Source organism: Papio anubis, chromosome 3, assembly GCF_008728515.1.
Source record: "Papio anubis isolate 15944 chromosome 3, Panubis1.0, whole genome shotgun sequence".
Taxonomy (NCBI): Eukaryota; Metazoa; Chordata; class Mammalia; order Primates; family Cercopithecidae; genus Papio; species Papio anubis.
Window position 1 is genome coordinate 35,362,028 of NC_044978.1, and position 217,215 is coordinate 35,579,242.

Below are 217,215 nucleotides of genomic sequence, written 5' to 3' on the forward strand. Positions count from 1 at the left end.
CCATTTATGTGTCATCCAATTATATTTTTCTTCTTTATCTTAAAAAAGAATTTTTTAAGATAAAAAAATTTGTGCATTGCCCAAATTCCTCATATAGAATGAAAAACAATCAAGCTAAATGCACAGAAGAATTGAGGGACCCAATAACCAAATGTTGCAATTTATCACTTTCGATGTATTAAAGGATGTACTGAATGTAACTATTATAGGAATGCTGAATACAATGAAATCTAATTTCAACTGATAAACTCACTTGTTAATCCAGCTCCCCGGAGAAAGCAGATGCCAAGATGGGATTCACATGAGAGGATTTCATCAAGGGAGACACCTGGGAGAACCATTTAGATGGATAGAGTTCCAACCACAGTGCAGGAGAGAGAGACAGGAGGTTGGGCAGTAGCACCCTACACTACAATAGATAATGCTGGGATAAGTAGATAGCCATATGCAAAAGAATGAGGTTAGACCCCTTCCTCATACCATACACAAAAATTAACTCTAACTGAACTATGGGCTTACATATAACAGATAAAATTATAAAAATCTTAGAAGAATATACAGGAGTCAATCTCATCAGACACTTTTCTAAACTTCCTTTCAAAAGTCTAGGCTAGGCCTCTCCATGGTACATTGGCCAGATGGGCAGATTCTGTCTTCTGAAAACTGACAACTTAAAACATAAAATAACCCAGCAAAAATGATATGTGAGGCAGACCAATGAACAAATAAGTCTGAACATAAGTATCTATTTAATCTTGTGGTTAAGAACACAGACTCAGGAGTCACACAGAATCCCAACTGCACTACTTACTAGTACTGATAATGACCTTGGACAAGTTACCTAACATCTCTGTGCCCAGTTATCACATCTGTAAAGTGGGATAATCATAAAAATACCCAACTGTATTAGTCAGGGTTCTCCAGAGAATCAGAAAGAATAAGGTGTGTGTGTGGGGGGGGGGGGGGGCTGTAAAGGGATTTAAGGAATTGGTTCATGTGATTATGGAGCCAAAATTGGCAAGTCCAAAATCTGCAGGGTGGACTGGAAGACTGGAGACCGGGGAAGAGCTGATGCTTTGGTTTAAATCCAAAGGCCATCTCCTGGCAGAATTTCCTTTTGCCTGAGGGAAATCAGTCTTGTGTTCTATTCAGGGTTTCAACTGATTGGATGAGGTCCACCTGCATTATGAAGGGCAATCTGCTTTGTTCAGTCTACCCAGATGAATGTTAATCTCAACCAAAACACCCTCACAGAAACATTCAGTAAAATGTTCAACCACATATCTGGGCACTGTGGCCAAGTTAATTGAACACAAAAAATTAACCATCACATCACTTAAAAGGGCTTTTGCCAGGATTAAATCAGTAGACATATAAAATTCTTAGGACTGTGACTGGCACATAATTGGTGCTACATAAGTGTTAGCCATTGAGACAATTATTGTCATTTTTATTACACAAGGGGCAATGGAGTGGCAAAGGGGCCATGTTGCTTACCTTCCAGAAGCAAGACCCATTCTCTTACAAAGCAGTTGGGAAGGGCCTCATTAAAAACAGGGAATTTCTGTATATTGTGGGAATGAGGAAAGAATGACTAGAACACCAAGACACTAGGGTGTGGCTTTGGGGGAAAATGTGACTAGGAGCAGAGGACATTGTGCAGCATTAGTAAGAAAAGGGTTAGACTTTGGAGCAAAAGATGAGACCCCGAGCCTTCTTTTGCAGAGCCACTGGAAGACCCTCTGAGGCATGGGGATCAGGTTGAATGCACTGAGCAAACACAGGTGTGAAATAACTTTGGCAGTAGAGTTGAAGGAAGGGCTGAGTAGGAAGTGGAGGCTTTCAAGAAGAGGAGATTGTGGCACTCCACATACTGAGTGAAGAAAAGCCATTTTATCCACTGTCCCTAAGAACTACAGAAATGAAAAGTAAGGTCTATAATACAGTGGAAAATATAATAGAGTTTCTTGCTTAGGACTTTGAAAATTGCCTGTAGGTAGATTCCTATAAAGGGGATGACTGGCCTAATGGGAGAGTGGCAGAAAATTAAGCAACTTCTTTCTACAAGTGGCATTTTCGGTTTTCCCTTGCTATGCAGCTTATCTCTCACTTTAAATAAATCTACTCCTATGAATTTATAGCATTAATAAAACAGGACACTAATTTATGCTGCTCAGTCAAAAGGCTCAAACATAACACTGTATGTTAGACAATGACAAATTATGTTATTGCAGCTTAACTCCAGCAGACATTCATAATCCAAAAGAAAAAGAGAGGACAAAAATTAAGTTATGGGATCAGGGCACCAGTAAATCCTCACACGCGGGAGGTTAAGAGGGGAGTCATTCAGAACCAAGAATTAAGAATGGGTTGCAAAACCACTTGTAGTTCAAGACCAAGAAAAGTCCATCCATGAATATCATTTCCATCCCTTGTTTGCCTGCCATCTTTTGATTAAACGGAACACTTTTTCCCCTAAATGGTATATTTTTATGACTATAGCTAACATAACATGTAATTATGCCCTAAAACATGACAGCAGCACAAATAGGCCAGCCAATTGAATTAAGCCAGATCATCTGGCCAGCCATCTCCAGGTTCCTCGCCTGCTTTTGTGCTTGATGTGTTTTTATCATTGTTTTGTTTCTTTTTAAGATGGAGTCTCGCTCTGTCGCCCAGGCTGGAGCACAGTGGCCTGATCTCGGCTCACTGCAAGCTCCGCCTCCCGGGTTCACGCCATTCTCCCAAGGAGCTGGGACTACAGGCGCCCGCCACCACGCCGGGCTAATTTTTTGTATTTTTAGTAGAGACGGGGTTTCACCGTGTTAGCCAGGATGATCTTGATCTCCTGACCTCGTGATCCGCCCACCTCAGCCTCCCAAAGTGCTGCGATTACAGGCATGAGCCATCGCGCCCAGCCGTGTTATCATTGTTAAGCATCTCAAGTGATTCTCAGGACGCAGGAATAGGTAGCACTGCCCAAAGGGAAGACAAATATGGAGGAACAAAAATGGAAACTTTGTGCTCCATCAGCTCCTCTCATGTAGAGACCGTTCCCACACCAAAAACCATGAGGGATCCTGCTTGACTTTTCCCTGGGATAGGGTGATCCCCCGCAGCCCCCTAGCTTCCACGTTGTGCTGGCGACAATGCCATCATCCTGGAGAGGAGTGGGGTCTGTGGAAGGAGAGGAGCGGCACTCCTAGGCCCACCATCCCGTTTCTTTCGAACTGTGTTGTGCTGACACCCAGCTCCAGCGCAATATGTGAGAGAAAGCTTCTTGGGAACTTGGGAACGCTCCTCTTAGGGAGAAATTTAAGAGAATCCCTGACTTCTGCATTTCATTTTGGATGACAAGTTGGCTTTTCAGATCAGTCAGGGAAGGCAGGGAGGTGGGGAAGCCGTGGGAGGGAGAGGAAGCTCCGCTCTTGGAGCTAAAGCCCAAGAACTGCAGCCAGGTTATAAACATTTCCATGGCTCATCACGGCAAAAGCAGAGGATGTGACCGCAGGGCCATGAGGATTGGACATATCCTGTCCCTCAACTTTATAGCTGTTTTATTTCCTTTCAGACTCAGAAAACTTGGATTGGAGTTGAGCCAGGGTGGAGAAATCAAGATCCTCATGTACAAGAAGAACTTAGAACCCTGAGCAGGCTGTTTGGGAAGAGGTGCTGATTCCAGTCTTCAGTGACCACATAGCCATCCAGCCATGGGCTCAGCTCCTGAGAGGGGAGTCCTCAAATGGAGGCCTTGCCTGGGCAGGGAGTCCCTGCCCTTCTCCACAGAGAAGAAACCAAATGGCCACCTTTCAACCTCCCAGGGCTTACAGTGTCTTCACAAGCTCTGTTCCCAGCAATCAAAATCAGAGGTAAATTCCCAGTGGTGATCTGGGAAGAGTGGGTGGGGGTCAATAGGAAAAAGGGGTTGGAAATTGACGAAGGTCTAGTTGCCTTGCCTTCAGATTCATGAACCAGCAGCACGGTGATTCCCAACAGGACTTGTCCTAACATGGTGCTTTTTTCTCCTTCTGAAAGTTAGTATAGCTGAGCCAAGCTTTCTGTCTTCTTTCCCTGGAGAAAACAGAAAAAAGGGCCTGTGTCCTGCATTTGAAAAACATCTGGTGGGACTATCAGGAGAGAAAAAGCAAAGACTATAATTTAACTTACCTTTTGGGATAGTTTTTATTACATTTACTTTCTTGGATACGCAAAAAACTTTGGCATTTCCCCATTAGTTAATGGGTTCGGAATTTTATTAATCAATGTCTAAATGTTCATAAAATAATGCCACCTTTTAAAACCAGGGGCAAGGACTCCTTCCAAATGCTTCCAGTCATAAGGAATAATATTAAAATGCAGGTTGCATATGTGCCAAAACCAGTCTTCAGGGAGTGGGGCATAAGGCCTCAATTATCCCAGTCACCTCCAGAGCCAGAGATCAAGGGCAGAAATCCATGCCAGACCAAGGAATACACCTGAGGATTGGGCCTACCAGGCCCTTTCGCAGTTCAAGCTGATCTCCTCACTTCCCTCCTCCCAATCTCCACACAAAACTCACCCTATCCCCGGTCTCCTGTGCCCTAAGGGCTACCAGAACAGTTGGGTATTAATCACACATCTCCAGGGAGCGTGTTGTTGCTCAAGCTGAGTGTGATTCTCCCTGGCAGTTGCATGCTGTGCTTTAAGTACCGGGAAAGTTGAAAGTGTATCTTACATCCCCCTTTTTTTCTGAGTACTCACTCCTGCTATCAGTTGATGTAACTGTTTTTTTATGTCAGATTCCCCACCTGGTTTGTAAAATCAATGAGAACAGAGACCGTATTTGTTTTATTCATATTCAATACCAAGTACCCAGCAGAGGACCTGGTACAAAGTAGGTACTTGGTAAATAGTTGAAAAAAAAAATCCCAGGAATTCTCTCCCTGGTAAACACCAAAGAGGTATGAATGCATTTGTCTTTTAAATATCACAGATGCAAATGTTCATAACAGATTTATTCATAATAGTCCAAAACTGAAAACAACCCAAATCTTCATCAAGTAGTAGAATCAACAAATAGAAGGTAGGGTATTTGCAGTGGAATAATAATCCCAAAAAAAGGAATATAAAAAAGAAGCTACAACTCTACTCAACCACACAATATTGAACAAATGAAGTTCCCCAAAATGTGTGATTACATTCATATGAAAGTTGAAGACCAGACAGAACAAATCTATGATGATAGAAGTCAGAATAGTAGAAACTCCTGAGCGGGGGTGGGTGGTGGTGTATGGGTGGCCAGGTGTCAGGGGATTGACAGGGAAGGGGCCAGGATTGCTTGAGGAGCTGGAAGCCCTTCCTTCAGGTTGTGATGGAGTGGATGCTGAATGTTTCCACATTGAGAATGACAAAAAGGAAAGCTACACTTTAGGGCTCTGCATAGGACTTGGGTCCTATCAATTGCTGTATGAGAAGGAAAGCTCCATGAGAAGAGCGACTCATCCTTGTTCATATGAATCTCAGGATTTAGAATAGTGGCCGCACACAGGAAAATGTTTTTGAATGAGACAGATTTGGAGTCCTTTTGCCTCCCTGTGACCATGGGTCTCTCCTTGATCCTCCCATCAGCACCCTCTCATGCTCACTGAACGCTCTCCCCACATGAGGCCCTGCTGTGCCTGCAGGCCAGCGGCTACCTCCAGTCAACATGTCTAAATTGGCATACCTCCTATTCCCACCCTCAGCAGTTCTTTCTCCTGGGCTTCCTCTTAATCTTCCACACCTTCAACTTACCCAGACTTGACACTTGGCCATCTTTAACATCTCCCTCTCCCTTATATACCACAACTACTCTTAAACAAGAGCCCATCTGCTATCATCTCACTCCAGTTAAAATGACTATTATCAAAAAGACAAAAAAATAAACCAATGATGGTGAGGACATGGGGAAAGGAGAATTTTTATATACTGTTGGTGGAAATGTAAATTAATACAGTCATTACAGAAAACAGTACAGCATTCCCTCAAAAAAATAAGAATATAACTACTATAAGATCCAGCAATCCACTACTGTGTATAAAGCCAAAGGAAAGGAAGTCAGATATTTTGAAGAAATATCTGCACTCCCATGTTTACCACAGCACTCTTCACAATAGCCAAGATATGGAATCAACTGAAGTGTCCATCAAAGGATGAATAGATAAAGAAAATCTCGGATATATACACAATGGAATACTATTTAGCTATAAAAAAAGAACAAAATCCTGCCATTTGCAACAACATGGATGGAACTGGAGGACACTGTGTTAAGTAAAATAAGCCAAGCACAGAAAGACAAATGTCACATGTTCTCACTTTTATATGGAGTCTAAATAAATGAATCACATGGAGATAGCAAATAGAATGATGGTTACCAGAGGCTCAGAGGGTAGTGAGGAGGGGGAATGGGAATGAAAACACACTTAGATATTATAGAAGGAATATAATCTAGTGTTCAGTAGCATAATAGGGTGGTTATAGTTAATAATAATTTACTGTATATTTTTAAACAGCTAGAAAAGAAGATTTGGAATGTTCTCACCAAAAGAAACAGTAAATATTTGAAGTGGTGGATATCCCAATTGTGCTGATTTGATCATTGCACATTGTATACACATAACAAAACATCACACTGTACCCCATAAATATTTACAATTATTGTATATCAAAAATAAAGCTTAAAGAGAAAAAATGTAGAAGAAAAAAACAAAGAGATGCAAAATTAAAAACAACAACAAAAAAAGAGCCCATCTGTTGTCATTATCTGTTTCTACTCACAACACCCTGACACCAAAATACATAAGTTTTTTTCCACGCCCACCACCAGTTCTCCAGCTTTCCAGACACCAACTGGGTGTCCAATGATTAAATTCCATTCTGACACTAGGTACCCAGAGTTAGTTCAGACCCTAGATTACGGCCTCAGTCCCACATGACTGTCCCACTTCAGACACCAATCACAAGTCCCAGCCACCCATACTTCTGATAAACCAGTCATAAAGTCAGAGGTTCCCACAACCCCTTCCTCAGTTTTGATGGTTTGCTAGAACAGCTCACAGAACTCAGAAAACCAGTTTACTTCCCATTGATTATGTATTATAAAAGCTAAAACTCAGGAAGCACCAAATGGAAAAGATGCATAGGGCCAGGGATGGGGGTGAGAACACGGAGCTTCTGTGCCCTCTTCACACCTCCATGTGTTTGCTGACCAAGAAGCCCTTCGAATCCCATTGTTTGGGGATTTTATGGAGGTTTCATTACATAGGCATGACTGATTAAATCATTGGCCACAGTTGATTGACTCAATCTGTATCTCTTCTTCTTTCTTCAGAGGTTGAGGGGTGAAAGTGGGGTTGAAAGTTCCAACTCTTCTAACCTGCCTGGGTCTTCCTGGGAACCAGCCCCCAGCCAGAGCTATCCAGGGTCCCCCAACCCCCAGCCATCTCACTAGCATCCACTCAGGCATGGTTGAAAGGGGATTCTGAATAAAAAAACACATTCCTCTCATCCCATCATTCAGGGAATTCCAAAGGTTTTAAGAGCTCTGTGTAAGGAACTAGAGCCAGGGCTGAAGACCAAGGATATCTTTTTGTATCATACCACAGTATCAGGCTATCTCCTGAACCATTCCCTCCTGGCAGTTCTTACCACTACTGTTTAAACTCAGGCCTTGATTATTTCAGCCTGAAATAAACATTCTCCAGGAAACTCTGACCCATCATTCCTAGCACACAGTTGGAGTCATGGTGCTTTACTGTTCACACACTTTCAAAGACTCCCACTGCCGACCAGGTAAGACACGATACGCCTTATCCTGGCACTGACAGTCTTCTAAAAATAGGCCTCAAAACACCTTTTATCTTTATCTCCTGTTACTCCCCTCCACATACCCTATACTTAAGTTAAAAGGAACCATGTGAATACCCCAAACAAACATGTCAGTTTCTCACCCCATGCCTTTACTCCTTGCTTTCCCTCTGGCAATGCCTTCCTCTCCCTTCTCTGCCTGCCCTCTGTAACACTACAGGTTCTAGTTGAAATCATGACCACCCTTCACAAAGACTCATCCCCCATGTTGGTTCCCTAAACACCTCAGTTCCTGCTCTCAATTGATTGTTTCTATTTGTGCTGTTCTCATGTCACTTACTGTATGCTGCTTTATGGTGATTTCAGTTCCCTTTTAACCTGTAAGCCCATTTACGGCAGAGTGCATGTCTTACTCCTCCTTGAACTTATATAGTATCTTATCCTCAGATGCTCATTAAATGCATACCGATTGTAAAAATAAATGCACGAAGGAAAATAAAATCAAGTCTCAGCTAGCTGTTACACTGAATAAGACAACAAATTAATTCACACTTAGATGGAAATGACTGCTTAAATGATTATATACACAAAGATATTTTCATTGTAATTGCAGACAATTCATTAACCAAAGAATGGCACTAAATTGTGGAACCTCACATGGGTAGTGTTGGAGTTTCCTGGTGCCACCTAAAATCAGATCACCAACTATCCTATTTTGGGTGTGAACTGCCTTAAGGATTGGCTAGGCCTAGATGTTTCAGGGTCCCCAGGATAGTCAGCTCTCCCATGTGACCAGTGCATCTTTATAATGCCCCTCAGTTCAAAGTCAAACAAGGCTGACTGTCACATCCACCCTGCCATCCACTATAACATGTTACTTCGGGAAACTGACTACCTACCTGAGGCTTGGTTTCTTCGTCTGTCAAGCAAGCATGATAGTCCTGCTTTTCCAGGTTCTCATGAGGAACAGTGATCCAGGCAGGCAAGTAGAAGCTGCCAATGCAGCCGTGAGCATTCAAGTTTCTACTTGGGCCTCTAAGCACCACAGGTATGCTTGTGGTTCTGTCTGGCTCCACGTGGCTTTGGCAGGAGAAAGGGAGTCTGCCTCACTCTCTTGCTGGACACTGCAGGAAGATGTTCTAAGCCTCCCCTCCAGTCTTTGTGGAAAATTATAATAGGAAGTGATTTGGGGCAGGCTCCCTGATTCTTATGACTTTCTCCACCTCTGAGTTCACTGAGACCAAAGGAGCTTTTCCCAGTGAGAAGAGAAACATTCCAATCTATTGACATAAAAATGCCCATGGGATAGTCCAGGGGAAATCATCAGACAGGAAGAAGATGGAAGAAATTGCGTGGCAGAGGCTTCAGGAGAACACAAGGTCTCAGGGTCAAACATGCAAAGTGAGAGAGGGAGCTCATGCTCCTGCCAGTTCCTTCTGCTGAACACGTACCCTTAGCACAAAGAGCAAACATGCACACACAAGCTTTAAAAATACAAAAAACAAATGGGAAGTTTTCCCTTGGAAAAAAATTACAGCCTCTGGCAGAAAACCACGAAGGTAATTGCGAGAGACTGGGCCCATCTCGGCCCATCAATGCTAAAGCACGGCCTCTCCATACATGAAAGCTCCTGCTTGCTGGTCAGGCCAGAACCCCAGGCCAGGCCTTCCGCTCTCTCTGGTTCTCCTCAGGGAGGATTTAATCTTACTGCCAGCTGGCAGTGAATCCGGACAAATTGGCAGGGTCCCACCTTGCTTTAAGTGAATGCATGTGCACCTCTCAAGCTCACAGAGGATACTCATTAGCCTGCTCCACTGCCCCTTTGAGGGAGGTTAAAGTGGCCCTGTCTACCAACACCAACAGAGCCCACCTCTTGAAACCGTCACACCCCCCAACCTTGAGGAGGAGAAAGGAGGCCTTTGCTCCCCAAATCCCTGTACATAGAAAGACCTTCTATTCAGAGTTACATGCTGGCTCCTTCTCATGCACCAGTCTCCCTACATATTACTGTGGCTATGTGCTATGTCCAAGTGGAAAGAAGTTGGTAGAGCTGACAACTCCCCAAAAAGTTAGCCATTGAGTATGACTCTAAATATGCCCCAGGGAACACAGCCCAGAAAAATTGTTAATTAATTCTCAGTGGAAAACTAAGTCTGACCACAGTCAACTTGAGTTTAACATGGATCAGCTAAGAAGTAATGGAGATCCATCCTGTGATCACGCTAGCCGGAACTTTGTCATCTCCCCGGGCCACCATCTGCTGAGGAGGCCTGGAATCAGGGCGGATGCACAAGACTTCGAGGGAAGGATGGATAAAGGGAAGCCTGAGCAGTTGGAGAATTTCTATTTCGCCCCTGCCCCTTCCCCTTCTCCTCTGAGGGGTCTGCTTTTTCTACTTTGTCACATTCTCTCTCTGACCCCATTTTAGATGAACTCTTTAAAATAATGAATTTCCTATTTGATGACTCAGTTTATCTCTTTGATAAATGGAGAGGGCATCGATTGCCAAAGCTGCCATCAACTGCCTGTATGGGTTGGGCTGGTCGGGTGCAGTAATTAGCAAATGTTTAAGGACAGAAGAGTCAGCTCCATAGTTCTGGTTATTCACAATCTCTACAGTTCTTATATATCCACCAATTCCACCTCTAGGAATTCCTCCTAGAGAAATATGCAGTGATTTATGACTCAAACTAGTAACAGAAGTGTTATTTATAAAGGCAGAAAAAACAAATGTTAAAAAGTAGAAATGTACTTGAATGAGTTATAGCACAAAGGAATACTTCTAAACCAATAATAATTATACATTATTATGTATTTATCACAAAAATGTGTTCACAATACATGAAGTAAATAAAAGGGGATCACAAGCAGTATGATCTCATTTTGGTGAAATGAAATAGCAAAAAAATAGGAAGAGAGAAAAATAAAGACAGAGGAGGGAGAAAAGGAAAGAAATAATCTAAGGATATGTCTTTTAAAATGCTTCTTGCCTGTAATCCCAGCACTTTGGGAGGCCAAGGCGGGCAGATCACAAGGTCAGGAGATCAAGACCATCCTGGCTAACACGGTGAAACCCTGTCTCCTACTAAAAATACAAAAAATTAGCCAGGTGTGGTGGCGGGCACATGTAGTTCCAGCTACTAGGGAGGCTGAGGCAGAATGGCGTGAACCCAGGAGGCGGAGCTTGCAGTGAGCTGAGATCACACCACTGCACTTCAGCCTGGGCGACAGAGTGAGACTCCCAATCAAAAAACAAAAAAATGCTTCTCTATGTAGTGACATTTTCTTTATGCTTATCATGTGGTATAAATTTTCCTTATAAATTTCGGTTTTTTTTAATTAGAGAGGAAAATCATGCTATTTAAGCAAGGGCATGCACGCACACACACACACACACGAATCTGTCGACTTCACTGTCCTGTCTCTGAGATGAAATGCCTGTTTGCCAGCTTCCTGCAGAGGGGCCGGGACCGGCAGGCTCCACCACCCGGTGACTTGGAGCATGTTCTTGCAGTACTTGCCCACCATTCCACCAGGCTAGGCGGCACCTGGCAAAGGTGAGGAAGAAGGGGTGTGGAGGAGCAAGACAGTAGGATGCCTGGCTATCCAAGTTCTCCTATTACTAGCACAGGCTTGTGAAGCAAACCAGAGCTCCTGTTACAGAATATTTTTGTTTTCCAAACCTAAAATACTGAATCAACTGGAAAAGGAGAACGCCCTGAAGGGCTCTGCTAAGTAGATTATTTCACTCCATGGCTTTACATTCGAAGTCAAACTAGTTTAAATGTTTGCTTCCTGTTGGGGAGCAGGGTGCACTGCTGTCTCAACAGTGGCTGCCTTGCTAAGGGTCACAGAGTATGACACTTAGTGCTCTACAGGAGGTGGCAGGTCCCAGCGGCAGCACCAACTCCGACAGTTTGGCATCACACTTCATTTTCCAGGCCTCAGTTCCCCCTCTGTAGTAATGGGTACTATGTATTCACTAATAACCAGCATAATAGTCAGTACTCTTCATGCTCTGTTAGAGGAGCTCCATGGGGAGCTTGTGGGGAGGGGGAGTAGTGACTTAAGTGGGAGCCAAGGAAGAAGCTAAATGGGCAATGCCTTGGACCCCCAATCCCCAATATAACCAGAGCAGCGCTGCACCTTCTCTCTTTTATATATTTAGGTTCAAGGGAAGGATTTATTGGAAAACAGAGTTTTACAATTATGACTTAGCCACCAAACTAATAATGTAGCTCTGATACACACACACACACACACATTTTTTTTTTTTTTTTTTTTTGAGGTGGAGTCTCACACTGTCACCAGACTGGAGTGCAATGGCGCAATCTCGGCTCACTGCGACCTCTGCCTCCCGGATTCAAGCGATTCTCCTGCCTCAGCCTCCCAAGCAGCTGGAATTACAGGCACCCACCACCACACCCAGTTAATTTTTTGTATTTTTAGTAGAGACAGGGTTTCACTATGTTGGCCAGGCTGGTCTCAAACTCCTGACCTCATGATCTGCCCACATCGGCCTCCCAAAGTGCTGGGATTACAGGCATGAGTCACTGCACCCAGCCCTGATATTCATTATAATAAAGTATTACCTCGAAGCACAGTGGACTTATAATTATGTTTCAGCTGAGACAGGCATTGATTTCTGGACTCTTTTTCCTATTTTTCAATGTGATTCACTCATGCAGAGGAGGGGTGCCATCTTTGGGTATAATCTCAGAAATAAGATTCAAACATTCAGCAAACAAAGATGTGTTATTAAGTCATCCTCCCATAAAGAGACTGAGAAATCCATGAACCTGGCATCTCTACAAGGCACCTGGCACCAATTATTCCTGGCCCTGGCTAAATGGCTCTGCATAAGAGTGCTCAAAAATAAAGTGGAGCTATTTTGGGCTCTTTACTTGGGTTTTATTAGGTATTTTCTTTCCATATGAGGAAATAGTTCATTGCTCTGTTCTCCATGGTACCTGCTATTTAGCAATGGTGATGTCTATGTTTGTGCATATGCACCTACATGCAATGCCCTTTGGTGGTGGGCATCTGCATTTTAGAAGTACTTTGAGTGAGGGGAATATATGCCAGCTTTATTTCTTAAAATAACAGCCATATCAGTCTATTTTCTGTTCCTATGACAGAATACCTTAGACTGGGTGATTTTTAAAGAAGAATTATTTATTCCGGTTCTGGAGGCTGGGAAGTTTAAGGGACTTCTCACTGCATCATAACACAGTGGAGGGCATCGCGTGGTGATAGCAAGAATGTACGGCTCAGCTAGGGTCTTTCTTCCTCTTCTTATAAAGCCACCCATCCCATTTTGGGGACCCCCCACCCTCATGATCTTATCTAAACCTAATTTCCTCCAGAAGGCCTCATGTCCAATCAACATATGAATTCGGGGATTAGGTTTCCAATCCAGTCAAAGCATCGTAACAGCACCAAAGCAGAACTTTCACAGCTATCTGATTGAGCAAACCCCAAAACTCCTTCCTTTCCTGGAAATAAGAAGGAGAAAGAAGAGAGGAAACAGAAAGAGGAAAGGAAGGGATGGGAAGGTAGGAGAGATGAGAAGGAAGAGTAGAAGATAAAGAAATTAAGATTCATTTTATAGCAAGCTTTTTAATATCAAGTATGCTAGATTTTGGTTCTGGGTTTGGGAATTCTTAGCCTGTGCCATTTTCATGATCTTGAAAAACAAAACCATCTATGGGAAGGGCTGCCATGTGGACCTGGATTTGATTTTATTGCATTTTGCTCTCATCTCTTCTGGAGTGTTGGTGGAGTCCATGAGAAGCATGAATGTCATTTTGACAGAATCCAGAGCAACCTAGCCAAAAAAAAAATATTCCCCTCTCTCTCTCTCACGCGCGTGTGCACACACACACACACTTGATAAAGATTGTCAACTGCTCATGACTTCATGCTGAGCCCCCTTTCCCTGGGACAGCCCACATCTGCCCAGGCAGTGATGAAGCTCTTGGTAACCTCCTTGAGAGGTGTGACTGTTGCCTGCATATTGTTGTCCACGAAAAGTTGACATTTTCTTATTCTGAAGCATTTGTGTGTATATATGTGTATATATATATGAAAAGGCTTGGAAGGTTGATAAATTTTTCCACCTCTGGCACGTTTTTATAATATAGTGCTGAAAAAAAGATGACTTCAATGATAGGTTTGAGTTTGTATTTTAGCAGATATACTAAGAAGAGAATGTCTCTGAATTTCACAAAACATCTGTATCCTGATGTGTGCTGGCAGTGACCATAAAACTAACATGTATTGGGTGACACCATATTCAGAATCCTCTCTGGGCCCTTCGCCTGAGGTAACTCATTTAATCCTCACAACTCCCCAGTACAGTAAGTCCTGTGGTTCTCCTCATTTTAGGCAGGAGTTTGAAACTGGTCCAGTCATGCAGCTAAGAAATGCTAAGCAAGACTGGAACGCAGTCCTCTAGCACCAGAGATTGAAGAAATACACAAACAGGTGGAGGAAGGAGGGGAAAGGTAAAATCTAGGTGTAGGATTGCTAAGTTTTATGATAAGTGTATTTAACCTTATAAGAAACTTAGCAAGCTGTTTTTAAAGTTTTTATTTCAATTTTGAATTATTCATTGCTAGTATACAGAAGTACAGTTGATTTTAATATAATGAATTTGTATGCTGCAATCCAGTTAAATTCACTTATTGGATCTAATAGCATTTTTCTAGACTGAGATTTTCAATGTAAGCAATCATGCCATCTGAAAGAGTTTTATTGCTTACTTTCCAAATTGTATTTCTTTTATTTCCTCTTCTTGCCTTGTTGCACTGACTAGACCCTCCAGGACAACGTTGAATAGAAATGGAGAGAGACATTTACAGAACAGTCCATCTAACAGCCACTGAACACACATTCCTCTCAATTGCCCATGGAACTTTCTCGAGGATAGATCATATGTTAGGTCACAAACTTAATCTTAACAAATTAAAGAAGATTTGAATCATACCAAAATGGTATAAAACTGGAAATCAATGACAGGAGGAAATTTGGAAAATTTACAAATACATGGAAATGAGACAATGTACTATTGAATACCCAATGGGTAGAAGAAGAATTTAAAAGAGAAATTTTAAAATTCCTTGTGACAAATTAAAATGGAAATGCATCATATGAAAAACTATAGGATATGGCAAAAGCAGTCCTAAGAGGGAAGTTTATAGTAACAAACACCTACATCAAGAAAGAAGAAAGATCTCAAGTAAACAATCTAATACTGTACCTCAAGGAACCAGAACAAACTCAACCCAAGATTAGTAGAAAGAAAAATTAATAAAAATCAGAGCAGAAATAGAGATTTAAAAAGCAATATAAAGATCAATGAAACAAAGGGTTGGCTTTGTGGAAAGATAAAATTGACAAACCTTTAGCCAGACTAAGAAGACTGGCTAAAGAAAAGACTCAATAAAATCAAAGATGAAAAAGAAGACATTACAGCTAATACCACAGAAATGCAAAAAGTCATGAGACCATTATAAACAATTATATACTGACAAACTCGATAATCTAGAAGAAACTAATAAATACACATACAATATACCAAAATTGAATAATGAAGAAATAAAAAATCTGAAAAGATCAATAGTTAGTAAGGAGATTGAACTAGTAATAATACTATAAAATGTCTTCCATCAAAGGTTCCACCCAGAACCTGACAGCTTCACTGCTGGATTCTACAAAACATGTAAAGAAGAACTAATACCAATTCTTCTTAAACTATTTCAAAAAATTGAAGAGGATGGAATACTTCCAAATTTATCCTATGAATAAGTTTGATGCCAAACCTGACAAAAATACACACACAAAAAAGAAAACTACAAATGAATATTTCTGATAAACTTAGATGCAAAAATTCTCAACAAAATCCTAACAAGCCAAATTCAATGGTACATCAAAAAGGTTTCCCACAGACCATCATGGCGGATGGGAGGCAGGACCAGATTGCAGCTCTGACTTGGACAGACAGAGCAGCGTGCGGAGGCTCAAATCATGAATTTTAGCTCCAGAATGACTGCAAGAACAAAACAGGAATCCTGAGAGGACCCACAGACCCTCTGAAGGAAGTAGACTGCTCCTGCAGGACCCTGGAAATGTCCCAACTACTGTGAGTGCCCCAAACTTTGGAAGTAGGAAAGGCAGACCCTCCACTCCCAAACACAGGCGCCCACTGGGGAAAATAAAGGTCTAGTTTGCGGGATAAGTTTTCAACCTTACCTGAAGCTGAGTCAAATTACAGAACTTCCTCTACAGGGGTAGAGAAAGCAGCAGGAAAGACCGTGAAAGCTCACTGGGTCCCCAAACAGGCCATTCCTGCCTGGCAGCACAGGGACCCTTCAGGAGGACAGCCAGAGGCATGGGGGAAAATGCTACAGGAAAAACAAAGTCTCCAGCTGAACTCTGTAATAATTTGTACCAGGTGAGAAGCCTCCTTGCCAAAATTTGGTTGGGGGGAGGGAGCGAATCCGGTATGCAGACTCCACAGGTCAGGGAAAAACCAAAGTTCTGTTCTTTTGCAGTGGGAGGTGGGTAGCCTGGGGCAAGCTCTCAAGCCTGGCTCACCCACTGCCTGGAAACAGACTCAGGGCTTTTATGGGGGGTATGGTGGGAGTGAGACCGGACCTTCATATTGCATGGGAGCTGGGTAAGGCCTGTAACTGCCCACTTTTCCCCACTTCCCTGACAACCTGCATGACTCAGCAGAGGCAGCCATAATCCTCCTAGGTACACAACTCCATTGACTTGGGAACCCCATACCCCACAGCAGCTGCAGCAAGACCCACCGAAGGAGAGTCTGAGCTCAGACACACCTAGCCCTGCCCCCACATGACGAGCTTTCCCTATCCACCGTGGTAGCTGAAAACAAAGGGCATATAATCTTGGGAGTTCTAGGGCCCTGCCTACGGCCAGTTCCTCCCCATACTACCACAGCTGATGCTCTCTGGAAAGCACCATCTCCCAGCAGAAGGCCAACCAGCACAAAAATAGAACATTAAACCACCAAAGCTAAGAACACTCATAGAGTCAATTTCATCCCCCTGCCACCTCCACCAGAACAGGTGTTGGGATCCATGGCTGAGAGACCCATAAATGGTTCACAGCACACGACTCTGTGCAGATGACCCCCGGTACCAGCCTGGAGCCAGGTAGACTTGCTGGGTAGCTAGACCCAGAAAAGAGATAACCATCACTGCAGCTCGGTTCACAGGAAGCCACATCCATAGGAAAAGGGGGAAAGTACTATATCGAGGGAACACCCCGTGGGACAAGAGCCTTCAGCCCTAGACCTTCCCTCTGACAGAGTCTACACAAATAAGAAGGAACCAGAAAACCAACTCTCATAATATGACAAAACAAGGCTCTTTAGCACCCCGCAAAAAAATCTCACTAGCTAACCAGCACTGGAACCAAACCAAGAAGAAAACCCAGATTTACCTGAAAAAAGAAATCAGGAGGTTAGTTATTAAGCTAATCAGGGAGGCACCAGAGGAAGGTGAAGCCCAATGCAAGGAAATCCAAAAAAATGATACAAGAAGTGAAGGGAGAAATATTCAAGGAAATAGGTAGCATAAAGAAAAACCAATCAAAACTTCAGGAAATATTGGAGACACTTATAGAAATACAAAATGCTCTAGAAAGTCTTGGAAATAGAATTGAACAAGGAGAAGAAAGAAATTTAGAGCTCGAAGACATGACCTCTGAATTAACTCAAACCAATGAAGACCAAAAAAAAAAAAAAAAGTATAAGAAAATATGAACGAAGTCTCCAAGAAGTCTGGGATTATGATAAATGACCAAACCTAAGAATAATTGGTGTTTCTGAGGAAGAAGAGAAATCTAAAACTTTGGAAAACATATTTGGGAGAATAACTGAGGAAAATTTCCCCAGCCTTGCTACAGACCTAGCCATCCAAATACAAGAAGCACAAAGAACACCTGGGAAATTCATTGCAAAAAGATCACCGCCTAGGCACATTGTTATCGAGTTATGTAAAGTTAAGATGAAGGAAAGAATCTTAAGAGCTGTGAGACAAAAGCACCAGGTAACCTATAAAGGAAAACCTATCAGATTAACGCCAGATTTCTCAGGAGAAACCCTATAAGCTAGAAAGGATTGAGACCCCATCTTCAGCCTCCTCAAACAAAACAATTATCAGTCAAGAATTTTGTATCAAGCAAAACTAAGCATCATATATGAAGGAAAGATACACTCTTTTTCAGACAAACAAATGCTGAGAGAATTTGCCACTACCAAGCCACCACTACAAGAACTGCTAGAAGGAGCTCTAAATCTTGAAACAAATTCTGGAAATACATCAAAATAGAACCTCTTTGAAGCATAAATCTCACAGGACCTATAAAACAAAAATACAGTTTAAAAAGCAGAAACAAAAAAAGCAAGTTACACAGGCAACAAATAGCATGATGAATGCAATGGTATCTCACATCTCAATACTAACATTGAATATAAATGGCCTAAATGCCCCACTTAAGAGATATAGAACTGCAGAATACATAAGAACTCACCAACCAAATATTTGCTGCCTTCAGGAAATTCACCTAACACATAAGGACTCACATAAACTTAAGGAAGGGGTGGAAAAAGATATTCCATGCAAATGGAGACCAAAAGCAATCAATCAGGGGTAGCTATTCTTATATTAGACAAAACAAACTTTAAAGCAATAGCTGTTATAAAAAAGACAAAGAAGGACACTATATAATGATAAAATGACTAGTCCAACAGAAAAATATTACAATCCTAAATATATACATGCCTAACACTGGAACAATTACTACTAGACCTAAGAAATGAGATAGACAGCAACGTAACAATAGCAGGGGACTTCAATACTCCACTGACAGCACTAGACAGGCCATCAAGACAGAAAATCAACAAAGAAACAATGGACTTAAACTACATCCTAGAACAAATGGACTTAACAGATATTTATAGGACATTCTACCCAACAATTGCAGAACATACATTCTATTCATCAGCACATGGAACAGTCTCCAAAATAGACCATATGATAGGCCACAAAGCAAGTCTCAAAAAAATTAAGAAAATCAAAATTATACCAAGTACTCTTTCAGACCACAGTGGAATAAAATTGAAAATCAACTCCAAAAGGAACCCTCAAAACCATGCAAATATGTGTAAATTACATAACCTGCTCCTGAACAATCACTGGGTCAACAATAAAATCAAGATGGAAATTTAAAAATTCTTTGAACTGAATGATAATAGTGGCACAACCTATCAAAACTTCTAGGATTCAGCAAAAGCAGTGCTAAGAGGAAAGTTCATAGGATCAAATACCTTCGTCAAAAAGTGTGAAAGAGGACAAATAGACAATCTAAGGTCATACCTCAAGGAACTAGAGAAACAAGAACAAACCAAACCCAAACCTAGCAGAATAAAAGAAGTAATGAAGATCAGAGCAGAACTAAATGAACTTGAAACAAACAAAAAATGCAAAAGATAAATGAAACAAAAAGCTGGTTCTTTGAAAAGTAAATAAAATTGATAGACCAATAGCAAGATTAATCAAGAAAAGGAGAGAAAAAAACCCAAATAACCTCATTAAGAAATGAAATGGGAGATATTACAACTGACACCACAGAAATATAAAAGATCATTCGAGGCTACTATGAACACCTTTACGCACATAAACTAGAAAATCTAGAAGAGATGGATAAATTCCTTGAAAAATACAACCCTCCTAGCTTACATCAAGAAGAATTAGACAAATAACAAGTAGTGAGATTGAAATGGTAATTTTAAAATTACCAACAAGAAAAGTCCAGGACCAGAGGGATTCACAACAGAATTCTACCAGACATTCAAAGAAAAAATGGTATACATCCTTTTGACACTATTCCACAAGATAGAGAAAGAGGGAACCCTCTCTAATTCATTCTACAAAGCCATCATTACCCTAACACCAAAACCACGAAATGACATAACCAAAAAAGGAAACTACGGAACGATTTCCCTGATGAAGATTGATGCTAAAATCCTTAACAAAATACTAACTGACCAAATCCAACAACATATCAAAAAGATCATCCACATGATCAAGTAGGTTTCACATCAGGAATGCAGGGATGGTTTAACATATACAAGTCAATAAATGTGATATACCACATAAACAGAATTAAAAACAAAAATCATATGACCATCTCAACAGATGCAGAAAAAGCATTCAACAAAATCCAGCATCCCTTTATGATTAAAACTCTTAGCAAAATTGGCATACAAGGGACATACCTCAATGTAATAAAAGCCATATATGACAAACCCACAGCCAACATAATACTGAATGGGGAAAAGTTGAAAGCATTCCCTCTGAGAACTGGAGCAAGGCAAGGATGCCCACTCTCACACTCCTCTTCAACACAGTACTGGAAGTCTTAGCCAGAGCAATCAGACAAGAGAAAGAAATAAAGGGAACCCAAATCGGTATAGGGGAAGTCAAACTGTCACTGTTTGATTATGATATGATCATTTACCTCAAAAACCCTAAAAACTCCTCCATAGAGCTTCTAGAACTGATAAAAAAAAATTCATCCAAGTTTCAGGATACAAGATTAATGTACACAAATTAGTAGCTCTTCTATGCACCAACAGTGACGAAGCTGAGAATCAAATCAAGAACTCAACTCTTTTACAATAGCTGAAAAAATAAAATAAAATACTTAAGAATATATGTAACCACGGAGGTAAAAAGCCTCTACCAGGAAACTACAAAACACTGTTGAAAGAAATTATAGATGACACAAACAAATGCAAACACATCCCATGCTCATGGATGGGTAGAATCAATATTGCGAAAATGACCACACTGCCAAAAACAATCTACGAATTCAGTGCAATCCCCATCAAAATACCACCACCATTCTTCAGAGAATTAGAAAAAAAAAATCCTAAAATTCATATGGAAACAAAAAGGAGCCCACATAACCAAAGCAAGACTAAGCAAAAAGAACAAATCTGGAGGCATTACATTACCTGACTTCAAACTATACTATAAGCCCATTGTCACCAAACCAGCATGGTACTGGTATTAAAACAGGCATATAGATGAATGGAACAGAATAGACAACCCAGGAATCAAGCCAAATACTTACAGTCAACTGATTTTCGACAACGCAAACAAAAATATAAGGTGGAGGAAGGACACCTTATTCAAAAAATGGTGCTGGGATAGCTGGCAAACCACATGTAGAAGAATGAAACTGGATCCTCATCTCTCACCCTATACAAAAATCAACTCAAGATGGATCAAAGACCTAAATCTAAGACCTGAAACTATAAAAATTCTAGCAGATAACATTGGAAAAACCCTTCTAGACATTGGCTTATGCAAAGACTTCATGACCAAGAACCCAAAGCAAATGCAACAAAACAAAGATAAATAGACAGGACCATTAAACTAAAAAGCTTCGGCACAACAAAAGAAATAATCAACAGTAAACAGACAGCCCACAGAGTGGGAGAAAATCTTCACAATCTATAAATCTGACTAGAGGACTAATATCCAGAATCTACAGCAGACTCAAACAAATCAGTAAGAAAAAACAATCCCATCAAAAAGTGTGCTAAGGACATGAATAGGCAACTCTCAAAAGAAGATATACAAATAGCCAACAAACATACGAAAAAATCCTCAACATCACTAATGATCAGGGAAATGCAAATGAAAATGACAATGCAATACCACCTTAATCCTGCAAGAATGGCCATAATCAAAAAATCAAAAAACAGTAGACATTGGCATGGATGCAGTGATCAGGGAACACTTCTTATCTGCTGGTGGGAATGTAAACTAGTGCAGCCACTATAGAAACCAGTGTGGAGATTCCTTAAAGAGCTAAAAGTAGAACTACCATTTGATCCAGCAATCCCACTACTGAGTATCTACCCATAGGAAAAGAAGTCATTATACGAAAAAGATACTTGCACACGCATGTTTATAGCAGCACCATTCACAATTGCAAAATCGTGGAACCAACTCAAATGTCCATCAATCAATGAGTGGATAAAGAAACTGTGGTATATATCTACACGATGGGATACTACTCAGCTATAAAAAGGAATGAATTAACGGCATTTGCAGCCACCTGGATGAGGTTGGAGACTATTACTCTAAGTGAGGTAACACAGGAATGGAAAACCAAACATCATATGTTCTCAGCAATGTATGGAAGCTAAGCTATGAGAACACAAAGGCATAGAAATAATACAATGAACTTTGGGGACTTGGGGAGAAGGGTGGGAAGGGACTGAGGGATAAAAAACTACAAATAGGGTACAGTGTGTACTGCTTGGGTGATGGGTGCACCGAACTCTCACAAATCACCACTGAAAAATTTACTCGTGTAACCAAATACCACCTATACTCCAATAACCTATGGAAAAAAAACTCTGAAAGCAAATTAAAAATAAAAAATTAATAAAAATAAAGCTATATGTCTTCTGAAAAAAAGAACTAAATGCAATCTTACTTCTTAATTAAAAGACAAAGAATTACAAGTCCTTAAGGTAGTAAATTTATTCCTGTGAATATGTGAGCAGAGATTCAACTTTACCTAATTAAATTACAGAAAGAGACCCCTCCTTGATCAGATTGACAAAGAATGAAAATAAATGCTAATTACCAGTGCTACTAAGAGTGCAATAAAACTTTCACTCTTTAAAAAAAGTGGGGGGCTGGGGGGATCCAGGCACAGTGGCTCACGCCTGTAATCCCAGCACTTTGGGAAGTCAAGGCAGGTGACTCACCTGAGGTCAGTGGTTTTAGAACAGCCTGGCCAACACAGCAAAACCCCACCTCTACCAAAAAATAAAAAATAAAAAAATGGCCAGGCATGGTGTTGTATGCTTCTAATCCCAGCTACTCGGGAGGCTGAGGCAGGAGAATCGCTTGAACCTGGGAGACGGAGTTTGCAGTGAGCCAAGAACATGCCGCTGCACTCCAGCCTGGGCAACAGAGCAAGACTCCATCTCAAAAAAAAAAAGGTATTCCATGATCAAGTAGGATTAACAGGGATGAGAGGATGGTCCAACATACACATATCAATAAATATGATGCATCACATCAACAGAATAAAGAACAAAACCCATGTGGTCATTTCTGTAGATACAGAAAAACATATGACAAATTCAACATCCTTTTGTAATTAAAAACTCTCAACAAATTAGTTATAGAAGGAATGTACCTCAACACAACAGAGGCTTCATATGACAAACCAACAGCTAACATCATAATGAATGGGAAAAAGTTGAAAGCTTTTCCCTTAAGAACTGGACCAAGACAAGGATTCCCACTCTCCCCACTTATACTCAAGATAGTACTAGAAGAGTCCTAGCAAGAGGAATCATACAAGAGAAAGAAACAAAAGACATCCAAATTAGAAAGGAAAAAGTTATATTGCCTCTCTTTGTGGACAGTGTGATGTTATATGTGGAAAACCCTAAAAACTCCACCAAAAAACTGAGACACCAAAAAATAAATTTAGCAAAGTAGCAATATACAAAATCGACATACAAAAATCAATAGCATTTCTATACAGTAATGGCACATTTTCTGGAAAAAAAAAGAAGTCAAGGAAACAATCCCATTTACGGCAACTACAAAAAATAAAGCACCTTGTAATAAAATTGACTAAGGAGATGACAGATTGCAACACTGAAAACTACAAAACATTGATTGAATACATTGAAAAAGACACAAATAAATGGAAAGATAGTCCATGTTCATGGATAGAAGAATAAATATTGTTATAATGTCCGTATTACCCAAAGCAATCTGCAGATTCAATGCCACCCCCTATCAAAATACCAATGACATTTTTCATAGAAATAGAAAAAACAATCATAAAGTTTGCATGGAACCAAAAAAAGACTCCAAATAACCATAGCAGTCTTGCATCAAAAAAAAAGAAAAGAAAAACAATGCTCATGACATCACACAACCTGACTTCAAATTGTACTACAAAACCTATAATAACCAAAACAACATGGTACTGCTATAAAAACAGACACATAGACCAATGGAACAGAAAAGAGACCTCAGAAATAAAACCATGCATGTACAGCCAATTGATTTTCAACAGAGGTGCCAAGAGCACACAATAAGGAAAGGACAGTCTCTTTAATAAATGGGCTTGGGAAAACTGGATATCCACATACAGAAGAATAAAATTAGACTATTAGTTCTCACCATATACAAAAACAAACTCAAGATGGATTAAAGACTTAAATGTAAGGCCCAATACTATGAAACTAATAGAAGAAAAAATAAGCAAAAATCTCCATTACATTGGTCTAAGCAATGATTTTTTGAATAAGACCTCAAAAGCACAGCCAGCAAAAGCAATAATAGACAAATGGAATTGCATAAAACTGAAAAGCTTCTGCACAGCAAGAGAATCAACAGAGTGAAGAGATACCCTATGACATGCAAAAACATATTTGCAAAGTGTACATCCAATAAGGGACCAATATCTAAAACATATAAGGAGCTCAAACAACTCAATAGCAGAATAATAAATAACTCAATTAAAAAATGGGCAAAAGACCTGAATAAACATTTCTCAGAAAAAGACATAAAACTGTCAACAAGTGTATGAAAAAATGCTCAACATCACTAACCATCAGGGACATGCAAATCAAAACCATGAGCTAACACTTCACTCTAGTTTGAATGGCTATTATCAAAAAAGTCGAGAAATAACAAGTGTTGGCAAAGATGTGGAGAAAAGGAACTATTTTTGATAATGTAAATTAGTACAGACATTATGGAAAACAGTAGGAGGTTCCCCCAAAAATTAAAAATAGAACTATCACATGATCATGATCCAGCAATCTCACTACTAGGTATATGTCCAAAGAAAATGAAATCAGATATTGAAGAGCTATCTGCACTCCTGTGTTTATCGCAACACTGTTCACAATAATCAAGATATGGAATCAACCTAAGTGTTCATGAGTGGATGAATGAATAAAGAAAATGCGGTATAGCCCAGGCACAGTGGTTCATGACTGTAATTCTAGCACTGTGGGAAGCTGAGGCAAGTGGATTCATTAAGCCCAGGAGTTTGAGACAAGCCTTGGCAACATGGTGAAATCCCATCTCTACTAGAAGTACAAAAAATTAGCTGGGTATGGTAACCCACGTCTGTAGTCCCAACTATTTGGGAGGCTAAAGTGAGAGAATCACCTGTGCCCAGGAAGTTGAGGCTAGTGAGCCATGATGGTGCCACTGCACTCCAGCCTGGGCAACAGAGTGAGACCCTGTCTAAAAAAAAAAAAAAAAGAAAGAAAGAAAATGTGGTGTGCTGTGTTGAAGGGGTGTGTGTGTGTATATATAATGAAATACTATTCAGTCATAAAAAAGAATGAAATCCTCCCATTTACAATAAGTGATTTCTCCCATCATTCATGCAACATGATAGAAGAAATAAGTTCTGGTATTTTAATGCACAGTGTGGTGACTATAGTTAACAATAATGTATTGTATATTTCAAAATAGTGAGAAGACAGGAATTTGAATATTCCTTACTACAAAGAACTGATAAATGTTTGAGGTGATAGAAATGCTAATTTCCCTGATTTGATCATTACCTAATGTATCCATGTATTGAAGTGTCACAGTATGCCTCAAAAATATGTACAATTATTGTGTGTCAAATAAAAATAAACCTTTTAAAATAATTTTTTAAAGAGCCAAGGAAATAAAATGGCACAGCCATGGGGGTCTTTTCTTCTAAGTAGCAGAAAGACCATGCCATTTATACAATGGTGAGGGATTTTTGTTGTTGTTGCTTGTGTCCTTGGTTACCATTAACTAAAGATTATGGGAGAAGCCATCCTTATTCATTGATGACCTCTCTCTAAAAAGGAAAGTAAAACGAAGTGTCAATATGCTCATTAGATTTCCACTTTAGGGATTTAGATGACAACATGCTTCTCCTATGGTAAGGAACTACATTTCAAAGACCCACTTTCTATAAACAAGGCTACAGATCAGTACTGTCCAATAGAACTTTCTATGAAAATGGAAATGCTCTATATCTGTAACTTTCAATAAGGTAGCCACTCCACATGCAGCTACTGAGCACTTGAATGGTGACTAGTATGACTAAGAAACTAAGTTTTAATTTTATTTAAATACGTAAATTTAAATTTAAATAACCACGCATAGCTAGTGACTATCTAAATAGCCAGTGCACCTAAACAGTGCCAATTTTACTTCTCAAAAACTCTTAGAAACCAAAGTCCTCACTAAAGAAAGGGAGAGAAAGACCTAGAAACAAGTTGTAAATGTAAGGTTTCCTGGACAGCCTGTGGGTGGAACTTACATCAAATTGCAGACTAATGGATTCTCAATGCTTCTTTGGTATTACTACCATCACACTGAAAAAAGAGCAAAGTTGTCAGTGGATGGCAACATTATACTTCTTATTTGGAACTGATATTCTTATGGTGCTCTGTATTGTTAAATATACACTCTCACGGGAGGTATCAAATTGAATATTCAACATGACTTCTCTGAGATTTGATTCCCACACACTGAATGAATGTTTTGGCTCTTGGGGGATGGTAGCATAAATATCTGAGCTTTATATCACCAACAGAGGATTCAAAAAGAAATCCAACTTCATTTTTGTGTCTTGCTTCTTTTAATTTCATTTTATTTTCTCCCTTCTCTCTTTCTTAATAGCTGGAGATGGATGGGGGAAACAATTAAAAATAAATGGCATGCTTTGGAGCAGCAATGAGCCTGACTCAATTTTTATGCATTTCTTTCAAAGGACCTTTTATGTTAAATTGCTTACTTGCTATCAGAGAAACTCACAGTGAACACAACTTAGAGATTCATCAAAATGACAAAACTGAGAATCTCCAGGGCAGGAAAAGGTCATCAGACTCTGTGCAGTGCTCGGCCTGTATGAGTCCTTCACAAACACTTTCAGGATGGTGATGCCTTTGTTCCCCTCTGTTCTGGTGGAAATGATTTAGTGAATGCTCTGCACCTTTCTCTCCCTTCAATGCCACCCTTGACCCCTCGCGCCCACCCTTTCACATTAGATCTTTTTGCTTCACTGGCCTTTCCGGATGAGGAAGAGTCTCACCAAATCAAGAATGTACCTTTTCAGAAGAGGTCAATTAGTCCTGGGGAGTAATGAGGACTAAGCTGACCTCTTCACTTTGACCATTGATTTAAACACTATTCACAGGCTCCAGGGTGCTAGTGGGGCAACTCTCTGGGAACCGATGAGGGACATCATCCTCCATTCCCATAACCCATGCCCAGTCACCCCAAAGAATCAGCCACCAGCCGAAGCTCCCTCCCACCCTGCTACATGGTAACCAAAACAAACCCCTTCTGTGTACATTTTCTGTAGCGTGTAATTGCCAACTGGTGACAAAGAAGAATGGAAAGGAAATGCATTAAGACAGTGCCGAGAAAATTATGGCAAGAAGGATTCTAAGGCCACAACCCTGCATGCCAAGAGCAAATTTTGTGGCATGGCTCATGCCTGAAGGTTGGACCATGCCCAGAGCTCCTTCCTAAGAACTCAGCACCTTTGCCCATGCCACACACACCACGTGGGCCAGCTGTGCTCCTAAAACCATAGACTCTCAAGTCAAGAGACCTTGGAGGTTCTTGGAGTCTCACTCTTTCTCACGTGAGAACTCTCTTTTCAAATCCCCCAGAAGTGGCCACCCAGAGGTAAAGACATCACTATTTCCCCAGAATAGACCTAAATTGAACCAAATATTTTATGACGGCTATCATTTAGTCCTTGATTTTTATCATTTCTGTTCCAAATGAAATTTCCCCGTTTTTCTCCACTGTGAATTCAATCCTCATATGATATGATTTTGAGGTTCTTCCCTATCCTGGTCACTCTTACAGTCAAGGTCAGTAAGAAATTTCAAGCTGAGCCACATATGTACAGATGCCATCATCTGTCTCTAAATGTTTTGAGTTAGCAGAGACGAGTCAGAGGCATGTGAAGAGTATGAAGGTAGGAGGTGGGGGAAGGGGAGGTAGTAGTAGCTTTATCCTTTCTCTGAAGCAGCACTGAGAGCATATTAGGTTACAGTAGAAGCACATGGAGAGAGGAACAAGATTTCCTGATGTGAAAGAGCTTCAGTCTTAGAAATAATCATATAATTTTTGAGCACCTATCAATCAAGATCTATTCCAGACATTTTGCATATATTAATCCTTACAAGAAGATAAGCCTTACTATTCTCACTTTATAATGAAAGGAAGGGGCTCATAGAGATTCAATGATTTGTCCAAGGTCATATAGCGAATAAGTGGTAAATAATGTATTTCTCTAAAACTTCCAACTTAGAATCATTTCTCCTGGCCAATGCCACATCCTGGAATTATACAACCTCTTGAAGCCCAGATGTGTTCTGGTTAACTTTTCAGAGCCTTCCAGTCACTCCAATTTGATCTGATTTTTCTGGGCTCAGATCATTATCTGCTGTGACCTTTAATTCCTTCCTGATTTTTCCAGACTTGCCTCCTCTGACCTTGGATATCTTCCTGATACCACAAGTCAGTCTGGGTCCCTAGTTTTCCCCTCATTGTTATGTATGCACATAACCCTTAGTGCTCTCAAGAGAAAGGGAGATTCCACACCCCTGAGTCACTGAGTCTATGTGTTCTCTTCCTTGCAAGTTCTTTGAAATGATCTGGGTGATCAAAGATGAAAGGAAGCTTTTATGGAGGTCTAGGCTTCTAGATGTCATTAGACGACTTTTAAATTCTCTAGATTTTTCTTCTAAATGTTTACATCTTCCTTCTTTTTTTGGTGATCTTTCCCAAAGAATCCAGTGTCCTCTGGATGTCTCCTGAATTGTTAGAAGGGGAAAAAAATGGAATAAGCATAAGCATCCAATTGCTTAAAGGCTGATTAAATGACTTTCAATGTAGCTCATTTTCAAATAATACAGCCTGAGTCCAATCTCCAGAGACCATTTTTAAGTTGTCCTGCTTGTGATACAATTCAGGTGTTTGAGAGCTGTTAGAAAATTCATATCAGAAATCCACTGAGGCTGACAATGGGTGTATTCTTACTGAAGAACCTCGTTCTCACTAACTGAAGAGTACTTTGTACTTTTAACAACTGTTTATAAACTAGAGCTCCACGTGGTCCAGTCTCTGCAAGTTATAGCATTCAAGTAAATACAGTCCTAGAACTATAAGTAATTAAAAGTAATTCCAATATTTTCTTGAATTTCTTAAAGGATGTCAAAGGAAAATCCATTTATAACCCACAATAATATTTCTTAAAGCCCTCTCTCTCCATTATTTTCCCTCTCAATATCAGTCTTATTTGCAACTTCCCCAAAGCTCTATATATTTCATTCCCAACCTTCAATCATAAACTCTTCCTTTAAAAACAATTAGCACAGACTTTCTCTTTCCTTTAGGTCTCCCCTACCTAAAGCTTTCCTGAGAACCACAGGAATCCATTCTGCCCTCACCTACATGCAATCCTGTAGTGCAAGATAGTTAACACTCCATGGTCAAACCTTCACTATGGGAACTAGGAGCTGATAGATAAATGTTTCCTTGTTTCTTCCCCTGCACATTTCATAAGCTTTTCACATTGTCCTAGAGACATAATTTGCAAGATACTTAGTATCCTTCAATAAAATCTTTTTTTCTTTTTGCTTGCAGTAGTTACAGTGAATTATGTTGTTTGCAACCAAGAACTGTTTCCAATAAAGCTTCCAATAGCAGCTATTAGAGTTCCAGTTTCCAGTTGCTTCCCAACATTGGCTATTATCAATTAAAATAAGCAAATAGCATGAAATAAAACACCTTTTAGGGTCCAACCTTATAGGACAAGAAAAGCAAATAAGTTTCTCCAGAGTCCCCCCAGTTGAGCTAGCTTTTAACTGTGAGCTATAAACTGGGTGAGGATTCTCATATGAACCAGGGCTCATAGGAGTTTAGCTGGATGGCTATTTCCCTCTTTTAATTACTCTGATCATTTTGTATTATGACCCTCAAGTCTTATGGGATGTTTGGTGGAAAACATGATTTTGTAAAGCTTGACTGTTTCTGGTTAAATTAACTAGAGGAGGGATTTTTCTGACATGCTGATTCCTTCTCAGTGATAACCTGTATCCAAAAGCATTTATCTAAATTTATTTGCCTCATAGCGGATTCTCAAATATGTGTACCAGAGTACCCCTAATAGCAGAGTAAATTCATTCTCTTGGGGGTCTGATGGTAGAAGAAGTGGCACAACTCAACTTTAAAGTATCTCTGAAATTTTGCTTTTATCAAAACATTAGTTTAAACCTTAAATTTTACTTTTGTTCCCTAAAATGCCAATGTCTACTTTTACATAAAAATAATAAATAGAATTACTCTCTAAGAGACTTCCAATTACATAAAATAGATGAAATAATACATTTGTCTTTGCTCCATCTCAAAATGCCATGAAAAATGTTAGGTAATATCAACCTAAAAAGAAAAAGAGATCAAAGAGATGCCAACCAAACTGCAGAAGATGGAAATCAATTGATTAAAACTAACCTAGGCTAGGCACAGTGGCTCACACCTGTAATCCCAGCACTTTGGGAGGCCAAGGCAGGAGGATTGCTTGAGTCCAGGAGTTCAAAAGCAGCCTGGGAAACATGGCAAAACCCCATCTCTACAAAAAATACAGAAATTAGCTAAGTGAGGTGGTACACGCCTCTAGTCTCAGCCACTCAGGAGGCTGAGGTGGGAGCATCGCTTGAGCCCAGGATGTCAAGGCTTCAGTGAGCTGAGATTACACCACTACACTCCAACCTGGGCAACAGCAAGACCCTGTCTCAAAATACAAACAACAACAACAAAAAAAAAACAAAATAACCTAGCAGAGTAGAAAAGTTAAGATTTCAAATGACAACAGAGGAGAATGCCAAGCAAACAAAAATTCAGATTTGGTACACAAAATTCTAGGTATGGCCAGGAATGGATGCACCTGTATCTCTAAAAGCAGAGTTGAAGACTGGGAAGAAAAGCAGAAGAAAGTGGTTGAAAGTCCATTTAGGGAGCACTTAGATCCCACTCCACCTGTGCTTCCAGGTAGCCCTCAATCCCTAATCTTAGAAGCAGATGGAAGGTTTACTTTATGAAAAAATCTAAAACAGAACGACTGAGCAACGGTTGACTGAGCAGACTGTGGGACGGAAGCCACCTACTGAAAAGAGAGGGATAAGTAAGACTCTACATGTTGAACATAACTACCTAGCCTTGTTCCTTCATGCAGCTCCCAAAATGCTGGCAGCCATATACTCCCCAGAAAATCTGACCCTAGAGAAAAGGCCTAAAGAAATGACATCTGTGAAACACCAAGTGAAAAATCCAGGTGACTGACCCCTGTTGCACAGCAAGGGCAGGATGGGAGCTATAAGCCTAGGGTGTGAGCAATGAAGAATTGTTTATAGATAATTTAAAACCAATAATTATATTGATTAAAAGTTGGTTTGCTTTTTATTATTACTCTGTGCGGCAGTTCTGAGTAACATGGCTCAACTTCAGTGAGAGAGTACTCCTCCAAAAAAAAAATCTTTTCTGGATCTAAGTTTTGCAAGTGCTGTGACTATAATTGAGTATTAGCAACATAAATGTAAACTTCAACGTGGCACATTTTAGTGTTCTACCTGAAAGTTCATTCAGAAAACTCCCCATTATTCAGTCAATTTCCAACTAACACAAACTCAGCTGTATATGGTCCCTTTCAGAGTAAGTTCAAAGGGCCAAATTCTTCCACTTTGATTTAGCTCAGTCCATGTCTCCAATCCCTGTGGCACTACATATTCCTGTGTTTAAGCAGTAGATTAAAAAATAAACACCATCACCAAGTAATTGTGAAGAAAAAGAGTCCTTAAATTACTTAAGTTTGTCATTCTACATAATCACTTGGAGTTTTTATTCATGTTTACAAATTAAAGCAGTGACACAGAGAACTGTGAAGAATAATACTTTTGTTTAGCAATTGCAAAATTTATTTTATATGTAAAATATTTCACTTAATTTGAATAAAATCTTTAAAACAGAAATTTATTCTCCTTTCTATTATTTTTCAACTAAAGAACTAACCAAAAAATAATAAATGATTTTATCATTACTGACAATAATTTTGTGATATATGTACATATATAAACACATATATGTATTATAATAAATAAATGTATTCACACATGTGCACAAATTGATCTGTTCCAGATATCAAATATGCTAGGTACATCCCTGATTTGAACCCTACCTTACTCCTGTATCAGCACAGTCAGCAATGATCATCAGATACGTGAAATACAAAGACCAAAATTAACCAAAAAGAAACTTGGATGAAACAGAGACCATAAAGAGATAGAAGGAAACTTAAACTTCAATCTAAAATTCTCAGAGACAAAAGAAAATATTGCCTTCTTGTTGAGGGATGATAAGAATAGCATATTATTTTAGAAAGAAAAGAAAGGAACTTTCTGAACATAAGAAAGAATTGTTGGAATAAAAAATATGGAGACAAAAATCTTAAACAGACTAAACAGAGGGTAAAGTTGAGAAAATCTTAAAGAAAATGGGACCAAAAAATAACACAATGGAAAATAGGAGAGAAAAGGTTTTTTAAAATAGAGGATTGATTCGGATGGTCTGGCCTCCAATGGGCATTCCAGAAAGAACACCAAGTAAACAGATGGAAGTAAAAATCCGATAATATAGAGAACTTTCCCAGAACTAAAGGCCATGAGTTTCCAAATTGAAATGGCCTACCAAGTGCTCAGAACAATAAATGAAAAACAAACCACACCAAAGCAAACCACTGTGAAATTTCTAAATATTAGGAATAAAAAGAAATCCTAAGAAATTTCAGACAGAAAAACCAGGCATATACCAAGGGTCAGGAATCAATAAGACACTGAACTTTTCAAAAGCACTCTGAAATGAAGAAGATGCTGGAGCAATGCTAGCAATATTCTAACTTTTTAAAACATTTTAATCTAAAATTCTATCAGCAGCAAAATCAAGTATAAATGTACAATAAAAACATTTTCTGATGGCCAAGATCTCAGAAATATTACCTCCCATGTAACCCTATGTCAGAAAACTACTGATACATGACTTCACAAAAATAAGACAGTAAACAGAGGCATGTAGAAAATGAGAAATATAGTCTCAGAAGAGCTGTAAAGAGACATCTAACAATCATGGGAATACTAAGATCTGCACCTATGCAGCTGGCCTGGAAATTCCCCCAGTTCAGATTATAACAGGAAAATGAAATACTCCAGAGGAAATATCACCAAGGAAAGAAGTGGAATCAATTTCTAAAACCATCTTCTCCTAGAGAATGTGGAAACTACTTAGTATAGGTGCATAACACTAGACAGATTTTTTTAGAGAAAGAGATAATTTAAACTCCAAGAAAAAACACAGAGCTGGTACAAGAAAGAATTGTAGTCATGGTGAGCTCTAAGCAATATTTACATCAACCTAATAATGTAAATATTGAGTGCTAATTTAACAAATAATTATGACATAACTGCCATGGGTGAATGAGGCTGGAGAGGAGTTGGTGTGTTTATGAGTTGTATGAGTCCATTCTTGCATTGCCATAAAAAAACTAACTAAGTTTCGTTAATTTATAAAGCAAAGAGGCTTAATTGGCTCACAGTTCTGTGGGTTGTACAAGCTTTGGCTTACAGGGAGGCCTCAAGGAATTTACTGTATTAGTCCGTTTTTACCCTGCTAATAAAAGACATGCCTGAGTCTGTGCAGTTTACAAAAGAAAGAGATTTAATTGACTTACAGTGCCATGTGACTGGGAAGGCATCACAATCATAGCAGAAGGTGAAAGGCACATCTCACATGGTGGCAAACAAAAGAAGAGAGCTTGTGCAGGGAGACTCCCATTTTTAAAACCGTCAGATCTTGTGAGACTTATTCACTATCATGAGAACAGCACAGAAAAGACCTGACCTCATGATTCAATTACCTCCCACCTGCTTCCTCCCACCTATGAGCCTGTAAAATCAAAAACAAGTTAGTTGCTTCCAAGATACAGTGATGGTATATGCATTGGGTAAATAGTCCCTTTAAAAGGGAGAAATTGGCCAAAACAAAGGGGCCTCAGGCCCCATGCAATTCTGAAATCCAGCAGGGCAGTAATTAAATCTTAAAGCTCCAAAAAAACTTCTTTGACTCATGGCTCACATCCAGATCATACTGATACAAAGTGTGAGTTTTCCAAGGCTTCAAGTAACTCTGCCCCTGTGGCTCTGCAAGGTACAGTCCCCATGGCTGTTTTCATGGGCTGGCATTGAGTGCCTGCAGCTTTACCAGGCACACACTGCAAGCTGTTGGTGGATCTACTATTCTGGGTTCTGGATGACAGTGGTCCTCTTCTCACAGCTCCACTGGGTGGTGCCCCAGTAGGGACTCTGTGTGGGGGCTTCAGCCCCACATTTCCCCCCTGCACTGCCCTAGTAGAGGTTCTTCATGAGGGCTCTGCCTCTGCAGCACACTTCTGCTTGGACATACAGGCATTTCCATACATCTTCTGAAATCATAGCGGAGGCTCCCAAAACTCAACTCTTGCCCTCTGTGCACCCACAGGCTTAACACCATGTGGAAGCCTTGGCAGCTTCCAGCTTGTCCCCTCTGGAGAAGTGGCCTGAGATGTATCTGGGACACTTTAGCCAAAGCTGGAGCTGGAAGAGCTGGGATGCAGGGAGCAGTATCCCAAGGTTGCGCCAGGCAGCAGGGCCCTGGGCCCAGCCCACAAAACCATTCTTTCCTCCTAGGCCTCTGGGCCTGTGATGGGAAAGGCTGCTGCAAAGCTCTCTGAAATCCCTTCCAGAAATTTTCCCCATTGTCTTGGCTATTAATATTCAGCTCTTCTTTACTTATGCAAATTTCAGCAGCTGTCTTGAATTCCTCCCCAGAAAATGGGTTATTCTTTTCTACCACATGGCCAGGCTGCAAATTTTCCAAACTTTTATGGTCTGTTTTCTTTTTAAATATAAGTTCCAATTTAGGTCATTTTTTGGCATATGCATATGATTACAGGCTTTTCAAAGTAGCAAGGCCACATTGGAACCCTTTGCTGCTTAGAAATTTCTTCCACCAGATACCATAAATCATCTCTCTCAGGGTAAAAGTTCCTCAGATCTCTAGAACAAGGCACAATGCTGCCAGTTGTTTTTGTTTTTTGTTTTGTTTTATTTTTTTTTTGTTTTTTCTTGCTAAAGCATAGTAAGAGTGACCTTTACTCCATTTCCCAATCAGTATCTCATCTCTATCTGAGACCACCACAGCCTGGACTTCACTGTCCCTATCACTATCAGCATTTTGGTCACAACCATTCAACAAGTCTCTAGGAAGTTCCAAACTTTCTCACATCTTCCTGTCTTCTTCTGAACCCTCCAGATTGTTCCAAACTCTGCCCATTACCCAGTTCCAAAGTCACTTTCACATTTTCAGATTTCTTTACAGCAATGCCCAATTTCTCTGGTACCAATTTTCTGTATTAGTCTGTTCTCACACTGCTACCTGAGACTGGGCAATTTATAAAGAAAAGAAGTTTAATTAGCTCACAGGTCTGCAGGCTGTACAGGTTTCTGCTTATGGGGAGGCCTCAGAAAACTTACAATCATGGCAGATAGTGAAGAGGAAGTAGGCACTGTCCTCATATGATGAAACAAGAGAGAGAGAGAGAGAAACAGGGGAGGTGCCACACTTTTAAACAACCAAATCTTCAAGCACTCACTTACTATCACGAGAACAGCATTGAGGGGGAAATCTGTCCCCATGATCCAACTACCTCCCACCAGGCCCCTTCTCCGACACTGGCGATGACAATTCAACATAAGATTTGGGTGGGGACATAGAGTCAAGCCATATCATGAGTTATTTAAGGGATTTAAATTTTTATCTTTTATAAGAAAAGTCAATAATTATAACAAGAAGTAGCAGTATCATATTATCTAGAAATATAGAACTACATATTAAGGAATAAAGCTAAAATAAGCAAAAACAGGGGAGTCTGACTTAGAATGGGAAGGTAGGAAACTGATATTTCTAATTCGTAAATACTATTTGGCTTTTTACAATTCTGTATATGTATTGCTTTTGGCAACATATTTAAAAGGGAGAAGAAGGAAACAAGAATTTTATTGGAAACTCCCAAGTTTAATATGTGTTGAAAATTAATACAAAATTAACAGATAGAAAGGTAAGCGGACACCTCAGGGTTCAAACAACATACCTCCCTAACTAACCTCTCTATGCCAGATCAGGCATCTGGGCCACAGGAAGGTTTTGAAGGGTAGAAAAGTAGCACTTACTGAGCACCTAGTGCATGCTAGCACCATTATAGAAGATGGTCAGAGATCATTTTGCTTGATCTTCACCATGACCCTGAGGAGTACAGAAATTATTTTACAGATGAAGGACTAAGTCTCTGAAGGATGAAGAACATAATTGCAAGCACTCATTTATATTTCCGATTGTGAACCTTAGGGGACTGTGGACAGCATCTGACAACTGATTCTCATCACAACTCAGATATGTGGAGCTATTTTACACATGAGAAAATTGAGATCCACCAAGGTCAAGTGACTGACTTTGTCATACAGTGAGTAAGCAGCAGAGCTGCAATGTGGCCCCAGCCTCCAATTACAACTCCCCACTCGGAGCCTTTGGAAGACACAAAGTGTCTTCTCCCTGTTTGTAACCCCAGTACCTCATACACTGTGCATGGCACATAGGAAATGCTCAAAGTCTACTGACTGAAGCAGGCAAGCCTCTGAAGGGATCTCACCTAGTTCATTAGCCCATTAGGACAGGTTGATTCCAGTAGAATCAAGCTCCCAACCTTCCTCTTTCTAGGCACCATGCATGTGACTTGTACAAGGGCTATCTGGATGCAGATTCTGCAGGGGGAGGCCCTTTCTCCAGAACAAGAGAGAACAATTTAGCTCACCTTCAAGTGGCCCAAAAAGTCAATTTACAGCTCTCCAGTCCTGGACTTAACACTGAAATGTCACACACTTTAAATTACAGGACAAGAGCATTTTCACTCTCACAAAATAGCAAAATTAAATCTTTAATGCCAAAAATAAAATAAAACTGTGGAAACAATTTTGAAGCCCACAGAACTTTTGAAAATGTTATTAACAAACTGTGAAATCGGGGAGATAAAAATCAGACACCCTGAGGGGGAACAGCAGGGCCCCCAGTCCAACCCCTTCACCCTGAGTCATGGAGAGACCAGTTTCCACACTGTGGGTCCAGGAAGCGGGGGCTATGGAGCTAATGCATGTCTCCTGCTCCACGCTGGCTCTTAGGGCACCATTTGGAACATGGAATGAGTAAATTCTCCAACATATGAAATTGTTGAGAAATCGGGTTCATTCTCGCAGTTTCCCTTGGTCGAGTTTCCCTTGGTCCTACCTCTGGGCAGGAATTGGAATTACAGAGCTTATCGCTAGGGCTTCCACAATAATAAATTTAAAATGATTCCCAAGAAAAAAGTACTTGTATGGATTAAGTACTGTAGAGCATTCACAAAGAGCAGCGTGGATTACAAAATATTTCCAAAAGATCCTCTTCCTTGTCTAAGAACTTTGCAGTAATGGTGACGTTAACAGGATATCTGTTCTGCCCTTAATCAGAAAAATTTGGAGTTAGTTAACTTTATTGCTCACAGAGATGCTTCCTAAGACTAGAGAGATGATGGAATAACATCTAGAGAAGTGTCTCTACCCCTAACCATGTGGCAGGGTGTTTACCTATCTAAATTCTCTTGCCAGATTTAAGAGGACTAGCATGTGCGAGTTTGAGGAGGCTATGGCCCTGTGTCCAGGAAACACAGATCTAATACCACCCTGACCCTAGGATTCTCAGGAAAAAAAAACAACACCAAAGTCCCCAAGCAATAGAATAGGGATAAGGGAAAAGGATACAATTCCACGGACATTCATAGCTTTCCTGTAACAGTCTTCCTTGTTCTCCTGACACTGGCTCATAGGAATTTCTGAAGAATCTACTGCAGGCCCTCTGGAATACCACATTTTTCTAGCCCTGCTCCCTGAACACAAGTTGCATAAAACTGCAAGGGTAGTTTTATATTTCTAACCTTAAGTATTAAACCAGGTGGCTACTAGGCCTCCCTAGGGCAGAGTGATCCACTTCCCTTCCCACTTCTGTTAAAAGTCTATTAAACACCAATAGATAAAGCGCCACAAAAATGCACATTTATTTAACTAATTCATACTTGGCATGGGAATCTGATTTTAACCAACATTACAAGGGAAACATTGGATCATGGGGGCTGGTATGTCTTAGAGAAAGTCATGCAAGCAAGACTTAACCGATTATACATATCTTCACGAATGTTCTCAGGCAATCTTTGCTCAAACATCCTTGAAATCATGCAGTATTTCCTGGAAAATCTCTCTTTCCTCCTTACTCAACCTTGAGGTGATGTAACCATCCTGTGTTAGGGCAGAATTATCAGCTTTAGAAATAGTTTGTCTTACAGGCTTTTTCGGTTGGGAGAAGAGTGGTTGCTGTGCTTGCCTGGCTTTGAGGACCGTCAGTCCTTTCACTGTTCTGCAAATCAACAGTCCCAAAGTGCATTAATGCTTCAAATCAAAATTATCTATATCTGATTTCTCATATTTGCCACCCCAAAAACATCTGAAATGCTGCTGAGTACATTTGACCTTTTCTGGTGCAATTCAAGCTCAATAAATAAAACTCTGCCTCCGGAATCTTTCTTTCTGGAGAAAGAAAGTTGGGATCTCACTCTGTCACAAGCTTTATAATAAAGGTTGTCTCTATATTGATGGTGGAATCAAATTTGGCACAACTACTCTAAAAGATAATCTGGGACTCTGTAGTGTAGTAAAAGCCTGCAAATAATTATATCTGAGGTCACACTTCACTTCAACAACTTATCCTGTGGTAATTAGGAGTGTTCCTAAAGATGCTTACTCCAGCAGTTTTTATGATGGGAAAAATTTGAAATCAGTCCAAAGGTTCATTAATAAGACATTGTTTCAATTAATTATTAATCTTTGTATGATGCATGGATATATATTAAACGTAAAATCAATAGGATTATCTAATGTACTGGATACACAGTGAGAGACACAGAAAGACTGAAGTTTTGGCCTGAATAACTTTAAAACATGAGAGTGCCACTTACTGAGATAGGAAACGCTGGAGGAGGAGTAGCTGTAGGGGGAATCAAAAGGATGTTTGCCCAAGTACATGATCGTGATCCCAGTTTACACTCAGATGTGCTTACTGACTCTGGGCCAGGCGCAATTGTACTGTTTGACAGTTATATTCACTCATTTAATTATCAGAGTAACTCTTAGAGATAGATTACTGATTGTATCTGGGATTATGATTTACTTTTTATATCTAAATATTCCAAATATCTAAATATTCCTTTACAGTGAGTATGTGTACCTTATATTATAAAGGCAAGTTGAATGCGTGTGTGTGTGATCACCCCAGTGACAAATGATGATACATCTATCAATTTTAGTACTCACTGAGTCCCTAGTGATTGCTCAGTCTAGGTTGCCATGAGATTGTTTCACAAGTGTTTTTTTAGATCAGTAGTTTTTGACTTTTTTTTCCTGCCAGGCAAGATGAGTTCATATCCAAGACTCAGTCCCATGGAAACCCCCTGAGTAATATATAGTTCCCTCCTATACCCTAGTTGTAATTAAACCCCCTTTTCCTCTCACTTTTAAAAACACTGGGATGCAAATGAAAGAAATAAAAATATTAAAGGGATAACCTTGAATCTGTTCTAATTGTTTTCATATGAAATTTTACAACTAGATTACTTTATCTATTATACCTAATACATCTGAACACATTATTTGCAACACATCCCAAACAAATGGAGACTCACCAATGGATCCTTACATCAAGCTGAGATCCTCTGGTTTAGATGATTGTATGAATCAGATTCCTGGATGGTTCTCATTTTTTTTAAGTTGGGATCTCACTCTGTCACCCAGGCTGGAGTGCAGTAGTGCAATCATAGCTCACTACAACCTCAAACTCCTAGGCTCAAGCAATCCTCATGCTTCAGCCTCCCAAAGCCTTGTGATTACAGGCATGAACCACTGCACCCAGCCTGATTTCCTTTTCAACATTTTATAAATGAGAGCCCTTGTTTAGTTCTGTCTTTTCTCTCCAATCACTAGTATTCAACCACAAGTTTGGCTGTTTAGTCCAACAATATTCATCTATGTGAATATATGCAATGAAGTATAGAGAACTGGAGTGATTATGGCTCCCTACACTAATTAAGGAGACATTTGAGACAGGGGTCCCCCCAACTACCATGATACTCTCTCTTCTAGAACTTGTGCAACTCTACCTGCCATGAGCATAACAGATTTGCATGGAATTCTGACCATGCTCTGTTGCTATCTGGTATTTTCAGGGTACATAAGTGAGAGATGAAACAATCATATCCAATTTAAAATGAAAAATCAGACTGAGACCTCAGCTCTTTATGCTCCTCCGTTAATGCTCAGTAAGCTCCCTGATTCTGTAATTTCACCAAAAGCAGTCACATTCAATTACTATAACTCCCAAATAAATATCTATTTTTATTTTCTTTTGAGAATGTAGAGAGGAATCCCATCATAACATGACTCTTATTAAATAGAACTGGATATGCCTTGGATCAAATTGAGTCTCCTGAATTATGAACATTGGAAATGGAAAGGAATTACAGATTACATCGTCCAACAGTGTCACTTAATAGATGAGGAAAAAGATTCTCAGAGAAATTGAGTGATCTGCCCAGGACCACACAGAAGCGAGGACCAGAACCTTACACTGAGTACAGGGCTCTTTCCACCCACTAGACTATGTGACCTGCCACTGCCACTGCCGCTGCTGATGGTCTCAGTTGGCCACACAATCATTCCCAGGAGAGGACTAGGGAAACATCCACCACAACTGTACCCTATGCCTCATGTCCCCCATAGCAGCAGGGTTGGGCTGTCCAAGACAGAAGAAAACCCACCCAGGCAGCAGAACCAATACCTAGTGCCTCATGGCGAGGGGTCACACGGGCATTTGGCTCTACCCTAGATTCCAAGCTAGAGATTGTGAAAGGAAATTTGGAAGGACTAAAGAAAAAGAAAGAAAAGGCTAGCAAGAAAACAAATCGTGCTCATGGATGTGTAGAAAATTAAGGAAATACAGGTTAGAAGCATTTAAGAATCAAGCCTTTGTCTTTTAAAAGTTACTTTCAATAACAACTATATCAGAGAATTTCTCCCCTTACAAATATTTGCTCAACTTCTAAATAAAATAACGTGTAAATCACAATTATTTTCTTGCCTTACACCTTCTCTTGCACCCCAGCTCCAATTTCTTCAACAGGTCAGCTAGTAAGAAAACCCCAGCTTGCATAGCAGTCAAGAATCAAAAAGCTTATAATAGGAATGGTTTTAAAAATCTAAACTTGGCAGTGCTATCAGCTCTGCAATAATCACGAGCAACATGTTATTACCTTTGAGAGTACATTTAGATGTGGAAATATCATTTAAACTTTATGTCAACCATATAGGATAGCATTTTCCTGCCTATAACTATTTGCCACAAACTAGTAACCAACCACTGACTTTCATATACACTGTAGAATACTATAAACAGGCTGAGTTTACCTAATCAAATGCTTTTACCCTCTGTTTTGATGACAAGCATGACAGTTCCCAGGTAGCCATCCTTTGGAAAGCCTTCCTTTAGGGGTGACAAGTCAGAATGCCATGTCGGTGACAGGGCTGGCTTCAAAGCTTCAGCCACAGTGGCATGTCTGCCCTGGAGTTGCATTTTGGATTGTCCTTGCTGGCTCAAATTCCTGGTTAGCTATTCCTTGGACTTACTGATTCAGTAGGATCTGCAAATAATGCTAGTAGGTCACATGCAAAGCAAATCACAGAGAAAACTGCCCCTCTGTTTTAATTACTCATAATGATTGGCCACCTTTCAGGGAACTGGTCATGATCTTCTTCCTGAGGCTGCCATTTGCTCCACCATCTTGGACAGGTTCTTCCTCTCTAAGTCTCCATTCCCTCATCTGTAAAATAATGCAGGGAGTGAAGAGTATCGCTCCAGTTGTCTCAGGCTCTGACATTCTGCAGATTGGTTTTGGAAAAAAGTTGAAGTAATTGAAAACAACTAGGTGTGAGAATATTACAAGAGACTCTCGTTGGAGTTCAGGGCAGTCCCTTACTAATGATAAGGCAGACGTTGCCTGAGCCAGGGCAAAGAGGTTGTTCATTTAGATGTTTGTATGAGGGTCTGCAATTCTTTGCTGAAGCATTAACACTTAAGTGTACATTTCTGGGCTATCTTTCCCTTGCTGAGTCTTGAGAGCTTTACACATATTTAACCAAGAGCTGGTGTTCCTTCTCAACATGCACTCAGATTATGTTTAATTCCAGGACATATCACACAGTTGACATCCTCCTCAATGAGATTCAGAAAGTGTCAGTTGGCCAGATACAGATTTTATTAATGTGACCTAATTCTTAATATCTCCTCACTGGAGTCCAGCTCTTTTACTGATTTGGAATCCTGATACTTCATAATTTCTGAAGCTCTGCTCACTGTCTGCAGAGTCAGCTGCCTTCATGATTCTCAATTCACCAGGCCTGCAATTGTGAAAGTACCAGCTATGGCCTGTAACACTCCTCTACCCTAGCTTTCCAAATAAGCCTCCAGAAAATATTGCTGAGAGAAAAGGTAATGGCAATGATAAAATAGCTTGCAAAAGCTGCATTCCATCCATAATACTGGATTTATGTGGATACTTTTATAGCAAAATAAAACCATGCCATATTTCATCAGGGAAACTGTGCCATATTTTAATTCTAAGTATATGGATTTATCTTGTATGAAGCAACCCCAATATATTAAAATCTGGCAATATTCAGTTGGTAAATTCTAGAGTAGTTACTTAAAAATATTTTTAAATTACCAATAAAGTTTTATAAAGTAACTAATTAATGGTTATTAATTTTTCCATGAACATAAGAGTGAAATTAATTTAAACCTCTGCCTGCACTGAAAGCCCCCAAAACAGATCTTAGTAATTTATACAAGTATCTTGTAAAGTATTATAGCTGATGTGATCCAAGCACTATTTTAACTTGTACTGATATTAATTCCTTTAATCCTCAGAACAATCCTACGAGGTAGAGTGGTTAGCATCTCTCTGAGACACTGACAGATGAAGTGGTTTGCCAGAATCATCCTCTAATTAAGTGAAAGGACTCAGATTTGCACCAGGGTGCCCTGGTACCGCACTACATGCTCCTAACCTCATGGCTAAGCCTACATTTTAAAATGATAAATCTGCTTAGTACATTTACAGATGATAGATTTTTAGTTTTTTTAAAAAAATGTTAGTTTTAAAACTAAAGTACTTTAACTTAGCCCAGACTCAGAGCTAGGTCTATGAGCAGTGCTTCCCATGAGTTTTGAACTAGAGGCATAAATTTGTCTTGAGTCAATCAGTTGCAATGACAGAAACTCAACTCACATTGAAGCAAAACACAGACTTGTTGGAGATATCAAACTGAGATATCGGGGTGGAGTTGGCCTCAAGGACTACAAAGGACTCAAAAATTAATAAAACTCACTCTTACTATTCGTAGTTCTCAGATCTCACTTCCTCTGTCTATTGGCCACATTCTCTTCTATTCCTTTACTGAAGATGGGAAATGAGATGAGGGGCTAGGATGAGGGAGAAACAAAAGAGCAGTTGTCCAGGTCCCCCAGGACTCATGAGCAGAACGATCATCTGTACTGTCTGCTGCAGACTTCTACTACAGAGAAATCAATTAATTCCTATCTAGTTTAAGCCGCTGACATTTGGGGCCTCTATGACCTACAGCCAAACCAAATCTTACCTAAGTCTAGAAATAAAGTAATATTTAAGCATGCCAGCATATAAGGAACTGAAGTGAGGAACTGGGGGATGCTCACTCAGTGAGAGAATGGAGAGGTAAGAATTTGTTGTTGCACTTTCATGGCGAGGACCACCCTAGGGCCAAGCACCATGCTGGGTATCTGGACGCACTAACTGGTTTCATCCCCCAGCATCGACTCTGAATTCTCCATAGCTGTGACCATTTCACAACTGAAAGAACAGAGTCAGGTGACTTAAGTCTTTTTTCTAAGGTCACACAGCTAGGAAGAGAGAGAGGTAGGATTTGAGCCCACGTGAAGCTGTCTCTCTACTATGCAGCCTGCCTCCTTGGCCTCCTGATCCAGGGGCTTTATTGTGCGTGAAAACATAATGCAAAAGGTAGTTATTTCACCCACAGGTTAAACACAGAAGATGCCTCAATACCAAGCTTGCCAATCTATTGAAAACCTTATTTGTTTCAAGTTCCTTTGCACCCAGCTTTAGGAACACGTGCATAGCATCTCTCAAGCTTCTCCTCCACTGTGGGCTGCTTCACTGCAAGACAGTCCCCATTCCTTTGGGTTAGGGGAGAAGGCAGTTTCACTTTGGGAAATATCCTAACAGATAAATTAAATTCAGAGATGAAATCTTTCTTCCTTGACTGCAGAGCACATTAGCAACAGAGTCAAGCCCAGATCTTGTCGCCCCAGGTTTGCTTCCTTGTAAGGCTTATTTCCACTCCAAAAGTCCTCTCGCCCTGCAGAAATCTTGCGAGAGTTCAACGCCAGAGCTTGGTCAACCGCTATTATGGAGCTGACAGATTCTTGGCTCTTCCAAGTTTTTTTTTCTTTTTTTTTTTTTCCAAATGAGTAAGTAGGTCTAATTAGGTTTATTATAGGAACAAAAGTTCTTCTGGAAAGTTAATTCTTTAAAATTGTTGAAATGAAAAATAATACCTCTTCCCACCCTTCAGAGTCCTTTCTGATTTAAGCAGATGAAAACACTAGCATTTCTAAACCCAAGGCTCTATTTGGGATGTGGAATATAAAGTGCCTTTTCTAGCCATTGTGACAGGAAAGGAATGTACAGGTTTCTCAAAAGAAGATTGCAGGACCCATGCTGATCTAATTTATTTATCTTCCTGCCAGGAAAAAAAAAAAGAAAAAAAAAAACCCTCATGGATGTGGCACTTATTCAATGATTATTTGATATTTTAGATATTCAGGGTATATTTGGAAATATTTTTAAATTGAGTTTTAAAACTTCTCTAAAGACAAAATATACTCCTTTCCAGTCTTAACTTCTGGACAGCCACATTGAAAAGTACTCCTCACATGCAGAAAGAGATTAATGATTAGAAGACAACACATGGAAATATGACAATTATTAAGTCCATGGACAGATTATAATGTTAGTCAAGAATGACTCATGGGATTGTATCTGGCTTTGGGTTTGCGTGTTAGCAATAATCATTTGGAATAGCTCCTTTAGCAAACCAGTCACCTCATTTTGCTCTTTCTTTACCTCAAAGGAGGGGAACAATGAAAGAGGATCCTTGCCTGGAGTGCATGAGCACACTCAAGCCAATGTGTGCTACGCGGAGGAGAGGCGGGGGTGTATGGCGATAACTGAGGCTCTGAACAAAAGGAAAAAGTCCTTCGTGTCAGAAATCTGCTTTGTAGGAGTTGGGTGGTTTTTAAAGGGTCTTGTGCAGAGCTTCTCAAATGTGAATCCACGTAGGAGAGACATTACTTTTAAAAATTCTGTAAGTAAATAAATTATTTATTAATAAGCAAGCGTATTAGTGTTTCATCAGTTCTAGGGATGGGCTCTGTTTATCTCAATATCCCACTGCTGTATTAGCTTCCTAGGGCAGTAATTACCACAAATGTGGTAGCTTAGCACCATAAAAATGTATGCCCTTACAGTTCCAGGGGCCGGAAGTCTGAAGTGAAAGCGTCATCAGGGTTGGTTCCTTCTGGAGGCTCTGAGGGAGGACCTGCTTCCCGCCTCTCCTCCGGCATCTGGTGGCTGCCCACAGTTCTTGGTGCTTCTGAGCTTGTAAATGCATCAGCCCAACCTCTGCTTTCTTCTTCTCGTGGCCTTCCTCTCTGTGTCTCTGTATGTCTCTTCCTTTTCTCTTATGAGGATACCCATCATTGAATTTAGTGCCCTTCCTCATCCAGGATTTGATCTCTAGATCCTTGCCTTAATCACAATGGCAAAAATTCTTACTTCAAATAAGGTCATCTTCACAGTTCTGGTTTCACATTCTTTTTTGCGGGGGGGGGGAAATATTTAACCCACTACGGTAGCAATGGTGTCAGTCCCTGGAAACTCCTAGGTTCATAGTCTTGGCTTCATGTCTAAGCTCTCTCTTTTTCTCTTTCCTTTGTTTCACTTTCTACTTCTCTTCCCCTCTAACACACACAAAACAGAGTTTGTAACTTGATTACTCCTCCTCCATTGCAGTGCTTGACAAACTAGAGTAAGATATAGACACCAATAAAAATAAACACTTCCACAGACTCTGGTTGAATTTAACTATCTTAATTTCATTTCAATGTGCACAATGTAGAACTAGGTTTAAAGTTCTTAAGCATGAAGTTCTTATGCAATTGTAAAACAAAAACAAATCTATGAACTAAAACAATGAAAGTATAAAACCAATAAAATTTAAATTTATTCATTCCAAAAGGTTTTTATTGAGTATCTATTATGTACCAGATACTGTCAAAAGTGCTAGAGATACAGTGATAAAACAGACAAAAGTAGCTGACCGCATGGATTACACTTACACACTTCAATATATTGGTAATTCTGAAAGAACCAGGTAATATTAACATGCCCAAACCAAACACAATGCACAATGGACTCTCTGAAACTAACTGCTACTAACCAACGTCATTTGAGTTCAGCCTATCTATGCCACCATTTACCACATGATAACCCAATTCTACAACCTTTTGTCTGTATTCCAGTAACTGCAAACATTTCCTCCATATAATGAACTATAATATCATATGGTACAATCACATCATTTACATATTAAACTCACCATTTTATTTTCTCATTCAGCTTCAACATTTTAACAACAGATCACTCTGCCACACCATCCCATTTTCTTGCAAACCAAATCAACAAGTCCATATATCAAATAACCAAGGAACCAAAATCTTGCTCTATGAAAGGTCCTTCTGAGGGCAAATTTCACTGCAAAGGAGAAATTATGCCTTTGGAACTAATTTTTAAAATTTGACCTGCACACTCTGGCATTTTTTTTTTTTTTTTTTGCATGTCCTGGTTTATAGCTTCATCAGGATTCCCTATATTTCTAGAGCCTTAATTCCAAAAGCACACAAGGATGGAAAACACTGCTCCACCCCAATATTTCATATACTCATCCCCTTATTTTTTCTTTCCAGCATTTGGAAGAAACAATGGGATATGTAAAATATATTTGCCAAATTTCAACTGAACATTTTAGCACTTGCTTAGCTGTTACCTGCCAAAATAACGAATATCCCAGAAGCACCACAACACATCTTATCAGAGAAAGACAGAAAGCAAGAGACAAGGGGGTTGTAGGGAAACTGCTGTTATTCTGTAGTGACCATTTATGGTCATTCATACCTCCTTGATGCCTTATGCTGCCGGGACACGTAAATCCCAGGCATCCACAGGAGCAAATGCACCAGAGCTCATCATTGTTACATAAATAGTTTAAAATACATATTTTAAAGTCATTTAGGACAATTTTGTTCTTTGAGCATTGCTAGTGTTTAGACTCCTGGGTAAACAGTCATCTGCTGAACAGCGGCAGCCAAGGAATGGTTACTGTGATTTTGACTTTAGGAGCAACCAACCCAATGACAACCAGACGTGCCTAACAGCACATTAAAAGTTAAATGCTGTCATTTTGGCAATTACATGGTGCCAATTCTCAACTACAAATACGAAGAAAATACAGTATCTAAATCATACAGCAGGGTTAGTTATAATATGGTTTATTCAGATGATCAAAAAGAAAAGGCAGCCTTTTCAAAATCTTAGGGAGCACTTGCTGGGCCTTGAGAATGTATCTGTAGATCCTGATTGGGAAACACAGATCCATACATGTGTTAGACTTCCTTTGTCCGTTCCTGGTGTCCTAGCCATGGCCTCTCTAGACCTCTTATCCTTGGCTCATGGTCACATCTCTCTTTGCCTTTGTCTCCATCTACTCCAACCCATCCCCTACGCAGTAGCCTGAGTGATTGCCATCAGTTCAACCTACATTTTTTGAGACCTACCATGTACCAAATGCTATGCAAAGTTCTAGGGATACCAAAGTGACAGATATATGATTTCTGCATAGAGTTGACTCTTAAGCAAGACAAGTTTTAACTGCACAGGTCCATTTATACACGGATGTTTTTTAATAAAAGTTATACCGGGAGTGCCTGCCTCTCCTGTCTCCACTTCCACCTCCTCCATCTCCCCACCTCTGCCACCCCTGAGACAGCAAAATAAAAATAAAAAATTCTCCTACTCCTCAGTCTACTCAACATAAATGATGAGGATAAAGAAACTTACCATGATCCTCTCTCACTTAGTGAATAGTAAATATGTTTTACCTTTCTTATGATTTTAATAACATTTTCTTTTCTTCAGCTTACTTTATGGTAAGGATCCAATAAATAATACATATAACATACTAAATACGTGTTAATCCACTGTTCACGTTATTAGTAAGGCTTCTGGTCAATAGTAGGCTATTAGTAGTTCAGTTCTGGGGGAGTCAAAAGTTATCCATGAATTGTTTACTGTGTGTGGGGGTCAGTACCCCTAACACTGGTGTTGTTCAAGGTTCAGCTGTATAAGGAACTCACAAACATGCATTCTTAAGGGGGTCTCTTTTTCAACAAGTCATTATCTCTTTCCCTCCTTCAAAGCATTCTTCAAAATGTTTACTTTACTCATAGTCTTCCCAGACTCCTCTCTTCAGAGCCTCCTCTCAAAAACACCTTCAGAACTCACCTAGCCATGAAGTAGACCCCATTCTCTCAGTGTTCACATGTAAGTTCATATTTTTTACATACACATTTTTGTCAGTTTGTGCTCCCCTTTCTTCAGACTGTGAGCTCCTCCAAAATCATAACTTTTATTCATAGCTTCATTCTTTAAATGAATATATCCTAGTACCAACCACTGTGCCCCAGGAAGCAAACATCTACTGTTCTTTGTCAACAAGAGTGAGTCCTTTGTTACCCAATTCAATCTGAAAAGTAACCTCAGACAGTTTCAAAGGGTTAAGTTCTTTGCTCCTTGAGCATACAGCATTTGAGACAAGTCCAGGTAAAACTTGAACCAGAGTCTGGAATTTCAAAAGCCAGCCAATCTACAGAGCTAGGCTGGGCCTTCTGTGCACCTGAACCACCAGGCTTCTTGATCTAAGTCAGCCCTACAGAGCCCCCTGCTCTCCCAGAGTCTGAATTGAGGATTCAGTGCACAGAAGTTTGTTTGTTTCCTTTTACAATTTGTTCAACCTTCCCTAGGAGCCCCAACCTAAGTCACATCCTTCCTTAGTTCTGCTTGGCTCCTACTGTTCGCATTTTATCATCTAGTAGGAAAAACGGGCCAAGGTTTATATTATGACTGCCCAGAGTGATTCAAAAGATTTGTAACACTCACAATGTCCAGAAGACTAACAAGTCAAGACCACCTGAATTGCATAACAAAGTAATGCATAAAATAACCCATGAGCTTCTAGCAGCAGAATTTGCAATAACAGAGAGAGAGAGCAAACGAGATGTGGAAACACTCACTTTAGTTCACTACATTCTAGAAATCATTCTCTAAGATTCCGGTGATGGAGCAGAAACATTGCCTACATTCACTTGCACACACATACGCACACACAATAATAGCAGCAAAAGCTATTTGGTTCTTAGCAAAAGCTAAGAACTCTTCAGATAATAGCTCACTTAATCCTCATCATAACCCTATGAAGGTCAGTATTATTATTACTTGCTTTTTTGATAGACATGGAGATTTTGTCACCAAGATCCCACTCCAAAAAAGGACTCACTTCTCAGCTGCTGGGGAGAGTGGTCAGCAGGTAGCCTCCAGCTCCTTCAGCGTCTGTCTCAACTGCAGAGCTGTCCTATCCAGAGTCATGTTCTTCACACAGGAACCCTGTGTCAGCAGAATGAGTTGGGGAAAGAAAGACCTGGCCACAGAAGCCTGACCTGGGGTAACACTGATGGACAACATTCACTCCAGGACTCCCCACTGAGCTATTCCCTATACTGTCAGGCCTGAATCACTGTTTGAATTCTCCCTCTGCCCTATTCCCTTCCTCCCTTTTCCTTTTACAGGTCCTGATCTCTAATCAATGCCCTGCACACCAAACTCCATCTTTTCATCTGCTTCCACACAGCCCAGCCTGGAACATGCATTTTACCCATGAAAACGTTGAAGAACAGGGTTACATAACCAGTAGTATCAGGAGCCAGATTCTAACCAGGTAGTCTAGTTTCCGATTCCATACGTTTTAGATATTTTGCTAGTCTACCTTGCAATATGTGAGAGACTTTAGGTTCTTCCCATCCAAAATTTCAATTAGCCTTAAACTCCTTCTGTTTCAGGGCTGTGAACAAGAACTGAGGACATCTCTACTGCCTCTTCCACTGTCTGTATTAAAGTTGTTCCACTTGGATTGACTACCAGATAGCCCTGTGGGTTTTCTTTGAAGAGTCATCTCAGTGGCTCCACTAACTCAGAGAAGATATGCCGCCACAGTTGTGAAACCAACTACTCACTGAATTAGAAAACCAAGGAATAATCAAGAACTAGTCTTGCAAAGATCACTCAGTGAGCATCAATAAGGAATATACAAAAACAAAGTGAATGGCAGGGTGTATGGGGAAGTTTTCAGAATACTATTACTTTCATTTTTTTCACCTTGGATAAAAGAGAAGTAAAAATTATATTCTATATATTTAGGTCCAGAACAGGATATGTTTATGTGTGTGAAAATACATTAGAAATTAACAAAATTTACTGTAAAAATGTTTTTTCATTGGTGTTGCTAAATTCGCTTTTCTGAATAAGCTAAAGCTTATTTTGAGCAGAGGTAGGGTGAGGGTGTCTAATTATTATCTCAATAATAACAATAGACAAAATAATAGACAAGAGACGATAACAATATTATTGTCTCAATATGCCTCTTATTGAGACAATAATAATTGGACTCTCTCGCTCTACCTCCACTCAAAATAAGCCAATGAGAGCTAAGATAACACTTTCCATATGGCAGTCTTAGGAGAGAAGGACCAGTGAAAAGCTGAGCCCAGTAAAAATGAAAGGAACAAAGGGTAATTGCACTAAGTGCAGAAGCACTCCCAGTAAAGGAACCCAGCCCTGCTCGTGGGGAGCTGCCACCATGAGTGTAATGGAGTGTCCTTGTGGTGTGCTGAGACCCACTTCAGATCCATTTACCTTCCCTCAGAGAAATGGACCAACCACAAAATAGGTACCACCCAAGTTGTAGTCCAGTAGGGACCATGCATATTCCAATCGATCGCCTAACACATACATCCTAAAAAGAAACACCTGGACTGTGAGAACATTGAGAACTGGTACTGGAAGAGACTAAGGGTATGTTTTGCAGGATGGGAGGGGAACGGGAGGAGTTGGGTCTGGTGTCCCACTGCCATAATGCCCAGACAGCCATGAATACACCTATTTTCCTTTTCAGGGGCCTTGTGGTAAATGCCCCATATGATCATACCAGGTGAACGAGCTAAGGAGAATTGTTCACAACCTGTGTCCTGATACACAAACTCCTCAGCTAACTCAGAGGAGATATGCTGCCACAGTTGTGAAGTCAACTACTTGCCCAATTAGAAAACCATGGAACAATCAGGAACTAATATTTCCAAGATCACTCAATGAGGCTACAGTTGTCCTCCTTCTAAACTCTCACACTTCACCCTTGCCTCTCATTGGCCTTTTCTCCTTCTGCCTCCTCCTTCAGTTGTGTGTGTCCTCACTCTTCTGACAGTCTTTGAGTAAAAAATGAAAAATAACTGTTTTCTGTTTCGGTTTTTTTTTTGTTTTTTTGTTTTTTTGTTTTTTTCTTTTGTTTTGTTTTGTTTTGTTTTGTGAGACTGAGTCTAGCTCTGTAGCCAGGCTGGAGTGCAGTGGCACAATCTCAGTTCACTGCAACCTCTGCCTCTCAGGTTCAAGCAATTCTCCTGCCTCAGCCTCCCAAGTAGCTGGAATGACAGGCACGCGCTGCCACACCCAGCTAATTTTTGTATTTTTAGTAGAGACCGGGTTTCACCATGTTGGCCAGGACCTCGTGATCCGCCCACCTTGGCCTCCCAAAGTGCTGGGATTACAGGTGTGAGCCACTGGGCCCAGCCAAAAAATAACTGTTTTCTAAGTTTTTTCTCATACCACTTCTAAGGTAGCTCTGGAGATAAAACAGAGGCGATATTCTAGAAACATATGGTGGCCATTTTTGTGATCGGTCTTAAAGTGGGGCATTGTCTTTATAAACAAAATGACCCCTTAAACACTTATGGTGCCTTTGAGGTTCAAATGAAGGTAATAAATGCCCCTGGGTGTGACTCTCAACAATAGGCCACGAGGATCATGAACATCAGTACAGAGGCTGGGTAATGCCTCTTTTGTTGTTTGGTATTGCCTGAATTACATTTATCAGTATTGTACCAACTCCACACTAGATGTTCGGCATACATTGTCTCATTTGACTCTCACCACTGCTGTGAATGCCACCGCTAGATTTCTCCCCACAGCCTGGCCTTCTGTTCAGCTCTCTGCCTGGGATTCCTTCCCCTCCACTTGTCTAGGCTAAAGCTTCAAGGCCCAACTCACATCTCCCTCTTCCATGTAGCTGTACCCACTTCTCCTCAACTTGAGCGTTCTCTCCTGTGAAACTCCGCAAGCTTTACATGCTATGGCACTAATTTAACACCTTGTCTTAGTCTCCTCCTTATCTGTACATCTTGACTCTCCAACTAAAATGAAGGCCTCTTTGGCACAGGAATCAGTGTCCTTCATATATATTCCTGCTTATCATATTTTTAGAAATTTAGCCAGGCATGGTGGCTCTCACCTGTAACCCCAGCTACTCAAGATGCTGAGGAGGGAGGATTGCTTGAGGTCAGGAGTTTGAGACCAGCCTGAGTAATATAGTGAGACTCTATCTCTAAAAAAAATTTTAATAGAAATTTAAGAAATACAAAAAGTCCAGAGAACAACAGTCATTTCACTCAGAATTAATGACTGTCCCTATTTCAAGTTATTGCTTCTAGACTCACCACCAACCCCTCCATTCCCCTCCTCATGGACCAGAAAGCCCTACTTTCATGAAGTTGATATGGCTTTTACAAACACCCATATGTGATATGAACATTATATGGCGTTTTCAGTATGGAAATTTAAATTTTACACAGGGGGCATCATATTCTACTATTGTTCTGAACCTTGCTTTTTCCACTCAACATTTATAATTTTTCCACTACTAATTAATTGCATTCTTAGGACACATACCAAACACCCAAAAAGGATTTTGATAATGATGACAGTGCGGAAAGACACCAAGCAAGGAGTGTAGTTACAAATTCATTTGTAATGTTTTCATGAGCTCAAGAGTTCATTAAGAGCTCATAGCTAGATATATATTTTTTCGTTCCAGGTTCTCAACTTCCTAGTTCTGAGACTTAAGGCAAGTCACCTCACTAAGGCAAGTCTGTCTCGCAGTTTTCTCAGCTATAAAATGAAGGATAATACCAGTAGCTAATTTACATAGTGAGAAGTAAATTAACTAATGCATTTCAAGTTCTTAGAATAGTGCCTGACACATAATAAGCACTCAAATCATGATTATATTTAATAGTAATCATAATTAATATTATTATTATGACTCTAAAGACATAAGCAGGAGAAAATTTGAATGATATGAATTTTGAACCTTAAGAAAGTAGATAAGAGAAAGGGTTCACTGGGAAATGCATTACATTATCAATAGTAATTAATTTTATCTTTAATATTTTCCCAGAAAGTCTGACTCTTAGAGTCAAGGCATTTTGCTTTTTTATGCAGTTAGCTTTAGGCCTGTGGCCAATCAGTTGTCAATCATTTTAACCTCTAAACCTAACTCCACAGAACAGAATATTCTCAGAGCAATCTGAAAAGTGAATTTGTTGGCTGCAATTATACTGCAGTTTTTCAGCCTGCACTTTACAGAGTTCTTAGCTGGTAAGGAGAAATCCCCTCTAAAACCACTGTGACAACGTTATTTTAGAGCTTCAGTAGTTTTTCTTTCTTTAAGCCAGGTTTTTTTTTTTTAATGTTACTTTTACGCTCTCTCTATTTATTTATTTTGGCCTCGGTGGACTAGACCACAGCTAAAACTTTATGGACCTAATAAAATTCCCAACATTCTCAGACACGGGTCGTGATGTTTGTGCACTGGGCAGAAAACAAAGGTGCTTTATGAAGAGAATGGGCACACTCAGAGATCAATGAACTGAGGTCAGGCATGCAGAATTGGGCTGCAGCTGAACTGTGGCACAGGCAGTGTAGGCCCTGGGTGTGTCCTTCACTTGCAAACTTCCTCTCCTCTATCTTCTTTTCCAGACAAGTGACACAGTGCTCTCACGCTGTCCCTAGATTACCAGAACCTCCTACCAGGATACTACTGAGGGCTTGTCCTCCCCAGAATAAACTTTCCATCTTAACCTGCATGCATGGAACTTTCCATCTTAATCTCACATTCATGCCTTCAAAAATTATCTGTCCTGTGCTTCCATCCCTCATAGGCTTTCTTTAGGTGAGAGTTGGTTAGTCTGATAAAGTCAGTTCATTTGTTTTCTCTACCTTGTAGGAAAGTCCTTTCAACACAGGCTTTCTGGAGCCAACATCTCAGTCCAAAGCTGTGGTTCTATTGTTGAGGAAGTAGGTAGAGCTTAAGGAAATCTTGAAATTATACCACATCGGAGGCTGTCTCATTTACCCACCTACAGGACTAGCCTCCAAAGCTTGTGGGTTATACAACACTGCATTTTGCTGCAGCTGTGCACGAGTCATCAGACAGCATAATTTCATCTTGCATTTCGTTATGTGCTTTATAATTTTTCAATATACTTTTTTCTCACTTGATCCTCATGATACCTCTTCCTCGTTAGGTAAAACAAATCTGCTTCTGATTAGTTTTCTATTTCCTGTCCCAAACAGAAGGTCTCTTACCAAAACGACTGGATGATATTGTTCACTTAAGGGGCTACATTATATCAGCTGATAAACACAAACCTCCTTTAGATGAGTAAAGTGGGAAATAAGTAAGCAGTGGTTCTTAGTCACTTGTAAGGGATTAATCATTTTAATAATTCAGGTAAGAATGACTATTCCTGAAAGAAAATTTCAATCCTCAAATAGTCAGTGAATATGGCCTTTCCATCTATTAAAATCTGAAAACTCAGTGGGAATATATTAAAAGATTAATTATGCCTTGAGCAAATAAACACTGCTGTCAATCTTCAGATAAGATTCAGAATGAGTTTTTTTATTCCAAAAATATTTCATCTATGCACTTGCCATCAGCCATGATGTTTTAAAAAATTATTTTTAACACTAACATCTTGTCATACTTCCTGCCCCTATATTTTGTCCTTATGTCTACACAAATTTTTAATTTAGATTCTATTTCCAGCAGATGTTATATCTTTTAGTGTTTGCTTTCTCTTTCATTAAAAAGGACAAGTAATACATTTTATCATTTTGACATAAAATTGCCTAAATAAAGGCGTTCAGAAATCCTGAATTATTATTCCTTTTTAATGGTGTGTGTGTGTGTGTGTGTGTGTGTGTGTGCACGCATGCACATGCACAGGTTCTAGGAATAGGAGAACTCTAGAGAAGAAAGCTGTGTTTCACAAATGTCAGAAAAGAACATGACTATCATCCACTAATTCCTAAAAAGGTAATAGAGATGAGCATTTCAAATCACAATAAAAATTGCCACTGCAGAGCATTTTTAATATTCAAAACCATTCCCTTAAATATTAGCTCACTATTCTAACAAGCAACTCTCTGGGTAGTTTAAGTATGTAAAGATATGCATTTAGCTATATTAACACAAGTTTAACTATAGTTCTGTTTAACAGGCTACTAGCTCGTGAATAAAACTGACTTCATCCAAATTTTTCACTTTCCCTTCTGAGTGGAAACCCTTCACCCAAATTATCTGTGCCCTCCAGTCCTTTCTCTTCCCTCACTTTTCCAAAAAGGGAAAGATTTCAGTTAACACCCCTGTTAGCTTTAAGTCTATTTAAGCATCCCTAAAATATGCAATGACCTAAGTTTCTATTTGAGAAATCCAAGTTTGGGGGAAAAGGAAAGGACTCTTGAGCTCACCTGGTCGCTTGTTCATTTCCCAGCAAGGTTGATCTTGTTAACTGTAATACAAATAGAAAGAAAAGCATAAACGACAACAGAATCTCCGTGGCACTTTAAGCCTATAAAATTCTCAGAGTCTGGGAAATTGGCACACAGAGTTATCCTTGGCTTCTCACCTCCCTTGAGCAGAGAAGCTATTTTTTCATGCATGATGAGATATTTTATCCTGATTTTCTTGCTTTTCACTGGATGATCTCTAAGGTCTCCACTGATTATGGAATTCTGAGGTTTTACTCAACTTAGTACCCTGAGAGTTTAGCACAGCAACAAGAGCTGACACCCAATAAATATTAAATGCTTGAACTGAGTGAATGAATGAATAAATAGATGAATGTCCAAATTTGGGATTAAGCTAGGATTGCAGCTCCAGGAGACAAGAGGAGCAGGGTAAATGGACTAGTGCAAATAATTGAAGGAACATTTTCAAGACTTATGTCATTGGACAGCCTTTAATGATATTACAACTCTGGGATGGTGAGTCAGCCTCAATTAATAAATATGTCTTAGAAACTGCACTAGGAGATTGAATTTCCTTAGCAAAGTATTGGTGCACCACCTGAGCAAGTAGTGCGTAGTCTATGAGACAAATAAGACAGTGAAACAGGTCATCAGGAAACGCTGTGTTGAGATTTTCGGTTTTGCAACAGGAAAGTTCCAATTAACTGCCAACTCAGCTCATCTAGCACCTCCACCAGAAACGCCTGAGCACCTAAAGATCACATTTTAAAAATTCACAACTCATACACAAACTTTCGGGATTACATCCTCACTCTAAAGTCAACTTTTCTCTTAAATAGATTAGATGAACCAAATTCTCTCCCAAATACCTACTACTAATTTGGTTAGTAGCAAGCAAAGGCTCTCTCACAGTGGGATCTAAGTCTTAAATAAAAGAACTACCCACCCCCATCCCAACCCCATAAAAGGCAAATGGTTGATGTTAGATTGTTTCCTGAGGTTCCATAGACTGAGCGTTAAGACGAGGACCCAAGGCCTAAGAGTTGTGAAAAGAAGTGTTGAAAGGAGACTGAGACCAATAAGAAAGCAAGAGACTTGGGCACAAAGAAGAAGGCCTGCTTACCCGTGAGCAAACCAGGAGTTATATAGTTAGGACTCCTCAATATCTGAGCACTCTTTCTTCCCTAAAGTTTTAGCAAATGATGGTCACAACCCATAGCTAGGAAACTACACAAGAACCACCTACTGGAGACTCAGCAAGAGCTTCCTCCCTGGTGTCTGCATCAAGACTCGAGCCCTAGTCTCACTGACAGCCACACCTCTCCCTGACTCCCTGCGACAAACAAGAAGGTGGAAGAGCTCAAGGTGCGAGAGCTCTCAAGGGAAACCAAAGTATTCCCCATAAGGTCTCCAGGGGATCTAAACTCCTCTCTTGGCACCACTTCCCAAAACTCCCCACTTCAGAGGTCAGCACTCCCAGGAGTGGGAAAGAGAGGCCCTTTTCAGGACTGAGCCCCACGTCAGGAGATCCAGGACTCCACCTGCAGGCTTAATGTCTGTAAGACGGTCACACTCCCAGGGTCTTCCCTCCCCTCAGATGCTTTCATTTGCTCACAAATAAAGCAACAAGTGAAGGATCAATGCTACTCTCAAATAAAGGAGGAAAATGTGTTTTTCAAATGGAGTTTGATGGTTGGCTTGATTTGAGAAAAACTGTTCCTGATTAGTTTATCTTGAAATTCTTAAATTTAAATTGAGCATTAATGGATTGGGGGTAGAGGACAGCTTTATTTACATTTATGCTATAACCAATTTACTCTACTACATTAAAAATTAATATGTTTTAACAAAAAACGTTTCAAAACGTATACCAACATCTTTCCCTTGAGATAAATGCCCTTGTGTACATGAGTGTATCAAGCTAGCCCTATTTGGGTCAGTGTTTGGATATGAGTATTATCAGAGAGTTATTTGAGCTTTGTCTTCAAATATTTTAAAGCATCCATACTCTGCCTTTAACCAAATACACATGAACAAAGCCATGATGATGAAACAGGATTTATAGAATTTTAAAGGAGAAGAGGAAATCTATAAGGATTATTTAAAAACTGATTAAGTAGAGAAATAACAATTTTAAAAACTGATGAAGTTGAGAACAGTTATATAATTTCTAATTATGGAATTACATATACATAAAATCCTGAGAATAACTTTTGACTTCTACAGAAAAGTTATCGTCTTTCAATACTGCTTTTACTTTTCTGTTCCCAGGTTAGCAAGACTGGAGCCTCCTAGTTTACCTCCCTTTGATTTTTCTGAGTTATGTGACAATCTCCAAACTTGCTTCTATCTCTCCTGCTTCACCACATTTCCATTCTAATACACTGTACTAACCAAAACATTCCTCAATAATAAGTATATCACAACTTAAATAGCTGGGGTAGTAGTGGGAAGAGAACTCACAAATGAATGCTATACTAGTAGGTGTTGTTACAAAATGGAAATTAGATTTCTTCCCCTAATTTCTCAATAAAACTTATTTAATATGCTATTTGTTGTGTGTTCGTTCATATTTCTGCAAATTACAATAAATATTTTATCTGGGAGATGGAAAAATTCAACGCGCTCATTGATAAGACTACCCTCTCCTCATATATCTGTATATCTTTTTCCTTATTGCCACACTTACATAACTATTCATTACTCTAGCACACATTGTTTCCTATTTGCAATTACACATATACTTACTTAGAGCATTCCTGGATTTGTAATCCAACGGGCACATAGAGCAATGTAGGGGAAAGATTGGGGGAAAAAAATGAACAGAGCTTCAGGCACCTGTTAAACCTAATCGCGTGCATGCATTATAGTCCCAGAAACAGGAGAATCAAGAAAAAATGGGGAGAAAACTATTTGAAAACGTGACAGCCAAACATTTTCCAAATTTGATGAAAGACATAAATTTACAGATCCAAGGTGCTCCATGAATACCAAGAAGGATAACCATATGAGACACATCAGAGTCAGACTCGGAAGTTAGGAGTCAGAGTCAGAAGCCAAATGTAAATAGTAAAGCTGGAAAACAGCAAGAGAAAAATGGGGCATTATATATAGGAGGACAGTGCTTCAATTATGAGTCAACTCCTCACTATGAAATTATGAAGGCCAGAAGAGAGTGGAGCAACATTTTTAAGTGATTCAGAAATCCATACCCCACAAAATATCCTTCAATAATAAGACAAAGTAAAGACATTTTAAGTTAAAAAAAAAAAAAAAGATAATTTTTCATTAGAAAATTGGCAGAGAAAATTAGACTCCATACTACAAGGAATCTAAAGAAATTCTTCAGGCTGAATGGAAATGATACAAAATGGAAATTAAATACTCAAGGAGGAATAAAAAGCAATGAAAATTATAATGGAAAATATTAAATCAAAACATTGTAATAGACACCCATTTCAGGCTATGATTGATAAGCTTGTATCAAGCTAACCTTCCCCCATTAAAAAATAAAACAAACAAACTTAAGAAAAGAAACATAGAAGGGTAAGCCAGACATTTGGTGCACATATGCCCTCAAGGCATTTGTTCATTCAGAAGTAATGGCTAAAATACTAAGAAGTTGAACAGGATTTTCAGAACTTTCACAGGGCTGGGGCCAAAAATAGAGTTCAAGATTGCATTAAGTTGAATAGTGTTCCCCCTAAAAAAAAGTTAATGGTGGCGGGTGCCTGTAATCCCAGTAACTCGGGAGCCTGAGGCATGAGAATCGTTTGAATCTGGGAGATGAAGGCTGGAGTGAGCTGAGATGGCACCACTGCACTCCAGCCTAGGCAACAGAGTGAGGCTCTGTCTCAAAAAAAATAAAATAAAATAAAATAATTCATGTCTACCTAGAACCTCAGAATGTTAACTTTTTGAAAATAGGGTCTTTACAGTTGTAATTATTAGGTTGATGCAAAAGATAATTTGTAGTTTTTGCCATTACTTATAAGGTGGGGCCCTGGTGGGAGGTGTTTAGGTCACGGGGGCAGATCCCTCATGAATGACTTGGTGCTGTCCTTGTGATAGTGATAGTGAGTGAGTTCTCATGAGATCCGGTTGTTTAAAAGATCTTTAAAAACTAAGATGAGGGCATTGTAGAGTAGGGTGTGCCCTAAATTCAATATGATTGGTATCCTTGTAAGAGAAGAGACATGAAGACAGACACTCAGGGCAGAAGGTCATGTAACAATGGAAGCAGAGACTACAGTGATGCAGCTCCAAGCCAAGGAATGCCAAGGATTTCTGCAACCACCAGAGATTAGAAAGAGGCAAAGAATTCTTCCCTGGAACCTTCAGAGGGAGCATGACCATGCCAACACTTCGATTTTGGACTTCTAGCCTCTAGAACTATGACAGAATAAATTTCTGTTGCTCTAAGCCACCTTCATGGTAAATATTTTATGGCAGCTAATATAGTTTGGATGTTTGTCCTCTCCAAATCTCATGTTGAAATGTAATCCCTAATGTTGGAGGTGGGATCTAGTGGGAGGTGTTCAGGTCATGCAGACCCCTCATGCATGGCTTGGTGCTGCCCTTGTGATAATGAATGAGTGAGTTCTCATGAGAGCTGGCAGTTTAAAAGTGTGTGGCACCTCCCCTTCTCTTTTGCTCCTGCTTTTGTCACATGATATGCCTGCTCCTCCTTTACCTTCTGCCATGATTGTAAGCTTCCTGGGGCCCTCACCAGAAGCAGATGCTGGAGCCATGCTTGTACAGACTGCTAAAACATCAGCCAGTTAAATTTCTTTTCCTTATAAATTACCCAGCCTCAGGTATTTCGTTATAGCAATGCAAGAATAGCCTAACACAGAAGCCCTAGGAAACTACTACAAAGGTCAACCAAAGAAGAAGAATCTAAGAATCAGGGTGAATCATAAGTAGACCAGTCATCGCAAAGAATAAAACCTAGTTTCAAAGCAGCTCAATCCTGAATTGAATTAAGGTGAATTCTCTGTAACCTAAATGCCTGTCAAAAGCAAAAATAAACTCTCTTAGAAAAAACATAACATTATCTATCTATCCAAATTACCTCTATAATTTCTATACACATTGCCTATAACTCAATCTAAAATAATCAAACATTGCCACAAACAAGGTCTCAGGGCACAGCTTTGTTCAAGAGAGTTTCTACCACTGGCCCTGGGCTTCTGAACTCCCCACATTGTTCTTGCTTGTCACACCATTTTGGAAGTCATATTTTGCAATTGCTGTCTAAGAATTGCCACCTGTGGCAATTAAGTCTTGCCCTGTTACCCATGCTAGGGTGCAGTGGCACAATCTCAGCTCACTGCAACCTCCACCTCCCGGGATCAAGCGATTCTCCCACCTCAGCCTCCTGAGTAGTTGTGACTACAGGCATGTGCCACTCCATCCAGCTAATTTTTGTATTTTTAGTGGAGACTGGGTTTCACCACATTAACCAGGCTAGCCTTGAACTCCTGACCTCAGGTGATCCCAAAGTGCTGGGATTACAGGCGTGAGCCACCGCACCCAGCCTCTGCCTCCTTCAGCAAAACAACTTGCTCTGCTCTATCTTGTCCCTTTCAGAGTGGAGACCTCTTGTTCAAAAGGAATATTCACTGGACAGCTCTGAGAACTTCAAGCCCTTACTGCCCCTTGAAACCTCTGGTCTTACCTGAAGAAACAACATGGGCTTCCTGTTCAGCTCTGCTTTTGGCAGCACTTAAAAGAAATCTGGGATTTTCTTGGGTTTCTTTTTTCTCTTACTTTTGATTAAATGTATTTTGAGGTTTATTTTCTTGTAGTTGTTTTTAGTTCTCCTATTGTTTGAGTATTTTCTAGGAAAAAAAAAAAAAGAGAAAATTTAGAACTAGACTTTTCAAATGCTCTTGGAACTCTCCAAAACACAAAATTGTATATTCAATATGATCTCTGCTAATACAAACATTATCTATTGAAAAATGAAAACAAAAAGAGACACAATAGAATGCTAAGAAATGATGATTGGCCGGTGATGCAATTGCAGTTTATTTCTTATTCTCTGATATTTTATGTCTCTCCTATCTTCCATAATATATACATTATTTTATATTCATAAAAATAAAGTGGTAATTATATTAAAGTATTATTTATAAATAAAAGTAAAATTTTAAAAATAAAAATGTAAGAATAAGAAGGCATATTCTCAGTGCTGTAGAGGCCATAAAAGACGTATAAAAGAGTCCCTGTCATGAAGGATCACAGACTTTGCTAAAGTTAAGAAAAGGCAAGTAAACAATCATTTTAATATAAAGTAAGTTTGAAAGTGCCTTAAATCTCAAATAATGGGCCATGGGATTTTAGAGTAGAAGCTGGCACATTAATTTAGAATGATGAGGAAGAATTTCCACTGGGAGGGTCCACATAGGTTTTGACTCAAAAACATAGTGAGATGGAAGAGGGATGGGGAGAAAAACTCAGGTGATCAATCTAGCATAGCCCAAGATGTGGCAAGAAGAAAGCCCAGAATGTGCTTGGTGACTGGTGATTGTCCAGTTTGACTTGAGAGAGAGACCATCATAGGGAGATGAGGCTAGAAAGACAGACCTTGTGGCTTCCTTGAGTGCCAGGTTGAGACATCTGTACCTAAGTCAAGGAATGGGAACTCCTTGGTGGCTTTTTGAGCAGAAATGAACACTAAAAGGGGCTATACTCAGGGAAGACTAATCTAGCTGTCATGAATAGTAAGACTGTTAAGGACATTACAGCAATGAACAGACAAGAGGTAAGAATGGTGTCAGTGAACATGAAAGAGGGGACTATTCACTCACAAAATAGATCTTTACTATCTGTTTTGTCCCAGGTCCTGTGCTAAGTGCTAAGTCTACAGTGGTGAATGAAACGAATATAATCTCTGCTTGCTACCTAGTGGGAAAGAGACAAATAATTGCAAAATATCATTTTGGAAATAAAAACAACCAGCTGCTGTGTTACCACATAAAAAAGCTGCAGAAGGGGAGTGATCAGAGAAAGGCATCCCTGAAGAGATGATACAAGAGCTGTAAAGATGAGGAGTTGGCTCTATAAAGACTGGGAGAAGAGGGTTCCTGGAAGAGCAGCCAGCACAGAAAAACTCTCAAGAAGGAAAGAGCTTAGTTCATTTGAGAAGCTAAAAGGAGGGCTATGAGGCTGAGCTATATTTACTGATGGGGTGAGGATGACGTTGGACAGTAAGGAGGTACCTGGTCCTACAGGACTTTGTAGGACAAACTAAGGATAATGAGAATGGTGCGCTAAGAAAGCATCCAGCCTGAACAGATGGCAGGACTACAAGAAGCTCAAAGGAGCAAAGGAATGATTAGAAAACACTGGTGTCATTTTGAGCTCTCCAGGAAGCAGACACACCATCATGGAATCAGAAATGCAAGAGATCTGTTGCAGAGAAATCCCATGAAAAGGAAAGCAGAGATGAAGCAAGAGTAGTCAGGGAAATCCTTCAGACCATGACACAGATCTGACATCTGTGAAAGGAGACGTGGAAATGAAGAAGGATTGGAAAGGAAGAGCCTGAGGCGGCAGTGCATCTCTGAGAGTCTCAGGCCAGTGCAGGAAGGCAGAGCAAAGAAGCCTGTGAAGGAGTCCCATGTCAGGCAGCAATGATCGGTTTGCATGCTCCTCCCGAGCTCAGCCACTGGCTGGAGACGGCCCACGCAGAGCAGAGCTTCGGCATGAACACTGCCATGGATCCTGAAGGTACAGCAAATGCAGGCTGCCAGCTCACTACACTCCTTGCCACAAGTTCTCACTTAAAGGGACATCTGAGCAGGGCACCTCCCAGGCTCTCGCATTTGGTAAATCTAAATGATCTCTTTGGGGAAGTTATAAAACTAAGTTCAACTAAAATTTCAAATAATAGTTAACAGAGAATACAGGAAGAAGGAGTTTGGGTTAAAGCATTTTATGATTTGACCTTCTTTCAGAAAAGGATAGAGACATGGATTAATGTTAGGTCACATGAAACATGCATATTAAAATTTTAAGGGTAACCTTTAAAAAGAATATAAAGTGTATGTATAACTTTTCAAATCAGTAAAAAAACCCGAGGAACAGAGAAAACTTGATCACCATAATCAAAGGTAGGAAAATGGGGAAAGAATTAAGGAAAGCAACGTGAATAGAAAGCAATGCATAGCTCAGAGAAGCTACATGGAGGAAATAAAGTGGAAAAAGTACAGGCACGATTATTTCCTGGTCTTTCATAGTAAGGCAAGCAATATCTTCTAAAACTGATAATTCATCTAGAAGGAGTTTAAGTATTTTATAAAGATAAGCAATAGAACAAATATAAATAGCACAAAACAAAAAATGTGGAGGGTAAAAGTTGGGTAGTATAAGCAAGTTAATTATTCTTCTTTCATTGCAAGGAATGAATAGATGCTATCTAAGGTCAACAAGTTAATTAGCAGAGGTAAGAATATATTACTCAGAGTACTGGGGGTAAAGCATAAGAATTAAAAATACAAATGGTTAAAAGTAATTGAGTTTAAAGACCTACTGAGGATGGAGAAGTGAAGGTAAACATTCACAGTTATTTTTTGTACTTCTGCGTTTTAAAATTTTCTGCCAGTGGATTATGGGAGCAAAGAAAGAAGAGTGTTCATAGATGGCTCCATGCTGATAGGCCAAAGAATGGGTAGTACCTTTCGAAAAAACAGAAAAGCCAGAAGGAGCAGGTAGGATATAGAAGAAGATGTATTTCTATCTCACTTGCTAAACCACTGTGCTCAGATTTCTGTTTATAAATCCATTCAGCAAAGAGCTCTTTAACTCATCGAATGCAGAGGCACAGGTTCACAGGCAGGCTAAGAGAGATGGAAACTACAGAAAATGGATTTGATTTTTATGATAAATAAATATTGTCTTGACAAAATATTTGATAAAAGGTTCTGGATTCCGAGCCCTCATTCGGGCAGGATCATTCCCTCACAGGGCCTGTGGTTACCCTTTTTGCTCTGAGACTCAAAAAAATTTCAGAAGGAAAAGATTGAGAAACCTGCTTTGAATTACAGCACAGCTAGGCAATATTTTTCTTAGCCAGTGGGTTTTTCTCTTTATTGCACTTTGGAACACATTGGAAGAGGACATTGGAACGTTGGAAGGGAAGGAGGTCTCTCAAGTTCCCAGCTCTAAGTTTAATAACTTGAATATATTCTGGTTAAGTCATCTTCAATAACTTGTATCCATTTTGATTGTGATTTTTATTTTCTGTAAAGCTATTTTCCAAATTTTAAACTTCTCATAATAGCATGATCCTCAGAACAATGGATTTTGTTATTGTCAGCAAGCCTTCGTCACCTCCAGGTTCCAACATCACTAAGTTGGAACCACAGATAAAAAATTATTCCATGGAACACTGAAATCTTGGGAAGGCTGTGATCTCTTTCTTCGGTGATTGTAGAAGGCATTTATTTAGAAGTCCTAGGTAAGTTCTGGGCCCTCAATTAATAAATAAATGGATGAATAGGTAAAAAAGAATGAATGAACATGGAAAACCACCCATCATGTACAAATGCTCAATGATGTGCATGAATAATGGATGTGCTGGCAGCTCATGCACCGCATGTTAGACCGAGTGCTATGGCATGAGCTCCATGACAGCAGAAACCTCTCCTATTTATCTCTGTGTCCCCAGAGCCTAAAACACTGTAGCTCAATCAACTAAAAAGCAAAATGAAAATGTGACTGTCAGTGGATATTTTAGGGGGCAAATGTTATGAAACAAAAATGAAACAAAACAAAAATTCCACCCTAACTCACAAAATGCTATTTCCCCCTCTATCTGGAAAGCTCAGGATAGATCTTTAACAAAAATCAAAACTTTTAAAAACTGGTTTTAAAAACCTTAAGAGGAAGGTCTCTGAACAGAAAGCAGTAACTGATTTCTTTTTTTTTTTTTTTCTAGCTTTATTGAGGTACAATTACACATAAAAATTGTGTATGTTTACAGTGTATAAATATATATATATATATATACACACACACACACACTGTGAAATGAGCACCTCAATCAAGTTCAGTGACATATCCATCACCTCGCATAGCTATTTTCTTTTTTGTTGTGGTGAACATTAAAGATCTATTCTTTTAGCAAATTGCAAATATACAACACAGTATTGTTAACTATAGTTGCCATGCTGAACATTAGGTCTCTGGAACTTATTCATCCTGAATAACTATGACTTTGCCCAACATTTCCCATTTTCCTCACCCTAAACCCACCAACCACCATTTTACTTTCTATTTCTTTGAGTCTCGCTTTTCTAGATTTTACATATACGTGAGATCACACGGCATTTCTTGTTCTGTACCCAGCTTATTTCACTTAACATAGTGTCCTCTGAGTTCATACATGTTGTCACAAATGACAGGATTTCCTTCTTTTTATGGCTGAATAATATTCTGTTGTGTATATATGCCACATTTTCTTTATCCATTCTACCTTCAAAGGACACAGGTTGATTCCATATTTTGGCTGTTGTCAATAATTCTGCAATGAACATGGGAGTGGATATACCTCCTTGAGATATTGCTTTTATTTCTATTAAATATATACCCACTCTGTGATTTATAGTAACCAGTTTACCTCCAGTTCACACCACACTTCACCAAGGAAACCTCCTTGACTATCGCATCCCGACTGCTCTAAGAAGCAGCATGATAAGACCCTGGAACAAATTGCCCAAAGCATCTTAGGTATTTTCTATCTGCTTTTGGCAATTTCTATGAAAATTCGTTCTGGAAGATGCCAAATTTTAACTTCTGTGCAATTCTCATAATTCTGTTTTCACTGTTCACTTTATAACAAAACAAGCCAAGGTGACCACACCACTCCAAAGGAAGAAGGGTAAAGTTAAAACCCCTTCCCAATAGGGACTTGGATTAAACTTAAAACCTGGACTTTGAGAATGTTCAACTCAGGGAAATCTGACAGTATATGTATCTCTCTGCTGGATTCCACATGTCAACATATACATTTTCCATACAACTATGAGGATATTCTGCCACAATATGCTTAATATCTAATACTGCTTTTATTGCTCAAGAAAACCAGAAGATGTTTATCCTCATGTGATAATGGCTTTGGGACACCGGGGGCATTGGTGATGACCTCCAAATGAAACACACCCAACGCTCCACTGCCACCCTTCCCCAGCCCAGCCCTGATGTTTCCCAGAGCATCTTCTGGTTACGCCAACTGACAGCAACTTCAGACTCGCAGACAGAAACTTAATCGCTGTTGCAGTTAGACTTTATCATCCCATTGTTTCTTCCTGTGTAATACAGATAATCATCCACATGAAAACATGGGCTATGCAGAGCAAATACTACCAGATGGTCCATCAAAACCTACACTCATCAACTCCAAGAAATATAGATCAGCCTGTATTTCATCAATCTAACCTCGCAGACCCAGCCAGTGGCTATATATCTGGATTTCTTCATCAATTCACATTGCTTTTTTATTGCTGGCTTGGGCAGTTTTTCCACTGGGTATTTGTATTTATATATATTTTTTAATTTGATGAAATTTCTTTGCATTAAGTCTGATTTTGCATTTCATCGTCTAATTCTAAGGTATCTTGCTTCATGAACTTGAACATGCTGCTTTTTAAGGGATTAAAAAAATAACATTATCTACTATTTCCAGGGACTTTATAAATATTAACTTGTTTATAACTTTTAAAAGCCTACATGATATTGTTGTCTCTATTACATAAATGAAGGGAATGAAAATAATAGAAGTTAAATAACTTGCTCACCACTGGTAAGTACTGATACAGGAATGTGAATAGAGATCTATCTGGCACCAAAGCCAATGGTCTTTCCACTCTACCACACTGCCCCATCACAGATCTGGTTACATTGGGAGAATAGGAAACATAACAAGCCTACAAAGTACTAAGTCTTATCATTAAAGTAGAATCCCACATAATACTTATAACAGGAATAATCAGGGTTCTCCTTATATTTTCTCCTAAATGTGCACAAACACAACTGTCTCAATGTCTTCAGGATTAAACGAGAGTCTACATGATTTAGTAAACTATTATTAGATATTATTAGATTATGTAGAGAGACACTATTGTATATGTTCATTGGAACTGGGGTTAAAAGACCTTTGTAAAAACCCAGCTTCTCCATTTGATATCTGTGTGACTTTGCACATGTTACTGATTATTTAGAGTTCTCTTATTTGTAAAATTGTGTTTGACAGAGAAGGACAATGCTTTCCAGATATACCACTCCACCTCCCTGCAGTCAGGGTGAGACCATGTGACTAACTCAAGCTGGTGAAATGTGAAAGGACACAACTTGAATCTCTCCAGGTCAAGGCAGGTGCAAACCAGTGTATCTCCTCTAGCCCCCTCTCAGCTGAAGCAACCTCAGAGGCCACATGTGTCAGATGTTCAATTTGGTATAGCTGCAAGATTGAGGCAGTTCGTCCAATTACCATCACACTTTTCCTGAGGGAGAAAGAAATCTCTGTTGTGTTAAACCACTGACATTTCAGGGTTTCTCTGCTACGACAGCCACAGTTAATTAACCCAACTAGCGCATAGGGATAATAGCTTCTGTCATACTACTTTAGATTATTGTAAGACTAAAACAAGATTATTAAAACAAATATTTGTTAACTTTATCTTTACACAGATTTATGTAAGCCTTTATATAAATCTTTACATAGGCCTATGATTGTTATTATTCACATTTTAAAAATCTGACTTTATTACTGTGAGTTTTTTATGGTGTAATGATAATGTAAAAATTGTTTTAATTATCTTAACAATTATTTGTAAAAGAAAGTATGCTTCTGACCTGCTTAATATGTTCTTTTAAGCAAAATAAATGTTTTCTTTACCTTGTGGACACTATTTTCTTGTCGAGCAAGCTTCCACAGAAGATAGTATAAACACAAACTTTAGCTCAATTCTTATTGAACTACTACAAATACGCATGATCTTCCTTCTTAATTAATGAGGCCTCAATGGAGTTTACTTCCTAGGAAATTGCTCTCTTTTTCCTGATCATGTAGACAGCAGAAGAGGGGACATCTGGCATGCCCATTGGTTTTCACGAGATTAATACCCACAGGATAAAAGCCTTTCATGCATGTTAACATGGTACAGGACCTGGCCTTCAATCCCACTAACTATTGGCCTTGTTTGAAACAATGCCAATTCATTCACTAGGTATCAGTAAAACAAGCCACGGCAAATGATTGATGTCATGTTCCCTTTCTCTCTGCCCTTATGTATTTTTACTTGAATTTACTATTGAGAATAGAACTAAAGTCAGAGACCAAGGTACGACAATGACCTAAATTCACACACAAAAAGATGCTACTTAGAGCTACAGAAAGGACTTGTCTGGAGTTTGGGGAGGAGGTTGCCGCATTGAGAAAGAAGATAAACACAAAGAGAGTGAAGATAAAATATACAAAAATACGTAGCAAATATTCCCTGTGAGACTGGGTGTGGTGGCTCATGCCTGTAATCCCAGTACTTTGGAGAGCCAAGGCAGACAGATTGCTTGAGCTCAGGAGTTTGAGACCAGCCTGGGCAACATATCAAAATCCTGTCTCTACAAAAAATACCAAAAAATTAGCTTCTCTTGAGAGGCTGAGGTGGGAAGATGGCTTGAACCCAGGAGGTCAAGGCTGCAGTGAGCCGTGATCATGCCACTGCACTCCAGCATGGGTGACAAAGTGAGACACTGTCTCAAAAAACAAACAAACAAAAAAAATACACACACACACACACACACACACGTATTTATTTCCTGTGAAACTTCTCCTCTTAAAGGCTTCCTTGTTTCATTTTGAAGAGGCAGGAGGATTCCAATATGAGACAACAGGCCCACCTGTCAGACATGAAATTTGCTTCTTTCTCGTGTTTCAGTTATTGGTTCATATAATTGAGCAAGTAAGGGAGACGGCACACATATGACACTAAGTTGTTATTAAACACACACAAAGTACCAGAAAACAGACTAGATGCTTGCTTTCAATGACTCAGTTTTAAAACTATCAACAGCCACATTAAATCACAATAAAAGGCGGCAGAACCAGTGGGAACTGAAGAGAAAAGAGCCAAGGAGAAGGGGGAAGACAGGGCAGGGAAGAGAAGGGGAAGGACAGCAGGGCAGAGAAGGGGCAGAATCTGCCGCAGCATAGGCTGGGCTCTGCCAGCACCGAGGCTGAACCTCATTCACAGCAGAGTTAATAGGAAGGTAGGAAGGTAAAAGCTTCTCTGAAAAACCATGTTTTCTCTCAACAAGAATATCTGAATTAGGAATAAAAACATTCTCTGCTTCCTAGAATATTTTGCAATTACAAAAAAAAGAAAAAAGAAAAAGAAGAAGCTTCTATAAGCCTGCCAGAAATCTAGCTGACAAAAGTTCAAGGGTTTTTTTTTTCTGAATTATTGTGCATACACAGTTTTTTTTTTTTTTTTTTTTTGGAAAAATAAAGCAACCCATTAAAATTAAAAGGGTTTTAAAATGTTGGCAGAAGAAACATTTCATTGTCGCAACAAAGAGAACGCTGTTGAGAAATGCTTTACAAAGTGGGAGCTAAGGCAGTTAAAAATTGATTTTCAAAGTGGTTTGGATTTGGTCTATGTCACAAGCTGGCCCTGACATCCCACTTCCTGCTTTCCAGTGTTCAGGCCTGGCCAGAGAAGCCAGGTCTCCTAGGGTGCGTGTGGTGCAGAGGTTGAAAGCTCAGGTTCTCCGGACCATTAGCCTAGCAAGGAGCCTAGGAGCAGACAGCACCCACAGGAGAGGCTCATTCAGGGCTCATGTCTGATCCTGAACTGATAACCTTTGTCTTGTGCCCAGCGCTGACCCCTCACATCCAGAAGCAGCTGGGGCTCCCTTCAGTAGCTCCTGCATAATACCACTGGACAAATTCCAGCAGAAAACTCAGACACAGGAAAAGGATAGAGCAGCTTAACCTGGATTTTAAAACTCTCGTTTTAGGAGTGGCTACGTGTTCTACTAGCTAACAAAGTGGGAAGCTTCCATTGCAGAGCCCTCTTAGGCCACCTAATCCCTGAGGAATTTGTCTAGTTTTTCCTCTACCTCCTTCAGATCCCTGTGCAATAGCCCAGCTTTGAATCTGAAATGAAGCCCACAAGCCCTCGCCCATCTTTGTATGAGAAGGTGATTGCTTAGTACACACAAAACCGCTACATCTGGCCACCTGCTCAGCCCTGTCCTGCCCTGAAACACATCCAAGCCTAAACAGTGGACAGTGACACGTGATACCATTGATTGACTGGCCTCTAATCACCTGCTGTCTTATTTCAGCCCAGTTATGGCCACATTCACAGCCATAAAGCAGCGATGGCAAATAGGTTTCCTCTTGTGGGACAATTCTAGTTGTTAGCCTCTTACATCTAAAATTCTGTGTTGAAAAGTGTTTTGAGGACATATCTGCATTCATGGAAAAGCATAACAAATAGGGGGAAATATATCACTTCACTTGAAAACTAGGGATTGCAATTGTGTGAAGAAACATCAAACTAAAAGGGAGAATCAGCAAACCAGCTGCAGGTAAAATGAAGGAAAGGCAAGGAGGAGACGGCTGGTGGGGGCTGTCACTTGGTACAGCTTTTCAGGAGGGAAATTTGACAACACACATGAAAAGACTTAATAATGTTCTCTAACAAAATTGTTTTACCTTTACGAGCTTATTCTAAAGAAATCAGTATGAATGCACTCAAAAGTTTGTCTACAAATATGTTCATCAGAGCATTGTTTATCACAGCTGAAAATTAGAATCTACCTAAATGTTTAAAAAGAGAGTATTGACTAAATTATGGAACATACATACAATAAAATACTATGCAATCTTTGAAACTATACTATGGAGAACTACTTAAAAGATATGGAAAATATTCACAACATATTTTCATGAAAAAGCATTCAAAAATAGTAAGCACAGTGTGATTCAAATTTATTTTGAAATATAAAGCTATATATGTATATATGCTCCAAAATGCTAGCTGTGAATAGCCTAAATTTTCTACAATGATTAAGGGTTACTTTTGTGATAAGAAAGTAAATCTTACTTGTTTTAAAGACAATAATAGACAACCTATAGAAGTCCTGCATACGATCATCCCACTTTATTGCCCCAAACTGTAACTTAGGTGGCTGTAAAGTGGAAAATGTATACAAACTAAATAGAAAAATAGGTAAGTTATTTAACGTATGCTACTAAAAATACAAAACTTAGCCGGGCGTGGTGTTGGGCACCTGTAATCCCAACTACTCGAGAGGCTGAGGCAGGAGAATCACTTGAACCTAGGAGGTGGAGGTTGCAGTGAGCCAAGATAGCACCATTGCACTCCAGCTTGGGCAACAGAGCCAGACTCCATCTCAAAAAAAGAAGAAGATTAAGAAGCCTGAAAGTATCCCCAGAAGCATATCCAGGCTCCCGCTGGCTGTCTCAGTACACGTAAGCACCTAAATGGACCAAGACCAGTTTCATTAGTGTCAGCATTAATCTTTTCTTTTCTTTTCTTTTCTTTGGTGCTTAACTGGCTGAAATAACCATACTTAGAATTATGACTTTATCAGGATCACTGCTAAGTGACTTACTAGAAAATAAATTGTCCACAACACTGAAGGACTCTTAGTACACATTACTCAGAAGTGGTTATGCAATCACTCAAATGTGGACTGCAAGGTTTTCCCTGAGGAGACTGTCCTGCCTTTTTTAAATGAGTGAAAGGACATCATACAATCTAACAGACTAATAGCATTGCTCACTATATAAGATGGGGAATTTGCGTTCCATCTTGAGCACCGCTGAGCCTCAGGCTGCTTGGTGGCATGCAGTTCCTACCTCAGCCCCAGCAGTGTGATTTCCAAAGTGCAGTAGATAATTCTTGATCACCTACTTATTTTGCCCCTGAAAGATTAATATGGTTGAGATCACATCTGGAAAAATGCTATTTATCAATAGTGGGTGCCTTTTTATCAATCAGAAAATTCTCTTTTCCTCCTGTTGTAGTTTGTACAATAAGTTCAATTAACAAAATTCTTCTTCTAGTTTACTATTATCTCATTTTCCAGGAAGATTTAACCCTTAAGTAATTGATGCGAGTGTATTTGTATGTACCTATTAAAAGTTGTATTGAGTCTACTTATGAAAAAGCATGAGCTAGCTTAACCTATATTTTCCCATAAAGGGGGAAAAACAGGCACATTGATTTAAGATCAGATTCCCACTAGATTGTCTGCAAGTGAATGGCTAGTACAAGAATATGACCCTGAGGTTAAAGTGAACAATCATTTTTCTAATTAAAATATTCAGATATCCAAAATGAAAGGTAAATTAAAGAGGGAGGAGACTTCTAGTCCCACAATCCCAATTAGAAGAAAAGAATAGAATTTCCAGACTTAAAGAACTGCAAGAATCTTAATTTTCAGAATGGGGAATTTGAAAGTCAAATAAATGAAGTTAACTTTGTGGGTTACCAATTTATTCTTGGCAAAATAAAATGTCTTGAGTGACCCATCCATAACAGATTTCTTAAAGCTGACATTTTTTCTGAATTGAGTGTTCTAGAAGAGAAGAGAAAATTGTAACCCCAAACGCTGAGACTTGATATTGGGTATCCCTACAGGGAAGGACCTCCAACAACCCAACAAGTACCTATCTCTCCTTCCAAAGACCTGAATGCACTACTAAGTGTCTTCAGGATGATGCTCCTGCAGCCCTGCCAATATATTTACTTCCAATGTCTTTATTGGAAGGAGGCTCTTCTGGTCACAAGTTTGTTGGATGCATCCAATGATATTATTTATTCTTAATGCCAGACTACCTGGAATCAACAGCTTAAGTGCTGCAACAGGGTGCAGATCATAATATTTGGGAGCAGAGGTGCTACCTAGAATCTAAACCAAATCTAAACCCTTTATTTTACTTCTATGCCAAGCACCAGGTCATACTACTCAGACATTTAAATGCTTCTTTTCCATAATAATACATATGATGGGATTTTCATGCTTGTGTCCACACGTACATTTACTGTCATGTTATAAGAGAGAAGTCTACTTATATGTATATTTATACTTGACTTCTTGCTTACTAAATCTAGAAGCAAATCTGTATACATGGCATATAGTTCAGCCTGTAATCATTTCTAAAGTTAAATTCAGCTTTAGCTCCATTGATTGCCTTGTAATCATGCTTTTGTTTTGTTTTAAAATAGCACTGATAATTTTTAAATATCTGATATTAGTGTTTCATGAAACTGTTTTCCCAAATCTTCCTTAAAAACATGAATTTCAAGTGTAACAGACAAAAATAATAGAATGTAAGCACAACAAACAGAAAAGCATATGAGTATGTGTTTTTGTGTGTAAGTGGGTGGGTAGGTGACAGAGAGAGAGAGAGAGTGCTACAGGGTAGAGAAACACCCTCAGACAAGTATCTCAGCCAAGTGCTTGCTCCAAAATATCTCACGTGAAGAATTTAGTGAGCAGTGTGTCATATGTTTCTACAGGTTAACATGGAATTCTACTGCTGCTATGGAAAAATACCTAAGTCCATGTTGCTTGGTTTTCATACAAAATAATAAACAGGGCTTCTCCTCAAAGGAGCATCAAAAAGAACATGAAGAAACATTCAATTCTCCTTCTGTAAGATAAATCCCTATGAAAGCGGTAGGTTCTCCTTGCGGATGCTTGCCGCTTGTGCTGGTTCAGAAACTGTCATCACTTCAGCAGAGGTCCAGCCCTCCCTAAAAGGGAATAAATCAGAAGGCATCAGTCTTTTCTCTTTGGCAGCCTGACCCTTGACCCCCTTTCCTTCTCCCAGGCAGAGGTCCTTTAAAATTTCTTTTCATTTTTGTTCTGGATCACTGCCTCCATTTCTTCTGACTCCAGAGTGACTGAGCTTGTCGCCAAATCCAAAGGCTCCAGGAGAAAGCCTGAAATTTCTCTAGCCTTAGAGGATTTCCCCCAGGCATCGCTTTGTAAAGAGATCAACACTTCAAAATTATGGTAATTGCTAGTCCTGTTGCTAGACATTGTTATAGGATGCCTTAACAAAGAAGAAAAATGTTAACATAGCACAAGTTTGTTTTCTTAATATTTTAATAATTCCCTTCCAACCTATCTTGTTTCTTTTATCATATGCATTTTAAAAAGTCGTTCTAAAAGGGGTCTGCTCAACTGCCAAAGAGATCCATGCCACACACAAAAAAAGCAAGGAACCCTGGCAGTGGAAGATTTCTGACCAGAGTTTGCTCATGGTTTAAATGGAGGCTGATATGGTTGGAAGAGTCTATTGTTTTACTTAATTTCTTTTTCTCCAAGTCGTTTTCAATATTGTCCAATGGATGTTCCATTTTCTATTCAAATATGAAACTTCCATCTTTTTTCTGGTGAGCTACAGAAACAAAAGCAGAAGTTTGTTTCCTGAGTTTGGAGTGAGAAATAGGTTTTTTAAAGCAAGTGCTTCAAGATGCACCTGAGAACTACCCCCATCACCCTTGCTGTCACTTTAAACAAGGCATGCTTTCTCTGTGCCTCCAGGTTGAGAGGTTACAGCTAGGTGTCCTCATGGTCTTCTGAGCTCTCCTATTCTGCACAGCATCACACAAAGATGGGCTAGATCCCCTCTGAGAGGGGAACAGACATGTCTTCATTTACTGGGACAGGCTTCAGTTAGACCATGCTGCTACATTTCATGGCAACTTTTAGGTTAAATTAACTGTTTACTACCTTCCTTTTACAGGCTTATAAATATGGTCAGTATGGATTTTTTTCCACAACACTTGGATACAGGAAATCTCCGATTCATTTGTTTTTCTAAATCAAATTAAATCTGCTCTAAGCTCGTACCCAAAGAGCCTAGTGACAAACTGGGCACTCAGTATTAAGAACCTCTCCCCACCCTCAAAGGAATCGTACTCAAATATGCGGCGCTGTTAGTGCCAGCAAACTCTGAGCAAGCTGTCAACTTTAGGGTTGCCGTCATTCCCACTGTTCCTTCCCCTAGCTGATGCCCCTTGGCTCCCAGGAGGCCCAGAGATGGCCCCGCAGTGGGCACTCCTCTGACCATAAAGAGCCTCCTCGACCTCAGAGAGCCTCACCACCGAGGCTGAAGGGCACAAAGTACCCCCTTGTCAGGCCTCTCATGCCCCCACAGAGGGGCTGCTGCACAAACACAGACAGCCTCCCACCCAGTCCATCCTCACTCTCCTCTCAGAAAATCTACCCTCCGCGCAGTGCGCCTGCTATGGCCTCTGCCTCCTAAAGTACCATCCTCCACCCTCTCTCCCCCAAGAAGAGCCAAAGATATCCTCTCAGTGAGCCCAGGCTTTCAAAAACCAGTGATGACGAGGGTGGTTGCCTTTTGGGTGACTGGAAACTTCTCCTTCTGGCCTGTAACCCCAAGGCCCCTGAGCTATGGGAACATAAATGCCTGGATTACATGGATAAAAGTAAAACCCTAGAGCAATAGAAATGAAACCCAAATTAATATTCCAATATGCAGATAGCCTGCATATGAAAGAAAGCACACGGGCTAGAGATGCACTTCTAGAGAAAATTAATTAGGTATGAATGTTTAGTTATAGAAATAGAGCTATTTTAGGTGAAAATTGTAAATTATATTTTGGATTTGAATTGATTCATTATCTGTTAAGCATGTACACACACACACACAAAATACACTTTGGTTTTTACCAATCTCAGAGTACAGACCCAGTGAAAGCCAGTTAGCAGACAAAGGTTATCGTCACTTTGAATGAAGCATCTTGGAGAGTCTATGCAACCAATGACACATCAGGATATCATACTAGGTAACACAACGATTGTTTAAAGATAGCAACAACAACAACCCTCTTCATGCCCATTCACAGATCTCTGCTATTCTAATCAGGTCACGATGAATTCCTAACTGCATTCCCACTCACAGAGGAAAAATATTTCAACTCTATGGTCATTACTCACTCTTAAAAGATTAATTTAACAAAAATGAAAACCCACCACAGTAATGAATGTAATTCACTGGAAGAATGGTTTGAGAAAGCTAGCCACTCTGGAAAACATTACTTTTTAAATTAATGACAGAACTGAAGATTATTTTCAGATTTGGTCAGCATTTTTGAAAAGTAATGATTAGCTGGGGTGGGAAAAATTCAGATTAGTATTAAGTGTTTGCATGTTATGAGGCAGGGTAAGCTCAACCCAAAGCTGGGACTTATTATTCAGCCTCTCACCGACCGCTTTACTAGCCAAAAGGGACACACAAGGTCAGACTATGCTGTAAAACTTAGGGGATTAATAGAGCTGCTACATTAAGGTCCCAGTTACATAGATCCATCACAAATAAGAGCTAGTAATAACAGCTAACCTTCACTGAGTGCTGACTACCCCAAGCCACTAGGAAAAGCACTTTATGCATACTATTGCATTTATGCCACATAACCACACAATGAAGGAGGTATTATTATTATGGTGGTGGTTGTTATTAATCCCACTTTACAAACAAGGATATTTAGGAACAGAGAGATGGAGTAATTTCCCAGTGGATACACAGCTGGTACATAGTGGATTCAGGATTAGATTCTAGACTATATGTCTAACAGCCTATTCATTTTAACCACCATTCAATGCTGTGGCAAGGGTGAAAAATGCACACACTTGCACATACTCGCTTGAAACTCCTCACAGATATACACATGCATACATTTGTGTAATGTGATAAATCACTTTTCAAAGGCTTTATACTTAATCTTTGCCTAGTAATAGGTCGGTGAGTTCATTATCATAGTTCATTCTCACCTAGTGATGGTGACAGCTAACCTTTATATAGCACTATATGCCAGCCTCTGCTCTAACACTTCACATATATTCATTCATTGATTTTTTTTTTTTTTTGAGACAGAGTCTTACTCTGTTGCCCAGGCTGGAGTACAGTGGTGCCATCTCAGCTCACTGCAGCCTTCACCTCCCAGATTCAAATGATTCTCATGCCTCAGCCTCCCAAGTTGCTGGGATTACAGGCACAGGCCACCAAACCTGGCCAATTTTTGTATTTTTAGTAGAGACAGGGTCTTACTGTGTTGCCCAGACTGGTCTCGAATACCTGAGCTCATGATCTGCCCACCTCGTCCTCCTAAAGTTCTGGGATTAAAGGTGTGAGCCACCGTGCCCAGCCTGAATTCTTAAAGCAATCTTATGAAGCACTTATTATCATCCCCATTTCACATATAAGGAAATTGAAGCATAGAGAGGCTATGCTTGTCCAAGGTCATACAGTTAGAAAGTAGCAGAGTCAGAATTTGAAGCCACTAGGTTATACTGACTGTTATACCACCAACCTGAGGAAGCAGGCACTATTATGCCTCCTATTTTACAGTTGCAGAAGCAAATTCAGTAATATTGGAGGTGACTTGTCTCAAAAAGGTACTGTCAATTCATTATTAGTTTTAGAAAGTTACAGAACATTTAATAAAATAATATTCTATTCTGCGAGAGAGAGAGAGAGAGAGAGAGAGAGAGAGAGAGTGTTCTCTGTGTTTGTAGTAGGACTAAACAGTGGCTAAATGTGTATGTGAATACATGCAAACATCTCCATACATATTCTCTCAAAACCCTGATTTTCTCTCCACTATGTGTCCCATCTCACACTGTGCTGCTACTAAACCCTGGCCATTCTTTAAAGACTGGCTCAAAATTCTCTTCTTCACAGAAGCTGTGCCTGAGCTCCCCATGTTCCATTCCTAACTCTACAAAGAAAAATTATCAATGTGTCACGTGTATTTGAGCAGTGCTATCAACCTAACAAAAAGGTCTTTGAGAGGAGAGCCTTAAATGTTTTTTAAACTCACTCTCATCCCCTGCACACTCTCGCAGAGCCTGTCTGGCACATACAATTCTAGGGCCACAGACGAGAGCTGTAAGACCCTGATAATGCATTACCGATTTCAGGTAGGCTTGCCAATAGCACCAAGTATAAAATTCAGTCAGTCACTCAGTGATTTGACAAGCAGAGAACCAAAAAATCCCTGCCTCATGAAGTGTACAATGATTCCAGTGAATGAAACATATAAGAAAATAAACAAGTAAATGTAACCCATGAATGATGATGACAGGATTAGGGGAAAACACACAGTAAAGAGGATAGGGAGATGAAGGAGGTAGATGGGGAGGGGTTTATACACACACACACACAAACTTATATACAAACTATATATAGAATATATATAAACTATATACATATAGAATATATAGTTTATATATGTATATATACACTCTATATATAGAATATATAGTTTTTATATATGTATATATACACATATACATATAGTAGTCAGAGAAGGCATTTCTCGCAACATTGAGCAAAGATCTGAAGGAAGTCAAGGCATGAGACATGCAGATCAAATGTGTTCTTACCTGCAAAGTGCTTAGAACAGACTTGGCCCACAGTTAGCACAGTACAAGTGCTATCTCTCCTTGTGGATACGAGCATGCTCCCACAGTACAAGTGCTATCTCTCCTTAAAGATACGAGTATGCTCCCACCTTGGGGCCCTTGCACCTACTAACCTCTCTTTCTGGGATTAGTAGGTGCAAGAAAGAGGGGTTAGTAGGTGCAAGGGCCCCAAGGTGGGAGCACGCTTGTATCCTTAAGAAATTGCAGGGCAATCAGCATGGCTGGTGCTGAGTGAATGAGGGTGAAGTAAGGCAAGTGATGTGTTCACAGAGGTAATGGATTCAGGGGATGGAGAAGCAGATTTTAATTGTTGACTTCTTCTAGTCCTTCTAGAGTAAGGAGTCTGGCTTTACTCTAAGTGAGACAGAGAGCTGTTGGAGAGATCTAAGGCAAGCAGTTACATGATTGACTTATATTTCTAAAGGCTCACTCTGCTTGCTATATGGAGGCTAAAATGAAGGACTAGTAAAGGCAAGGACTGAAGCAGGGAAATGTGTTGGGTACCAATTGCAATAATGCTGATGAGAGATGGTGGAGGTTTAGACCAGAGTGGTGGTGGTAGAGGTGGTAAGTGTCAGACCCTAGATATATTTGTAAGATAATTCAGCAAGATTTGCTGATAGATTAGATGACCAGTATGAGATAATGGTAGCATTCAAGGATAACTCCAAAGTTATTTTGTTTTGTTTTGTCTGTCTTTGTGTGGACAAATAGAAAGAGGACATGGCCATCCAAGAGACAGAGAAGATGGCAAGAGAGCAGAATTTGGGGCTTTAGGGGGATGGGAAATGGAAATCAGAAGTTTAGTTTGGGACGTATTAACTTGAAGTTGACAATTAGGCCTCCAAGTAGAGGTCTTTAGTGAGCAGTTGTATACACACCCAATGGGCATGGGAGAGATGAACTAAGCTGTTGCTAGCTGATGAGTAGTGTTTAAAGCCATGAGACTAAATTAAGTCACACAGGAAGTAATTATGGGGAAAGAAATAGAGAGGTTCAAAGACTAATCTTTGGGACACTCCAATACTCAGAGATCTGAAAATGAGATGGAAGAAAAACTGAGAGGAGAGGAAGTGGACACAGCCAACACAGAAAGCTCAAGGTCTTTCTGAAAAGGAGCATAGGAAAGGAGATGAGGAATCAAGAAAGGGTCAGAGCCTGGCCAATATGCCAAAACCCTGTCTCTACTAAAAATACAAAAATTAGCTGGGCATAGTGGTGCATGCCTGTAATCCCAGCTATTTGGAAGGCTGAGGCCAGAGAATCAACTGATCCCAGGAGGCAGAGGTTGCAGTGAGCCAAGATTGTGTCACTACACTTTCTGGGCAACAGAGTGAGACCTTGTCGAAAGAAAGAAAGAAAGAGAGAAAGAGAGAAAGAGAGAAAGAGAGGAAGGAAGGAAGGAAGGAAGGAAGGAAGGAAGGAAGGAAGGAAGGAAGGAAGGAAGGAAGGAAGGAAGGAAGGAAGGAAGGAAGGAAGGGTCAGGCTGCTGAAGATGAGAGAAATGGCAGCACACTTATAGGCTTGTCTCAGTCTGCTAGAGCTGGCATGACAAAGAACCACAGATTGAGTGACTTAAACAACAGACATTTATTTTCTCACAGTCCTGGAGAGTAGAAGTACAAGATCAAGGTGGCATCAGGGTTGGTTTCTCCCAAGGCCTCTCCTCTCGGCTTGTAGATGGCCATCATCTTTTGGTGTCTTCACATGGTCTTCCCTCTGTGTGCGTCTGCATCCTGATCTCTTTATTAAGGACATCAGTCATACTGGATTAGGGCCCACTCCAATGACCTCCTTTAAACTTAATTACCTGTTGTAAAGACCCTATCTCCAAATACAGTCACCTTCTGAGGTACTGGGGGTTAGGACTTTGCATATGAATTTTTGGGGAACACATACGAGCGTATAACAAGGCTATTGAGAAAAATTCCAGAGAAAATTGCTGAAATGATATTCTTTTTTTTCAATGTTTATTTTAGGTTCAGGGGTACATGTGCAGATTTGTCACATGGGTAACTTGTACGTCACTGACGTTTGGGGTATGAGTGATCTCATCACCCAGGTACTGAGCATGGTACCTGATAGGTAGTTTTTCAACAATATTCTGGAATAGGCAAGGAGGGATAGGATCAGATGCAAAAGAGAGAAGCAGGCTGAAGACAGGACATGGGTGGTTCCTCATAATAATAAGAGAGAAGGCAGAAAACCTTGATACAGAAACAAGAGGGTGGATCTGCATAGTGGGGGAGCACACAGAAGTTCTCTCCCAATTACTTCCATTTTCTCCATGAGCTGGGCAGCAGAGTCACCACTGGAGCAGGCAGGTGGGAAGGATGTGCTGAAAGGTTGAAGACAGAGAAGGTCTATAATGGTCGTGTCAGATGGCAGGAGAGAGAGCTGACTCTAGGGAGAGGTAGCATGGTAGCTGGGCAACACCAAGAGCCCACTTGAGGTTGCCAGCCTGGGCAACCTCAAGGTAAGCAAGACCAGTTTTCAGGGATATGTTTCCTTCCCATGATGTTCTGTTGCACAAGTTTAGCCCCGCAGTATGCAAATAAATGGGTCTTACCAGTATGCTACAGGAGGGAATGCCAGGCAAGTACAACAAAAGTGGTTATGGGATTTGTGGGGTGGTTATGATGTCAGACCATGGCATCTGTGCTGAACGAAAGGTGTATCTGTCTCCCGGGGCTGCTATGACAAAGTATGATGAACTGAGTGGCTTAAACGATAGCACTGCGTTGTCTCACCAATCTGGAGGCCAGAGGTCTGAAATCAAGATGGGGCAGGGTGGGTTCCTTTTGAAGGCTGTGAGGAAATGGGGAAGTGGACAGGGCCAAGAAATTGGAAGTTTGGGGTGTCTTTTTCACAGAGGAATTATTTAATAAATATACTAACAGAACTTCAGTTAGGAAAGACTTATATAGAAAGAGATGGAAAAATTGGTGACAGAAGTCAGAGGGAAAGTTAAAGGACAGGAAGAACTTGAGGGACAGATAACATCAATAATGTCACAAGCAGAAAAGATACAGATACAAATAAGAGCAAAGTGCTGAATGGGAAAATGAGGAAACCTCAAGACTTTAATAGACAATCCTGTACCTTCAATTGTAGTCTGTGCCAGCCCAAAATGGGCCAGCCAGTCTTGCTATATTTCAACGAGAGGCTGTCAGCCTCTGATTAAGAATGTGGAATCTGTCCATAGGCTGTGTGGATTCAAATCCCTCTCTAGTGCTTAAATGCTCTTGGCCAAGAAAGTCAAGCTCCCTTTGTTTTATAAGGAACACTTACCTAAGACAAGTCTTATCTTCCCCATGTATAAAAATGCAGGATTTGTTCTATGGTCTTAGAGAGTTCCCAGAGCTGCCTGTATCCAAGAGAACTTTCCTATAACCATCACCAACCCACACAGGACCATTGCTGGTAATCTCTATATCCTGTACACGTAAGAATCACAGACCCTGATCCACTTCCTCCAAGCATCTTGACTGAAGATCGGCGTTCCCAGAAGATAGCAACCTCATCTGAACCTGGCATTTGTGGTCCTTAACTTTGCAGGGGGAGGCATCAGACCACCTCCTACCTGACTTCCATCCCTCTGTAAGGTCAGAGTACCCTCCATGAAGCACAGAGGCCAAGCTGGACATGTTCCTGGGTTTAATGTAATCGGAGAGAGGGGGCCCTGTAGCGGGGTCATTCATAAGGCACCCAATCCAGTTTCTAGGTCAGATGTTCTGTACACTGGTAATATCCTGTGAATATATTCAGGCTGAAACAGTTATCTGTTTGTGTATCCATTTCCCTCACTCAGTTGTGAGTTCCTTGAAGGAAGGCACTGTACCATTCATCCTTCCAGCCCCAGCCCCTAGCTTGCCTGCAATCGATGCTTACTGAATGGTGAGGTACAGTAGCTTCATGGTTCAGTGACAGACTGGATTCTACTTCCACCACTACCACCCAATAATCAGATGATATCGGCTTTATTTCCTAACTTTTCCAAGCTTTATTTCCTTATCTGTAGAATGGGGATAATAATAGCATCTTCCCCATGGGGTTGTTCTAAGAAATTGTTTTAAAGTAGATGACATAAAGGAAGAATTCAGCACAAAGCTGGCATGTTGTAGACATCAGAATGTTGTGTATTATTGATAATGTTCATTGTACTAAATACGCTGAACAGCTGGACCTTATATGTAGTTTATTATATCAAGTAGATTTAAAAATAATATTAGAGAAAAACTACCTAACACAAAGGGAACCCACACATATTTCTTACAGATTAAATACACATTTCATTCAGTGTGTGTGGCATCCTCTCATCTCTCTATTTGCTCACAATCCCAAATCACGGATTTTTTAAAAAGCAAAGCACAAAGGCAAGAAATTCTAATTTACTAGAAAAAAAAAAACAATAGATCACCTTTTAAAGGACTTATAGGCTATATGGTTACTATGAAAATAAGAACAGCCAGACCTAGGAAGATGGTACTAACATAACAACTACAAATAAGCATTTCAGAATACAATAAGGAGACAAATACATCTTTTCCTTTTCTATTCAAGTATGTGGGAAAGGATGAATATGCTCCAATCATCAGCTAAACGTGGACAATGTGCAACTTAGAAATTAGGTAAAGCTGTTTGATGTTCTTCTTTTATAGTAAACTAGGTGGTCATAAAATGCAAAATCCTTTATACTAAATATGCTACAGTTTAACAGGCTTAGGACAAGGAGAAGAAAGAAGTCTCTTTCTTTCTCTTTTTTGTTTGTTTTTAAAGACTGAAAGGCTAGTGATCATGCAGGCTGACTCTGGTATATTTGTGGGAGGTGAGAGAAAGATAAGGGTTCAGCCATTTTCTTTGGCTTTTTAAGTAATTCTTAGGTCATGCTTTTTGAAGTTACAAAGTGTGCTCAATTTCAGTGTTTGTAAAATGCCAGTAGAGGACCTAACCTCGCAGGAGGATGTTTTGAAGAGTCAGGAGGAGACAGAGGGCTTGCCCAGTACCACCTTCTATGATCTATAAAACTATCTTTTGAAGAACATTGAAAAGATGGGTTTGGCATGTGCTGGCCTTCAACCATGGATGGTGGATAAATTAGAGTTACCCGGCCATCGCAAATTATGCAAACTGTTAATATTCTATGAAACAATAAAAAATTATGAACGGCTTCTCAACCTCAAAAATACTGACATTTAGGACACATAATCCTTTTTTAGGGTGCAGTGTTACATGTACATGTATGATGTTTAGCAACATTCCTGTCCTCGATCCACTAGATGCCAATAGCATCCTCCACCCCAGTCATGACTACCAAAAATGCCTCTACACATTGCCAAATGTTCCCTCGGGGGCAACTTTGCCCCTAGATGAGAACCACCGAAATATAGATATAAACTCACAAATGATCAATAGAAATTTTCCTTTTTTGAAAGTATTTTGCAAAAAAAAAAAAAAAAAAAAAAACCATTACTTTTTTTACTAAGAGATTTCATAAACTATGAAAATCCACATTTCTCAATACTTGCCATACTGGAGAAAGCCTTATAGTGTTTAGTCACCAAGTAGAAGCAATATTCTTGGCAGATTTCCCAATCCCAATATTGTCAAGAGATTCACCAAAGTTTGCATCATTCCATAACAAAACCCAGATACTTATATTAAGTTTTGAACCCTATCCCATCCCGCTTAAACATCAAATGTCCATGATCAAAATAACCCAAACTTCATAACTTTAAGATTTGAATTGTGGGGTAGGCAGTATGAGGCAGGGATTATAGGAATAAATCTTATGAAATTTATTGAAGTCTATAATGTACTTGCTGCAGGAACAACCTTGCATATTTTTCCAAAGAACAGCACAGAGTTATTAATTAGATAATCATTTGCATTATTAGCTCTTGAGATGATGCCCTTAGATATCTGTGGAGTACTGGGATAAACAGAGATTATGGATCACTGACCCTTATTTCCTTTCCCTCTTGGAGTAATCGTTATCCTTTGGATTCATCCACAAAAGTCCCTAACCAAACAAGAACACTAGGAGAGTTTGTGAAACAAATCATTAGGCTTCTTCATTCTAGACTCAAACATCTCTGGATCTTTGAGTCTAGAACCAAGAAGCCTAATGATTTGCTTACAATTAAATAATTAAAACAATTAATGATTCCTCACCATTAATTGTTGGAGGTTAGATTGCCTTATATCTATGGTCCCTTCCCACACTTATATCATGTGTATTTTATTTTTGAAATCAAGTCACCAAATACAAAATAGTGGGAATGGTAAGAATTCTTGAGACTATATGTTCCACTTTGACACTTTTATCATTACTCATATTCAGATTTGCCTAGGCCGTGAAGAGGTACTATATTCATTTCAGACAAGACAAAAAAAATCTCTCTGGAAGGACTCAGGTCACAATGTCATCTATCACAGTACAGAGGAAAGTCCTCTTAGTCTATTATCACAGGGTCATGAGTTTATAACCCTGCAGAGAAAGAGAATTTAGTGTAGAGAAAGGGCAATCCCAAAACTCTGGCCTGGAGAATTGTGAGAAGAAGATGTGAAATAGAGACAGAATTCTATTTTCACCAAAAACTTTTATTTGTGTTGTTTCTGTTACATGTATAAGAATTTAATAAGCAACTATATTTTTGAAAATGGGAAAGGAGACTATGTACCTGATAACCTAACTTTTCACATGAGTTGGCACATAAAAACATTTGCCCTTTTAAAGAGGAAACCTCCGAAATCGAAAAAACTAGAAGACTCAATTCAGATTCCTCCTTCTCAAGATGTAAGTCTTTGTACATTGTGCCAGTACTATTAGAAATACCTAGAATATGACTTTATCCCAATGAACAGCCACAATATCATTTTGACCATAATTTTGGCCAAATTCATCAGTGTCTTTCTTTATAATGAAATGATATAATGAAATAAAGAGAGATTATTTCTCAGATTCCTTAGAAACAGATTTGATTGGAGAAAAACTCTGCTTGTAAAAATAGAAATGTGACCCAAGCTAACAAAAGCACAGACACTGTGCTTTTCACTACATGGCATTACAGAAACTTTTAGTTTTGATTTCCCTATACAAGAGGGTCACACATACTCCCAGATAAGTTCTTAGCTTGTAGCAGACTACTGATAAGCCCCAAAGGTAAAGAAACCAAAACTGGCTAAGTGTCTTCATATATGGTATGGAATTCAGAGACCCTGCCTCTAAGGTTTCTCCCAGAGATTTAAGGAAACTCCTTATGATTACAATAGGACCTTCCTCTTTTCTACCTTTTTATACTCTTTCCTCACCTGGCCAGATGTCCCACAGCTTTCAAAACATCCTGTTACTTTATATATATCCATATATATATATATAGTACTACATATTTTTATTGGGATCTTTCAGTGTACTAGGTCTTATTTAGAGCTCTTGAGTTTTCATTGTTTCGGTTGGGATTTTACTTTTATGAGGTGTTAGGGTAGAGGGGGAGTGTGTTCTGTTTTCATTTTGTTTCTGTTTTGATTGCCGCACACTCTCCTAACCCTTCCCCTGGTGTTGACCCCTCTGAAAAGATGATAATCTCATTTCCTGCATCTTAAGAGAAATTCTTAACAGGTCAAGAATCTTTAGTCAGGGGTTTAGACAGCTATTTTTACCTTCCCTTTCCTACCAATGACATTAAACTCATGATGAGACAAAATGTGATACAAGCTTTTCAAATATGCTTTAAATAGGCACATGGTTTCAGTTCTGTTCTGGAATATTCTGTTCCAAAGAATTGCAGCCTTCCAGTCCTCTTTATTTGATAGCATTGTATTTCTAGAAAGTAGACCAAATAAAGCTTTTCACTGGGCATAGTTTTAAAAATATAAATTTAACTTGAAAGTAGATGAACTGAATTGTATCTTCATTAAACATTAACATCTTCCTCCTGAAAACGCATGAGTTAAAGAAATGGACAAGGACAAAGTATAACAAAAAGTATTGTCCAAACCACTTGATTTCAGATCCAAAATGGGAGTCTCCTTTCTGTTCTGATTCTGAAGCTGAAGAAAAGGACCAATTTAATCATGTAATCCCCTACTCTACCCTTGTGGCTGAATCTGGATCTGTGTGTCAGGTAAGATGTCTCCAAGGAGAGCAGAACAGTAGTTTTCTTTATTCTTGGAACACCTGTTACGAGGTTATAGGGAGTTTTATATACAGCAAGTAGAACTCCAGTCTTCTCTCTCAAGGGGAAAAAAAAAGCCTCATTAAAACATATCCTTTGCCAAAGTTTCATTGCTCAAAAGAGTCAATGAAATTTCAACCCTTAGGCACTCTGCAAATTTTGCTTTCAACCTTTCTAAGAGCCTTCTTGTAAATTCTAAGCTTAAATATATTTCACATTATTTTCTAGGCTAATGTGGTTTCTGAATTAATATCTGTTTAACTACATAATTAAATAAGTTATATCTTAATGAGCCAGCACATTATAGACATAGTTTTCTATCAAAGTATATATACAGTCATCTCACAAGTGTAACCAAGGTTAGAATAACAAAATGTTCAGGAAAATCAACAGGTAACTATAAATAGAATAAAAATGATAGGGGCGGAGCAAGATGGCCGAATAGGAACAGCTCCAGTCTCCAACTCCCAGCGCCAGCGACACAGAAGACCGGTGATTTCTGCATTTTCAACTGAGGTACTGGGTTCATCTCACTGGGGAGTGCCGGACGATCGGTGCTGGTCAGCTGCTGCAGCCCGACCAGCCAGAACTGGAAAGCAGGGCTAAGGCATTGCCTCACCTGGGAAGGCATGAGAGGAAGGAATCCCGCACCACAATGGGGAACTGAGACACACACAACACCTGGAAATCAGGTACTCCACCCCAATGTGCGCTTTAAGCAAACAGGCACACCAGGAGATCATATCCCACACTGTGGGAGGGTCCCACGCTTGGAGCCTCCCTCATTGCTAACTTACAGCAGTCACCGTGATCTACCCGGCAAGGCAGCAGCAAGGCTGGGGAGGCGCCATGATGCCTGAAGGAAGCAGAAATATTAGATGGCTCTAAAGCTGCTGGGGCTCCCAACTGGAGTGGGAGCTCCCACAGCAGCTCAAGAGGAAACCTGCCTGACTCTGGGAGCTCCACACCTCTGAGAGGACAGAGGCACAGCTACAACAACAACAACAAGCAGCAGAAAACTCTGCAGGCCCCTTAAGCGACTCTGTCTGACAGCTTTGAAAGAGCAGTGGATCTCCCAGCAGTGGCTGCAGGGGATCACAGGGAACGGACCCGAGGGCCTGCCTGCTCAGAGTGGGTCCCACGGCCCTGGAAGTAGCCTAACTGGGAGACATCCCCCACTAGGGTCTGACCTTGCACTCACGGAGTTGGAGTACACCCCTGAGAGGGAAAGCACAAAGCAAGAATCAGACAGGTACACTGCTGTTCAGAAGCCCTCTGCAGCTCCTGCTGCTGATACCCAGGCAAACAGGGTCTGGAATTGGACCTCAAGCAATCTCAGCAGACTACAGCTGGGGTCCTGGCTGTTAGAGGAAAACTATCAAACCCAGGAAGGACACCTACACCAAAAACCCATCAGTACATCACCATCATCAAAGACCAGAGGCAAAGATAAAACCACAAAGATGGGGAAAAAGCAGGGCAGAAAACTGGAAATTCAAAATAAGGCACATCTCACGGCAGGGCTGGCTCATACGCCCAGCAACGGATCGAAGCTGGGTGGAGAATAGCTTTGTGAGATGAGAGAAAGAGAGCTTCAGTCCATCAAATTTCTCAGAGCTAAAGGAGAATTCATTACCCAAGCGCCAAAGAAAACTAAAATCTTGAAAAAAGTGGAAGGGTGTAGCTAAAGTAGTAAATACAGAAAGGTCATAAACAAAATAGAAAAGAGAAGATAAAAGAAACCACTTGGCTTGAAATGCATGAAAACAAATCACATAACTTCAATGCTCGACTTCGATCAACTGGAAGAAAAGAAGTATCAGTGATTGAGGATCAAATAGAATAAATAAGCGAAAACAAAGCGGTAGCGGTAAGCTCCAAGCCTGTAATCAGCACTGGGAGGCCGAGACGAAGCGGATCCACAAAGGTCAGGAGATCCGAGACCACATCCCATGCTCACGAGTAGAAACCCATCCTCTCAAAAATAAAAACACTTGAAGCGGAGTAAGCCCAGCGCCATAGTCAGCTCCAGAGAGCTAAAGACAGGAGAATGCAGGGGAACCGGGGCCGGAGCCTGTGAGCTGAGAGATTGGCCACTGCACTCCAACCTGAAGTGACAGGCGGAGACTCCGTCTCAAAAAAAAAAAAAAAAAAAAAAGAAATGAACAGAGCCTGCAAAAGTATGGGATTATATAAAAGAATAAATCTACGTCCTGATTAGAGATTGCCTGAAGAAGTGAGGGGAAAATGGAACCAGAGTTAGAAGAAACACTCTTCAGGATATCATCCAAGGAGAACTTCCCAACCCTAGTAGGGCAGGCCAACATTCAAATCCAGGAAATGCAGAGAAGCGCCACAAAGATGCTCCTCGAGGAAAAGAGCAACTCAAGACTACATAATTGCCTTAGCGTTCCACCAAAGAGTTAGAGTGAAGGAAAAATCTTAAGGGCAGAAAGCCAGAGAGAGAGAAAACCGGGTTGCACCCACAAGGGAAGCCATCGAGACTCACAGCAAGATCTCGGCAGAAACTCTACAAGCCAAGAAGAGTGGGGAGACCAATATTCAACATTCTTAAAAGAAAGAATTTTCAACCCAAATTTCATATCAAATAAGAAACTCAGTTTCATAAGTAGAGAGAAATAAAATCCTTTACAGATAAGCAAATGCTTAGAATTTTATCACCACTAGAGCCTGCCCACAAGGGGAACCCTGAGAGGGGAAAGCCTCAACATAGAGAAAAGGAACAACAGTACCAGCCATTTGCAAAAACAGAGCCAAAATGTAAGACCATCCCGAGGCTAGGAAGAAACTGCATCAACTAACAGGCAAAATAACCAGTTAATATCATAATGCTTAGAGATCAAGTTCACACATAACAATCTTAACCTTAAATGTAAAATGGACTAAATGCTCCAATGAAAGACACAGACTAATAGAGCTGGATAAAGTGTCAGACCCATCAAGTCTGCTGTATTCCAGGAGACCCATCACACGCAGAGACGCCCATAGGCTCAAAATAAAAGGGATGGAGGAAAGATTTACCAAGCAAATGGAGAACAAAAAAGCAGGAGTTGCAATCCTAGTCTCACAATCAAGTAGACTTTAAACCATCCAAGATCAAAGAGACAAGAGAGGCCATTTACATAATGGGTCCAGGGATCAATTCAACAGGGAAGGCTAACTTTATCCTAAATATATATGCAATACGGGGCACCCAGATTCATAAAAGCAAGTCTTAGAGACTTACAAAAGAGAGACTTAAGAACTCCCATACAATAATAATGGGAGACTTTAACTATCCAGCACATTAGACAGATCAACAGGGAATAGAAAGTTAACAAGGATGCTCCAGAGATTGAACTCTCATCTCTGCAGCAGAAAGGCGGACCCTGTAGACATCTATAGGACTCTCACTAGATCTGACAGAATATACATTCTTCTCAGCACCACATCATTACTTACTCCAAAATTTGACCATATAATTGGAGTAAAGCCTCCTCAGCAAATTATGCAAAGGAACCCAGGGGTGTAATAGGCTGTCTCGGACCGCGGTGCAGTCAGGCTAGGACTCAGGACTGAGGCTCGAGAGTCAAGGCCGCTCAGCTGCAGCTGGGAGGCTGGGAACAACCCTGCTCCCTGAATAGCTACAGGTACACCATGAAATGAGAGAGCAGAAATAAAGATATTCTTCGAAACCAAATGAGAACAAAAGATACAACATACAGAATCTACAGGACACATTTAAAAAAGCAGTCACAGAATTTATAACACTAAATGCCCACAAGAGAGAAACTTAGGAAGATCAAAATTGACATCTAACGCCATGAATTAAAAGAACTAGAAGCAAAACAAACACATTCAAAGCTAGCAGAAAGCAAATCTTAAGATCAGAGCAGAACTGGAAAGGAGATAGAGACACAAAAACCCTCAAAATCAATGAATCCAGGAGTTAGTTTTTAGAAAGAAAGATCAACAAAATTGACAGACCACTAGCAAGACTAATAAAAAGAGAAAAGAGAGAAAGAATCAAATCCAGGCCTTAATTAAGAATTGATAAAGGGATATCACCACATTACAGAAATACAAACTACCATGGAGAATACTATAGAAACACCTCTCACCAAAATAAACTGAAAACCCTAGAAGAAATGGATGAATTTCCTGGACACCCACACTCTTAGGAACTAAACCAGGAAGAAGTTGAATCCTAAGATATAGACCAATAGTAGGCTCTAGAGTGAGGCAATAGTGTGTAGCCTACCAGCAAAAGTCCAGGACCAGATGGATTCACAGCTGAATTCTACCAGAGGTATAAGGAGGAGTTAGTACCATTCCTTCTGAAACTATTCCAATCAATAGAAAAGAATCCTCCCTAGCATGTTTATGAGGCCAGCATCATTCTGATGCAAAGCCTAGGCAGAACCCACCCAACAAAAAAGAATTTTAGACCAATATACAGTGAACGCCAGTGCAAAATCCTCAATAAAATGCTAGCAAACTGGATTCAATAGCACATCAAGCTTATCCACCACCATGATCAAGTAGGCTTCATCCCTGGGATGCAAGGCTGGATTCAACATTAGCAAATCAATAAACATAATCCAGCATATAAACAGAACCAAAGACAAGAACCATGATTATCTCAATAGATGCAGAAAAGGCTTTTGACAAAATTCAACAGCCTTCATGCTAAAACACTCAATAGATTCGGTATTGATGGAACGTACCTCAAAATCACTTAAAGAGCTATTTGTAATATGAGCCACAGCCAATATCATACTGAATGGGCAAGAAACTGGAAAAATTCCTTTGAAAACTGGCACAAGACAGGGATGCCCTCTCTCACCACTCCTATTCAACATAGTGTTGGGAAGTTCTGGCTAGGGCAATTAGGCAAGAGAAATCAAGAAATTCAGTTAGGAAAAGAGAAAAGTCAAATTGTCCCTGTTTACCAGATGGCACTTGGTGTATATTTAGAAACCCCATTATCTCAGCCCAAAATCTCCTTAAACTGATAAGCAACTGGCAAAGTCTCAGGATACAAAATTAATGTGCAAAATCACAAAACGTTCTTATACACCAATAACAGACAAACACAGAGCCAAATCATGAATGAACTTCCATTCACAATTGCTTCAAAGAGAATCAAATACCTAGGAATCCAACACAAAGGGATGTAAAGGACCTCTTCAAGGAGAACTTCACAAACCACTGCTCAGTGAAATAAAAGAGGACACAAACAAATGGAAGAACATACCATGCTCATGGATAGGAAAAGAATCAATATAAGTGAAAATGGCCATACTGCCCAGGGTAATTTATAGATTCAATGCCATCCCCCATCAAAACAATGAGTTTCTTCACAGAATTGGAAAAAGAAACTGCTTTAAAGTTCATATGGAACCAAAGAGCCCGCATCTCGGGAACAATCCTGAAGTCAAAGGAGACAAGGCTGGAGGCATCCAATACCTGACTTTAGGCTATGCTGCAAGGCTACAGTGGCAGGCAGTAGTACTGGTACCAAAACAAGAGATATAGACCAATGGGAACAGAACAGAGTCCTCAAGAAGCCATTACCACACATCACAGCCATCTGATCTTTGACAAACCTGAAAAACAAGAAGTAGAGGAAAGGATTCCCTATTTAATAAATGGTGCTGGGAAAATTCAATTTTAGCCATAAGTAGAAAGCTGAAACTGGATCCTTTCCTTACTCCTTATACGAAATTAATTCCAAGAGATGGATTAGAGACTTAAAATGTTAGACCTAATGCCATACAAAATCCTAGAGAGAAAACCTGATGAGTACCATTCAGGACATAGGCATGGGCAAAGAGACTTCATGTCTAAAACACAAAAGCAACAGCAGCAAAAGCCAAAGGAATTGACAAAATGGGATCTAATTAAAACTGAAAGAGCTTCTGCACAGCAAAGAAACTACCATCAAGTGAACAAGGCAGCCTACAGAATGGGAAAAATTTTTGCAATCCTACTCATCTGACAAAGGCTAATATCCAGAACCTACAAAAGGAGCTCAAACAAATTTGCAGAAAAAAACAAAACAACCCCATCAAAAGTGGGCAAAGGATATGAACAGACATTTCTCAAAAGAAGACATTCATGCAACCAACAGACATATGAAAAAATGCTCATCATCACTGGCCATCAGAGAAATGCCAAATCAAAACCACAATGAGATACCATCTCACACCAGATTAGAATGGCGATCATTCAAAAGTCAAGGAAACAACAGGTGCTGGGAGGATGTGGAGAAATAAAGGAACCTTTTACACTGTTGGTGGGATTGTAAACTAGTTCAGCCATTATGGAGAAAACAGTATGGCGATTCCTCAAGGATCTGGGAGCTAAGATGCCATGCAGGCCAATACATCCATTACTGAGGATATACCCAAAGTTATAAATTATGCTGCTATAAAGACACATGCACACGTATGTTTATTGCAGCACTATTCTAATAGCAAGACTTGGAATCCAACCCAAATGTCCATCAGTGACAGATTGGATTAAGAAAATGTAGCACATATACACCATGGAATGCTATACACAGCCATAAAAGGATGAGTTCTGCGTCACTGTAGGGACATGGATGCAGCTGGAAACCGGCATTCTTAGCAGGCTATCCACGGAACAGAAACCAAACTGCATGTTCTCACTCCTTGGGGTGGGAACTGAACAGCGAGATCCCACTTGGACTCAGGAAGGGAACATCACACACGGGGCCTATCATGGGAGGGAGGGAGAGGATTGCATTGGAGTTATACCTGAGTGCCAAGTGGCAGGAGTTGATGGAGTGCAGCAGACTAACATGGCACAAGTATACATACCAACAAACCTGCATGTTATGCACATGTACCCTACAACTTAAAGTATAATAATAATAAATAAATTTAAAAAAATAAAAAATAAAAAAAATAAAAAAAAAAAGAATAAAAATATCACGATTCAGTAATGGGAAACCTCCAATCAATATGGTAGACTGCATTGACAAAATACATTCTACTCCAAAACACATAGAAATGCTGAATAAAAGATAAAATAACCAAAAAATAAGCTGAGGGTGAAAACAAGAAAGAAATTTCCATGTGCCAGAAACAGAAAAGAACTCAAAACAAGGGTGAGGAGCTGAAGGCCATGACTCACAGGGTTTCAGTCTCAGATATAGACCCTAGAGGCTGGCATCTGAGGTAACACACTCAGAGAGACAGAACATGAGAAATCAAGCCTGAGAAAAAAGGAGGGCTTGAAATGAACCTTCTGAAAACTCCCAAGAGCATAAGGACCACACATATTTGAGATGGGAAATAGAACAACTCCGTGCACTGGCCTGGACAAGTGTCACAAATCTTACCTTCTCCCTGAGCCGGTAGATAAAAGAAGTGATCTCTGAGTCATTAAAGCCTGAACTCCAGCCCATGCTCGGATGTGTGGTCTAACTTCTACTGCTAAGTGAAACAGAAATTCAAGAGTGACACATTAACATAAAAAGTGCCCTGAAACACTGAGATCTGTAGGGTCCTGACTGACAGCAACCCCACACCAACCTACAAGACCACTTCAATGGCCCAGGTTTCCTAGGTCTCAGGAAGCACCCTCTGCTGCCATGAGCTAATAAGAAAACATGACAAACCACGGAGAGAAAACAAACCACCAAACAATGGGAGAACTGGCACCTCAGGAATTAGAGATAGTAGATCTATCTGGAAAAGAAATTAAGATAAATCTTTATAATATTCCAAAAGATAAGGAAAGGAAAAGAAACCACAGGCAGTGACAATGTCTTTTGATTCTGAGCAGATTTTTGTCCATCAAAAGACAGAGGAGAGGGAAGAGAAGAATCAATCATTCAGCTTTGAGGGAGTACATTGCATGGCGCTTCAGAAAAGCTCATTTGTCTGGCCTGAATAAGCAGTTTGCTTTCAGACAATGGAATATCCACTTCAGGAAGTACTCTCAGTTCTTATGAGTGACACAAGGAATTACGTGGTTACACAGTTGTTTTCCTTAAGCTGGAGAGACTGCACTGACAAGAGTAGAAAGACAATGAAATCTTCTCTGACATTTTGGCAAGCCCCAGGCTGAAAGTTTTATTTGCCATATACCAGCTTGACTCCTTTTCCAAAGGTGAGGCAAAGGCCTCAGAGAGAACTTTCTATTCTTTTCTCTTCCTTTCTAGTTAAACTGCTCATTTGTTATCTTTTTTTTTTCAGTACTGATAAACTCTATAAATTTTTTTTCAAATCATGATGACCAAGTGGTTTCCTCTTTCCCTCGTTTCTGGTAATCTTCAAAGTAGAAATTCCCTAAGCAGAGCCAAGATTGCCATTCCTAAACAAGTCAGCTGTCTTAATCAGCTCAGGCTACTGTAACAAAATGCCATAGACTGAGTTGCTTAAGCAACAGAAATGTATTTCTGACAATTCTGGAGGCTGGAAAGTCCAAGATCAAGATGTCAGCCAATTCGGTTTCTGGTGAGGGCTTTCTTGCAGACAGCTGCCTTCTTGCTGTATCCTCACAAGGGGGATGGAGGAGAGACATTCTGTCTCTGATCTTTTCTTATAAGGATATTAATCCCATTGTGGGGGCTCCACCCTAATAGCCCCCTGTAAACCTAATCACCTCCCAAAGGCCCCACCTCCTAATACCACCACATTGGGGATTTAAGGTTTCAACATATGCACGTAACAGAGACACATTCAGTTCATAGCAGCATGCCATAAGCCTGTATTATAATCTTACTCTTGTTTCTAACTCAATGCCTAATAGTGAGAAAGTTATCATCAGTTTATCATCAGTGACACAGGAAAAAAATAACATTTTTCCCTAGAAGGTTGTTGAAAGATAAAATGATACGATGATCTCAGAAAATGCTGGTTTGCTGCCTACTTGCACACTTTCAATTAACAATCTTGAATTGGTTTGGTTCATCTATTAATTATAAACTACTTTTCACCTGAAGAACCCGTCAAAAATACATGATAGAGTAGATGACTTTGCAAAATCTCCTTGGACCACCTCAATCCAGTTATTTTATTTATCACCTGCTCTCAAAGGCTGGGTAATTTGCTGTTTGGCCATAGCTTAACAAGACACGTAGGAAAATGTGGAGCCTCCAGAAAAAGCCTTAAGGACTATTACATAAACTGCTTCTGGAATAAAAATTGAATGTTTCAGAGGGTAGGTGATTTTCACTTCATCTTATGAATAAAATATGTAACAGAGGATTAAATTGCGTTATCTACCTAGGAAAGTAACTCACCTAAGAAACGGTTATGTTCCTGTCATTATAAACATAATTATTTCCTTCAATACAGAGAATAATCCAACCCCCCCCAAAAAAGCCAAAAATGAAACCTCTGTGGAAGTGGTAAGTATATTCAGCAGAACAGGCAATGTTGACAGACAATACTCCATTAAATAACTAGTATGGTGTTATTTCATAAATACAAATTTCCATTTAGGAGAAAAAACCCTTGAGACAGGATGAAGCCTAATAATCATTAGGAACCTGTATATAGCAATAATTAGCAGTCAAGAACTAGACATATTCAGTTGAATCTCACAAAACGTACAGAGTAACAGTGCTTCAGGTTTCAACCTAAAACGTTTCAGAAAATTCACAGAGGAACCCTGGAATTAACAACCAAACAGAACAAGAAAACAATGGAATTAACTTAGAAGAAATTATTTTATAAATAATTTCAATATTATTCCCCTGAGAGATACATTGTATCATGCCATATATTCACAATGTCTTATGTCATACCACATCATTCATAACACCCAAGGACCAAAATAATCACATATCTATGGAAATTCTTCAAGAGTTCAGCTTAATTTCTATTGTTGATCTTGTTTTAATATTGTTATGCTACCTTGATAGACCCTAAAGACTTTCTTTGAAACTTTGCAGATTAAATATCAAAGAAATTCCATGTTCTTCCATGACACAAAGTAAGATTAATCAAGGGATTTACTGAATATGTGATGTTCCAAGGAAAACTAGGCCTACAACTTCCAACCAAATATCTGAGGCGTCAGTGCAGAACCAAAAAAGAAAAAAAAAACACTGAAACTATTCACCTATTCACAAAATGTCTCCATCAAGAGTTCTTAAATGATCAGGCTTTACCATCTGGAAACAACTGCCTTGTGATGGAGAAAACAATGTTCTAGAAAGGTTGCTTTGAGATCAAGTGGATCAAGAAGAAAGGTAGGACCAACTCTTAAAACAGGTAGAGTACTATACAGAAATGAGAAAGGGGAAGGAAGATAAGAAAGCAGATAGTCTTTGGCCGGAAATGAAATGAACAAAAACTCATTCATGAGCCATCTAACCTGTGGTAGACCAAAAACTACCATCACATTTACTCCTTGGGTTTCTGATACATAAGAGAAAGATAAGCATATTATTATTGCTGTGAGTAAGCCTTTTAGAATATACGTTCCAGGAGGGCAGCAGCTTCTTTTCTCTTGTGCCTTTCACCAGGTAGATCCTCAGCTATTTATTACACTGATGAACGGCTGGAGAGAGGAAGGAGGGAAGGAAGGGGGGAGTTGCTTTCCATTGAGCTGCACCCCTGATTTGGACACCTCTCCCATCTCTTTTTAGGTTGACACCAGCCACATCCAAAGAGGCCCTCAGGCCCCATCACCTTGGCTTGGACAGATGTAGGAGCTCACCTACTGCAGGCTGAATGTGGATGTGCAGCAAAGGAAAAATGCATTCTGTGGGTGTGTACAGTATGGACGACAGATCCATTCCTGATCCAGTTGAGGTCAAATCTGACCCCTACCATGTGAGCAATTAGGATTTTTATAAATTTCACACTTTCTGCCTTTTATAAAAAATTAAGTATAATCTTTACTTATAAAGAAACTAACCTAATCTTTAAACAGAGTTTTAAACTATAGAGTTTCTCTTTATTTTTGTTTTCCTTTTTTATTAAAAAAAGTGAGACACAGTTTTTAAAGGGCAATGCTTTATCATAAATTCACATATATGTAAAGAAAAGCACATAAAGACAAATTTGCATTTATGAAAATGATCATTTGAATTTTCTCCTTTATTTTGGTTGGTTGTTTTTTTTTTTTTTTTTTTTTGAGACGGAATCTCGCTCTGTCACCCAGGCTGGAGTGCAGTGGCCGGACCTCAGCTCACTGCAAGCTCCGCCTCCCGGGTTTACGCCATTCTCCTGCCTCAGCCTCCCGAGTAGCTGGGACTACAGGCGCCCGCCACCTCGCCCGGCTAGTTTTTTGTATTTTTTAGTAGAGACTGGGTTTCACCGTGTTAGCCAGGATGGTCTCAATCTCCTGACCTCGTGATCCGCCCGTCTCGGCCTCCCAAAGTGCTGGGATTACAGGCTTGAGCCACCGCGCCCGGCTATTTTGTTAATATGGTGTATTACATTGATTGATTTTTAAATATTAAATCAATCTTGCATTTCTGGGATAACTTCCACATTGTTATTATGTAATATTCTTTTACGTGCTATTGATTTAATTTGTTGATATTTCATTGAGAATCTGGTACCTATGTTCATGAGAAATATTGGTCTGCAATTTTCATTTCTTTTCTTTTCTTTTTTTTTTTTTTTTTTTTTTTGGTAATATCTTTGACAGGTTTTGGCATCAGGGCTATGTTGGCTCTTAAGGCAAGTTGGGACACATTTTCTCCTCCTCTATTTTCTGAAAGAATTTGCATAAGATTGGCATCGCTCCCTTAAATATTTGCTAGAAGTTACCACTGAATCCATCTGTACCTTGAGTTTTCTTAGGGACAAAAACCAGTTTTGATATCACACTTTATTCTGTCTCAATTACCCAAGAGAATATACAATAAACACTTTCTCCTAGTATCCCACTTAGGACCTTTGAACCACTATTATTCAACAGACAGAGATAGTAACTGTGCACCATAACTGATGAATTACCAAGACCAAAAATTCAACTGATTTTCATAGGAAAAATGTTCAATCTCTTAATTTGGATGAAAGATAGCCTAATCATGCCAGAGAAGTAGAAGCCCTATTAGGTAATCCATACCCCTGTCCAGCAAATCAAGGCTTGTACAACAATGCTCTCAATGTTTTCCAGATCACACTCAGGATAATTTGTCTTTTCTGTCCCTGGCAGTCATGACTACTGCCCATGCTCCTATTTTCCAGCAAAAATAAAACATCACTGAACCTGCCAAGGCACTGAAACTAGTTCAAGGAAATAAAAACTGTCAAGAGCAGGCAGATTTGGATTATTACAGATGTCTAAAATTTTTGTTTTTAATCTCCAATTCCCAAATCCAGGTGAGATTTTCAAGATTCTATTTCACTCATGTGCATAGTTAATTTATGGAGATGATTGCACACACACACCAAACACATACTTTTGATTTGTCATTTTGTAGTTTTCCATTCTCTATTAAAAGTCTTCACCAAAAAAAGAAATGTTTCACCTAAAGAACGATGAAAATGTCTTAGTTTGAATTTATTAAAAGCCATTCACATATGTTCCTGTCAAAAGTTAAGACATGGCTGTAAAGGAATAAGGTAAAGGAATATGGCTGAATCATAATGAATGAACTAAAACATACTTATTTCCCCTGTTGGCTGCATGTTTATTCCAGTGAGTTTCCATTTTCCGTTTATGTAAGGGATGCTTCTCTTAGAACTGCCTTCCACAGCTACATCTGTCCTCCTGACAGTCGGTGGAGTGATGAGGATCATGTGAGCCAGGAATGGCTGTGCTGGGTATTCTCTATTCACCCCTACAGATCACTCTCCATACTTCTCTACTCTGCTCTGTGTCCCAGGAGATTGATCTGTATGGGCTGAAGGAAGGGGGCTCGCTGGCTCTCCAGTTTTCCATCAAGAATGGACAAAAGGAAGCACCATCAGAATTTTGAAGGTAAAGAGGAGAGTGAGCTCAGAGGTGTGGCTGCCTTCCTCCTCTGTAGTCCCCAGGTGCAGTGGGAAAACTCTCACCTACATCTGACTCAACATGCCAATAGCATCTCCCTCCTTTTATCCTATACAAACCTAGGAAAAGTAAAGGCTCCCCCATCCCTTGTTGGTTTCCCAGTATCCTTTGCACATCTTTTATAAATAGACCTTTGTTAAAAAGTCCTCAATTAAATACACACACACACACACACGCACACACATTATGTAAGTGAGCAATATATTTCTTGCTTGAACCCTGACTGGTAAAGAAGTCAAGTCTGCATGTGGGTGATTATGCTGGGTAACATGTCTTCTCATACAAAAGATAGTTCGTCGACACAATCTTAGAAATAATTTTTGACATTGCCCATTCCTTACTCGCAAGTTCTTTCCAAAAGAAAAGTTCCAACATTGTTTAGTGCAGGGGCATGCTCATCCAAGCATCTCATCTCCAAAGGTGACTACTTCAATGGAAGCATTATTCAGTTAGCGATTAAAGTTCTGGATGCTTATTGTTTTTAATGTCTCATGACATTAGCATTGCATTTTATGACATCTATTTATCACTTCCCACAAGAAAATAGGTACCTTGGAAATTTTGAGTGGATAATCAAATTTTTTAACTACCCAGGCCCCAGTAGGAAAAACAAGAAATGTCTGTTATACTAAAAAGGAGAGAAAGAAAGAGATTGATTTGAGGAGAGATTTGGCTTCATGGGATACAGGGAAATAAATAAGATTGCTTCCAAAAATCATATTTCATTAAGTAGACACATGTAAAATTAGTTTCATGTTGTGAGGAACAAGTTGCCTATGATTTTAGTCATAAAATATGCTAATGCTTGAAGAATCATTTATTTCCTTAGACTCCCCAAGAATCAGCTTTCTTTTTTAGAATATTGACATTTAAGAAAATCTTGAAACCTGATCTGGCTCATTCTCTACTTAGAGTCAGTAAATTTCATAAAGCTGGTGTTAAGCTATCCTCTTTCTTTTATCTGCATATAGTGTACTATATTGAACCATTATTTGCTTAAAAATAATGATGAACATTTTGAATGTTCTCGGTGTTTTTAATTTAGATTTGCCCAATCATAGAAATTAAAGATGGAAAAATAAGATTCTTCCTCTTACTATGAACTGTAGTCCTCAGTCCAGACTTGATTCTCCTTTTCTGATTAATTAAGCTAAAAGAAGGGAAAATAAGCCTTCTCGGCAATTGCTTCCATTATCTCAGGATTTCTGGACTAGCATTATCTTTTTAATGAAATGTCATTACTCCACTGATTTACCCCTAACAAATCATGTCTCTTGCTCTTGGCATTACACTTCAAACTTATTGGTCAAAAGAGGCTGTGTCTCTATCAGCTGCAGTTTATTGGAACAAAAGACGTCATTGCAATTAACTATATCAAGATTGGCTTAGAAAAGACAGAGATGTGGAATTCCCCAGTCTGTTTGAGACCATAGAAACAAGGAAATTCAACCTGACTTTTAGTCATATTTAATTTATATGATAGAATTATTAGTACAAATATGATTTTCAATAACTTAATGTTTCTAGTTCTTTTTGTTTGCTTGCTTTTACCCAAAAGACAAAATGGATTTTTAAATCTAATATTATTTTGGAGATCCCCTTAATTTTGCTTTCCTCTCTTACCTACAGCTCCATATTAAACTCAGGGAGCTAAGAGTAAGAGAGATGGTGTAAATCATATAGTTGCTAACCACATTTGACACATGAGTAAACTAAACCCAAAGGCTGATTCATCATTATCCCTTCCAAACTTTCGTCTAATATTTACTAATAAGATATAATAGACTGTGCTTTTGAGAACAACATTTGAAAAATATATAATCTGTCTCCCAGGAGTTAGGCCAAATATTTTTTAAACAATTCAGAATTCTACTAAAATGTCTCATTTTTTTTCAAATCAGAGTTATTTCAAAACCACACTCATTGATGAGGCTTCCCCAGTCCAATGTAAATAAACTGAGAACAATGCAAGGCTAATTTGGCCCTTATCATATGCCATGTTAGCTAGCTATATTTTCATATATTTCTCTTTTCCTCCTAACAAAATTTTTAACTCTTTATTCTTTCTTTCTCCCAATATACCTTACTCCTGGCTTTCCATGTAATCAGCTAGACTGCTTGAAGAAAGTTATTGGCAACCTATAATCCACAGCTCTTTATTCCAGTTCATTAAATGGTGATGCCAGTATTGGTTTTGGGGAAAAAAATGCATTTAATTTGCTTTAGAAATACACAGAGGAATGAGGTGATTGATCTTAGCAGAAAGAAGCCAACACATGCCTGATGAAAATGTAACAGCGCTTAAAAGCAAACATGTGATTTGAACATGGAAGAACTCTAGTGAACCCCAACTATCCTCCTTGAGTGGTCAGAATTGTCTTCTTGAGTGTTCAGCCTAAGACTAGCATTTAGGATCAATCAGTACAACAAAGAAGGTAAAATCCTTTCACTTCAACTTAACCTATAAACTCACAAGCTGAGAATGTTTTCTCATTTTGGCTAGAAAAACTACTTAAGGATGGTTTTGAAGGAATAGATTTATTATTAATTATAAATGCCTCATATATAGGTCCTGTGACATTTATTTTTCTGCTTCTTTGTTTAAATAAACAGTGGAGTCTCCATAAGAATTTTAATTTGTCTAAAATATTAATTAGTTAGACCTAAAAATGTTTCCCTCTTTATTACTTTCTGACATCCCTTGGAAAGAATTTTTAACCAATAGGAAAAAATTAAAGTTTATATTGGAGAACATTTTCTCAAGTCCATTTGGCTAGGTCAGTAGGTTTGGAATTTGGCAGTGCTTGTAATTTTTAATTTCACTGCACTTTGAAATTTTGCTGACTGAATAGAACTATCTAAAGGAATCAGAGAATGATTGATTATAGGAATTTTTCAAATATTGCCTAAAATATGGAGAAAAAGACATCAGAGAGTAATAGTAAGTTGAAAGACAAGGGAACCATTCAGCAGATTAAACAGAATTTTAGAAAGACAGGTACTGACAAAATAGTATGAAAAGAGAGACCCAAAGAGAATTATTTTATTCCTTATGGTTATAACTGTTACTTTTTTCTTATAGAACAAAGTTAATATTTAGATGGACTAAGGGATATTTTAGTAATAAAAGTATAAATCAGGATTAAAAGTGTAAGATGAAAAGTTTGAATGATTTACAGAAATTTTTCCATGCCCTGACTACAAATGAATACAATTTTTTGCATTACCTGAAATATGAGACCATTTTCTCTCTCAATAGACATCTTCATTTCCAAGGTGGGCTTCTCAGGGGGTTCATGAACCTCATAATTTTTCACAAACTGAGAATGTCTAAGCACAATGTGACATCCTGGAGAAAGAAGATCAACCATATAGAAGTGTCAAGGGTCACATCAACATGGACTAAATCACTGTTCTAACATGTAGAATATTTTGGTAAGAAAAGATTTTGGGAGAATGATTGATTTGAATCTGAATTTCCCTGTAGACATCTTTGGAGCAAGTGCCGTTTGGCTCTGGGGAATGAGCTTCTGTTACAAATCAAGTCTGGTCAGAAGAGTGAGCCTTCCGATAAGCATGGGATACCTACAATGTCAGAGACCACAGCAAGTGGCCAAGGAACCTACAGGTTCTCTTCAACCCCCTTCAATCACAAGCTCAAACACAAAAGTAAAGGATAAATACCATTTCCAAGGAATTTTTCTATAGGCATATTTACATGAGAAAGAAGTCTTATAGGGTAGAGAACACAAAGTAAGAATTTGCCATTGTTAAGAACTAGCCTTCACATAGCTTAAAAATTCATTCCAATTTAGCTCAACAGATCTTTTTTTCGGCCTCTACTATGTGACAAGCTTTACAGCACAATTTGAGGCTCAGAGAAGGAAGGAAATCAACAACAAAAGAGCAAGAGGAAGGGCAGTTTGCACCAGGAAATGGAGATAAAGTCAGACAAAATACAACCTGCACGGTTTGAGTCTTCCAATGGAAGATCATTGGTAGGGGTACAATGTCGTGGTCTTGAATAATTAGCTCAGAAATGCCTAATCTACCCTTTAGTTGGGACCCCTGGGCCCAGACTCCAACAATAGTCCCCTGGTGCCCACTAAGCATGGTTGTCCTCTCAAGGGAGTTAATGAGACCAAGAACAGCTTTCTCATAGCTGTGTCTGGAAACTTCATGGAGAAAAACAGGGATAATTTAAATGTGTAATAGGGAAAAGGAGGCATGAAATCAGCAATACTCTCTCAAAAGTAATTGTAACTCTGAACTACGGAAAGGGTATTTGACAATGTAACTCATGAAATGTATTAGTCAAATTAATTCAATGTGGCTCAGATATGAGTGTAGCCACATGAATGAAAATAACTAATAAGCAGGAAGAGGAAGAAAGAGGGATGTCTACTGCAAATTTGAAATAATAGCTACTAGGGTGCCATAAAGTCTTAAGATTTGTTGGATTTTCTTTATGTCATAGGAATTACATACCCTGACTCTGTGGGATTGCCTACTGAGTATTTCTTCATGGATGTGCCTCAAGCATCTAAGACACATGTCCAAAACCAGATCCATTATTTTAAAATTCCAAAATAGAGTGATATAATTTATGTTTGCTCAACGGTCTCTAGAAGCTCAAAGGTAGGAGAACTGACTACAGTGTAGGTGTCAAGGAAGGCTTCACAGAAGAGGCAAACCTTGAGCCACGTGTTGAATAGTGAGCAGGAGCTCACAAGGCAAATGGGTGCAGGAACAGGATTGCAGGCAGAGTAGAGCACACAGAAAGGCAAGCAGGCAGGAAGGGCATGGGGTGTTTTAAGAATTTCAAAGAATGTAGCTGGTGTATGGGTGGTGATAGAAGATGCAACAGGGGAGGAAGCAGGAGTCATATTATAAAAGGCCTTTATTAAATTGAAATTGTATCCAGCAGTCAATGGAAAGTTACTGAAGGAGAGTTATATGGTCATATTTGTGTTCCTAAGAGATCCTTCTGGGAGCACTGTGGAGCGTGGCTCAGAGGCATGCAAGACTGACAGCCACACTCAATAAGAACTGGAATAGAGCCATGTAACGGACACATGAGAGGCACAGGCATATGGGAGCAAGAGCACAAAGGCCGACCCTGTGGAACTTCACAAGATAGCAGAAGCTGGGAGTAAAGGAGAAGGAGCAATTAAGAATGATGCTCAAAATTCAAGCTTGTGTGAGTGGTTGGCAATGGCCCAAGGTGCCAAGGCCTCCAGCAGAAGAGAAGAAGGAGCAGGGTTTGGAATGGGGCTGGAGGCAATGAGAACTCTTTGGGACATATTGAGGTCCCAGTGGGTCTTTCTGGTAGAAACGTCAGGGAGGAAACTGGAGAGGGAGATCTGGAGAGCAGAAGAAAGGTCTTACCAGAGGTAAGGATTTGGGAGTCATGGGCCTGGCTAGGGTCAGGCATGAGACTGACAAGCACTCCTAAGTGAGACTCAAGTAAGAAGAGGGCTGAGAACAGAACTCTGGGGGCAAAAGCAGGTATGAAGCAGTCTCCTTGGGACAAGTTTGTATACAGACCCACCTCTTCACCCATAACAAACTGGCATAATCGGAAGGAGAAGAGTGTGGATAGTGGTTCCAAAAGAGGATTCCCACTCTGTGAAGTTCTGGGATTAGGAAGATGGAGCCTGGCTCTACTGTACGGGGTCTTTCAGCAACATAACTATTAGAAACTAGATGCACTTAGACGAATGACTTTTAGGAAGCCTGTGTAAAGGCTCCCAGCATAACTGCACCACCAATGCAGGGTTGAAAGTGCTCCACATGGAACCAGAAGTGAAACCTAAAAATTAATGGATGAAATTATAATGTGTGGTGATGTGTGCAAGCTTGTGTGTACAGTCGATCCTCATTATTCACAAAGTCTGTATATGCAAATTCACCAACTAAAAATGTATTTGTAACACCCAAAATCAACACTCGCAGCATTTTTGGTCACTCATAGGTAGGCATGGAATGGCCAAAAAACTGAGTCCCTGACGTGCACGTTCCCAGCTGAGGTGGGACAAGCCAACGCTCTGCCTTCTTCTTTCAGCTCTCAGGCTATAAACACATCTCGTCTTCACAGTCTACGCAGTGCCAAGCTTTTCACATGTCTGTGCTTGTTGGTGACTTCGCTGTGTAAAACAGCCCCTAGGCACAGTGCTGAAGTGCTGTCTGGTGTTCCTAAGCACAAGAAGGCTGTGCTGTGATGTGCTTTACAGAGAAAACGCATGTGCTAGATAAGGCTCATTCTGGCATGAGTTACAGTGATGTTGGCCATGAGTTAAATGTTAACGAATCAACAACATATATTAAATAAGGTGTCTTTAAGCAGAGACACATATAAGCAAGGTTATGTATTGTTTGCTTAATGAAAATGTTGTGACCAGAGGCTCACGGGAACCTAACTGTTTCCTCTAGGAGCAATGATATTTATGGCAACCTTACAGAACATAACTACTACAAATAACAAGAATTGACAGTATAGGTATAAGGCTGGAATAAGCCAAGAACTCCTAATTTACTCAAAATGGTTTGTTATAAGCACAGAAATTTAGAGGATGAGCAGGGTGTTGAGGTTTTGTTTGGGTTTCTCAGGCCAAAACCAAAAAACAACAATGAAACAATTTGAACTGCCTGATCATTCATTGCAGTCGCATGAACTGAAGATGGAAAAGTACATCATAGAGTCCTGGGTCCCAGCTCGCTTTATACTTGCTCTGTGACCTTGGACAAGCATTTCCCCTCTCTGAATCCTCATGCCCCACCTGTGAAATGAGGCGATGACACCATATGAACTCTCAGATACCTGTCAGATCTGCCAGTTCATGAGTCTGCAACCAGTCCCAACGCAAGAGATAGTTTGTCATGAATTATGGCTGCAGGACTCCATAAGGCTTAGGAAGAAGTATTTACTGGAAGTGCATTTCCTGCATTTTCCAGAGCAGCGTGAGGACAGAATCATTAGATTCTTGATTTAAGGATTCTGGAACTTTTATTTAGTTTTAACTTCAATGACAGAAATGAACCCAAAGGAAAACTGTAAAACTGGCAGAGTAAAATAACCTCCATTATTTCAAACTTAATGTAATTAAAAATAGAAACAGCATAAAGAGAAGAGTTTCTACTTGTGATTATTCAAAGCAAATGGCTTGAGCGATCGAAGCTGGACCCAAATGATGTGCACGCCAGGCTGCTCTGAGTCCCCTGATTCTTTTAGGTTTTCCCAGAAGACCTCAGTATATCTCACCAACAATTGCGTGCTCCATTAAGCACTTGGCAAAGAACTGGATGGACATGTGTAACCCAGACGTTTCTGTGGAAGGTTAGTCCTCCCAGATGGAGTCTTCATCTTAAGAATGTGTGCAGGATTAAGATGTAATCCATTGCTTCAAAGAACACAATGATGCACAAAATAAAATGCTCAACTTAATTTTCCTCCAGAAGAATTCTTTAACTGTAGAGGATACATTAATAAACAGAATCCTCTATTTAATGAAATGTCACCTCCCTTTCATCTACATTGTCAGAGGGTAACTCTAAGAAGTAATGGGAAAGTTTGAAAAGATTAAACACACACACACACACACACACACACACACACACACGCATCACCTTGCTTTATCATTTTTTTTAACCAATGAGAAAATTTCCATAGCTACATGCAGGCCCATAGCTAACATCAGTGGTGGTCCCGCCACCTTCCCTTTTCCCATCTGCATCCTACTTGGAGGGGGCCTTGTATGCTTGTATCACCAGCACATAGTGATAGCAGCCAACACTCAAAACGGCAAACCTACAGACCTCACAGGCTCTGATCATGGATTTGGAGACCCTGGGCCAGGGAATCTGAAGTTCTGGGTGCTCAGAATATGGTCTGGAAGCAGACATGGGCTCTGGTTGAGCATCTCCCTTGGTTCCTCAAGCTCTTCACCCTGTGGGGTGGGACATGGCTAACCTGGCATATGTGCACCGCTCTCAAGATGCCATTTTATTCTCTCTCCACATATGATAACGCACATGCCTTTGCATCAATTTCCTAAGCAGCCTTCCAACCCTAAACGTCTCATCACATCAAAAGTGGCCCCTCTTGGAGGATCTGAAGCACAGAAATGTGTTGCAATGTCTGTAATATAGCTGTGATAAGCTCATGAAAACACACTGGAATGAACTTCTGGGGTTAAAATTAAAGTTTCTCTTATACAGAAGCAGCTGAAGTCCTAAAATAAAGAAAATCAACATTTCACTGAGAAACAACTATATACTCTTATTCACGTTCATGAAATACAGAAAAGCATAATCACTGCTCTGTCTCCGTTTAATAAACTTCCCCAGAAGCACCATGAAAGCTCTATGACCCATGCTTGTCTTTGGCACCTGGCTCAGTGTCTGGCATGTTGTGGATGATCAATAAATATTTGTTGAATAAATAAATTTAATTCATTCTTTTAATCTACAGGACTTCAGCGCCTTTATTCTAAACAATTGGTTTAATTTCAAAACCCACATAATAAAATAGACTTGCGTTTCCTATCCCATGTCTGTTTCTGTGACTGCAAATGTTTTTAATCTTAAGAAATGCATGTAGCCACATGGTGTGGCATTGTTTACTCAGCTATTCTTCATTATGAGAACTCACTTTACTTATGTAGTACTCTTCAAAAGATTATGTGAGCTTTCAGCTTTTGGCTTCAGGCAACAAACTGGGCCCTGGTAGCAGCAGCAGTGAGGAGACAGTCACCAGTCAGAAGGACCCAGGAGAGTGAGGAGACCCTGTCACCACCTTTCCTTCAGAGCATCTTCACGACATGGCATTGTTGGCATCAACCAAGATCCACGGCCTTTCATGTCTGTTTACTTTGCTCTTGTCATCTTTTCCTCTCTAAACTTCATGGCAGTCAGACATCTACACACCAAGCCAAGTAACTGCTACAGCAGAGGCAAGAAGACTCTTGAGCCAGCTAGGATCTGGGGAACAGTGGAAAGGTAGGATCTGTTGGGTTGCTTTGCCCAAGATAAAAGGCATTAAAAGCATTTAGATATTTTTTAGTTGATACTTATAGTGCCACGATGAAAGTTAACATCTATGAGAAAGGTATTTTTAAAATTACAAATTTTAGTTATGAGATTTGTAATCACACTGTGATTGTGTTTTGTTAAATGAAAAGAAGTAAGGTACAAAACTACATACCCTCAGGGCTGGTGGTCAGTCCAGATGTGCTGGTATGGCCAACCTGGCCTAGTACTAGTGAATAGTGTCCTCCTGCTGCACTGGCCCATCCTCAAGGGTCCCTCGACCATCCCCACCATCCAACCACTGAAGGGTTACAGTGGATCAGTGCCTCTGATACACAGGTCATTCAACATTTTAAATATTACTGAGTATGATCCTATTTTTTAACAAATATATACGTGTGTATGTGTGTGTGTGTGTGTAAAGAGAGAAAATACACCAAAGTGCATGGCAGTGATTATACTGAAAGCTGGAATTGTGAGTGATTTTTATTTTCTTCCTTCTGTTTGCAGGGTTTCCATGATTTTCTACAGTAAGCATATATTGCCATTATGGCAACAGGAAACAAGAACAAGACTGTTATTTTTTAAAAGAGAGAGAGGCTCTTCAAAGAAAATAAATCATCCCACTATTCACTCATACCTAATTCATTCCTGGTAGCAATTTACTAAATTGCATATGCACTAAGGTTAATAAATAAATCTGGGTGACTACTATGAACACAGCATACGGAATGCCAAGTAATATAAAACAGGACCTCTGTCGAGGAGTTCACGATCTAGTTTGGTGCTAAGACACATCACATCTCTCTCTCACACACACACATACACAGCTCTTCCAACCTTTCTTCAAATATCATGGTCCCCAGGAGGCCTACCCTGACCATTGTGCTTAACACTGCAGCCCCACCTCCAACTGGGCACACTGGCTTCTCCTTACCCGGCTCTAATCTATCTTTCTCCATACCACATAGCACCTCCTGCAAGAGCCCTGAAGCAGCAGTACAAGCCAGTGTATTTTCAGCACCCACTGAAGCTATAGGCTGTCAGGAGAGGCAAAAGGAACAGAGACCTAAATGCTGCCAAGAAAGTGCTATGGAGGAAGGTAGGACAAAGAGATGAGGAGGAAACAGTCAGGCTTGAAAGAATTAGTTTACCTAATCCTCAAGTCCCTAATCTGGAGGGATAAATGAAAGACCACAAACAGCAAGCCAATTTTTTTTTAATTGAAGGGCACTTTAGTCATCAGAGTAACGACCTCACTTCATTGCAATTTCAGGTATAGGGAAATTTAATCCTATAATTCTAGTGGATACAAGCTAAGGTTCTCTAACCAAAAATTTGACCTGGACTTGAATTTGGGCTTCACATATGTTATCTCTGTGACCTGGAGAAGGTTATTAACACCTCTAAGCATCAGTTTCCCCACCCACAGAATGAGGATAATAGCAGAGCCCACTGTAAGGGATTGAATGATAGTGTGATTGTGGAGCCCTTCACTCAGTGCAGTGAAGAAAGCCAGTGCCTGACTTGGCGAATGGGGCTTTATTGAGAGGGGAGGAGCACAGATCTGACGCTGGGCAAGTGCAGTTCTGCATGCTGGTCCTCTCCCTCCCTCTGCCTTAGAAGGGGCAGGTGTGTAGAAGTGGACTGAGCTGTCTCAGTGCAAAGCTGTAATGACACAGCATGCAGAGGCAGTCCCATTATCTGCTGCGGTATAACACATGCATCTTTACTAACTCCCACCTCCTCCCCTCCTGGGAGAGCCTTCCTTTGTTTTGCCAGTCCCTATAATCTCACTGTGCATGGTTGACACATGCTAGCAGGGCTAGCGACGAAGGTTGAGCAGACTCACACGCTCAGTGAGTAAAGACGTCCTCTGTGTCCCAGGGACACGGAGAAATCCAATTGCAAAAAGCTCTGCTTTCCTCCTACCCCCACATTTGCAGAATATCCCTGGAAGTGCTCAGTCTGTGGAAAGAATAACCAAAGTGACAACGTTCTCCTTCAGCTATTCAGGAGATCTTCAAAACAGTCATTTTGCTCTGAAAGGGGGAAAAAGCCTCCTTAATTATACCACGCTATGAGGGATGTGTCTGGGGTTGAGGGAGCTTCAAATGTCCTTAAGAGACAGTTTTAAGGTCACACAGAAGAAGGTAGTAGTCTTTTCAAGAGGTCAATTTGACCCTAACACCCAGGTCTCAGTGTTTTCCTAAGCAAGACACCACTCTTGGCAGTCCTCAGAGACATGAGCAGAACACATGTTCCACAGATTTCTTGAAATCAGTTTCCCCTCTATGGGACAACAAAGATCAACGATCTTCTTTGGCCCAAAGGGGAATGGTTGTTTGTGGCGTCACGCCACATGTGTTAGCATCTTCTCTGTCCTCCCTGTGCTTTGGATACAGGACTGTAATCTTGTGGAACATTTATATTACACAGTGCCACAGTCGATCATTTAGAAAATAAATTTTACTCCTACTCTTGCATGGCCCCTCAGGTGACACATCACCTAGTCACTACAGCCTGCATATTCATCTTGTCTATGACCTTTTAATCCACGCAAAACCCAAAAAATATCATGAATCTAAAACTAAAAGAAACAATTCTCATTTCCTGGCCCTAGAACTAAATGCATTTTTTAACCCAATTTTGAATCAAGGCTCTTTTCTAAGCTCTCTTGAATCTATCTAAAGCAGAACCAAATCTAGTTTCCTGATTATTAATCTGGAACTAAACTAGAATTTTATTTTATCTTATTCTATGTATGTATGTATTTATTTATTTGAAATGGAGTCTTGCTCTGTCGCCCAGGCTCGAATACAGTGGCATGATCTCAGCTCACTGCAACCTCCGTCTCCCAGGTTCAAGTGATTCTCCTGCCTCAGCCTCCCTCCTGCCCAGCTACTATTGGGATTACAGGCACGCACCACCACACCCGGCTAATTTTTGTATTTTTAGTAGAGACAGGGTTTCACCATTTTGGCCAGGCTGGTCTCAAACTCCTGACCTCAAGTGATTCACCTGCCTCAGCCTCTCAAAGTGCTGCAATTACAGGTGGGAGTCATTGTGCCTGGCCTTAAACCAGAATTTTTTAAACTCTTCTCTAGCCTGGGTGACACAATGAAACCTCATCTCTACCAAAAAAAAAAAAAAAAAATAGCCAGGCATAGTGGTGCACGCCTATAGTCCCAACTCCTTGGGAGACTGAGGTGGGAGGATCATTTGAGCCCAGGACACCAAAGTTGCATTGAGCTATGATGGCACCACTGCACTCCAGGCTGGTCAACAGAGCAAGACCCTATCTCAAACAAAACAAAACAAAACAAAACAAAACAGAACTCTTCTCTGAACAAAATGTGCCCCAAACCAACCCTTCATGCCATTTGATTAAAGCAGTTATGAAACATCCTGGTGTCACATGCTTCTTTTGGAGACAGTGGGGCATGGAGGCCTGAAAACAATTTGATATTACTGCAATAAAAAGTACAACAGTGGTGGAAGATGGAACTTTAATCCACTGCTCAAAGTTTAGTCAGTGATCTGCAATAAATCAGACTAGATATCCTCAGTAGTAATATGCCTCATTTGGGTAACATCAGAAATAGGTCATGAGTCAACACCAGGTAAGTCCATCAGAGGCCAGACACAGGCAAGAGTAAGGATCCAGTGGAAGTTACGGGCTGGGTGGGCAGGAATGAGCCAGGCAGATTATGCAAGAGGCCAACTGAGGCAGGATTCAAGAGACTGGATCAGGAACCTGGAAGCTAGCAGGAAATTGAGGAAGAAAGAATACATGGTAAGAAAGTCATCAAAAAAGGATCAATGTCCAAAAAGACCTTAATAATGATGGGACATTCTCTGGTTACTGAGAAGATGAGAGCTGAATGGCCTAGCCAGGATAACTTAGGCTGAGGTTCCAGGAGATGACTGTCACAGTTTTCTAAAGTGTAGCCTAACCCACAACTGGGCTTCTGGAAAATATGTATACCCCATATATAGCATATGCATTTGCATGCTTTTGTATGAATGAGTTCCTGCAGATCTGAGGTATAGGTTTGCTATTATTTTCTTATATGTATGATGTACAGCTCACTCAGATAAGAATAAGTCTTGTAAGATAATGTCTCTAAGTGCTGCTCTATTCACCATAGCAAAGACATGGAATCAACCTAGGTGCCCATCAGCAAATAATTGGGTAAAGAAAATGTGGTACATATACACCATAGAATCCTACACAATCATAAAAAATAATGAAATCATGTCCTTTCCAGCAACATGAATGCAGTTGGAGGCCATTATCCTAAGCAAATTAATGTAGGAACAGAAAACCAAATACCACACGTTCTCACTCATAAGTGGGAGCTAAAAAATGGATACACTTGGACAATAAAGATGGCAACAGTAGACACTGGGGACTCAAAAAGGGAGAGCAGAGGGAGGAGGGCAAGGGCTAAAAAACTACCCACAGGGTTTCCATCCTTCTACTTATGTGACGGGATGATTTGTACCCCAAACCTCAGCATCCCGCAATAAACCCATGTAACAAACCTGTACATGTACCCCTGAATCTAAAATAAAAGTTGAAATTATAAAAAAATAAAAGAAATGCTGCTGATCTGGGTTTTTCCCCCTTTTGACATTAGACTCTTGACTCTGATAATCAGAAAAATGCCACCTGGTATTTCTCTTTAACACTACTGGAAGGGTTCTTTAATCCTAAACTTAATACGGGTAACCAAAGGATATTTTCAGACCAACATGAAATCTAATCTTCATGCATCTCCATACCCAAGCATAACACACATGCAGAAGGTTCTGATACCAAGCTGGCTCAAATTCGCTGAGGAGCAGCTAAAGAAAAGTTGTGATGTCACTGGGATCCTTTTCTGGATGTCTCACATATTCTTGTCCCCAAAGAGGGGTTTGTCCTACACAATTATTTTTCTGGAATCACATTTCAGATCAAATCTCCTACCTGCTCAGAAAGAAGTCAATGATCTCCCACTATCAATTAGAGAAAACCCATACTCTGGTATACCTTTGGGTTTCTTTTCCACTATCATCTTCCATAGATCTTTCATATTAGCCATGCAGAGCTACTTGCTGTGTTCAGCCAGATCTCACTCACACTTTCCCACCTGTATGCTTTGCTCAGGCAGTTCCTCAGCCTGGAATATCCATTTCCCATTCTGTTCCCTGGGTTTAAGTCCTACCTATCCCAAATCATAAGCCCTTCGCTTGACTATTACTAGTTCCTAGCAGCTTAATCCCTTGAATTATAATTTGCAACACTACTCCAGTAACTTTTCTGCATGCCCTGCCTTTGGGTCAGATGATCATACTCAATTCACTCCCATTTAGTTTTGAGGAATTTGTCAATTGTACAGCACTCTCAGGGAGGAGCACTTAACATGTGAACAAATGCCAAAATGAGAGTGAAAGAGATAATACACTTTTACAATCGTTTGAAAGTGTTGTGTTTTGAACATGTCAAGTTAGGGACGTGTCTCAATGACACACACATTTCCACTCAAAAATTCAAAACTCAAAAAGCATTCTTCCAGATGGAGGAAGAATGTGACTTCAGGGGAAAAGTACCAGGAAGTTTTTAGGGGTGATGGAACTATTCCATAACCTGATTATGGTAGTTGCGACCCAAATCCAAAAATGTGTTAAAATTCATATAACCGAACACAAAATGAATGAAAAAGCCCATTTTACTATATCATTTTTTTTTATTATTAAGTGTTTTGCCAGAGAAGTTAACTACACTTTATTAGCCATTATTTTTCCGAAAACAGGGTCAACCAGGGTCTGATTTTTCATTCACTCACTCCAAGGAGATAAACAGTATTTGTTGTGCGTTGGGGAGAAAGAAGAGGGGGCTGGGAGAAAGAAAATGTTTTATGCCAAACAATACTGTACAGTTTTAAAACTTGGGCCCTTAGTATATGTAGCACCAGACTTAATTTGCAATTTCCTTTCTCACATACCTTAAAACAAGACCTTAATACAAATATAACATACAGATTTTATATACAGCTTTTCTTCACCTGACCTAGACCTTTATATTTATTTTCATTCATTATTTCTTATCTAATTAGTTTAGTTATTTCAACTAAACCTGCTGCAGGTGATGCAGGCAATTTGTTTCAGAGCCATAAAACTATACGTGCTTTTATTGTTACTACAGGTTTCCAAAGTATGCAGTAATTTCATCATTTGCCTGACATGTTTTATCAGGTTAATAATTCATTTCTATATTATTCATGGTTTGATGACTACGGTAAAATCTAGATATGTGAATGATACATTTTCTAACATAGTATCTTTTCTGTTGTTTCTTTACATTAATCTAATTTCCATCCTCACCTAATTCTATAACAATCCTAATTGAAATCCACAAGGGGTAGTTAAAATTCAGGCTCAACTGAAAAAGGATTTAAGTGAGCTCTTAATGGAACCCAGAGACCTGCCAAATTTAAAAGCTGCCTAATCCCTAGCCAGGTTATAAAAGACTTTCAACAGTAGAAAGGTGCAGCCCAGAATCTCCGCAGATCTTACCATGCTCCATGGTGGCCAGGCCAAGTTTTGAGATTTTTGTTGTTGGTTTTGTTCTTTTTCTCTTCAAAAGAGCAAAAACAAACACAGTGTAAAAACTTTCCTCTTAATAACTTCCTAAAAAGCACTTTTTCTCAGCCAGGTTATATACATTGTATGTTTTATGATATGTCTCTATTTTGCATAACAGCCATTAAGGTGCAAAATCAACAACAAAAATGATGAAAATGTGGAGTTTGGAAAATTCTTAGCAAAATGCTCATGCAGAATTAATTTCTATACTTAATTAATATACCCTTTGCATATGAAGTCACTGGGCTTTAGAAGGATAAGATTCTAACTTAAATCTCAAAAAAGAAAAAAGAAAAAAAAGTTTCTGATAAAGATGAAATTATTACCTCAGTTCTCTGCTTCATTTAAAATTGCTTTAATGGAGGGCAATTTGACCTAGGGAAAATTTAACACTGGCCAGCCTAAAATCAAAAATCAATATACAAAAATGGGGGAAAGGCAGCTTTTTCCAATCACTCACATCCAAACTTTCGCAGCTTTAAAAGTACTTGACCATTTTCTCCAATTCTGGCACAGTACTTTTCTTTCTCGAGGAAAGAAATTTAATGGTTAGATACAAGAATCCTCTTCCGTGACAAATAATTGTGTCTTTCCCGGATTTCTTCTAACAATTTCTCACTGGAAATTTTTAGATAGAAAGTTTGAGGAAATTCCTGCCCAGAAAGGAATATAACTATGGAAACTTTAAAACTCAGTTTCACAGTATACCATGCAACTAATCACCACATACAAACAAGAGAGAACTTTCTTCAGTCAAGACATTGCAGTGATATAAAGCACAATGATGAATCATCACGGTAAAGGAGAGGTTATATTTGGGGCCTCTTTTCTGTTGTTGCCACCCCAGATAGCTAGCACACTGCTCTGTTAGAGAATATGAGACTCAGTCATTGTCAGTTCAGAAACCAGCCATGAAGCGTGTCCCATGTCCATCACCTAGAAGGAAACACACCAGGCAATAGAACTGAGAGGGGTTGTCTCGTTTGATTCTCTTTTCCAGCGTTCTGCGTGTGACTGTCACTGGGTGATATGGTTTGGCTGTGTCCCCACCCAAATCTCAACTCAAATTTTAATCCCCATAATCCCCACATGTCAAGGGAGGGATCTGGTGGGAGGTGATTGGATCATTGGCAGTTTCCCCCATACTATTCTCCAGATAGTGAGTGAGTTCTCATGAAATCCGATGGTTTTATAAATGGCAGTTTCCCCTGGGCTCTTCTTTCCTTCCTACTGCCTTGTGAAGAAGGTACCTTGCTTCCCCTTTGCCTTCTACCATGATTGTAAGTTTCCTGAGGCCTCCCCAGTCCTGCAGAACCGCGAGTCAATTAAACCTCTTTCCTTTATTAATTACTCAGTCTTGGGTAGTATCTTTATAGCACTGTGAAAACAGACTAATACACTGTGGGGGTGCCAAAATGGTTTCTTCTGGCAGACTCTCATATTTTCTTAGCCTGACAACAATCATCTCATTATTACTGACCTATTATCATAAGAATAAAGCCCGCTTTAAACTTTGTTTCCCACAGAGGTGATGGATTCGTGCAACTCCATGCAAATTCTCCTGGGCTTATTTGTGAGTAACTGGTAGAGAAAAGGCATAAGCTATGGCCAAAGAACAGGGCAAAACAGGTGACCTGTGTGGAGATCAAACCCATAGTCTTGTTAGCACATTCTACACCTAACCCCTCTGAGAGGCCTCAGGGAACTGAATAGAAGATAACAGTACTAAGACTCGGTCATCAAGAAAGACAAGGAGCTGGGGAGATGAACACAAATGAATAAGTACTTGATGTGGAGAGTAACCAACTATGTCTTTGGGAGATAACATGGATATTAAACAGATGATTAAATCTTGTAAAGTATATAATAGTTCTGTGAATGTTAAAATCTTTGTTTTTGAAATTAAGTCAAGAATTAATCATATAGCCATTTTAAATAAAACACACACACAAACTCTGAAAGTGTCTTTGCCTCAACTAACAGCAGTTAGAACACTTTTCTAATTACTTAATTAATAAGGAACTCAAAATTAACTTTTAAAACTAAACTGCTAGAGTTATTTTTATGCCTTGATGTTTATATTTCAAGCAAACAAGTCTTTGGACATAAATTTTCTTTTGGAATTGCCTCGGTTGTCTGCTTTGTTGTGTCGGCATGGTGTTGTTGAAAGGGAACTTGGTGATTCTCCACTTCAACCTTCAACTTTTTTCTTTTATAGAATGAGAGGACTTGGATGGCTATGCACTCTGGTGAAGGAGGACCAAAAGCTTCAGCACAGCATCTGACTTCCAAGCTGGTGCTCACTGCACTACAGCAAGCTGACTGCACTGATTTATAGTAAATTAACAAAAGAGAGGGAAAAGGAGATAAATCTATCCTTTGACTTGACTACTATGAGAATGTCATTTTATTCTCTCACGGTTTCTGTAACTCAGATCACAGATAGATCCATCCATGCCTTTTCAGCTTGAAGTCAAGAATATGTGGCAGTTTACTTGAGAAATAGAAGCAGCATCAAAATAGATATTGGAAGTGTTTACTTTACAAATAATATCTTAAGTTAAAAATTGAATAATAGCTGGGGATCCATGGTCCTTTAGCTCAGTCATCCCTTCAATGTTTCTGAGAGGAATGCATGTTCAGAAAGGAAGACCAAGAAAATTCACATTTATTACCCAGAGACTTTGCACCAAAGCCCATGATAGTTCCACTTATGTCAAGGCCAGAGAAAGATCAAGTGGCCTCTTACCCCTCTATTGTCCCAGCCTACACTGAAGTCTTCTCTTCATCTTATCACTCTGATGACAACCAAAGCTTAGTCCAAGGAAATGTGCTAAGGGAAATGAAAGGAAAGCAAGAATTTGCCTGTGGGGCCTAGGACTTGTCTAACTTCCTTCCACAAGGCCTCTTTAGGAAGGAAAAGTCTAAAACAAAGCCAACACAAATTCAGACCCTCAACTCATTCTCCAATTACACCAAAGCTCCACAGCCTTGTACCGTGGGCCAATATCCTTGACCCTGATTCATTCTTATCAGATCTCCTCCCCTTGACTTGCCCTAGGGAAGAAAAAGCAAATGCAAAACCTTGTGCTCCCACTAAAATCAAATCCTGCATTGAACTCTGTATAGTGTAAACACGTTCCAATGGAGACCAGATTTAAATAGAAGCCTACACGCTAGACACCCAGCATCACCTCCCCGCAATTGTAATTGATAGAAAGTATCCCTGATTGCCTTCAGACAGCCATTTGCTTTTGCTCAGACATAGGAGATGAAGAGCATCTACCCTCTCTGCAAATATATAATAAAATCCTTTACCTGATCTGAGAACCCTGAATTTTTGTCCTAATTTTCTCAGCCCCCAGAACATCCATTTGAAAGTGGGAAAAGAAATTTAGTTCAAACCACTGGGGAAAAGAAATATAGTTTAAACCACTGAGGAAAAAAAAAAGACAACAGCAACAACTACAACTGCAATAAAAAATAAAGCCCTCTTATTCCTTCTCTTGGATTGCAGTTTACTTTCAATCTTCCTTTGTTAGCCTTAGTGTATTTTGGCCTCTGTCTCCCACAGGAGTTCAAGCTCCCATGATACCATGAAAGACTAAACAAGGAGCAATAGTCAACAGGGTCAACACGTGCCACTTGGTCCAGAGGGCATTTGGCCAGGTTCCGTCCTCCCCTCTCACACAAACCCACTCTTACTTCCTGAAACCTTTTTCCATTCATGCTTAGATCCATTTGGGGGAAATTTTCTGAGTAAAAACTGGATTGCATCTCGTTAGGTCTGGTGGTTCTTTGCTTGACAGGGAGGAAAGCCAATATATAAATAGTCTCTCTTTGCCCATTTTCTGTAAGAAAAGTTATTTTTTGGCTGGGTGCAGTGGCTCATGCCTGTAATCCCAGCACTTCAGGAGGCCAAGGTGGGCGGATCACCTGAGGTCAGGAGCTTGAGACCAGCCTGGCCAACATGGTGAAACCCTGTCTCTACTAAAAACACAATAATTAGCCACATGTGGTGGTGGGTGCCTGTAATCCCAGCTACTCAAGAGGCTGAGGAAGGAGAATCGCTTGAACCTCAGAGGTAGAGGTTGCAGTGACCTGAGATCGTGTCACTGCACTCCAGCCTGGGCAACAGAGCAAGACTCTATCTCAGAAAAGAAAAAAAGAAGAAAGAAAGGTGATTTCTCACTTTACAAGCTCCACCATTGTAGAGTAAAAGCCCATATGGTTTAGGTTCTGTGTTTGTATGGGTCATGTTGGCTCTGTGGCCCACCAACGGTTGCTGCCATCTGAGGGAAAGGGCAACTTCATTATTTGCCCTCAAAATGTTGTTACAGGTGGACCAGATTTTGCCTCTTGCAGCCCCAGAAGAGCAAGAAAACTTCATTTAGATTTCACATTAATGATGGATAGCCACTGAGTCAAGTGTGGGACTAATCATATAATGCAATCTGGACATTATTTGGAAGAATTGAATCCTTGAATCCAGCCTATTCACATAAAGAATTGTCTATTTCCCTGTCTGATTCATTGGCTGCCATTACTCACATGTCTCAGAAGAGTTATAGTTTAACAAACTTTTTCGATTCGTGAGATACAAGTACATTAAAATCACCAAGATGGCCATCTTTCCTAAGAGCTGAAATAACCCTTTTTACCCCATTGGTAGACTCTTACCCATTTTCAACTTAGGGGAAAATTTCTTACTGGCTGCCCTTTTCTAAGTGGTAGAGCTGAGAACAGGACCCCAATTTCCTGGCTCTTGTGTTCCTCTTGGTTTTAGAATTACATACACACTTTCGGTGTGCCTCTTTGGCTCCAGCTATGTTATTATTACCTAACAATACTCCCATTAATCACCATGACAGATGGAAACCAGCCCTGGTCGTGTTCTCTGAACTCAATGTTAAACAGTCCCAATGCTAATGGAGATGACGCCAGCCATGAATTAGCTCTAAAAGCTTCTGTTTATCCCTCCACCCCTTTTCTTATTACTTTTCATTGCAATGCCTTTTTCTTGTCACAAGACTCCATACTTCTATATGGAACGACTCCTCGTGGAATTCTGAGAAATGGTTTTCTGTTGACAGACATCATATAATGATGATAAATGATGGACAAGTCAGCAGTCTAAAAACTGTTATTCCCCTAGCAGCACACTTCCAAATACATGGAGTATTTCTACAGGCTTAAGCAGCAGAACGCTGCAAACCTGGAAAAAATTCTCCATTCAGCCTCCTTTCACAGACTAAGGAAAAGAAGTGATACTAAACAGAAAATGTAAATCACCTGTAAGGTAATACGCCCCAAATGATGCCTTAAAGCGTTGAAGGTACATAAACAGTTTCTTTACAAAAGAGCTTTGTCCTGATTTAACTATGAATGGGAATGTTGGTTTTCCTTGCTTCCTCTGAATAAATTACAGCTTGTAGTAAGAGTGCTACATAATAGTGAATGTCTTCCTCTGGAAAGATGCATATACTTTTTAAACTTTTAGTTGAAAGCCATTTAACATCCTACCTCTTAAGAAACTACTAGATATGTAATTCCTCACAACTAACAGGTTATTAGAAGAAAAAAATGTATATGATAAAGATGCATTTTAGCAGCCCAGAAAAGCATAGGACAATTAATTAAACTTCCTCTACAGCTCACATTGAAGGATGCTAAAAACATTTCAAAAGATGGCATTTCATAGTCTTGTTGGATGAAAATTTTCTACTTCACTGATCCCACTGAGAGAGAAAAAGAGAAAGTATCATGAAAGAGGAAGAGGACACTCCAAAAGTCGCTGCTGCTGTTGCTATTGACATCACTATTGATATCTTGCTATTGATTGATTCAGTTACTAAGTACCATAGGCCAAACACAGCTTTGAGGTCCAATACAGTAGCCACTAGCCACATGTGATGATTTAAAAATTAAATTAATTAAATTAAATAAAACGTCAACTTCAGTTTTTAGTACAGTAGCCACATTTCAAGTGTTCAGTAGGCACATATGACTAGGGGCTGCCATATTGAATAGTACAAATGAGAGAACATCATGAGTTCACTTGAACAGCACTGGCAGAGAGTAATCATTTATTTATCCACTCTGTAAACAGTTGTTGAATGCAGTGGTCACCAAAAGAAAGTTTGTGCACTCAAGGAATTTACATTCTACAAGAGGCAGACAGACAAGAAACAATGAGACAAATAAATGGACAAGATCATTTTACCTAGCATTAATTAAATACAATTAGGTGATAGGGTAGACAATTGACTGGACTGGAGGTGGGGTGGAGATGGGGGCTAGTTTTAATTTTTTAGTTTAGTTTTAATTAGGTAGCCACTGAAGCCCTCATTTAGGAGGTAACAATAAGCAGAATGTCAAATGACAAGAAAGAGGCAGCCATGGAAATCCAGGGACAGGGCATTCCATTCAAAAGCAAAAGAAAGTGCTCAGGCCTTAATGTAGGAAGCATCTGGAGCACTCAAGGGACAGGAAGAAGGCAAGCTGGCTGACATGTAGACAGATGCATGGTAGAAGGTGACATCAGATCTATCAGCATGAGCTGGGTCCAGTAGGGCCTTGCCAGTCATGAGAGAGGGTTCAGATTTTATCCTTCAAGGAACCAAATTATCACTCCCTTCAACCTCTCAGTTTAGAAAATATGCTTTGAAAAATAACTCATTCTGTTATTTCTCACCAAAAGAGATTGCCCACTGAACTATATACTTAAAAATTATAAAGATGGTAGAACTTATTTAAATAAAAAAAAAAAAAAAACCAATTACCATCAAAAGCATGGACAAGATTTGCAGGCAACTGCTGCTAGGAATAATCAAGCCTTATACTTATTCAGCACTTGCTCTGTAAGTCATGCAGAATTTTATGAACATCTCATGACTTCCTCTAACATCTTTTAAGTATCAGTATAGTTCATAGAGAACGAGTAACTACAAAAAATAAAAAATAAAAGAGTGAATGGCTTAGAAGCAAACTCCACACCAATAGCTCAGTGCTTGACATTGTACAACTCGCAAGACCACCCAGAAAAATAGCAGAATCACCCTTCCCATTTACAAGAGAAAATACGATTATTTGCTTCAGTTAGTAACAAAATAAAAATAGACTCATATATTTCAGCGATGGAAGGAAACCTGTCAAATCCCTTTTTTACAGTTGAGGAAATTGAAGAGAAAAGGTAAGTTACTTTTCATTGGCACATGGCAAAGGGTTTTCTACTATTATGTAGATGAATTAATCATTTTTAAAATGAGGTAAAATGGTTTTATTCATGAACTAAGCAAGTACACGTGCACGTTAGGGATGAAATTGATTGTTCAAAACTCTTTCATGAGCACACTCTCTGTTTCACCTTTTGTTCTGAGTCTGTGAGCTCAGATAGTACTCTCATACTTCGGCAGACGTGAGGCTGCCAGACAAAGTGCTCTGAGAGTACAGGTAAGTGTGAGAGGATAGAGTAGACACCAAAGGGACCCCTGGATTTCACCGAAATCTCAAGGAACAGAAGATTCACTGGGGACACAACTGCCTATTGGTAAAGAGCCGATCACTTTGTCCCCAGTGAATCTTCTGTGTTTCTCACAGTTGGAGGTGTACACAGGCAAAGGCGATCCTTATTAAAATCTTCCCAAGATACACAGACGAGTCCTGCCTACCACTAATCTTGGCCTCCACAATAAATGGGGGTTTAAAAAAAAAAAAAAAACATGCAAAAGTGAGTTTCTACCTTATTTCTCTTTTCTCCTTCTCTCCTGACAGTGTCTTGCACAATCAAACCTCAATGCTTCCTTCATTTTCCTTTTCAACAGAGGGGCTAATTACTGTTCAACTTTTAGCATACTTCTTACACTGGCTATTTCTTTTTTCAAGCATTTTATACAAAATGCCCAAGTTTGAAATTACAGAAACCTAAAGTAAATAAGAAATACTTTTTCTGCTTTTAAGAAACCTTGTTCTAATTAGGTGGTTCCTTTTTAGGTCCAGATGCTAAGTTGGAAAGTTTTTTGTTGTTTTTTTCCCTGAAAGAGTAAGATGTAACAAAGTTACGATTTTTGGAACATTTTCTATGTCTGAGTCCTTGTAATGTTTGTTACCCGGCTACTGCTTGTGGAGAATGAGCTGAAAGAGATTGTGAAGGGTACATGGTTAATGACTAAAGTAACAAGACCTAAAAGACAGGAACCCTGACCTTTCCACAGGCTAAGTGGCCAGGCCGGGTCATAAGGTAAGACGATCATGTCTTCAGGCTTCTGGTCTCCCTCACTAAAACAAAGATGACACTGACCATTAGTTAATGACTAGAGTGATGTTTGTGCACAAAACATAAATTAAGATCTTTTTTTTTTTTTTTTTTTTTGAGACAGAGTCTTGCTCTGCCGCCCAGGCTGGAGTACAGTGGCCGGATCTCAGCTCACTGCAAGCTCCGCCTCCCGGGTTCACGCCATTCTCCTGCCTCAGCCTCCCGAGTAGCTGGGACTACAGGCGCCTGCCACCTCGCCCGGCTAGTTTTTTGTATTTTTAGTAGAGACGGGGTTTCACCGTGTTAGCCAGGATGGTCTCGATCTCCTGACCTCGTGATCCGCCCATCTCGGCCTCCCAAAGTGCTGGGATTACAGGCTTGAGCCACCGCGCCCGGCAATTAAGATCTTTAGAAATATTATGAAATAGATAAACACATCAACTGAATTAGCTCTTCCCACTTCTTTGCAAAATATAATTAATCTCTTCTAGAGAAGCCATTAGGAACCGTAAACATGATCTAAGTGAGAAATCATAAATTAGGGGTGAAAAAACATAAAGTGTTGATTGCTCAATATTTCTAGGGAAGGGTACTGGGCTGCAGAGAGCCAGATGGATTCCAGTTAGGACTGACTCTGGCAACTGAGGATTACTGCCTGTTGGTAAAGAGCAGACCAAAAGAGAAGCAGCACCTCAGTGGAAATCATACACATGTGTATGATGTCAGACCCAGAATTGGAGTGGCCAGAGACAGCAGACCCCCAAAATCTAAGTAGATTATATCCACAGACTCTGGACAAAAACAGAATAGCCCACATAAACAATCAATCCTCTAACATATCTAACATACTGAGAGCAATGCCACTGGAACTCTTGAAATGGTGAGAGAAACACAAGCTGTCTTGCTATACATAATTTTATCCACAACAATTTATTATTTTCAAAAAAAGATGGCCACAGAATGCACCTTACAATAAGTCCAGTAGAAATCATCCCTTTTTTTGCAAAGAGTACCTAGTGCTAATAATCCCAAATTAAAATGTATGAGCATAATGAACAGTCATCATCATCATAATATATCTTCCATCACAAAACATTTCACCAAAATCATTCTTGTCACAGCCCTAAAATCCTGATGTCTGGACAAAGACATAAAATATAGTCTAGTCCCAAGTTTAATATTTTCTGCAGAGGATGTGGTTTTATTTGTTGTTAATCCCAACTCTTGCTGGAACACACTTTTCTAATTCGTCCAGATAGTTGTCAACATGTTGCCCAAGTTGCCCTTTCCTTCCTGGGCTGCTGTTCCTTGTGGTATTTTGCAATAACTCATAAATGACTTGCCTTGCCACTATCTCTGCTCTAAAAAGCAAACTGCATTTTTCTGTCTGTTTTGGAAAAAATAAAAATTTTTCAAAATAACAGAGCCACCAGATCAAAGAGGCCTGATCATGTATACAAGCCCAAGAAAGCCACTCCTCACTGAGTCAGAGTTATGAATGAACAGCTTTGGCAAGTTCCCTTTGCAATGGATGTGACAGAACACAATGAGACATGTTCATCTCCTCAAGACTTTTGTGTGTGGGGGTGTGTGTGTGTGTGTGTGAACACGGAGATATAAGATTCAGCCAAATGCATAACCCTCATACCTTATAAGATAATAACACTTGAGATTTCTAACTTCTACTTGGAAGATGTGTTTATTAACAGAGAAGACACAGAAAGATATTCTAGAGACAGAGAAATTCGGGCAACAAATATGTCCTTCCAGCTTTTATAATCCCCCCACCAGTCAGTACCTTTTCATGTATGCCAGAGAGGCTCTAGCATGGTATAGAAACGAAGAGAGAAAGAATACAGATCTGCCTGATGCTGGGACGGGTCAAGAGGAGAGTCTCTCAAAAACTGAGAGGAGTTTCCATGAATTCCAGTATGAGAATGACCTCTGGGGCCAAAAGTGTTTCAAACCTTCTACAGCTGAACTCCACTCCCTTCCTCACACAAACCTCTTCAGAATCCCTGCCTGTGCCCATCTGACTTTGACAGTCTGCCTCTGACAGTCCCAGGTTCTAAGTACTGTGCTTGGTCCCACTGGTGGATTCTCTTCCTACCTTACTTTCATATTCAGCCTCCTCCCTTGGTAAAGTGCTTCATTCTTGCCCCTGTATATTTTTTACTAAATATTTATTGAGTACCTACCATGGTCAGTTACTATTATGTTAGACGCTACTGTCAGAGCCATAAAAATAAAACTCTTTAAGAAGCCAACTATCTATTAGGGGAGGAAAATAAGTTAATAATTACTTGAATGAAAGACAGAAAAAAGTGCAATTGAAGTGGGTAAAAGTGATTTATTCCTACTGGGTTAATTTGAGCATTTCTTGGGTAGTGATTGGCTGAACTTTGACAGATAAAGAGAATTTTCATTGGAAAAAAACATGAAGAATGAAGGACATTCCAGACTGAGGAAGGAGCATCGGCTCTTAGCAAAATAAAGTGCCAAGAAATGTCCACAAGTCCAGGAAGGGTGGAAAATAGTGAAATGACTGGATAAATGTAGACCAGGAGATTTAGGGACAGAAGATGGAGAGCCTCAGATGTAGGCTCAAGAGATGTAGAGTCAGAAGAATGAACACCAGGGTGCTGGTGCCTATATTAAGAATAGTTTGGTGAATGATGTCAAGTTCTGTAATGGAAATGCTGAATTTGAGCACAGGGTTTCTATTTTTTAAAAGCTCCAGAAGGTAGCTGAAATTCTGGAAGTCACCTTCATGGAGATAGCACTGTCTGAAGGCAACTGGATGAAATCAGAGAAGCACACTTGACCTGTTCACTGTTGGGTCACAAGTAACCAGCATAATTCCTAATGCAGATTAAGTAATCATTAAATATTTATTTAATCAATAAATGTAATATAAAAGAAGTAAGTAAGCAGAGGTTGAATATTGAGGAAGGCTTCAATTTATCAAGGAAAGGTCAATGAAAATAGAGGGGAGAAATTAGTAAAAGAAATACATGAAGACTACAATATCTCAAAAACCAATGAAAGAGCAAATCTTAAGAACAAGCAAATGTATTCAATCATTTATTCAACACATTTTTTGAAAAAACAGGGTCTCACTGTCACCGAGGCTGTGGTGCAGTGACACAAACTCAGCTCACTGCAACCTCCACCTCCCAGGTCCAAGTGATTCTCATGCCCCAGCCTCCTAAGTATCTGAGATCACAGGCACAGGCCACCACATCTGGCTAATTTCTGTATTTTTAGCAGAGATGGGCTGGTCTCAAACTCCTGACCTCAAGTGATCTGCCTGCCTCGGTCTCCTGAAGTGCTAGGATTACAGGCATAAGCCACCATGCCCAGCCTTATTCAACCAGTATCAACTCCTCCTCTGCATGCCAGGTATTATTTTGTGTGCTGGGGACACAGCAGAAAACAAGACAAAAAAGAACTCTGCTCTTAGAGAGCTCACTTTCTAGACAATAGTTAGCAATGCTCAATGCTCATTGCTTCTGGAGATGTTAAATGGGATAAGAATAAACACCTAGTTACTGGATTGGGCACTTAGAGGACTTTCAATAGTCAATCTTCAGTAACCTTGAATGAGTAGTTTAGTGGAACAGTGGCAGTAAAAGTCACATTTACCATATCTGTTTTTGTCTTTGTTTTTGTCTTTTTCCATTAGCTTTTGAAGGCAGGAACCAACCCTATTCATTGTTGGACTCACACAATATCTGGCAAACAATGCTTGGATGCATATATGAATTAGCAATAAGTGATTAGAAAATATGTGTTTGGTAGTGAAGAATAAGCCCAGAATGAACTTTTAACTCTATCTATTAAATGAACTAGAAAGATAGGCCATTACCTTTTAAGTTTTATTGGTCAGAGTTTGGTTCAAAAAAACCAGAATTCATTTATTTTAGTCCAGGTTTTAGCAGAAAAGCAATGCCAGTATAAGTGATATGGAATAAGGGAATTATTAAAGCGACTGACCTTACGCAATTGTAAAAACTGCTAAAGAATTCAGTGGAAGACTGTTACTGCCCTGTGGGTCTGGTGCAGGCCACCTGAAGTTATAAATCTGTGGAATGGAAAACAGAGAAAAGGTGAGTGAAGTAGGGGAACCGAGAAAGACAAACTGTAACCTGTATCTGTCTCTCAGCATCCCCAGTCTCAATGGGGATGTGCAGAATGCTGGCACACTTCACCACAAAGCTGTAAACACACTGACCTAAGATTCAGAGAAACTGAAGGAAGAGGTCTGACAGGAGCTAGGAGAATTTGGGCCCAGTGGCTGCCTCATGTGGAGGAGCAGCAGGTCCCTTGTACCCTCCACCAGGCTTCAGAGTGTAATACCTGCTACTACACATCCACCTTCCAAATCTTACAAATTTCTTTTGTAGCCAGCCCCAGCTTTATCCTACCAAAACCCATACAGGAAATAAATTCTGGGAAACATAGTTCCAGCTTAGTCAACACATAACAAAGGCATTGCAGTCTGCCCCTTTTCTACATACCTCTTTTAACTATACTTACCTCCCAAATAAAAATAATAACAATGTCATGCCTCTACCTGACATCATACAACTCTCCTCCAACCTGAAACACTGATCCTGTTTGTATCAGAAATATTTGAAGCCCCTTTATCTGTCATTTGGTGATGCTCATTCCTTTTCTACTTGAGTCATACTTCCCCCTTTGATATTCCGTAACTTAACCTTGTAATCCCAGCACCTTAGGAGACTGAGGCAGAAGGATCACTTGAGCTTAGGAGTTCAAGACCAGCCTGGGCAACACAGGGAGATGTGCCTATGGTCCCAGCTACTTGGGAGGCTGAGGTGGGAGGACTGCTTGAGCCCAGGAGGTCAAGCCATGACTGTGCCACTGCACTTCAGCCTGGGCAACAAAGTGAGACCCTGTCTCCAAAAAAGAGAGAGGTATGAGGACAGGTGGTAGGGAAATGGAGGAGGGCAAGAAAAGAATTTGTTTATGTGTGTGTTCATATCAAAATAAGAAAGAAACACTCATTATGATGCTTTTATTGCAACTAGTCATATGGTCTTAGCTGATATTTATACTTTTCTTCTTCCATTATCCATTCCATATTCCTTTTGCCTCAGCAGACATCTCAGCTCAGACATATTTCTCCTTGCTGTATGGTTTAGCAGCAACCCTCAACAAGCCAGAATCAATCACTCCGGTCAGTATAGTATCCTCCCTCCTGCCCCAACCACTGCTTATTCATTTGATGGTATGAGGAGCCCAAGTGAACAGAGGGCAAAGAAAAGAGATTTAATTGGTTCACAGTTCTGCATTGCTAGGGAGGCCTTGGGAAACTTACAACCATGGCAGAAAGCAAAGGACAAGCAGGCAACTTCTTCACAGGGTGGCAGGACAGAGCGAGCACAAGCAGGAGAAAAGCCAGATGTTTATAAAACCATCAGATCTCATGAGAGCTCACTCACTATCATGAGAACAGCATAGGGGAAACTTCCCCCATGACTCAATTACTTCCTCCTGGTCTTGCCCTTGATATGTAGAGACCATGGGAATTGCAATTCAAGAAGAGATTTGGGTGGAGACACAAACCTAACCATATCATTCTGCCCATGGCCCCTCCTAAATCTCGTGTCTTTCACATTTCAAAATCAATCATGTCTTCCCAATAGTTACTCAAAATCTTAATTCATTCCAGTATTAACCCAAAAGTCTAAGTCCAAAGTCTGATCTGAAACAAGGCAAGTCCCTTCTGCCTATGAGCCTGTAAAATCAAAAGTAAGTTAGTTACTTCCCAGATACAATGGGGTCACAGGCATTGGGTAAATATACCCATTCCAAATGGGAGAAATTGGCCAAGATGAAAGGGCTACAGGCCCCATCCAAGTCTGGAATCCAATAGGGCAGTCATTAAACCTTAAAGTTGCAAAATGATCTCCTTTGACTCCATGTCTCATATCCAGGGCACACTGATGCAAGAAGTGGGCTCCCATGGCCTTCAGCAGCTCCGCCCCTCTGGCTTTGCAGGGTACAGACCCCCTCTTCTCTGCTTTCACAGCTAGTGCTAGGTGTCTGTGGTTTTTCCAGGTACTTGGTGCAAGCTGTGAGTGGATCTACCATTCTGGGGTCTAGAAGACCGTGGCCCTCTTTTCACAGCTTCACTAGGCAATGTCCCAGTTGGGACTCTATGTGGAAGCTCCTAACCCACATTTCCCTTCTGCACTGTCCTAGCAGTTCTCCATGAGAGCTCTACCTCTGCATCAGACTTCTGCCTGGACATCCAGGCATTTCCATACATCTTCTGAAACCTAGGCAAAGGTTTCCAAACCTCATTTATTGACTTCTGTGCACCTACAGGCCCAACACCATGTGTAAAGTGCCAAGGCTTGGGGTTTGCACCCTCTGAAGCAATGGCCTGAGCTGTACCTTGGCTGCTTGTAGCCACAGCTGGGATGCAGAGCACCAAGTCCTGAGACTGCACAAAGCAGCAAGGCCTGGCCCATGAAACCATTTTTTCCTTGTAGGTCTCCAGGCCTGTGATGGGAGGGGCTGCCATAAAGACCTATGACATGTCCTGGAGATATTTTTCCCATTGTCTTGGTGATTAACATTTGGCTCCTGATCACTTATGCAAATTTCTGCTGCCAGCTTGAATTTCTCCTCAGAAAATGGGTTTGTCTTTTCTATTGCATCGTCAGGCTGCAAATTTTTTGAACTTTTATATTCTGCTTCCCTTTTAAACATAAGCTCCAATTCCAAAACATATCTTTGTGAAAACATAAAACTGAATGCTTTTAAGAGCACCCAAGTCAACTCTTGAACATTTTGTTGCTTAGAATTTCATTCTGCCAGAAACCCTAAATCATCTCTCTCAAGTTCAAAGTTCCACAGATCTAGGGCAGAGGCAAAAAGAGCCAGTCCCTCTGCTGAAGCATAGCAAGAGTCACCTTTATTCCAGTTCCCAACAAGCTCCTCATCTCCCTCTGAGGCCACCTCAGCCTGGACTTTATTGTCCATATCACTATCAGCATTTTGGTCAAAACCATTCAACAAGTCTCCAGGAAGTTCCAAACTTTCCCACATCTTCCTGTCTTCTTCTGAGCCCTCCAAACTGTTCCAACCTCTGCCTGTTATCCACTTCCAAAGTTGCTTCCACATTTTCAGTTATCTTTACAGCAGAATCCCCCCACCTTGGTACCAGTTTACTTTATTAGTCCATTTTCATACTGCTATAAAGAACTTCCTGAGGCTGAGTAATTTATAAAAGAAAGAGGTTTAATAGACTAACACTTCAGCATGGCCGGGGAGGCCTTAAGGAACCTTACAATCATAGTGGAAGGCAAAGGGAAAGCAAGACACCTTCTTCACAAGGTGGTGGGAAGCACTAGTACAACCAGGGGAAGTTACAGATGCTTTTAAAACCATCAAAGCTCATGAGAACTCACTCACTCTCATGAGAACAGCATGGGGGAAACCACCCCCGTGATTCAATTACCTCCACCTGATCCCACCCTTGACACATGGGGATTATGGGATTACAATTCAAGATGAGATATGGGTGGGGACACAAAGCCTAACCATATCACAGAGTAAGTATATATTCAAGTGAGAATGAGTGCTGCCCCTTCCACAGTTGAAGTAGTCCAGTGTAGTCAAATTGCCAATAGCCAGATGGTCCCTGGAGAATTCTGCCATATTGAAGGCTAGATGTTGTTCTCTACTGTTGCCGGCTGGAAAATCTGCTATTCTATAGTTGCATTCCCTTTAGTGCATGGAAATCTGTGTTGCTGAGACTATACCTAACCTCTATCCTTACTGCTCTGGCCACTTTATCCATGAGCACACTGAGCAAGGACAAAGGTGGCTGGGGAGAACCAAATGGAAGTTCACCAAACTTGTCTACCCGATTACTGAGTTCACCCTGACTAAGGCTGCTCTTTGGTGAGCATTCATACAGGACACAAATATATTAATGTTCTGCCTACTTGGAAAGATCTATCCACATATCTCTTCCCCAGATTGCCAATTGTGTTCCTTCTGAGTCTTTGAGAGTCTAGTCAAACCATTAATCCTCATCCATTAATCAGGACATCTCTTCGTCCAGGCCAAATGAGCAAGTGTGTACAATAATCGGTGTTCAACTGGGAGGCCTTCCCTTCACTGCTGTCCTTCAAAGCCAGCCAGAAATAGGGTTATAGAACTGTCAATATCCACATTCAGGTGATGCCAACATATCATAAAAAACCTTCTAAAAACTAGGCCCAAATTTTCTAGCCAGCTTAAGTAGAAAGGGAATTTTATAAGAAGTTATAAAATGGCTTGCCAAGTAAATGGGAAACTTGAAAAGACAGACTCAAGGCTAAGCTTCCAGGAATGACAGAACCAGGCCACCAAGGAAGCCAATACCTCTGCCATGACCAAAATGCTATAAAATCAGGAAGCCTCCAGGTGAAATTGGAAATCATCACTTTAGTTAGTGGACACAGAACCACGCCACCTTTGTCACAATCCATTCCAGCAAAATGTATCTTCTATCCTCTGCCTCCCAATAGCCATGAAGCCAGGAATAAGACACTGGAACCTCTACTACAGTTACTACAGAAAAATCAAATACCTCTATGGCTGTTCCTTGCCATGAAAGAAACAGAAATGTGAGTCTGGTCTCATGAGATTTCATTTTATTTCCATTTTCCAAATCTCATACAGGTACCTCTAATTGACTGAACCTAAATTACATCCAGAACCCTGGAAAATGGAAAATGTAGGCACACTGAGTTTATGCTAATGAGGTGACTCAGGGTAAGGCCCCCTAGATAGCCTCAGAATGGGGCTGGTCACCAGAATGACCAAGTAATTAGAGGGATGGAACTTTCAGCCCCACCTCCCAATCTCCAGGAAGGCAAAGGGTGGGCATGTGCTTAAACTCCATACAAACTCTTGAATAACACGATTAGATGAGCTTCTGGTCCACCAAAGAAGCCCATGGAGTTGCTGCGAGGTAGCACATCCTGGAGAGTGCCTGGAAGCTCTACTGCCCTATCCATACTTTGCCCTCTGCATCCTTTATAATTAACCAGTAAATGTGAGTGAAGTGTTTCCCTGAGTCTCGTGAGTCATGCTAGCAAATTATTGAAGCAAGGAAGGGGTCATGGAAATCCCCAATATGTAGCCGGTCGATCAGAAGTACCTGGATTTGCAATTGGCATCTGAAGTGAGAAAAGTCCTGTGACACTGAGCCCTTAAGCTGTGAGGTCTGCACTAATTCCAGACAGATAATGTCAGAATTGAATTGAACTGTGGGACACTCAGCTGGTGTTGGTGAGGGAAAAACTTGCACATCTGGTGTCAGAAGTGTTCTGTGAGAGAATGTGGAGAAACACTCCACAGTATGCAGTTTTCTCAGAGGATGTAAGTCACTCCTTAACTTAGAAACATCCTAAGCAACATGACCCTCCTGCTTTCTCTTCCTCCTTAGATGTGAGGTGGGAGTTATGAGTTGAGGTCCAGGGCCAGAAGAGAGAAGCAATTTCGATCCTATGGCACCACATGAAGAAAGCTTTCTTGGAGGGTTTCTTGGAGAATTCTGTGTTCTGCCTAACACAGAATTTTGTGTAATCAAGAAACAATTCTTTGTGTGTTAAGCCTCTGAGGTTAGTAAATACAAAACGTTGTAATTTTGTCTATTTTGACACAGATACGGATATGCAGTTGTAAAATGCTGATGTTTAAAAAAAATTAAAATAGGTGACACTGGTGGTCAGGCAGCAGGCAGTGAGAAAACTGATATGAGAAGGTTTAAAGATAGTCACTGTTGTCACCTTTGGTAACTGTTGCCTGCAGTAAACAGGGAAGTAGACCATGTACTTAATGAACTTGGTGGCCTAAGGTGGAAGGGGTTAGAAAACAGAAATTTAGTAATATGTGTTAGTTGTTATTGATTGTGATTGACAAGAAATTACAAGAAATAAATGTACTCATGAAGGAATTGCCTGGTTTGCAAATAAATATTTCAGAAATGCAGGTGGTGTTGCAAAGTTGGAAAAGTCTACAGTTTTTTCGACCCCAGATTTTTTTTTCCCAGAAATACAGAAGGATTTTGAGAGTCCAGGGCCCAAAGTGACACAAAGCAAAGACCAGCCTAAGAGTATGGTACTTTGTAGAACCTTTCAGGAAAAAAAAAAAAAAAAAGGAAAAGAAAAGAAACTCAGAGCAAAAATTAGTGCCTTAAGGATGTGGCCTTCTCATCCATTTCCCAGCTGGTGACCACCATCACACAGAGAGAGAGATAGATGGGGTATTTGTGAAAAGCAAAAAAGTCAAGTACATTTGAAAGTCATGGCTCAAAAAAAACTTAGGTAGGGTTACTCTCCTATACAACTGACTAAAAGTAAATAGATGCTAATTAAGTAAGTGATAGGTGCTGAATGAGGGTAAGAATGTATTTTTTAATGTTCTAAATAGGAAGCACAATAATTAACCTAACCTTTTCATGGATTCTACGTCCAGAGCACCAGTTCTCTATTTAACCCAGGTTGAACGTTTAAGTGATTACAATTTCTCCTTTTATGCAGATAATGAATATCATCAGTGTGCAGTTACCCACCCTCCCCTCCCCTATGACAAGGATTGAGTTACTATGTCTCCTGCACCTCTGATTAGCATGTGTGAAATAGAAATGTAAATACTATACTTCAGATATATTATGAGTAAAATAGGCCTCATCAACTGGCCAAAGACCTCAGCCGCATGCGTAATATTGCTTCTGCTGGGTGCAGTGGCTCATGCCTGTAATCTCAGCACTTTGGGAGGCCGAGGTGGGCGGATCACTTGAGGTCAGAAGTTTGAGACCAGCCTGGACAACATGGTGACACCCTGTCTCTACTAAAAATACAAAAATTAGCCGGGCATGGAGGTGGGTGCCTGTAATCCCAGCTACTCAGGAGGCTGAGGCAGGAGAATCACTTGAACCTGGGAGGCAGAGGTTGCAGTGAGCCGAAATCATGCCATTGTACTGCAGCCTGGGCAACAGGAGCGAAACTCCGTCTCAAAAAATAAAAAAATAAAAAAACAAACAAAAACATTGCTTCCAAGTGAAAATGTACACTGAGAACCAAATATCAATCTGCAACAAATTTTGCAAATTAAATCTTTTGGAATCCGTGCCTATTCTAGCTTTCCAGCTAGAAAAGAGGGCAGAGAGAAGAGGTCCGGGACACGTGCAACCTGATGGTTCAGATAGAAGAAAGGAGTCCCTTCCTACTGATAGGAGCCACAGGAAGCTAGACAGGAGTCAGGACAAACATGGCATATGCAGAAACTGGTGATTAAACTGACGCATTTATAAAGCAACTTGGTTTTGAAAATGTGGCAAAATACATAGGACGGCGAGCGAGTCTCCATCTCATCCAAATCTGGGAACTATAGACATATTGCCTTTTGCAAGACCCTTTCTCAGGGGCAAGTTAAAAAGTTTGATGGTCTCATAGAGAGGATGTTACTTGGAATCTTTACTGTTCAACTCACTAAGTCTCTCTTAGTCCTGCTGACACTTTAAATCAATGCTTCTAGCAGAAATATAGTGCAAATCTCAAAGGTAACTTTAATTTCCTAGTCGCCATATTTTAAAAAGTGAAAAGAATCAAATAAAATTAATTTTAATATGTTTTATTTAACCCAATATATCCAAAATATTATTTCAAGATGTAAGTAACATAAACATTAATATTTTATATTCTAGTTTTCATATCTCTCCTCTCTCACTGGCTATGACCCTCTAGAGTTTAGAGAAAAGCCCTAAAAGAATTGTGAGCTTTTGAGAAGCAGAAATTGGAATATGTATCTTAAATGTGTCTCAAAAAACATGTTTTCATCATTTGAAAACGTCTTCTCATAGTTTTATTCAAACATTGACTGACATGAGTCAATGTATACATCCAAATCAAAGTGATTGAACAAAATATAACCAAAATAATGCATACCATATGATTCCATATACAAAAGATAACACGGGTAAAACTAATCTATGCTATTAGGAAGAGGACAATGGCTACCCTCAGGGGAGGGGTATGACTTAAAGGAACATAAAGGGCCTTCTAGGGTATTGGTGATAATCTGTGCCTTTATCCAAATGCTGGTTAGATGAGTGAGTTCAGCTATTAAAAATTTATCAAGGCCGGGTACAGTGGCTCACGCCTGTAATCCCAGCACTTTGGGAGGCCGAGGCAGGCGGATCGTGAGGTCAGGAGATCGAGACCATCCTATCTAACATGGTAAAACCTCGTCTCTACTAAAAATACAAAAAATTAGCCAGGTGTGGTGGCAGGCACCCGTAGTCCCAGCTACTCGGGAGGTTGAGGCAGGAGAATGGCATGAACCCAGGAGGCGGAGCTTGCAGTGAGCCGAGATCACGCCACTGCACTCCAGTCTGGGTGACAGAGCCAGACTCCATCTCGAAAAGAAAAAAAAAACATATATCAAGCTGTTCACTTGTGATATGTGATAACTTTGCATATATATGTATGTGTGTGGACACATATGTATAAACACATATGTATGTATAGACATATATATACACATATATATATATTTATAACACACAAGTATACCTTGGAGATATTGCAGGTTAAGTTCTAGACCACTGTAAAAAAGTGAATACTGCAAATATTTTGGGTCACATAAACATTTTGGTTTCCCAGTGCATATAAAAGTTATGTTTATACTGTATACTGTAGCCTAAGCGTGCAATAGCATTATGCCTGAAAAAAACAAAGTACATATCGTAATTTTAAAATACTGTATTGCTAAAAAATAAAAGCCAATGATCATCCGAGCCTTCAGTGAATCATAATCATTTTGCCAGTTTCACTTCAATAGTAAAGACTGATGACTGATCAGGGTAGTAGTTGAAGGTAGTAGTTGAAGGTTGGAGTGGTTGTGGCAATTTCTTAAAATAAGGTAATAATAAAGTTTGCTTCAATTGACTCTCACAAAAGATTTCTTCGCAACATGTGGTGCTGTTTGATCGTATTTTACCTATAGTAGAACTTCTTTCAAAATTGGAGTCAATCTTCTCTTCTCAAACCCCGCTGCTGCTTTATCAACTAAGTTTATGTAATATTCTAAATCCTTTATCAACTAAGTTTACATAATATTCTAAATCCTTTGTTGTCATTTCAACAATGTTCACAGCATCTTCGCCAGAAGTAGATTCCATCTCAAGAAACCCCGTTTTTTGCTCATCTATTCAAGTTTTATCATGAGATTGCAGCAATTCAGCCACATCTTTAGGCTTCACTTCTAATTCTATCTCTCTTGCTATCTCACCACATCTGCAGTGACTATCTCCACTGAAGTATTGAAGCCCTCAAAGTCATCCATGAAGGTTGGAATCAATTTCTTCCAAGCTCCTGCTAATGTTGATATTTTGATCTCCTCCCGTGAATCACGAATGTTCTCAATGGCATCTCAAATGGTGAATCCTTTTCAGAGGTTTTCCATTTACTTTGCCCAGATCCATTGAGAAGTCACTATCTATGGCAGCTATAGCCTGACAAAATGTATTTCCTAGGCAACAAGATTTTGAAGTTGGAATTACTTCTTGATCTGCGGGCTGCAGAATGGATGCTGTGTTAGCAAGCATTAAAACAACACGAATTTCCTTTACATCATTATCAGTGCCCTTGGGTGACCTTGTGCCTTGTCAATGAATGGGATTGCTTTGAAAGGAATATTTTCTTTTTTTTCTGAGCAGCAGGTTGTGTGCTTAAAATCTTCAATAAAACATACTGTAAATAGATGTGCTTAATCCAGGCTTTGTTGTTCCATTTGTAGAGCACAGACAGAGTAGATACAGCATAATTCTGAAGGAGCATAAGATTTTTTAGAATGGTGAATGAGCACTGAATGCAACTTGAAATCATCAGCAGCATTAGCCCCCAGCAGGAGAGTCAGCCTGTCCTTTGAGCCTTTGAAGCCAGGCTTTTACTCCTCTCTAGCTATGAAAGTCCTATCTTCTTAAAACAGAAGGCTGTCTTATCTACACTGAAAATCTGTTGTTTAATGCAGCCACGTTTATCAATTATCTTAGGTACATCTTGCAGATAACTTGCTACAACTTCTCTATCAGCACTTGCTGCTTCACCTTGCACTTTGATAGTATGTTATAGAGATGGCTTCTTTCTTTAAACCCCATGAACCAATCTCTGCTAGTTTCCAACTTTTCCTCTGCAACTTTCTCACCTTCTTCGGCCTTCATAGAGTTGAAGAGTTAGGGCCTTGCTCTAGATTAGGTTTTGGCTTAAGGGAATGTTGTGGCTGGTTTGATCTTCTATCCAGACCACTCAAGCTTTCTCCATATCAGCAACAAAACTGTTTTGCTTTCTTAGCATTCATGTGTTCACTGAAGTAGCACTTTTAATTTCCTTCGAGAACTTTTAATTGCATCCACCACTTAGCTAATTGTTGAGTACAAGAGACCTAGCTTTTGGCCTATCTCAGCTTTTGACATGCTGTCCTCACTAGGCTTTATCCTTTCTAGTTTTTGATTTAAAGTGAGAGATATGTGACTTTTCCTTTTGTGTGAACACACAGCTGCCACTGTAGAGTTATTAACAGCCTAATTTCAATTTTTCTGTGTCTCAGGGAACAGGGAGGCCCACAGAGAGGGAGAGAGATGAGGGAACAGCCAGTTGGTGCAGCATTCAGAACACACACAACACTTATTGATTAAGCCCACCATCTTATATGGGTGCAGCTCATGTTACCCCAAAACAATTACAACAGTAACACCAAACATCTGTGATCACAGATCACCATTTAAAAAAATGAAAAAGTTTGAAGTACTGCATGAATTACCAAAATGTGACACAGACACACAAAGTGATCACATGCTGTTGGGAAAATGACGCCAACAGACTTGTTCAATGCAAGGTTACCACAAACCTTCAATTTGTAACAAAACATGATATCTGTGAATTGCAATAAACAAGTTTATATATAACTGCAATAAATAGTTAAAATATAAAATGATAAGGACTTAAACTCCTTTAATAAAATGTGATTATTTAAGATTTTTTAAATGGATACTAATAGCATGCCTTTTCTGGTATCATCCTCATAAAGGACGACTAACTCAAATATTGTGGCACAAGACATTTCTGATGCATAAATTTTCTGGTTTTCATTACTGAATAAATCAAACATTAAACTTTCACTTTCCTTAATTTGAACATCAACCATGTGATTTCAAAAAATTATATTTAAATATATATTTTGAAGTAGGATATAGTAACTTAAAATTGTGTTTAAACATGTGAATGAAACATCTTTGCTTCAGGATGCATGTATTCCTTGGATACTAGCCTATTCCAGCTCTTCCTTATCTACACATGAAATATGCAGCACACCCCTTCAAAAATCACCTAGAAGGTTTACGAGAAACTTGGAACCTAGCACTTAACTAGAAACCACATTAGAAGAAAACATGCCATCTTATCAATAAGAATCATTATTACCTAACCTTTTTATATATGGTGCATTTGAAAAAAATCCAGCATCCCTTTATGACTAAAACCCTCAGCATAATTGGCATAGAAGGCACAAACTTTAAGGTAATAAAAGCCATCTTTGACAAATCCACAGTCGACATCATACTGAATGGGGAAAAGTTGAAAGCATTCCCCTGAGAACTGGAACAAGTTAGGGATGCCCACTTTCACCACTTCTTTTCAACATAATACCAGAAGTCCTAGCCAGAGCAATCAGACAAGACAAAGGAATAAAGGGCATCCAAACTGGTAATGAGGAAGTTAAACTGTCTCTGCTGATGACATGATCACATACCTGGAAAACCCTAAAGACTCATTCGAAAAGCTCCTCAAACTGGTAAATAAATGCAGTAACATTTCAGGATAAGAAATCAACATGCACAAATCAAAGCCCTGCTATACACCAATAGCAACCAAGCTGAGAATCAAATCAAGAACCCAATCGCTTTTATAATAGCTGCAAAAATTAAAATAAAATACTTAGAAATATACTTAACCAAGTAGGTAAAAGACCTCTGCAAGGAAAACTACAAAATACTGCTGAGAGAAATCACAGGTGACACAAACAAATGGAAACATCCCATGCTCATGGATTGGTAGAATCAATATTGTGAAAATGAACATACTGCTAAAAGCAATGTACAAATTCAATGCAATCCCCATCAAAATACCACCACCATTCTTCACAGAACTAGAAAAAAAAAATCTGAAAATTCATAAGGAAACAAAAAAGAGCCCACATAGCCAAAGTAAGACTAAGCAAAAAGAAAAAATCTGGAGGCATTACATTACCTGACTTCAAACTATACTATAAGGCCATAGTCACCAAAACAGCATGGCACTGGTATAAAAACAGGCATACACACCAATGTAACAAAATAGAGAACCCAGAAGTAAAGCCAAATACTTTACAGTCAACTGATCTTCGACAAAGCAAACAAAAACGTGAAGTAGAGAAAATCTATTCAACAAATGGTGCTTGGATAATTGGCAAGCCACATGTAGAAAAATGAAACTGGATCTTTTAAAGTGGCATAGTAGTGTGGCTGGCAAGATGGCCAAATAGGAACAGTTCCAGTTTGCAGCTTCCAGTGAGAACAATGCAGAAGGCCAGTGATTTCTGCATTTCCAATTGAGGTACCTGGCTCATCTCATTGGGACTGGTTAGACAGTGGGTGCAGCCCATGGAGGGTGAGCCAAAGCAGGGTGAGACTTCACCTAAGCTGGGAAGCACAGGGTGTCGGGGAACTCCATCCCCTAGCCAAGGGAAGCCATGAGGGATCCTGCTGTAAGGGATGGTGCACTCCAGCCCCAGATACTATGCTTTTCCTACAGTCTTCGCAACCCACAGACCAGGAGATTCCCTCAGGTGCCTATGCCACCGGGGCCCTGGGTATTAAGCACAAAACAGGGCAACCCTTTGGACAGACACCGAGCCAGCTGCAGGAGTTTCATTTCATACCCCAGTGGCACCTGAAATGCCAGCGAGACAGAACCATTCACAGTCCTGGAAAGGGAGCTGAAGCCAGGGAGCCAAGTGGTCAAGCTCAGTGGATTCCCACCCCCACGGAGCTAGGCAAGCTAAAATCCACTGGCTTGAAATTCTCGCTGCCAGCACAGCAGTCTGAAGTCAACCTGAGATGCTTGAGCTTGGTGGGGGGAGGGGCGTCCACCATTATGGAGGCTTCAGTAGGCAGTTTTCGCCCCACAGTGTGAACAAAAATACTGGGAAGTTCGAACAGGGTGGAGCCCACCACAGCTCAGCAAAGCCACTGTAGCCAGACTGCCTCTCTAGATTCCTCCTCTCTGGGCAGGCCATCTCTGAAAAAAAGGCAGCAGTCCCAGTCAGGGACTTATAGATAAAACTCCCATCTCCCTGGGACAGAGCACCTGGGGCAAGGGGCGGCTGTGGGTGCAGCTTCAGGAGACTCAAACATTCCTGCCTGCTGGCTCTGAAGAGAGCAGTGGACCTCCCAGCACAGCACTCAAGATCTGCTAAAGGACAGACTGCCTCCTCAAGTGGGTCCCTGACCCCTGTGCCTCCTGACTGGGAGACACCTCCCAGCAGGGATCAACAGACACCTCATACAGAAAAGCTCTGGCTGGCATCTGGAGGGTGCCCCTCTGGGATGAAGCTTCCAGAGGAAGGAACAGGCAGCAATCTTTGCTGTTCTACAGCCTCCATTGGTGATACCCAGGCAAACAGGGTCCTCTAGCAAACTCCAGCAGACCTGCAGCAGAGGGGTCTGACTGTTAGAAGGAAAACTAACAAACAGAAAGGAATAGCATCAACATCAACAAAAAGAACATCCACACAGAAACCCCATCCGAAGATCACCAGCATCAAAGACCAAAGACAGATAAATCCATGAAGATGAGGAAAAACCAGCACAGAAAGTTTGAAAAGTCCAGAAACCAGAATGCCTCTTCTCCAAAGGATCACAACTCCTCACCAGTAAGGGAACAAAACTGGACAGAGAATGAGTTTGACAAATTGACAGAAGTAGGCTTCAGAAGGCGGGTAATAACAAACTCCTCTGAGCTAAAGAAGCATGTTCTAACCCAACTCAAGGAAGCTAAGAACCTTGAAAAAAGGTTAGATGAATTGCTAACTAGAATAATCAGTTTAGAGAAGAACATAAATGACCTGATGGAGCTGAAAAACACAGCATGAGAACTTCATGAAACATACACAAGTATCAATAGCCGAATCAATCAAGTGGAAGAAAGGATATCAGAGAGTGAAGATCAACTTAATGAAATAAAGCATGAAGACAAGATTAGAGAAAAAATAATGAAAAGGAATGAACAAAACCTCTAAGAAATATGAGACTATGTGAAAGACCAAACCTACATTTGATTAGTGTACCTGAAAGTGATGGGGAGAATGGAACCAAGATGGAAAACACTCTTCAGGATATTATACAGGAGAACTTTCCCAACCTAGCAAAAGAGACCAACATTCAAATTCAGGAAATACAGAGAACACCACAAAGATACTCCTCGAGAAGAGCAACCCCCAGACACATAATCATCAGATTCACCAAGGTTTAAATGGAGGAAAAAATGTTAAGGGCAGCCAGGATAAACACCAGGTTATCCACTAAGGGAAGCCAATCAGATTAACAGCGGATCTCTAGGCAGAAACCCTACAAGCCAGAAGAGAGTGAGAGCCAATATTCAACATTCTTAAATGTACATTCAGAAAGCTGCTATCCATAATTCTGCCTCTTCCCAGAGTTCTGCAATCACCAATTCCACTCTGAGCCAGCAGAGAGGTAAAATGGAAAATAAGGAGTGAGGCTGGAGGAAAACAGTCCCAGACATGATGATCTACCTATGCTGGCAAGAAGGAGAGACGTGGGGATGAAATCAGTATTAGCAGGAGAAGAGGGTGAGTCCTTGTGGCCATCTCACACTAAACAAGGGCTGCCTTCCCACATGGTCACTCACACATCACAGTCATTCCCTAGCCCATGTTCATTATATACATACATATGCACACCTATGATATATATACTACATATATATGCACACCTATGATATACATACATACACAGAAGGCATATTAGGATTACTCTGCAGAAATTCCAACGCATGGGTATCTCTCTCTCTCAGATCTAGGCTCAAAGAATGGTCCCTGGGAACCTCCCACCTGCTGTCACCCCTTCACCATGTGGCTCCTGGCTTCCAAGTCACAACATGGAAGTTCAGCCCTTATCAATGGCTGAAAGGCATTGGTGCTGGGTCTAGCTGCCCATCCCAATGGGCAAAATAGCCAAGCATTTTTCTTTCCCATTAAGCTGCTAGAATCCATAAAGAGGCTCACCCCTACATCCCTCCTTGTGTATCTGTAAACATCTGAATTGGCTGAAGGTATTCCTCTTAGGTCCACGAGAATCTCTAGGCCCCTCACCGAGCCCCTCTCCAAAATGCAAGGAACAGACATATGGCAGGCATGGAATGCCCATATTTCAGCTCGCATGGTGTAGACAGACCTTGCTTATGCCCTCTGGCACTCTCCCTCCTTTCTCTTTCCTCTACACACTCTCTTTCATTATCAAATGACTGAACATAGTAAGGGAAAGAAGAAGAGATCTTTAGCATCTCCAAAAAACAGTGAAAAGGAACATTAATTCCATGCATGCCTTTCTCCCAACTCAAGTGCCTTGCCTCACTCATCCCATAGTAACTCTCCAGAAAGATTCCAGTGGAAACTAAATGTATTGCACTGATCAACTGATGCACACAACAGGTAATTTCTTTAAAATTTCGTTGTAATTGTCGTCAGATGTATTCAAAAAGGTAATTTTAACTATTTCAAATTATCGCCTGATTGGCTCTAATAATAGGCAATCATTCCTTAAAAACAGCCCTAAAAACATATAATCTATTTTTAAAAGGATGTCTAATATGCAAAATAAATAAATAAAAACAGAAACTATGATAGTGAAAACTGCCATTGTATTTGAAAACCATTTGAAAGCGGATTATGATTTTTCTACTAGGCATATGAGTATTTGGAGTTTCTGGATAATTTCATTATTAGCAATAACATTTTCTGAGCATCTCTGCAAGGCGCTATGCTCTCTGCTTTCTATTTCATATCCACCTCAGTAATAGGACTATTGCAGCTCAATCCTAATACAACTCTAACATTCACAGATACGGAGTTTGATCTCTAACATCTCTTAGCTCCTAAAAGCCGGTGCTTAAAACAATTATATTAATCTTTAGATCTGTACTCATGTAGCTTAGATGAAGAAAGGCATGGCATTCAACATCCCTTCAGAGCTGCGTAGGCTGTCTTGAAAGGGCATGTTATGATTATTATTTGCCAATGGCGCATGCATCAGGATTGGCCTAAACCTCAGCTCTACCAAAACCAGCTGCCTGAGCGTCCAGTCCCAAGAATATAACTGCTTGCCTGGTGTTTTCCAAAGCGATTCCCCTCCCTCAAGACACTTAAGGGCAAAGAGTTGAGAGATTAAAAGATTTGAGAGGCCAGAGAGAATTCAGACATCCTGACTTCTGGCAACTCCCCTTCCCCTGTTTTCCTACAGCCCAGATGGCGCTTAATCAGTGATGAGTGCTAGAAAATCACTTAGCATTATTGAAACTTCTCTACCACATTTTTTTCTCAGAGCAACATATACATTCTCTGTAGCATATATTTGCATTAAGAATTTTCTGGATACAATTACCCTTTGCAACTAATAAAATGAGAGGTAATTATAGATGGACTGTTAGCAGTGCCACTTTACATTTAGGTTGATATGTTTGTGGCTGTCTGGAATTCCAGATCTGAGTTCTGTTGATTGCTTTCACCACACATGTTATTTCTGGAGATGGTGCTGCTCAGGGTGAGAGCTATCTGGGGCAGCAGAATCACACTCCTTTGGGGGCCTCCCTGTCTCCTCAGGCTTGCACTTTTGACCTTCTTCTGAACAGCTTACAATGCATAATTCAACCCAAAGAGGGGCCTCAGATGCTGCCTTGAATCCAAGATTTAGTGGTCTGACTTTAAAGTCAGTTTAGTGTCAGCTGATTTAAATGAAGAATAGAGATTTATGTACAGAGACCTTAATTTAAAATTTCAGAAAGAACCCACCAGACTTGGACAAAGAACTCTACAGAACTTCTCTGCATTTTCTACAATGAGCATATATTTAAAAAAAACAAAAACAGAAAAGTCATCTAATAAATGTTGTATGAAGTCAGAAGGGAAATAGGACTTTTCTTTTGAGATCATGAAGACTTACCATGGGGACCATGGATTCAGGGAGATTTTAAGGGAATTCACTTCTAAAAACTCAACTTCCTAAACTAGGTCTTACTGAAAACTGTGCCTGAAGACATGTCCACTTACTGTTATACCTCAATATAAAAAAGTAAGAATAAATTGATGTAGAGTGTTCAGAAAATAATAAACAAAAGCTTCACTTTGGGTTTCTCTTGACTCTAACATCTTAGAAGCAGCAGGAGGTATCCTCAGCAACCATTATATGCATGTCTGTGGAGGAGTTGTCCAAGTCTTAAGAATATTCAAAGACTACTACATGAAATCCTCTAGCAATGAGAACAATATCACTTTAGACACAAGCCAAGCAATGTGATCTGATGGCTGTCCATTAAATGAACGAGGGAGACCTAAAAGCTCAGTGCACAAAGGTGAGGAGGAGGCCAGAAAATCTGCCTTGAAGCATGATCCTCTCAATGGCTAATGCCTGGAAATAATTGAGACATCTGAGGGAATCCAACCAGAGGAGGGAAAGATTTCACAGAGCACCAGGTAGGGGGACTGCCCAATCTGAAGACTCGGGGACAGATCAGCTGGCCAGGCAGTTAGCACAGTGTCCAGCAAGAACTGTGTGGAAGAATCACTTTAATAAAGAAGCCAAAAGATGTGGGGCTGTGAGCCATGTGGCAGTGAAGTGCCTGGGGGCTAGGTTGTTGGAGGTGTGGAGTCCAGAGACTAACTCCTGCAGCTGAGAAGCTCTGGAAAAGTTGCAAAGAAGGACATGGCATCGGAGAACAGTTTAATGTTTAGGAATATAAGCCTTGACCCCAGAGAGCCCATAACAGAGATTCCAGCTCTGCTATTCTGCTCCCCTTGGCATGAGACCTAGGGCAAGTCCAGCTTAGGGACCTCGGTTTCCTCCCCTCTAAACTAGGGTTCTAATAGTAGTTATCTCACTGATTGTCATGAAAATTAAATAAAATAATTCAAGTAAAGCACTTATTACAGTGCATGGCACAGTATAAAAGGCCAGCTGTCAAAATTATAATTATTTGTTCCCCATTTTTTAAAGCAGAGGAAAATGTCAAATAGAAACAAAAGGTTTGTCTCAATCCCAGTTCAGGGGCAGAATTATAAAAATGAAGATAGCTGAGGCTCAGAGGGATAGGCTGAGCAGGGAGAGGTGGTAGCAAAATATAATGTCAAGTGTTTTCTATGCCTTTCTTTCCCAGCATGCCATGTGGGTCAGTCAGCACTCTGTACCCTCACAGATGAGAACAAGTCTAAGAAGGGAGGTTGCAGACAAAGGACACTCTAAGGACTCTAGGGGACTATCAACACCCAGAAGTAGATAAGACAGCTCATGTTGTATTCAATGTGAATACCTAGCATGGAGAATTATGAATGCATTCAGTTATCTTTTCATGCATTTATTCATTCAGTAAGCATGTACTCAGTATCTACCACATGCAAAACACCGTGTGAGGTACCCAGGATACAAAGATTTTTAGAAGCACATGCATATAACTCCTGCTCTCAAGGAAAATAGGGAGTGAGTCTAATAGGGGGTGAGTTAAGATAGGCATTAATAAATTGACCCTGAGAGTTCAGAATTTTAACATACCAAGGATATGTTTCTCACTCAAGCTTGCACAGTGGGAGAGGGCACAGGAGAGGGGAGGGAGGATCTGCTCCACACGGTGACTCAGGGACCAACACTGACAGATGTTTCACATCTCAACACTTTCCAAATCACTACAGCAGTGGAAGGAGCAGGAAGGCTTCACATGGATCTTTAAACGCTTGAGTCTCAAAGTGACAAGCATTGCTTCTGCTCTGCCCATTGGCCAGTTACCACATAGCCCTGCCTAGCTACAAAAGGCTAGGAAATGTGAGGGAACATGGAGATTCTCTGAATCATAATCATCTCTGACATAAATAGGAAAGCAGAAAAGTAACAGCCATTAAATAGAACTTAAACATTGTCTGCTGCCTCCGGGGCCACAAGGAATGCCCTGAAGAACTACAGAAAGAAGGAACAGAGGTTGCAGAAAAGAGTAGAAGCCTCAAGAACTATGGAAAGAAGGAACAGAGGTCGTAGAAAAGAGTAGAAGCCTCCTCAGGCCAACAGAGATAAGAACCAGTCTCATTTCCCTTGAGAAAACATCCTAAAAAAGATGCTCTACTCAGTCAACTTTAGATTAACACTGAACAGGCAAGTGCTCTCTTTACCACCAAATTGAAATCCTTACTCCAGAACATCATGGCACTTCTCATCCAAGACCTTCACGTTACCTCTTCCTGCTAATTGTGTAAAATCATGTACATTCTCCAAAAGTCCTAGGGAGCTAATCCCATTTCTAAGTCAAATAATGCTCTTAACTTGCTATGTGAACAAGCCCCATGCTTTAGAGACAGTTAATACCCACCTTGCCCTTGCCTACCTCTCAGAAGAAAGTATGGCTAAAGTGAGTCCACTAATGTAGAAAATACATAATCTTATGAAAACATGTGCTAGAGTCATTGATAACAAAATGTTTTGGTTTGTTTACACAAGCTGCAAGTAAGAAAATAATGAAATCTTACTGAGCCAGGAAATGTTATTTCCACAGAGATACATCCATCTTGTCTGGGGGTGGGGGGTTTAAAATATACATGACATAAAATTTATCATTTTAACCATTTCCGTGTGCGCAGTTCAGTGTCTTTAAGTTCCCTACATTCACATTGTTGTGCAACCATCACCCCTGTCCCTCTCCAGAATTTTTCATCATCCGAAACTGAAGTTCTGGATTGGTTAATTAATAATTCCCCATTACCACCTCCTCCAGCCCCTGGTAACCACTATTCAACTTTGTACCTCTATGATTCTGACTATTCCAACCTCCTCCCTCTTTATCAACAAATATTTGTCAAGTATGCACTGTGCCAGGCCCTGAAGATACATCTGTGGACCCAATAGACATGATCTTGCCTTCACAGAGCTTACATACATTGCCTTTGCAGCTAGGAATGTGAACAAAAGCTTCAATAAGGATACTGTTACAGCATTGCACAGGGACAAATCCATGGCAACAGCCATATATTTTTTATCTTTTCATTTTTCAAGGAAAAGAGAGTGCTAGTGACTCTCTTCCTGCCTCTAAGATTGAGTAGTTGATAGGACTGGCATTAGGATGAAACTTGCCTGGCATGAAAACCCAAGCTCCTTCCCCCATACAGTTCTGTGTATCCAGGAAAGTAGATGAATCTTAGCAGGTGATTTCTACATCTCTAAAAGGGGATGGAGGTATTTGTGCAGGCCCATGGAATACATAATTCCAGGCAAGTTCATCTTCATCCTGCCCATGTACCCAAATCATGCCATCTACTACTTCACCCACCTGTAACCTAGCTTTGGAATAACTGACCACAGAGCTATTCCATATTCTCCTCTGATCTTTTCTGATCACCTCCTTTCTGCCCATAGACAGATAACTTTGTTATAAATTTATATGGGAGATGGAAATGTCCCAAAGGATCACAGTTCAAGATCGCACATCTCCAGTCTACCAAATTCTATTGAGAAATATATTTCCCAGAGCTGTCTCCTAGCAGCCACTGAGAGGCTCTCATGAATTGGGCAAGGTTCCTATGTCCCAGTCCCAATAGCACCAGCAGTCACTGGACTTCTTGGTTTTTGTTAGACATCCTTTGAAAACATTCTAATCCCAGCACTTTGGGAGGCCGAGGCGGGCAGATCATGAGGTCAGAAGATCGAGATCATCCTGGCTAACACAGTGAAACCCCGTCTCTACTAAAAATACAAAAAATTAGCTGGGTGTGGTGGCGAGCATTTGTAGTCCCAGCTACTCGGGAGGCTGAGGCAGGAGAATGGTGCGAACCTGGGAGGCTGAGCTTGCAATGAGCCGAGATCCTGCCACTGCACTCCGGCCTGGGAGACAGAGCAAGACTCTGTCTCAAAAAAAAAGAATCTGAATTAAATACCAACATCATTGTCTATCATTTCACTAAATTTTGACTAACCTACTCTGTCCAAAGGGAAATGAGAATGTCAAGGCAAGAAAAATGTGGCTGGTCTAATTTAGAAAATACTGAGATAAGGATTAGTTCCTTGGGAGGAAAGTTAAACTAAAAAATGCCCCAGTTCATTTTTCTCTGAGATTTCTCTGAGATCCCATTCGAACTCCATGTTCTTATCTGTAGAATACAGAGAAGGGCATTTAACTAGATACCCTTAAGCTTCTTTCTACTTCCAAAATTCTATGACTATGGCACATAATTAAACCAAGTAATATGTATCAGAATTGTGGTGAAACCTATCAGGATTACAGGGAAAACTTCAACATTTGCCAGGAGCTCAGACAGTAACTTCATCTGGGTTGGAAAACCTTGGAGCATTGGAAAACCTCACCTAAGAGCTCATGCTCTACACTGACTCTTTAACCTGAAATAGCTAAGATGGGAAAAATTCAATTCAGCATAATTGCTCATCCTACCATCTGTAATACCAACTAATGATCAGAGTGTTTTAAGCCTGAATTGTTTCAGTCACTATGTGAAGAGAAACAATCACACAAAGACTCCCTCTGAAATCCTGTGAACTGTTCAGGCCTAGGAATTGTGATTGGCTGATTTCTTTTAAATATTATTGTTTTCTAATGGAGTGGGACTCAGCAAGGAATTTTTCAGGTCAAAGTAATACATATTTCTTACCCCTTGATAAATCCAGACAAGATGGGGTATTCAAAATAGGAAAAAGACTTTAGGACAACGATGGAATGTGAATTGGCTTCTTAGCTCTGCAACTGGGAAGCAAAATTCCAAGTACTGGAAACCCAGAGATGTGGTAGCCCACTGGGGAAACATAGCTCTGAAACAGAAGAAGCTAGGAAAGAAACAAAAATTTAAAAAATTGATGAGTTACCCAGGAATTGGAAATAGTGAACAGTGAATAGAATTTCAGAAAATTTAAATTGGGGTGGAGGAAAAATGTATCTTATCATTCTTTAAAAAATAATTTTTTTGAAAGACTCAGGCTGTCTGGGCAAGGTACTAAAATATGCTAATACATTTATAACTTAGTGTCAGAGGGTCACTCTGTCATTCTTAATCCCCATGAGCTAGTCTCTGCCTTTATCTCCTAAGTAATGAACAAACCAGTCTTAGAAGATGAAATGGGTTGGGTTCACTCAGATTGGTTCAGATAGTTTTCCCTCTAGATAATAGCTGACTTTTAGGAAGGAGGCACATAAAAATTAGGCTTCCCATTTCAATCCATAAATCTAATTTTACTTCAGTGTAAGTAGGCCTTGACATCAACTCTATGTGCTCTTCAGCTCTATTCCAGCTAAACTTGTAAAGTCTTTCTGTATGGGGGCAACAAAGTACCTAGTTTCATGCTTTAAAAATTACTTTCAGTATAGAAAAAGAAGTAAGACTGAAAATACCACTACACAAATTGTACTGTTGTTGAACAGGGAAAGGAAATGTGAGGAGGGAGGGCAGGAGAAATCTATTTGCCTGTCATTTTAACAAAATGTCAGGCCTTTTTCAAGATTTCTAAGCTGGTCTTTGCTAAGATTTGATTCATGGCATAGGACTTGTAACTAGAATGAGGGTGAACTTTTCTGTGATTTATAAGAGACTACTGTCACTCGTTCAAGGAATCTATGTTCAAGGCAATACATTAACTAGAATCCCACAAAAGTATGTAGACTCTTCAATCCAAGTTTCCAGAAACTTCTGCAACTGGGAAAATCAGTTTCGAAATTTTTTCAAATGGCAATGTGAATTCCTTGGAAGCAAAGTTTGTATACCATCCTACACTCTCCTTATGAGGGCAATTATGTTATACCTGCTTGATTTAAATTATATGTAGTGAGTAGAATTTATGGCAAAGGTACTGCAAAGGAATTCCAACATTCAATGAATTTGCAGAAGAGGAAAGAAAGAAAATCATTATGTGGTTCAAAAAATAATGAAAACCTCTCAGACCCAAAGCAAAATTGTATATTTCTGTTTACAAACATACCAGTAAAATGCACGCCCTGAAAAACACTAAGAGGAAGCCTGCTAAGGTCACAACAAAAACAAGACTCATTGATATCCATGGTGCCTTAAGGAAAAGGGAACCTCTGTGAGGTCCTACTAAATGTCAGCTACCTTCCATATATCATATGGCTCAATCCTGCCAACACTGAGACCTAAATGTTACTCTCTATGCACAGCTGAGGACACCAAAGCACAGAGAGGCCAAGCACTTTGTCCAAGATCAACATAGCTGGTAAACTGAGCCAGATTTTGAACACGAATCTATACAGCTACAGAGTTCAGGTTGTTAAATCACTCTCCAAGAGGTATTCTGTGCTTTTTCTAAGTTGAAAAGAGAATTTTCTGAGCAGTCTTCCTTCTTTACTTCCTATTTTTTTCTGAAAGGGGCTGCCTCACCTGAGGTAGAAATGATTTTAAATTCATTCCCATCCCCTAGACTAAAATAAACTCTGCAACATCCACAAATTGTTATCAGAAATATAGCACAGGGAGAGAAGTAGATATGCCCACCACAAGACAAGTTTTCCTTTTGACTTAAGGTATTCGATGGTGTTCCTGAAAGGCAGAATGCATTGAATAGGAGTTCTTTAAGATTCATGTCTTTAAAAAATATATATATACACAAAATACAGCTTCATTAAAAATAATATCTAACCACAGTTCTTAAAGTTTTTGTTTTTTCCCAGAAGTTTTATGTGTTTAATCTTGAGAACAACCCAAGAGGTAGAACAGGTACTCATCTAAGGTATTTGAGTTGTATGTAGCATTATATTAATTGCTACATACAATTACTTTTAAAGGCAAAAACCACAATTACTTTTGCACCAAACTAACATTATTACATGGACAAGTAAGGTTTCATGAGACAAATGTTAATAAATATTCAATTGGCATATTAACTGCTTGGATACAAAGAGTTTACACCAAATATTTGAAGTCAGTTATTTAACATACAAGAGACTCTTAACATTTCCAGTGTGGGATAGCCACTGAGCCAGTTGGCATTCCTTCCCTAAAACTCAACTCTTTTTATTTGTTTTCCGTTCTTAAATCTTAACACTTTTTTTCTTTGAAGTTCCACTGAGTATAAAAAACACTGCTGGCCAGGAGCGATGGCTCATGTCTGTAATCTCAGCACTTTGGGAGGCAGAGGCAGGCGGATTGCCTGAGACCAGGAGTTCAAGACCAGTCTGGCCAACATGGTGAAACCCCATCTCTACTAAAAATACAAAAAAAATTAGCCAGGTTTGGTAGTGTGCACCTGTAATCCCAGCTACTCAGGAGCCTCAGGCAGGGGAATTGCTTGAACCAGGGAGGTGGAGGTTGCAGTAAGCCGAGATCGCACCCCTGCACTCCAGCCTGGGCGACAGAGCAAGACTCCGTCTCAAAACAAACAAACAACAGTGCTAGACATCACAGAGGCTAAAAAACAAAGAATCCCACAAGAACCAAAGTTGGAAACAGGAAAAACATGCAGAGCCACTAAAAATAATCTACAAAAATTCACATAGTAGTAGACATTAATCCTTGGCTGCACAGAGGAGTCATGCAATGAGCCTTAAAAATATCAATCACTGGGTCATGGCCCCAGAGATTCTGATTTCACTGGTCTGGGATGGAGCCTGAGCTTTGGTAATTTTTAGAAGCTCCCAGGTGATTCTACTGTACAGCTGAGATTGAGAAGCACTGCTTACAAGAGCAGTGGAGGGATACATAGTACATGGATGGCTGAGAGTGTCAGTGCATAGCTGTCAGGACATTGTAGGGAATCTCCTTCCTTCCTTCCTTCCTTCCTCTCACCTGAATTGACCCCTTGAATTAAGTAGTATTTGGACTGGGTCATGAAGAATAGGCAGTTTTGAAGCATTGGGGATGGAGAACAGAGAAAGTGCGTCAGAGGAAGAGGAAATGCCATAAACCAAAACCAAGATGTGAACAACAACAAGGAGCATTTCAGGGATTTTAAGTTTGAGTGAAGCAGAGTGTTGTGCGACATTAAGGGGAAGAACAGGCTAGAAATGTGCAGCAGGGCCCAGAGGCAGAGAGTCTGAAGGCAGCTACATTTGAAGCTGATTTCAGAAGTAATAAGAAACTACTGCTAATTTCTGAGCCAGGAAAGAATGTGAACAAAATAACTGTCACTCTGCAACTGGAAATGCAAGGAAATTCTTCTAGAGAATGTGCTGCATGGATTGTAGAGGAGAGCCTGGAGAGAGAGAGGCCAGGTGGCAAGTGATAGAGATGAGGAAGGCCAAGGTCAGAGGCAGTGCACCAGGACCACGGCAGTGTGAGGGCAAAGGACACATCCAAGGCACACTGTGATGGAGGAAGTGACAGGACTTAATTGGATGATAGGAGACAAGGAGAGAAAGGGATTAAAGATGGCCCTAAGATTTAGCCCTTGGTGACATAATTAACAGAAATGGGAACTCAGGAGGAAGAAGCAGTTTTAGAGGGCAGATGATGAATTCCATTTTATATACATTTTGCCTCAGCTGCTGTCATGTCATCAATTTGGAAACATCCAGTGACAAGTCTGAAATTAGGAGTTGGAGCACAGCAGGGTATTTCAAGGTAGAGGTAGAGACTTAGGTGTCATGTTGTCATAATAGTGGATCACTAGAGAAAGCCCTAAGTGAATTATCTAAGGGACATAAGATAAGAAAGCACCTCTGGATATGGTTGAAGGGGCTTATGAAGGACACAGGGAACAGTCCAACACAGAAAGGGACAAGGACAGGCTGCATTATGGGACTCAATGAGAAAAAGATTCCAACAGCAAGGGATAATCTACAATGGCAAACGTTGCATACAATAATCACATGTGAAGGCAAGAAAAAAAAAACTTTGTGTGTATGGTCAATCACAGGTCATTGGAGACCAAACGCACAGAAGAGTGAGTGCAGCAACCACAGCATGTGATGTCAGAGCAAGACTACAAGAGGTTGAAGGTGGGAGGTAAGAAGTGGAGATAAAAAGTGGAGTCTTCTGGTTCAAAAGGTTTACAAGAGGAGGAAAGAGGAAAATATTCAGGCAGCTGGAAAGAGTATTAGGATCACCTAAAGGAGCATCGTGAATGCATACATGTAGGGATTGGAGTCAATACAAGAGGTATTAAATGCCAGAGAGGAAGAGGGGACTGGGGAGAGTGAAGGAAATCATTGAGAAGGTAAATCAAAGGTAACCAAGGGGAGGAAGGTAAGATTGCCCCCAGACAAAAGGACAGATCCACTTTCTCTTAAAAACTGGAGAGGAGGTAGGATTAACAAAAGGACAGCTTCGAAAATATGAAAAGGAGAAGAATGAGGAAGCTAAAAGCCTGATGAGTTAGATTTTCTTAATGAAGCAGAAAACAAAGATACCTTCAAAAGGTGGGGGAAATGACATGGTCCGGGGGAAGGGACAAAGCCTTCGCAATAGGCAGGATGGGAGTACAAGCTGTGTGCTGCTGAACAGAGACTTTTATTGACTCATTATTGCCTGGATAGATCACCTAAAGTAATCAAGGAACCTATATGACACTAACCTCAAAATTATATCTCTAGAAGTGCTACCACCCAGAAATAATCTGAGTTTACAAGCTCTCTTTGTGGCATCATTCCCCACTAGAGATCTTCAACCAGTAACTCTTTCACACCTTCAATTTAGGGTGTCACAATTTATTCAAAAGGATGCAAACTTCAGCCTACCCCAGTTTAACCCACTCTTCCCAGTTGGGCTTCACTGCTATTGTGTTCACTTTCAAGTCTCCCGTGGTCCAAGTAGACAGATTCTCAACTCAACCTACGTCCTTGAACAAGTCACATATTGTCCGCCTTCTCGACTGGAAAATGAAGGGTGATGATAATGCCGCACTGCCTCCAGGACAAAGGGCTTGTGAGGATTAAACAACAAATGGCTGAGCAATTTGCAGTTATGAAGCTATAGAAAAGCTTAGTGATCATCTCTGCCTGGCTGGGCACAGTGCAGTTCAGCAAACACAAAGGCCACATTCAGACCTTCCCAGGTGCCAAAGACCCACAGAGAGCTGGCCAAATGAAGCAGAATCAGAAGACAAAAGAAAATCCCTCAACAAAACAAGGCAAGAGGAAAGAGAGTGCACAGAGGAAAGGGATTGGGAGGTTAAAGGGTCATGGAGTTTTCAACCTCTGAAATTCTCCTGGACAAAGGAATCATTTCATGTTTCTCTTTGGGTTACAATATGTGAGTGCATTTATCGCAGACTGCACATTGACCCTGCAGCCATCTAGGAAATCTATCTGATGGACAGGAAGAGGTGTCTGATATGCACTGGCACCCCTTCTTTCCAATAAAATCAGCTGTTGTACCATTTCAAGGCTCCTACAAGGAATCTCACTTGTGGGTCATTGTCCTCCAGAAGAGAAGCAAGTAGAGCAACACCTCAAAGCATTTGGGGTACACTTCTTTTCCTTCTTTTACTCAACCAGAGACTTATTCAATATTAACTTCTTCATGAAGATTAGGGTTTTTAGTCTTAGATTACAGTCTGGGCAAAACTATTTTAAAGCCCACTAAATGTTGAAAGTTGCCACACTTGTCCTCCTTATCAAGATCCTACAGTGCTCTCTAATGAGTATCACAGAGGCTTTCTAAAGAAATACCCTCCTTGGGGGTGGGTGAGTCACACTTGAGTCTGTAGTGTAACCCAGGGGTTCCCAAGGTCCCATGCAGCTTGAGAATCATAGAAGAGCACTTTGAAACTGTATGGCTAGGTGGGATGAATGAGTGGTTCTCATCTACTAGATAGGAATTACCTTCAAGCTCCCAGTCCAAAGGTGTCTGAGAGGCTCCAAGACAGCAGACACAGTGGTGATGCTACTATGTTCAGAGTGGAGCCATCATCTGACCAGCCCAGTCCTGCTCTCTAACTGCTTTCTCCATCACACAGTTCTGGTGTTCCTGGGTTCCAGTGCCATTGCTGTGGGATTACTGAGGCCACTACATCCTATACTGACCTGCTCTTGGCTACAAGGAACCCTAGGCCTCCGCCCTCTCTGCACTGCCAGCCTCAGGCATTGGCCTCCATTTTGTGGTGGCCACTACTGCCTCTCTCCTGCTAACATCCCAGGGCAGCAGCTTCTTTCTTAATGTCCCTTTTGTTCAGAAGAGTCAAGGGCACTCACAACAGTGGAGTTGGGGGCTCTTGTGGCATTATTATTTTGCATCTTCCTCATACACAATCCTCTTACACAGAACACATGGATGTGGGCAGGAGGGCACGGTTGTCCATCTTGGATCCCCTGTGCCATCCTGACATTGGGTCACAGGCTTGGTCTTCCCCATCCTTTCCAACTCCTTGTTCACTGAGGGTAACTTTCTCCCATGGACCCTGTTTCTAATCTCCCTCAAACCAGGTTCCCACGGGGTAAGCATCTGTTATAGCGATTTTCAGACACATCAGGATAGGTGTGAACATCAGCTGTCGATGAGATTTAAACTCTTTTTTAAGGGGCTTCTGGACCTCAGGCCTGAAGTTTGCCCTCTTGGGCATGTCAAAAGAAAATCTTTAGACAAATTAAATTTGGAGGGTTTTGTTTTGTTTTGTTTTGTTTTGTTTTGAGACACAGTTTCACTCTGTCACCCAGGCTGGAGTGCAGTGCTGCAATCTTGGCTCACTGCAACCTCTGCCTCCCGGGTTCAAGCGATTCTCGTGCCTCAGCCCCCCAGGCAGCTGGGATTACAGGCATGAACCACCACACCCTGCTAATTTTTGTATTTTTAGTAGAGACGGAGTTTCACCATGTTGGCCAAGCAGGTCTAGAACTCCTGACCTCAAGTGATCTGCCCACCTTGGCCTCCCCAAGTGCTGGGATTACAGGTGTGAGCCACCACGCCTAGCTAAATTTGGAGTTTAGATGAGAAAAGAACAACTTGTGAATCAGAAAGCCCCTGAACCAGAAGAGGTTCAGAGAGACTCCAGTGCTGCCACATGTATAAAGAAGATTTATAAACAGACAAAGGCAAGTGATGTACAAAAATGGAAGGGAAGTAGAGAAAGAGCTGGATTGGTTTCAGCTCCATGTTCGCCTTATTTAAACATGATTTGAACAGTTGGCCACCTTTGATTGGCAAAACCTCAGTGATTGGCCCAAGAGTAGGTTATGGTCTGTTTACACATCCAGTTAGGTTACAGTTCACTATGTACAGAGAAACCTTTAGGCTGAACTTAAAATATGTAAGGAGGCAACTTTAGGCTGGACTTAATTTAACAGTCCATAATGATGACTCCAGCCTGGGTTCACTCCTCAATGTCTAGCTGACCTATGGACAATTCACATCCTTGCCATTCTTCCCAGTGGGAATACAGGCCCTGCAGCTGCCACCCCTTTGCCAGAGCCAGGCAACTTCCAGAAAATCTCTATGAGCTCCACTCCAGTCCCTGGAGTGAGCTAACAAACTTCTATGGCTCAGCAAACAGCCAGGTGGGAAAGGAAATGAGATTCTCTCTCTTTTTTTAAGAATATGCCAAATCTCTATGAGCAGTTCTCTTGATGTGCTACTGCCCACCTCCCTGGCCATGTATATGTGTGCACATGCACACACACACACACACACGCACACACACAGCCACTACGTCCTGGGCTGACACAACCCTTTTACCTTTAACTGTTTACCTTGATGGCTTTCTCCAACCCAGCTTTCAAAGGTCTAACCTTATTTTGGATGGCTTGAAGGTGAGAGACAGGGTTGATCGTTTTATGACTGGCTCTGCTATCCTCTTATAAATCCAGCAAGAAGGTCACTAATCCACCCACCTCTAGAATGTAGGAGGTAGTTATTGCTTTGTATTCAGCTTTAGAGCATCAACAGGATATCATCTGTTTTATAAGTGTATTTGGGGGGACCCTAACCCAGCAGCGCTAGAGGAATTAAAGACGCACAAACAGAAATATAGAGGTGTGAAGTGGGAAATCAGGGGTCTCACAGCCTTAAGAGCTGAGAGCCCCGAACAGAGATTTACCCACATATTTATCGAGGCGGGCGGATCACAAGGTCAGGAGATCGAGACCACGGTGAAACCCCGTCTCTACTAAAAAATACAAAAAAAAATTAGCCGGGCGCAGTGGCGGGCGCCTGTAGTCCCAGCTACTCAGGAGGCTGAGGCAGGAGAATGGCGTGAACCCGGGAGGCGGAGCTTGCAGTGAGCCGAGATCGCGCCACTGCACTCCAGCCTGGGCGACAGAGCGAGACTCCGTCTCAAAAAAAAAAAAAAAAAAGCAAACCAGTCATTAACATTGTTTCTATAGATAAAACTAACTAAAAGTATCCCTTATGGGAAACAAAGGGACGGGCTGAATTAAATGAATAGGTTGGGCTAGTTAACTGCTGCAGGAACATGCCCTTAAGACACAGATCACTCATGCTATTGTTTGTGGCTTAAGAATGTCTTTAAGCGGTTTTCCACCCTGGGCGGGCCAGGTGTTCCTTGCCCTCATTCCTGTAAACCCACAACCTTCCATCTTGGGCGTTAGGGCCATTATGGACATGAAGAGATTTTGTTTATGGCCAGTTTTCAGGCCAGTTTATGGCCGGATTTGGGGGGGCTTGCTCCTAACAGTATTTAGGTTACTAAATACAAATTTTGGTGTGAGTCACAATCGTTTAAAAGCAATGTTTACTAACCATTTTAATATGTATCAGCTAGTATTATATCTGCTTCATGATGAGATACATTCTAGAGTATACCCACAATTTAGTGCATAAAAGAGAAATTATAAAACTTACCGGAGCTTCAAAAAAATCAGGAAGAAATCCAACAAGGCAGCACTTAACATTGATTATTCCCCTTATTTGAAATCCAGTGAGACCCTTTTATTTGCCATGCATGTCTTAGGCAGCAATAGTTCTGATGGCTTTAAAAGATCTCTAGAAATTGAAAATTAGGAAATTAGTTTTTGAAAAACACTCTTTGCTTTCCCACCTTAAAGTAAAAAAGAATCACCCCACATAAGGTCTAGTTGTTGGATTGAATTACCCATTTTTAATGAAATCCTCAACATGAGTTTACCCCTCAAGTAAAAAAAAATCCAGATAAATTAATATGCTTCCAAACTAAAGATAGTGTGCTATTTTACATCATCCAGAAATGGTCACACAAGATAAATCTGGCTTGACATTTAATCTCTGCTGTCATATTTTTGGCTCTTTCAGTATCATTGACCAATATATTATATAAACTTCTACTCTGAACCTAGACAGAATAAATCAACTGTATCTTTTTGTTTGGGATCTTTTTTGCAGAGTTGGCAAGTTTTGACACACAGAGAATCAGAAGCAGAGGCATCCCCGATGATCCCGCTGTAACTATATCCCTGCAGCTTTCACTGCTAAAATGGAAGACATCCACCCACATGGCTCCTTGGGCAGCCTTTGCATTTGCCATGGTTTTCTGCATCCTACCTATCTCAGAAATTAGTTCTCTCAAGCCATGGCATGCTCTCCAGCACTTCCTCAGGGAATAGCCTCCATATATTGCCTGCCCTTTACATTCTCCCCTTTTCTGGTGGCGCCCAAGTCATTGTCCAGAATGCATCACACTCGACCAAATGGAGAAAATGTGCCTTTGGATCCTCCACCTCTCTCTCTGCCTTTTCCTTCTCATTGTTGTCTCCAAGTCGCACCCCAGTGCTGCAGGTTTGCTCCCTCCTCTTACCAAAGGGCATTCTCAGGAAAGAATCAGAACAAGTCATTAACACATTAAGAGTGAAGTGTAAAAAACTGATAAAGTTTCACCTTTCCTTAATGCTTTTAACAATCATTAAGTCCCCTGTGTGGTTTTAGCTGAAGCTCTGATTGTGACAGACATTTCTCTGCAATATAGTCTCATTGTTATTTAACTATTTTATATGTCATAATCTCATTTAACTATTTTCCCAATCTCGAGATTTGACCCCATCATACCCCTCCGTCTCTACTCTGACACCCAGCCATTTCATTTCCAAATATCTAAAATGATTTGCCTTTTCTTCTCTGCCAGCTACTCTCCTAGGCCCCATTCCACCATTGTCTCTCAGTCCTAAAACGTTGCTTCACCTTCTCCCAATAAACTATACTCTACACTCACTCCTCTAAGCAAAATTGATAAACAAACTTTCTAGGAAAACTTTGTCCATAACCTCTTGAAGAAAAAAGAGAAACTGTAAGTCCTCGAAAGTGGGTTTATAGCTCATTCCTCCATTACCGAAAAACAGCAAAGGAGAAAAGATAAAGTAGCCAGCAGTTCTTGGTAAATTGAAACCAAGTTTGCGTGTTTTTATACAAGCCTCTAGCATGTGATAAAATGAGTTATCCAAAGGGTTACTAGGCTTAATATATGAAGAGTTCATTTTAAAAATTTATAATTTCCAATAGAAAAAATGTTAAAGTTACTGAACAAACAATATAAAATGATGAAATGTAATTTGTTACAAAAGGGAGGAAATCTTCTCTCCCATGCATAATTAAAGCTTCAATAAAATAAAGATTCTTCAAGTGCAAAATTAAATTAGAAAATAACAATAATAATGTTGTGGGAGAATAGATTGAAAAAGCCTTCTGGAGAGCAATTTGGTAGACATTAAAATTTTTTTAGACTCTTTATTCAGTAATTCCATGTCTAAGGAAAAATTTTAAATGAAGAAAAATTTAAAATATGTTTTTAAAAGTTTGTAGCAGCAATGCTTATAAAAGCAAAACATTAGAATGATCTAAAGACCCAATGATCAGGCGATGCTTTAGTAAAATATGATATATATACTTAATAGCACAGTAGTAAAGCAGGAAAAAAAAAAAAAAAGAAGTGAAGCACTTACAGTTTTGAGGAGAACTGACCAGAAGAGCTCCCCAAACAGGAGCATCAAACTGGACTTTGTGTGAGGCAGAAATACACCTTGATTGGATGAAGCCACTGAGATATCAGGGTTTGTTTGTTACTGCATCATAATATGACCCACTCTAACTAATAGACTAAAAACTTAGTGAAAGTAAAGAAATCCACAGGAGATAAATTCATAAATACATTCTGAAAGAGAGAAGGCCCAGAGGCACAACTGATGACAAACAGAGCAGAGACAGCTACAGTCCAGTGTGTGCAGGATAAATCTACAGTGGAGGTGGGAAACAGACTTTGCAGAAGAAACCTATAAATGTCATCAAGGAGGAGGACAGGTGTGAGGCACAAAACCGAAAACCAGGAATTAGTTGAATACCTGGCAAAAGAAGCGTTGGACCAGTTACCCTGTTCACAGAGAGGTACGTAAGCCGGTGTTTACCTTCCAGGAAGAAAAACAAAATCTTCTCTAAACAACGGAAAGAAAGGGAGCAGGATGGAGGGAGGGAAGACATGAGGAGGAATGATCCAGTAGGATTTCCTGAAAGGGAGAATAGAGAAAATGAAGAGTGAGAGATTATCAGAGAAATAATAATCAAATATTCTCAGACTTGAAGAAAGTGTCTTCTATTTGTATGGGCTCATGGAGTACCCTGCATATAAAGCGAACCACTTGGACACAGAATTGAAATCTCAAAACAGCAAAGAGCAAAACAAGATAAATTTAAAAACAATGGTATATCCATACTACCTGAAATTATTGGCCACTGACATAATTGAAAACTGAAGTAGTTCAAAGCGACAACCTCTGAGAAGGACTGTTGTTGGACGGGATGGCTGAGGGGCTTGATTTTCATTACTAATTCCTCTGTCTGCTTTGTGTTTCTTGCTTTTGTGCATTCCCTGGGTGGATCTTTCTAGGGAAAAAAAAATTGGAAGTCACTTACAAAAAAATTTTAAAAATTAATTAAAATAGGGATTTGAAAGAAGGTAAAAATGGTGGGAAAAGAAAATCTAACAGGCCAATCATAGTAGTAGACATGGTAATAGTGATAGAGCCTAAAACTTGGCATCGCATTTCCTGGAAACTGAGGCAACAGGCGCTCAGGAAGTGGCAACATTTCATCTCATAAATGATACAGACCACCTTCTTGGGAAAGACAAAGGTCTTTCTTGAATCAACTTTGAAAGAAATATAATGTGTGGGGCATTACAGACGGGGCATTGAAGAACATAAAGCCAATGTTCTTCAACAAACACAGAGTTGGAAATGTCCCTTTGACCATGTGATTTAGCATCCATACCCACCCCTGACATCCACACTCACAAAACCCAGCCCTTTTTCAATGCCCATCTGATTACACTCAGTGAGTGGTTCCAAGACTTGTCTGATCATAGCAATCAGCTGGTCAGTTGGTTAAAAATCTATTTTCTTTATCCAGTCTAGCATTGATAGGCATTTGGACTGGTTCCAAGTCTTTGCTATTGTGAATAGTGCTGCCATAAACATACATGTGCATGTGTCTTTATAGTAGAATTATTTACAATCCTTTGGGTATATACACAGTAAGGGGATTGCTGGGTCAAATGGTATTTCTGGTTCTACATCCTCGAGGAATCGCCACACTGTCTTCCACAATGGTTGAACTAGTTTACACTCCCACCAAAAGTGTGAAAGTGTTCCTATTTCTCCACATCCTCTCCAGCATCTGTTGTTTCCTGACTTTTTAATGACCACCATTCTAACTGGCATGAGATGGTATCTCATTGTGTTTTTGATTTGCATTTCTGTAATGACCAGTGATGATGAGCTTTTTTTCATGTATTTTTTGGCCACACAAATGTCTTCTTCTGAGAAGTATCTGTTCGTATCCTTTGCCCACTTTTTGATGGGGTTTTTTCTTGTAAATTTGTTTAAGTTATTTGTAGATTCTGGATATTAGCCCTTTGTCAGATGGATAGATTGCAAAAATCCCATTCTGTAGGTTGCCTGTTCACTCAGATGATAGTTTCTTTTGCTGTGCAGAAGCTCTTTAGTTTAATTAGATCCCATTTGTCTATTTTGGCTTTTGTCATGATTGCTTTTGGGGTTTTAGTCATGAAGTCTTTGCCCATGCCTATGTCCTGAATGGTGTTGCCTAGGTTTTCTTCTAGGGTTTTTATGGTTTTAGGTCTTAGATTTAAGTCTTTAATCCATCTTGAGTTAATTTTTGTATAAGGTGTAAGGAAGGGTTCCGGCTTCAGTTTTCTGCATATGGCTAGCCAGTTTTCCCAGCACCATTTATGAAATAGGGAATCCTTTCTCCATTGCTTGTTTTTCTCAGGTTTGTCAAAGACCAGATGGTTGTAGATGTGTGGTGTTATTTCTGAGGCCTCTGTTCTGTTCCATTGGTCTATATCTGTTTTGTCTCAGTACCATGCTGTTTTGGTTACTGTAGCTTTGTAGTATAGTTTGAAGTCAGGTAGCATGATGCCTCCAGCTTTGTTCTTTTTGCTTAGGATTGTCTTGGCTACACAGGCTCTTTTTTGGTTTCATATGAATTTTAAAGTAGTTTTTTCTGATTCTTTGAAGAAAGTCAATGGTAGCTTGATGGGGATAGCATTGAATCTATAAATTAGGCAGTATGGCCATTTTCACAATATTGATTCTTCCTATCCAGAACCATGGAATGTTTTTCCATTTTTTTGTGTCCTCTCTTATTTCCTTGAGCAGTGGTTTGTAGTTCTCCTTGAAGAGGTCCTTCACATCCCTTGTAAGTTGCATTCCTAGGTATTTCATTCTCGTTGTAGCAATTGGAATACTATGCAGCCATAAAAAAGGATGAGTTCATGTCCTTTGCAGGGACATGGATGAAGCTGGAAACCATCAGTCTCAGCAAACTAACACAGGAACAGAAAACCAAACACTGCATGTTCTCACTCATAAGTGGGAGTCAAACAATGAGAACACATGGACACAAGGAGGGGAATATCACACACCAGGGCTTGTTGAGGGGTGGGGGCTAGAGGAGGGATAACATTAGGAGAAATGCCTAATGTAGATGATGGGTTGATGGGTGCAGCAAACCACCATGGCATGTGTATACCTATGTAACAAACCTGCACATTCTGCACATGTATCCCAGAAGTTAAAGTATAATTTTAAAAATAAAAATAAATAAATAAATAAAATCCCAGAATGTGGTTAAAAAAAAAAAAGTTCTGTTTTTCAAGGCTGTGTCATCTACATTATTTCAGTGGCATTGCACATCAACCTTGTAGACAGAACAAGTAAAAAAAAAAAAAAAATCTATTTTCCAGGTCCTTCCCCTGGAGACTTTGATTTGCTAAGTCTGCAAGAATCTCCATTTTTAACACACTCCCCAGGTAAGCAGGCAAGTTTGGAAAACAAGGTGATATGTGATAGTCTACAGCTGCAAGTAAGCTTGCTCCTCTTGCTGGTCATACCCTAGCTGCTTAATCTCCCTCAGCTTGACTCTCTCAGCATCCTAATGTCTGGACTCTCTCCAATCACAGCCTCCTCTGACATGCATTTGCAAGACAGCATTTGAGAAAGATAAGGAATGTAACATTTGTTGCTTGATGGTAATAACTCATAACTCCCCTTTCCCTTCCTCCGTAACACCAATTTCATCAGCATTACCATGAGAATTCACTAGAGGCTCCACATGAGGTCTATCATGTGCACGATTTCATACAAACACATCTGTGCTGATGTACACATCTTTTTATCTTTACTGATGATATGTCGGCCGCTGCAGAACTTTTATAAAGTCTTAAGAGTTCATCTATTATTTCTGAAATAAGGTAGAAACAAATCTCCCCAGGAAAAGAGCTACATACATTGGGGCATACACTCGTTTTGCTAGACTCCCATACTGAACTAATTGCACTTTCAAAACTTTCTTGCCTGAGCCATGTTTCAAGAAGACTCTCAGCTACATAGAACACAAACTCCCTTCCATACACATCAAAATCAGAAGAAGTGCCAGATTTCCCCCACAGTGTCTTGTTTCTCCCCTGCCATTCATAAGAAACCTATTCCAACATGTTGCATTACAGGGAAACTGGAGATGAGACAGTCACAAAAGTAGAGAGATGTTTAGCCTAAGGACAGTTATATGTGTTCCAGAATGAAGCAAAAAAAAGGTCAAACTTAAGTCAAGGAAATGGCTCAGCTTTCTCTAAAACAGAGACAGAGAACTTCTTCTCAGCTAAAAACATAACAAGAACGGGAGAGGAAAGAAACCTGAGAGAGCATGATAACATTTCTTGTCTTGGCCAAATATTCATTTGGATTGTCAAAATTCATAGAGAATCAAACTGTGCATGAAGACTAAAGGTGAAGTATAATCTATAAATAAATAAAAAGAACTGTAATTGTGGCTTAGGAGTAGAGGACCCCAAAAAATGCACTGGCCATGTACCTTGAAGTTTTAGGATGCTGTGGAAGTCGCAAATTCAATAAAGGCCAACTATAGAGGTCAGACCTGCTCCGGATATTCCAAATCAGCCTCTCCAGTCAAACCCTGACCATCTAGAAGCGATTAATGATTAGTTATCTTGTGAATCCTATGAAAGAATATATTTCTTTTTTAGACACAAAATTCTCTAGAGGATGCTGCTTGCCAACACTCTGAAAAAAATAATCTCTCAAAATTCTTGCAATCCACTGTGTTATGATTTCATCTCATGAAATATAACACTTTTACATTAAAACTCATACAACTAAATCCCACTGGATCTCTTCCAGACTCAGAATACTCAGCTCTGTTGGTGATGCTTAGAGAAGGGAAATACAGCCTCGTCTCCTCAAACTGGTTCCCACCACTGGGTCCATTTTGCAGGGAGCAAATTTGCTTTACATCTACAAAATATTTACATGTGACTAATCTCATACATAATAGATCTTGCAAATGCCTTGTGAATGAAAGAATATCTTCCAACATCACAGTGATAATTCCCCTGAAATGAATCTTTTAAACTGAAATATACACTATTCCATTCTGGTTTTCCAGTCTATGGAAATTATCTCTGGTTCTCCTGGATTCGCCTATGGGTGGTCAAAAGTATAAATATAAGGGTCAGAAAGGACAAAATAAAATGCTCTTCTCACTAAAGAGAAATTCACTTGAGTTTACATTATATTCTTGACTCAAGAAGAAAGAATGCCTTGCTAAATAAAGTGACAATATCTACATGTAACATAAACACACAATGACAAAAAGCAAATCTGCACATACTCCTATCAGTAGCTACACATTTTCCCAATACTTGGCTATTTTTGGCAACAAGGTGATCCTGTGATAAAGATCTCACCAAGAAATCAATCAATGATCAATAACACAAAGATTGATACCTCATACATTCATATTATTGTTATTATTAGAAACACTCCTTGGTTCGTATTTGTCTTCAGTCGAAGACATTTATGTCGAAGATGAGCCAAACATCATTAAGGAATTGTCTTTGTCAGCCTCATCAAGAATGTTTTACAGGAATTCCGCATGTCATCTCAAATGTCTTTGATGTCATGGTTTTTATGTAAGTCATAAAATGACAGGATATAGACTCCTTTGGTGTCATCACAGGATACATTTCCATACAGATATTATATGAAACAGAGGTTAATTTTTGGTCTGGGAAGGCTTTTCTCTAGTGAGGCATTCATATGATAGAATGGAGGTCCTATTTTATTCAACAAGTAACTGTTGAATGCCTTCATTGAACTGGCATGGTGAAATAAAGCATATTACTAGGTAGCAATAATTATCCACTCCATAAGAATCCAATCCCATTTCTAATGCATCTTCTAAAGGTCATTAGTGTACACTTGACGTCCCCTTTTCACCTTTTCTACATTCATATGTTTTCAAGATTCAACCCATCATTCCTGAATTAAAACTCTAAGGTGATTAGTCAGTGGCATTTGACTGCAGCCTGGGAATTCCAATGTTCCACAAAGGAGCTCCTGCTGGTCTCCTATAGCATTCAAGTTCACAAGGTGCTCACGTCTCTACTCAATTTCAGGAATATATTTATAATTTACCCATAAGGCAGTCATACATACAAATCCATCCTTTCCACTATTCCCACATTAGTGAGAGTGACAGTTGTTATCTCCATGTTTCTAGCAGTAAGAAATGACCAGATTAAGGGGTCTGTATTAGTCTGTGTCCCATCAAATGTACCTATGTGCCACAAGAACTTAAGAACCACGGACCTAGGCCTCCCTTATCTTGTTCATGTTGTCAACCATTTATATTATAACTTCATACAGAGAAAGTATTTTAGTCTTCAAAACACGAAAATTTTTCTCTCACTGGTTGTTAGCATCAGTTGGACCTATAAGACATCTTACCTCAACCATTTGTGGCTGGCCCTGGAATACAAATGAAGATAATGTTTGTGTTACTACAGGGCCAGTGAGGGGGTGTGAGCCCTTATTATCAATTCCAGTGAGCTCTTATCATATGGATGTAAAAATGCTTGTGCTCTAAACCAATACACAAAAAATACAAAAGAATTACATATTCTCCTATTAACTTCATGTACCATAAAGCATTTACTGATCTCTGCAAGTCTGGCTGTATGGACAAGAAATAACCCAGGGCCCACATTTGTAATACAGTGATCATAGAGTATGAGACTTTAAGATGTTTAACCTCTCTGATCTTTCTCAGTTTTTTCACCTATATGATAGAAATAATACCTTTTTAGCAGAAGTTTTTAAATTATTAAATGGAAATAATACCTATGAAAACACTTTAAACGAATATTAGTTTTTGCTGCTGCTGCCATTATTAAGCCCAAACTGAACCTCCCAAGGCCATTCTTGCCCAAGATCATTTATTCATTCTACAAATACATCCTAAGCACCTATTAAGTGCCAAGCACTGCATGATTCAGTGATTACTAAAAGCTTCATGGAGCTTATTATGGTCTATCTAGTGAAGGGGAAATACATTGATTTAATAATCACACTCCAAGAAAATGGAGAGTTGTTACCATAACAAGTGCTTTGAAAGAACGATACGTAGTGTTACGAGAATTTATCATAGAGGATTTTGACCAGAGGGGGCCATTATGGGTCATTTATTCAACCACATTAATCGGGCACATTAACTGCCACAAACTGTGATGGTGCCAGGGATTCAAAGATGAAGGCATGATGCCAATCCCCAATCAACTAGCAATGCAGAGAAGAGCATCACCATGTAAACAGCTGGCACAGGAACATCACAGGAGGACAATCAGACACAAAGGAAGAGGGAATTCTATAGAGAAAGGGAAGGAGAGAGATATGAGAGAAGACTTCCTACAGGAGATGATGAATGAGCCAATCTTAAAGGATGGGTAGAATCCTCCCCCTGGGGAAGAGCAAATCAGGAAGAGGAAGAAGTGAAAGCAAAGACAGTGAGTGGGAGAAAACATCTTATGTTACAGAAGTAGTTTTCATTGGGGAGTGATTTGAGCTGCCTCCCACCCCAAGGGCATTTGGCAATGTCTGAAGGGATTTATGGTTGTCACAGCCTGGGGCTGAGGGCTGCAGGGAGAAGGTTCTGCTTGTACGTAGCAAGTAGAGGCCAGCCATGCTGCCAAACACCCAATGAACGGAATAGCCCCTACAACAAAAAATTGCCTGGCCCAAAATGTCAATAATACTAAGGCTGAGAAACCCTACATAGAAGAAATAGAGTAGAAAAGCTTCACCACTCATGTATTTGTCAGAAAACCAGAAATATTTTTACTTCCATGTGACAAACAGTCTCCAGAATTGAATGACCTTCCTTTCTGGGTGTTTCCCACATCTCAGTAGAGGAGACATCTAAGTAGCAAAGTGTACATGTGTGTCTGGGGTTCAGGGAAAGGTCTGCAATGAAATACAAGCTAGGGCACAACAGTGAGGGGATGGCTGAAGCCCTGGGAGTGGATGAGACCATCCCTGAAGAATATGTGAAATACTGAAGATATTAAAAGGCCTACCATAGAACCCTAGGAAACACCACCATTGAGAAACTGGCAGAAGAGGAGGCATCAGCAAAGGGAAACAGGAAGGCATACTCAAAGAAGTAAGAGGAGAACAAAAGGGAGAAGGATGCCATGCAAGTCAAGAAAGGACAAGCTTTCAAAATTAACTGACAATTACCAAATGAGTTGAAAATGTATGTTTACACAAAAACATGCACATGAATGTTAATAGTAGCTTTATTCATAATCGCCAAAATGTCTTTCAGCAGATGAGTAGCTAAACAAACTGTGGTGCGTACTTACAAGGGAATATTACTCTGAGATAAAAAGAAATGAGCTATCAAGCTACAGGCAAACATGGAGGAACCTTCAATATGCATTAAACCTTAAATGCATATTGCTAAGTGAAAAAAAGCCAATCTGAAAAGTCTACATCCTGTATGATTCCAACTATATAACATTCTGGAAAAGGCAAAACTAAGGAGAGAGTAAAACGATCCATGTTTGGGCTTGTGGAAGGGAGGGAGAGAGGGAAGTGAAGCACAGGGGACTCTTAGAGCAGTGAAGCTCATCTGTATGATACTGTAATGGTGGATACATGACATTATGCATTTGTTAAAACCCAGAGAATATACAACACAAAGAGTGAATCTGTATATAAACTACGGACCTAGTTAACAAAAATGTGTCAAAATCGACTGATCAGTTATAAGAAATATACCATACAAATGTAAGATGCTAATAATAGAGAAATCTGTGCAGGGAGAAAGGAGGTACATGGGAACTCTCTATATCTTCCCCTCAATTTCCACTCTAAAAAATCAAGTCAATTAATTATTTTTTAAAACAGGTTTATGTTGAGTAACTTAAGTTCAATTAATATCTGTGCTAATAACTGAAGGTTAATGTTGAAAAAGAAGCTAGATTTTTACCTTAAATGTTATGAGTTATATTCAAAATCCACCCCAAATTGAGTGATAAGCTGCCAAATGACATAGAGAAGTCAAATAAGAACCAAAACTGAAATCTACTCAGCTGATAATTAGGATATCACAGTGATCTTTGACAGCACTGTTAAAGTGATCAAAGCAGAGACTGCAGCTGGCTCAATGTAAATTTGTGGTGAGGAAGTGGAAAAAATAAGTGAAGACTCATTTAAGAAGCTAAAACATGAATAAATGGATAACGAGGGATGCAGAATACAGTTTCTTTCCTTAATAAGGAGGGACTTGAACATGTTTGTAAACTGCAAGAAAGACTTGTCACAGAAGGAGAGACTGTAAATATAGTTAACAACAACAAAAAAGATTCCTAAAGGAACACAGTCAAAGAAGAAACCACAGCAGAGCATTTACTCAAGTCTTGGAGGAAAAAAAAAATAGGTGTTTTTCTTTCATATTTTATTAAAGAGGTTTTGAAAAACAAGAGGTAGTGAACAATTATGAAACAGGAGAGAGTAGCAAAACAAGTTTGTCTTCCTCACCATCCAGCCTGGACCTTAGTCTCCAATTCCTATAGATGAGGATCAGGACCACTCAACAAGCTGATCTACGACAACTCTGCAATACAGATTGGTAGACTTGAATTGAGAACCAGGAATTCTAGCATCTACTCTCATTCCCTCACTACTACAACCCCTGTCTTCCCCTACACCCACCATCAGCATCATTCTTAGTGATTTGGCTAAGTTGCTTGGCCTTCTTGGGGCCTCAGGTACCTCACCTGTAAAACAGCAGAAATGTCTTCCCAGCCTAGGACTGCATCCTGGATCAACTGATCTCTTGGGATTCTTTCTCCTGTAAAGCCAAATATAGCAGATGAACCACCACTTTGGCTGAGGAGTTAGCCTTCTGGTCAGAGAGATTTTTCTCCTAACATCGTGGAGAAGAAAAACAAGTCAAGCAAGCAGTGTTCTCCATGGGAAGTTCCAATACCCATCCTCCTCCAAAGTCAAAGCAACCACAAAAGATAAAATTCCGCCAGGTGCAGTGGCTCACACCTGTAATTCAGCACTTTGGGAGGCTGAGGTGGGCAAATCACCTGAGGTCAGGAGTTCAAGACCAGGCTGGCCAAAATGGTGAAACTCCGTCTCTACTAAGAATTCAAAAATTAGCTGGGCATGGTGACTTGGGAGGCTGGGGCAGGAGAATCGCTTGAACCCAGGAGGCGGAGGTTGCAGTGAGCCGAGATCGTGACACTGCACTCCAGCCTGGGCAACAATGAAAAAAAGCAAAACTCTGTCTAAAAAAAAAAAGATAAACTTCCACTCTGAGGTCAATGGTCAATATGAATTTCAGTATGGGCCAATACTAATGTTAACCAATACTGGGATTCATCAAATTTTTTTTTTTTAGTTCCAGGGTACATGTGCAGGATGTGCAGGTTTGTTGCATAGGTAAACATTTGCCATGGTGGTTTGCTGCACCTATCAACCCATCAGCAAACTACTAAAGCTAGCGTGCATTAGCTATTTTTCCTGATGCTCTCCCTCCCCCAACCCCACAACAGGCCCTACTGTGTGTTGTTCCCCTCCCTGTGTCTATGTGTTCTCATTGTTCAGCTCCCACTTAAAAGTGAGAACATGTGGTGTTTGGTTTTCTGTTCCTGCGTTAGTTTGCTGAAGATAATGGCTTCCAGCTCCATCTATGTCCCTGCAAAAAAAACAAGATCTTGTTCCTTTTTATGGCTGCATAGTATTCTGTGGTGTATATATACCACATTTTCTTTATCCAATCTATCATTGATGGGCATTTGGGTTGATTTCATGTCTTTGCTATTATGAATATTGCTGCAGTGAACATATGCATGCATGTATCTCTGTAATAGAATGATTTCTATTCCTTTGGGTACATACTCAGTAATGGGATTGCTGGGTCAAATGGTATTTCTGGTTCTCGGTCTTTGAGGAATTGTCACACTGTCTTCCACAGTGATTGAACTAATTTACCTTCCCACCAACAGCATAAAAGTGTTCCTATTTCTCCACAGCCATGCCAGCATCTGTTGTTTCTTGACTTTTTAATAATCACCATTCTAACTGGCTTGAGACAGTGTCTCATTGTCGTGATTTGCATTTCTCTAATGATCACTGATGTTGAGCTTTTTTTCCATGTTTCTTGGCCATGTAAATGTCTTCTTTCGAGAAGTGTCTGTTCATGTCTTTTGCCCACTTTTTAATGGAGTTCTTTGATTTTTTTGTGTGTAAATTTGTTTAAGTTCCTTGTAGATTCTGGATATTAGACCTTTGTCAGATGGATAGATTGCAAAAATTTTCTCCCATTTACTCGTCTTGGAGGAAAAAAAACAGGTGTTTTTCTTTGATACTTTATTATCAGACTATCTGTTCACTCTGATGATAGTTTCTTTTGCTGTGCAGAAACTCTTTAGTTTAATTAGGTCCCATTTGCCAATTTTTGCTTTTGGTGTTTTCATCATGAAATCTTTGCCCATGCCTGTGTCCTGAATGGTGTTGTCAAGATTTTCTTCCAGGGTTTCTATGGTTTCAGGTTTTACATTTAAGTCTTTAATCCATCTTGAGTTAATTTTTATATAAGGTGTAAGGAAGGAGTCCAGTTTCAATTTTCTGCATATGGCTAGCCAGTTCTCCCAGCACCATTTATTAAATAGGGAATCCTTTCCCCATTTCTTGTTTTTGTCAGGTTTTTTGAAGATCAGATGGTTGTACAAGTGTGGTCTTATTTCTGAGTTCTCTTTTCTGTTCTATTGGTCTATGTGTCTGTTTTTGTACCAGTACCATGCTGTTTTGGTTACTGTAGTCTTGGAGTACAGTTTGATGTCAGTTAGTGTGGTGCCTCCAGCTTTGTTCTTTTTTCTTAAGATTGTCTTGGCTATATGGGCTCTTTTTTGGTTCTGTGTTAATTTTAAAGTAGTTTTTTCTAATTCTGTGAAAATGTCAATGGTAGTTTAATGGGAATAGCATTGAATCTATAAATTACTTTGGGCAATATGGCCATTTTGATTCTTCCTATCCAGGAGCATGGAATGTTTTTCCATTTTTTGTTTCCTCTCTGATTTCCTTAAGCAGTGGCTTATAGTTCTCCTTGAAGAGGTCCTTTACTTCCCTTGTTAGCTGTATTCCTAGGTATTTTATTCTTTCTGTAGCAGTTGTGAATGGGAGTTCATTCATGATTTGGCTCTCTGCTTGTCTATTGTTGGTGTATAGGAATGCCTGTGATTTTTGAACATTGATTTTTGTATCCTGAGAGTTTCCTGAATTTGCTTATCAGCTTAAGAAGCCTTTGGCCTGAGATGATGAGGTTTTCTTGATATAGGATCATGTCACCTGCAAACAGAGAGAGGTTGAATTCCTCTCTTCCTATTTGAATACCTTTTATTTCTTTCTCTTATCTGATTTTCCTGGCCAGAACTTCCAATACTATGTTGAATAGGAGTGATGAGAGAGGGCATCCTTGTTTTGTGCTGGTTTTCAAGGGGAATATTTCCAGCTTTTGCCCATTCAGTATGATATTGGCTGTGGGCTTGTCATAAATGGCTCTTATTATTTTGAGGTATGTTCTTTCAATACCTAGTTTATTGAGAGTTTTTAATATGAAGCAATGTTGAATTTTATTGAAGGACTTTTCTGCATCTATTGAAATAATCATGTGGTTTTGTCTTTAGTTCTGTTTATGTGATGAATTATGTTTATTGATTTGTGTATGTTGAACCAGCCTTGCATCCCAGTGATGAAGCCAACTTGATCATAGTGGATAAGCTTTTTGATGTGCTGCTGGATTCGGTTTGTCAGTATTTTATTGAGAATTTTTGCATTGATGTTCATTGGGTATATTGACCTGAAGTTTTCTTTTTTTTGTTGTATCTCTGCCAGCTTTTGGTATCAGGATGATGCTGGCCTCATAAAATGAGTTAGGGAGGAATCCCTCCTTTTCAATTATTTGGAACAGTTTCAGAAGAAATGGTACCAGTTCCCCTTTGTACCTCTGGTATAATTCAGCTGTAAATCTGTCTGGCACGGGCTTTTTTTGGTTGGTAGACTATTTATTACTGCCTCAATTTCAGAACTTGTTATTGGTCTGTTCAGGGATTCAACTTCTTCCTGGTTCAGTCTTGGGAGGGTGTATGTGTCCAGGAATTTATCCATTTCTTCTAGATTTTCTAGTTTATTTGCATAAAGGTGTTTATGGCATTCTCTTATGGTTGTTTGTATTGTGGGCTGAGTGGTGACATACCCTTAATCATTTTTTATTGTGTCTATCTGGTTCTTCTCTCTTTTCATTTTTATTAGTCTAGCTAGTGGTCTATTAATTTTTTCAGAAAACCAGCTCCTGGATTCATTGATTTTTTTGATAGGTTTTTCGTGTCTCTATCTCCTTCAGTTCTGCTCTGATCTTGATTATTTTTTTGTCTTCTGCTAGCTTTGGGGTTTATCTGCTCTTGGTTCTCTAGTTCTTTTAGTTGTGATGTTATGGTGTTAATTTGAGATCTTTCTAGCTTTTTGATGTGGGCACTGAGTACTATAAATTTCCCTCTTAACACTGCTTTAGCTGCGTCCCAGAGATTCTGGTACATTGTCCCTTTGTTCTCACTGGTTTCAAAGAACTTCTTGATTTCTAACTTAGTTTCATTATTTACCCAGAAGTCATTCAGGAGCAGATTGTTCAATTTCCATGTAGGTGTGTGGTTTTGAGCGAGTTTGTTAATCTTGTGTTCCAATTTGATTGCACTGTGGTTTGCTTCCAAGATGGTACGTTGTTGCTGCGTGCTCCAGAGGGAGTAAATGTCCTTATGTGGAGGAAGGGATAGAAGGTAATGGATCCACTCCCTTAAGCATATTTGTAAGAGCCTTAATTCCTTCCATGAAGGCTCTACCCTCATAACTTAATTATCTCTTAAAGCTTACAAAAATATAATCTATTTATTGCATTACTGGCCAGTACCATCACTTTGGCAATTAAGTCTCAACATATGAATTTTGGGGGAACACATTCAGACCATTGCAAAGAGCAAAAATATTTTGAGCCCTTGAAATGTACAAGCAAGGAATTAGTCACCATGAGAAATACCAGGATAAAACACACACACATACACACACACACACACACACACGCACGCACTCCCAGGAGTTTACATCCTAATCCTGACCCTTGACTGTAAGCAGGTTTTTTCCTGCATTCTTGCTGCCTGCTGAGCATGGTAACACAAAATGACAGCAGGCTGCTTATTTCTTTCAAAGCCACAACAATGGAAGAGGGACATCCTGTGTCTATAACAGGTAGATGGAAATGCTTGTTGAAATATTTTATGGATTGCTTTGTAGAAGGAAACATGCCATTAGACATCTCATACTACAAGATAGTCCTGATGTAACTGAACTGAGCCACGTGGCCAGAGTATGTAGTATGAGTATGTCAATATTTGTTATCCCTCATATTATCACTCATACTACATACTGACATCTCATACCACAAAATAGTCATGATGTAACTTTCAGAGCACATAGCATGTGTTCCCAGGACAAAGTGATGCACAAAGATGTCCATGTAATACCCAAACTGACACAATGAATCCCACATGCTTGTAAAAGATTATCTGATAAAACTTGGGACCAAATGTTGGTACATAAACTATACCTTACTGTGGTCGTGTCTTATTCCTCCTATATAAATTAAACTCCAGATACACAACGTACATGTTCCATCTTCTTCTTTCCCTTCATCTGTTCAATCCTCCCTCACTTCACTAACATACATCCATTACTGTAATGTTTTCAGTGATAACCATTATTGAACAAATGAAGGAATGAGGTATCAAAGCTATAGCAGGTATGCATATGTTTGGCTATAAAAAATAAAAACCTTCACTGCAAGAACTTAAAAAGATATAGGTTTATTTTGTTTCTGGCAACAAGAAGTCTAAGGGTATAAACACCAGGGCTGTCAGAGTAGCTCAGAATTCCACAAGTCACTGCCCTTAGTATCTCAAGATGGCCTCTGCACTTCCAGACCCCACATCCAATTTTCAGGAAGGAAGAAGATGAGAGGGCTAAAGGCCTTTTCCCAGGCAGCTTTTGTCTTTTTGCGTGGAAAGGAATTGTCCATTTGCATCACTGGCTAGAGCTGAGCCAGGTGGCCACCTCAGGCAGGAGGTGTCTAAGAAAATGGAGTGTTTTGCTTTTAGCCTTTACAAAAGGGGAAGGCAAGGGAAAAGTCAGTTGGGAATGGAGCTGAGTAAGCCAAGTCCTGATGCTATATGCAAACAGCTCTTTTTCCAATAATACATGGTTTTCACATACATATCACTTTGCACTCCATTGATATTGTTTCCTTCAACTGATTTAATTCAGTGTTTTTATTTAGGCTCTTGGAGTTAGTATTATTAAAGGTTCTCTTCATTTCATTCCCATACTTTCAGAGCCCAGTGAAGAACCTTATATTCTACCCCTTCCAACTATTTGAAATTGATGTGGATACACTATATTTCTATCCCAAACTTTTGCCCAATTATATTCATTTCAGTTCCAACTTTTGCAAATCAGTTCATTTTGTTAACATCCTTTTTACCCTGCTTAGTTTGTAAATGAGAGAGTCGGAACTCAAACTCAATCAGATCTGTATTCCTCATCTCTAGCTGCTTCTGGAACACCCAGACTACAGGGATATGCACACACACTTTGCCATTGAGAGGATTTCCATAGTTTTGCTCACTGAAACCTGTATAATTTGCCCAGCATGTGATGCATACATAAAAAAAAAAAAAAAAAAAAAAAAACAGAAAAGGAATTATTTATAGGCTTGGAGAGTTGGCCAATCTTTTGGGAAAAAATTCGACAACCCCTTCTCACACCATACACAAAAATCAATTCCAAGCCAAGTAAAGATTTGAATATGAAAAAGCAAAAATTCTGCAAAGAATGGTAGAACGTTCTCTTTAGAAAATATGTTGAGAAAGAATTTCTTAAGCAAGTCATACAAAGCATAAACTATAAAGAAAAAGATTGATAATTTTATCTAAATTAAAATTACTTCTGGATGAGAGAAAAGACCACAATAACATTTTTAAAAACAAGACTCGGAAGGAATGAAGATATTTGCAATTCACTTAATTGATTTCTAAAAACCATGACATCAAGAATATGTATTTTTAGAAACATGACATCAAGAATTTATAAAGACCTACAAATCAATAAAGAAAATGACAAAAAATAGAAAATAGAGAAACACAATGTGCTCAAGAAGAAATTGAATGAGCCATAAATATGTGAAAAATACTGCAAATCTCACCTGTAATGAGAGAACTGAAAAAACGAATATGATATTCATTCACACCTATCAAATTGATAAAAATAGGTGTCTGTCAATACCAACTATAAGGATGTGGGAAAATAAGAACTCTCAAACACTGCCAGTGGTAGTTTCAATTGGCACAGGCACTTTAGAAAGCAATTTGGACTATCTAGTGCATACCCCATAGCCCAGCACTTCTATTCCTCAGCGTACATCCAGGAAAAAATCTCTCCGATGTGCACAAGAAGACAAATACAAAGATGTTCACAAAACAGCTTTGTTTGCAATAAAAATTTGGAAGCAACATAATTGTCTACCAGAAGGAGAATGAGTAAATAAATTATTATATTTTCATCCAATGGAATGCTATAAAAACATTAAAATGAATAGGATAAATCTCCAAAACATCCTGGAGTTGAAAAGTACTACCCTTAATCAAGCTCTGTGCTTTGCCTTCCATTTGTACCTTCCATCTGTTTGAATTTTATTCCTCCTTCAAATCTTTCTGAAGCATTAATCCCTCCAGAAATTTTCTCTGCTGTTTCCAATCTTGATCTTTCCCCCAGGGATTTTTATTTGGATCTCTCTTACGGCATTCACTCCAACAGCCGTACAACAAATGGTCCCTCGCGTCATAGTCTCACCAACAGGCTTTTTAAAACACCTTAATTAATTTGATGGGAGTGGCGGGGGAGAACTCATTTTAATGTACATTCATTTGATGACTCCTGAGGTTGACATTTTTCTATGTGCTAATTCTTCATTTATATTTCTTCTGTCTTACTCATTTACATCATCCTAGCTCATATTTAAAATAGCAAATAAGGCCAGGGGTGGTGGCTCACACCTGTAATCCCAGCACTTTTGGAGGCCGAAGTGGGTGGATCGCTGGAGCCTAAGGGTTTGAGACCAGCCTGGGCAACATGGTGAGACCATGGTCTCTACCAAAAATACCAAAAACAATTAGCTGGGTGTGGTGGCATGCACCTGTAGTCCCAGCTACTTGGGAGGCTAAAACCAAACCAACAAACAAAAGAACACAGAAGGCCAGGTGCAATGGCTCACACCTGTAATCCCAACACTTCGGGAGGCCGGGCCAGAAGGATCACTTGAGCCAGGAGTTCAAGACCAGCCTAGGCAATACAGCAAGACCCTCAAAAGAAAAAAAAAAAAAAAAGGAAAATAAACTTTGAACCAAATTAAAATCTATAAATTCAAAGTGAATTAACAAAAACACTCAGACCAAAAAAAATTACTCCAAAATAGGTAGTGTGCTAACATATAGAAGTGTATTATGAACACTACAAACTTACTTGCTAGGGCCCTTTCTTGCATCTTTATATAACATGTATGTTTATGGTTTACATGATGCTGAATGGAGGGGGAATAACTTAGGGCTTAAATAGTTTCTACTGGTTTGAGGAACAAAAAGCACTTTGTGCAGGCAGAAAGAACACAGAAGCCAAGAGACTACATGCCAAAAGCCAGTATTCCCTATGAAGACTCTATCTAACATATGAGACTGATACTCATCCCAATAAATCCTGAATTCTGCAAATGTATAACTTTATTCCCTCACTGTAACACATGTGTCTTTTTAAAGTTTCCTATTAAATTTATGATTCTGGGGTTTGCAGCTAATAAGCAGAGTCATAATTGAAACAATTAAATATAGTCATCTATTCTCCAGAAAATGCAAGTTATTTGTACTCTGCAGTTCACATGGCTCTTGGTGGTCCCTAGGTTGTTGTTTTTTGTTTTTATGTTTTTGAGACGGAGTCTCGCTCTGTCGCCCAGGCTGGAGTACAGTGGCGTGATCTCCACTCACTGCAACCTCTGCCTCCTGGGTTCAAGGAATTCTCCTGCCTCAGCCTCCCGAGTAGCTGGGACTACAGGAGCGTGCCACCACGCCTGACTAATTTTTTATATTTTTAGTAGAGATGGGGTTTCACCATGTTAGCCAGGATGCTCTCGATCTCCTGACCTCGTGATCCACCCACCTTGGCCTCCCAAAGTGCTGGGATTACAGGCTTGAGCCACTGCGCCCAGTCAGTCCCTAGGTTTCCTTCCCTCCTTCCTTCCTTCCTTCCTTCCTTCCTTCCTTCCTTTCTTTTCTTTTCTTTTCTTTTCTTTTTTTTTCAGGATTCTTGAGATTCCAAGGATCATTTGTAGGCAGCACGGTTTTTGCTGACAGCTTCCAGAAACTTCTTCTGCCATTCAAATTCAGAGGTTTTACTTGGGAATCAAATGTTCAATATGAAAATGATTTGTATATAAAAGTAGAGCTATAGAACTGGAATTACCAAGATCATAGCCAGTGACCATCACTGCAATAGTTTCCTCTGTTTTTATTTATGAGTAATTTATCACTCTGTCTGGATTTTGACATGAGCATCAGACAATCCAGATTTTAAAAGAACATTTGGCTCCCAAAATGCTGAACAAACAGAATCTCTTTCTTTGAGGATAGTCAGGACATCATCAGATAGAGCTACTTAGGAGATTTACTCCAGAATGCTACTTACCCAGGCTTTAACCTGGACTAAATCCCAACTGAGTCAGTTGGTTGACTGATTATCGGATAGGACACAAGAACAGTCAGAATGGGCAAATGTGTCATATTTCCACTACTTTATCTCTTCAGGGGTGCATATTACAAGAAAGTAAAAACATCCATTAGAATGCAAAACAATGATGATAGCATTGCCATAAATACTGTGCTTCCTTTGAATATCCTATCCACTTCCAAACTATATTTTCATAAATTTAAGTTTATATAGAATTTGATCATGTGTCATAAGGTGTTTGAAGTATGTTTCTACTTTTGTTCATCTCGGGTTTTTTATTTTTGTTTTTAGTGTCATGTAAAATAAACAAGACTTCGTTTTAAATCTGCAATTATCATGAGTAAATACATTTCACAAAGTTTTTTTTTAAAAATCAGCCTAAACCAGACTTTGGTTTATATTAAAAAGTTCCCCAGGGAACTAGATTTTACATTTGAGACCCTGATTTAGCTAAAAGATTTATAAGGGCACATGTAGAAATACAGGTACCCATTGGGTGATGAACCAGGGCTGACATAATTATGATTCTCTCTGCTCTCCATTCCATTGGAAACTGCTCCCAGGAGCCCAGAGGTGAGTTGGTTGTCAAAGGAGAACATAAATGTTCTATGCAATGTGACCACCTGCGTCACCTTCCCAATCTCCAAGGCCAATCTAAAGAACATTAGAAGATGATACACAAGTCTTTTCAGATATTAAATTAATGGGAATACTTACTTCACTTGTAACCAATGTCAGTGATGTTTGAGGACCTTGAAGCCAAATTTACTTGGATCGATTTGTGCATTATCATTCCAGGCTGTTGCTCAGTTCAGCCTGTCATAAGCATAGTGGCAGCACACATGAGCCTAAACGAAAAATTATGTCTCAAAGTAGCATCTGTAAAACAGTCCAGGACTGGAAAATTGAAATTTTCCTTGTAAAAAAATAAAATTGTGTAATAACTTGCTGAAATGTCTTAAGAGTGAAGTAACACACTGGGAGGACTGGTCTTAACGGCCTATCCCCTTTGCAAATCATCGCATTATGGGACAAAGTGGGGGAATGAGCCTATTCACCAGTCCACAGGGGAGCGCGACAAGTTTCTTACAAGCTTCAACGGGTGGCAGTGTTGTTGCAGGTGTCTGGGTTGCCATTGTTGCTGCTGTCATTTAGTCATCACAGCAAAAACTGGGCCACCAAGAAGACTGTTCACAGGAGTCTGTTAACAGCCAGGGTCTCAAGAACTCTAAGGTTGAATGTCAGTTTTCAGCTATATAACAAAAACAGGATTTAGCAAGGAGATTTTAGGAAAGAAAATATCTGTTGATGACATCCTCCCCACTCCTCAACCACATACCCTCTCCTCTGCTTAACAGTTACACAGTTAACTGCAGCAGAATCCCAATCTTGCAATAACCATCCTTCACATATGAAAACTACCATGTTATTAGTTCTCACCAAAAGAAATACACACACTTTTCATACATGTTTTGTACATTCAGCATTGGTAAAAACATAAAAACTCAGAAATGTGCAAATCTGTACAAGAATATTAGCAAGGTATTGTTCAGGGTATTTCCTGGAAGTCTGACAATCAAGTAATTTCCATATAGAGAAACAATTTTAAATTTTTTTTATTTTTTTATTTTTATTTATTTATTTATTTTTTTTTTTTTTTGAGACGGAGTCTCGCTCTGTCGCCCAGGCTGGAGTGCAGTGGCCGGATCTCAGCTCACTGCAAGCTCCGCCTCCCAGGTTCCCGCCATTCTCCTGCCTCAGCCTCCCGAGTAGCTGGGACTACAGGCGCCCACAACCGCGCCCGGCTAATTTTTTGTATTTTTAGTAGAGACGAGGTTTCACCGTGGTCTCGATCTCCTGACCTTGTGATCCGCCCGCCTCGGCCTCCCAAAGTGCTGGGATTACAGGCGTGAGCCACCGCGCCCAGCCTATTTTTTTTTTTAGAGACAGGGTCTCACTCTGTAACCCAGGGTGGAGGGTAGTGGTGAGATCATAGCTCACTGTAACCTTGAACTCCTGGGCTCAAGCAATCCTCCTCCCTCAGCCTCCAGAGTAGCTGGGATAACAGGTGGATGCCACTATGTCTGACTAGTTTTTTGGGTTTTTTTTTTGTTTTTCTTTTAAGAGATGGAAGTCTTACTATGTTGCCCAGGCTAGTCTCAAACTCCTGGCCTCAAATGACCCTTCCACCTCAGTCTCTCAAAGTGCTAGGATTAGGCTAGGTGGCTAGGAGTCACCATGCCTAGCCTAAATTATTATTTTAATCCTATTCAGCTCTGTTGAATAAAATGCTGGTAACATTAATTCTTTATTCCCCAAAGTAATATTATTTACATAATTTTCTAATATTTCTATTGAGTTTTTGCCATTCCTTTGACAAAAGGATTTCATTGTTGTGGGTTTATCAGCATGTCACTATTTTAATTTTTCATAATTATTTTATTCTATTTTATCACACTCACTGTGAGGTTTGTCTCACATTAAAATACACATGGTATTTTAATCTCATAAAGTGTTTATGAAAACTAGTATCATTTTTTGATATTCCCTGCCCCACATCAGGCTTTTGCTACTGTCCATTTTCTAGAAACAGTCTGTTTGCCTGTGGGCCCTTAGCTCAGGAACTGGCCAATGGATTTACAGATGTCCCTTGTGGTTCCAGGGATTACGCAGTCTGATCCATGAACCACAAGCCACACAGGCTATGCTAATGAACCTGCACTATGCCTTTCTGTAAATAACAGGTGAAGTGTCTTGTGACTGCCAACCTTTCTCTTGACTGTCAACATAATTTCCTATGGCTTTAGGCAACAGTGCAGCATGTGAACTTATTTATGCTTCATTCTCAGTTCTAGAAGATTACTTCCCTATTCTTTGGTACATGATATTCAAAGGTCAAGGAGAATAATCACCACTATACTCTGACCAACATGAACAAATTTTATCCTCCATATTCACTAACTAGGTCCAAATGAAAAAAAAATGGATAGTGAAGGTGAAAATGATATGTTGGTTTTGAAATATTTATTTTATGGAATTAGAAGTATTTTTTAAGAATTGACTTTTCAAAATTCATAGTAACATGAAAAAAATAGGGAGGGACACCAGAACAGAAACAGAAGCAAATAAAGAAAATGAAAGTCCCCATCACGAAAGGGCATCTGTGACATTAGAAAGGAGTGGACATAACGAGAAACAGGGAACCCAGATGCAGCCTCCACCAATTAAGCAATCAATGATGGCTGAAACCGAGCAGTGCATCGTTATGCAAAGCAGGATGATTCTTCTGCTGCTATAGAAGAACCTATTGCACTGAAGAGTTTGTAGAAGTCATTAAATGAGAAGGGCAAAGAAATAATAATAAAAGAGTATGCCTCATTGAATATAAGTAATCTAGGATATAACAACCTGCTCACAGGTCGTAAATAAACGATAATAATATTTGTCTACACAGAACAAAAAGAGCAGTTCACTGAACCGTACAGAGTGAATCTGTTGGCTTGATCAATACCTGCAATTATCTCTCCCTAGATGGTTGGAAATAAGAAATCATCACACTATAGCTGGCACCCATTTCCAGTATGAATGCCTTTCAGTTGCAACGGAAACTCATTGCATTACTGATTAAGTATGAAATCCCAGAAGACTTGCTTAAAACCTACCTGATGGTATCATGTGCTCAACCACATGGAGAATCAATGGGTCATCTCAATTTCAAGCTGCAAGAGTACTGATGTGCCCAGGCACCATCATGAGGTTGTTTTCTCCCTTTTTTTCCAACTTTTGCGACCTCATCCTGCTTCTCATAGAACATCTAGTGAATAAAGTCATGAATTTCAGATCATTTCACTTTGGTGCATTTGAGTATAGAGTACTTACTCTGTGCTAAGCACTTTGCTGGACTCACAGTCTATGATGGAGAAGGCAGGATACCTGTTTTTCATTCACAAATTTTAAAAGCTTTAAGTGATGCCACTTTTTATACACAAAAAATCTATTTTTAAAAACAGCACAGATAGCCAGGTGCAGTGGCTCGTGCCTGTAATCCCAGCACTTTGGGAGGCCAAGGTGGGTGGATCACTTGAATGCAAGATTTCGAGACCAGCCTCAGCAGCATGGCGAAACCCCATCTCTTAAAAAAAAAAAAAAAAATAGCACTTGCCTGTAGTCCCAGATATGCAGGAGGTTGAGGTGGGAGGATTGCTTGAGCCCAGGAGATCAAGGCTGCCATGAACCATGATCACGCCACTGCACCCCAGCCTGGGCAACAGAGTGAGACCCTGTCTCAAATAAACAAAGAAAAAAAAAAAACAAATAGCACAGAAATAGAGAGGGAAGGAGGGAAGGAGAGAGGGAGGGAGGGAGGGAGGGAGGGAGGGAGGAAGGAAGGAAGGAAGGAAGGAAGGAAGGAAGGAAGGAAGGAAGGAAGGAAGGAAGGAAGGAAGGAAATTTATTTTAAGTTAGATCCTCAGGGCCTTAGCTCCAGGGCTTTTTAGAGAATGCATTTTTTAAAAACAGAAGAAGGGATAAACTGAAGACCAAGAGCAGTGACCATGGTTCCTACTTGTCTTTTTTTTTTTCCCCCTGAAGAAAATTATGTCCATCCTAAGGGGGACAGGAAGGTCAGAAACATTGGGATTTCTTGTTATTGCCATTTCAGTCTTCCATTATTTTCTTTTACTTTCTCCCCTTTTAACTTTGATTCTCACTTTTTGACTGGCATGATGATGGCCAGAAAGGCTTCAACTCAACACTTTCTGTACACAACTCAAGGTGAAGTGCAGCTTCAGTAACTATGCAGTCAACCTGATTAACACAGACGATTATATTTTTGTTGTGTTACCTAACCCCAGATCATAAAACATGGCTCACCTAGGCTGTTGAGGAAATTTAGCCATGAACCAGGAGTTCCCTCACAAATTCTCTGCACGACTTTGGTCAAGTATTTCAACTTTTCTGAGCCTCAGCTTCCTTTACTGTAAAGAGAAGGGTTATTATAAACAATACCAAAAGCCCTTTGTAGCTTTCACACTATGTGATTCCTGATTTTTTTTTTTTTTGGAGACAGAGTCTTGCTCTGCCACCAGGCTGGAGAGTAGTAGCGCAATCTGGGCTCACTGCAACCTCCCCCTCCCAGGTTCAAGCAATTCTCCTGCCTCAGCCTCCGGAGTAGTGGTACTAGGCGACCGCCACCATGCCCAGCTAATTTTTGTATTTTTAGTAGAGAAAAGGTTTCACATTGTTGGCCAGGATAACCTCAATCTCCTGACCTGATCCACCCACCTCGGCCTCCCAAAGTGCTGGGATTACAGGCTTGAGCCTGTAATTTTTTCAGGCCAATTTTTCTTTTTTAAATTTAAATTACATAGTTGTACGTATCCCTAAGAAGTTTCACTGCTATTCTAGTTTCCATGTGTTAGAATTCAGATTTTCATAATCTGATCTTTGGTTTTCTTGCATAATACGGACCAAGCCATGACCTAAAAAGTATAATTTGTCTTGTGATCCCAAAATATTCTTAACTTTTTCCTAACTAAATCCTGCCTGGTTTAAGTAGGTAGTCTAAATGAGATTTATTCAATATTTGTCAATGACTTCTACCCTAAAAAGAGTGGTATCTGGCTCTGCAAGCCCCAGTGGACTTTACTTATGCAAAAATCAAATCTGCCCCATGCTATAGAGGTTCTAGCTACACAGCTTGACAGCACCTGTTAGCTGTGTGACCCTAGGCATGGTTTTCAGCATCTTCATGCTTTGCTTCTTCATTCATAAAATGTAAACAATAGTACCTACCCCATCGGAGAGCATGAGCTATATAAATAAAAGTAAATGACTGCAACAGGTCCCCGTAGTGTAAGCATTACATAAAGACTTGCTATTATGTTATTTTTTGTTTTCAATTAAAATCCTCTACAGTGAAGTTGCCTCCAGAATTGATGGACTCTCGGTCTTCCTGACTTAATGAAGCCACAAGACCCTGGAGGTGAGTGTTACAGTTCTTAAAGATGGTGTGTCTGGAGCTTGTTCCTTCTGATGTTTGGACATGTCTGGAGTTTCTTCCTACTGGTGGGTTCCTGGTCTCGCTGACTTCAGGAAAGCTGCTGCAGACCTTCGCCGTGAGTGTCACAGCTCTTAAAAGGTGGCACATGTGGAGTTGTTGCTCCCTCCCTGTGGGTTTGCGGTCTTGCTGGCTTCAGAAGTGATGGCTTCACAAGTGAAGCCATAGACCTTCCCAAGGACTGTTACAGCTCCTAAAAGTGACACAGACCCAAAAAAGCAGCAGCAGCAAGATTTACCACAAAGGGCAAAAGAAAAAAGCTTCCACATAAGAGACCACCCCAGCGAGATTGCTGCTGCTGACGCAGGTGGCCTGCTTTTATTCCTTTATCTGGCTCCACCCACATCCTGCTGATTGGTCCATTTTACAGAGAGCTGATTGGTCCGTTTTGACAGAGCACTGAATGGTGCATTTACAAACCTTTATCTAGGCACAGAGTGCTGATTGGTATGTTTACAAACCTTTAGCTACACACAGAGTGCTGATTGGTATGTTTACAAACCTTTAGCTAGACACAGAGTGCTGATTGGTGCATTTGCAATCCTGTAGCCAGACAGAAAAGTTCTCCAAGTCCCCACCCTCTCAGAAGCCCAGTCAGCTTCACGGCTCATTGGCAGTTGCAGGACTTTGTGGCACCTAGCCAGGGCACTCTAGGAGCCCAGAAGGAGCTGGTCCCAGACAACCAAGAGGAAAAGAGGAGAAGTGAGAAAGAGACGAAGATCCGCCATCATGGCCAACAACCCACAAAGAGGGAACGGGAACCCAGCCTCAGATCAAGCCCAGCAGGCGGCGGCCAGCCAGGCTGAGTGCGGGGCAGCGGAACCCACGCCACCCCAGAGTGCAGCGCGCAGCCCCGGCTCCCGCCCATGCCTCTCTCTCCCTGAGAGCAGAGGGAGCCGGCTCTGGCCTTGGCCAGCCCCAGAGAGGGGCCCCCACAGTGCAGCAGCGGGCTGAAGGGCTCCTCCAGTGCGGGCAGAGCGGACACTGAGGCCGAGGAGGCACCGAGAGCGAGCAAGGGCTGCTAGTACGTTGTCACCTCTCAAAATGTACATATACATGAAATAAGTCAACTAAGCTTCATAAATGCACATAGTTAAGCATCTGTTTCCTATTTGTTTTATTTCATTATACATGATTTTTATTTCATAGAGAAAGATAGCAAGACAAAGAGGTAAAGTAACTTTCTCAAGGTCACCCGGCTGTCTGCATCTGTATGCTTCTTGAGGAGATATTCCATCTTTCTTCTCCTTCAATTTTCAGCCCACTTAACATTCCTCGAAGAAATATAGATTGCACCTGAAGTGGCTTTGAAATCCTGCACAGACTGGCACATGGAGACCTATCTTGAATTTTCATTTGTCTTTCTAGTTGGAGATAACTTGGGAAGGAAGAGGGCATAGAAAATGAGCAACTTGCTGTGTAAATAATGTCAAAGAATAGGTTCACTTGTCTAAATCCTGGTTTATGATGACTAAATACTGGACCCCTGAGAGGTGAAGAGTGGAAAGTCAGGTGGAAATGCACTTTGAAGGCAGTTTCCTCATCAGAAGAAGAGCAAGACATCAAATGAAAAATCTGAGAAGGAGGGATGAATCATCCAAAAGCAGTCATAATACCAAATTCCATGGTCAAAAGACAGAGAGAAAATAGCAGCTTCTAACAATTCTTGGGAGTAAACAGAAAACTGTTTTGAGAACAGTACTTATTACCGGCACACACAAACTGAGTAACAAGTTAAGGATGTTTAAAATGATAATTAAAAAGATAAAGGAGGTAAGTACAGTGTCAAAGATAGCATCAAGGCTCATGACTGAAACATGGCAAAGGAAACTCTTAATCAGATCCTGTAGAAAATGGGCAGAAGAGAAAATGCTGTGTGTCAAGTATTTCCTGATGGAAAGATGTCAGAGAGTGTTGCTGGTGGGTGGTCAGCTGCTCAAAAGGTGGCAGTAGTTTCCTGTGTCACCACAGACCAGAGCATGGTCTTCAGTATTGCAGATCCAGAAACACAATCTGTCAGTGCATAGAGGATTGATCAGAGGCTTATCACATACTAAAGAAATTGATAATAAGCCTAAAAGATAGTATGTGAGGAGAAATAAAGCTTGACAACCCTGAAGGCTCACTTCTTCCAAGCTTTGTTAGCTTAGAAGCAGACTCAGCAAATCTGAGTTAGCTCAGAGGACTCCAGGCTGACAGCAGCTGCTGAGCCTCAAAGACTTTCTTTCTTAATGAGGCCACTTCCTCCACCAGAGGCTTCCATTAATGCTTTCTGCTAATATGTCCCTATGCTCAAAGGACAGTCTGGAATTGTTTGATACTGGTCTGAAGGTTGCATCACACTGTAAATCAACACACTACTCTCTTCATCAAGAAAGCCTTCCTACAAGAAAATAAAATGCCTGCTGAACTACACATTGTGCTTAGGGCCATAGTAGATTTACATACTGGTGCCATCTCCTTGTGTCCCTCATGGACTGGCAACTAACTGCCAGCCAATGGAGTACACTGTGAGCAACACTGACATGGAGCATTGTACGGGTGTGCTATAGTTTGAATGCGTGCCCCAAAGTCCACTTCTGGAAACTGTAATCCCCAATGCAATAGTGTTAAGAAGTGGGATCTTTAAGGGGTGATTAGGTCCTGAGGGTTCTGCCCTCATGAATAGATTAATGTTGCTATCACAGGAATAGATTCATTATTGCAAGAGTAAGTTTTTTATCAAACACAGTTCAGCCCTCTCTTGCTTTCTTTCTTCCCCTTTCTTCCTCTCTTGCCCTCCACCATGGGATGACACAGCAAGAAGACCCTTGCCAGATGCCAGCATCTTGATGTTGGACTTCCTAGCCTCCAGAACTGTAAGGAATAAGCTTCTTTTCTTTATAAACTACCCAGTCTGTGGTATTCTGTTATAGTGATACAAATGGACTAAGACAGGGTGGGTCCATTCATGATACAACCATCCCAGCTGAGCCTAGCCTAAGTGTGTCTCTATGTGGGATCATGAGAGCTTGGAGGTTCCTGTGCACTTCTCTGCTTTAAGCTTTCTCCTCCAAATAAATCCTATTTTACATTTACACTGCATAACAGTGTGATGAGTGCTCATGTCCACTTTGCGAGACAACATATTAATCTAGAATAATAAACATAATCTTTCTAGTTACTGGAATATATGGGTCTTCCACCAGTGCTTCACAATATTTTTTGCACTGTGGCACTAATAGAAATGTTCATCTTTGAAAGATACACTGGAGTAAAATTTGGCAGCGGCTCTTGGTGCCCAGTAGCCCCTCACCCTAAACAGCCACCTCAAAGACTAAAGGAATCAATATCTCAGCACATCTGTAAGATTTCTGTGGCTTGCTGGAGTGGCCTGGTAGGACCCCATCCAGAGCATCTCTTAGGAGCTGAATTGTGTCCTCCACCTCCCAAAATTTGTATATTAAAATCCCAACTCCCAGTACGTCAGAATTTTACCATGTTTGGAGATAAATTCTTTCAGGGGGTGACTAAATTAAAATGCGGTCATTGAGGTTGGGCCCTAATCCAGTATGACTGGTGTGCTAATAAGAAGAGGGAGAGACACCAGGGATGTGCTTATCCAGAAGGACAACCCTGTGATAAGGCAACAAGAAGCAGCCATCTGCAAGCCAAGGAGAAAGGACTCAGAGGAAACTAACGCTGCCAGTGCTCTGATCTTGGACTTCTACCCTCAAGAATTGTGAGAAAATTAATTTCTGCTGTTTAAGCCACGCTGTGTGTAGTATTTTCTTATGGCAGCCTTAGCAAATTAATATAGTATCTTTCCCTAGATTAGGGTTGCTTGGTGAATGCAGGAGACAGTGAAGGGAGTTAGATAATCTTGAGAATCCCTCAAGAGGGAGCTCCCCATCCCTGTGTGTGTGTCCAGGAGAAATTTGGATTCCCCATCGGGGACATAACACTGGGTGGAGAATGGACCAGCTGGCCTCCAACATTTAGATTCTATCATTTTTCTCTACAAACTTTGATTTATCCATGGAAGAGAATTACCACTTCCATCATCAAATATACTCTCCTGTCTAGAAATTAAAATGAAAACAAAAGCACATTTAAAGACTTTCACTTGACTCCCTCTGTCCCCTCCTTCCTTTGGCTCCTAAACTTCTCAAGCGCATCCTGTCTTACTGCTGCCATCATCTTTGCCCTACTTTTTAGACACAAATGTTTGAAATAGGCCTTAAAGCACAGATTGGCTCTTACCAAACGAGAGAAAAAGGACTGAGGACTGCTTTCCAGATAGGAAGGAAGGTGATGTCACCCTGTATCTACCGTCAGAGTCACGGAAAGGTGAGGTGGTCTTTCAAAAACCGCAGTTACCACAGGAAAACAGTTTTCCGGAATTTTCCACCTGGCTTAAAGGTCTACAGATCTGCTTCTAACTGTGCTCATTCTAAAGAGTCACTCAGCTTAGAGAGCTGTGATCTCCATGAAGTTATTAGCAAGTCTAACCAATTCTTTTGAGAGAAAAGAATAGCAAGAATAATAGCTATGGCTAACACAACATTTCTGCTTTAGTCAATAAATTCTAATTCCTACTCCACCAAATCATTTTACAACAAGCTGCTGCTGAGAGAACTCATTATGTGATGAGGGTGTCACTCCTTTTCTGTGCCAGGTTTTCCTTTGGTAAAAGTGTTAATGAGTAGTCAATGCCCCAAAATGTGAATAACATTTTGGTTTTTAAAGTGGACACATATACTTAATGCCACTGAACTGTACACTTTAAAATGATTAAAATGGGCCAGGCACAATGGTTTATGCCTATAATCCCAGCACTTTGGAAGGCTGAGGCAAGAGGATCCCCTGAGCCCAGAAGTTTGAGGCTGCAGTGAGCTATGATCATGCCACAGCACTCCAGCCTGGGTGACAGAGCAAGACCCTGTGTCTTTAAAAAAAAAAAAAAAAGTTAAACTGGTACATTTTATGTTAACATACAGTGTATATTACCACAATAAAAAAAGTAACACAAAGTCTGAATCACATAAGAGAGCACCTGTAAGCATGCCAGCCTTCTAAAAGAGTAGGAAGGGGCATGGTTAATAAAACCATGTTGGTCAGCAAAGTGGGGCAGGCAGGAATGGGAAGCTGAGAATTATATCATCTGCACCCAAAGCACAGAAGCCTTTTCTGATAACTTATTGAGTAAAGACTGTAAATGCCTTTATGCTAAGAATGATATTCAGTATGAACTTATCTGCAAAACACTAGTCATGGATTTTACAAGGTTGCATCTTTTTGCTGTTTAAATCATTTTTCTACAGGCACTATTTATCTACTGTTTCTGACTGAGAAGGTCAAGGCCTGGGGTGGAGGGCCAGCCTCCAGATGTTGTGGCTCACACTGTCAGAACCAAATCACTCTTTCCACTTAGACGGTCTCTCAACAATAGCACGTGATTGGAAAAGAGAATAGCTCCATTCCAGGAAAAGCCTTCTGTTCTGTGTTTGCCTTAAGTGTATGATGTTATGTTTAGCCCTCAGTGCAAAGTAGTAACAAACTACATTGATTATACATTTGCTGTATGCAAAGCATACTACTCAGTCTTGGGGCTATGGCAGTACAAAAAAATATACTCCTACCATCAGCAGGCTTAAAGTCTGGATGGGTTGACAAAACATGTTTCTAATTAGCAATGATTACCCTGAGGAGATTGCCAGTGGAGATTAATTACAAGGATTTTTCTTGGAGTGCCAAAACTGTTTCCCTCAGTTAATATTTCAACTACTTGTCATCTATTTTGCAACATAATTTTGATTTAAAATTCAAATCCCAACAACAGTAACAACATTTTTAAAATAATTAGATCTCTTTTTAATTTAGTGAGCCTGATTTTCTTTTGAACGTGCAACAAAATGTGAGTCAAATTTGTTTTCCCTGCCTGGGTAGATGCTGTGGAGTTCATTCCCAGCCCATCCTTAACATCCTTCCCTGCCTGGGATGATACTGGGAGTTCATTCCCAGTCCCATCCTTAACAGCAGAACGGCACTCCAACTCTGCTAATGATTTGGGACTTTATTTATGACCTGGGCAAGTCTCCTAACACCTCATTACAGCTGCATGATAAGTTCCCAGAGGAAGCTTCTGTGGGTGGAGTTGGCTACACTACTGTATACCTGGTTGAATAAAAATAGCACACACAGAAAACACTATGTACTTCTTCTAAGTGCTTTTTCTTTTTTAATCCTCATTAGGTGCTATTATTAACCCCATTTTATGGATGAGGAAACCGAGGCATGAAGAGTTTACATGATTTTTTCAAGATCTCACAACTAGAAAGTAGTGAAGCCAGATTTGAACACAATTTGAGTTCTTCCTATCAGCGTATCCCAGATATCACCCTGGGAGACACTGATATGTCCCAGCACCAAATATATATCTCAAATGAAACCACAGAATTTGCTTTCTTTGGTTGTAACAATGCTGAAGAAGAGATTTTAAGAAAATATCTGCAATCCTCATTTCCCTGTCTCTGATGATAAGACTCTGACTCCCTCCCCTGGGGGGTGTTGAAATATGTTCTTCCTCTTTTTGCCATTCCTTGTTCCATAGAAAACAAGAGCATCAAAATATCTTGGAGAGTTCCTTTGTCTTTCTTCTCTCAATCTATGGTATTTATCTAATTTCCTGGCAATTTACATTTCATGAACATATTTTCATAGTTGGATCACCTTGAAATGCAAAAAGAAAATTTAATTCATGAGGACCAGTAATGCATGCTATACAAATATATCATAAATGTGTATCCCTAGCTACAGACCCATCATATTTCAGTTGGCTCAAGGATTTTATTTGATTAAAGAAAGTTAATTCAGAAAGCACTTTTCTTCTTAAAAGTGCTTTACTCCCCCAGGTTATATTTCTGTAAGCACTCTCTCAGATATATAATATAAGCAGATTTTTAAAACACATTTTCTGTGCTATGTCTTCTTGGTAATGCTTCAATTTCCTATAGTTGTTCCTATGGGAAACTCCTATAGGAGTTAATTAAAATTATCCATTAGAAATGTAGGGAAACTTGCATAGGATCATCAGCATAGCATTCTAGTTCTAGGGAGTTGCATTATATTTCTCTAGCTCTCCTAAGAGTAGCCTACTTTTATTTCTTCATGTCAGTTGACATTGCTAGTTATAAATTCAGTAGAACTGGATCATAACCTATAGATTCTGCTCTGATATAAACCAAAGCATAACCATAGAAAAAGTTTCATGTAATATTTCCCAGGTGTCAGTCTGTTCACTACCCCCAACTTTTCAGCCCATCAATCTATAAATCTCAACAATGTTTATTCATTACTTGACAGGTACTGATCAACAGTGTCTGAAGCACTATTCAAAGCAATACATATGAAATGTGAACATATATGTGGTAAACATCAATAGTAGTCCCTAATAGCCAGTTCTTCTCCACTTCTAGCCACTGGCAGGACTATATGTTCCACCCTTCTGAAGCGAGGGCTGGCCTTCTTACTGATTTGACTAATAGAATATGAGTGAAAGTCATGTGTCACTTCTGAAGGAAACTATTTACCTTCCAGTGATGGATTCACCAGCCTTCTCTTTGCCTATTCAGTGATTACAGGAGCACATCTTGATATGGAAGTACCATGATATCAAGCAGCTAAGAATGATGAACTGGGAAAATCGCTGCCCTAGAAGGTATCCTCCACAGAAAACTTTGCATTAGTGAAAGACAAACTTTAGTTGTTTGGTGGTGATTACAATACAGTACTGTGTGTGATCCATGATTTGCTTGGTTACTTCTTTACCGAGCAACACCGATTATTTCACTGTATGAGGATCTTCATAAGCCTTCATGCTTTATCCAAGTATACTAAGAATAATGCTTTACTCTCAGAAAGATGTGCCTTTTTCACCTTTAGCTAAATGAAGACAAGCAGAAATTTTACTTTTACCTGCAAATCCTAAGACTACAAAGGTGTAGATCTTTTTTATTACCCTCACAGCACATGGTGGAGGCCCAACAGTCTTTTGACTGGATGAATGAAATTAAACCCCAAGGAACTTGAGGAATTCCATCTCTAAGGTTTCAGGTTGCTAATTATATCATCTGTGGTTAAAAGAGAAGAGCAGAGCAGAATATTTGTCCTGCCTGTGGTGATATGGTGACATCCCATCTGAATCTTTCCACTACCTGTGGAATCATTTAGACACCATGGGAATATCCTGGGGAATAATGTACCCTTTCCCCAAAAAAATTCCAAATGAAAGGAATCTGATTTTGAAGCTGGGTACAAGCAAGAGTGACTCCCTTCTTCTTCCCTACACCATCCCTACTACCCCTAATTCCTCTGAATGGAACAATAACTAGCATAACAAGCAAAGGGTTTCAACTTATTAATACCAATGGAAAGGAATTAAAGACAGGTTTTCAGTATGTGTTCCAGACAAGAATTGATAATAGAAAAACCTCAGATAATCTTTCTCATCTTCAAGCTCTAGACAAACTGGAACATAGAGAATAATAACAAATCCACTATACTCATAAAAGCACTCTCTTTCTTATTTTCTTCCAGTGCAGAACTTAATCATGAATTTCTTTAATTCATTAAGATTTCCAGGAAGCTAAGGGAAAACAGCAAAGCTCTGGACAGCATAGCCAAGATGATCACTAGATATTTCACAGACTACCAAGGAACCAAATCCACCAGGAACCAAATTTAATATTTAGAAATATTATTTGTATATAATATGTCACTCCACATTGTACCACCAGAGATTTACAAACTATTGGGAAATATTAGGCCTACTAATGAAACTTTGTTGGTAGTGCCAATGAATTCAGTCAGAGTGCTAATCTGCATATGCTGGATACTACAGTTTGAAATTACAGATTATACACTTAGCTCTAAATCAGCCAAAAACCCATGCTTTTCTAATTAACAGATTTAATTGTGTTGCCGTGAATCCTGTGACTTAGTAAAGCTGAGTATATGTCATAAAAGGGTAGATTGCTTTAATGATTCTGACAAATGTCTCAGTTTAGGCAGCATAAAAACCTATCATTATAAAGACCCAAACAGACACACACATGCAGGGTATGGAAAAGTGTTCCTAAAAGTCACTTCAGTAAGAATGACAAAGGGCTTTTTATTCTGAGATTTGTCTCTGGAAAGATCGTACATGTGTGCAGGAATTCAGATTCCATCTGTTGCTTTAGAGCCTACAGGCTTTATTGTATTGACTTTGTGCTCTTATCTGATGGCAATAAATTCTCTCCGGAGTGAAACACCAGCTTAGCCAGTGACCCCTGCTGTTCAAATCAGACAATGGAACCGGTCTTTGCGGAGACACTCCGTGGCTTGTGGACCACCCTGCATGAATGGCCTTGGGTTTTTGCTGTTTCCATTCAGGATTTCCTAATATGAGCAATTAGGAGATACTTCATTTCCAGGGTCTCATCAGCAGTTGCAACACATCAGTGAGCAATAACCTACTAGGACCCCAAAAAGAGACGGGGAAAGTGGGGAAGAAAGGGACAGGGGAGAGAAAAGAAGTGCCAATAAATATTTCTGTATTTAAGATTGCGAAATAGATTTACACCGTTAACATAAATCTCAAATTTTGGAACCCAAAGACCAAAGAATTTCTACTGGTCCAGCAAATTTGAGACCTTATGCTATAAATAAAAGGCTACAGTAAGGATGTGTGCACTAAACAGAAATGGAATTTCCTTCCCACAAGTCGAGCTCGCCGAACTGCCCTCCAGGTTTTTTGTTGTTGTTGTTGTTTTGTTTGTTTGTTTTTAATCAGAAGCAGCCCAGAGATACAAACAAGACATGCCATGCCTTAGCCCCATTCCTTCTCCCAAAATTTCTAGGGTTATTTTCTTATTGAAGGAACCACAGAAGTAACAGAAACTGGTCTCTCCCAAGGCACCAACCCACAGCTAGCCTCCATGATGTGCCGCTATCTTTCCCTGAGAGAAGCATGGTACCAAATAGCATTCAGTCCATTCCCAGTCAGCTGTGACTAAAACAGTCATGGGGCGGGGAAGAACAAGAAAATGTTCTGTTGCAGGTGATTATCCTTGCAAGTGTACTTGTTTTTATCATTTTGGAGTTTGGACTTTTTTTTAGTCATTTTCTACTGAGTTTCAAAACTTCGCTGTACTTGGGACAAAGACGTCTCGGGAATGTGGGGTTCACACTGGCTTTGAACCCACAGACCAATCTGCTTACACAGACCTGGGCAATTACAGTTCTCTCCAGGGTGGGATCCCTCGGGGCGAGGAGGGGTAGGCCCCAGGCTGGCTCCTGCTTTGCTCCCAAGGAACCGCCTTCTGCGTCTCCACCGCCCCCTTCCTCCTCCAGCGCGCCCCTTCAGGCAAGAAGGGGGCGCTGAGCCCCGCGTCGGCCTCGACCTCCCTAGACCCTTCGTTTGCTTTCCGAGCACCGATCTGGGGCCCAGACCCTTGAAATATTTAAGGAGATACGCGCAAGAGCTCGGGGTAGGAGTTAGCAAACTGTTTGTTCTCAGACTAGACTCTTCCTATGATGAGGAGCAAAGGCTCTTCAGACGCTGGCTCTGGTCTCGTCCTCGGAAACCCGCATCTGAAACGGTGGGGTCCGAGGAGCCAAAGCGTACACGGAGGTGCACCGCCGCGGGCACAGGTCCCCCCGCGTGGCGAGAGGAAGCGGCCCAGCCAGCGGGAGGGGCATCCTCGTTGTGGGGCCGGGTAGAGGGAGGGTCAAAGGCGAAAGAATGAGGTCATCCCCCCACCCCTCAAAAACACCTTCCTACAAGTAAAAATGTAACCGATCTCAGCGTAAAGGAACCTGACTTGCAACCCCAGAGGGACAATCTCTGTTTTGGGAAATGGCGCCCCCAGATGGCTACCTGAATTCCATGAAAAAATACTCACCAGGAGCAGGGAAGGCCCGGGTGTACTGACCCGGGGAGAGGTGACGTCACCCGCCCTGCTGGCCAGCGCGCGGCTGAAAGCCAGGCGGCAACGCAGTTGGAGATACCAGACAAGTCGCGACATGTCCCCAAGGATAGCCCGGTAGTCACTTCACCTCACCAAGGCACATGTAACGTCAGCAGCTGTACCGCTTACAGTATGGCCTGGTTTGTTATTTAACCTCTCCATACCTCAGTTTCCTAGTGACTGCTTGTGTGCAAAATGATCATCCGGGAGCCCGTGCTGGCTTGTGTGAATTAAGGAACTAGCATATTACACGCATCGTTTTTCTCGCTTTCACTCCTCAGAAATAAGGGTCCATCCGCTTTCATTTTACTACTCGCGGGTGGGGGTGGGAGGCTCGCTTTCCGCAGCTCTTCGCGGAGGCCAAGCGGACTCCCAGACAGGACAGAATCTCTGAACGTGAGAGTGAAGGTCTTGCCTGTCCAGAAACTCTTGTAGCCAGCACAGGTTTAAACAAGCCAAATTGTTCTGGAGAGATTGCTGGGGACTTTCTTTGTGCCTCAAGCTTCTTCAGTGCCCTAAGCACAGGAAACACTCAAGCAGAGCAGGGCCAAACCCAGGACGCGGGTGGTCGAGGCTCTTCCGTAGGCCTGCAGCATTGGGGTGAGATGATGTTCGTTCTGTGTGTAGTCTGGACCAAGCCCCTCTCCAGGGACCTATAGGCAGCCCCCTTTAAGCAAGATGTCCGGTGGTATGGGCATCTACCATCACTCACCCTGGGCTTGGGTAAATATATTTTCCGTTCCTAAAACAGGCAAGGACTAAATGGGCAGGGAGGGGGTAAACATGGACGGTCCACTGGTACAAATAAAAGCCTTTAGTGGGTTTTGATCAATTGCAAGGATCGAAGGAGACCTGTGGACCTGAGGGACAACTGGCAGCAGAGAAGAGTCCGGGTTCGTGAAGGCACCGCCGCGGGGCCGCGCCACTTGTGAACATCTCAGAGACCAGTCTGGGGAGGCGCGCTGGGATGGTCACCCAGTGTCCCGTCCGTGCGCTGCTTATATGGGCAGAGCTCCGTGCCCGTGTCCCAGGCTCTGCAGGAGGTTATTGCCCTGTTCCCCAGTGACCAACAGCACCGGTCTTGGACCAAAAGCAGAAGGGAGTGGGGAGCGCGACTTGAGGTGGCAACGGTAGCAGCAACGAGTGCAGGGTCGGGACGAGACTAAGTGGCGTGGGTTCTGGGAGGAGCAGCGATGGGCTGCAGGGGACGCCGCGGGCTACGCAAACAAGCTGGCCAGAGGTGGACACTGCGCACAGCAGGGATGGAGACTCAGGCACGACTCCCAGCGCCTCCTGGCGGCTAGCTGGGCCGCGAGGGCTCCCAAAACAATGCCGCAGCCCGCAGCCACTCCCGGGCATGCGGCAGCACCGGGCTCGAACCAGCCAGACCCGCTTCGGGCTCCTTGAACTCCCAGCAAGGGGCTCTGCGGGGCGGTGACCCCAGGGGAAGGCGTTGGGGATTGAGGGGTTGGCCGGGGGGATGGGGAGGCGTGAAAGCGAGAGGGCCCTTTTCCCACTCCCAGGCCCAAATCGTAGCATCTCTCGGAGCTCAGGCTCTTTTATTAGCTCTTTGGTTTGTTGTGCTTCTGTTTCCTTTGGGGTTTCATTGCAAAATAGTCTATGTTGGGAAGGGGGCTTTTAGACCTCTTGGTGCTTTCGTTAGAGACGAAAAGGCCCTGGACCAATTTGGGGAAAGAGAGGCCTTTTGCAGCTACCTCGGGCCCTTCCCCAGCAGAGCACCTGGAAGCTGGGCTCTTAGGGACGCAGATTCTTGGAGTTCAGAATGTTCATTCTCTCCAGATGGCGATTTTCCTGGCGTGTTTACGGTCAGCAGATAACACTGAGTGGGCTTTTGCCACCCACTCATTCATTACCCTGCTCCTCTAAGCAGCTGGACCACAAAGCGTGCTTGGTAACTTGGGCCTGGGAGCAGCCAAGGCCAATGCATCTTCCGGAAGGAGGGAAATTAGGAGGCCGGGGTCTGAGCCTGTGAATGGCGCTAAGTGGTCGGGAAGTAATAACAATGCGCCTACCTTACATATGAAAGAATTTCGCTCTCCGCGGATTATCTCTTTGGATCTTCACAGCCACCCCGAGAGAGAGGCTGAAGAGAGCGAAGGCCTCCGGTCCCCAAAGGGAGACAGGGGATAATTAGGCAAAAGGAACCCACCCCCCAACCCAGCGCGTGCGCGCACACACACACACTCACACACACGCTCACTTTCCCTTTCCTGGCACCCTATTCCTGGTTTACAGCTGTGAACTTACTGTTTGCGGTCAGAGACACTAGATCCCAGGCTCCACGAGAGCAGAAGTCGGCCTGTTTGTTCATTTCTGCACATCCAGCGCCCAGCATGGTGCCCCCTGGTACGTAGGGGATGAATGAGCTAATTCTAGCCCTCGTGGATCTCCAGGCAGTACTCCTTCCTCTGACCTCGCTCCCTTCCAGCCTGCGCATCTTTTGTGCCCGTCTTTTGTGCCGGCCACCAGTCTTTACAAACAGTGCCCTGGGGGCCCATACTCCGGCTTTCCAGAGCGCACTGCTGCAAGGGCGGCTGTGTGTTAGAGCTGGTAATGCCTTCGAGTATTGAGTCACGCCATTCATTTAAGAAGGGAAAGTCTCTTCTCCAAAACGAGGAAATGGTGGGCAGTCCTGTGTGACTGGTGAGACTCTTGTAGGGGTGTTTCTACAACGACAAAACCCTTGCTAGCACTCACTCCAACAAAATGACAAACCCGTTTTATTAGTATTTCGTTTTCCATGTAAAGTTCTGCTCATACGAATATATTTATAATTCTGACTTTTTTTCTTTTTAGGGCAGTGGGGAGCACACCGACAGGCTGCTAAACTGTAGCTGGAGATTCGAGGGAAAACGAAGTTCGCCAAGGCGGCCTTGGGCGGGCAGGTCCCGAGCTCCATCCCAGGGCACAAAGAGCCCAGGGGCTGCTGGCTCCGCGGCTACCAGGGACGCAGCTCCCCAATCCCCAACAACACACACACGTACACATACACACACACACATACACACACACACACACACACACACACACACACACACGGCTATCAGGGACGTAGCCCTCCCACCCCCAACACAAGCGCACACACACACCCTCTCCCACCCATGCCTGGCAACACAGCAGAAACTTCGGGCTGGGGCAAAACAAGCTCGGGCCCTGGCCGCACGCGGGGCGAGGTGCGTTCCCGCCAGGACCTAGCCACGAGGCGGCTCGTGGGGTGCCCTGCGTGCCCCCCACTCCTGCAGCCCGCGCCCTGCTCGCTCACTGTTGGGGCACAGCGGTCAGGCTTCTCTGTTTGTTGTTTAAAGAAATCCTAGGGCGGGCGCGCGGCGGCATCTGGGGAGGGGGCGCAGCCAGAATTCCCTTCCAGCAAGCGCGTGAGGGGCAATCTCAACGCAAAACCAGACCCAGAAAGTAGTGACCAGCCCTCCTCGGATTACCCTTTATTGGCTCCTCCCTTGCTCCCCCCGCCCGCAGATCTGCATAAAAAAGGCCAAGAAAACTCTGGCTGTGCCCCAGCAGCGGCTCATTCTGCTCCCCCGGGTCGGAGCCCCCCGGAGCTGCGCGCCGGCTTGCAGCGCCTCGCCCGCGGCTGTCTTCCCGGTGTCCCGCTTCTCCGCGCCCCGGCCGCCGGCTGCCAGCTTTTCAGGCCCCCGAGTCGCACCGAGCGAAGAGAGCGGGCCCGGGACAAGCTTGGACTCCGGCCGCCTCTCCCTTCCCCGGCTCCGCTCCCTCTGCCCCCTCGGGGTCGCGCGCCCACGATGCTGCAGGGCCCCGGCTCGCTGCTGCTGCTGGTCCTCGCCTCGCACTGCTGCCTGGGCTCGGCGCGCGGGCTCTTCCTCTTCGGCCAGCCCGACTTCTCCTACAAGCGCAGCAATTGCAAGCCCATCCCGGCCAACCTGCAGCTGTGCCACGGCATCGAGTACCAGAACATGCGACTGCCCAACCTGCTGGGCCACGAGACCATGAAGGAGGTGCTGGAGCAGGCCGGCGCTTGGATCCCGTTGGTCATGAAGCAGTGCCACCCGGACACCAAGAAGTTCCTATGCTCGCTCTTCGCCCCCGTCTGCCTCGACGACCTAGACGAGACCATCCAGCCGTGCCACTCGCTCTGCGTGCAGGTGAAGGACCGCTGCGCCCCGGTCATGTCCGCCTTCGGCTTCCCCTGGCCCGACATGCTCGAGTGCGACCGTTTCCCCCAAGACAACGACCTCTGCATCCCCCTCGCTAGTAGCGACCACCTCCTGCCGGCCACCGAGGAAGGTAAGCCTTCCCGCTTGTTTCCCCACTCCCTGCTTGGCTGACACGCTCCCAGGAGATCCCGCCCCTGCCACGCAACCCAGTGCATCCCTGCTTGGGGTGCCAGTAGCAGGAAGGGCAGAAGTTCTTCCTGACCTGGTCTGTCATCACGACAAGCCTGTATCAAATTTGAGGCACCCCTCCCCCACCGCCCAAGTCTCGCATTCTGCTCCCGAGTTGTACCAGTTATACTTAAGGGCAGTTAAAAAAAAAAACCGAAGAACTGAACGGCGGTTTAAAAAAAAATAGATACACGATTATTGTTAAAGATGCTAGCTAGCACTGGAGCCACGCAGAGCGTTGGAAGTGGTGTTTGATGGAGGAGTTGGTGGTGAGCACTCTGGCCAGAGGGCCCTCGCTCAGCCTCATTCTGCAGCTTCCTACCACTGGGCAGGATTCTAGTCACAGGGACATTTCCCGTACAGGCAGGAAAACCAGGATGTACAAGTAGATAATCTTTTAAGGTACTTTTTGTCCTTTGTCAATTTAGATTTTGGAAATAAAACTGGGACTGGCACGGAGTGTGTGGAAAATTGAGCATTGGTTGTAACTGCTCAGGTACTTGAGGAAGAGGGCGTAAAGGGAATCTCTGGAAATCAATTTTCTATCGCTATCAGTTTTTAACTTAGGAGTGGTTGTGATTAGCTGGAGAAAAATCATGCAAAAGAGATTCCCAAGTTTTTAGAAAACGGAGGGAGAGTTCCTGTGCAAAAACGATCAAAGCAATGAAAACCGCATGAGCTCTCGATATTTTTTCTGAAAGAAAAACATATACAATGCGCCTGAGCTGATTTGGGTCCCCTGGGTTGGAAAAGGGAGCTTCCTAATCCCTTTCAGGGCTTCAGCAGCCTCTCCCTTTCAATCTCTAGTTGTTTTCCTACAGACATCATTAGTTAAAGCAAATGCAGAGTTCTTTAGCAATCTTTCCTGGCAGGGACCATGAGTTTGCAATCATCTTATTGGTTAGATTTCTAATTTATTGCAAATGTTTGGCATTTTTCAAGCATTTGTCCAACATATACCATAGACCAACCAATACAGGTTAGTAACATTTTATATACATTCTGAGAGCTCCTAATTAGAAACGTTTGATTTTGTTTGGGTGAGGGGACTTAAGGGCAGTTTTATGTATGTTGCTTTTATTTCTTCCCACTATCAGCAGCAACATTACGCATCTTACATTTCTCCAAAAAGCCACGTTTCTCCTTCAAAATAAAAGTTCATGTTCTTCAAAATTCCATCTTTGTGATTTTTCTAATTTGATAAATAACACTTCTATTAAGTCACATAGTTTTCTATGAACATTAAATTTCATATTATGGAAAATCTTCTAATTTCACCTAAATTTTAAAGACATAATTAACACATTTATAAATGAGAGAAGGGAAATATAGTTGTTCTTTTTTTTTTACTTTTCCCAAGAAATCAGACTCTTAGAAAAGCTTTTAGGAGGCCTTCTGATAATTGTGCTAGTATACAATCCCTAGGTTTGATCAGACCACTAAACTGTTTTGCTTCATCTTTGATTAGCTTCAGAAACAGGCTTGTTTGTTTGTTTGTTTGTTTGTTTTGAGAGTTTGAAACAGGCAAAGAAGGGCAAGAAGAACCTGTACCAGGGAGCTTGCAGACAGCAATGAAATGAATGCTGCCTAACTCAAGCAGAATCTTGGCAGAAGGAACAAGGTGACACAGAACCACTTAGAGCAGGCTATTGTAATTAGTGAGATGTGTTTTCAAGGTGGAAACAGCCCATATGTGGAACACGAGCCAGTCACCCCTCCCAGTCCAGACTTGGGCCCCCTGAGATACAGAGCTCTGCTGAGTAGAGCCAGCTACACTGGTGTCCTGTGGCTAAGAAAGACAATCTTTTGGCGATATTTTATAGTTACCAGTTTTCCCAAACCCCTCAAAGATCTTTGGTTCTTTGGTTGCTTTCTCCTTCGAAAGGCCTTGGGAATAACTTTTTCAGACTGAATTTCCCAGAGCTTGGGAGGATGAACTGAAAAGCTGCACCCTGACTCAGTTAACCATAACTACACACACTTGTACACTCTGCCCACAACTCCCTTTTTATTTGAGTCATAATTTATTAAACACAACAACATATAGGCATTCTCATTTTGCTCCCACCCCTCAAAAAAATGGGAAGCATGGGGGAACTTTCTTACGAATGAGTGATCCTACTTTTACAGAGGAGGCAGAAGCTGAGGTTAAATAGGACAATCGCTACTTTTGCCTGGATGAGTCTCTTTGAATTGTTTACAAACGCCACCTGCTGTTCCCTTTTAAGCAAACTTACTAAAGACTGTTTTCTACATTTCTAGCTCCAAAGGTATGTGAAGCCTGCAAAAATAAAAATGACGACGACAACGACATAATGGAAACACTTTGTAAAAATGATTTTGGTAAGTAATACAACAACAACAACAGATTTCACATTCAGAAGTTTTATTTACCAGTAAATCTTCAAGGTACAAATCATTATGATGTTGCCAGATAAAGGTTGGGTAAATACCATTATAGCTCATGTTTCCCAAAACCATCTAACTTGATCTATCCTAGTTTCCTCCTTATGTAACTGTCTAGCATTGCGATGTATCTTGTCAGCTAAGACTCATTGTTCTGTTAAGCCAATAATCAAATAATGAAAATTATTCTGGTTATCAATTTCCAATGGCACATTTCAAATAATGAAAATTATTCAGATGATCAATTTCCAATGGCACATTTTAAATCTTTTTTTTTTTTTTTTTGCCAACAGGCATAATCCTGAGTCCTGTTTTCTTTTGATTACTTAACATGTGCACCAGGGATGGAAGTGTAAATATTAGCCCCAGCCAAACAGATTCAAGGCATTAAATTGGCCACAAATAAAAATATTTTTACTTTCTTTATAACCCATAATGATTTGCTCCTCTGTGCTCTACCATTAGTGAATATATCCAAGGCAATGATTAATAATTTGTCGAGGAGGGGTTCCTTAAATTGAAAAAGAAGAGTGGCTTACTGAGAAGACACCTAACATGGAACACCTAACAACCTTAAACCACCACCTTAAAATCCCTTTTAAAAGGTTTTTGTAAATTTTTGTATGACTAAGTCTAGACACATTTGCCACAGTTTTGAAATAGTTTTTAAAAGAAAAAAAAAAAAGTCTTAGAGATTTACTTTAGCAAGATACATGATAGATGACATGGTGTTTGGGGACAATAAAAAACACATGCGATATGTTCCATAAGTTGCAAGTCACTCCCCTGAAAACAGGATCATAAGGGGAAAGAGAGATGGGACTTTGTCTGCATAGAACTCCACCAGCACCTCATCTGCTGACTTCAGGGCTCTCAGATCAGAAGAGGAGCCCAGCTAGACACAGGATCAATGCTAAATTCAGAGCTGGGAATGACCAGGAACTTCACCCAGAGGCATTCTTGCTTTTATCCTTTTCCAAGGGCAGGTACTTTTTGGTATGTCGGAATTATTGGTACCTTTCTAAAAAGTATTTATTCAGGCACAAGGCTGAACTTACTCATAAATAGACATGTTCCCAGCTCTGTCAATCAATAATGGAGTCTAATAGACCCATATTAACACTTCTACATATTCAACATAGTCCTCGAGACTGAGGGAAATAACTCCAGCTCTCAGTCTCCTTACCTTGCCATCCCAGAAATCTCAGTCCTGGTCAGGTCCCTAAAACTCTAGAACCATCCAATCCCTACTCTTTGACAGCTCCAGGTCTCTTCCAGAAAGTGTCCTGGGTTTAACTCTGACTGGTCCCAGAACCACCATAGCCCCAGGGTTGGGAAAGGCTTCACACTGCTGAGGAGGGAGAAAGAAGGGAGGTAGCTCAAAGTCCTTAGCAACCTTTCCCCTCAGGAGGAGCCACAAGTGGGGCTGACGGAGTTTCATACACCTGTTTTCAAATGTCCACAACCCTCAAACTGGCTGAGGGCCAGGCATGTTAGCAGCAGATAATTCCCAATCACCAGAGCCTTACCAAAACACAGTTCTCAGCCCCCATGCTATATCATTAAGGGCAAGATAGAAAAATATCATTTATATAAAATTTATATTAAAAAGTCTATAAAATATCATGTTCTTCTGGCAGTTTATATCCTTTGCACTACACATAAAACAGATCCTTCCTGACTTCCATGAAAAGTTGATTGTTATATTGTGGAGCTCCATAACAACTGGCTTTGGGAAACACACACACACACACACACACACACACACACACACACCTATTACTTGCTTGCTTTGTGGCTGACCTTACAGAATACCCCCTTTCTAAGGATGCCCTATCAAGACATGAGCCAAAACATGGATGCCTGTGTGCCTTAGTGTGCTCTCTCCTTACAGAGAGAAAGCCTTTCAAAACAACACAGAAGTTATCACACTTAAGGTATCACATGCATAGATACCTCACAAGCTTTGTTTTCTATTTCTTCACTCTCATTTTGACCCACAGAGGGATAATGAAGCAGAATTTCAAGAACTGCGTCATACGATTGTTGGTTTATAAGCACTATTCCATCTTGCCTCTGTTCTTTGTGAATAATGGAAGAGTAGGAGGAACAAGCATAGAAATCTGATTTATTTGACTTGACTACTCTGGAAGGCATCACCTCTTCCCTACTGTGCTCCTGAAGTACAAGGGAAATTCAATGGTGCAAGTACTGGCGAATAAAAAAACGGTTCAGAACTACCTTCCTATATATACAACCTATTGTAGGACCAGAAAGTATCATCACCTCTGCTTCCTATCCCATCCTGCATCCTCAGTCACATCCTCCAGGACAGGAAAGGTTATGTGGGGGATTCGATTCTCTCTGTTTGGGCCTAGCTGAAAATCCAAGGAGAAAATCCCTAATGTTTTCTCATGATAAACATTTGCAAAATTAGTTATTTTAGAGCTAGACAAAGACGACTAATAAATCTTCCTCCTGGTTAAAAGTGATGGTTTTTTCTGATGTTTGGAGCTTGAGAATGTTTCATTTGGCCAGGTGAAATCTTATATATGCCCTATCTGTACTACAGACAAGGCTCCCAGGTAAAGTGTAATCAGTCCATTTCTCCCACCATGGTAAGGTCTATCCAACACCCTACTCCCAATGCAGAGGACACAAGAGCATGCAACATTTCCACAAGTATGGCTTATTCCATGACTTGAGTCTCAAAAACTGAGAACTCAGTACCACAGTTCAGATGCATATCATACCAGACAAAACCATGGTTGGCCAAGTCATAGCATCTTTGATTTACCTGATGTAGCGTCTATAATTTCCTGGTTGGCTAGAAAGCCATACTCAGTCAAATTCCCTTTCTGATATTTAAAAAGAGAAAAAGAAAATCTCAAAAACAGTTATACGCAACACAGAAAAATCTTCCTCTATTACTAATTTAAACATAGATTAAACTCCATCAAAGTCAGGAAGTCATACTTACACATCATCTATACAGAATAGCTGTCAGGGTCACCCAGGGTCTTAGGACACATTGCAGCTGGGCAAGTTTATGCTGCAACCAGTACAAAAACATTGACATTGCCTCAAGACACTACAGTGGTATTACAGGAGGAGGTTTGGCAACCAGAGTTCTAGGAAACAACCTAAACTGGGTGACCTCATGCAAGTCACTAAACTTCTCTGGATTTAAGATTCTTTGTGTACTAACAAGCGATTTTAATGGGATGATCCCTTCTAACCTTAAAATTCTATTCTTTTCCTGCTTTCATGGAGTCTTGAAATTTAATTCCAGCATGTACGTTTGTAGGGCTTTCATTCCCAGAGCATACTGTTCATGACTATAAAACGTGTCCTTTATAGTAAACCACTTACTTTTGGTCTTCTCATTCTAACGAGTCTACATATACATTTTGGAAACAGTACATATATGATCTGTAAACGCCTTGGCCTTGGACAGGCAAATGATAGCATATAAGGATGAGGTCTTCAGAAAAACACTTTTATGACTAAACATGTTGTGCTGTTAAAAAGAGACTTGCATATTTTTTCTCCTAGTTACTTTACCAAATCAAATGCAGCTGTAAGATCAATTCTCCTTCCCTGTAATCTGTTCTTTAGAAAACAATGATTGTGTGATACAGTTTCCTTACAGGTTTGTCCAAAAACCTCTCCTACATAATAAATTGAGTTTAGGTTTACGGCCACAGAAGGATCATGTTTCACGTAAGAATCAGGCATTTCTTTTCATGCTTAAGTTTCCAATAGAGGAAGTCATTTGTTGGGGAGAGCATGCACCACATGCAACCTTCTTACAAACACAAGGGTGGGTGAGGAAAGGAGAAGAAAAGTTCACTGAGTCCTGCAAAGAGAAAGAGTTTTGAAAAAATGGCTGATTGGAAACAAAGTGCCTGGCAAATGCTTTGAGGCTTAGCAGTGGAGCCACCTGCTGCCCCTAGCTCCCAACCCCTGATCTGCAGCCTCTGAGGGTCCCATTAGCTCTAGGAAGCCTCTCTTTCCTCGTCCAGGACAAGTCACATGAGTAGGCAGAATGGGGGGAGGTATAGTGTATTCCCTCATTATAACTGATATGACTCTTTCTGCCCTCTCTCATAGCACTGAAAATAAAAGTGAAGGAGATAACCTACATCAACCGAGATACCAAAATCATCCTGGAGACCAAGAGCAAGACCATTTACAAGCTGAACGGTGTGTCCGAAAGGGACCTGAAGAAATCGGTGCTGTGGCTCAAAGACAGCTTGCAGTGCACCTGTGAGGAGATGAACGACATCAACGCGCCCTATCTGGTCATGGGACAGAAACAGGGTGGGGAGCTGGTGATCACCTCGGTGAAGCGGTGGCAGAAGGGGCAGAGAGAGTTCAAGCGCATCTCCCGCAGCATCCGCAAGCTGCAGTGCTAGTCCTGGCATCCTGATGGCTCCGACAGGCCTGCTCCAGAGCATGGCTGACCATTTCTGCTCTGGGATCTCAGCTCCCACTTCCCAAGCACACTCCCAGCTGCTCCAGCCTCAGCCTGGACAGCTTCCCCCTGCCTTTTGCACGTTTGCATCCCCAGCATTTCCTGAGTTATAAGGCCCCAGGGGGCCACAGGAGTGGATAGCTGTTTTCGCTTAAAGGAAAAGCCCACCCGAATCTTGTAGAAATATTCAAACTAATAAAATCATGAATATTTTTTATGATGTTTAAAAATAGCTCACGTTAAAGCTAGTTTTGAATAGGTGCAACTGTGACTTGGGTCTGGTTGTTTGTTGTTTGTTGTTTTGAGTCAGCTGATTTTCACTTCCCACTGAGGTTGTCACAACGTGCAAATTGCTTCAATTTTCTCTGTGGCCCAAACTTGTCGGTCACAACCCTGTTGAGATAAAGCTGGCTGTTATCTCAACATCTTCCTCAGCTCCACACTGAGACTCAGTGTCTAAGTCTTACAACAATTCATCATTTTATACCTTCAATGGGAACTTCAACTGTTACATGTATCACATTCCAGCTACAGTACTTCCATTTATTAAAAGCACATTAACCATTTCTATAGCATGATTTCTTCAAGTAAAAGGCAAAAGATATGAATTTTATAATTGACTTGAGTACTTTAAGCCTTGTTTAAAACATTTCTTACTTAACTTTTGCAAATTAAACCCACTGTAGCTTACCTGTAATATACATAGTAGTTTACCTTTAAAAGTTGTAAAAATATTGCTTTAACCAACACTGTAAATATTTCAGATAAACATTATATTCTTGTATATAAACTTTACATCCTGTTTTACCTATTCTTTGTCTTTTGTCTTGTTAGTAAAAGGAACTGGGAATGGAGCTATGCATGAGACGTCACTTCCTTCCATGAGCCCAGCCCTCCAGCAGTTTAAAGTGATCTACTTCTCAAGTGACTCAGAAAGTGTCTCCCCCTCCACCACCCTGCCCCGTATCTCACAGATTTCACTGCTGCTGACCCTGTAGAAGCAGCGACTTCCAGCCTCTGGAAAGGGGTTGCCTTCTTTTGACCCTTCTGAGCAGTCCAGCTGCAGCTATGTGGAAACACTGCCCTAAACTTAAGGCTTATGAGCTTTACAGTTATGCTTTTCATTTTCTGAGATTTTTCATACTGAAAAAGGATCACCACTGCAAAAATGTTAATTCCTTCCTCAACTCAAATCTAACCCTCAGATAAAGAGAGCCATGATTTGGAGAGTATCCACTGTAATGCAAGGAGGAGGAAGGGGATGGTGAAAACTTGAATTAGGATAAAAAGGAAGAGACAGACATCTGTCCATTAAATGTCCCTTAGTCCTTTCCGACTGCTATAACAAAATACCTTATACTGGGTAGTTAATAAACAACAGAAATTTGTTGCTCACAGTTCCGGAGGCTGCAAAGTCCAAGATCAAGGTGGTGGCAGATTTTGATGTCTAATGAGGGCTCTCTGCTTTACAGATGGTGCCTTCTTGCTGTGTCCTCACATGGCAGAAGGGGTGAACAAGCTCCCTCTAGCCTCTTTTATAAGGGCACTAATCCTATTCATGGGGCTCAACCCTCACGACCTAGTCACTTTCCAAAGGCCCCATCTCCTAACACCAACACATTGCAGATTCAATCTCAGCAAAAGAATTTTGGAGTGGACACAACCATTCAGACCACAGCAATGTCCATCCAAACACTTCATTTTAGTATAGGATCTCCACAGCAATTCTATTAGGCTCAGAGAGATTAAGCAGCACAGCTCATCAGAGGCAGAGCCAGGGCTGAAACTAAAGGCTTCTCTGAACACAAATTCTGCCTTTTATTCAACCTGTAAGTGGATTATAGAAACATGATGGCACTCATTTATTCAATAAATATTTATTGAGCCTCTGCAACATGTCAGGCCATGTTCTAAGTGCTGGGGATACAGACATTACTCTTGGTTCTTACAAAGCTTATATGAGAGAGTGAAAGAAAATAAATTTCATAATTACATATTTATAACTGATAAGTTACAAATAGTAAGAGTACAGGTAATACATGAGGGCAATGGTTTCCCCATCAAATCTGGAATTTCTAGTGGCATTCATGTAAAGCCTTTATCTGATGACGTTTTATCAATTTAGTTTAAGTTTCCTGAATGTACATCCATGTTCATCTCTCTACAGCATCTCAATTCTTCTGGAATGAAAAGTTCCTACAGTCCACAGCCTGGGCTACATGGTTTGGATGGCCCCTTTCAGGCTCCTCTGGGCTGCCACTTGACTCTGCTTCTCATCTATTTCTACAACTCAGGACCCACCCTACTCACAGGGTGCCTATGGGCTGGATTAAAAGGGGGTGCTCATGGATCAAGGCCAATACTCATTTTAAATATTTAGAGTGGGAAACTAGGGACCTTAGAAAAGGCAGGGGAAAAAAGGGGAAGATAAGATAAAACAAAAAGAGAGGAAACAGTAAACCAAGGAATCACGAATCAGAAGTGGGAAATATGTACAATGAGCCAAAACTAATGGAAAGAAAAATTTGGAAGAAACTGACCCACCTGAACGTTCCCTTTCCATTTAAGCCAAAAGTCATGTGCTCATGGAATGGAATGCAAAAACTTCAGTTCTGGGGAGCAGGTTAATGACATACATGCCTCCTTTGGTCATGTTTTAAGGAGTTAGCAGCTCTGGTATCACCCAAATGTCTGCCTCCTGTCATACATAGTCATGTTTCACTTAAAAACAGGGGAGTGTTCTGAGAAACACACTGTGAAACCATTTTGTCATTGAGTGAACATCGTAGAGTGTACTCACCCAATCCTAGATGGTGTAGCCTACTACACATCTAGGCTATATGGTAGAGCCTATTGCTCCTAGGCTACAAAGCTATAGAGCATGTTACTGTACTTAATACTGTAGTCAGTTGTAACACAATGGTAAGTACTTGTGTTTCTAAACATATCTAAATATAGAAAAGGTACAGAAAAATATGGTATAAAAGATAAAATATGGTACACCTGTATAGGGCAGCTCCATTATAATTTTATGGGACCACTACTGTATACACAGTCTATCACTGACCAAAATGTTGTTAGTGGTACATGACCATATGTCTCTCCATAGACTTTCCAACTCTTCTACCTCACACCTCTTGTTCGTATCTTTGATGAGGGCACAAGTCAATGAGACGTGCTCACTGGGGCAGAGCAGGTAGGTTTTTGTTTGATCATGATTATACCATATCAATAATCATGATTATATTCTTACTTTTTCAACTATCAGATTTCTTTTGTGGGCAGATGAAAATGTGAATGTCCATCCACCATAGGAAGAAGAAAGTAAGTAATCAAGAATATTGGACTTCTGAGTTTCCTAAGATGACTCATGATCTTAAAATGCCCAAAGTGGGGATTAGCCTAAATAGCCAGGTATAGTGGCTCATATCTGTAATCCCAACTACATGAGAGGCTGATGTGAGAGGATCGTTTGAGGCCAGGAGTTTGAGACCAGCCTGGGCAACATAGCAAGACCCTGTCTCTCAAAAAACGTTTTTTAAAAACTACATATCTGCTATGCATTTAATTCCTCTTCCCTTTAATAATATAGCTTGAGAAATGAGTTGTTCTATAAGAGGTATTTATAAAAGATTTTAGGACAGCATTTTCTAAGTGAACAAAGGATGAAGGCAGTGTCTACATGCACAAACCAGTATATTGAAATTCACAGGATTAAAAAGGATCAGTTTTGTCTAAAAACACCCTCCATTTCTGTCTTAGTCTGTTTTCTGCTGCTGTAACAAAATACCATGGACTGGGTAATTTACAAACAACAGAAATTTATGTGCCTCATGGTTCTGGAGGTTGGGAAGTTCAAGAGCATGGTACTGGCATCCAACAAGGGCCTTCATGCTGTTTCACCCCATTGTGAAAGGAGAAAGAGTAAGAGAGTGTGCAACACACAGAATGGAAAGGGACTAAACTTATTATTTTTATCAGGAACCCACTCCCACAGTAAATAATCCACACCTGCAATAATGACATTCATTTATTCACAGGGCAGAATCGTCATGACTTAATCACCTCTTAAAGGTCTCACCTTGCAACACTGTTGCACTGGAGATTAACTTCTCAACACATGAATTTTAGTGGATACATTCAAACTATAGCAATTCCTGATTCCCTGTTCTTTCATTAAATAATTTGGCTGGACTTTTTATCTTTCAACTCTTATTTACTATCAAGTTTGCAATGCTCTTAATGGATGGCGTTACCTTGAAAAGCAAATCCTGGTATATGTATCCCTCATGCAGCCACTGAATCTGGATTATTGAACAATTTGATTTTTGCCTATGAAACACACTGCACAAACACAAATTAATTTATTAACTCAGCAACTATTTACTGAGCACAAACTATTGACATTGGCTTATTCATTCAATAAATACAAATTGAGTGCTTACCACATGCCAGACATTGGTCTAGATGGTGGGTACACAATGATTTTGCCATCCTTCAACTTGTATTCCACAGGGATTGTGTTAGGCACTGGTAATACAGCAATGAATCCTTCTCAAAAGGAACTCATAATCCAATAAGGAAGAGAGGCATGCAAACAAATAACTCCAATGCTCTGTGTTAAGAGGGAGATATGTACATGCACCAGGGATGGCTTAGAAGAGAGAGTGGTTCACTTGAGTTGAAAATAGAATGTTGGGTTTAAGTGGAGATTAGGATCTGGGTAAAGGTATTTATAAGAAGAGAACTTTTAAGAAGTTGAACCAGAACATCTTCTATTAAGACACAGCCTTAGAAATTAAGTATCATCAGTTTTACATATTGACCAATCAACAATGATATTGTGCAACATTATGCTGAAGCTATTGCCCTAGACACTACAAATAAATCTAGCATAAGACCCACAGGTTTTATAGTCAATAACATTAAAACATTCTCAACTTGCAAAATGTTACATTATTGTTCAGAAACAAATACTAATTAAACATAATAAAACAAAACACTTTAAAATATACTCCATTACTGTCCAGAGAGTGATACAGATAGGTAAATGCTAAAAAAAAGTTCAATTACTAAAGGTGTCAGTTAATGCAGATAGTGTTAGAAGGACAAAGCAAAGAATCTGTCTCAAGATGTTCCAGTTCAGAGTAGTAATAACCATTAATTTATCATTTTATGTTATGAAATGAGAAAAGCACTAGAGCTTGGTGTCAGTAACCAGTACAAAATTTTCTACAGCTGAATCATCTAAAGTATATTAAGATAAATCACTTAACAGACTAGAAGCTGCAGTAAAAGTGTCAAGTTCCTTGGTGTAACTTTTGAAATTCAGAGAGACCTAGGCAAGTCAATAGTTTCTTCAAGCCTCAGTCTTCTCATCTATAAATAATTAAGAACTATTACTCAGTAAGTTATGCCTAAGCTTGATACATTCTCATCTCCTTTCCATTCTCTATGCTGAAGTATAATTCTCAGAACTTGTTTCTGTGTCTGAAGACACCCACAGCAGGAAGGGGCACTAGTCTGCATCTGCTCTTCCCCACCACCAGTGCTCCACACACCAGCTTCTTGGTACACTGGGTAGTTCAGGGCCTGAATGGTAGCAGTTCAGGCAGGCAAGAGGAAGAATGAGATCACAAATATTATCTACTTCTCTCTTCTTTAAAAAAGACTTTTCCACCCCCAAAAGAAGACTCGGGCATTTTTGTGCTGCCCTCTTCTCCCTTGGCTTCCCTAAGAAGCATCAAGGTTCCAGTCTGCAACAATCAAAGTGCTGAGAGTCAGTTCCATTACTCAGCAACCTTACACTGAGTACTCAGTATGTGCAAGGTACTGTCCTAGGTGCTGGAATTCCAATGATGACCAACACATGATGGCTACCCTTCAAGAAGCTCATGATCTAATGTAACAAATACACATATGACGGACAATAGTAACTGAGACCCAAACCTCCCCAGACATCCCTAAACACAGTCTTCCTGGGCCCCATTTGTTCTTATGGGTAGTAATAAGTTCATATTAAAATAACACTAAAAATCAAAATCTCCAGGCCCAGAAAGTTTCACTGGAGAATTTTACCAAACATTTAAAAAAGAAATAACACCAATTTTACACAATCTCTTCCAGAAAACAGAAGAGGAAGGGATGCCTCCCAACTCGTTTTATGAGACTATTATTGCCCTAACACGTAAACCAGACAAAGACAGCACACACAAAAAAGAAAACTACACATCAATATCTCCTGTTAACTTAGACAGGAAAATCTTCAACAAAATGTTAGCAAACGAAATCCAGCGATACATAAAAAGAACAATATACAATAACTACGCTGGTTTATTCGAAGTATGCAAGCCTGGTACAATACTCAAAAATTAATTCATGTAATCTACTATATCAACAGGCTAAAGAAAAAAATCATGATCATATCAATTGATGTGATATAAAAGCATATAAAATTCAATATTCATTCATGATAAAATCGGTCAGCAAACTAGGAATGCTTTTAACCTCAAAGAGCATCTACCAACAATCCTACAGTTAGTATCATACTTAACGGTAAGTGCTTTCATTCTAAGATCAGGAACAAGGCAAGGATGTCCACTCTCTCCATTCTTACTCAACATCATACTGGAAGTTCTAGACAGTCAAATGAGGCAAGGAAAAGAAACAACTGGCATACAAACTGTGTTTTAAAAAAATTGTCTATTTACAAATACAATTATCTACATTTTTAAAATCCCAAGGAATCTACAAACCACTCTGAGAACTAATAAGTGAGTTGGGTAAGGTCACAGGATACAAGATTGACACACAAAAGTGACTGCATTTGTACATACCAACAAGCTGTTTGTTGTTAGTATAAAACATCATAACCATTTAGAATTGCTCCAAAGAAAATAAAATACTTAGGTTTAAATCTAACAGTGCATGTAGAGGTTCTATATTTTGATAAATCCAAAATGCCGATGAAAGACATCAAAGAAGGCCTAAATAATTGGAGAGATATGCTATGATCATAGATTTGAAGACTTAATATAGTAAAAATGTCAATTCTCCCCAAACTGACTGACAGATTTAAAGCAATTCCTATCAAAATCTCAGCAAGCTTTTTGTAAACATGGGTAACCTTATTCTAAAATACATGTTAAAATAAAAATGCTCTAAACTAGCCAAAATTATTTTGAAAAATAATATAGTGGGAGCAATCATTCTTCCCATGTTGAGGCTTACTATATAGCTACAGTAATCAGGACAGTGTGGAGGACAGAACAGATCAGCGGAATAGAACAGAATCCAGAAATGAATCCAGACAAATATACTCAATTAACTTTTGACAAAGATGTGAATGGAATTCAATGGAGTAGAAATTGCCTTTTCAACAAAGGTGCTGGAGCAACTGGATATCCCACAGGCAAATAAAAAAATTAAAAATCTAAATCTAACATTGCATATAAAAGTTAACTCAAATGAACCATTACCTTAAGGGTAAACTATAAAACTATAAAAGCTTTTGAAAAATAAGACAAATTAATCTTTTCAAGACCTAGAACGTGGCAAAGAGTTCTTAGATTTGATACCAAAAGCACAATCCACAAAAGGAAAAATTAATAAAGTGAAACTCATAAAAATGGAAAACTTGGGTATTTAAAAGGCCCTGTTAAGAGGGTAAAAAAACAAATGACAGATTAAGAATAAAAGGCTTGTATCTAGAATATACAAAGAACTCACAAAACTTAACAGTAAAAAAATCAAACAAAGCACTTAGAAAATGAGGAAAGCATTTACAGACATTTCATGGAAGAGGATGTCTGTATGGTTGTGATGGTGTCTGCCATAGGCATGGGAGGAGGGAGTGGTAGTTATGTCCCAGAAACTTGCCATCCAGGTCCTATGGGACAAAGGAGACTTTCTTATAGTGCCTCCATAATGGACGAAGCTTTGTGTTTAGGGTGCCAATAAAGTGGGAATTCCAAAAACAGGAAAAGAAAAAAAGCACTTAATTTTCTGTTTTTTCAAAAAAATCATCAAAATAGTCATCATGAGAGAAAACCAGATA

The 217,215-nt window shown here is 40.4% G+C and overlaps 1 protein-coding gene and 1 long non-coding RNA gene across 2 annotated transcripts; one reads left to right on the forward strand and one right to left on the reverse strand.

The window, feature by feature from the left end:
• Nucleotides 1-2,865: 2,865 nt before the first annotated feature.
• On the reverse strand, nt 2,866-123,508 carry LOC103884715. The gene is made up of 4 exons (XR_002522265.2): nt 121,305-123,508; nt 61,970-62,132; nt 56,290-56,330; nt 2,866-4,071 (listed from the first exon to the last, which is right to left on the reverse strand). It is a non-coding gene; the product is annotated as an uncharacterized LOC103884715 (long non-coding RNA).
• A 77,887-nt stretch (nt 123,509-201,395) lies between these two features.
• On the forward strand, nt 201,396-209,970 carry SFRP2 (secreted frizzled related protein 2). Its single transcript, XM_003899279.3, has 3 exons — nt 201,396-202,178; nt 204,539-204,619; nt 208,796-209,970. Exons 1-3 carry the CDS (start codon nt 201,677-201,679, stop codon nt 209,098-209,100), a joined length of 888 nt encoding a protein of 295 aa, XP_003899328.1. The 5' UTR covers nt 201,396-201,676; the 3' UTR covers nt 209,101-209,970.
• Nucleotides 209,971-217,215: the final 7,245 nt, after the last annotated feature.

What these genes read in the sequence shown, in the direction of transcription:
- SFRP2 (XM_003899279.3), top strand. Translation starts at nt 201,677, where the DNA reads ATGCTGCAGGGCCCCGGCTCGCTGCTGCTGCTGGTCCTCGCCTCGCAC. An exon ending in CCTGCCGGCCACCGAGGAAG is followed by an intron (nt 202,179 to 204,538) that starts GTAAGCCTTCCC and finishes CTACATTTCTAG; the next exon opens with CTCCAAAGGTATGTGAAGCC. An exon ending in ACTTTGTAAAAATGATTTTG is followed by an intron (nt 204,620 to 208,795) that starts GTAAGTAATACA and finishes CCTCTCTCATAG; the next exon opens with CACTGAAAATAAAAGTGAAG.